Here is a 288,358-nt window from a genome sequence, read left to right as displayed (position 1 = left end):
CTGGACTCACAACTCCTGCTCAAAGAGCAGGTGACAGTCGTGGCCAGGAGGGCCTTTACACGACTTTGTGTCGTGCGGCAGTTACGCCCCTTCCTGGATCAGGGGGACCTCCGCACGGTCACTCATGCCCTGGTCACCTCTGGGTTGGACTACTGTAATGCGCTCTACATGGGGCTACCCTTGAAGAGTATCCGGAAGCTACAGCTGGTGCAGAATGCGGTGGCGCGGACAGTTCTTAATGTCCCTAGGAGGGCACATATAACATTGCTGTTGCGCGAACTGCATTGGTTACCGGTTTGTTTCCAGGTCCAATTCAAGGTGTTGGTCATCATCTTTAAAGCCCTTCATGGCATGGGACCAGGTTATCTGAGGAACCGCCTCGCCCTGGTCACTTCAGCCTGTCCCACTCGGTCCAGCAGAAGGGGCAGGTTGCAGACCCCACCGGTCAGGGAATTTCGATTGGTGGGGTCTAGGCAGAGAGCCTTTTCTGCTGCAGCGCCCGCCCTATGGAACATCCTGCCTCCTGAGGTCCGGTGTGCCCCCTCCCTCATGGCCTTCAGGAAAGGTATTAAATCCTGGCTTTGCCCGAAGGCCTGGGGGCCAGAGGGGGGCCCGCACCTGTGGAGATGGCTGGTGGGATGATGGGTTGCCCCCCCCCCAGCATCTTACAGGTTTTTATAGGGCCAGAATTAGAGGAGGTTTTTTAGGGCATTTTTAATACTGTATGTTTTTAAATTATTTATAGTTTTTAGCCATCTTGGAGAGAATTGTGTTTTTTCTTTTTCATTGTGAGCCGCCCAGAGTCACCTGTGGGGGATATAGGTGGCATACAAGCCAAATAAATAAATAAATAAATAAATAAATAAATAAATAAATAAATAAATAAAGCAAGCATCTTTACTTCTCCTTTTCTATTGTATTGGTGTGCCAGTTACAATCCTACCTGGTAAGTGAGGACCTCACAACGAGTCACAATCTTATCATGATTTGCCTAGACTACTGTAATGCTGTCTACATGGGATGTTTGAATATCACATAGTTGTTTTGGTTTTTAAAAAAGAAGAAGAAACTTTTAGGTATTAGTTGTGAATTATCGATGTTTTCCCAACAATTTGCATCCTTATTATTTTTTAGGAGGATTTCATATGGTTAATTTGACTGCTCCAGCCTTTTAACCTAATAGCCAGAAGACTAATCATTAGATATAATGTCTTTTTCAAGTTGAACTTTACAGATACATCCATGCAATTTTCTTAGATACAGTATAAAAGTGGTTGGCCATTGCTTTCTTCCAAGATGTTTTTTACTTCCTAGCTTACACACCTGGATTCTTGGAGATTTCCCACTCAAGTACTAATCAGGCCTGATCCAGTTAGCTTCCAAGGCCAAATGTCAGCTGCTGCTTCTGCCTGCTGAGAATAGCCATGATATGAGCTATCTAGAAATGAAATGTTATTTTCTCTTTTTCAGATACTGAATGCCCAGAAAAGTTGTTTAATCTCGGGTTTTAGTGTAATGCCTTCTCCTCAAAACCACATCCACAGATGTTAGAAATCTAAAACAACATTTCTTAAAAACTAGAGAGAAACATTTCAAACCTAAAGGACATTTTTTTGAATGTGACTTGTGGCCAAACTGATCATCATGAAGTGGGACATCCGTTATGACTTTTTTTAAAACTTAAAAATAGCAGCAGGAGATTGATGCCTTAATTGGACTGGGTAATGATTAGTGTCCCTGCCCAGACACTTCCTTTTTGGAAGCAGCTCATTGCCAGTGGACGATTTTCTCTCAATGCAAAGAAGCAGAATGTTCATTAGGACCTCAGTAGGGGTTAAGTTCCATTTCCCTGCCTGTTGTGATCCCAGAAATAAAAAAATTCCCATGCAGGTTAAATAAAAACATGGAAAGTTTGGCCCTCTATTTTTTTATTATATTATCTGAATATGTTTTAAATACAATGTGAACATCTGGAATTATTTTGCTTAGTAAACAGACTACAGTCTTCCATAAGAACTCATTCTTATCATCATGACTTCTTCCAAAAAAATATCAGTTTCTCAAACTATCAGCCAGAGAGTGGGAATGGGGTTCTGTCCTTGAAAGAAAGTAAGCCACAATCACATTTCTTATCTAATTTTACATAATATATAGGGTAGAGTGCAAGTACAGATAAAGAAGAGGAGAAGGAGGAGGAGGAAGAAGAAGAAGAGGAAGAAGAGGAAGAAGAAGAAGGAGATTACCAAACTCATATTATAATAAGGATAATAAATTCATCTTAGGCAAATAGGAAGAGTCAATATCCCCAGTGACTATGGCCTGGAATCCACTTGACCAAATGGAAGTGGTAAAGGTGAGTATCTGAGGCTGTTGCTTCCACAGGACATTGATTAAAACCATCCAGTCTGAGTCAGCAGAGAAGAAATGTTAAGGAGTTACAGGCATTAACAGAGGTTTACAGCAAAGATATTTTCATGTCATCAGCTATCATAACCCATAGATATATCTAGTGTCATAAAAAGGCAGCTCAACATTTCCCTTTATCTTCCTCTCTAAAATATCAGAGATTGAGTGTGTGCATGTGCATGTGTATGTGTAAGTGGGTGTAAAACTACCAGGACTATTTTGTGTGCTACTTTGAGTGAGTTCCATGGAAATATAGCAGAATATCTATATTAGATGATCCGATACATTAAACAAACATCTATATTAAATTATCTTTTCTTCAGTAATAATAATTTTCTACTTATTCTCTTAATTGTTCAATGATATGAGTCTGTTATTGTTAATCTTGTGAGTACAGTATGTTAGTTTTGCAGTTTCTAGTTATTTGTGCTGAGCAAGCAAAACAAACAGAGTGGCGAGAGGCGAGGAAGACTTCAGAGAAGAGGACTTTCCTCACCGAACCTCTGAAACATATTCAGCAGCAGATGCTGTCATGATCAAGATGTTACAGGAACAATGGACATTACTATGGCTTACATAGTATCACAGTTGCTGCTGTATATGGGACAAGGTAGACAGCTCCCTTCACCTTAGCTCAGCATTAGTAGGTAAAACTTTGGCCTTTCCACACAGATAACGTACTTGCGGTTCTGTGCCACAGGTTTCAAATCTTGCATGTATCCGAAAGGTCAAGCCAACCACTTGTGCAGGGCAGGATGGGACTCCTAAATAGATTTTATTTCGCTCCAGCTGGGCCAATGACTGTGTGGGGATTTGGATCTGAAACTCTGTCCTTGTGCAGCTGACATTCATAGGGACAACTACAGAAGGAGAAACAAAACAACGAAGGGATCTTCTCTGAATTTACAGACTCATAACAAATAGCCAGCAGCAATCTCCAGAGTTAATGAGCATGGCACAACACTATCTAAAAAGCTGATGATGTCCTCTGTTGTAATCTAAAGTCCTACACAGGCACCAAACCACTATTTGACCCAACTTTAGAGAAAATAAAACCAACTTGGTCTATCATGCATACAGCCTACCATACAGCTCTTGCTACAACTCGCCATATAGTCTCCCATAGATTCCAGTACTTGGGAATCTACCTGAAATACATCAAGCCAGAGAGTTTTCTACTGACATTAGATTCTCTGGTTGTGACTGGGTTGTGAAATTGATTAGGAAATGGGTTAGGATAAGGGTTGGGATCTCATGATCTCTACTTTCCCCAAGGAATTGGGGGGCAGCAAAAGATTGCAGTTGTTGTTTTTAAAAACCTGACCAAATGTACATACATCTGTGTATGTCTTCCCAGTCAGAATATGGAACTTAGAAAGAAGCATAGCAGCCCTGCTGTGCTACTGATCCTCAGAAATTATGATCATCCCCCTTAGCAGCGACAGCATTAAAAAATCTATGTATGATAGGAATTTTCCCCTGGTGTCTTCCCTTTCAGTTTAACTGACATGTGCGAAGCTAGCAAGGCTGCAGACCCACTCCTAGAAATATCATTGTATAAGGAAAGACATTCATACACATCCCTTCTTGGACAAAGCATAAGTAAATGAGCACAAAAACACTTTGCTCCATCTGTGAGAATTTCTCCAAAATTCTTTTAATCTCTGAAGGGATATCTAAAGCAAATTCTCTCCACCAAATGGAATGAGAGCTGGTACAAAGAAATACATAATGTTTAGTATTTGCCCAGCATTACTCCAAGCATGTGACCTTCCTAGTCATTTCTGTTGCTCATATAGTTTTAATACCCTTCTGCTCATGGTCCAAACCCAACACATACAGTACTGGGCTGTCTTGTTCATCCTGTGCTCCAGTTATCTTTATCCATCTTGCTATACTGGAAAAGCTAGTCTTCATTACTCCAAGATTTAAAGTAAGAAGGTTGTCTGCTTCTGTTCTGATATACTAGCAGCCAACTTAGAATACTCCACTGATGTGCCTAGTCCTAGAGGAAAGACAGCCCTTTCAAAAAAACTAGATTTAAAATGAAGTTGTATGAAAGAACTGGAATATTTCATCAGAGTTTAATTACCCTAATTGTCTGGCAATAAGTATTTATGACATATTTTTTTCAAACAGTGGGACACATTATGAAAAATAGGTACTGGCTGGAACTAAAGTAGGGCAAGACAAAATAAAAGATGAATGTTCTTTGTATAACAAACACAATACAGGTAGTTCTTGTTTAGCGACTGCCTTGTTTAGCAACCATTCACAATTACGATAGTGATGAAAAAATAATTTTATGACTAATCCTCTCATTTCTGACCTTCGCAGGTCTGTAAAGCAAAGGAAAGCTGAAATAAGATCATAAGCACAGTCACAGTTTCACTTAGTGACTGCTTCATTTAACAACCAGGTTACTGGTCCCAATTGTGGTCACTAAGCAAGGAGTACCTGTAGTAAAATTAGACATCATTATTGTTATTAGTACTTTGCAATAGATATAATATCAGGACTGAGTCTGAATTAATATAGAAAAATAAGAAAGCAAAAAACCCCCCACCAATCTGTGTAAGGATGGCGAGAGAACTACTATCTAGATCAGACAAGGAACATTTCTGAACAGAGATTAACAGTTGATCTGATGGAGTTTTATACCACTGGCAGCAATAACGTAAGCAGACCATCCACTTAAAGGCCTGAAGATGAGGGACCAAGAAGCCAGTCAGACTTAGAAATATGTCTAGAATTTGTCTAGAATGTATTTTGATAGAAGTTTTGCCAGTTGTGGGCTCTGCTGTTGCTGCAGTGTTGAGAACTGGCAACCACAAGAAGGTCAATGAAGTCCAAAGAGTCTCAAAAGACAAATCAGGCTGAACTTCACATAATGATCTGAATTAACCAACTAAATGTTTGGCTACAGAGTACTTGCTCACCAATGTTTCTAGAGATTAACACCACTGCCAGAGAGATTATATGTATGGAGCAGCTACATTTATATTGAAGCAGTGTTTGGAAAAGTTTATTTCCCTTTGTGATTGGAGTTCATCTTTCAACACACAGTGAGAAATCTTGATATAACTTCAGTCTGTGATCACACCCTAGCACCAGTTTAAATTTGGCAGTATCAAAAGGAAGGTGCATTTCTAATCTGCTATTCATTTTTTGTGATAGTAGGTCCAGGGCAAAGGAACAGTTAATGCTGAGCTGATGCCTTCTGCAAACACATAGCAGAAGGGGCTTGGACTAGTCCCTTTGTGAGTACAGAGGCAAGAAATGACCACATACTCCAGGACTTCATACTCCAGCTAGAGTCAGTTTGGTCACATTGGGAGTAACAGTTAGTAGTTCCCCATTTCTGGGAGGCAAGAACAAATAGCCTCCCTCTTGAAATCAGATTAGTCTCCTTTCCAGATTTCATTCAGAAAAATGTTTAAAAAGGAGCTCTTTCATACAGTGTGTACAGTTTGAGATGATGCCACTGAAGTGTGTATGTAGAATAAATATGATCAAACATAATTCTTGTACAGAAATAAGGTGCAAATCCTGTCTTATACACTGGATATTTTAAACACCCTCAAAATACTAAGATTGCTGTATGTGTGGATGTAAAATTAGGACAGAAAAATAATAGACACTGAAAGTAGATGGTCCTGCCCATCTCAACCCAATTCTAAATATGCTAGAAAAATAAGGCAATCCAAGTAATGAAGTTGACTACATTTATGTTGAGTATCTCTGGAACTGCTCTCAGGGCCATAAAGCCACTGTTGGCTGGGCATTCTGCTGATGTGGGAAAAAAATCCACCCAATAATAATGCAATAAAATACTACAGTAAAAATAAAAGTGTATATGCTCAGCAAAATTGAAAATGCTCACAAAGATGCGGTTCCTGAAACAGTCAAGAAGGAGCTGAGTCAACACATTCTTGGCGACATAGAGTTGGGTGAAGGTGGGGAATTTTCCCACCAAAAAATTCAGATCTGGAATATTCCAAATGATACTTTTAAAAGGTTCTGATCCAAACTGGAGCTTTCTGATACCTTTAAGAGGTTGTTTATACATGTCAATGAAAAAAAAGTAAAAGTTGGCTGACACTTATAAACATGCAATGTATGAATTAGTTACTGTAGATTTCATTATCCCAAGTTCTGCGAGAGTTAGTTTCCATATAGCAGCATTTTGGAACCCTAGTGAGCTAATTATCTGCAAACTATTCTGCTTTTCTCTTGTTCCTCAAATTTTTATTTCATTCCACATAGTTTACCTGACAGTAGTCTTACCTCCAAAATATGCTACCAAGAAACCTCGGTTGGCTGTATTCCTGTCAGTGTGAAGGACCAACAGTAGCTTGTTTCTACTGGATATAATCGGAGATAGCATTTCTCTCCCACACCACTTTCCTAGCAGAGATGCTGTCTCAGTACCTCCATCAAACACAGCCAGATGGTCATAATCACAGCTGTCGGTCAAGCTGTTCCGCCCCTCAAGATCCAAGTCCAGGAAGAAGACTTTGATTCGATATCCTAGAGGCAGCTGGATGGTCCAGCGACACTTGATATTATTGGGGTAAGAGTGAGGATATTGGGGACTGGAGAAATTTCCTTTGACAGCCGTATATACCTCCTGACATGCACCTGGTTACAAGGGAAAAAGGAGTGGAATACAATGACAAGCAACTAAAACATTCATTTTATTTTGTAGGGCTACCTACAATTTTTTCCTTCAAACTCCGTCTTCTTCCTTCACTTCAGTGGGATTTTTTATGGTTTTCACTCTATTCAGACTTGGTTTGAAGCTATGATACAAGTGATACAAATGATACACCATTAAATCAGTGGCCTAACCTGAAAAATAGTTGGAACTGAAAAACTGGGCCAATATGAGCAGCTGATGGTGGGAAGCAGCTGTCTAAGTCTGTGATTGTCAGAAGCCAATGTCAGGGGAACTTTATGCTGTAGACCAGGACAAGTGGAGGTTGCTGACGCAGATTAAAGCTATATGATCTCTATCACAGCCTGCAACAATTTCCATAATGACAACTCCCACTGTTTTTAGTTTGGTCTAACACTGTCAGCTCTTCAAGGTAGACCAGACTAGGAAACCAAAGCATGCATGCTAATACTAGTTTTATTATAAGGTTACAGTAACAGAATCTTGCAAGTGTGAATGCACTTCCCCTCCCCGCCCTCTCCCTTTATCTTCATGAGAACTAGGGAGGATCTTGTCTAAGACACTTACTCAGGTTACAGTTCTGGCCCAGACTCAGATTTCTTTTATCTGACCATTGTCTTTGTTGTGGCTCTTCCTCCTGCTCCTCAAGGTTATTCCTTCTTCCCATTGCAAACACATATGTTGACTGATCTATGTAATGCTTTCATATAAGAACTGCCACTCTGGGCAGGGTATCCATGGAGGGGAGCGGTGGTCATAAAAGTCATGAAGGGAGTTGTAACCATGCAATCAAAGCCCATCCCTTTTCTAACAGGGGTCACAGCCACCAGCTGTGCTACTTCATTTTATGTAAAGCATTTTCAACATTTTTTTCCTTAAAAGGGTTTCAAAATGGCTGACAATAATTAATTAAAATGTAAAACACAGTTTAAATGAACAAACCTCATAGCAACAGAGATTAAAATAAGAAAGAAAAACAACAACACGTACTGTAAAACTGCTTCAAATTCATTTAAAATATTTCACCAAAAGCCTCTCCCCAGAGAAGATTTTTTGCACTGTGGCAAAAGGCCATTAAAGTGATGGTAAGGTAGGCTTCCCTGGGGAGGAATTTTAAAATCTGCAGGACAGAAAATAACACAATCTCTCCACTGCCCCTTTGGCCTAAACCAGTTGGTAGTTCAGTTGCTGTGATGTTCAAAAAGGCCTCTCTTTAACATCTTTATACATAAGACAGGCTCATAACAGAGAAGATAGTCTGGAAGGCCATCAACAACAGCCTTTTCAATTAAGTCAAAGCAAATGCCCTGATAGTGTTATTTCCCACATGGCTGCATCTTCTGTGCACAGGAAAAGCTGTGCCTAAGCCCCACAATACAGTTCTCTTCTAGTCAAAGGGAAACTAGTTACAGCTTATCTTTCTGGTCAACCAAATTTCCTTAAGCAAGGAGCTGATATTTTTTTAAAAACAAAGGGGGAAAAACATAGTTTTTGGTTGCCCAAGGTTATATTCCTCCATTTCTGTGCTTCCTCACTCCCTCTCCCTCAAATGCTTGTATTGGCTGCTTCTCATAATTCTCATGTTCCTAGGATTTTTACTCATATTTTTTGTGGTCAACATCTCTTCTGAATATATATCTATGTGCCAAGCTATGTGCTAAGCTGATCTAAGGCTTAGGTTCTCCAGAATATAGTAAATAATGTGGGAGTACACTCAGAAAAAAATATTCAACATACAGAAATGACGATAACTTCATCAGATCTAAATGTACAGTAGAGTTAGTCATGTTGCCTTAGCTAACATTGGGGAGCCTACTATTAAGAACACATGGAAGACTTAAGATCCATTAAGAAGGCTGCAAAACTTTGAATAAAGGAGTATTAATCCATTTGTTGTCTTTAGAATGATGAGGCTCTCTCTGTCTCTTTCAATGTAAGCAGAATCTCATATTCTGAACAAAGAATAGTGGATATCTGTCGTCGCATTTATTTTCCAAGAGGATGCCAACAAATCCTTTCATACGTTGGTATCATAATACTCATAAATATCAATCTTTGTACCATACCTGAAAAGAAATATGCCTTGAAGCCTTTGTTAGCAATGTTAAAGTCTGATTTGAAAACAACCAGCAGTTCATATGCAGAAGATACCACCTCTGGAGGTTTCATGTTTCCACAGTGGTGACTGAGAAGTCCATCTCCCATTGTGGGCCCATCAAAGATGGCCACATAATCAAAATTACACTGCTCACTCTGTTCCATCTGGAAGTCAACAAAAATCAGTTTGATGACAGAACTGGAAGTTCCCTGGATGACCCAATGGCACTCAGCATTGTTGGGATAATTCTCTGGGTAATCAGGGCTTGTGATTGATCCAGACAATCCCGTGAGCACACCCCCACAAACATCTGGAAGCAAGAAAGTACAATGTATATTAAAATAAACACACAAAGATAGGAATAAGAAAAGTTCATATTTGAATTCCAGGTGCATTCCTCTGCACCACAGAAAATAATCGTAACAAGGCAAGGAAATACTGGAGTAGTACAGAAAACAAGGAGTGTTATGCATGGGAGGTAATAAACAGGAGTGGTTTGCATGTGTATGTGCATATAAAAATATAAATATATGAGGCTGAATGTGATAAATAGAATTAGTGAGGGGTAGGAACCAGAACCCAATTAATTGTCCAGATTATGGACAGCCTGGAAGATTTAATATATTCAAGAAAGGATGTGCTAGTTGATAAAGTTTGAGAAGCACTGGATGATGAGGTGCTTAGTCACCATCATTTTACAATGAAAAATACTATTAACTAAAAATTTGTTATGGCATTCATGCAACACAAATAAAGACATACTATTAACCCAAAATGCAGCCTGGCTAAAATAAATTCCTATCTTCAGATTGTTTACTCTGGAGTAGTCTTAGTGAAGTCAGTAAGCTTTCTTTCTGCATCATTAATGGTTTGGAGATTACAGCCTGCGTTTCAACTGTTGGATCATTTCTGCTTTCAATTACAGTGAGGCAATAAGGAAGAAGCAATAAAACTATAGCAGGAGGGAGAATAACCCCTGAAATGCTTTCCTGCTGATTCTGGCCCCTGAGAGGAAAAGTATCCTATGTGACTCCTGGATCTTTGGATCAGGAAATACCTTTGAGATGAATGAATGAATGAATGAATGAATGAATGAATGAATGAATGAATGAATGAATGAATGAATATATATATATAAATCCCCTCTCACCTCTATGGATGGTATGTGTCTTCCTCAATCTTGGGCCCTCTACCAGAGGCTTGGGAGTTTGAGGGTTCTGTGCAGTAAAGCTCTGATGTTCCTGGGATCTGTTGGAGCCACTCTCTGAGCTTAGAAATCACAGCCCCAAGTGCTCCTAGCACCACTGGGTCCACTTTGGCCTTTACTTTCTACATCCTCTCTAGTTCCTCCTTCAGGCCCTGGTACTTCTCCAGCTTCTCATATTCCTTCTTCCTGATGTTGCTGTCACTTGGCATGGCTACATCTATCACCACTGTTGTCTTCTGGTCCTTGTCTACTACCATGTCTGGTTGATTGGTCAGTACCTGCCTGTCCATCTGGATTTGGAAGTGCCACAGGATCTTAGCCCTGTTATTCTCCACCATCTTCTGTGGAACCTCCCATCTGAACTTGGGAGGTCTAGCCCATACGCTGTGCAGATGTTCCTGTACACAATGCCAGCTACTTGGTTGTGCCGTTCAGTATATGCTGTTCCTGCCTGCATCTTACACCCTGCCACTATGTGTTGGACTATCTTGGAGGCCTCTCTGCACAGTCTGCACCTTGGGTCCTGTCTAGTGTGGTAGAGCCCTGCTTCTAAAGATATGGTGCTTAGTGTCTGTTCTTGTGCTGCTATGATCAATGCCTCAGTGCTGTCTTTTAGTCCAGCCCTTTCCAGCCACTGATAGGATTTCCCAATGTCAGCCACCTCAGCTATCTGTCGATGGTACATCCCATGCAGGGGCTTGTCTTGGCATGGTACTTCCTCCATTTGAACTTCCTCCCATGTCTGCTGCTGCCTCAGGCATTCTCTCAGCAGCTCCTCTTTGGGTGCCATCTTACTGATATACTCCTGGATGTTCTGGGTTTCATTCAGGATAGTGGTTTTAACACCCACCAGACCCTGCCCACCCTCTTTCTGGCTGGTGTACAGTCTCTGAGTGTGGGATGTGGGTGGGCATACTTGTTGATGGCATGGATGTTGTTCTTCCCATTCAGCTAGCTCTTCAGGACATGTCTTATCCTTTGGTGGTACTTGGATGTTGCTGCCTTCCTTGCCTCCTCATCATGGTTCCCATGTGACTGTGAGATAACAAGGTACTTGTAGCTGCTCTGTATGTCTGCTATGTGGCCTGCTGGTAGTTCCATTCCATCATTCTTAACTACCTCAACATTCTTTACTACCATCTGGCCACACTTATCCAGTTCGAATGACATCGCAATGTCCTCACTGTAGATCCATGTCAGGTGGATCAGCAAGTTGATGTCTCATTCATCCTTAGCATACAGCTTGATGTCATCCATGCAGAGGAGGTGGCTGATGGTGGCTGACTCCTGAACTTGTATCGTATCCAGCCCTTGTGATTATCTGGCTAAGGGGTTCAAGCCTATGCAGAACAGCAGTGGGAACAGCGCATCACCTTGGTATATACTGCACTTGATGGTCACTAGTGTGAGGTCTCTGGAGTTGACTTCCAGTGTTGTCTTCCACAGTCCCATTCAGTTCTTGAGGAAGGTCATTAGTGTCCTGTTGACTTTGTATAGCGCCAGGTATTCACAGATCCATGTGTATGGCATTGAGCCGTAGGCTTTCCTGTAGTCAATCCAGGCTGTGCTCAGATTGGTCTGTCCAGACCTTGAGTCTTGGATGACTGCTCTATCTATGAGCAACTGGTGTTTTGAGCCTCTGGTGTTTTTCCCAATGCCCTTCTGAGCTGTGCTCATGTACTGGCCCATACTATAGCTTGGCAGCTATGATGCCTGATAGGACTTTCCATGTTGTGGGGAGGCAGGTTATTGGTTGATAGTTCAATGGTGCTGTTCCCTTGTGGGGGTCTTTCATGATCAGCACTGTCCCTCTTTGTTAGTCAGTCTGGGTGGGAGCCTGCTGCTAGCAGCTGGTTCATCTGTGCTGCTAGGCATTCATGCACTGCTGTTAGTTTCTTTAGCCAGTAGGTGTGGATCATGTCCAGGCCAGGTGCTGTCCAATTCTTCATGTTCTTGACCTGCTGTTGGATGTTTGCTACTATGATGATGACTGGTTCCTGTTCTGGGAGATTGCTGTGGTCCACTTTCAGGTCCTTCAGCCACTTTGCACTGCTATGTATCTTTCTCCCATATGTTCCTCCAGTACTGTCCAATTTCTGCTGTTGGTGGCTCTGCTATTACTGTGTTGTTGCACTGCAGTTGGGAGTACACCTTGGATGGTTCTTTGGAGAATAGGGCATTTATCTTCTTGGCCTCTGCTTCTCTAGTGTATCTCCTTAGCCTGGCAGCCAGTGCTATGAGCCTTTGTTTAGCAGTCTCTAGGACTTCAGATAGAGTAGGGCCACTGTATTTTTTCAGTAGCTGAGTCTTATCCTTAATCTCCACACCAGCTGACTAACCTCTCTGAGTTGCCTTGATCTTAGCCTCCAACCTCATTTTCCAGGAGGGGTATATACTGCTGTACTTCTTGATTGTGTAGCCAAGCATCTCAAGGATTACAGCAGCTGTAGTGTATACCAATTCATTAGTTTGACTTACGGATTGTCGTGAGGACTCTATTGGCATCTTCTAGCATGCTATCTGGTGGTACTTCTCCACTGAGCCTTGGTAATCAGTTTTGAGGGTTGACTGTAGCTAGTTTATCTATGATCTTATGCCTCATATTAGCTGCTGTGCTCTGTAATGGAGGGAGTGGCAGTGAGATTTTAGCTTCAGATGTTGGCTGCACATGCAGTTGTTCTTCCATGTCTTCTTGAGTCCAGGATGTAATGTGTAGTTGGTCTATCTCATGTTGTGAGAGCAGCTTCCTCTTCACTATGTTGAAGCATTGGGTAACTAGCTGTTTCTCAGTTAGTGTGGATGTAGGTCTTCTGTCCATCCATAGTTCCCTCATATGTTTCATATATCCCCTCTCATTAGGTCTACTGTTGTAGTAGCATTCCATCAAGTCCAGGTTCTCTTGTCTCATCCATGTATGGTTTGTTCCAGTAGGCCACTTATTGTCAGATTGTCCTGGTTCCCCAACATCTGATGCGGACCTTGTTAATCCAGGCAATGTCCAAGCCAGCATAACTCTCTTAGTTCATGTCACTCTCATATTCGAGGTAAGCAGGTGAAACGTTAGGGGGTCTTTGCCCAAGGACCCTTACTGGTAAGGTTGGTACCAGCCAGGATTCAAACCCCATTCTCCCATGTCAAAGCCTGGTACTCTAAGCACTACACTATCCAGCTGCGTGTGTGTGTGTGTGTGTGTGTGTGTGTGTGCAGTCTGAGTGCACTACTTTTAAAGAAATCATTAAGAGTTTGCATTTTGCATTATAATATCTGATGATCCCATGATGCCATTTCTTGAACTTTATCAGAGTTTAATATAAAATGGTAACTGCTTTTAAGGGAAGTTTGAGCACGATTTTGAAAGCAGTTGAGACTCCAAAAATGACTGGCAAGTTCCAGAAACAGTTCCTGCTCGGCTGTAAAACCAGTGAAGTGATTTTGCCAGTTAGCCAGTTTCATTCTAGGGTGAGGATTTCAGAGTAGGCTTGCTGCCTGAGCAGTTCCAAAATAGCTAATACACATCATGAAACTTTAATGAGGTGTCATATTACATGTATTTATTAAATTATATCCTGCCTTTTATTCAGGAACTCATATCATCCTCTTTGTCCCCCAACTGCTCTATAGGGTAGGTTGAGCTGAGAGAGACTGGCCCAAAGTCACCCAGGAAGCTTCTGGGGCTGAGGATAGATTTGAACCTGTTCCTCTTCAGGTCAGTCCAACATTTTAATTTCTGCATTACCATGGCACAGAATAAACAATGTTTAAATGGATATTCTGAAATACATGGCATTTATTTAATATTTTTACATACAGCCTTTTTAAGCAAGTTGTTTCTAGAATTCAAAGACTATGTGCAAACCACTTGAGTTATCTCTAAGTTCTATAAAGATGAATGGAATAAAGTAGTATCTCTTGTTGATTTCAAGGAGAATATAAATATCTTCGTCTGAAAAAGATGGCAGGTTATTTTCTAGATGTTTTTGGTGGTTATGGTACATCTCCCCAAAGGCCAAAGGAAAAGAACAAACTGCATTCTTATTAGACTAAAATGAACTGTATTTGAGGCTAAATAAGGAACACTTTTTTGAAATACAGAAGAGTAGCAAACTGTACCTGGAATTGTGGCAAGTTGCACCAATTCTACAAGAAGAACTGAAAGCACCAAACCAAAAGAATTATAGTGCAGTGAGCTGAACATACTGTTAGTTTATCAAAAGCAGAAATTTCCTAAGCACAAGTATTAAACGTAGCTAGGCAAGAGATTTCATATTGCCTGTCAATCATAAAAGCAAGTGTGCACACTCTTGTTTATTTACTTCTACAAGGGTTAGGCACATCTCCAGGAGATGTACATTTAAAACACAGATTAAAAAAGGATATCTTGGAATGGCAGTTCTCCAGGGCCACAGCTTTGTCACTCTGACATAGAATTGCCATTTTATTGTCACAACCTTGTGTTTCTACTTCTGCATGCTTTTTAGTCCATATCTCTGTGAACATCCAACAACTTCTTGCCTTGCTTCCCTTCCCCACTATACTATGTGATTAGGCCTGTTTTCTCCCTGTACGGCAAGGCATTATTGGGTGTATCCTTTCTAATCATTTTGCCTGCTCTTTCCATTGACATGTCTTTGCTTTTCCATTTGTTTGTTCTTGGGATTAGCATGCTTTACAGAGTATACCCATCACTCTAGTCATAGCTTGCTTTAATAACCATGAAATAAATCACAGTGGTCAGGTTTATACAATACTTGAAGCATAACCTATGATTTGCAAACCACGATGGCCAGGTTCACACCTCACACAAAGTTAGAATCAAACTAACCACATTATGTCTTAGAAAGATGTGTGTGCCAGAAGCTGGGTTTATGTATCACTCTAAGCATTAATGTGGTTGACTTGGTTTGGACTTATAAAGATCCGTGAACAGTTAGCAAATCAGTTTGCTTATACATTTTCTATCCTGCTTTACCATTACAAAAAATTCCACAGTGGGGCCTTAATGTATTGCCTGAAGTTGCTTCATCTCTATCTTTGTAGAAACTTACTGCTCCTCAAAGACCCTATGTCTGCACGGTGATACTGGTTCCATTGGCATATGATGTAGTAACTCTTTCAAGAAAACCAAGTTGAAAACAATTCTGACCTTTCTGGTAAACTGCAGAGAATCCTTGGCTGGCCACATGGTTATCTGAGTGAAATATTACAGTCATGATATTCCAGGATGATGTAAATGGTGGAGGAAAACTTGTGCCACAAAATTTACCAAGGACATTTCCTTGGTCTTCAGAAACCCCATTAAAGATCTTGATGTAATCAAATGCACAGTTATCATGATATTCCAGGTCAAAATGATGAAAAGTGAGCAGAACAGAGGATCCTTCTGTTACCACTATGAGCCATGTACAATCTGTATTATAAGGATAGAGTCCTGGGAAATTTGGGCTTGAAATATTGCCATATGGTGCTGATAGAAGTCCACCACATTTAATGCCTACAGAAAATATCAACATTTGAAGAATAACAGATTAGAAACTAGAATAGCCCATATTCTAGATTTTGTCCCCTCTTGTTCTATAAGTTTGTTAAAAGGCCTGGCTAACTGGTATTCCCAAATAGTTTCCCATTCCCAAACTAACCAGGGTTAGGGTTAAAGGCCTGACTTTGATTATTAATTTTCAAGATAAAACTTGAGCTGGTGGATTTGTGATTATTTAATTCTCTTTAGATCACGCAGACCAGGGATAGACCAATTTTTTAGGACTGAGACTACACTTTTTTGCCTTTTCATAAAGGCATGATGTCCTCAAAGTGGGCTAAAATGGGCTCATTTTGAAGCTTTTTAAGGAATTCTGTGGGGGTCTGCAAGATTCAAGGTAGTCATTTTATTAATTACAATTCAGAATATATGACCTGACCTTACTGGGAGAATCTGGAGCTGTAAAATGGGTACTTAAAGGCCCCATGCAGACTGTGCATAATGAGGTTATATTTCTTACAAATACCCTTCTATTGCTTATCTAAAACTCATATGACCATTTTTACTTGTTGAAGTCAATTGATACATATTTAATCAACCTTGGGAATAGTTTTGATATGTGCCCAGATAAATGACTAAAGATACTAAACATACCATAGTGTAATGATCTTGTCAAGCATATTATATGTTTTGTAAGAACAATAATCCTTCAAGAATTTGGGGGACTTGGCTGACTAAAAAGAAAATCTAAATAAAATTGGGTAAAATTGGGTAACATCTACAGCAATAGACAGATACTTTAGTCTGTGTAGGTTTATTGTTGATATATATATATATATATGATATGGGTACAAGTTCAAGAGTGGAATCACCATCAGCCACCTCCTCTACATGGGTGACATCAAGCTGTATGCTAAGAGTGAACGAGACATCGACTCACTGATCCACCTGACACGGATCTACAGCAAGGACATTGGGATGCCATTCGGACTGGAGAAGTGTGGCAGGATGATAATAAAGAGAGGGAAGGTAGTTAAGACCGATGGAGTGGAACTACCAGTGGGCCACATAGCAGACATAGAGACCAGCTATAAATACCTTGGTGTCCCACAGTCACATGGGAACCATGAGGAGGAGGCAAGGAAGACAGCAACATCCAAGTACCACCAAAGGATAAGACAGGTCCTGAAGAGCCAGCTCGATAGGAAGAACATGATCCATGCCATCAACATGTATACCCTGCCAGTCATCAGATACCCTGCCAGTGTAGTGAGCTGGCCAAAGGAAGACATGGAGGCTCCTCACAATGTACGGTGGTTTCCACCCCAAGTCCAACACCCAGAGATTGTACACCAGCCACAAAGAGGGTGGGTGGGGTCTGATGAGTGTCAAAGCCACTGTCCTGGATGAAACCCGGAGCATCCAGGAGTACATCAGTAAGATGGCATCCAAAGAGGAGCTGCTGAGAGAATGCCTGAGGCAGCAGCAGACATGGGAGGAAGTTCAAATGGAGGAAGTACCATGCCAAGACAAGCCCCTGCATGGGATGTACCATTGACAGATAGCTGAGGTGGCTGACACTGGGAAATCCTATCAGTAGCTGGAAAGGGCTGGACTAAAAGACAGCACTGAGGCATTGATCATAGCAGCACAAGAACAGACACTAAGCACCATATCTTTAGAAGCAGGGCTCTACCACACTAGACAGGACCCAAGGTGCAGACTGTGCAGAGAGGCCTCCAAGATAGTCCAACACATAGTGGCAGGGTGTAAGATGCAGGCAGGAACAGCATATACTGAACGGCACAACCAAGTAGCTGGCATTGTGTACAGGAACATCTGCACAGCGTATGGGCTAGACCCCCCAAGTCCAGATGGGAGATTCCACAGAAGGTCATGGAGAATAACAGGGCTAAGATCCTGTGGCACTTCCAGATCCAGACTGACAGGCAAGTACTGGCCAATCAACCAGACATCGTGGTGGTAGACAAAGACCAGAAGACAGCAGTAGTGATAGATGTAGCAGTGCCAAGTGACAGCAACATCAGGAAGAAGGAATATGAGAAGCTGGAGAAGTACCAGGGCCTGAAGGAGGAACTAGAGAGGATGTAGAAAGTAAAGGCCAAAGTAGTCCCAGTGGTGCTAAGAGCACTTGGGGCTGTGATTTCTAAGCTCAGAGAGTGGCTCCAACAGATCCCAGGAACAACATCAGCGCTCTCTGTCCAGAACAGTGCAGTGCTAGGAACAGCAAAGATACTGTGCAGAACCCTCAAACTCCCAGGCCTCTGTAGAGGACCCAAGATTGAGGAAGACACAAAGCACCCATAGGGGTGAGAGGGGAATTTTTTTTTTAATATATATAATCTCTTAGAAAGATGTGTGTGCCAAAAGCTGGGTTTATGCATCACTCTAAGCATTAATGTGGTTGACTTGGTTTGGGCGTATATATATAATGTAAACAACAAGTAATTTAGTTATGGCAGTCAAAATGATAATTGCATTTCTAGGCTTAACCATTAGTCCAATAATAGACTATATCCTCAATATGTGTTTACATCCCTAACATTTCTTGAAATTGCCCACTAGACTGCAAGTTTTGTTTGCAGTGTGCACAAAAGAGCCATATACATGTTTAATTAGAAATGAGTCTGACTAAGTTCAGTAGGACTTTACCCAGGAAGATTTGCTATGATTGCAGCCATAAAAGTACTCATATGCAGGTCAAGTGTTTCCTTCTAGTGCCATTAAATAATTGTATCTTCTTTGATTCTAAACTTTTGGCAGCAATTACATGAAATCTAAAAAACAAATTAACTATTAGACTCCAATATACTCTTATGCTTTTTATTTTTTAACGGTATAGCTCAGTTCTCATTAAAAATTTATTCAACAAATATAGAAATTGTGGGGGGTTTTCCATGCTAAAGTGTAGAACAAGAGGGCTCTGTTTATCAAATCTCCCTCTGGATCTGGGCTTCATGTCACAGTAGACTGTCTTCAGACTGACCTGGACTAGAGTGAATCATTTCTAGAGCTCTAGATTGGGCTTATAGAAAAGATGGTCTCTCACACTCCTAGGGCATGTCCTACATATTCTGCAACAAGGACAGATAAAAAAATTATTTCAGCTTTTCTGCAACATCATTCACTTCTCTTCGAATTTTCATTATTCAGTAGACCAACTGCCTGATAGTTTCCTGTGTCAGAGTAATATTATTGGTCTTTAATGTTGTGTCTCAAATTCTTCTTCATTGCTTACGTTATGATCCACTTGCGTTTCATTTTGCCACTGGCATTTGTTTTCACTTGAATAGGAATTTAATTTTCTGGAAAAAGCCTTCTTGCCTATCATAACAATGTGGATACAACTCCTCTTGGATTTATTTGCACCTATCATGATCTGTAATTTACAACATTTTACTACTGTGGTTTTAACTCCTAAGCATTTTGCAAAGATTTGATTTCAGTCTACTTTTTCACTTCTTGATTTCAGTGTGCTTTTTGCCCAAATTATTATTTTTTTGTTTCCCTTCTGAAGTCAAATGCAACTGTCCTCACCACTATAATTATCCACTCCAGTATAACTGAATTTAATAGAACTGTGGTAAATCAGTTCAACAACATTTAAGTCTTACATTGTGTTCTAAAATTTCATAGTTACTTTCTCTATGATTGTGTCCATAACCAACAGACATTATTTCTTTTTCTTCATCAGAACATGCATTTAGCATGCCTATGTGAGAACAATTAAACTCACCTATTATTACAAGACTTCGAATATCTCAGTGGTTTCCTTATTATTCCTTATTCTTTCTATGTAAATTAAAAGATTCCAAATTAGAAAGAAATCTTATTTGATTCTCAGTTTCATAGGTGTGTTTCTCCAGGACATTATGTTCTCTGACTTTATGCAACTATTCATTCTCTATGGAAAACATAATTTTAAAATTGTATTTTTCTAGTTTCTCTCTTTCTTGCTTTGTGTTATATTTCCAATTCTGATTGCCATTCCGAAAAATGCCCTGTCCATTGTTGAAAATGGAGAAGGAGATTAGAAATGGATTCTTATGTCATAGCATGTTCATAGGAGGGGTGGGGGGACATTATTAAGATTCTGGTATCAGACCATTTAATTCTAAATTGGTAGATGAAATGTGATAAATCTGTAAGAAGATTAACCCACTTTATATATTAATTTAAAATGTCGTAAGAGATTATTTTACTACTTGTTATTAATGTAATTTTTTAAAAAGAAAATGGATGTTGGGAAGGGTGCCGTTCACCACATTACGTGATTTGTTTGGAAAGGGCAATATTTTCTCCTAATCAAAGGATGCAGCAATATGTGTCACTATGGCAGAGATTTTGTGATATTTTACAAATAATATTTTGTTCTGATTATATTACAGTAGTGCATTTATTAATAAACCAGTGACTATTGATAAATACAAAGTTTATGGTAGATTTTTCTTTTCTTTCTTAGTTTGTATTTTTAGTATGGGGTTGCCTTTTTTCTTATTTTTTAAAGTGTTTTTTAAGTTTAAAGATTGTTTTGCTGATTGTGTATGTTAAGAATGTTAAATAAAAACTAAAATATTAATTTTTTAAAAAGAATATGCATTGCATATAAATATAATTCTCTTTCCTGGTTATGTCTTGAAAAGATAATTGACAGTTATATTTTACAAATGTGAGTATTTCAAACAAAATCTTGGAAGCATATTTGTCAATAACATTGTGTTAAACTCCCAATAGAAGATAATGGGGGTTGGGGTGGGGGGAAAGACATCTATTTCTGCAGAACTGAGTATCTTTTTATCAGAGAAAGAGGTTGGTACTGCTACAGAGTTTAGGACAGAATTTTGACATCAGTTCATAATCTAAATAGGGATTTCCTCCCCAGTCTTTCTTGGCATATTGTAAATTTTTAACCCTTGTCCTGCAGTTTAATCATATAGACTTGCCTACAAATGATACATCCTAAGAAATCAATGTAAGATTAATAAAATACAGAAACCACTCATGTAATACACTATTCTAAACATCGTTCTAAGTATATGAACTCTCAGTGAAACTCTGACTCCAAATTTTCTCCTCTCCTGTCATACCTAGTCTCCACAGTAGGAGTAGGGGAAGAAAAGTAGCTTGAGGTTTTCAGTCTGTCACTGCCATGACATGGCATGAGTGTTTCCCATTTATCCCAATGGGGAGTGATTATTTGGATCCACTCCCTGTTGACAATTGATCACACTCAGATCTCTAGGCTGGTGTAATCACATCTGTAATCTCTAGTTTAGAAAAATGTACTAATATACACCAAATAGACTGCTGAAAACATTGCCAAAACAGTGTCAGTACACATAGTAATTCCCCCAATGACAGCCAACTTTCCAAAGGAAATATCCCAGATGGGCATGGAAAAGAAAGCTGAGACGTTCTATCTAAAAAATAAGGCTCTCACCAATTAGCTTAGAATGCTGCTTCTCACACCCCAAAGCCCTTAATTTACCTGTCTTGGCATTTATTTCATTCACTGTGCTCAAGAAAATTATCATGAAAAGGTGTTTGGGAAGCATCAGCTGCATCTTCAGAGGAGGCAAAGAGAAAACAGCCCAAGTATACTCACTGCAGCCTCTCTGGAAAGGAAAAATAGCTGGAAGGCTGTCGAATTAATAATGTAATGAATAATTTATTGTTTCTTTGAATTAGTAACAAGAACTGTGCTTTGGTTCCGTCACTTGGTTTTAGCAACCAGGATCAAATATCCCTAGGATTTACAGTGGACCAGGTATCTTGTCAATACCCTCTCTCTCTTTGGAGACAGTGTTATTGGTTGGAATAGGTTGCATAAGCGCCAAAAGTCTGTACTGACTATATGCCCTGAAGGACTCATAAAGATGAGATATCTAATCATACAAGATAGGGAACCAAACTGGGGATTTCAGATTTTACATGTAAACCTATGTGGGGAATTTGCTGGCTGAAAATAAGGAACCCTTTTCAATACAGAATTGCTGTTGATAGAAGAGGGAGAGGCAAATGTATACTGCGATGAACTAAATCATATTGGTGGTTCCCTAATTATTGGAAAATCAGGTAGACTGTTGGGTATAAATCCTGCTTTGCCACCTAGGTGTGGTTTTTAAGATGGTTTGACGTGAAGAAATTAAGAAGGTGACATTTTATATCCTTGTATTTTTAATTTGAACTTAGAAGCATTGGCTTGGCTTATTAGACAAATGGAAGACATTTTGAGTATATCAGTGGCTGGAGTTGAATACAAACTGCTATTATATGCTGATTATATATTGTGCTTTATTAATAATTTTGTATCTCCTACATCAAAATTTATTTGTACTGTGCAATAGTTAGTAATTTATCAGGTTATTCAATTCAAGTCTCGTACTCTGTACAGACTGTAATGTTTCCATGGAAATATATAAAAATTGGAATGTCACTTGTTGTTTGAATTTTTTAAAATATCTGGGAATAATTATTCCAAGGAAACTTTCTTTATATGTGGATATAAATATATCTAACTTCTTATTTCAGATAAAATCAGCATAAATAGATGTTTAAAATCTATATATAGAGATGTTTAACATTGGATTAAAAATCATGATTCGTTTTGGGGAAAGACAAATGTTCTGAAACTGAATATTACTTCAAGATTGATATATTTATTTAGAGGTATTCCTATGCTAATTCCTTTGAGCTATTTTAAACAGATTGATATTAAGTTTTTTTTAAAGAGAAGGACAATTTTTTAACCTAAATTACTGCTATCAGCACAATGATTTTAAGCTTTATCACTGAGGACATATTTTGATTTCAATTTCTTTATGGTAGAAGAATATGGAGATAGCCTTGAAGAAGGTATGCAACAACTCTTACAAAAACATCAGCTTTGTCTGGAAAGACAGGAGGGGGTGAGGAAGAAACTCAAGATTGCCCTGCCTTGACTCTCTTTGATATAAGAGGGAAGAAGAGGGAAACTCTGTCAGGTTTTCAAGATTCTGTTACTATATCTTACAAAAGAAAATAGAGTTCCAGTAGTTCTTCTGGTGGCTGTTTCCTGACTTGGCCTATCTTGAAGGGCTGGCACCTATGGAATACAAGTGATCAAGTAAAAACCCACTTTGGGCATCACTAAAATCTTGGAGGGAGCTTGGTTCCATTATTAGCCATAATTCTATAGAATGCCCTTCATTAAAGGCTGCAAGGCACAAGGCACATATGGAAGATATTGGAAGCATAACTTTGAACCTAACTCACATGACAAACTTACACCCTGGGATAATCTCACTCTAAAATTGCAGGTATTTTGTTTAAGTCATGGGCTACTAGGAATCTTAATAATTTGCAGTTGCTTAGTTAAGAAATAAACCATCTGAGTTATTGCAAGAAGAATTGGATCTGTTGATTTTATAATTTGGTCCAGATGCATTCACAACATCTAAAACTCCCAAATTATTGTTAGCATTAGAAGTTGCTTTGAATGACTCTAAGTCTACAGTATTTTTTTAAAATAAACAATTACAGAGTATTGATAAGGTGGATATTAGTCATTTGTATGAACTCTGGAATAAAGTTTTGGAATATTCCATATTAATAGATCAATATGGCTAAGGATTTTAATATTCCTCATGATCTTAAGATGAGACTAATTTACAAAATATTTCCTTTATTGGACACCCCAGAGAACATGTTAAAAGGGTTGGCTGTCAGTGTGTCTATTTTGAAGGACACTTAAACACATGAGATGATCTTGTCCCACTATTGCCCTGTTTTCATGAGTTTGTTAATATGATGTTAAAAAGACCAACATACATGTATCTTTCATTTTACTTTATATCAAACGATCCTGAGAAAATACTGTAGGCAAATCTTAATCTTTAGTGCTATTCCATGGAGTAACACAGTACAAAAATGTATGACATGCAATAATGTATCATTAGAGTCAATTTTTTAAAAAGTGATTTAAATTTATATTAATGCAAAATAAATGCTGCAATCCAGTCACACACAGGAACAATCATATACAAAATCAATGGAATTTTGGAATAAATATTCCTAAGAGCATGCTGTAAGATGAGCAATACTTGCATTCTTCTGTTGCTCTGATTTTATCTTGCAGAAGAAGAGAATGGACAAAAAAGTCTGGAGAATGACAAGTTTTTCTGTTTTCATTAAAGGTTCAGCTTTTGGGTAAGGATACAATCAGAATCCTTTGTAGTTAACTATCTGTAATAATGTGAATTTAATTACAGAACTGGTTTGAACGTAATGCTGGTATATTAGCTACAAAACCTCCACTATTTCAGTGACTAGTGACTCATCCTGTATGTTTGTGTAAAAGAAGAAATCTTGAAATATGCATCTTTTCTAACTATTGCAACACATGAATGCTTCACACATCAAAATCCCTTCTTCGAACTCAACTGTTAAAGATATGTAGGAATCTTGCCCCCTGCTCCACCTAGTCATTATTTCTGCGGGTCGAGGCCATTGATAAAGTCAATTTATGACTGAATCATATTCAGAGGAGGTAGAGGAAACCTGCTTGTGTCCTGCAATTTTAAAGTAGACTTGGAGTTTCTCTTGTGTTTTTATTTGCTTTTAAAATAACAATTGGAGTGAGGAATGACTATAAAGCGAAACATGGGATGAGGGAGGATCAAATGAAAAATTGTGACCCAAACTGCTATTTGATTCCATTTTAAAAAAAAGGAGAAAAAATAGCTGTTAAATGTTAAATAGATATAACAGTAGTAGTAATAATTATTATAATTATAATAATAATACTATATTAAACTTGTATGCCATCTGACTCCCGATCATTATGATGTATCTCATTTCTCTTTTTTAAAATTTAATTTTCCATCTGTTTTTTAATTTTTAATTGAATATCAAATCTTGTTTGACTCTTCATTCAACACTGTATACTTGCAGCAATCTTTGATGGAAAATGTCCAGTCACTTAAAAAAAAATATGTTCCACCATAGCCATGGAAACAGTTATATTTTTGATACAATAGGCAGTAAGTAGATGCAGCTGCTTCTTAAAGCCAGTTGCTACTGAACTACCCAATTTTTCATATGTTCTCCTGGAGGGGAATTATGACAGTGATCTAACCAACACATAGAAGATTGCTTCAGCTATTCAAATCCTGGAGAATAGTACATTTTCCCTGCCTATCCCACATACTGAGAGTAATACAAGATTTGGGTTTTTGGGTGGGTGGGGAGGCATATGATTGCAAAAAAGAGTAAGGGGCTTTGCTAAATGCACCATGTGGAACAGCTTTATTCAACCTGGCACCCTCTATTTGTGTTCTTGTGGGAGCTTCTAGAATTTTCAGACAACAAGGCCTTTTGCTGGGCCTGCTGGAAATTTGGGAAGTTGAAGCTCAAGTACATTTTATATGCCAGGCTGGTAAACGCTGGAGGAGGAGATGGAATTACAACAAGTCCAGCTCTTCCCTCCCCTGCTGGGCAAACTCCAGTCCTTGCCCAAATTCCATGCCTCCTTGAAGAACAAGAGCCTCGCCCACCACCATCTTTCCTCTTCTTCCATTCTCAAAGGAGACTCCCACTGCTGGTGAAATTCTCTCTTTTTCTTTAAATAGTTTTTATTAAAAGATTGTACATACAGAATAAGAAATACATTCAAAGGAAAAATATAGTAAAATAAATGTGAAAAAGAAAAAAGAAAGGAAAGGAAAAGAAGAAAAAGAACAGAACAGAAAATATGAATATATATATATATAAAAAAATAAAAATATGGCTTCCTATCTTTCTCTCGGCAGTTACACATACAATTCTAATCAAACCTCTCTCTTTAAGATTACATCATAATTCCCTTCTTTCTATAAACTATTCTTTCTAATCATCAAAACCGTAAGTCACAAAATCATTTTCTATTTTACGCAAAAAGCCCATAAGAGGCTTCCAGTCATTGATGAATATCAATAATGACCTTTCTCTAATCGAAGAAGTCAGTTTGGCCATCTCAGCAAGTTCGGTCAATTTCACCAACCATTTCTCCATGGTGGGTAATGCCAAATTTTTCCATTTTTGTGCATATAGTAATCTCGCCGCAGTAATCATATGTTGAAATAATTTTCCATGGCTCTTTTCTAACCGTTTATCCATCAGTCCTAAAAAGAAAAGTTCTGGCTTCAATTTAATATTAATTTTAAAATTCTCTGTATCAATGTGTGTATTTGAGTCCAACTTTTTAAGCTTTTTTACATGTCCACCAAGCATGATAAAATGTCCCTTCATGTTGTCCATATTTCCAACATACATTTGAAATACCTTTGGACATTCTAGATAATTTCTCTGGCGTCATGTACCAATGATACATCATTTTATAAAAATTCTCTTTAAGATCATAAAGTAATGTAAATTTTAACCCTTTTGACCACATATTTTCCCATTGATCCATCTGTACACTGTAATCAACATTCTTAGCCCACTTTATCATACGTTATTTAATCTGTTCTTCTTCCATTTCAAATTTCAACAAATGTTTATACATTTTAACAATTACATGTTCATCATCAGTACACAATTGCACTTCAAATTCTGTCTTACTTTGCTCCATACCATAAGTCTTTTTATCCATTTTAATTTTTTTTTATAACTGTAGGTGGGAAAATCATTGACAACTATATCCTTCTGCCATTAGTTGCTCTCCTTATTTAATTTTATATTCCCCTTGGTGATTCTGCAACAATTTCTGGCATGTTAACCATTTGTCTTTGCCTGTTGTTTCTCTTCTATAAAATGCTTCTTGTGCTGAGATCCATAGAGGTGTTTTCAGCCATAGCCTGGGTTTATATCTATTCCATATTCTCAATATGGCATATCTAATAAAATGGTTTTTAAAATCCACATTAACTTTAACTTTATCGTACCATAAATATCCATGCCATCCAAACTTCAGGTCATGTTTTTCTAACTCTAAAAGTCTTTTGTTTCTCAGCAACACCCATTCTTTTATCCAAACCAAACAACAAGCTGCAATATACAATTTCTAATCTGGTAAACCCAATTCTCCTCTTTCCTTTGCATCTTGTAACACTTTATATTTAACTTGTGGTTTTTTTCCCTTGCCGTACAAAGTTAGATATATCTTTTTGCCATTGCTTGAATGGTACATCAGTTGTCAGAACAGGTATTATCTGAAACAAAAACATCATTCCAGGCAAAACATTCATTTTTATCACAGAAATTCTCCCCAACAGTGACAGTTTTAATTTCTCCCATCTTAACATGTCCTTCTTAATTTCATTCCATGTCTTAACTTAATTATTTTGAAAGTACATACAATGCATATTTGTCATAATAATGCCCAAGTATTTTACTTTCTTCTCAATTTTAAAATGAGTTTTCTCCATCAGTTCTATTTGATCTTCTATTTTCATATTTTTTGTTAACATCTTTGTCTTCGGATTATTAATCTTAAAACCTGCTAGCATACCAAAGTCCTTTAATTTTCCCATTAATGTTTCTACTCCCTCTAATGGATCCTTCAAAACTACCACCAGGTCATCAGCAAGTGCCCTTAACTTATATGTTTCTTTTTTAATCTTTACTCCCATGATTCTCTCATCTTGTTTTATGTCTCTATTCAGTACCCCAAGAACTAAAATGAACAAGAGTGGAGACAGCAGGCATCCCTTTTTGAATCTCACAACGTTTTGTTAATTCTCCATTAACGATTATTTGTGAGGCATAAATCAATCTTACCCATTTAATAAAAGTATCTGCAAGATTCATATCTTCCAGAACTCTAAACAAGGAAATCCAGTTCAAATTATCAAAGGCCTTCTCTGCATCTAAGAAAATAAATGCAGCTTGTTTTTCATTGTGTTACTCCAAATACTCCAGAATATCTACCACAATTCTGATAGTATCTTGTAATTGTCTTTTAGGTAAAAACCCACATTGATCTTCATGAATAAAGTCCAGTAAAATTGTTTTTAACCTTTCAGCTAAAATCATTGTAAACAATTTATAGTCATTATTCAATGAAGATATTGATAGATAATTTCTTGTTAAAGTCAGGTCCTGAGTCTCTAGGTATTCATGCTATATTGGCCTCTTTCCAGTTGTCAGGAAACTTTCCATTCTGTAAAATAATATTCATCATTTGTTGTAAAGGTTGTAAAAGTTCATCCTCAAAACATTTATAGTAAGAGGCTGGCAGACCATCTGGATGAGGTGCCTTTCCTGTTTTAGTCTTTTTAATAGCTTCATAAACTTCCCTTATTGGTATAGGTATATTCAAAATTTGTCTCTGATTATCTGTAATCTTCAGTAAATTCTGTTCATGTAAATATTCACCCACTTTTTTCAAGGAAATTTCTTGACCTTTATATAAAAAAGAATAATACTGGTGAAACATATTTCACATATTTGCATTTATCTGTTATTACAGTATTTCCTTCTTGTAACTTTAGCATCACTTTCTTTTCTTTTTCTTTTCACAACTTATATGCCAACCATTTCCCTGGTTTATCTACAAATTCAAAATTTCCTTGTTTTGCATAATTCATCTTTATTTCCATCTCTCTCACTGTTAACATAGATAATTGCCTCTGTAGAAGCTTAATTTGGTGGGTAATAGTTGTCCTCCCTGGGGACTTTTTTTTAACTCTTCTTCCTTTTTTTATCTCATCCAAAATCATTTGTATTTTTTCTTCCCTTTTCTTTTTAAATTCACTCTTACGTTGTATAAAATATCCTCTTATAAAAGCTTTGCTTGCATCCCAAACCATTCTTACTTCTGTGTCTTTATTAAGATTATTCTCAAAAAATTCTTTTAACTCATTTTTGCAATCCTCCACTACTGTTTCCTTTTGCAACAACATCTCATTCAATCTCCACCTGAAAGAACCATTTTTAAAGTCACTGGTCTTTAAATTTCAATTTCTTTTTTTAAAAATACTTTCTTTCCATTTCATAGAAATAAATTTCGATTTGGTCGATAGGGACATCTATGAATTTATTGTGGTCTGAGAAAGTCTTTGGTAATGTTGCCACTTTATGAACATTCGTAGCCAATGCTGCTGAAATTCTCCATGTACAGATGAACTCTGAGAGACAACCCAACCCCAACACTTCCATAGAAAATGCTTTGAGAGAGACTGGGGGTGGGGGGTTTCAAATGTCACCTTTAAAGTAGCAGGAAAAAAGGAAGGTCCATCACTAAATCTGAGACCACAAGACGCACCACATTTATTAATTAAGCTATATTGATCAATACCCGAGAGGTTTCCTGTGGATTAATGACCATCGGGGAGGAGCTGATGGGCTCGAAGTACAGCTGAGGACCATTAACACCAATCAGTCATCAATTCCTAGGAAATGCCCTACACCAAGGTCACTAAGTGACAGGATTTATTTTATGGGTGGTGATTAACAATAGCAATATTTAGTTGTCTCCTCCCATTTCTTCCTGAACCAAATGATTCTTATTTTTATGTGACACAATAAATTCATAGATGTCCCTATTGACCAAATCAAAATTTGTTTCTATGAAATGGAAAGAAAGTATTTTTAAAAAAAGAAATTGAAATTTATATTCTCTCGCAGGTATATTCAGTGGAAAGCAAAGGTTTTCTTTTCTTCTTTTTTCCCCTTTTGGGCAAAAAAAATGTTAATAAAAGCAGAACCCCATTGTGATATAAAATTGCCAGTTTGCAAAATACTTCATAGGCATGCTAATTTATTCAGGGCATACCTGACAGATCAGCTTTCTAAGAGCTAATTTTATGACCCACTACACCAGCAAATAAATAGTTAAGATATGGTTCAGTGATCAGCATATAAACTTGTGTAGCATAGTGAATACAATCTTTGCAGAGTTTCCTGAGACCTAACATAATTGAACACAACTGAACACTACACACACACACACACACACACACACACAGAGTATATATTTCGACCACAATAGTGTGAAGTGAGAAGTCTTGCTTCAAACCTGGTGTTGTGTGCTTGTGTGTGTTATGTGTGTATGTGAGTGTATGAGAGAACAAGCGAGAGTGTGTGTGTGTTTTAATGTTATTATATGGAGTCATGAATCAACTCAATAATTTATGCTGGTGGAGTCATTTATAGGGAACTGTGGCACTGCTCATAGCTGATATATGGTATGGAAATAACAAGCACAAGATTAATAGAAATGGATTGTATATTATCACAAAAAGAGGATTAGAAATAGAAAGCAGGGCAAAAGCAGAATGAGATTAGTAAAATTGCTAAGGAAAGTACTGTTGCAAAGGCACAATGGTCACAACAATACCGTATTTACAAAAATAATCATGTGACTCTTCTCTCCCTGAACACAGCATAAATAACTGGCATGGTCAGCAACATATTCTTTTCTCTTATTATTGATGATTTGTTAGATTTATATCTGGGCTTTCATTCAAGTGCTCAAGACAGTGTGCTTAGCACTCATTCCTCCCATTCCCCCCCCTCCATCGACAACAATCCTGGGAGGCAAGTTAGCCTCAGAAGTTACCCACTGAGCTTCTGCGGCTGAGGGTGGACTAGAACATGGGTCTCCCTGGCATCAGTCCAGCATGTTAGCTGCAACCCTAGCTGGCTCTCCATTATGACCAATCAGTTTTTGGAGGGGATTTTTTTGCAGGAAACATAACTCCTTATTTCGAAAGTATTCACTATCCAGAGACTGATTATCCAGAGACTGATTTACCATGGTTTGGACATCCTGTTCCCCCCTCCCCCACCAACTCTTTGTGTGAACCCACAAGCTCTCCAAGTTTGCCCCACTGAAATTCAATGGCAAACTGCTGAGCAATTACCTTGTGAGTTTCCCAGTGATTTTCAGCAGGAAAATCTATTCCTCCAGTGACTTCATTACATTTTCAACCCTACCTCCTGTAGTCTCCACTAGCTGATTTTTTTTTGTTTTGATAGCTGCAAAGTTACTCACCTCTGGTTTAACAATGAAGATCCTAGAAGTGAGGGGAATTAGCTCAGGATGAAAAAGTACTGCCATGAAGGCTGTTGGAGGTTGAAGCATTCTCTGTGTGTGTGTTTCTGAGAGTGGGAATCTGACCTGAGCAATGATTAGGGAAGAAGATAACTGAAAGGAGATTTATTTACAAGAAATACATTATACAGATAGTCAAAACCTAGCACCTAGCTAACCACATCCTACCAGGAGAAGACTCCAAGAGCCTGTGCTCTCTGCAGGTATGCCTGGGAAGGAAGGCAGAAAGAAGTGACCTCAAAATAACAATCTCTTAGGTCAAAAGCAGGCAGAGTGATAGACTAAGAGGGGCCACAGGATAAATACTGAACTCTCTATCTACATCCCACTGCCCTCTTGTAGTCAGTAAGGGATGAATTTTATTTTATTTTTTTAGATTTTTTTAATCCTGCCTTTATCATTTTTATAAATGACTCAAGGCAGCTAACATACCTGATTACTCCTTCCTCCTCCTATTTTCCCCACAACAACAACCCTGTAAGGGGAGTTGTGCTGAGAGAGAATGACTGGCCCAAAGTCACCCAGCTGGCTTTCATGCCTAAGGCGGGACTAGAACTCGCGGTCTCCTGATTTCTAGCCTGGGGCCTTCAGCACTAGACCAGAATCAGTGCCATTGTATTCATGCTTCCAGAAAGGGTACATTGATATGAAATTCTATTTTGTACTTGAGAATGTCTATGTAAACTCAATTATCAAGGCAGCTCCTGGAGCCTCAGAGCCCAGAGTAGTCCAATCACCATGAATTGCATACTCTCAATCTCTTTTTTCTAAAAAAAACATTTTCTACTGCTGCACTGAGCACAATAATTTTAACTTCCCACAATGCCCTGCAGTGACTTTACGTTAGGGCACTGTGGATCCTTAAAATGGCAGCTTCATTAGAGTGCTGTTCGAGCATCAAGTAAACCTGACAGAGTGACCATCAAGGTGTTTTCAAGGCCCCCTCACATTTATAGGTGTTCTTCTAGCTTCTTGTGAGTTTTGCGAAAGCCAACCAAAAACTGAGTTAGAAGCAATCTTTAATAATATGGTCTTTCCTTCTCTCTTGCATAAACATGCATATGTACACACACACACACACAGTTTTTATTAGAAATTCTAAAGTCCTTTTCAGGTATTACATTAGAACTTCCTTTTGTGAGAAGAAAATGTATACACACACTCCAAAATATACATTGCTTGGGGCAGAAGTCAGCAGTTGCAATTTTGCCTCCCGGTTACCTATTCTTGTTCATTTACTCATAATAAAGGGCTATAGTATCTATGGAGCAAAATCCAGACAATAAAACACTGAAGAGTTGAAAAACTCAACTCTTTGCTGCCACCTAATAGTCAACTGAGTTCTTGCAGGCCAGATCTGGTAGCCTTGATGTAACATCTGAATGTAACATCTGAAAAAGGGTTAGGACCTGTAATCTGAAAATGTCCCACTTTCTTCCTGTGCTCTATTCTCACATGAAATACAAATCCCAGTATACAGGTGGAAGGAGACACCACAGTGAAACAGCCACTGGGGATCCTATTCAAGAATGCTGAAGTTCCAAAGGACAGCAGAACCAGTGCTGCTCCCATGAATTATAGGCCAGAGGACATATGGGAGTAAATGATTTATCTCTTTGGTCTTTGGAATATATTGATGAGCATTTCTACTAAGTGGTCCCTCTCCACATATATTGGAACTATAACTCCCAGAATTCAGTCAGCATGTTGGTGTCATCGTACCCAGAGGGCTCCAGATTGGAATGGACTTGCACAGAAAAACTTTTATTAGATCCTAGGTACTGGTACCAACACCTTAGCTTTACTTTGTTATGATTAACTTATATACATATCATGTTTGCAGATGGTATGATAAGCCCATAACCCTTATTTCTCAGTCCCTGGAAACATCTTCTGCATTTTGCTTCACTGAGATGTATGGAGAAAAGGGAGTACATGGAAGGATAGAGATCTGTAATTCTGCACGTTCAGGATTACCGTTTGAAAACTCATGGGCCCAAAGAACTTGTGGATGTGTGTGTATGCAAGTAATGAAGTGAATCAGCACTCCCAAAATGACCAATCAGAAGCTGGCATGAACAAAGGATCAATCAGGAACCAACACCACCAAAATGACCAATCAGGATCGGGCATAAAGAACCAATCAGAGACCAGCCCTCACCAATCTGCACCATCCAGAAACCAGCTTGGTTAAAGACCAATCAGAAGTTAAGTCACCTGGCTATAAAGATAGGAGCCCAGTCAATTCCTGCTCAGTTGCCTGTGGTCTGTATGGCAGACTACCTTCCCTCTGAAGATGCTATCCACAGTTGCTGGTGAAATGTCAGGAATCTGTTGTCTAGGCCATAGTCAGTAAACCCTGAAGCTCAACACTGCCCAACAGATGCTGGCCATGAAAGCCTACACCAGTAAAATGACAGTTAAGAACAATAAACCAGATTAGATCAAAAATGACAGAATCTTACGCATGACTCTTGAGGAACAAGTCCCATTGAGTCCAATAGGACTTGATAAAAGTGGGCATAAGACTGCACTCTCAGCTGAAATTAAGTCTCAGTGAAATCAGTAAGCTGGAGTTGCAAAAAACTCAAGTGGTTGCAAGAAAGCCTTTGGAATCAATGTCTTCCAGGGTAAGACTGAATGTTACAGTTGTTAATTAGAACCAGGATAGAAGCAAGTGTCTGTAGCTTATATCCCTGAATCCCCTCCAACACTGGAGTGCATTTCTGATCACATACATAGCTGGGGTAGTTAGGCTGGAAGACCCAGTGTGGTGTAGCAGTTAAGGCAGTGTTTTTCTACCTTGGCAACTTTAAAACATGTGGACTTCAATTCCCAGAATTCCAGTTCTGGGAGTTGAAATCCACACTTCTTAAAGTTGCCAAGGTTGAGACAGTGGGTTAAGGTGTTAGACTAAGGTCACAGAGATCCAGATCAACCCTCAGTTACAGAAATTAACTAGGGGACTCTGGGATAGTCATTTTCTCTCAGTTGTGGGGAAAAATGAGAGGAGGGATTGCCCTGAGCTCCTCAATGAAAGCTGGGATATACATCTAACAAATAAATAATAAATCAATGCATTGGGCAATTCCTGATAAGGAAATGGCCACTTACCAAACTTTTTAATTGATGGTTGTCTGCTGAGACATGAAGCTCACTGGGGGTCCTCACTTCAGCATTTACTTTTTGTTGTTTTTCAGCCCCACTTTCTTCACAGGGTTGTCACAATGATAAAAGAGAATAATGCTATTAAAGTCCCCTCACCTTCTCAGAGGTGGAACCCATATTAGATGGGTAATATTTAATATACGTATTCATTTATATCAAGGACTGAAAATTCTACAAACTGACTTATCTTCTGGAATTGTCCTAATGCAAGCTTATGACTCAAAGCCCAAAGCCGGTTTCACAGCTCCTTTTCCCAAATAATGACATTAATTCAGATGTCTGAGCCTATTCATTCATGCCTGGAAGTACCCCTTTCTCCAAGGGGAATATTGTCAGGAAAGATAGTCTTTTGTCAGCTCATATGGCCTTTTGGAACTTGCTTTTGCTAACCTGATTAGCCCCAGAATTAAATCTATTACTCAGTGGAGGAATCAATAAAGTTAGCTTTAACCCTAGCCCTCCCTCAGTTCAGCCAACAGTAGGCTAATGCAGTGGGGCATTAACATTTGTGGTTCAGTGTCATCCAGTTGTTGTTGTGCTATGTTAACTGCTCATGTAAAATGCATAAAGCTTTGCAGTGTGTAAAAGGGGCTTTCTGCAGGCGGTTTTGGTCAACAGACAGCCTATGTTGCTGCTTATCCAAAGGTGTTTGCCTAATGAAGACTAATGTGGAATAGTTCCTGTCTTGTCCACACAGTGTGTTACAGAAGAGACTACTTCATTTCGTTAAGCAAATAGGAAACTGTTACAAAGCCCCAAGGAACTATTAGGGGGGAAAAAAAACCCACCACCACTCCAGCAACAGATTAAGTGTTAACCACAGTGTTGGGAACAAATTCTAACTCAATAATGACATTCTATCTAAGCCTCTTTTATCTCTCCTCCTCCGCCTCCTCCGCCTCCTCCTCCTCCTCCTCCTCCTTCAGTAAATTTGGTCTGTGGTTGAAACCTAAATCACGTGCAAACAAATCTAGGCTTTGCTTGGCCAGTTTATTGTTAGACTTTTTGGGCAAGTCACAGCAATATTCATCTGGGGCAGTACAAAATAAATTAAGTGGGGAATACCCAGTATCAAATACTGTGAGCTGAATTGTTCACATGACTTCCCTACATTTATAAATGTATAAAATTTCCCAGAGTACTTTGGACTGCTACTAACTGCTCCCAAAGAAGATGCTTTGAGACAATTTTGAGAAATGACTGTAATCTGGGAGTGCAAGACATTTATGTGTAACATGAATCTAGCAGAAGGCAATGGCTGCTGAAAGATAGCTAATTTCAACAACATTTTTATAAATCTATTATTGTGATGTGCAATGTAGTTTTTACATATTTACTCCTGGCCTTCCTCCCTAGTGTCATAAAAGGCCACACCTGGTTTAGTTTTATTTTCATAAATAATCCAATGACATAGGATATACTGAAAATTAGAAAAAACTTCCTAACAGTAAGAGCAGTTGACAGCTAAACCAATTAGCCATAGAGATGGTGGGCTTTCCTTCACTGGATATGATCAAGCAGATGGTAGATTCCCATCTGTGTGAGATGCTTTAATTTGGATTCTGGCAGCAGGTTGGCCTCAAGAGCTTCTATGGTACCTTCCAATTCTGTTTCTAGAGCAGTGTTTCTCAACCTTGGCAACTTTAAGATGTGTGGACTTCAACTCCCGGAATTCTCCAGGCAACATGCTGCCTGGGGAATTCCAGGAGTTGAAGTCCACACATCTTAAAGTTGCCAGGGATGAGAAACACTGTTCTAGAGTAATAGTAGTTACAGTAGCCCTAGATCAACCAGTGAGATATACAGTTGAACAAGAACCTGAATATGGGTCTCCATAATCCTAGCTTAACACTCTAATTTCCACATGTTATATATTACCTTGTAAAGAGGACTTGAAGAGCCAGTTTGGTCTAGTGGTGAAGGCACCAGGCTGGAAACCAGAAGACCGGGAGTTCTAATCCTGATTTAGGCATGAAGCCAGCTGGACAACCTTGGGCCAGTCACTCTCTCTCAGCCCTGGGAAGAAGCAGGCAATGGCAAACCACTTCCAAAATCTGAGACTTGTGAATACTGACTTGAAGGCACCAAAAAAATAAAAAGAGGACTTAACATGCACCATGTTTTTCCCTTTTCCTATTACTCTCCTAAGGTTTCATGTAATTTATAGCATTCCTGAAGCTTTTGTTTATTCTTATGAGCTAGGGCAGAGGCTGGGCAACTTGAGGCCTCCATGTACCTTCTTTTGTAGCCACCAACCCTAATGGCTGAAATCTGGCAGCACCGTTTCTTGCCATTTTGATATAAGAATTATGTGAAAACTGTAATGCATACTCTAAAATAGCATTAATGTACTTTAAAAAAAAAAAAACCTCTATCACTACTCACAAGTGTGATGCTGTCCTAACTACTTTGCCTTAACACCCCATGCCCTGCAACTTCCCTCCCCACAAAAGTGCTTCCCCAGCCCCTCGAAGGCTGCCCTCTTCTGATCTGGAGCCAGAATTTTAAAATAACTTCACCTCTTTACCCTGCTGTAAATGAACGTGGGTATTTTAGTGCAGGATATCCCTGGTGGATCCCTGCAGAGATAAAGATTACCAATAGAGGCAAATATGTGTAGCTTAGGGTTAAACTGTGGAATCCTTGGGATTCTCTGAGCTCGGTTTTTTTCTTAAATAAATAAATAGAGGGCAGACCCCAACTCATTTTAGCACTGAAGATGTTACCTAGCTGGGTAATGAAATGTTTGCAAGAAAAGAACCAAGCTCAGAGAACCCCAAGGACTCCACAGATAAAGGTTAGTCAGAACAAAAAATAAAGTTTGGCTAGCTTGTGTCTTTCCTTCCCCCCCCCCCCCCAAAATAAATCCACAAGGGGGCAGATGGGGCTTTCCATTTTGCCAAATGGCAAAGCAAGGTCTCATCTCTTTTTAAAATTTAAAAATAAATCCCAGCATGTTTGCATAGCATTGGGTTTTCTGAAGAGTAGAGAATTTTTCCCCAGGGCTTCCAGGACTGGTCATGCCACCATGTAACTGTCCACACAGTGGGTAATAAGTAAATCCTAGATGTTGCTCAAACTCTGTCAATTTACTTACCAGTAAATACAGTGCCTTTCAGAAGGGCTTTGACTGTTTGAAGCTGAAGTTAATTCGAAGGATCCTCTTATGATGCTTTCTTCAATTAGGCTTAGGGCTTTATTGGTGCCTGTAATTTTATCTATTTTTTAATTATTAGATGTCCTGCAATCCTGATATTAAAATAAAGATTAAAAAATTGATTCAGCCTAAACTTAGCTCAGAATCCATCTGTATTTATTGCATTGTTCAATACATTTCCAGAAATACTAACATTTGAACTCCAATAATACAGGGTTAGAAGCAAACGCGGAACCACTTTTTGCGTATCAAAAGTCAAACGATTCTCCAGTTTGGTGCTGTAACCTGAGTCTCAACATGTACCCTGAAACATAGAAGAGGTTACTTTCTTTTCATTTTACTCGTGCAGCGTAGCCCGCCTGTGCCAGTACTATTGCCCTCTGGTCCCTTTGACTCGAGCGACACATGAACCAGAAAGGCACACTGAAAGAGTGTCCTTGGTATCTTGGCCAAGGAGTATAGGAAAACTGCATTGCCTGGGAAACAATTCATAAACTACTTGCAGAGAAGAGAAACAGCTAATGAATAGATAACCCAGGATGAAAACAGCAGAGACAATACAGCACCAGATTCTAGTGAAGCAGGTGCCAGGAATAGTCAGGGGACAGCCACTGTTCAAGAGACATGGCAAACAGCTGAAGCAGGATTCAGGCTCTGTAGGCATAAGAAGGACTGCAACAAATACTGTTTCCAGCATTTATCTGCCTTCTGCCAGAGAGCAGCAGAAGATTCCATCTAAATCCAGCCTGCACTTGGTTGTACTCATGGTAGAATGATCTGCTCATGGAAATTCTTGGCTCCTGAGGAAACTCCTGCTCCAAGAAAGCCAGCCTTGCATTTTAGCCCCATTTAGTCTGTTGCTCTGTCATTCAGTGGGTGTGCTCTTCTTGTGGACTGGTGGAGTACTTTCAGGGCCTGGTGTCCAAACTGAAGAGAGAGGGGCTGGATTGCACCCAGGACTCCATGCTCAATCTGAGTTTTCAGATGGGGGGCTTTCCACAAGCCCTGTGTTCTCCACCTCTGACTCTAAGGTCTCAGCAGGACCAGGACTACTGGCTTTTTCTAGCTTCACCTGTTTTCTAGGCAATATCACATCTCGCGTTTAAGTTGCAGATCTGAATAATAGGAAAAGAAACTCAAGCTGCAGATTTACTGCTGTAGGTCATCTCCATCATAAACAAGTAATTGCTGGTTCAAAAATATTACTTGGCATGATATGAGTTCTACTTACTCCTTCCCCCGGCCCTGAAATATCCCCCTTTGGAGCAGCATATTTTCTGCTCATCCAGTTTTTCTTCATTCCTTTCATTTTGCTTTGTGTCTCCAGCTTTTGCTGTTTGCTGCACACAATAGATACAATGGGTTTGATCAGCCAGGAGAGGGGGCATGCAGACTGCACAGCAACACCAGCTGTGACCTGATCCCAGGAGACATCGTATTTCAGCCTCGTGACACGTTTCACCCTCTCGTGACCTGGTGCCTGTGCTGCACAAACTGTGTCTTAAATGGGAGAGCTGCCATTTGTCAGTCAGTAGACAGAGGGGGAGGGAAGGGAAGGGAAGGGAAGGGAAGGGAAGGGAAGGGAAAACCAACAAGGATCCTGTTGTGAACTGTCTACTTTGGGATCTGCTTCTTGGTGGAAAAAATAATAATGAAAATGGCCAGGGGGGCGGGGGGAGGTTAAGATACTTTGATACTTTAACTAAATCAACTCCAATCCTTCCAGAAGCAGGATTTAAACAAAATATCCCTTCCAAATTTATCTCTGCAATCTTCTGAGAGGCATCTAAAAGCTCCAAAGTATTCAAGACTATTCTGATCTGCTGAAGTATATTTATGTGAGTGAGAGTCGCCTTGTGAACTGATATGGGTTAGCAACAAGCAAAACCTTGCATACCACAAAGAGGTTTAATGGGATGAAGATCCAGAAAATTGGTCTTTCTCAGGAGCCCATGGGGTTGTGATTGAAGTGGTTAGTTTCTCTAATCCAGGGCATTTTAACCCAAGAGTTTCAGGGGGACTGCAAACTTGGATGAGAACAATATTACAACTTTATTTTCCCTAAACAACTGAAATTTACTTTTTAATTCAATAATATATGTAGGCAACAAAGTAATTTATGACCTCTAGACTCCATGATGGAACATGGGGGTCTCATTTTTCAGTCAACTTGTTGCGGAGCCTGATGCTGATTTGAGCTGAGAGGGAATGATTGGCCCAAGGTTATCCAGTTGGCTTTATGCCAAAGCCAAAGAGAGGATTAGAACCTGAGTCTTCCCACTCCTACTCCACTATCTTAAATACTACACCACACCATGGTTCATTTGTGTGAACCCAAAATTGCATATGTTCCCCCTAAAACAAACCCTAATAGCTTAGGATTGGTTCTTGCCTACACCCCTGCTTTCTTAGGCAGCCGCATTTCACTCCCACCCCAGTTCCTCCCATCCGTCCTCTGCATCTCCTGTTTTGACTCCAGGCAGCTGGCCTTGACCACCCCAGCTCCAGCTCCTCCTTCTCAGCCACCTGCTGGACTCTTATCCTACATCTTGCCTAGTGAGGAATTGGGCTACACTAGCTCCTGAGCCACACCAGTGCAGGCATTAATGGGGGCCATAGCTGAGGCAGTCTTAAGGGGCACAGAAAGTTCAGAGGAAAGTAGTGTTGTGGCTGAAGGACTTTGTGAATTATCTCCTCTACCTGAGCCTCTATTTCTTCCTCAGGGTAAGAGGAGGAATTCAGCAACCCATTTGCATGACCTGGACTGAACTGGCTAGATAATATCCCTGGTTCAGATTTGAATTTTTGCTTGTGGGTTGGCTATTTAAGACATTAAAGTCCTGCAAGAAATTGTACCCATTCAATTTATATGCTCCACTCCAAAATACTTCCTTTGAATGCTTTGCACAGTCCTAATATGCAAGTTTCTGCAACTAATAAATTGTAGGTCTTGATTGGATCAGCCGCTTCTTCCAATGGTAGCAAATAGCAGCCTTGGGAAATTTCAATAGGCTCACTGTAATTCAGAGTAGAATTTCTGAACCTGGTTTAAGAAACAGCTGGGAGCAGCATGAAGCAAGCAACTAAGGCTGCATTGCAGAATTGCTTTATGTGGAGAGGGAAGGCTGAAATTATACACAGTTCCCATCTCACAAACTATGTGTGGTCAGATGAGTAGATGGAAAATGCGTGTAGGGGTTCTCACATTTTCATCGGATGGCACATAAGTTATCATGTGAGATCTTCAGTCTCTTCTTCCTCACACATTCATTTTCACAATTCCCAAAGTTGATCAATAAGGGCAATGCTGTAACATGTTAGGTTTTTAAGGAGATACTAGACTCTATGTAGCATTCACAGAAAATGCAACCAGAATGCATCTTTAGACTAAAATCTGTTAGATAACTATCTCTTTTGGATAAGTGCAAGGATCCTTTTGTTCTGTTCATGCTTTCTTTCCAAATAATAGGAACTAGTTGCAATTTTCAAATATTTGTTGTAAAAAAGGAAATAAAGATTTGTTATTTTTTCCTTAATTGTTCCTCAGATTGAAGGCTGAAATATTATGTTGCTGGATATCTAGTAGATCTTCGGCACTACTATCTGAAGATGGGGTAATGGGAATACATATAATTCAGATTTGGGTCAACTCTGTCTCTTGTGATTCCACAGCAGTTTAATCCTATAGAAATTTTCATCATCAGCTTTTAATCTGATTTTATAAATGTTTCCCATGCTCCTGAAGCTATTTAGATATATTGAATGCATATTATTTGAAGACGTTTTCACATAGTACCAATGCATTTAAATGCTGTAAGAACAAATGCCAGCAGTAGTGACCTATCTTTCTCAGCATGGTAAAGATTGGTGTTGATGATTAATATCCATAACTTCCAGTAGGCTACATGTTTCATGATAAATTCTTCCCAGCCAAAAATATAGTCTCAAATGCAATATATACATTACTGTGTATACAAAGACATGAGACTTTGCATTGTCTTGAATCAGATCACTGATCTACCTGTTAAGATTAGGCCAAATAGATACCACAGATTGAAGCTGGAAACTTATTACGTGCAAAGCAGATTTTGTAACACTGAACTATGACCCCTCTCTACTCAGAAACCAAGTTGTATAGATTATTTTATTGCTGCTGAGAAAAGTATAACTTCACTGAGGTTGAGGCATTTTCTATTCGCAAGGCAGGTTCCGTGACTGAAACAAAACTCAGTGCAATTTTCCATTAGGGTAAAATGTCAGGTTTCCTTGGTTTACAGATCAATATACTTGTCCCCCCTAAAACAGATCAAATGTAGGCCTTATGATATAAAATGAAACTTTCTGTCTCTTATTGTATTACAGATTTTGCTACCTGAGCTTGAAGGGGTGCTAATAGATTCAGTAAAAGTTAAGATATAACTAAACTTGATATTATTATCAGTTAGTATTTTATTGAACTCGGTGCTCCATAATATAAAAACAAAAACAAACCAGAACTGTCCAATAAACATAGTAACCACTATGATTTGGAGACTTACAACGAGAAAAAAAATGCATTTTAATTTTTCATTCTTTTTTCCTATACTACTTTGCTCCAACAGTGATTGCATTGCTAGCAAAATAATTGTTAGGGGGAGATTTCACAAACATTGTGCCTTTATATTAGAAGGAATAAAAATATAATTTCATCTGAAAGAACAGGTAGTTTAAAAAGTTCTGATATTAAAGTTGATGCACTTTCTTGCTTCTAAATATTGTGTATGTTTCAAGAATGAGTAGAAATGTGTTTTAGACCTTGTACAAGCACAGTATTTCTCTCCCATTCATTAAAGCAAGCCACCTTTTTCAGGTTTCCATATATATACACTATTGCTTTCAAGAATCCACTGATTCCAGTTAATGTGACTCTTAAAGCAGTGGCAACCCAATGCATTTAGAGTATACTAGGGCAAGATTCACAATGTGTCCCTCAAAATTTTAAAATCATTTTTCAGAGGATGCTGATAAAGCAGCACTCTGATGATATACAGCTACACAGCAGAATGTCCTGCTCAGATATCATCTGCAACATAGCAAGAGATATATTTCTATAGTGTAACTCTTGCATGCCATTCAGCTTGGCATGTACAGTAGAAAGATTTTTAGCCAACCCAGATTGATAGCTGGAAGATCACAAGGATGACTCTGATCCTTGTCCTGGATCAGTGTTTGTGTTCATTGCACTATATCAGGTCTCAGTATCGCCACAAAAGATAGGGAAATATGTCAAAAAAAAAAAAAAAACTTGCAACAAATTGAATTAGAGGAATATAATTAGCTGTGAAATTATGTTAATTTATGGGACTATTCATAAAACACTTTATGTATAGAAATTTTTTTTAAAAAGTTCAGCAGACCAACAGATATATAAAAAGGAACCTGTCCATTAACAATATTTGTAGCCAAGGTACCCACTTTATTTGAAGCCATTTAGAATATAAAATATGACTCTTTTTCAAAACCAATTGCTCTCAAGCACTTCTCCATATCTTCATTAAATGTCACTGAGCCACACACTAGTACAAAAGGTTGCCTTCTACACATGTTCACCATACTCTTAATAAGGTTTTCATTTATTCGACCAAGATGTGTAGTTTCTCGAAAGCTCCATGGCAGATTTTTAAGTGAATGTTCCTAAAAGGCAAAACAAAACATTTGCAAAATTATCTTACAAAAATATATGGTGAATTCTAACTTACTGAGGTTTCAAATGCATTTTCGGAAGCTCACATTAAGAAAAACACTCATATCACCCTAACAGTCATTAGATTTGTGGAGACTTTATTTTAAAACAGAGTCCTACTATTCTGTTTTAAATTGATTCACAAAACTGTGCCATTCAGTAGTCCAAATCCAGCTAAAATTAGTCACAACTAACTTTAGTTGGATTAATGCCAATGAGACGGTTCTATTCTTGGCCAACAATGCTTAGTTAATTTGATTTGAAGGTGAAGAAAATTATTCATACAAGAAAGACTGATGCTTTATCAGGTTAAACCCAAAAACATACTCTTCCTTCAGACTACCTGATCAAAGCAGAAACCTGAACATTTTGATGACTTCTCAAACAATTACTTGAGAATGTCACTAAGATATGCCCTGTAATGCTGTCAATACAGAGTAAGTGGTTTATGGTCTCGGGAGTCCTATTTGTGCCATAAGAGATGCATAATTTTATTTATTTCTAGGACAGATTTTATATATTTGTAGGACAGAGTGTGTAGAGAGGGAATTTGAGAGGGAAAAAAAGCATAGAAAAATAATCAGAACTGGAAAAAAATGGCACTGGACCTGAGAGCGTATCTGTCCTCCGATGGGATTTTGCACTGCCCTATGCTTTCCAAAACTAGCATGAAAAAGCCTGAACTGGGCACCAGAAAACTGACTCTAGAATTGAGCAGGCTTTTCTTGTTGCCCACTCGATCCTAATGTCTGCAAGGCAGGCAGTAAACTACTCTGAGTCCTCAGGCCTTGAATTCATATAGATGTGCTTAGAGATGTTGGAGATAGATAATTGAGGTGCTGAAATTATTTAATTATATATTATTTGGAATCTTGCAAATTAGTAGAATGATTAGGTCACCAATCTCTATTTCTTTAGCAAGAAAATCAGCAGTATCAAGAAAACCTCCAGTAGAGTGAATGGAATTTAAAATAAAGTCATGTAATGACTTGGGATGAAACAGAAGTGAGGGAATGCTGGAAGGAGTATTTTGGAGGCTTTTATGAGGAATGAGGAAGATAGGCTGAAAAACAGAATTGAAAGAAATGCTATAAATATTTGTGTTGCAGGAAAAAATAATTAAAGGGAAGCCATAAATACTAGGAAAACATTGAACCAATGCTAAGGCTGCAGGCGTAGATGGTGTAACTAGAAAACATTTAAAAAGAATGTAGTTTGTTTACAGAGTGGCTATATGGCTTATTTAATGTGCATGTGAATACTGCCTCTGTACCTGATAATTAGAAGAATGCAGTCCCTGTTTTCTTATAGCAAGTGAAAAGCAGTAAGAGGAAATGCAAAAACTACAGGGGAATTAGTTTGTTAAGCATGCCTGGAAGATATTTGGAAAAATTCTGAATGAAAGAATTTAAGAGGTGAGAATGACTAAAATCTGGGAGGTGGAATGTGGCTTCATGCTGAGCAGAGGGTATACAGACCAGATTTCGGCTCTATAGCAAGTCACTGAGAAATACATGAATATGAGAAATAAAGTTTATTGCATGTTTGCTAATTTAGAGAAAGTTTTAGCAAAAAGTGAGTAGCCTTGAATTAAGGAATGCTTGTGTGAATATGGAGTTGAAACAATGAGTATAGGGTGGAAATAAAGCACACCTAAGAATAAATGGAATGCTTGGTAAATGGTTCAATAGTGAACAACTAGCAAGATAAGGTTGTGTGATTGGTTGTTTGATGGATTTGTGGATAAATGTATAAGGAATGTGTGTAGTAATGTTGAAGATGTTTTGGGGTGGGAATGTACTTTTGTGTGCATATTATATGCTGTTGGCTGGGAACCTATAATTTGTAGCAGATGTCAGATAAACTAAATAATGCAAAAAGAGTATGGACCCACAAATTAATTTGACAGGGAAACTGGAATGAAGTATTATAAATACTATGTTACACGGTCAGAAATTAGAGCAAGTATATGAATTTGTGTATCTTGGTAGAATGTATACTAAAAATGGGGAAATGGATGGAGAAATGCGAAGACGTGCAAATGCTGATAGAAAAACTACAGTTTTTCTATCAGCATTTGTAGGTTGAATACAAAAGTGAACGACCAGTATGTACACAGAGATGGTTTGGTTATAGAGGGAGAACTAATGAGGATCAAATTGCAAAGCAAATATGTGAAGAAAGAGAGAATGGGTTGAGAGGAAAGGGAAGATTAAAGAACTCATGGTTGGATGGAGCTGGTAAGATGCTCAAAAAAAGAGATATGAGAAGTTTGAAAAGGCAAAAGGCAATATATAAAGTGGTGCATGAACATGGTGAAGCCAGGATGGTTTTCAAGGACAGAAAAGTACAGAGAGGTTTTGCGAATAAAGTTGGTACAAAATAAATTCAGTTATGTTTTCTTTTCGTATCTTTTTTTCTTATGTCAAGTGTTGAATTTCTTTGGCTTGCTATTTTTTACTTCCTTTCTGCATTCTGCATGATGTTGCTTACCTGAAATGGAAGAGAACACTGGATATGTATGTTTGTGTGCGTGCATAAAAAAGTTAATATATTCATCCATCTTCCATCCCATAGGAAGGGCACTTCAAAAAAAGGATCAGCTGGAGAGGAAGGTTTTGAGTCCTATCCAAAAGTAGAAAGGGGTCTGAGCCAACTCTTGCTGGAGTGCATACCAGTGCTTGTAAGCAACATGGGGTTAAGCCCTCTCTGGTGTGCCTGGTGAATGGATCTCACATGGTGAGGCTTTAAAAATAAATCTGCAGCTGTTTTATCAGTCTTTATCTTCATAGATTGGTGCTGGATTTCCAGAATTTCCATCAGGAAATCCTTCCTAACTCTACCTGGAGTCATCATGGATTGAACCGGGGCCCTCTTGCATGCAAAACATGTGCTCTGCTGCTAAGCTATAATCCAGAGTTACACTGACACCGCAGGATTGTCATGAATTAGCCATCTACAATTTGTAAAGCCCATAACCAAATGAATGGATTTGTTACATTGTCCCAGAAGTATAGAAGGACAATTTCCTAATAGAGTATTTACCTGGCTTAATACATAAAATGTCCTTATGTTCCAGAATCGAGACTGTTCTTGAAGAAGAGATTTCATGTAAATATTTTCAAAAGTTCTGAAGCAGCCTACTAGAGTTACAAAAGTTTCATCATCTTCATTTTCAGTTACGTACTGAATAATAGGAAGCATTGGTGCTATACCTGTGCCAGAAGCAAGCATGAGTAGTTCTCCATACTAAAAATGAAACAAAATATAGCAAATGTGTCTTAGTCATCAGAAACGGAAACCAATCAGTTTGTAAGCTGAATTTATGACACCACTCCATTATTTTCTGTTAGGGAAAGGAGTGGAGTAGAAAGGAGTGACATTCAAATGACATGAAAAGACAACTTTGTTCAATGCACAGTTTTCCACATTCTTATACTTAATCTCAGTGCTATGCCTGCTTTTCTAAGAAAGAGTCTATGTCATGTGAGCATCCACAGCTCTGCCTGTCTTTGTCCATATGATGAAAGCAGCATTGCACCATTGTACTCTGAACTCAGTCCCTTTGGCACATGCATGTGTAACGGCATGATGCACACACAAAAGGATCTTGTTCTTCAGTGACATAATGCTGCCGCTTCCATCAGACGGGTTGATTGGAAAACCCCACCCTCACCATCCTAACCCACAGACAACTCTATGTGGGAATAAAGACCTTCCTCTATAAGTAAGAAGAGGAAGAATGGCGCAGATTGGTTGCAACTGGTGCAAGGCCTTATTGTAAAGCTGCAACAGTGTAAAACTAGTGTTTGTTCCTTTTAATTACAAATTCATAAAGAATGGTGATCAGATTTATACTGACAAAAGGGGAAGTTGAATTTAGATCACCTTGGTCTAAATCAGTCCATGCTGGATGATTCCACCTAAGGCACATCTATGTGTCACCCACAAATAAACATACTTCTTGTTTCAGATGAACATTTGTACTGTAACCCCATAACATAAGGGTCAAAGGAATATTTATGGAATATTCCTTAGCAAGTGAATTTTAAATTCTACCCTTAAATTAACTGGTTAATCAAAGAAATCTTTAAGATTATTGTTTATTTGGATGACTGCTTTACAACTACATAATTTTGCATTCAGAATGATGTCTGAAGGAGAAGGATGACTAGCAAGGTCTTAAGAAGAGGATGCCGTTAGCCATTAACAGCATAGTCCTATACATGTTTAGCCCACTGCCTCACTAAACTCAATGAACATTGCTTTTGAGTAGAGAAGACTAGATCATCAAGTATCCTATTTCTTATATGTAAGAAACATTCTTTAATCTGGCTGTATAAGTGTCCCCAGAATGACTTCACTAGACAGTTTGTCCTTGACTGCATCTGTAGTGGGACTGGGCTTTTATTCCATTACCTAAACTTTGTACTTGGAAAATACAGTATTTGTGCTCTCCCCTATATTTTCAGTAGAGGTAACTCTGCCATAAAGACCATGCACTAAAAGATAATGTGAATATATACACTTCAGTTGTATGCTACATTTTCTCTCTTTAAAAGCTTTCTACCTTTTAAAACAAACTATATTAAATAAATAATGACAGAGCCTACTTACTGATCTATTTCTGCTACCCTCAGAATTGGTTGTTCCAGTCATGGTTATGTGTGTGTGTGTGGAGAATATACAGCTTTATTCAAATTACATTTCCAACATGGCCCTCTAAGCTAAGTGTATGGCTTCAGGTTAATGATATTTTAAAAATCTTCAGTCAGCTATCCTATGGCCATTCTGTTGTTTAATCCAGGACTTTAAGTTAGAGGAATAAATTAAAGTACACCTGCTGTTGGTGGATCCAGAATGATAATCACAATATCTGCCAATGTCCATTTACCTTGGGACTCTCTGTTGATTCCTCCACATTGCCTTACTCTGCCCTTCTCCAGTATGAAGCTCTCTAGATATATCAGTCTAATTCTCATAATCCCCAGCCAAAGATGGGGAAGATAGTCTTCTACTATGGTTTCTTACATAACTCTGAGGCATAATGTTACTTGCCTTTGACTTAGTGAAGGCATTATGGCACAGCATTGTAATGAACAATGTCAATATCAGCAATAATTCCCTAAATAATCACCAGGTGTTTAGCAGCAAGTAGATGAAAGAAGAAATAACAGTTGAAAAATCCAGAAAAAAAAAAAGGCAAAATCCCCAAATCCAAAAGTTATACAAGAACTGGTGGTGTTTCTAGTTTAGGGTAGATTCTCAGGTCAGACTCACACACTTCCAGTACAATTTTATGTATGTCTACTCAGAAGCAAATAACTATTTAAGAGAGATCTTTTTCCAGAAAAGAAGTACACTAAATCTGACTCACTGCAATTCTTGATAGTTTGCTGTATTTTCTGAGTTTAAAAAAACAAACCCAGCAATAATTCATGAAACAGATCTACTTATGGATTTTTTTCTTCATTTTCTAAAATCAAAATGAATCAAGGTCGGTGGCTGTTTGCTACCTGTTATAGGCATTACCTGATTGGCTGTGTAAGGAAAGCCTCCAAATGGTCCTCTCCAAAAAATGGCATCTCCTGTTTTCCATGATTTTATATATTGGGACATCAGTCCAGTTTTATAGCACTTATAAAAGAACCAAAAACCAAAGAAAGGAAGAAATTTTTTAAAAAAAAAATTAAGGGAGGGAATACAGACTTCAAACCAGTAATTCACATCTTTTCAATTAAAACGTCTAATGTGACTCTTAAAAAAAGCATTCGGGTACATATCAAGTACAGCAAAAAAATATTTAAATCAGAGTGATACTTAAATCTAGCATTTGTGTACAATACTTCATTACATTATATTTAAATTAAACATTGTCTTTTGCTTTGAATTATAATTGTACTGGGAGCAGAAAAACTACATAAGTATTTTTAAACTTGCTCAAACTACAAACAATCTGCAAGCAGGATTTTTTATTTAGTAGATATACTAATTAGCACCAGCTGCAAGTAACCATTCATACTCTGTGTATTTATAGAAACAAGAGAACATTCTGAGAAGTAAAATTCCAGTTGTGTATTTTGCCTTTTTGAATCTTCTATCAGTTATGAATTTGGAATAGAAATGGATCTGTGTCATACAAAAATTTGTTCACAATTGAAACCCTCAAATATTCATAATTAACATTGGTAAGAAACATTTTCATGCATGACAAAATAAGCAGGATAATCAAACCTAAGATTGCCAATTTATACTGGTATTGTGCCTATGTTTTGGACAAATAACAACTTCCAATAAGAATATAGCAAAATAAGAGTTTTATGTAGCACCTTGAAAATTAAAACACTTATTAGTGTAACTTGCATGTTACGGAATCCACTTCCTTAGATTTGCACCATTTTTACCCAGCAATTAAGCAAATGCATTTTTTCTTCTCATTTATCTACTGCCATTTCTACTGTTACATTTTGCACATTAAACTGCTTTTAATGTACAAAACTGTATCATCCTAAAAAAGGTTGGCAAGTCCAGCCATAGTGAAGGTAGGGCAAATGGGGATATTAAATTAAAGGGGTGGAGAGTCAAGACTTCAGTTGCTATGCATTTCATGTAATGGAATCTTGGTTTTGGGGAGAAAATGTATTAAGAATAGGTTTCTTCTTCATTCTAATGCAGAAACAACCAAACTGGTTTATAATAAATTCTTTTAAATAATAGAAGAAAAATTCCTGCAGAGAAAGACTCTGTACTAGGTTTTACTACCCCCCCCCTCCAAATCATACTATTAAAGAATCATTCAAAAATAAGGTTAAGCACAGAAAATCACCACTCACACACTCTTAACTGTAGTATTACAAGTGCAGTGCTGTAATCATGGAACACTGAGGTGTTTGAATAGCACTTGGATTGCATAGCACCAGTAGGAGTAACAGCAGTAGTAGTTATACTACTAGTAATAATACGCTACTTCCCAAAATTGTCTGGATTGAGAAAGACACTACAATCTACACCAAGTTATACAAATGATGGGTGTTCCATCTCTTTTGTTACTGCCAGACAATAACTATGATTCCCTTTGGGATGAATAGATTCTATATGAAAGGAAGGTATTATTACAATCATTATTACTATTATTGAAATACAAAAAATCTGTGTATTTTAAGCAAGCACAGTCAACCTATAAAGATGACTTATTAATGCAGATCAAATACGGTATAAGATTTCCCCCTCCAGTGTTCACAAAGACCCATCTACAGTTGTCTTATACAACTTGTAACATTTCAAAAGAACTATGTTGATGCCAGTAAAACTAGCACCCAATCTATGATAAAATGCTGAAGAGTTTACACTCCTGGAGATGAGCAAAGGGGAACATGGTGGCTCATTGTGATTTGCTTCAAGGATCTACTACAACAAAATCTGTTTTCCATTAAAGATTAAAAAGATTTTGATATTCAGAGGCTTTTAATTCTTTACATTTGAGCTTATTCTTAAATTGAGGATTAGCCAACTTTCCGTCTGATTATAAGCACATAAAGAGAGCAACTGCTATCTTATGGATGAACCATGGCCCTCACTCAGGATACAGGTCTGATTTAATACTGATCCTGAACTTATACATAGCTGTTGTCTATACCTAGTTGCCTGCTCTGTGATAGGTCCATACTGTAACAGTAAGTTATTATGTTTACCTTGGTTTCTGACAACCTTTTCCTATCTTGTGCCCTTCTCTTCTGCGGCCGAGAATTTGGGAATTATGGGAGTTATAAACCAACTCGCCTGGAGGACCCCAGTTTGCAGGAGGGTGATTTATACTGATAGAAATGGGTTGCTTTTGTGCTGAAATAGTTTAGTTGTTCCCTGTACTTCAAATAACAAATAGAAAACAAAACCAATGAGAAAAATGGGAAAGGAAAAGATGGAAGCAAGAAGGAAGGATTTCGGTGTTTCTGACTGAAGGAAGGGATTCCCATTTTGAAGTGGTATCTTATGCAGAAATCTTACTGCCCAGCGTTAGTTTTCCCATGGCTTGAACTTTCTCTGTTTGTCATTTTTTTAAGTTGCAGGAACATGTGTTCCATCTCGATATCAGAGAACATCCTGAAATGAGTCTGTTCTGTTATCCCATCCTACTGCTTCATCCTGCTGCCTATGTTGAGTAGGGTTGGAGACGGGGCAAAAGGAATACCAACAAAGCAAAACTTTGACTGCAGGCCTCCAGTTATAAAAGGACAAAGCTGAGCGCTCTGATGGCATAGAAGATGACACCGTTGCTATGTCAAGCTGTTAATTTATAGAACAAAGGCACCTATTTACCTTTATTAAAACTTCAAAGTATCCTTCAGCATGCACAGGCGTAATTGGAGTATAGGCTCTCTGAACCTCCAAACCATTTACTACTCCTCTGAAGAAGGAAAAAAGTGAAAAAGAGAGCAAAGATCAAGGGAGGGAATCTTGATTTGACTCTCCGACAATTCTTGTAAGTGCTGTACGGTTCTCACAGCAAAGGCTGCTGCCTGAAACGCACTGCAGCATCCTCCCTCATCTCCATGGGCTATCCTCTGCTGAGCCAAACAGCAGATTATTCCCTCCCATTTTGCAGTAAGATCGCAGAGATCCAAGTATTGAAATAACCTCAGGTTTCTCTCCCCAACACAGCCATATTACCTCCTTAACAATTCTTCCCGAGACACAGTATTTTATGTTGCATTGCTATCCTGCTACAAAGTAGAGAAAGAACTGCACTGGGGAAGGTGAGGATTATTAATAGTTTGCAGCAGAAAAGAGCTTTTGTCTTGACACCATTGTTAAAAGAATAAATAACCAATGTGTAGAAATAAACATTAACAAATGATACCTGCTATGCTTAACAGCCTGAATTCTGGCATTTTCTCAACAAAATGTATTTATATATTGTATTTATAGGCTGCCCGATTCCAGACAACTTTGGGCAGCAAACAATTATAAAAATCAAGCATAAAAACAATTGATCAAGAAAAACACTAGGGTTAACCTGGAGGGAGCAACCCGCAATCAATCTCTCACCCACCAAAGGAGCCCTGGCACAAGTCCTGGGGTAGAGCTAGGTCTTCAAGGCTCATATGAAGAAAAGCTGTCCAGGGGGCAAGCACTGTTACAAAGAAGGCATGCTTCTGGGATCACATCAGTTCACCTTGTCAAACAGATGGGACATGGGGCATCCCAGCTCTGTCTGAACAGACAGGATGGTCAGAAACCATGGGAGACAGGTGGTCCCTCAAGTAATGAGGACCTATGCCATGAAGGGCTTTATAGATAATAACTAGCACCTTGAATTACATCCAGAAGCTTGCTGGCAACCAGGGCAGCTCGCAAAGTGTTACATGGACATACTATGGCATGCCCATAACTGCCTGTACTGCAGCATTTTGGATAGCTGAATGATCTTCAGGGACAGTCCCATATAGAGTGCATTGCAATAATCCACACACAAGGTGAACAAGGTCCAGAAACAAGCATAACTGGTGCACCAGATGGATCTATGCAAAAGTCTTCCTGGCCACAGCTGTCATCTACTAATCAAGTAGGATCTGAGAGTCCACGATAACCCCTAAGTTACACATGTGCCCTGAATGGTGAAGTTCATCTTTCCCATCCAGAACTAAGGGTGAAGTTCCCCAGATCCAAGTGGCCCCAACACCCACAGCCACTTAGTCTTGCCAGATTGAGCCTGAATCTCTCCATTGAGACTGCTACAACCTCCAGACATTGGGACAAGACCTTGACAGCATCACTTGTTTGGCCTGGGATTAAGTATACAACTGAGCAGCATCTGCATAGTAGTAATACCTGACCCCAAACTGACAGATGATCCTACACAGCAGCCTCATGTAGATGTTAAACAGGAGAGGTGAGAGCACTGAGCTTTGTGATACCCCACAAAACAGGGGCTTTGACTTGATCTATCCCTCCTATCAACACTGACTGGAACCAGCCACAAAGAAAGGAGGAAAACCCCTCAAAATACTCCCATTCTCTACAGATGGTCCAGAAGGATACAATGATTGATGTACTGAAAGCTGCTGAGAAATCAAGGAGGGTCAGGACATTTGTATCACCCCCACCCCTCCATCCTGCTCCTCCAGAGGTCACCAACAAGCACAATTAATGCCGTCTCTATACACTGCTGGTTAAGAATCCTTTCCTGTTCAAGTGACAAAGATACCTCAAATTACGTTTGGTGGAACAATTTAAGGAAGAATCCTTGAATAGATGCAATTGGTTCCAGGTGATTGGCACTATGAGTTTTCCTTGGAATATTTTCTCTCCTGAAACTGTCTGTTCTAAACATACTTTTAAGCTTGGAGTCTAGCTAGATTTGAATGTGATTGCAGGTTAAGTGTTTGTGCCTTGATACGAATAGATCAAGCATAAAAACTGCATGTGGGCTCTGTACTTCTAAGGGGTTTTGAGAAAATTTCTCATAATTCCAGGCCATGGACTCCTGAATTGCACCAGACTCTATACCATCTGGGAGAAGATTTAAGTTCCCAAGCACTATCAGCCCTGGTGAATCCACCACTAACCTGGCGGCAGAATCAAGCAGCCCAGGCAGGGATGTTGCTGCACAACAGGGAGGCTGATAAAACAGCAACAAATGCAACTGCTCTCTAGAGCCCAAGTTCAGCCATGAGGTTTCAGTTACCTGTGGCTCAGGACCTATGAAATCTGACCAGGCTTCCCAGATGACAACTCCCCCTGCCTGGGATCTGCCTGATGCCAAACATGACACCTAGGTGGCATATCTCCAAAAGGGGAACACCCCTTCTCTCGGAACACCTTCCAACCTTCAGTAAAACATGCCAGGTCAGCTGCCTCTTCCATGATCAAGCTATGGATAAGGAGACCTTATACAGGCTGACATGGAATTTAACAGCAGCAGCCAGAGACCAGGGCCACCAGGGATTTAGTAAGTTAATATCCAGGGTGAATATTAATGGCCCGAACCCAGGATTGATCTCAACCACTGATATTGCCTTCCCTGTAAGTGGCCCACCCTTAGATTCCTGTCTTGTCTTTCTTTGTCTATCACCACCCTGAAGATACTTCATGCCCTTACCTCTCCCCACATCCAAGTCTGATCCTGACCCTCCTCCTCCCCTCCTTGGCCAAGGGACCCATCCAACCATTACCCACACCCCTGTCAGCCCTATAAGGTAGACTAGACTAAGAATCAATGCCATATAGGTCAGGACCAGGGCATTAACAAGTTTGACAGGGTGCTGGCACAGTCAGTTGAAACCACCATTTCTGAGATCTGGTGCCTCTATTCAGCAGGCCTCTCTATGCTAGCCTTCATTCTGGTCTCCACTGCAGCTCTTCCACCAGCATTCTCCATCAATACTGACACCTACTGGGGCTACTCCTTGACTTAATCAGGAATACACAGACAAAATACTTCAGTCAAACCTTTCTCATTAATGTTCTTGAACACTGGTATTGTCCCAAGGGTTGATATACTAAACTTACAGAGTTCAGGAATTTTGGAAACAGAAAATCTTGGACAATTTGCTTCTTGAGAGCATAGGAATGTTCAGTCAGTCTAGATTCATTATCTGATGTACCAGATAACAGTAGTCAAATTATGTAGTATGAGAAAAGCAAATGGTCAAGATGAGTCTGAAATTTTTGCAAGATACAGGTTTTGTTATTATGCCTGATATCTGCTCTCATTTTCTGGCTGTATCACCATGTTTTTTTCCAAAATGTTCATACGGAATGATAGTGTTGGAAATAGCCCTGAACAGCAGAATTTGTCTTGCAGACTATAACGTCTCTGATATAAATGGTGATTTAATCCACTGAATTGTGGAAGCCAAAGTTTCTGTCCTGGTGTTGGCGATATTCATTTGTAGAAATGGATTTAAATGCAGCCATTTTAAAAGCTAGAAAGTGACTTGACACAGAATTTGTCAACTTCCATTATCTGTCAAGTGCAAATCAATAACTGACAGCTGTGGAGTTTGACACAGTCCATACTATTATTCACAGTTAAGTTATATGACACATCTAGCTATCAGAACAATTGCATAATCTCAGTATTAGTACACCTGCTTGCTAACAGCAGGTTTATTTATATGATTATTTTCAATGGCTCACCAACCATTCAGATAATCAGTATGATATAATGGGCAATGTGCTGCAGGAATGCACAGCTATCTAACCATATGTTCATAGGGCAAGTCCTGCTAGTTACTTTAACCAGTAATTACTCTATAGAATTGTTGGGAAAGCGAAGGTTCCTATAACTCTTTGGAATTCCTTGGGGAAAAGGCAGAATACAATTATAACAAATATATAAATGATCAAAGGGATGGTTTTGTACTGCATTATATTTACCTACCTGATAGCAAAACAGGATCACATTGTCTTTGTGAGTTAATTCATTATAATTCTATACTTTTTTTTCCCCTGTAGAGTAGTTTTCATACATGCACCTAATTCTACCTCCAATAATAATACAATTGAAGGAACATGCAACTATAGGCAACTATATGCAACTATAGCATATGCTATAAAATTAACAAGGTTAATAAACTCAATGAATTCACACATTCTTTCAAAAGAATCCATTTGGGAGTACAGAAATTATGATATACTCAGTATGAAATCTTTACAGATCAAGAGCAAAATTGCAAACCAAATTGCGCACTGCGGACAGTTTAGCTATAGACTTTGTACAGTACCTCAGCACAATATGTTGTCCTAAACTCAACCCCAAGCTGCTGTTTTCAGGCAATTCAAATGCGTACTGGTAGGTGTCCTCTGTCAATTGAGTCACAGAGCTTATGATGAAAGCCGTAAATGTTTCTGGAGTTAGGTCTGAATTGCTACTCTGCAAGAGCAACAATAAATAATTACTGCTTTAAACAATACCCTCCAAACTGTGAGCCAATTCAAACGTGGTACTACAAATTAAAAAAAAAAGTTTTTAAGACCAAATACATCCATATCTAATACAATAGGTTCCTCCTTTTGAAATCCCATTTAAATTCCAACACCTGTTTATTCACATAATAGTGAATTTGGCAATGCCTTTATTGCTAATGAGGAAAAAAAACCCAAAGACATAACTCTGTGGGATTAGTAAAAGCATAAATACTCAAACGTATAGCAAGAAGCAATAGAAAATATGGTAGAACATAGAATATGTAGACATTTTTCTGTTTTGCTCTTTCTTACACCATTTCTCTCAAAAGCAACTCCTTATTTTACACTAGACTTTTGGCCTGCCTTGTTCTTCTCTTTGGCAGAACTCCAATGCTTTCAACAGCTCCATGACAGCAGGCAAAACTATCTGTAAAGATCCAGTAAAAGGCTTATTTTCTAGACATCACACAGTCTTTAAAAACAGATTTCCTACCCCCATCCTCAAAAACTGAAAGTTTTTTTTTAACATTCTTGATGTTATTTACCATGGGTTTAATCATTTACGGAGCATGAAAGCCACTGTATTCTTTCTGAACCTTTTTTTAGCCTTAGAACTAAACATTTTGAACAAGAAAGTAATAAATAAAAGTATTTGTAGGTTCTACATTAAGGGCCAAGAGAAATAGCTTTCAGGCTAGAATCTCAATCAGTCTCACTACAAATAATTAAAAAGCCCCTAATCTTGACATCTTCATTTGTTCACCCTCACATTCTCCTGATTTCTCCCTATATGTATATTCCTCTGGTTTTAGAAATTCACAGCGGAATCTATGCATTGTTTACTCACAAGTGCCAATAACTTCAAATAGACTTGTTTAAACCTGCAATGGTACAACACAATCCTGTGTGTGTTTAACTAAATACGTGTCCACTGATGTCTAGGTTACAGCAAATGGTTACAAAATAGGAATCTCATTTGCTATAATATCTTCTCTAGTATTCCTCCAATATTTATTTATTAATTAGATATAATACTAATAATATCATATTTATTTATATTTATAAATACATTATGATTGACTTATTTTTATTTTTAATTAAAAATTAATTACTTTTTAATTTTACTTATTAAATATTGATTGATTTATTAGATATAATACTAATAATACAATAATCAACACAAACACCTGTGCATTTTCTCCACTTCTGGGAAACTTGAGAAGCTTGACTGAATTTTAGAAAGCCAAGACAGTGTAACCCAAAACTAGGAAAAAGTGGGTGTCCTTCAATATGAAAAATGCTTGAATTAAATGGTTCCCCAAACCGAATCACTAGATTTCCTGTACAGGTAATCCTCAGGTTACGACCATTCGTTCAGCGATCATTTAAAGTTATGACGGCATTGAAGAAGGGGGACTTACAACCAGTCCTTGGGGTTCTGGCCATTGCAGCATCCCTGTGGTCATGTGATCACAATCTGGGCGCTGGGGTGCCTGGCTCGCAATTACAACCATTTGCAACCTTCCCTGCCAGCTTCCCACAAACAAAGTCAATGGGGAAGCCAGCAGGGAAGGTTGCAAGTCACTCCAGTAAGTTGCTCCCACTTTTTCTCCTGTCCACAGCATCACCACCCCACCCATGCGTGGCCTGCACTGGCCCTCACAAGCCTACCCCCGGCCTCCCTGATTCACATGAGGCCTGCACCGGCCCTCCCAGGGACTCCCCCACCCTGTGACACTGTGGCACCCCCCATAGCATCCCTGTGCTCCTTACCTGGGACTCCTGCTTCTTCCTTCTTAACGACCTGCATGTCTTGGGGTTATGACAGCAACTGGGATTGCCAGGATTGTCATAGCTAACTGATGCAGTCACGTGATATTGTGCTTTATGACTGCATCCTTAGCCATAGCAATCCCGGTCCCAACTGCCATCATAACCTAAGGACTACCTGTATGAGAACTTATTAAATATGCACATGACAAAAGGCTGCTTCCAAAAGTAATAGCAAAATAGCTCTTCAGATTTGCTGAAATGTATTAATTTTGATAGCACTCTTATAGGCTGAGCTGAAGTTAGAACTATCAGATGTGGGCTGCACAAATCCAGACAAATAGTAGATGGGAGCCAAGAGCTAATTTTGGGGGGCTATATGGTAGCTCTATTAAAACTAAGCAGCTCCTCTGTGCATGTTTCCTTTACATATGTTGTTTTCCACTTCTTACTATCTTGGAAAAAAATGTAAACAATGCAACAGAAGATGCAATTCAGAGCAAACATATTTCAAGTAACTCAAGGTTACATCCAAACCTGAAAAAAAAAAAAAAGGATTAGGCTGAAATGTTGCTATTCAAAGAAATGAATTTTTCTTTTCATTAATTTTGTATTGGAGAATTCACCAAAATATCCGGTTTTTTTCATCAGCTGTCTTACAGAGCTCTGTGGTTGTATAATAGTTAATAGTACATTGTCTACATAGCATCTCATCTAATATTCCTCTCCCTGAATTTTGATCCCCAATATTTTTTTTACTTTACCAGATCTTGTCCACCAAAACTTCTAAAGCAATTATAAAGGACAGAGTGGATATCCTTGCCTTGTATTTTTAGTTATTGGAAGACTTGTAGGGAGTGTCCCATTTTGCTGTAATATTTGCGGTAAATAAACGAAAATTTTAGGACTACGTAAGGCATTCAGAAGAGATGCTTTGCAAAGCATGTTAGCCTGAATACAGCACCCTCTTCAGAGCATTAAAGCAGCTGCATCCTTTGGAAGACTTCTGTGTCTGGTTTTGGGGGAATGCCAGAGAAGTGAAACAACTATGCCTGCAAGCTCAACACAGAAGCAACCAGGAGCCTTCATTCACACTAATAAAATTTGTGGAACACCTTTTTGAAATGTTTTGCACAGCCCTAGTAATTTTAATAATGATCTACTTGCTGTTTCTTCCTGGAGAGAAGGCTTATATCATTTTTTGCCTTGGCCTCTTCCCACTTCTCCAGGTCCTTCTGATATATGTCATAAATGCAGGGTTTGCAGCCACTGCCACAGCACTGAGATGACAGTGGCTCACCGGGCTTCAGAGACAGCCAGACTTCTTCACTGTGATTCATTACCTACAAAACACAATCCACCATTATTCCATTTTAAAACCGCTCGATGGAGGTGATCTATCCCTTCTGCACCAGATATGGAAGTACAGTACGTGTCACTAAAAGCAGGAGAACATTTTCTTGGCAAAGACAGTCAAATCTAAGCTGAAAGTATTTGTAAGCTTTTACTCCACATTTCATGAAGTTTAATTATTGTTTAACGTTGTATTTGATTCTACAATCTATTAACTGATCTAGAGCAACTTTTGATATTTAGCCTTCATAAATGTTCAATTATTTTTCAGTTTACACATTATTAAAATAATTCTAACATTGAATAATGCTGTTTCTTCCATAGCAAGTAAATCTAACTTTACTACTACCTATTATTACTAAAAGGGATTTTACTTATTATATTGTTGTGGAGCACAGAAAGTTTACATATACTTCCAGATTGTCAAAAGTTACTGTACAGCTTTGCCTAGAATAATGTTTTGGTTTCAAACAATACCTATTTTGACAACTGATGTACCACTTAAACAATGGCAGAAAGATATTTATAGGTTTATATGCCAAGGGAAAAGCCAAGGGTTAAATATAAAATCCTCCAAGATGCAAAGGAACAAGGAGGATTAGGATTGACTGATTTGAAACTGTATGTTGTCGACTGCTGCTTGGTTTGATGAAAGAGTGGGTGCTGCTGAGAAATAAGAGAATTTTATTTCTTATAGAAAGAAAAGAGAGAGCATGTCTTGAGGTTTGGATGGCATGGTTTTCTATGGTACGATTTCTAAGGTTAATGTAGATTTTAAAAATCACTATATTAGAAGTGCCATATTGAGAATATGGAATACAAACCCAGATTGTGCCCAAAAATGCCTTTATGGGTCTCAACACAAGAAGCATTTTATAGAAAAGAAACAGCAGGCAAAGAGAAATAGTTAACATACAGTATAGAGAGCTGTCCAGTGACTGAAAAATATAAAACTAATTTCTTCTGCTTCATTCTTTAAAAATCATACCCTTGGTAGTCAAATACTCTCTATTTCAAGGATATTTTCATAATTTGTTCTTAATTTCTTTGTTAACCATGAAACTCAGGATTTCGAATACAGAATTCAGAATATCTTACCAAGCTGTCATTCCAGAAATCACTGAGGAAAGTTTGAACAATGCTATATACTAGCAGTGTACAAAACGTAAGCTTGAAACACTTCCAGAATAGTTGGAATAGAACTGGAACATTTCCAATAGCTCCTGTTTCCCCCCTATTCCTTGATAAATTATGCATTTATTTCATATCTTTTATTTTAATGTCACCTTTTCATATAAATCTTAGACCAGAATTCAGATCCTCATGTCAAGGAAATTTCAACATCAGGAACTAAGGTGAGCCTTCTTGGTAATGCCCCCCTTCCCTTCACCCACCCTTGAGTTGGCAGGAAACTATACTGGTATGAAATTTGTTCTCCCTGTTGCCAGTACCTATTCTGCCTCTATTGATTCTGTTGTCACCGTAGTCACCAGATGTACCTCCAAAGTAGTGATTTGCAAAAGTATTCCATGCATCGCACAGCTGGTTTCAGGTGTTTCATTGTTTTGGTCATACACAGAATAAAATGGAGTTGCTTTGTTTGGGATATGGATCAAACATGGTTGTTCTTGGAACGAAGCAGTTTAGAGGCAGAGAAGAATCATAAAATGCCAAGGACATCAACTGCAGCAGCTGAGCAGAGGGAGGATAGGATGCTGAGAAAATGGGGGGGGGACAAGGTAGTCCAGATGTCAACTACCTCTACATCTGTTGGAAAGCCAACCTGGCCAAGAGTGCAAGGACTCCAACATTCCTCAGGGATCCTGCTGACTTGTTCATTTTCCAGCTGAAGAAGAAACAAAGGGATCAGCTCTCATTCCTCTCTATACTGCGTTGGTCAGACTCATCTAGAATACTATATCCTGCTCTGGACACTGCATGTTAGGAAGGACATTGAGAAACTGGACTGTGTTCAGATGAGACCAACCAAGGTGATAAGCAACCAGAAGAAAAAGAATTTTGAGGAATAGTAGAAAGTGATGGGAACATTTAAATAAATTAAATGGGAGACACAATAACTGCCTTCAAGTATCTGAAAGGGAGTAGGAGTCAGGGCAGAACTGATCTGAGTTGTTCCAGAACACAGGACAAGAAACAACGGATTTAAATTAAAAGGAAGTAGATTACAGATAAACATCAGGAAAAACCTCTTAATGGCAAGAGCTAGAGCAACTAAAACATTCAGGGATTTGTTTCGCCTGAATAGTGGGCGATCAAACAAGCCTGTTTGGTGCACACTCTTCCTCCAAAATAATAGGGGGCAAAACCAAACAGATTTTACACACCGTGGGACGGCTCTTGGACAGTACAGGAATAAGGGGGAAATGCTATTCTTGACACTAATACAGCTGAGAACGATTGAGGGCTACCTCACTCATGGGGGTGGGGAGCAGCTGAAAAAGGGAAAAGATACGGCAAATCATGTTTATGTCCTAGTTAGTTACAACTGGGGAAAGGCTTAACGCCGTGCCTTCACTTGCACAGCTCTCACGCCCCAAGCCAAGCGCAGAGACTTCGAGGCTGCGCACTCCCTCCCCGACGGCGGGGTTGAAGACGCTCCGCTCCGCCCCGCCTCCCTCCTGCTAGCGCTGCCCGGAGCGTGTCAATCACCCAATGTGCCCGCCTCCTCACCCGGCATGCTTTTCGCGGGCGGAGGAAAAAATGGTTGCCTCTCGCTGCTTGCGCTAGGTGATCGGTCCGGAGGATGCTGGCGGTACGGCGGCTGGCTAAGCGGGAGCCATGCTGGGCGCCCTGGGGGCAGCGCCGCGGCAGGGGGCTGTACGGGCCGAAGTCCCTCGCGCGTCCCCTGCCTCGCACTCCCTGGACTTTGAAGGGTCCGCCACCGGGTGCCCCCCTGCCCTGGTACTTACGGAAGCCGCCGCCGGTGCGGGAGCAACTTCCCGAGCTTGACACGGTGACGTACGTGGAGAAGATGTACCCGGTGCCCTGGCTGGCCAAGCCCACTTTCCCGAAGTGGGAGAGGGGCTGGCACGACCCGTATCACTACCGGAGCCCTCCGAAGGAGGAGATGCCGGACTACAAGACGCGACCTTGCTACGAGTTTCACCGCAGAAGTCGCCTGCAGGAAGGTACCAAGTGGCGCGGGCGGTGGGCGTGGCTTGGTCAAATACGTCTTCGCTTTTGGTACACTTTTGCAAAACCCTTTTGAACACGGGGAGGGAGGGCCAAGCAAAAGCACTGGCCGGATTGTGACCCTTCGATTTTCCTAATGGAGCCAGCAACTGGGCAGAGGTAAATTGAGTGAGTTTGATCTATCCAAATAAGGAACAGGACTAATCTTTATTTGTATGACAAGGTCTTATGCTCTGGGAAAAAGTTCAACAGTTACACAGTTGCCTATTTTGATATTATTTTTGTGCCTTCAAGTCAGTTGTGACTGTAGTTTTCTTGGGAAGGTTTTTTGGAAGTGGTTTGTCATTGCCTCCTTCCTAGGGCTGAGAGAGAGTGACTGGCCCAAGGTCACTCAGTGGGACTAAGAACTCAGGGTCTCCCAGTTTCTAGCCTGATGACTTAACCACTGCACCAAACTGACTTTCTGTGTATCTGTAGATACCTGTAAACAGATAGCATGTAAATGTTGCACATAAACTAGTCCCATGTTATTCCTAAGTTAGCCATACTGGTCTAAGTTGTGTAAGGTTAGGGTTAGATCATTTGCACAGGAACTCAAGTAAGCCAGTGCCCATTTATAATTCCTTATTGTACTTATACCCTACTCCTGCTCTTAGGAAGTACTTTGTCTTCATAATTGTTCTTTTTCTACTCCTGTAACCAGATGTAGAAGTATATAATATTCATCATTCTTGGAATGAATTGAGTATTGTATGTAATATGAAAAGCATGTATTAGTTTGTGTGTGTGTTAATTAATGCTTATATTTATTTTGAGGTGTGAAGCAAGCATTGTGGCTAACCAAGGCAAAGCTAATAAAAGGCTTACCTCCCCCAATTCTTAACATAATGAATGACGTAGCTCACCAATTGGAGGATCAGGATGAGAGAATCCAGAATGCAATTTCTCATGCTTGCTTTTGGGCTGGCACTGAGGAAGATATTTCATTTGAAAAATACAGGTATGTTTTTAGCCTAAGTTTTCTTCTTTGTAGTTTCAGGATTGTTGGTGCTCTTTATCACTGATTGTTTTAAAATCAAATAAGTATGTTTAACTGGATAATTTCTTGCAATACCTTCCAAAAATGATGTGGAAGAAATAAATTATGTATTCTCTGAGATACTGCTTGTTATACCGTCAGTGGTTTGTGCTTGTAGAGGTAAGCAGTTCATCCTCTTAAATGACTCAAAAATGTTGAGTTGGATGTATATATAATAAGTATTATGCTTCCATTTTTAATTTTATAAAAGTGGCTTTTCGCTATCAGGAGTTTGGGAAACACTTTCCTGAGATTTTACTTTGTGTTCCTTGCATAATAGCCATACGGCTGTCTCAGAATGCTAAGCTAGGCAACTGCTGGTAGTTATTATCAGTGTACAGGTGCTTTACAAAGAGGAAATAGGTAAATTTCTACTCCAAGATATATAGAGGTCAGCAACATGGTGCCCCAGTGAAAAAAATAGCTGAAGCCTCATGAGATTACAAAATCTCACATACTTTTGGGAGAGAAAAATTCACAGGATCCCAAAGGTACAGTAATGTTAAAATCTAATACAATTTGGACATCTTGTGAGATTTAGGTTATTCTTTAAAATCATGTTTAGTTTTTGGTTGCTTTGGCTAAAAGTGTTACTACCCCCTGATCTGTCACTTAAAGAAAAAAAATAGTGAAAAGGTAAACAAAACGAGGCAGAAGTGAATGCAAAAAACCTGTATTATTGCAGTGATATGATTTCATTACTTTAAATATATGACTGGACATTTTTCTGAAAGGAAAAGAAGGATTCTAGAAAGTTTTTGAAGGATAGGTATTTTCTTAACTTTGTTTAAATCTGAACAAGTGAAACAATAGTTTGAATGTATTCTCCAGTTCCACAAAAGCACAGGATTAATTGTAAAATTCATCATAGCATCTCAGCTGGAAATAATTGAAATAGTTTCTAATTACTTTGAGAAGTATTCAGATGTACACTGTTTCTAAATAGGTATGAGGGCTGTTGAACTATTCTCTGAATTTGTCTAGTTCTCATCTGAAGTGATCTTGTGGCATTAGATTCTATAGATCAATGGATGCTGTGTGGGAAGAATTTTGCAGTAAATTTAATATGGTCATTCAATATTCTGTTTTGAGAGAAGGTGTAAACATTTTATTTCTATCTCCCCAATCATCATTCTCTCTGTCTATAACTAGAGAGAGCATAATAAATTATGGAAATATGTATAATTCATACTTATAATAAAGTTACAATATAACAAAGTCTATACAAAAATTAATAGTTGAAGTAAGTAAAAACAATTGGGTTAATAACAAATACCTGGTATATTATCTTACGTACAGTTGTAACTATTGCTTTATTTTGTGTTTGCTATTTGCAAATATTACAATAAATATCAGTTAAGAAAATCCTGATACAGTGAAACTTCTGGCTTGTGCTTCTGGATCTAACTATCCTCTTGTTCTGAAGTCCTGTGCTTCTGGAAGACTTGCTCCATTTGTGCAGGTCAATGACTGTCAAATATCCCTTACTGAGTAAAAGAATGATGGCCCAAGACTACAGAGTAACAGCTACATGGGAACGAGGTTAGTTAAAACTGTAAGCTTTCTTTATGACAAGCATTAATTAATAATTAATTAATAAACTGCAGAAAACTAAGGATAAATATCTCAGATTCTGCAGGAGAGTCAGTGACGTCATAAAGTTGTCTTCTGTGTCATAAAGGTTTGTCCTGCATAGAGAAAAGGACTTGTTTCTTCATACCTTAAGTGGCTCCTAGGGTTTGATTTGAGGGAAGGGACTTCTTCACTGATCTACTTTGAGTAGATAGTGAATCTGAGATATTTATTGTTGGATAGAGGGGATGTATGTGTCTGTGGGGGAGACAGTCCAGCTCCTGGGATGGATTAAGTTCCCCACCAGTGATTGAAAGTCTACAGAAAAGAAATGTACAAAGACAGAATACATGCTTAGAGCACATCTAAAGTGCTTTTGTTTTTAAAGAGCAATGCTGCTGAATTCAGATTTCAGATGTGGCTTTTCTGATGGTAGCTGGTCCAGTGTGGGTTGGTAGATAGATGTTTTCTGATTTCCAGTCTAGGGCTGAGACAGTGTGAGTGGCCTAAAGTTGTCCAACCAATTTCTCTGCCTTAAGGGAGGACTAGAACCTGGGTCTTCCTTCTCCCAATCCAGCACTTTATCCAGTACATTGCACTGCCACACATGAAACATGCATATCTGGTATTAACTTTGGAATATGTTGCAAGACATTAAATATTTCTCAGTAATACTTGTTCTCAGGAACTTTGGACACATATATGCACATATTAACAATCTCTGTCACCAAAAGTAAAATTAGGGCTTGTATGTTGTTCTGTACTGGTGATGTGGAGTCCTTGGGGTTTTTTCCCTCTGGTAGTTCCTTGATTAGGGTATTGTTATATATAATACAAAATAGAAAAGAAAACCCCCACCCCCACCAACACTGGCAGGGCATGCCACTGCATATAAACAGAGAGCAAACCCCATCCCATTCTAGCACTGCAGATGTTACCTAGCCAGGTAACAAAATGTTTGCAAGAACCAAGCTCAGAGAACCCCAAGGACTCCACAGTTCAACCCTGAGCTACACATATTCTCTTCTGTTGATACTGGTGATGATCTTAGAGGTGAGAAAGGATAAAATAGATTGGCACTTGATAATGTCAAGTTGTCTTACTATTCTGGTTCTCCATGATAAATTACAGAATTGAGAAAGGAGCAATAGCTGTCCTGAAGTGTTCTTGAAATGTTTTTTATCCCTGGTTTTTATAATATCTGGCTTATAACAAACTAATGTAAGTTATTTTCTTTTACAGAGTCTGCTCTCATTCAAATTCATATTACTCATGGAAAGCTTTTGAATGCAGTAAATTGTCTACAACCTATAGCATCCAATGATGAGATATTAGCCACTGAAAATTATGCTTTAGAAACTTTCTATCCTATTTCACCTATAATTGATCTTAGGGAAAAGAATGTGTACAAAATAAAAAATGACACTGGTAAGCTGAAACTTAATCTCTGTTTCATAATTTCTTAATTTGTAGGTGTGATTCTACTAAATGAAATATGAGAGTATAAGGGCATAAATACAAAGAGTTGAGCGAATGCAACTGAAGCATCAAATTTCCTAAATGATGATCTGAAAAATGTAGATTATATGCAGATGGTCTTCTTTTTCAGTGAGTTGTGATCTAGTATTAAATTGTTGCCTAACTTATATTTTAGGCTTCAACAAAGGTTACCCATATCCTTATCCTCACACTGCATACACTGTTGAAACTGGAAAAAGGGAGAAATCAGAACATTTTCAAGCCAGAGTTTTGATGTTTGCTTTTGGGAATGCTCTAGCCAAGGCTAAGGAACTCTATGGAGTAAGTATTATAATTTGGGTTGAAAAACTATGGCTTATAATAACTGATCAGGAGATGCTGGTCACTTTTGCTCTTGACAGTTCCATTAACTACACTTCACAAATATTGTTCCATTAACTGTTAACTTGAACTAAATACATGTGTGTAGCTTCTGTGCTTCTTGATTGGAGGCTTCCTAGAAAAGAGTAGGATGGAAAGCAATACTTGCTAATCTAGTGCATGTCTTGCATCGTCTCTGTTGGACTTGCATTTTACTGACTGGCTATGTGAAGGCACATAATCAGTCAATGTGAAGGCACTGTGAGAGTGGTGGAGCTGACAGTACTGAATAAAATGACGTAACAAATGCATATTGCTGATCATTTGGATGTTATGACCATAGCGTATAGTTTTGGATTTTAGCAGGCAAATGGAATTTTAAATTTTGTGAATGCATGAGGTAACTGGATACACTTTTGAGTTTCCTATCTTATAGTAAATAATTTTCATTTATTTGTAATTCCTGAACAGTAATGACTACTATCAGAAGAGAAATTCGTGAGATTGAAATGGCTTTGCATGTACCAGCTAGTCTTGGAGATGGCAAAAGCCAGCACTGATTTTCCTCAGTTTGTTAAGCTGTGGAAACTTGATCTGGTCTTTGGCAAAGCCAGCTGTGGGTGTCCTGCTACATATAAGGTCAAATCAAATGTCATCAATCAAAATACAGTCAGGAATTTGTGTTTGCTGAACCTGTGTGTTACTTATATTCAATTGCTGACATGCTATCCTGACTTGATTTGTTTTTTTTCCTTAGCAGTTTGATAACCATATACCTGATTGATGCCTGGTCATATCTTCCTAACATCTGTGATAGCCCAGTTTGTCTACTCTTAAGCTTATTATACAGCTTTTTTTTTTTCCCTTCCTTGCCCAGGATGAACCCAAGGTCTTGGAGAAGCCCATTGTTGTTCAGAGTATTGGTACAAATGGCCAGTCTTTCCAATTTGTAGTGTTTCAGTTGAATACAACAGATTTGGACCCTAGCAATGGTGTTAAAAACCTGGCCTGGCTGGATGCAGATCAGCTTTTGTTTGAGGATGCCAGGAAGCACCCAGAAATCAAGAGGAAAGAAGTTTTGGTATGTTGATAAAGGTGAAATATCTTGTTGACCAAATTAGCACCAAAAGAACTTAAGTTCTAGCTTTATAACTTGGTCAGAAAATGTTTATTATCTGTTAGATCTGTTTGGCTTTTTCTCCAGAAGCTCAAAGTGACTTATGTCAGAGGAGTTCAGTCCTTATCCCCAGAACCACAATACTATGAGATAGGTGGGCTAAGAGGAAGTAAGTGACTGGTCTAAAGTCACAGAGTAAGTTTTCATGGCTGAGAGTGGAATAGAAAATGAGTCCCTAGTCCTAATCCAATACCTATACCACAATGGTTCATATACAACTATTTTTAAGACTAATGTAGTTACGGTTATTCAAGGCTGGATTACTGTATCATACCCTATGTGAAGCTGTCCTTATAGCTGGTCTGAAAACCACAACTAATCCAGAATGTAGCCGCTAGGCAACTTACTCTTAACATAGTATATTTGTAGTAAAGAACTGTTGATCTTGGGATGCAAAGCTTGGAACCAGGTTCTCTTGACATATAATGTCCAATTATATCAGTCACCTGTGCTCTTTAGGAGAGCCCTGTGTTCTGTGCTACGGCTTACCAACTGCTGTACGGTATGCTGGCATCAGTGGAGGACAGCCTTCTCTGTGGTGGCCTTTGTCTTGTGAAATGGCGGTTTCCTATTATACACCAAGCATCTTTTAAAATCCTCTCATTTCCCAGCCATATGTATGCCAGCTTTTTAAGTTTTGTTTCTAATTGAATTTTTAAAGCGCTTCAGGAATATTTGCAGTGAATATAAATATGGTTTTAATATATTTAAAATTTTAAAAATCCTTCGTCAGACTGAAATAGGATATAGAAATCAAATAAATGAAAAAATAAAAATATCTTGAAAATCCTTTGATAGAAGCCACCCCCAATATTAGAGTGCTATTCAAATATTCAAATCTATATAATTCATTATAGTGTACTACAGTTATAATGCATTATGACATGCTTTCAAAAATGTATGGAATCTCTTTAATACCGGGTAAGAATTCCTAGTGTGTTTTGCCATATGCTGGAAATTGTAACTGGTTAGAAGTTGGCTCTGCCAGAACATTAGCAGAGTTTCCAGAAGAGGGGAACAGAAGAAAATATGTTTCTTGAAGGGAAAGAAAGAATATTCCATTAAATGCAGGAACACATTGCAGTGTTTAGATGCTGTCCTAATCGGTATGCCAGACACTGAAAAAACAGATGTTCTCTCTACAGATTCCTGCTGGAATACATGGCTACAAGTCAGACACCTTCAAGAAATTCCTGGCATTCTACTTGCATGGTGTTGTGTGAACAGGTCTCAAGGATTCAACCTGCATTTTCCTATTTCTTCCTGAAATATTACACTTGAAGTACAATTAACACAAGATTGAAAGATATGTGTAATATGTGTAATTTTTAATAAAGGATTTTTTAAAACACGTGTTAAAGCTTCATACTTTAAAGAATTAGAGTATAGCTAGGATGTGACATAATATTCCAAGGGCACAGTGCCCCAGTTATGGGAGAAGAGCTAATTAGAGAGTCAAAACTTCCAACCGCTTTGAAGGTATTTTAATTCACAATAATGGATATTCAGCTGGAAGGTATACCAAATTAGGAAAAAAATCACCTAAATTAATAAATAAAATTAATTAATTTAAAGCAGATCTCAGTGTGATGAATGGGTTCAGGAAGCTATGAAAGGTGAGAGTTGCATTCCTGCCTAAATATAAGGAAACATGCTTTTAAATTTTGTTTCTGCTAAACCATGTTCAACCCAAAACAGGCAGGTTATCCAGAATGTGATTGTTTGTTCTGGATTTGAAACAAAACACTCCTGCTTTGAGCCATAAAAGGAGAAAAAGTTTAACTGGTGGTTCCTATTGTGTAGTAGGAAGTCCTGTAATGGTCCTTTTTGGGGAATGAATCTGAATTCATATTGATCTGCTGCAAAGAGGTTTTAGGCTTACCAAAAACTGATAAGGGTAAATTGCAACACGAAGTTATTTTCCACCCAAGCTCAAATGTGTAACTTCTCTAAAATGGAATATTAACTATTTTGTAATGTGTGTGTACGTATAGAGGATGCGTTTTTGGGTATTGCAAAGCATGATGTTCTCTCTTACATAAATTAGCAGAATTATTCAGCATAAGATTATAAAGGATAAAGAACAAATGCTATTGAAAGAATAAGCATAGCTGCTGCAAAGAGAAATCCTTTCCAACAGCATCTTATTAAGCTTAACAGGACAGGTCCTTGTTAGCAATTATTTCAAATTATAGGGAAGATTAATAACTCACGATGGAGAGGATTTCCTAAGAATCTTTCATTGGATGCAATTTCATAGATAATCCAGAATTATAAGAATATTAATGTGGTTAGGTTTACATAAAACAGCAAATAATGAAAAATATGAAAATCAAAGTTATCCAAAAAGGATTTCAAAGGTTCTTTTCAGACTTGGTTACTCTGTTTGAAATTATGCATAAACTACTGAGACCCCCCACCCAAGTTTTGGATCAGAACACAGGTCACTGGCATTAAAAACTAGGTGCTTGTGTATTTATTTAAATTTAGTGTGGCCATGGCTGGAATACCATGATACTCCTCATCTTAAGAGGATACTGTGTAACGAAAAATGCAAAAGGGCAGCAAAAAGTTATGGTGTGGAGAAAGCCCTGAAAATATAAGTGGGAATATTGTTTAGGAAAAGATTTAGGCCAATTTTTCATGCAAAAACTTGAGAAAAAATGTGATGAGCGCCAAGTTAGATGATTATAAAATGGAATTCAACCACCTGCATTAATCACTTGCTGCCAGTTTTATTGCAATATTTATACCAGGTTTAGATGCCTCTGCAAACCAGTGGCTAGGGAGCAACAGTGGGAGACACATTGCCTTGTTATCTGATAGGTCATTGCATGGGAAGACAAGACCAGATGAACCTTCTGGACTGATTGCAGAAGAACTTCAGATGCCTGGACCTTTCTACATTGTGTTGCATCTTTTAGAGCAATCCTGCACTGACTTCAACTCTTTCTGAGATCTTTTATTAAATGTATATACCACTTCAGTTTGATTGGAATCTTTTAAAAACATATTAACATGCCTTCTCATGATAAAGCAAGAGGAAGCCAAAACAGTGGCAAAACTAGTAATCTGCTGAAAAGCTAGTCACTGAAATGTCAGGCGCTTCCAGCTATATTATATAAATTATGCTTACCCAAGGGGGAAAAAATCCATTTAGGATTTGTAGAATTCTATTGTTTGTATGTAATTGAGAAGAAGAGTGATCTACCTTTGTTCAGTTCATATTTAGGTAGCAAATCTATATTAGAGGTGGCTTTCCAACATGGGGGAGGTTTGACTGGAGATGTGGATAGAAATTGGCTGTACCAGGCCAAATATATCAGTTTAATCTTGTATCACAGGTCTTTGAAGCTGGCATGCTTTAACCACCTCAGACAGACCAGCTGGTTGGATTCTGACAAATGTCAATATGATGTGACAGGCCAGCGAAGTATTTGTGTAACTTCAAGCAGAGATGATGGTGGCACTTACCAAACTGTCCTATCGCAGTTGGAAAGCCAGTAGACCAAACAAACAAATAAGCCCGACTGTTATACAGGGAGACCTGGCTGAGCTGTTTGTCTCTTCTGGATATAAAAAGAAAGTGCACTGACGAAACCACCAGGAAACCATCAGTATTCTCAACATGCCTTTCCAGCCTCTTGCTTCCCCCTATTATGAGTGCCGACAAATAGTCTCTCTTCCTCCAGTTTCTCGGCTGCAGTGACAATGCTAAGGCTGGCCCCCAGGGACCTGCCAGTGTGTTTGTGATGGCTTTTGAAGCTGCTCCCACTCATTGATCTCTCTGTCTGAACTGTTTCAACAGGTAGGCATGGCTCAGATAATACAACGCATGATGAAACCTGTATGCTTTTGAAGGGAGAATGGTTCCTTAGCACGCACCCTTGATGTGAGGCTAGTATGAAATCAAACGCTACAGGCTCTGCTAATAGCTCTACCAGAGGGCTGCATGTGCCCACCGACAGCTCAGTCTTATCCTCCAGTTGCACGCACTGAAAGTGGCAAAAAAGCAAAATCAAGCAGACAATACATCCACATACCTGAGCAGTGGTTCTTCACTATGATGTGCTTCAGCCAGGCTCTTTCTGTGTTTATTTTTAGGCCTAATGCTACATTAAAAGACAGCAAACCTCTGAAGGGAATTTGGCATATGTTATTCCCCCCCCCCAAAAAAAAATTGTGGAAAGGTAATTCCAGCAACCACTTTCAAGTACAACTTGTCCAGGGTTTTTTTGATCCATCATGTTTTCTTCACGTGGTAGTGGCATTTCTTGCTGCAATTATTATGGCAGACCGCAACCTTGGTTTTTTAGCATGCTGCAGAACAATTTGTAAACACAACCCACCAATTCTTATACTACATGCTTCCATTACTATGGAATCCCAAATTCATCTTCACTGTAAAAACTCTGTTTTTCCCAGCTATCTAATCTTAAAACAGCTTCCACAAATCTGAAAATTACTCAGTTGGAAGAGAAGTTGAGAGCTCCAGGATATTCCTTCCATGTCTTTTCAATGGAAAAATGAATTGCTGTTCACAGGGGAGGGAGGGAGGAAGGAAGGAAAGAAGGAAGGAGTACAAGATGAGAAGGCTGAAGCAATATTAGCTGTAGGGATTTTGCTAACCATGGAAATTCCAAGAGCTGCATTCTAGCTGTCGAAAAGAATATATATACTAGAATACATGGATGAGTGTGAGAAAGAAACAGACTGCAGAACCCAGGCTCTAGGCAAGTGGCTCCCTTAAGATCTTTTAAACGGGAGGTCCAAGATTAAATGATTAGGAGAAAGGAATCTGAGAGCTACCTTGGGGCTTCAGACAAAACATCTGCAACTCCATTTAGCCTCCACATGTACTGCTAATTGCTGCTTACATTAGATGACCAGATGCTTAAGCAAACCACTTCACTGCCTAAAAAGAACTGCATTTCAAAGTAAATCACCGCAAAGCATATGATAGTTAAACATAACAATAACTCAAACAAACTTGCAAAAGAAGAAACAAAATGCTTCAAAGTACATCAATGCAGAATCAAAACAGAAAAATTCAAATGTTTAATAGCTTTCTAACCATATACTATGAAGAGGAAGTGCTGTGCCAGTTCTACTAACTACAAATACAATTTTTTAAAAAGATATGATAAAATCATAGAGTTGGAAAAGCCCATTTAAACCAACACATTCAATTCCCAGCTTAGGGCTGGAATCCCAGTTAAAGCATCAATTTTCTACATGCAGCAAATGGGAGCTTAACATCTGAGTCATTTGGTTCTACTGTCAAACTGGTCTTAGACAAGTCTTTTTTTTTTAAAACAGATCACTAGGTTTTAAATAGATACATAGATAATCTTGATCGCATACCCAAGAAAGTAACAATTATAACCGCGAATCATACTCTCAACATTTCAGGAGAATTCCGAGCCCTATTACTCTCTAACTCAATTGTTTCTCAACCGTGGCAACTTGAAGATGTGTGGACTTCAACTCCCAGAATTCCCCAGCCAGCATGTGCTGGCTGGAGAATTCTGGGAGTTGAAGTCCACACATTTTCAAGTTGCCAAGGTTGAGAAACACTGCTCTAACTTCAAAAAACTCAGCATTTTTTAACTAGAAAAAACAGGACGACAGCAAACTAGTTCATCATTAATAGCTGTAGCTGATCACAGGGCTGTGCGTTTTGCGTGCACCAAAGACGCAGAAACCATCAAGTTACCTTTCCAGAAAACCATCAGATATCGCAAGAAATAGTAGCAGGTCAACGCTGAAATAATTCCATTTCTATCTCTGAAGAATGACAGGCAGTTTGGTGTAGAGGTTAAGGCACTAGACTAGAAGGGAGACTGTGAGGTCAAGTCCTGTCTTAGGCACAAGCCAGCTGGGTGATTTTGGGCCAGTCACTCTCTCTCAGCTCTAGAAGGTGGCAAGGGCAGCCCACTTCCGAAATCTTGCCAAGAAAACTGCAGGAACTTGTCCAGGCAGTCAGCAGGACTTGAAGGCACAAAAACAAAACAAAACCCTCTGAAGGGCATATACACAATGGTGCATAATAAAAACAAAAAAAACACCGTTAAAAACAGCAGCATAAAACAGGAACAAAGTCTTGCAGAGAAATGGATTCTGAAATAAAGTTCTACCATATAAAAAACATTTGCCTTGCAAAAGAAGAACGTGCTGAAATCAGATACCAAATGGCATACATTGCAAGCAGAGGACAAAACTGATCTCGCTGGTCAAGATGTTCAGCAACGTAGGTATGCTAGACTGGGAGGTTCGTCGGGTACCAGAAGAAGACTTTTTTCTTTTCTAAGTCCTTTAATGTAAGATGCTGATCCGTGATGGAAATTGGGCACGTATGTGTATTTTCTCCCGTTTATTTTTATTTTTTCAGCTGATTATTCTATGGGTCTTAGAATTCTGTTTCTAAAGTCACATTTAAAGTGATGACACATGCATTTACAAAATAGGAATTATTCCAGACCTGAAATACAAGGAGAAAAATCTGCCCCAAAAAAGTACATATCTTGATTGCAATATCATTATAATAACTGTAACCACCCCATGTTCTCAGTACGACTGCCTTCTTACTCAGGCAGTCCTTGAGGTTGATTTTCAAAACTAGCGTCCCTGATTTTCAAAACTAGCTTTGGAACACATTACAAAAATACAGCATACAGTCAAGTTTCATATACAGCACTTGGAACTTCTGTTCATGAGCAAATGACAGGAATACAGTGATCATTGATGTTATCTGCAGATAAATCAGGTATAGATAATATATACTATTCATTCTCTGTATGTGTATATATAGCAATGCAAAATGCAATCGATATGATCGTAAATTATGCATCTTATTTTCTCCCATCTTGATAGATTACATATAAGTTTGCAATTCTAGCTACACAAATATCGGAAGTGGAACTAGGCATAGTATTTAGACTTTGCAGAATTTTAAGGTTTTTGTAGGTTTCCTTGGAAGATACATGGAGCTTTTTAAGATTACAAAAATTGTCTTGCAGTTGTACAATTGAAATAGTGCAATGAAATCTTGCAAATGGGAGCATAGAAGATTCTCCCAGATTCTTTCTCCATGCCTAATAGAAGCAGAAAATAATGCACTCCCCCCAAATATTCCAATGTTTTGCACAACAGGTAACAATGTCTAGTTCAAATTTTGACTGAGCGCAATGGATACTTCTGATTCATTTTAATATCCCAAACTATATGATCTATAGGAAAAAAGAGTTAAAATACAGACTATGAGTAGGACTTGTCTCCGAATTTGCATAGGTGTTTCTGTTGCATGCAAAAGAGACAAGATCTTTGTACATGTGAAAATACTTTGGGATACTTCAATTCATTCTAGGTTTCTTACACTCAAAGACCAGAAAGAAGGAAATGCACTGAAATTATCAACCTGCCCAGAACAACTATTCTGAGCTGGCTATTCATCAGCTGCTTATAATGTGTTCTAGTGTTATTAGACATGACCAGTTGTACACTTCCAACACTGCTAGTGCCTAACTGGACTCTAATGTGGAAGCAGTAGGACCAAAATAATGTCAAATAATATTTAAAAGTTACATTGAATATTGTGTGACAATCCCTGGATAAGAATGTACTTGTTTACCAGTGAACAATTCAAGCTATTAATGGGAGTCCTACAGACCATGCCAAGCTCAGTCTCTAGGTGGCAAGCTGCAATGAGATGTATCCATTTGTTATATTGTTACACTATCACACTCCACATGGACATGGAAGTGACTCTGATTCATCATTTTTAGTAGCCTTTTTGCACTTTAAGCAAGTTAGCTAAAGATTGCTATGAGGAAGTAACTACTATGGGAGCACACGCAACTAAGCTGGATTTACTCTGAAGCTATCTTTGGAAGATACCAATAGAACAGATGTTGTTGGAATAACCTATTCTTTAACTCCCCTACAAAAGACCAAAAAACAATAGTTTTGTATTGCTTTTGTATAATGGTATTTATACAAACATCTGATTTACTATGTATTTTAAACTGAAATAGTAAGGTTTCTGAGCAGTAACCATTGCAATATTCATTTTGATGTTCTGTGAATTCCTGCCAGGACTCACAGGTCTATTTTACAGAATCATCAAGTTTTTCTTTGTTTTTTAAACAGGATATTCTGGGCAAGCTGTGCTAAGTTCTATATGGTGGTGAATTCAATTTCTGCTCTTGTTTTTAAAAGAAAATGGTTGTTCTTGCCGGATGTGTCGTACTTTAGTGTTGAGAAGGCATTTTACTTGATTCTGAGGCTGTTTGAAAGGAATGTGAAAACGGGTCCTAAATCTAGCCCACTCACAATGTTTGTGATAGGAATGAAGTGCATCTTCAAAACGTAGTGGCTTCAAAGAGATCCATAATCAGAAGGAGGTGGCTTTCCTTGCCAGCGTTTCTGGAATCTCTGTAGCCAGGAGAGAATAATGAACAGCAAGGACGTGGAATCAACTGTTTATATTTATTACAGCATGGGGGAAAAGAGAAAAGATCTTGACTCATCTTTTAAAAACCATCCCAAATCAACGAAGACAATAATTTAGCCATCACTTTAATACAATGAAACTTGCCAGTTATCTCTTTAAAAAAATTGTTGCATTAGGAATGGGACAAATCTTCATTTGAAGGTTTATTTTTTTTTTCTTTAAATATAATCCTGACTGTAACTGTGAGAATGTTCATTTGCCCACCCCGATCCCCATCATCTTTCTACAGAAAAAACATAATTAAAATGCCTAAGAAAAGGGCAAGCATTTCTTTTTTAAAAAACCATTGTCTTCTTAAAAATTACATGGTTTCAAGTAGTTGTTTTTCAAGAGTTAGAATAAAAACAAGCCAATGTTTTCCAAAACAAAACAAAACAGAACAGAAACAGAAAAAGAAACCAAAAAAAAAAAAAAAACCCCAAACAAAAGCAAAAGTAAAAAAAAAAAAATGTCATTAAGGGGTGCGGAAAAACGACATCCCTTTAATAAAACATTATCAACAAATATCGTACACAAACTACAATGTATAATAATTACTTTTCTTTTCCCTCGCTTAATTTTAGAACCAGACTACAAGGTAAGAAAAAACACTGAAACAAGATACAATGTTCTCAAGAATCCGCACAAAGGTAGGTAAATCCAGGGGAAGATAATATTTTACATAATATGAAATACATAGATCAGAAGTGAAGGTTTTTTTTTTCTTTTATATAAAACAAAGACCAGCTACAAGGGAGTGTAATGTACAGAGATCTCAAGACTTGCGAGTTTCACTATACATGATATGCTTTTCTGTAGTCACCTCTACCACGAGAAGGTAAGATTTAATTTTTTTTTTTAATTCTGTTTTTAATTACAGAGTGAGGAGGAGGGAGGGAGAGAGAGCCTACAGAATAGCAAGTATACAGTTTAACAACAATAATTACTTAAAAATATCTCCATCCAGTTCCAGAGCATATACAGTGAAACCCTAGTAAGATCACATCATTTCATTAGAAAACCCAAACCCAAAACAAAAATGAAAACAAAGCAGATGTTAAGAAGTTTGCACTCACAGTTTTTGAGTCCTAGGTCAAGTTTTTAATGCCTTTTCTTTTTATTTCTGGTAGACCGACACCATCCCAACTTAAAAAAAATCCCAAGTAACCTAACCCTCAATACCGCCCCCCCCCAGGAATTCTGACATTTTCCAAGTTCTGCAAAAGGGCAATTCATAACAGTATTTCTGGGAGAAAGACAAGCAAGGGGGCTAAAACAGTGCATGCCACAGTCACAGATATACCCAAGATCACAATTAAACTTTTGGAGGATGTGATCCTACAAGGGAGCCAGCTGCATTACAACTGAGGCAGGGGAAATCTTTTCCACTCAGATCTTCTTGCTGAAGGAAGTGTTGTGCTGCAAGACACCAAGGGGAGGGGAAGTAGGGGGAAAGGTCTTCTGAACAAAACCCACCAATTTATAAAAAACTGTCCAGTTTTATTATTATTTTTTAATGGCTACAGAGACAACATGAGATTTCATATCTAGACTAGCTTCCTTGCGTAGCACAGCACAAACATACAAGAGGTTTAAAAGAATAATCAAGCAAAGGAGGCTGGAATTGGGTGCTAGAGGCTTCCGTTTGTTTCCAAAAAATGAACAACAAAATAAGTGTCATATACATATAATAAATCCTTCTGCAGAAGAAGGATCTTGTCATGTCTTGAAATATTTTAAAGATTTGTCCTTCATTGTTTTATGGAATAAAAAGTTCAGCCTTTTTATTGCATGAAACTAAAAATTAGGGCTGGATCCCCGGCTCTGAATGTCTCCCTGCCAAACACACCTAGCTTCTCTTCTTGCATAATTTCTTGAGATCCTCCAAAGGGCAGCCGACTTTTTCTTTATCCTGGAGAAGAGGATGTGGGGTGAGGGAAGAGGGAAATCACACACTCATTGTCATGCTGGGAGAATACTGGGTGAGGAGGGGAAGGGGGAGAGAGAGAAAGAAAGAAAACCGGAGTAAGGAGGAGGCAAAAATGAGACCAAAATGCTAACTAATATGCTAGGTGAGAAAATGGGGAAAGAGACATGGGCTTACCAAAACAATAAAACTTCCTAACTGGCTTCAAGAAATCACAGAGAAAATACAATAAAGGCTAATTGTTTGGAACATAAACATTCCCAAACTTGATCTCCTATTGGCCAACAATGACGGTGGTAGGTGGATACCCATGTGGTAGAAAACAAGTGTCGTTGTTTTTACTATTTCTGTTCTCACATGTACACAGTGATAAAGACTCTCAAGTAAAAATACAAATAATACTTTTAAACTTTATCTTATATATTTTTGCATGAAACAAACTATGCTAATCTTGAAGCTATTTCTTTTTCTTAATTAAAGTTTGCTATGGTTGTTGACCAGCATCCCTTTCTTGCATTTATGTTCTATTTCATATTAGCACCATTGGCAGAACCAACTTCACTTAAATTAAGTACAGATAGTCCTTGACTTACAACCATTCATTTAAAGACCATTCAAAGTTATGATGGTGCTGAAAAAGTGACTTACGACCAGTCCTTGCACTTATGACCACTGCAGCGTCCCCATGGTCATGTGATCAAAATTTGGGTGCTTGGCAACCAGCATGTATTTACAACAGTTGTAGTGCCCTGGGGTCATATGATTGCCATCTGTGACCTTCCAATGGGGCTTCCACAAGCAAAGTCAATGGGAGAAGCCAGATTCGCTTAACAACCATAGCAAAAAAGGTTGTAAAATCAGGCACGACTCACTTAACAACTGCATCACTTAGCGACAGACGTTCCGGTCCCAACTGTGGCCTTAAGTCTATATACTAACTGTATCTTTACTGCTTCTACTATCAGGGATGATTTTCAACATGTCCATCCATTCAAGAAGATATAACAGTCGTTCTGTCCTACTTCTTCTAGCGTTCTCATCAAAAATTTGATTCTAAGTTCCTCATGATAGGACTTATCATTGATTTATGTTACTTTGTAAAAAAAAAAAAAAAAAGGATGCAGATGCTGCAATTTATGATTAATAATAATGGCAATGCTTTTCCTACATTGAAAGGGCCTCTATAGTCAACATAAAATCTATCCAGAAGTTGTCAGGCAACAGTCTCTCTCTGTCATGCATATACAGTACACACGCTGAGAGCCACACACATTTCTTTTCTGTTTGCCCTCTGGCTCTAATATTGCTTCAAAGGAATTGTCTACATTTCCTTATTTCTTTTAAATGACTTAGAGTTTCCATTGTCTCCTTTTGGAACCATTTATCCTCCTCTTGTATAGAAGGTATGCTACATCCCAGTATCATATTGAACACCTTACTCTGGGATCTTTTCCCAGTTCTATCAGCCCCCATGTTATACTTCCTTGATTTTTTTTCCCCATAGCATTTTCACCTGCTGCTCCAAGAGCACCCTCATGCTATCAACCATCATATTCCACACTTATAAACCATTCTTCCCCAGGAAGAGATTCCAAGAGCCTTGAAAAGCTCTGAGATTCAAGCTCAATGAGCGTAAAGAGCGAGTGTAAGAATGACTCACGTTGTCATTTTGGAAGGAATGGAGGAAGTTGCCTCCCAGTTCACCATCATCTCGTGGAGTGCCCGGAGGATTGCTAATGCCACTTATGTTGTTTGGAGAATTCTACAATTAAAAAGAAAAGGGAGGGGAGGAAACGCACAGGCCATACACATACACACTGAAAGTGAGAGAGTGTCTTTCAGCGATGTGTACACAAGCAACTATAAGAAAATACATTATTCTTGGATGAGCAAAATACAGCTAAATATGAAGCTTGGGCACAGAAGGAAAGTACTGCACTGCACTTTAGGACTTGAAGAGTTGAGAGCATAAGGGTTCTCATCTGCTAAGTCAAGAGGAGAAGCCTGCTAAACCTCCAGCAAACAAATAAATTTGGGCTTCCCCACTTTACCCCATTAAATACCAAAACAGTAAGAAGCCCCTACCTAATTATATTAGCAAAATACTGACTTACTTTTGGAAGTCCATCAATGTCTCCTGACCCTTGTGAAAGAAGATGGGGATGGGGGGATGGAGAGGAAGAGAAAGGCAGGCTGTTAGTAGAAAGGACTTCACTTCCCTCTTCTAAATCAACATTTCCCCTAACTAGTACTGAAGCATTTAGATCATGAACCTACATGCAGAAAATAAGAGGCTGCTGCAAGATGTAGGGCTGGCCTTCTGGGAAGCAGCTGGCAGTACATTAGTGAGTTGCAGGTCACAGCTGGGCTAATGCAAACCTCTTAACATTTGCCTCCAGAAAGGGACATGCTGGGGGAAGCCTCAGCTGCCATTCCTTTGCATGGATAACTCCCGGGAGCAGAGCCCAGCTCACCTTCCTGCACAGCACTAGAGTAATGGCCTAATCGAGTTGCTACGGCCTCAGCTCCCTCCTGTGAGCTTTGTGACACTGATCAAGATGGAGTACAGCACCTCTACCTCAGCAAGATGTATAAGGCAAGCATAGGAGGTTAATGGGTCTTTCTGCCGCTTTAATTAAAACACACACACCACAGATAGATAACAGAGAAGCAGCAGCATGAACCTATCAACAGGAGTCCCGCCAGCCTGGGACTAGCAGTTCCTGTTTTCTGGCTAATTTTCTACGCTGTGAGTGTTTAAGAATGGCAAGGACATTGGGTTTGCTGATTACGAACACAGAGCTAGTCACTTCTGGAAACAGGGAGGAATTCTCCCCAGAAAAACAAGGAACAGAAAAACCAAAGCCATCCATTTACCAGTGAGAAAGTCCTATAGGTTCTGATATCAGAGAGCATCAGCTGCAGAAATTTGTAGAATATCAGGGTAAAGGTGCTACCAACGTAATGAATGCTAGTCCCATGGCACATTTATGCCTGTTGGGCCTTTTAAACATTTCCTGCAATACCCCTATGTGATGCTATAGGATAGTAAGTGGTATCAAGGAAAAATAAAATGGCAGTGGTCTGATGCCCATGTTGCTGGGTTAGGCTGGGGATGGGTGGGGAGGGGGAAAACAAAAAAGCAAGGAAGCATGTTGGGGTGAGGAACTACGGAAGGAAGCGGCCTGCTAGAGCAGAAGGGCTACTAGAATAAAAGTCTGTCTCCTGGAGAGGCCTTCTTGAAGCCTGAAACTGGCTGAGGCTACACCTAATTCTCCATCTCTACATTCTGCACAATGCCCAACTACAAGGCCTTCTCTCCTAGGTTCCCACCACTCACTCTGACTTTGGAATGATTCAGCCTCCTTGTAACATACGTAACCCGATCCACTGATTACCTGATCAGAAATCCCCATAGAAGCAACTTCTATTAAAAGATAGAATCCTGCATGACTTTGCCCTGAATATTTTTTGTTCAGCTTACCTAATGAGCCATTCATGTGATGGGGCTCCATCCCACCCATGCCTCCCATTGGGCCATCTGATCCAGGCCCCATTGGGAACTGAGGGGGAAAAAAGAATGCATCAGTTACGATAGATCATTTGCATGGTGAAATATCACCTAATTGATTACCTTAAATACTAATGGCTATAATGTTCAGAATGCTAATATGCTCTGCAAACCACGTTTTCTGAAGTTTGTTACTAGGAAAAAGTTCCAAATCTGATAGCTTCAAAGAAAGAACAATTAGTTGTACCAAATTCCATCAGTTTGAAATGTGGTAAAACACCCTGATTTTTAATATATTGGATCTTATTCTATCTCTACCAGACAGCTACCTAAACTTTGAAAGAAACTCTAACTCAAAGGCTCTCTCAAAGCTGAAATGATCACTGCCTTGAAGAGAGAGTAGAGCAACTGCATATACTTTCTAAAAATCTAGGAGGAAATCTTCAGAACAACCCCTGGTAATTAGTTTTAACTAAATGTGCAAGACGGACTAGGGTTCAAGCTGTGTTCCCTTTAAAAACAGCCCACTCTCAGCAATACATGTGATGGTCTTGACCAGAACCACATGAATGCTACTATTTTAATAAGCATAAAAAATTAACAAAGTCCTGAAGAGTTAATTACTTTTTAATGGTTTGTTTTATTTCTATTTTGTAACAAATGGCTGGAATCAATTAAACTGCTTTACCCTCAACTGATGAAGTTAATTATGATTTGTTATGGTATCTGATATGTAAATTATTAGAAAGCAGACTTACATTCGACCGACTGCCTCCAGGCGGTACAGGATTAATCATTGTGTAGATGTTGTCACTTGAATTTGTCGAATCTGTAGAACAGTGAAACCCACTAAGTCAGGGTGATTAATTCATTTCTTAATTAAAACAAACTCATGCCACTTGAACTCATTCTTTCGAGTTTTATCACCTAAAATTCTCTCTAAGTACCACCATTTTCTGGCTAATTTGTATTTAATGAAGATTCACAAAGTTTTTAATCACAGAAATTCAACTGTGAAAAGAAGTCTGCTACTAACCAAAGATCTTGAAGCTTTCTTGCTACGAGAGATGAAGATAATTTTCTGCCATGTGTCACTTAGCGCCTCAAAATTAGCCAGCGCAATTACCTCACTACACCATCATCTTTTTTCTTCTTTTTGAAAGAGGAGTAATATTTATCATTTTATGTATTATTTTCCCCAATAAAGCAAGAACCTAGATTTTTAGTGTTTGTAACAGGAAGAAAGACATAGTCAAGCTGTAGAATACAAACACAAAGATTTATAAGCAGGCCACATTAACAGAATAAAAAAAGGAGGGAAGATTTGTGCCTGAATTAACATATGGATTGTTTTATTACGATCTAGTAAGAAATGTAGGTCAGAGTTCTCATAAAAATGCAGGAGCAGGAAAGCAGTGGTAATATTTCAGAGTAGCTCCACCTCTGCAGCTGTTGTGCACCCGTTACATGCAACAGGGCTACCTCCTCCGAGTGTCCCCTTCTACCCTTTCTTCTTCCAACTGACGCTCACGATGTGTACTAAATCAAACTTCAGTCCTCTCAGAATATTCACCACAAACACATTCCCTTCTCCTCCCTTTACTGTAAGGGAACCAAAGGCCAGGAAGGAATTTCACACAGCCTTCTGGGGAGACACGTGAAGAGGAAGAGCACTCAACTTGGGGAACACCATTGTGCAAAGTGGCATTCAGAAACTGCCGTACACCCTCTGTAGTGTGAAACTGACAGCAGGATGATGCATTCCTGGCTACAAAACACTTCTCTGTAGACATTAGCTCTAGTACTGGGAAAGCCCATAAAAGGGGAATATTACAGCCTCAACCATATTGGATTTAGGGAGCTTAATACGGTTTATTTTACATTTTTCCTCTAATTCCTTTGGGATCTGCAGAGAAAGATTTAAGTTAGTTTCTACAAATCACCCAGACATGTTTTACCTTGGATAAAATGTTTCCCCAGGATGAAAAAAAAAGTTGACATAAGCCTATTCTAATATGTCAAAATTTATTAAAAATTATTCATCAAGGGAAGCAGCACTATCTTTCACCCTGCTTGCCAGGAACTTGACGCTGACTGCAAACTGTCTTCAGACAAATGCAGAAAGGCTGTGGCACAGGTGAACCCTCCCCTACCTCCATTTGTCTAATTCCTATTGGACAGCTCCCCCATGCTTTAAGCCTGACAGAACCCAAGCCATCCGTGCCGGGCTGGAGCGAGAGAAGGAAGGAAAGAAGGAAAGAAGGAAGAACTGACGGCAACATTCTCTTCCTTTGATTATGGATTGCGTGCAGCTGTTCCAAAGCAAACAGGGCATCAGCAGCATGCAAATTGTTATGTTGTCACTTCCCATCAAGGCCAACAATGAAAGAAACAATCCATCTATTCCACACTGCCTTTCCCCTGTTCTCCCCCGCCCCTTACCTGCAGGGCTAGGCATGATGGGTGTTCCAGGAGGACCTCCGCCACCAGGGGGCCCCTGTTGACAAGATTAAATACGCATCAGGAACCACTGTGATAACATAGCCTGCAATAGGTCAGCCAGATCCTGCTGCTGTCAGCAACAATGTCTCACCTTGGTATTCAGCCAAGCATTAATCTCTTGCTAAAACCTTTGATGCACCCTTGTAGCCAAAGTGCAATTTCTTTAAGCCTCAGGAAAAATGAAGGTTTTACCGAGAGATAGGAAGGGTGCTTCTATGCAAGATGCACATACTTAAGTCTATCTGTCAGGAAAGGAACAGTAGAAGGGGGCAATCCTTTCTGTAACCTTCTCATCTGCAGAAGTTGCAATGATAAGCGAGTAGTTTAGAACACCGTACACTTGCTGTGCAAATGTGTTAATTTGATGGTCTGATTCCAGCCCAATTAAGAACACAGCTGCTAATAATTCTGACTGCAACCACTCTAAGATAAACTAAAACTGGAGCATCATAAGCACTGCATCATTCATAATGCTGGAGGTTAACAAAGTTATTTCTTTCCATACTTTAGGGGCATGCTGACTGGAAAAGCAACTTTCTCTTCACCTTATGCTAATCAGCATCTTCTCTTTCAACATGCTTTATGCACCATGCTTCCTGGAGGAAGAAATGTTTTCCCCAACTCTATCTGTGGCTCACACATTATACAGATGTGTGCATCACCCCTCAGGAGGGCAAACAATGCAACAGCATGAATACTTATAACCTAACCATAATCTAGGCTGCATATTTGTGAATACAAGTATCCCTATAGCTAGTCATCAAACGTACTGCCACTTCATGACATGGGGCTAGGTTATTTGCGAGACTTCCTATTCCCAGTTATCTTGGCCTGTCCCGCCAGATCTGACAGAATGGACATGCCCTGGGTCCCTCAGTGAAACAGTGTCACCTGGCAGATGTAGGAAGCGTGTCTCCTCTGTCATGGCGCCTGTCTTATGGAACAGATCCCCCCAGAGTTCGGACCCTGCTGGCCTTCCGGAAGACCACAAAGACCTGGCTTTTCCCCCAGGGGCTGGTGCTGTGATGTTAATGGATCTCTGGTGTTTGTGTGTGTGACATGTTGGTGATAAAAAATTTTAATAGGGGCTTGACTTGGTTTTTCAATTGATCTGGATTATGTATTATTATCTTTGTTCACTGCCTGCTGATTAGATGGGTGGCCACGTACATTTGTTTAATCAATTAATTAGAAAATATGAACTTACCACATATGTACCAGGTGATGAAGAAGAATATGGAATCTGCGAACAAAACAAAGTGCACGCATTACTTTTTCCAGAGGGACCTTTTGACAAGGGAGGGGTTCAGATCTATTCAGATCATATATTTTAAATATGCTTAAAGGATAGGACAGCTGCACATCAGGAAATGGAGGATATCCCATGTCTCCAGCTCAGGATGACGCCCCACTGGGAAGAGAGAGCAAGGGATGCAGCATATATTTAAAGGGGGATGCAGGAAGAAGAATTAGGTAGCACTATGGGAAATTAAATTCCAAGGTCCAAGTGATAGAGGATAAAGGCATTCCACAGAAGAACACTTACTGAGTTAGCGCTGTTGGGGTTGGGCCATGGTCTACCAGCTCCTGGACCCCTGGAGTTCAAGAAAAGAAACAAGCCTTTAGCACACACATGTTTACTCAAGCCTAAGCAGAGAGTAAAACGACATTCATTTCCACATCAAATGAAAGGCACATCAATGAAAAGCCAGGAGCATCAGAAATGCCTTACATGTTAATCCCAGGCATGCCAGGCCCTAGAGAGTTGGGTGGAGGTCTCATTCCGCCGCCATAGTTCTGCAATGATAACCAAGGATCAGTCTACCATAACGAGAAGGGAAACCGGAGAAGAAAAGAGAAAGGAAAAAAAACAAACAAAAACGAGAGGGTTAGTTTGTGAAAATGAACTTTAATTAAAAAAAAAAGATGATGACAATGAACATACAGGTAAACTTAGCAACTTCAAAAAGTAAAACAGGGCTGCGGCAACTCTCATTTTGCTGTTTGTCTGGAAAAGATTTTTTAAAAATCTGAAAAGCTACCAAGTTTCCATCTTTTAGTAGAAAATATACTAGGAACGCCCACTGGGCAAAAGCTTCTGGCAATGCCCAAGGTGTATCAACAAGGGAGTAACCTCACCTGGAAAATATGTAAGATCTAAGAAAGTAATTCAAACCAAAAACAAACAAACCAAATGTAGTTTGTTCCTTACACATGAATCCAAACATGTAGGAGATGTAAAATAATTAGATTACGTGCTTGGGGTGGGGTGACGGGTTGTGGAGAGACTGATGTGAAGGAGCAGAACATGAGAGGGGGGGGGTGAGAGACAGACAAAGAGAGAGATTAATTCTGCTTTAGGAAATACAGGGTAATGAGCAAGCAATGGGGTTTGCCCAAGAGGAGATGTTGACAGCACTAAAGTGTGTAGCAGATTTGTAAAGAAAGAGCATTCCTTTCTCCCAGAAGGCTGTCTTCAACAACAGTAACAAAGAACAATGCTGAGCAAGGAGTGTCAACTGCATACAGTACCTTTTTTTAAAGATTTTTTAAATCCCGCCTATATTATTTTTATAAATAACTCAAGGCAGTGAACATACCTAATACTCCTTCCTCCTCCTATTTTCCCCCAGAACAACAACCCTGTGAGGTGATTTGGGCTGAGAGAGAGTGACTGGCCCAGGGTTATCCAGCTGTCTTTCATGCCTAAGGCGGGACTAGAGCTCAGAGTCTCCTGCTCTCTAGCCTGGTGCCTTCACCACTAGACCAAGGTGGCTCTCTCTCACCTTTTATTTTATTTATTAAAATATGACAATCATGAAAGACATAAAGGAACTTTCAGGCCAGAGAAATGACATTATGCATCTATTAATATCACTATTAAAAATCTTAAAATTAGGGCATTTAAAACTTAAATGTTAGAGCGGCCCTATTTAAATTCACTTCTGCATATCCAAATGTCTACTCATTCCAATCTTCCAGATATCTGTCTTCAAAGAAAATCAATGCAAGTTAGGTGTAACAGCACTCTATCCAGTTTGCTTTGAAAATGGGTCTAAAAAAGAAAAGGGAGCAAATCTATCGTGTTTGTGGGTAACATGCAAGACTACTGTTTAAGAAGCAGCAATGAAAAGGCAGTCATGGTTGAAGTACAGAAAATGAGGTATGAGTCAACTCCTCACTCCTGCTCCTTGGCTGACTATTATATCTCACCCATTGCAAAGTTCTCTATGCAGAAATTGCAAATGCTACAGAATAAGCCAGCTAACCTGCTGATGCAAAGGCAGGGATTGCACGATACATGTACTGAAAGATCTGCACAGGTTGCCAATTACCAATTGGGGCATTTTCCCCATCAAGTTGTCCTAACCAAATGAAGCCACAACCACAGCTATACTTACAATTAGGAGGTAAAACACAATCTATATTCCTGAGAGGCAAACAGACTGCTTGGCTGAAATATTAAATGGAAAAAAAAAATCCCCATCTAACAATCCATTATCGCCTCCACTTGATAGTAAGGTGGGGGGGGGGGACAACTTTTTCCTCAACATTTTATCTTTTGCTGGCTGGAACAGAGACTTACACTACTCACAAAGTGGAGCAACTGCAACCAGGAAGAAAAGGATTTGCTCCCAGCTCCTCATTCATAGCACATACATGGAAAAGCACATTACAGGTAGAAAGCTTTTCTCTAACATTCACACAAGGCTTCATAAAGATATGGTGCAATCACACTTGCTACTGACGATGGCTAAATGACATGCCTACAGCTCCAAAAATACGAAATAACGCTACAGCTAATATGCAGTTTCATCTTGATGAGCAGCACCTGGTTCGCTCGAGATATGCAGTGAATCCAGAACCTTTCATGAGGTAGTCTTTGTTTGGCTGGTGCAATTATAAGAAATGCAAACTTTTATGATTGTCTATGAGGGATTATTAAGAGCTTTGAGGTCACTAAGAGTTCCAGACCATTAAATCAGACAAAAGAGCACCCAGAATCTAGGTTTGCTTGGAAATGTCACCTTCTGGGGAAATAGAAGAATCAAAGGAATCCCCTTTTTCTCTTTCCTGGAGGTATGTGACTTCAGTAGCTTCTCATTCTTTACTGGGCACCAGTATTGTTCACATACTTTTTCTTCACGATATACTTCCCAAAATAGATTCACATGCTCTGTTTTCATAACCAGAATTGATGCAGAAGATTTACATATGCACTCATAGGGCACCTATCCTAATTATTTTACCCAAATCACTGCAAAAATAAGACTTAGAAGATTTCAGAGCAAATGTGCTCATAAACCCATCTAAACCCATTTATCTGCCTCCTTCTCCAAATCAAGATACACTTCTGTCTTTGCCTATCTAGTTATCACTAGTCTTCCCCTGACAATAATTGGCCTGTGTGAGTGCCCTCTTTCTTATACTTGCATATTCTGTTTATTTGGGTAGAAGTAGTAGGGCCATGAGTGCAGGTCTGATTGAATCAAGAAAAGCAAAATGTTCAGGGAGTTTGTGATGCTCAGTACTTTTGCTGCTGCAGCAAATACAAGGAATATCACAGGATATTAGTTGATGCATACAATTTGTAGCAAGAAACCAACATGTATTTTTACACATTTTCCTTCTAAGATGCTATCCAACACTTTACAAGATTACAATATCAAATTTGCTGGAAAGGATTAACAAAAATAATTTTCCAAAGGCTATTAGCCAACTTTCCTTAGCAAATGGATACTCTTTTATACGCTCATTTTCAGGGAGGCATTCTGTGCTTGGCTGCTTATAGGTGGTTCCTGCTTAGAGGAACACAAGCATATTGTTTCTTTTCTATTTCCAGGCTGCTCTCACTGTAATTCGCTGTGATAACTAAACTGTTCAAATTGTGCTTAGCACTATTTTAGCAAAACCAGTTTCAAAGATTCAAGTGAGGCAGCAAACCGCGAAGTGAACTAGGGAACTATCATGAGAGGCAAGGAAAGGGTGTACAAAGGGGCAGCATATTGTTGTCCCTCCATATCTGAATTTAGATATGACTGAATTCACATACAGTGGTAAGCTTTGATGATTCAACAAGATAAACGTTGGTGAGTTTAGAAAACATGTTATATATAAGAAAGATGGGAATAATAATAAAAGTCACAATGAATAAGATCTTTAACATACTAAGCAAAAAAACAGGCAAGCAAAAAAACATTTTAGCTGAGTGCAATAGTGAACTATTCAAAGCAGAGCTCAGAAGAAAGGGTACTTCCAATTGAAGGTGACTTATTACAATGCTTCATTAGAGTGATGTCATCTTCCACTTTTAACTCCCCATTGCTTCTTTCATATTTTTTCCTCACACACAAAACCCAAAATAGTGTAACAGTAGCAACGTGTATTTTGATTGGTAGCACTGAGTCCTCTATCTCGAAGCATCCTTAAATGTTCCTCGGCAATGGTGTTGATGGGCAACTATGTACTGCAGTGCACATGTAACCATGTTTGGAAGCTGGACATCTCTTGCCCCCAGCCTATGCAGTGAGGATGATTTTAGCATGCCTCTGCCCCTGGCTGGAGTGCAGGAGAAGATAAATATGGCTGTAAAATTCTTGTAATCCCCTAACTGAATGCTACAGAAAGACTTCACCTTGACAGTTTTCCCAAATGCGTAGATACACACTGCAGTAAGGAATGACAGTCTGTAACTACCTAAACCAAAGAAAAACCTGTCTGAAAACGTAACATGGCAAGGAAAAGACAGATGCTTCAGTTTGGCAGATTGCAGGAAGAAACTAAAAGAACAAAAAGATGGCAAGAGAGAGCAAGCCTATGAAAGAAGAGTTTTGCATCATTCTCATAAGACAACAATAAATAACAGACTTCTCAATCACTTGGTACAGCCAAGGGCCAAGCAAAAGTGGACTCTGGGAGAAGATGACTTTCACCTCTCTTCACCAAATGATTTTAACCTCTGAAAGTTTGTCTTACGGATTTGAAAACTGTTGGCCTAGTTAATTATCCCTAACAGAATCCTGGGGGCCCAAATAAATATACCATAGTATAATTTTTTATCTCCAGATAAGAGCTCTGTAGGCAGCTTAGAAACCTATCTAGTTTCTTGAGGTTTAAACATAATCAGGACTCTAGAAACCAGAACTTAAGAGTGATTTGGTTACGACAAGTATTGTTTCAATCCACCTACTCTTCCTTTGTCTTGCTGCATTTCTTGTCTAGAATGTAGCAAAGGTGAAGTATGTGATTTTTTTTTTAAAAAGGCAGCTAGGGAAAAGCTTGCTGAGTGGGGTCTATGTGTCTGCCCCTGCTATAAAGAACGAGGTAAATCAAAACAGACGAGACTGCAGCAAATTTAATTATTAACATTGATTCACTGAAATACACACAGCATTCTATCTGCAGCCTCTTCTCTTCCCACTTTGCACCAAGATTATCATTCCTGAGTGGGAAAATTCCATTGAAATAGAAGTTTGCCTAGACTAAAAAGCAAAAACAGAAGGTAGGGAATAGGTGGGTATATGAAGTACGTGATAGGAGAATGTTCATTTTTGAAGTCCTAACTAGACGTTGGAAGGTGGGATTTTTCCAGACATATGTAAACACACTAATGTAAAATGCATTACCGCTAATGGTAGAGAGAAAAGGGCTTGGAAGGAATGGAAGTGCCCCTGGAGGCTGCTTTTATGATGTTTTGCTTACTAACTTCACAAAGTAGCATGCGTAACGCTTGGCACTGGACAGGATAGGAAGTGGTCTGCCCAGGTTTTACCTGTGGACCTGGGCCCATAGGTCCCATGCCTCGAGGAGGATTCATCCTTTGCATTGGCCCACCCATGTTGGGATGCCCTAGTGAGAGAAGAGACGGGAAGAAGTTACACAATATTACAGAGAAGTAAACAAGGGAGTAGACGCAAAAGCCCTGTGAGGAAACTTCTGAAGGCAGCCTCAACATCTGTTACCTTGTTGTCGTGTAGGGTCCATGGAGTTGGGCAGCAATGGCTGTGTACCAGGAACACCTCCTGGAGGCTACAAAAAAGGGAAAGAAAGCTGATAAAATCTAATACATAATAAAATTATGGATACCCAATACAATTAACATTCTGTCTTTTCTATATTAACTAGAGCTACAGATAGACAATACTTTATTTCTAGTCATGATATTCCTATGCTAAAAAATGTAGAACTTGTGTTAAACCAGTAATACATGGTATTGAAGTTAAACCATTGGATGCTTTTCAAATGCCAAAGGCAAGGGTCTGTGAACTTTTGGAATCACTGAGACTGGTATTGTTGAACATGGGTGAATATAAATCTGAACCCTTGGGAGATGAAATTTTAAAAGGTGGGACGAGGAAGTTCAGCTCCCGCTTAAATATGAGCCTTAGCATTTCTATAATTTGCCAGGCAACCTAGGGGTCCTGAGAATTCAGCAACATCTGGAGGTCCACAAGTTCTCAAATCCTTCTTTACAGAGAGTATCTGTATCAGTATTTTTATAGATACTGAGATTAGCAAATTGGGCCTCAGTAAATTTATTTAACTAGTTCCAGATTAGTTTCTCTTTTAGATTAAAGCGACTTCACAGTAATTTCATTCAAGCTTGACTTCTTACAAGATCCATTAATACTCTCAGTAAATAACATAAATATCTATTTCACACAAATATGTGCAACATGCAGTTGGAGAAAAAGATCCTTCCTTGGGAACTCAAATATCAGTTTCTATGTAAAGATACTACTGATGAGTCCATGGCAAAAACTGTTAGTTAAGAAAATCTGACCAAGTTGTCTCCCTTCTAAAAGAAAGTGATTCTGTGTAACCACTTGATAAGTGTACATTGCTTCCAGAATGTGCTCTAGGTAAGTAGTGGACTATATAGACTTACTTGGGTATCAAGTTAGCATGGACAGTTGTAGAAAAATTACCCAAAGCAGGCTTAGCAAGCCTTCTTTTCAGAAGTGAGCTCAGAAGTGCTTTTAACAATAAAGTCTCTTTTTACAGCCCTTGGCCAAATGATTTAGCTTGAAATTTAGAATGTATGGACAAACTGTACAATCCAGGAAGCCTCACTTCCAAGTTTCAACTTGTTCATTATTTTAGGTTTTCCAGAAAATCAATTGGTAGAACACTAATGTGTGATTACCCTTATGCTAAGGGGAATCCAGAAGCCTTCCAGTTATATTTTTAACTCCAAATTTCCCCCAATCAAATGACAATATTTTGATATTGATAAATAAAACTTTCAACACTTTTCTGGCGCAGTTTGGATATAACTTTAATGCAGAAGGGAACATGACTGATAAATTCTGCAGATACCTTTTGGATAGCATCTGTAACTTCAAACAGGAATAGGCAGACCCACCCCCTGTGTCCCATGATTTTATATATTTATTGTATTTTTTAATGCAGAGTGTTTCCCCGCTATATGACGCAAGCAGAGAATTATTTTTAAGTAGCAAAGTTCATTCTCAACCCTGACCAGCAGGAAGGCCATATTGAAAGCATTTCCCTTCCCTCTCTCTTTTAATATGCTAGCTCTTTGTAAATTGTATATTTACTCTTCCTAGCACAATTTTCCTTGGAGTGATCAGTTGTTGCACCCTGCCTTCTTTTCTTCAACTCTATCTTGCCTCTTTTCACCAGCAACAAACATTGTTCCCTTATCCATGACACAGTGACAGGATGCTTGGGATAAAAGAAATAAGAAACTAAAAATAAAATGAAAGGAAGGGGATTAACTCTGATCACTGCATATCAGCAATTATAGATGGATGTCTTGAAATACAGCTCCTCTGTCCATTGCTTGTGGCTGATGGGAATCATAGTCCAAAAATAAGTTAAGGGCATTTGATTGCCTGAATTAAGGTCACATATTACATATTTGGTTCTTGCCAGTGGGAAAGAAAATTCTACTGAAGATCTTTAGCACACTGAACTGTACCTTTACCTTTGAATAAATACAGTCTTTTATGCTTCCTTACTTATTTCTCAGAGGCAGCTGTGTTGAAGGGTTTGGCAGGATTGATGCTTATTTAAATGTAACCAATTTACTAACTGATTCATTTATATTTGAACAGATTAATCAACAATTAAAAATTTGACAGACCCATATTAATCTATTTTTGCAGCTATTTCTCAAAGAAGACTAAGTTACTAATTTCACTATTACAGACTCACTGAAGAAAGCAGTAGTAGTTTACCCCATGTTACGTTCACGGCAGACAGTACAAAATACAAATGCTTTATTCTGAAGTCAACTACTGCTGGCAAGTGTATTTCATGTGAGTGCCCCCTCCCTTGCATTTGTCTGAGTAGCAAGTGTGCTCAAATTATAAATCTTAGGAAAACAACAACAGCATGCTCAGTATAACTAAGAATATTTAAATCTGAAAACATGCAAAGGACGTGTTTAGAAGATGGCTTGTTCTTATAGCCATAACATTTTTGAAAGGTGCAAATGACCAGAATATATGGTGTATAAATCTTTCAATAGCTTCTGAATACTAGTTACTGGAGAAGAATAACAGGAAGCTATTCCTAAATGAATTTATAGCCCCTGTGCAAAACAAAATGCTGTATTTGTGCTCCAGTCTCTTAGAACAATTTCAAAACAGATTTTACTACTATTTGTTGTGTTATTTTGTTAAAGAAAGACACCAATAAAAGCGGAAGTATAAATATTTTCTGTGACCAAGGCAGTTTTCCATATATCTTTTATACTCTTGTTTGCATGAACCCAATAAAGAATTTGGCTATATACTGTCCTTTTTTTATATATATAGTCTAAGGCCCATGATTTTTGCATCTATGGATTTGTATTTCTGCCAGCAAAAATTCTCCTGTAATGAAACATGCTTAATGTTAGAAAAGGTAAACATTTTATCAAAACTTGTTTCTCCTCCCATTTACATATGTCTAAACCTGAATAGTACTGTAGAAAATATATGGACTTAGAGGCTAATACAGTACCTGGTTTCCCATTCTAATGGGGGGCCGTGGGCCTCCTGCGTATCTTGGTGACATAAAAGGCTGTAAGCATATAAAAATAGTTGAATGGCAACGAATGTTAAAAGTGCAAGTCAACATTATACCCTCTTGTTTGCACATGCACCTCAAAAATAAGCCTATTGTGTTTCTCACATATACTACACACACACATACTAAACATTTCATTAACTGAATATTTTTGAGGCAGAGCCCAAACCAAACCAACAATAAACACTCTGCATTCCATGCAACTTATAATTTAATTTGACAAATACATACAGAAGCGAATATCTAAACAAAAAACTGTTGGTAAATAAGTATTTTGTTTCAAAGTCTTTGGTGTGTGTGTGTGTGTGTTATATAGCGTAAACTTTGGCAGTTCTGGATTCAGCTGTTAAAATTAACACAAAATGTCTGTACTGGATATTTTTTTACATAGTTTGCTAAATGAAAATGAGTTTAGGAAGGGCTGGGTTTAAAATATTTCAATGACAAGTTGTGAAAACAAGTTCTTAAACCATATTCAGAAAAAAAAATAAGAATTATATTTGCATGTGAATTAGCATCCGTGAAATGGAAACTTGTTTTCTAAACTAATGTCAATAAAACAAGTTCTACCCAGAAGAACAGATGTCTTAATGGAGATTGAATGAAACAAACATTTGGGGCCCACTGCTTGAGTGGATGTAAACCTGCAAAGCGACTAGAACGATGCTGGAGACTCATATAATGAAGTTAGTGGGAAGGAGTGACCCCTACATGCTAAAAGGTTCCACCCACATATCACCAGAGAGCCCTTCAAGGTTTTACCTGACTGTGGGGTCCCATCATGCTGTTGGGATTGTGAGGTGGAGGCTGTGCGTGTGGCGAGGGCTGAGAGCCAGGCGGTCCCTGTGAGATTGGATAGAAGGTGGTTACAGGTCAGGTATATCAATGTGCAAGAAAAGAATTGGCTTAACAAGTTGATAAATCTTGCCAAACAAATAGTTTGTTTCTATGTATTACTAAGTGAAGAAGAATGGCTAACCACATCAGAAAAGCTTTTAGACTAGAAAGAAAGGAGGGGAAGGGAAGGGAAGAGGATTGGGCAATAGCGAACAATTTATTTTTGGTCCCCATAACTGCACATCATTCCTGAAAATGCCACTGTAATTCCTCTAATAACACTGACATCAGGCAGCAAATAATAACCTAATGTTTATTATTTAGCCACATCTTATTTTCAAGGATTGCCTTAGAATTCTGAGTAACTGATAGAATGGGATCCTTTGGTAATAGCAATATCTGGATTAGAAACCATTCATGAATATTCTGCTGTGCTGTCACTTGGCACGATGCTGGAGCTCCACTGTTCACGGACAGCTTAAAATAAGTACAATGTGTAGCAACACATAATTGGTGAGCAAACATTTTTATTGCCATACCTTACTAAATACAAACTGTGAACTCAATTAACATAATACCTCCAAAATACCTTAAGCATTCCCTTGTCTAGACTCACTGGAAACTGCACACATGCCATCGCAGAAACACAGCATGTCCGCCAACTCTGCCCTGGTATCTACCCACAATAAAACATGCTTTTCCCAAAGTATGTTAATCAGACGTTTTGTGTAAGCCCAAGATGTAGCAAATTTGCTTTCATGGTATGAATCACGATGCAGGTTTGGACAACACAGCTTTTCTATCTGAAGAAAATACCTACTGATAAAAGCTTCACTTTTCCACAATATTGGATCACCAGTAAGTGCATCTGATTAAATATCCGAGGAATGCGTAAACAACTTGTTCACTCATAATCCTGTCATAGTAAATTAGCATTTTATTTTCACTTGCCATGCAGCTCGCAAGAGGAAAAAACGAAGAAAGAGAGGGTGTTTAAATGTATTTCCTCTGCTTCAGAGAACTCCCAATCTAGGAATCCACTGCAACCGGAGCACATGAGCAGGGGCATTTTAAAATAATGTCTCTACATTCAAAATGGAGATGTACAAGCCCATTGTGCTCCAGAGGTTCTTTCCAACTACCTCAAGTCAGACATGGCTCAGCAGAAAGGAAACATGGAATGCTGAGTTTCAAATGAAACAAAATCCAGATAGGGCAAGTAAGGAAAAGCTGATCCACACTGCCCTTTTTCTCATCTTGGCAACTCCCAGTGTGGCATATAGTAGCCCCTCACCCAACTTCTTAGAACCTTTCCCCCCTCCCCTCAATGGCCAACGCTCTTGGCTTTTTTGCCATTCCCTCCCATCCCTGCTGAACCCAACCCTCTTCTGCTTGGAACAAAACAACCCATTTTCTTTACTTGCACAGAGCAAAACACCTGAAACATTCATTTTTCAGTTCAGGCACAGATCAACTCCCCAAAAGCTGTTCCATACAAAGATCAGTTTATGCACAGAACCTCTTAAACATGGAGTGGTTTGCCTGTATCTATGCAAAACTACAGCACAGCCCTTTCAAGATTTCTGCCTATGTTCCTTCACAACTATTCGGTGATCCAAACAAACTTTTTTTGGCTAGTGATTGGGAAGCCACTATATTTCCTTGAAAAGGAAAAAAAAGGTTTTACGGTTTTAGCTCAGTAATGCTACAAGTCCAGAATGGTTAAACACTTTATCCACTTCCAAGAATTTGAACTTCTTTTTTAGAGTGCAGTCTGAAATGCGAATACCCAAATTCATGCTATAAGTTATATATGTTGCTTGTCTAATATTTTGTTCTCTCAAATAAAAACAAAATTGCAATTGATCTGGAAAGCAAATACGATTTGTAAGTACATGAGGAGAAGCAGCTACACACACTTCAGGAAGAGCAGAGGAACAGATGTTCTATACCTGCCATGTTAGTAATTTCAACAAGTGTTCGCCTTCTAGCTGCTGCCAGCAATGGCACGGTTTGTTACCATGAGCAATTTTCTTAATTAACAGACATTAATTAGCCATTTAGCAATTTTGCAAGCATTTGTTTAGCAGCTTTCCTAAACATGAATACCACTGTGATAATGGTACTGATTAGAGGATCCCCTAATTAACAGTACAGGGAAGGAAAATTGAAATCACATAAATTTAAAAGGGGAGGGGAAGTTAATGAAGGCAGGACATATTTGCACCTGCAAATCTTTTGTACTAGGGAAACTTGAGTGCAATGTAAATAAAGGAAAAAAGAATTGTTAAGAGTTAACACAGAAAGATACAAACAGAAGTCTAAACAGAAGCATACACTTTGCTGATCCTCCAGGTTATATTTAACCTGGAAAAACTGATTTCCCATTGCATTAATAAGATCCATTGTGTATAGGATGCTAATGTTTGCTCATTAACTCTTCATTTAACTGAAAGCTCAGGGCTGCTTCTCACATCTTATCTTTACTGTGGTATCCTTGCTTTAGTATTGATAGTCAAACAACGACATGGTGTTGAGATGTACAAAAGACATACACTCCTCAACTGTTGCATTTCCCTTTTAAATAATTACGTGCAATGAACAGGCAAGAATTAGGATCCCGCCTTCTAATATGGAAAAGCAGTAAGATCTCAAACATGTGTGACTTTCATACCTGACACAAAACACATACATCTTGTATGCTCTATTGTTACTTACAATGTTTGAGAACAAATGTTCAGAGAACATAGAGAATATGATCTTAATTACTGTGTGCTCTACCAAGATTAGTATCTATCTATAAAGAAATCTTTAAAGTGTCTCTGACAGTGGCTAAGAGAAACTAAAAGTTAAGACTTGAAATAGAAAAGAATATTTAGCTGATGCCCTTAAAAATTCTTTCCTGATTATTTTCTTATTTTAGCTACATAAACTGAATGCCAAACAAAAAATTAATAAATGATTCTATTTATGGGCTAGTGATAAATCTTCCCCAACAACCGGCCCAAAGGAATGACAGCATGCAATGCCTAGCTATCAAAACCGATTGGAATTGATATGTGTTTGTTCCTATGTCCTGTTTTCAGTAATGGTGGCTTCTTCTTCCTAAATAGTTCATTAATTGGTATCAATTGCAGAAAAGTGCAGAATCGATATGATATGTGTGTCTAGCTTGCATTTTGGAGTAGGATGGGCAACAAAAAGCTCTTGTATTTTGTACAAGTAGCATATAAAAACTCACCACCAAAACCATTTTGGTACAAATGATTGTTTAATTTCAGAAGGAAACTTCTGTTTTAATTTTTGCCACAGAAATGTGCTTGCCATGTGCTGGGTCACCATTTATGCATATCTGGATTTGCTCTGAGTTCTTACCCAAGAAGCAAAATAGAGAAAGACTACCTAAAGTTTCATGGTACAACAGGATTCCTTGTTCTTCCATTTTAATGTACTTTATAACACAGTTTGAAACCACAAAAATATATCTTTTTTTCAACTGAGTGCAGGGTGATCCCTCCCTCTCTCGTCTAATAGAATATAACTTATTCTATTGTATCTCAAGGAGAATAGCCTGGAAGAAGTGCTATCCACTACATTCCACAACTTGAAATATGAACTTGAATTACTCATTCTTTAACCAAACTATTTTTTTATTTTTAAAAGTGTGCAAGTAAATAATATCTGCTATCTAGGATTTATCAGTGATTTAGTACACTGCTTTGCTTATATCAACTCAAGAAAAAAGTTCTGCTGTTTTTCTGTGACATACTATTTTAAAGCAGAAATAATAAGTTGTTAATTGAAAGGAGTAATAAAAATGACAAAATCATTTTCTTCTCCAAATGTATTACCAGCTAGCTACTAAGGGAAACACAGAGATAAACAACTTCTAGAAAGCTCAAAGTGACCATCCAACTACTTCAAATTCATTTATGACAACTACCAGCTAAACTGATGTAGCCACTGAACGTTCATACAACTGAAAACTTAAAAGTCCAAACATCATAAAGTTGTAAATGTTTACCTTTGTACCCCACTACATAACTGTATTCCCCAAACTGTAACATCCAAGCTTCATATACTCATAGATCTGCATAGAGTTCTACATGTTCTTTTCATTCAATTATCCCATTTTATCCAAGCAATTTTATGATTCTCTTACCTTTAAAAGGTAGCTTAAAAGATAAACCATAACCTAAAACAATATTGTCCACACTAGAAAATCTGCTTCTTTGTAGTATCTGAAGTTGAATCATAGTAAGTTAAGAAAGAGTTCAGTTAAGACAGCAGTTAAGATGATGCTGCAGTGCTCACCAGTCTCCATTTCCAAGCATAGTCAATACGAAATGAAATGGATACTAATTCCATACAGCAGCATCACCAGATATATTATTTGTACACTAATGTCAGTAACAGAGCCAGTTTGGTCTAGCGGTAAAGGCACCAGGCTAGAAACCGAGAGACCATGAGTTCTAGTCCCTCTTTAGGCACAAAGCCAGCTGGGTGAGTTTGGGCCAGTCACTCTCTCTCAGCCTTAGGAAGCATGCAATGACAAACATTGCCAAGAAAACTGTAGGGTCTTGTCCAGCAGTCGCCAGAAGTCAACACTGACTCAAAGACATACACGAAACGAAACAAAACTAAATGTCAGTACACATGAAAGATTTCTCAACCATGGTTAAGGAAGGGTTAGGACTTCAGGATCACACATTCCTGCTACGAGCTAATCCCCAATTTAACAATTATTAGTTTCAGATCAGCACAGTATTAATCATTAATATAACTAATCTATATTCCTCTTAATCTGAACCTGAATCTACATCAAGTTCAATGTATGCCTCTTAATTCTGGTCTAGAAAGTCAATCAACTGGCCTTAGCCACACTTAATACAGATATCAACACTGATACTCTAACAGAGTTTAAGGTAAGCAAAATGCATCTGTTCCATGTAGGTAAGTGGTTTGGCAAGGGATACTGTGATTTCATGGTCTTCTCCTTATCACTTAACCACAGTTTAAGACAGACAATACAGTTCTCATTATCTGAAGTGTGCGCAACAAATAGCTCTGCTCTAGTGGAAAATCACTTGGTTAAAAGATGGCAGGATATGAGATGTGGGGCTAGTACAAGTAGCGCTTTTGAAACACATCAATCAATCACTCACAAATGCAACAAATTTATAAGAATTTTTAAAATTCAAAATATTTAAACTCCAAACAGATTGTGAATAGTGGAAGGAGAATCTCAGACCACTGAGAGTAGGCAATGGAATGACAGATGAAATCAGTAATGGCAAGTACTACCTGCTAAGTGATTCACTTGGAGGGATAATCACACTCACTAGAGACATGGAAATGGAGCTTAATGTACACACAGCTTTTTCACACAGCTGCTCATTATTCTCCATTCACCACAAGGACAATGGAAAGTGACTACTCCCATCCATCCATCCATCCATCCATCCATCCATCCATCCATCCATCCATCCATCCAATTCATGAATGGCATAGAGACTTACAAGAGCTACAAAGAAGTTCTATTTCTTATGTTTTATACCAACAAATCATAAAACAGCATCCAAATATTGTGCTTCAGTGATGAAACCACCGTTATGTAGGATTAATGTAATTAAGGGGAAAAAAGGCTGACAACTCTCTAAATTGATGTGAGAGTTTGGTTCCCTCAGGGTTCCATGATGGACACTAGCAGAGATGTCTTTTTAAAGGGGAATATCTTTATTAAGTCAATTAAGAAGTCACAAAATACACTAGCTTTCAAGATCTTCAAGTTACTTCATTATGTAAAATGTTATAAAAACAGGTTGGGGAAGAGAAATAAAGGCTGACTTGATGTTGGAAATTAGGAGGGCTGAATGGTCAGAGTGGAGAAAGACTGGGAAGAACACTTTAAGTGGGCGGTAGGTGGGGGTTAGAGTTCTGTGTGAACACTTAAAGCCAGTTACAGAGGAGCAGCATGTCCTGGATGCTGGAGATTTGCTCTGTTACTTATGTGCCCTCCTTGGCCTCCTCGGTTGGCTTATGCCTTTGTGGGTTTGTTGTGGTTGGGACCTCCCTCCTTAAAGCCTGTCTTGCTTGCAGGACATTTGCAACTGCTTTTGTTCTTATGGGACATTTTTGGCAGAGTGGCCTGACTGCTGGGGTGGTAAGGGAAGATATGGGAAGATTTTCAGCAGCTCCTCTGGTAATTTGTTTGCTAGTTGCTTTGGGGAACTTACTGAGAAGTGATGCTGGTCAGGGGAAAACAAAACAGATAGCATGTAGGAAGGGGTACATGAGAAATGGATTGCTGGAAGGCAGGGCGATAGTTATAACCTTTGCATGAGTTGTGGCTTGGGGTACTGTGTGTTTTCCTCCCTTCCCCTTCCAGCTTGGTTTCTCTCTTTTTCTTTAATATCTACTGCTGCTTGCCTGACCAATGGGAAATGGCCTGGTGATGTCATGGAATGTTGTTATATTCTTCTGCTGCAAGGGCTCATGGGATACTAGGCATTTCATGAAGGAAGTGGGCATATTCCCCAATTTGCTAGTTTGGACCCAGTTAGTACACGTGTTGCCAGAACCACTCATAATGAAATCTGTCTAGGTTAGTGGCTGATTGGGCAAAGCATGCCACGTGAGCACAGCCAGACACTCATATTAGGCTCTAACTGGTGCTGTGATGTTTCAAATGGATGATGCACTAAAATGAAAAGGAAACATGCCATAATTCCCTCCAAACCTATACTTTTAAATACAAAATCCATATCTGAACTTGCCTCTGTGGATTACTAAATACAGTACACAGATTTTCTAGAAATAGAAACTAGCGCTACTGGGTGCAGGATCTGCTTAGCACTGTTCCCATCCTCTTCATCCTGCTGGCAATTAGCCCCAGATTCAAATTATAAGTATCTTCCACCAGTGTGGGATCCAACTGTTTTATGGTTAAATTTGATATTGTTCAAAAAGTGGTAATCTGTCAAAGCAGTTTATTTTATCACTTGAAATGGATTATATTTTGATTTAGCAATGGCATTTAAAACAGGACTTTACTTGTTGACTTTTCTTATTTGCTAATAAGGAAAGGTGGCTACTGCATTATATCTCTGTTTATAGATTGTTAGAGAAGCATCTGATCAATCATAGTCAAGAACAAGGTGAGACAGACCATCTGCAGGAGTGCAAATTCCTTCTAAACCCCTCAAATTTATTAGCATTGGCACAACTAACACACACTGTTCTTAACTGGAGGATATTTTCCGCAAAAAAAATCTAAATCAGTGTGAAAAGTAGGTTTTGTCTTAACTGGAAACATCTTTTGAATAACAACAATAGATTCAGCACCTGCAGTGTACATGGACCTTGAAAAGTTTCACAACAAATAAGTCTCCGATACCAATTAATGAACCAGGTATCATTTGAAAGAAGCTATCTTGGGACATTTAGAACAGAAAACAGAGAATGGTCTCAACTGAGAAAAGGAACTCTCCATTTAAAGGGTTGGCAACATGGCACCTATGGGTGATCACATCAGCAGAACTCCAATATTACTTTTACGTTTTTTTTTTAATGGATGAAAATTCAAACCTTTCAGGATTTTGATGTTTTAGCATAATGTCTCTTGCACAAATTTGCAAGCTTTCAGCCATTTCATTTAAAAAAAATACTGTTTGTGACACCAACTGGAATCAGAAAGACTAGTTCTATCCAGAAAGGAGTCTTACCCATAAAAAATACTTCGGATAAGATCATGCCATATTCATGGGAGGGAGGGAGGGAGGAAGGAATCCCCCCATCCCAGGGAGGAAGACTCAACTTAAAGAAACAAGAACTCCAGGTATTGTTAAAGCATTGGTTCTCTTGGTGCAAACTTCCAAGCTTTCAAACAAGCGATTATATCAAGCTTTGCCATTTGGTCTAAAAGTTATAGAAGAAGTTAAAGCAAAAGAAAGGAAAACTTGGGGAACAATACAAGTTGCAGAATCTATTATTAAGAGGTGAGGGTCTTGCTTTTGCTTCTTCAGACATTTCCTTGCTCTTAAACATTAACTTAAATTGTCGGCTCAGACAGCGATTGCCGATCAGAATAGCTTAGCAGCCATAACCTAATCAGAGGCACATTCCATTTGGGCAAATAATTTTTTACTTCTTGCCTTCAAGGTATGGAAAAGGGACATCTAACTTTCAGAATATGCTTCTTCCCCAAACAGAAAATTACAGAAAGATTAAAGCACATCAAGTGTATCATCTCAAGCATGAAGACCTTTGTTTAGGCTCACAAAATGTTCTCCTTTACCTCACGGAGCGACGTTAGAGTGATTCCACTCAAATTACCACTTTTAATTAAAAAACATCCAAAAATCAATTTCTGCTTTTAAACAAAACTGATTAGCAACTGGGTTATTGCAATTCACAGCAGCAGAGATTTTCTTAATTCCTTAAATGAAAGTGACTGGTGTTGGAAAAGCTTTCGTATATGCATCTGGACACCCATGGCCCTTTATATGGTAACGTCTGCTTTAAACACATACTTTTCCCTACAGGAGATTTTAAAATATATAATTGTTTGAGAAGGATATCCCAGTGGTTAATTTAATCCACTTCCAAGATGCAGTTTGTGTGTGAACTAAAAGACAGGGTTATCCTAGAACAACACACCGGAAAAAATGCAATAAACTGTAAAACGCCCCCCCCCCAAATTCAAGACTTTACAAAGCATTTTGTTGCTAGATGACACACAATAGTAAATACCATCCTTGTGGTCACATTAGCTTGCAAGTGTAATAGTTGTGGCAGCTAGCCCTGGACAATATAACTGTAGAAGTACAATAAAGACACATATCTCAGCAACAGTGCTGCATGCTCTTTCTTTCAACTTGTTATGCAGCAGTAGGAGGAGCTGGTGGCTTGGGGTTGGGCAAGAAACAGCAACAATAAGGATCTGAAAATATTTGCTACTTCCTGTCTGCTACCCTGGGGCCACTAAAACTGCTGTGCCTGGATATAAAGAACTGCAATCTTCCATCTCCTTCTTCTCTGGTGCCCCACAACCAACCTGCCCCCTCCTCCAGCTTTTTATAACCAAGCTTAAGATTCATTTTCTACCTTCCCTTAAAAAATAAAGAAAAACAAACAATCAAAAACAATGCCCCAGACAACTGGATATAGTTATCTCTGTAAATATTTGCAGATGTTGGAGGATCAGGGAGAGCTGCAATTCAACAGAGGATGAATGCTAGAGCCCTTTCCCTCCCTCCCGCACTGTGTTATAAATCAAACACTGAATTAAACTGCCTGCTAATGCTATTCTAAAGGTACAGAATACAAAAGAACCCACAAGGTGGTTTACACAAGGAAGCCAAACCAAAATCTTTTTGTAGGGTGTGTATGCAGCCTAAATCTCAGAATCTTTCCATTCAATTATGTTATTGTACAATGTTTGTTCTGCACATGTCCTCCAACTGCACCAGTACTGTAAAAATCACTAACCTTTGAGCCATAATATTTTTTATTTGGAAAAAAAATTAAAAATTAAGACAATAAATTAATACAACATTGATAAAAGGACAATACTTTTCTCAGGACCAACTCAAATGACACAAAAGAGTTTGTTAAGGACCAGCACAAATATCATTGCTTTTTAATTCTTCAAGGTGATCTGAAAAAACTGAAAAAAATGTTGATGTGACAGGTAAATAAAAACCTATTTCACAAAGTTTTTCCAACCACAATATATTCGGTTATGTTAGTGTTATTTATCCTGATCTTAAATGCACATCTGCCCGACTACCAAATGAGAAGAATGATAGCAGAACAAATAAGAGTGAAATATCATACAGTGGCAAAATGTCACACTTTGACCAAAATCCAAAAAGCTGCTTATTCCAAATTGAATACTGGAATAATAAAAGAATTCCACTTGCCTTCCCTATCACCCCAGAGACAGAAAAAGAGATTGTACAAGCAAATAATTCTGGACTCTCTTCAGAAGTGATAATTTATAGGATGCTATCTCAATCTGCTGTGTTAATAAGGACTGAAAACTTAGCAAACCTAAAAACTATATCATGACCTACAATGCACGAGGCAGAATCCATGTTATACCATTTAAAAAAAAAAATCCTGTACACAAAACTCAGATACAGTATTGCATTTGCACATTAGACTGGTATCTTCATGAAGTTGAGACTGAACTAAACATAATAATGTCCAGTAATCCTAACATAAGGACAGGAAGGCCTGCCGCGATATGGTTCATGGGGTCACGAAGAGTTGGATACGACTTAACAACAACAAATCCTAACATTATTTTTACGCATTTTTGTTCCTTTGTAAAGTGACAATTCACAATTAAAAAAAAAAAATAGAGCACTACATCAGGATAATGTGGCTAAGGTTCCTCCACCCAGTACTATGCTTCTCTTGTGCATTAGTGGAATTATAAATCTAGTAAATTCCAAATGATCATTTGTCAAGAGGAGTGGCCTCAACCGCTCAATATTGTTTCAGAATGGTTAACATGCCTTTTTCCTTACTTTGAATTAAATACTGAAATGTACAGCAAGTTAACACAACATTTTCAACCTTGAAAATACTATTGGGACACTTACAACTATTCTGTTATGAAGTTTTAAAAATATTTTAGTGTTAATAAAAAGGCTTTGATCCATCTCACAAAACTCCAAAAGAGATAAAAGTAGCTGCTTGAAAACTACATACCTTGGGGAGGCAATCACCCTGTCACCCATATTTTCCCAAGGAGGCACTGGCATCTGCCAATGTCTACTTGAGTATCATCTTCATGATGATGGTACCAATGCACAGGGTTGCCTTGATCAGAGGAACTTATTTTCTCAGATCTGCTTTCAGCAGTTTGGTAAAGGTAAATTTGGTTATAATATAAATATTTGTGAAGCACCCAAGAAGAGATGCTGTATGAGACACATAAACCAATTAGCCCTGCCCAAAGATGAAACTAGATTTGATATAGATACAATCTCCCAATTTTTATTTTTATTTATTTATTTATATATATATAAATACAATATATATATTGTGTGTGTGTGTGTGTGTGTGTGTGTGTGTGTTTTAATAGAAGCTATGGGACTCTCCAAATTAGATCAAGATTCTGGCACTAGAAGTTAACTGGACCTTCTTATAAGGTTGTCTAATTAAATCAGTAACCTGAATGTTTCTGTGAGCCAACCCTCAGAATTGTAGCATTATAATAACCCAAACGGTCAACCTAAGAGGGCATAAGTTTAGGAATAGTTGGTGACTAAAAACTACAAGTGTCAGGACTTAAATCAGAAAAGAACAAGAAAGGCATTCTAGCCAGGGGAAGGGAACACACTCACATTAAGAAACAGAATGAAGAGGAAGTGAAGAATCCTGTAAAAAATAATTCTTTCCCTGATTTCTTACTAGAAGAGTTAGCCCCATTCAGTCGCTCCACTGAAAACTGGTGATTGAGAATGTTCTATTCAGAAGTCCTGCTCGCCAATCATCTCATTGCTGCCCCACTCCTCAGAGATTTAACTCCATTTCTTTTTTTCCCCCTTGGTTTTCCATACTCTGCTTATCAATCAGTCGATATTACTTGAATTTCATCTACTAATTTTCACCCATATTTATTTTTGCTCTTCTGCTAATCTTGATATTTCCTGCGTCTTGTCCATGAATAATGTTATTTTGGATACAGAAAAATCCTAATTCAGGGCCTGCTCATTATTCTGAATATATGAGGGTTTACAGGGGAGATGGGATATGGTAGCAAATAGAGTCCTGCCTCCAATGCTCCAAGTGCAGTCCTTCATGTGCTTACTGCAAACGTTTGAAAGAAAAACATAATGTGCTTCCACATGAACCTGCCCAGGAGAGACAAATGTCCACTGTAACAGGGACTTCATCTATAAGATAGCAACACTATTATTCTATTGTTCCTAATGAAACCATGTACAATCCCCCCTTTTTAGCACTGTGTGTTCAAGTTTAGGCTGATGTCCAAGCTGAAGCTAAAGAGTGTCTTATCAGGGTGGGAAATAACCACTATCACCCCAAATTGATATGGTTCCGACATAACAGCAATTCCCTCAGCCCACGGAAAAGGGAAATTACATAAATCATTTGCGCGTGTGCGCTCACACACCCTTGCTTCAAGTTTTTATGCATTCGTCAGGTCATATTAAAAAAACAAATCCTAGTGGTTCCGATCAAGGAGGAAATCTGAAAAGGCATCAAGCTATCTTTCCTCAAATGATCTGAAACCCAGAAGACTGGGAGGCATGGCGAGGCAGGGTTCACTGCAAATGGGGAAATGGACCACCCACAAGCTCCATGGAATTTTACTTAAAAAAAAAAAAAGTATTACCGGGGATTTAAATATATCACAGCTGAGCCACAATTAAATTGGCTCTACTACTGAACACAGATGATGTCATGGTTTCACAGAGGTCTGGAGCCCCTTTTCAACTGATGCAGAGAGCAAGTGCCCTAATATCAAAGAAAATTCAAATATAAAGGGCCAAACTAGCCACGACTGATCAAACAATTTGCAATTGTATGAAGGCCTTTTTAAAAGGGACTCAATCTAAATTGAGAGCCTGGGAAGGGATGAACTAGAGCCTTCTAACTTTTTCTCCTGTCACATGCTATGCTCTCTAACCAGACCAAGAATGACTGGTATTGACACTGAAAGAGGAAATAAAGTAATTTTTTTTCAAAATTCAGATCTTTCTTCATACTTTCAAATAGCAGGCAGCAGTACCTTGATCCAGATTGGGGACATAATATGGAGCAACCTTCCTACTCTGAATACTTGGGGGATTCTCCCTTCTCAACCTAGGTGTGTAATATGCATTTTAAAAGCCATTAATACAACTGCAATTTAGAACCCAAACAGGCCAAGAAAGAATAAACAAGTTAGGGAAAGGCTTCTGGAATCCCTTAACAGCCGCTCTGTTCCTGGTCATGTGATCAGGAGGGAGGGGGCATTTGACAGTATTCTGAACTGCTGCCCATAGGGGTGCATTGGGGGATTTTTTTTTCCTTGAGTTTTTTCTCTCCTCAGCAACCACGTGGTTCTCGGTCACTTTTGAACCTCATCTTTCTTTTTCTGGTTTCTCCCTCCATACCAAAACTGATTCAGTTCTGTTCAGTTTTCACAGAGTCATCCTGCTAATGGACAGAGTGGAAGCTCCTTTATCCAATTCTGTTGGATTTTTGTTTGATTAGAAAGAACGAAAATGGGAGGTTGTGCATACATACGCTTTTTAAAAACATAGAATAATCTAAAGCAGTGTTTTTCAAACTTGGCAACTTTAAGATGTGTGGACTTCAACTCCCAGAATTCCCCAGTCAGCAAAGTTGCTAAGTTTGAAAAACACTGATCTAAAGCAACCATAACCTAGTAGGTTGTTCCTGAGATAGGAACTCTTCTCATTCCACTTTATTATTCTCTCCACTGCTTCTTTTCATTCAGTTTTAAGTGTCACAATAGTTGTATGAGTTCTATGTGTTTTAAGTGAACTTTCAATTTCTTTTGAAGCCCCATTCCAAGATCTATGCTAAGGCATGAGGTAGGGTAAGAAGAAAATCCTTATAAGAAACAAAAGGAAATCATAAGATAACCTACCATTTTAAATACAATCTGGCAGTTCTACTATACTAACTATACTTTTCCTTTCAATTTACTATGGGAACAGTTATGTCTTCCCATCATCTTTTTAGTGAAAACAGTAAAGATGGTCTGATTAATATCAATTTATCAATATATAAAATGCCTTTGCTCCCAAACTATAAGACTTAGCTATGTGGTTTCAATCCAAGTGTATGAAACTCAACTGAACTGTGCAAATAAAATTCTGGAAATCTATTCCATTAGTTAATCTGTGTAATCCTGAAGACCCCATGCTATCCTTAAGTCAGCAACAACAATGGTTTGCACTCTGGACATGTAAACCAACTGCCCTGTTGTTACTATTTTCCATTACGCATTGCTTACTTCCAAATGCCACCGCTGTGTATTTTCCTATTTAATAACCGAATTCCAATTTTATAGTATCTATGAATGTAGCATAGCTAAATTTCTAAGAAGGGAAATGAGAGTTTTCTCTTTTCCTTAAGGAACAATGCTCATAGGAAAGTTCTATTCTGGGGATGATCTAACGGTAAGTCTAATCTAGCTAGTTCTAATATCTTCTGCACATCCCACTAATCAATAGTGGTTAGTGGCAATGACCTCTGAAACCAGTTTCTAACTGCATTTTTTTTTAAAACACCAAGGGTATTTGGTTATTAAATTAATATTTTTTAAGTGACCCCTGTCTTCTTTTCAGGAATAGCTGAATTAAGAAACATTAGCTGGGGAAATATGATTAAAAAACACCTGCATCTTGTTTTAATCAAGGATCTACATTTTAGTTATTGTCATTCACCTACAATAAAAACGTTTTATCTTCCTTCACACAGCTCAACTTAATAATATTAAAAAATGTTCACCGTTTAGAAAAAAGGAACAACACAAATGTCCTGCACATATCTGTGACTACATATACAGATCCTTAATTTAATTTTAAAGGCAATGGCAAGCTTTTCATAACATTCTTAAACAGAACTGAAGATGACTAAGGTAAATACACTGACCCAAGGAAACATGGCAACAGAAAAAGGACTGTTTTCAGCTGCTATGGTTAGCAATTAGAGAAAAAAGCCTTAAAAACATAATTTGCTGGATTAAAATTTCTAAAGTTGGAGAACGGTCCCTATTTCTATTTTTAAATATGACATACTGTGAAGATGGTAAAAAAGAAAAAATATATTACCATTCATATCTTTATGAGAGAAATTCTAGAAGCCTTCATAAAAGAACACAGCCTTGTATTTAAGAGATTTCTGTATTCTAGTGGAAAACACAGGCAAGATTAAAGAGGCATTTTCTGTAGCAGATAACATCATCTCCCCCCTACTTAAGAACTCCACAGTTAATCATGACAACATTAGCAATAGGTGAGATGAATATTAAAAAGCATCAGGCCCTTCCCTTGTATTTGAAAGGATTAATGCTCTACTTTTAACTCTCAAACTGCATACACAATTCTCAGGAATCCAAACATGTTTCATAGTCCTAATGACCGAAAACCTTTCTATATATAAAAGTATATGGTGTGAACGTAGTGGACACAATGCCTTGTGCCTCCCTCTATCTTCAAGTCTGTAATATTAATGGGGAAAGAAAGGAGAGTTATCAGCAAATAGGAAGTATTCATGACCATGTATTAACCAGCCTTCCCCAACCTCTTGCCCTCCTGATATATTGCATGGCAGTTCTAGGACTTGTTGTCCAATATAGTTGCAGGACCTCCTTATTTATTAGTCCTAATGATTCTAGAAGAGATATGACTTTCTCTACTGGTAGATCTTCTTCTTTACAGGTATTCCTCCCAAATGATTGCAATAGACTGCAACTGTTAAGATTAATTTCTTGACCCACCCTAGAATAGAGTTAGTAAGTCTGTCACCAAACAGATATCTTGTGTAAAACTTCCATAAGCCCCAAATACCGTGGCCATTAGAGGGGACACCTTAGGGATTTAGAGTTTAGTTCAAAGACTAAGGATGGCACCAAAATATCCAATTAAGCAGGGCTATTTAAGGTGTCTTTTAATGACCTTCTCTTCCAAGTCCTGGGGAAAAAGTTGAAAAGGGAAGATGCTATGAATTTACACACTGAAGGTCTATAGGAACAGAACAAATGCTTCTGAAATATTCTATAAATACATGAGGTAGCTTTCTAACCACATGGCCTTATTAATTGGAGCTAGTTTTAGGCTATACATATCCCAAAACATGACTTTGGATGAAAGAGAGAAAAACAAGGAAAGCAATGTTCACACATATACAATTCCAAATAAAATTAATAATCCCTTTATTTTAGCTGGTTACATGCTATTTATGCAGAACTATATACTTCACTGTGCAATGTTTACTGCAGAGAAGAGAACATAAGAGAGTGCATCTTTAGACTTTGGTTCCAAAGACTGAGAAATAAATCTCACAATTTAATGGGCATATGAATCTAGAGAAAGCTGGCTATTTGGAAAAACAGACAGTTGTTTTGTCTGAATATGCAATAATTCTATATCTGAAGTCAGTGGTCTAACCAGCTATTTAGAAAATTCTGCAGAAGCTTAAAAACTCTGCACTTACTATCAAATAAACTGGCTTACTTTTAAAAGAGCTCAATTCTGGGAGGTTATTCAGAAGCAAAAAGAAGAGGACATGTTTATTTAAGCTTCCTTGAGGGATTCCAAAACCCATATGCTCTAGGTGGCACTGTTGAGCTGTATCAGAATACAGTTCACTGTATCAACCTTTGTACCTGCACAAATGAAGGAAACCCAAGCATGTTGACCAAGGTTACAGGCTCATCATGGCTGATCTGCTGCTAAAGAACTCAGAAGAATTTCGGGTCAGATCTACAACAGTGATACCAAAACTATGAGTCAGAATTGCCTGTTGGTTGACTCTACAGATGGATTGTTCTATCTAGGAATGATGTATACCATAGAATGGATTAACTGGAAGATATTAATACAGAAATATCAGAATTGCCATGGTTGGCCTTACTAAAACATTTGGGAAACCACCTAATTAGTTGTTTCCTATTTTCAGTAGGCAAGCCAACCATGAACAAACTAAATCATTTTAATTTCTTTTTCGACTTCATGACTTTCTCCTCTTTGCTCAGAACACTGTCATTTTCATAATTTTAGAGAAAGAAGATAACACAAACCATTGGCAGATACTTTGCCTCTGACTGAATCCTTAAGAATTTAGGAGATAATGAGAAGTTTTGTGAGTCTCAGCGGCTTTGTTGCAAATGTCTCTCAGAGCTGGCAGGTGAACTCTAATAAGGCTAACTCTTAAAGATGACACAAATTACTTGTGAATGAATCTGTCAGCAAATTCTCTTCTTTCAAATTCTTATCTCCCAAAATGGAAGGGACCTGACCAGCCAACATTTTCTTAATACACATTCCCAACTATCTTAGGGACACCTCCTTCTTCAGTTTTACCACTATATGCAGCTAGGTCCTCAAACAACAAGGAGAACTTTTGTTTATTCGATCAGGTCACAGTGCCTCTAATCCAACTGACTCCTAGGATTTAGGACACAAACAAGATGTTGGTGTTACAGTATTTAGCATACAGGCCACATTGCACCAAATGCTAAGCCAGAATAGGCCAAAACTCCAGTTTGTGCAGTAGCTACAGACACTAGCTTTCTGTGTATCGCACGTTTGTTCCAATAATCTCCAGCCAATCACAGTAAAGGGGGAGACTTGGTTGGGAAGTATGATTTAAAGTAACCAGAACCTTATTATGGCAAGAAAGACTGGCATTATATGAAGCCAGAAACTGACACAAAGGTTTGAAGTTGGAATGTTAGAGGAATGACAAGACAGAATCTGGATTTCAAGGTAACCTTAAACTTTTCTGTCCTGGTAAGAAGCTGGTTATCTTAGCTACTCCCACTTGCAAGAGAAGCAAAACAGAATGATCATGCAGCATAATGCACGTCCTGCTTGTTGCTGATTTAAGCTACAATTCTTAGTAATTCTGCAATAGTGTTTTCTGCAAACATTCTCAATAACTTGACTCACTCCTAGAAAGTACAACTACATGATCAAAACTATATAGAACCAGAACTGTAGCATACCACAAATTAAATAATAATTGCAAAAAGATGAACACAGATCAAGTCTCAGGTATGTCTACAAGTGACTTAGAAATTGAATAAACAGGTAAGCAGTTATGCAAACAAATAAGTATATCAATCAAATGAATCCACCCTAGCTGAAGTGGAACTCCTTTCTGTCATCAGAGTAATTTTTCATAATGCTTATTGGTCTACTTAGGCCCGTGAAAATAATTGTGAGCACCAGAAACACACTACATTTCTAATTATTTTTCTTATTCGCATATCAGAATAAGATGCAAAAAGACTAAAATTGATTTAAAAAGAAAAAGCAGCAAAAAGCAAAACATTGAAAACATTAGTTGAAAGGCAACAAGAGAATTTGTCTTACACCACAATTTTTAAACACAAAAGAGAAGTTACATTGAATGGTTACATTACTTCCCTTGCCCCCACTTCCATCAAATGAAAAGGGGAGGGGAATTGGGGAATTATAATACTTCCTTGTTAATTGGAATTATTCAGACATCATTGTGCAAAATAGTTTATACAAAAGGACCTACTAAATATATTTCCTAAACTACCCCAAAAAACAAACAGAGTTTCTAAAACCAATCACTGAAAAAGGCTCATAGTGTTGCTTTAACAGAAGAACCTATTTACAGAGGATATAGGACAGTGTTTCTCAGCCTTGGCAACTTGAAGACACGTGGACTTCAACTCCCAGAATTCCCCAGCCAGCCATGGAATTCTGGGAGTTGAAGTCCACACGTCTTCAAATTGCCAAGGTTGAGAAACCCTGATATAGGATGTTTTTCTAATCCCTCAATACTCTGTAAGCACCTGTGCAAGTCTACATTGGGACTCAACATTTCATGGTTAGAAGTAATCTCTGTATGGACCAGGAAAATTAAAACTGTATGTTAAAAAGGATCTGTATGGCTGTGCCATGAACTCTGGATGAATTGCACTGTAGAATAACTGCCCCAAATATGAACATTCTACATATTTGCAAAAACATAGGCAACAGCCAGCAGGCAGCCAGAAAAATACATTTTTTTCTATCATATCCATGTTTCTTTTCTCCACTCCATCTTCCTTCCTCATTCATATACTGATTTTTCTCCTTCTTTAAGATACTGCTGAAAACTGTCAAGTGCTTGTTAAACAGCAAGGACTGATGTTTCATTTTCATTAAGGGTTGCCTCTACCAAAAAGGAAAGGGATACAAAAAATATTTTGGGGGAAAGACGCATGAAATGTTACAACTCCCAAACCCAAATTATTCTATGCATACCAGATTTTCCAACCACAGCCAACCAGTCATCACCTTTAAATGGCCTGCCCAGAACATGAGCGATTAAGCAAGGCTTTAGAAATATCATGGGCAATATATAAACTCCAAGAATGAATTCAAATTTCAAAATTAACTCCTGACTTGAGAAGCATGACATACAGTATAAGAACTTTTGCGAATTCCATCCAGTAGGGCATATACTTGTTCATTTCAGTGTGTATGTGTGTGTATGGCAGAAAACCCAATATAAGGCAGGTTCTCATGATGAAGCACAGCTATATACTTCCCATGTACCTGAAAATGTAATTTCTGCTATAGAACTGACCTATACTCATGCAAGAAATCAGTCTTCTGTAATTCAGCTCTTAGTTTTCTTTCCTTTCCATAATTTCAGTTCTGCTTTATCAATAAGATTATAAACCAATAAATAAAATGTAGTAAATAAATGCAGCTTGAATAAATATAAAAAAAAAAAATTACATGCAAAAGCGTTTAGGTACACTATTGTCTGTTCACTCCTAAGATCTCAATGCATTAGGGGGCAGTGTAGGAACACAAACTTGCTAGTGCTTTGTTATGGTGCATCTCACTAACTGCTGATGCATAGCTAACACAGCAACAGACATTGATTTATGTTCAACTTTCCATTTCATCAGAAAGATTTTTAAAATGCTACACACCAAGTTCAAAATTCAGTGGGAAAATGCACAGCCATCAAATGTTGGGCAACAAGCACAAGGACACAACCAGATGCATACTGACAGACCCAGGTCTTTTTCTTAAGTTAAGCCTACAGAGAAACTGGAGATGCAGGCAGTTGCAAGGAAAGGCCTAGTGTTTGTGGCTGGTGTTGAATATTTGACAGGGCCTGGCAGAGCTGTTGATTGCTGACAAAGCTCCTGAAGTTACCTCCACTGGAGAAGGCAAAGCCAGCCATCTGGTAGCAAGTCCTGCCCTTCTGGAGAAATGTGAAAGGCAGGCAGGGCAGGTGATGAAAAAAATAGTCGGCTGATTGCAGTGGCTGCCCTCACTCCTTTACCACCATTCCTCTGCTCTGTCTAGCAGGAAGGAGGAAGAAAGTTCAGCCTGCAAGAGTGCCTGGGTCTGTGTGGGGAGGGGGAGTTAAGGGTGCTGGCGCATTGCCTTGAGGCTTCAAACCACTGAAACAAGCATTAGTCCTGTATTGCTGATTTGGGAACACTGGGCAAATCAGCATTTTATGCATTCTGGGTTTGACTGACAGGTATGGACACCAATGTAGCAGTTCTTGATGCTTTTTTTTTTTTTAAAGGGTTTTCACATTCTTGTGATTTTTTTCCCTTGGAAACTGCTTAGACAGCAACAGGCCATTACAAGCTGTATTCTTATCATCAATCTACAGACCTGCTTGACCCTGGCAAAGACACCATGAGCTGATCTTTTCCTTGCCTTTGTCATAATTAAACAGTCTCAAACAGTATCCTTTCTTAGATCAGAAGGAACATATTAAAGTCTGAGGATTTCTCTTCTGCGTGGCGGTGAGCATGCTATACAGGGCATGTGATCAAGTGTGCCAAGATTACATCAAAATGGGATATAAAAAAGACAGCAATATCAACTTGTGCTTCATTCCATCTAGCTGTCATGATCGTAGTTAAAAAGTCATAGTGAGCATTTATAGAACTATGCACATTTGTGTCTCTGTTCTGTCTACAAGCTTCATTCCTTGAACTCCTTCACCTCTAAATGCCAGGAACCATGAAGCCCTATCCCTGAAAACCTTGTCTGCTTTTCTACCCAGTTGTTGGACAGAAATCCCCATGAAAATGAATGGCTGAAAAAACTCTCTTATCAGGATTTCCATAAGAGCTATGTTCCTAGGCACTGAGGAGCTCATCTTCCTGACTGACCTCATTTTTTGAAGGTAAATAGCACATGTTGTCAAGGAGAAGGACAAATCCTATAGAGCAGACTATGTAGCAATCACTAGAAGACCTACATTATACAAGCTGAAAGTACACTTTCAATGGCACATAACTTTACATGCTTTCCTTAAATTTTCCATTCTATCAAATGACATCTATTTATATAAGTATCACATACAGTATGGCTGAAATGTATCACAGGGTTAGGCAAATTACAGCATATAATTAAATGGTAGTGTACTGTTATAGGTCCAGGTTTTTTAGCCTGTGGACACTTGCTGATATACATATTCCAAAATGGAAGTGAAATGGGAATGTGGTCATTTTCACAAAATATTTGCACTTTGGTCCTTATACTCAATCACATCCTTCACAGAAAACCTAGGATATGTAGTTTGGAAAGTCTAAGAACTTACTTTCATAGAGGGGGAAGAAAGAATATTTCAACAACTGAAGTTCACGAAATGAAACTGAATAGGGAGAGTCAGAATAGAGAAAAGAAAGCGAGTCATTCCAACAGTGAAAACACTATGGAATTTACTTCTTTAAGATGAGGTGGACAGATGTGATATGTGCTATGAGGTGCTCTCTAGATCTTTAACAACAGCACTGTTGTTATACTTAACTGAAATTTAAAAAGATAGAAGTCCCTCCAATTCAGTTTCTGCTTAAATTTCAGCACACATGCTCTTAAATGAATTACTTAAAAGTGATAATGTGTGGATGCTGTTGGACTGCAATTCCTGTCATCCCTCACTATTGACTACACTGTCTATGATAAATGGGTGTTAAGAGTTCAACAGTATCAAGAACAGCACGTTAGCCATACAATTTCAAACACTGGCCTGCAAACACAGACCACTTCTGAAATACTCATTAGGAAAAGGGAATAAGCTTTCATTTATTTCCACCAATTTTTAAAGAATTAATTTGGTCTTTATTTAAGTATCCTAAAAATCAACAGATTTCATTTTATCACATGTAAAACTTTCCTAAAACTACTTATTTCCCTAAAATAACAAAGCAAAAAGACATATCTACAGCTCCATCCTGAGACTTCCACAGAATTGATCATTTTACAATTCTAATGTAGGCCTCATAACATTGATCAAGCTACTGAGACTTCGTCTTACATAAATCCAGAACTCAGAAAATGTAAAATTAAAGTCACAGCTTCCACCAATATTAATCATTTATGTGAAAGAGATCTGGCTGGGTAATTCTTCTAATATAAAAATGGTTACTAGAGCTTACCAGCCATGGGTCTTTCTATTACCTCTTATTAGAATGATGATTTCAACTGTTATGATTTTAAACTAGGGATTCTGTGTCTAATGCTTACAGAGATATACTACCCCTGTTCAGATGTTACATTCATGTGTTCATCCAACACATAAATACTAGTGAAAAATCCTTCCCATCTCTTAATTGTGTGTGGGTGATACAAGCAAAAAGACAATCCCCACACTTGCAGCATGAGCTTATACATGACTGCTTTTATGTCAGCCAGAGACATAAGGCTCCTGAAAACTACATCAAATTACAAGAAACAAAGTGTTAAACTAAGCTTCACTCCTTCTCAGATACCATGATTTCAAAACTCACTGCATTATTATTATTATTTCAAAACCCACTGCTTTATTCTTCTTCTTCAAGAACTGAAGTTCAAGCACATTGGGAGTTAGCAGTTCCAAAAGCAGAGCATCATATTAACTGCTGAAAATCCTCTGAGTGTGCCTATGCAAATAATAGGCAAATAGTTATAACATGCAAATTAACTGCAACTCTCCAACCCAGCCCAATTGATCCTTCTGAATGACACAGTTTGTTCAACCCACCTAAGAGAGGAGACTATTTGGAGAATAAAAAACAATGTTAAGAATTGCATTTGCTTTAAAACAGCTTTAGCCATCCTTGTTTTGTTGTTTTTATCTTGGGTCTCTGTCACCTCAAGTTTTGCTCATGGATCTAATAGCAAGAATTCCATGCGGCTAAAAGCAAACTTTACTATGAGAAAGGAGATGGAGAAGAATAAGCAATCCCAAAAAGCAGCTCTGTAATATTTTATTTCTCTCTTGTTGCCAAAACTTTGCAGTTATGGCCCAGTTTGGATGAGCTTCTGCCTGTGGCTAAAGTTTAAGTTGGTTTTGCCCGAAGAATTCAGTGACAGCAGTTAGAAAAAAAATCAAGTGGTTAACCAGAAAGGAAAAAGAAGAACTCATATCCTGAATGCTCGGTATTACACACAGTCCCATCATGATCAACATATATCTTATTCATTCCAAAGTAGCTTTGTAATGCACTGAACTAAAATAAAAACAAAAACTAATATTGGTTTCCAGACAAGTGGAATCTATCACTTAAACACGATTCCAGAACTAAGGCTTAATAAAACAAACAAAACCACCACAGAAAGATACCAATTAATTACATAAAGATCAGGAGAATTAACTCTTACCTGAAAGAAACCAGGAGGAATGGGTCCTCCTGGCATTCCATCATTTGGAGGAATGTTTCCAAGTACTGGACTTGGCGCTGCAGCTGCACTCTGCAAACAAACATACAATGATACATATATTTATTTTGATAACACTGGTTAGAGATCATTGTAAAAGATATCAGTACATATTTCATGTCTCCACCATAATGTATGACCAATAACCAACCCCATGATTATGAAGGCTACCCAAAGAAAATGAAACTGCATTATAAAATTGTGCCATTAAAATGAATGAAATGTCAATGGCTGTCATTCAGAATGAGGTGGAACTGAGAGGCTGGTTCAGTACTCACTCTTATGGATTTGTCACTCAAACTGCACAAGTTACTGCAAAAGCTTCCAGAACTAAGCATGTTTTGTATAATTCCGAATATACTCATGGACAAAGAGGATGGCAAATTCCTATCTTTCACTGTAGAGATATAGCAGTGAACATGCTTAAAAACATATTCTAGAGCATCTTCTATGTCTGCACTCTTATACTATAGCCATTCATCTATCCTGGTCCAGAAATAATGAAGTTTTAGCCATATTCCTTCTAATGAGACAATTTTTAAAAATGGTCATCTCATAATTTAAGAGATGGTTGCCAACATCACATTTCAAGAATATCACTTTCAGTTAAAGAAAAAACTAAGTTCTATCTTTCAACTGAGGACTATACCACCACAACCTAGAACATCATCTAAAAGTCAGAAGTGCTAAATATTTAACCTGTCATGTTTAAGGAGCAAAATGGTTATACTTAATATTTAAAGCCAAACCAATGAAATAAAAGAGGGGTGTGTATAAACCTTTCTACCTATTTTCTCTGTACACTCTTCCCTTCTTTCAAAAGAGCAGCTCTTAGCTACTACATTATAAGGAAAGTTGTGAGGTAGATACAAAGCCTTTAGTCAATGTCCTCATTTGATCTCTGGCAGTATGTTGTGTGGCTTATGTGGGATTTGCAGGAAAAGTTTACTGATTAACTGGCCCTGATATAATGTGTTCATCTGAACTGGAAAGAGAAAGGGTAAAGGTACTTTGTTAGCTAAACCAGACAGTCAATAAACTAATCAAGAACAAATGAACAAAAACACCTTTACTTCTCCCTAGTAATTCCTAATTTCAGCATACAGGACATAAGCTCCATTTGGGCATTATGCAAAAAGGGTAGTGAGCAGTTGTGTCCCTCCAAAGGTCACCCTGTGATGTCAGTTAATAGTCAGGCTATTACCCCCACAAGGCAGACAGTTGGATTATATATGTAAACTTCTTTTAACTGACCTCACAGCACATCTGGAGGAAGCAGCTACCCATGAGGCAAAGGTACTCATTTTCATAATACTGAATGAGAACACACATATGCATATGCAATATACAAACAAGTTTTATCCAAATCAACCCTATCATTTTTAATAATCCAGCTCAAGTTGGTTGATGTAGGTATTCCATTATCAACATATTCCTGCTCAACAAAATGATTACTGTTGATTCTTTCATTTTCTATTTTTCAGGAGGTCAGGGAATAGAGAGAGAGCCAGTTTGGTGTAATGGTGAAGGCACCAAGCTAGAAACAGGGAGACTGTGAGTTCTAGTCCTGCCTTAGGCACAAACCAGCTAGGTGACCCTGGGCCAGTCATACCCTCTGAGCCCTGGGAAGCAGGCAATAGCAAACCACTTCCAAAATCTTGTCAAGAAAACTGCAGGGACTAGTCCAGGCAGTCACTAGGGGTCAACAAGGACTTGAAGGCAAAACAACACACACACACAGGGAATAAAATGCTAAGCAAGACAATGTCTAGGGCATGAAACAAAAATTGTGGCTGAAGGGGAAGGTGAAGTCATTTTAACAATGGCTACATTAAAACAGCAGCAAAACTAAAGAAATAAACATCAAATGTCCATTCTCAAATTATCAGTCCACTTCAGTCTTTCACCTATGGAAACCAACAAGATATTTATGAAATTAAAATTTGACAAAATGGGTTTCATTTTAAATGCAGAATTCTCTATTATTTAATATAGAGTTTAATGTCTTTGCCAGTTTCCTTTCTGAGCAATGAAGTCACATAAATAGCTAGCTGGAGAAAAACAAAAAAGAAGATAAGCCATGGGTGATGAAATACTGTTTGTCAGACCTGAAAAGTAGGCTATGTTCTGCTAATTTTTCAGTCACTCTACTATAGTTTTTCTTTACTGTTCCCAACTTTAGTATTGTATATTTTTAATGAAAACATTATTCTAGTTACTCAATTTTTTATGAAAATGTTTTTGCCAATGGTAGATTCCTCTTTTTGATCTGGAGGTAAAAAGTCTATTAAGCCCAAGATAAATAGAAATATCTGTATAAAAAATTCTCACATGAAAAAATAGGAAAAATGTACATTACAGTTTTATATTTTCAAAAGGAATTGCTTTTAAACATTTTAGTAATAAATTTACAAAGGAAAACTTATCTATTTTGAATACAATCAAGAATGAGTTAGCAAAAACTTAATGAAATAAATGATTTAGTTATGACTAATGTTTGAAAGACTGCAAAACTGCAACCAGAATCATATCATGGATTGTGTCTCCACTGATCACAGGCAACAGTCTTATCAATGCATTTAATTTAATCAGCAGCCTACTGACTCATCATGTTCAAAAATCACTGTTGAAAAATATGAGTAGCAAAAGGATTTGTTTTATGTAATAATCTGAAAATGGGAAATTCCTCTTTGATTGTAATGATTTCTTGTTTTATAGCCTTGTATTTAAGAGCTGACCTAGTAGCCACTGGGAAATGGGGATTGCATGAAATGTTTACATGGAATCAGCAGGCCAATGAAATATGTGATAAAATGTTCCACAACTTCCTTGTTCTGCATTTAGGACTGAAGTCAGTAAGCTAATAGCAAACAAATGATCCAGAAGGCTAGCTCTGTTAATCTTTTTGCACCAAAAACAATGGAATATCTTGCACCAATCTAACAATTACTGTATATTCCCTAAACTTTGGTAGATTACAGTCCTCTTTATTAGACGCATAGAGTATATTTCTGAGAAAGACAATTCCTTGTTTCTATGCTAGCCCTCAGTAGACCATGAAACCTTTTCTGCAGGTTAGCGATTTTTTGTGGGGTTATTTATAAAACTGTAATGAACGTATGTTCCAACATAGCCACATGAAATTCATTCAAAGCCACATTTAAATTCAACTGGATCTTATCATATAACTATCCTATAACACAGGAGAATCTGTATAGGAAGATCTCACAATGAAAGACATATGGAAATACCAGTCTGTGCCTTGTAAGTCTCAATTATGACAGAGCCATCAGAAATATTATCAAATATATTTCATCTTCACCAGAAATGCTATTTTTTAATGCTGTGACTCAAGAAAAGTTCATTATGATGATGCAAGGTGCTTTCTTCTTTAAATTATAGCATGGCATTTCTTTTTTAAAAACTTAAATAAAGGCGAACTGTTATCAATTATTACTGATAACAACACACTGACACTAGCAACAGTATCTTAAGATGCATAAATTTAACAAGGTCTTCTAAAAAAATGAAACCACTTTTCAGTTTAAAATCTAACAAAACGTTGCCAGGTTGCAATGGACCAGAAATCCCAGTCTGCTCATGAAAGTCATGTTAGCTGTTTAACATTTTGAACAAAGATGTTTGATATAGAAAATAGCTTTTTGGGACAATCACTTCTTTACGGATCCCGAAGAAGCATTAATAAGTATCTTATATGCAATCTCTGTTTCCACATCATATGCACACACTCTCAGGTTCTGACAACTCCGTAGCTGAAATAGTTATATTCTGGAAAAATCATCTTTGACCTACCATTAATAGATACAGAAAAATATGGGACCATCTTCTGATGAAAAAAATGACATTAAAAATTCTAAACATTCAGCTAAGTTTGATTTTTTAAAAAAATATTTATTTTTGATAAATACAGCTACACTCAATAAATACCAACTGCTGTTGACATGTGCTTTTTTCAAAATCTAGGATCTTATGTTATATAAATTACGTGATTTTCCCCAATTACAGATTTATTAATCAATCCTTATTTTTTAATCGCAAATAGCAAAACAAAGCTAAGATCTACTTAAAATAGACATTTACTAAAAAGGCTGTGCCTAAGTTCTTTTCTAAGCCTGATATAACAGACCAGAAACAAGAAGCAAAGAAAGAGTTCTTCCTTTTCGCTCTGAGTAACCATTTCACAGCAGAAATGAGAGGACAAGAATTAATGCTTTATTACTTGCAGAATGGACCTCGGTAAGTGCTCTTGGGTTACAAATGGAACAATCCTGATCAACATATAAAATACTAACGCAATTCAACAAGCAGATCCGTCCCTTTTCAGTTCTTCAAAGGAGTCCCCCTAAAAACAGCCGCCTGCTTAAATGGGAGGATGTGGTGGTCAAAGAAAAAAAAATCATGCTCTTCCCCCACCTTCTTGAGTTTCCTTGTACTTTCCCCAGTCATTTGCAGCCACTTCAAAAGTCTCCAGCTGGGTTAACATTCTTTGGAAATGGCTGCAAAGGAAGAAAAAAAATGTGCCAGTGTCTCTACTGGTCCCAATAAATAATCTTCTCCCAAATCAACATAACTCAAGATGCCAGCAGATTCTGCATAAAAATTGAAGACTCAACTTAAGCAGACCTCTTAAATCATCTGTTATTTGCCTCTCCAAATCTGGTGCCCTCCAGATTACAACTCCTATCATCCCCATATAGCCACAAAACAGTCCTGGAAATATGATGAGCTGCAATCCAAACATCTGGAGATCACAAAATTAGGAAAGCCTGGGATATATTTTGATGGATTCTTTTTTTCCTGCCTTCTTATTAGGTACAACAGAAGCCTGAACATTTTTTTCCCCTAGCAGTTGGGGGGAGGGGAGGAGAGCATGCTTTTTCTTTGGATTTTTAAAGCATCATTATAAATTCAGGACTTGCCTACCTTGGAATACTAATGGATGGCAAAGAGTATATCACAAGCACAAAGGAGGGGATGCAGATCAAGCTTGGAGAGGATCCTATATACTGAAATAAAGGATGTGAGAAGTACGTGAAGCTCTATATTAAATTAATGACATCCCCTCCCCAGCTATCGGAGCCAATATGTTTTTAAAGAAAATGAAGGGCATTAAAACAAAGTTATAAACCAACTAGGAAAAATAAATTAATATGCCATTTCTAGTTCTCTTTATGCATCATAACATTGAAAACTAGGTAATTTTTCTCTTCATCACATGGTATCTTAAGAGCAAACAATTTTTTAAAATAGACACTGAATATATTACAACTTCTCTTTTAAGTAAACTAATTTTATTAATGAAAATATATACAGAATCTAGCTCTAAATTGCAGTACACCCAATTATATTTATTAAAAATAAAAGCTCTCTATCACATAATGTACTGCTATCCAAAGACAGGAGGCACTGCAATAAAGCTGCCAGCCAATATTTTATTTTTTCAGGAGATTTCCAGCATACTATAATCTCTTGCTGGTGAGCTTCCCAGAGTTAAACAGATCCCTAAAACAGCTTACAATAATGCAATTCAGATATTCTACTATTTTACAACCCATCTAACTTTCAAGAAAAAAAAAAACCCTACATGCTGCATTTAGCAATACTATTTATACATGCAAACTTTTATCTATATACACCTTCAAAGAATACAGTATTTTTAAAAAGCTGAATGTTCAAAGCTATGCTCTCTTTATCCACAATAGGATAAAACTCACCGTGGATATGCAGCCAAGCCATGGCATAAGAAATGCAAGATATCATGGTCCCTTTTGGGGTGTGTACAACCTCTCAGTTTGGACATATCACAGGCGCAACAAGACATCTGTTACATTTCCTGGCTGGCCTGGAATGCCCTTCACTGTTGCCAGTTGGAATGCTGTGGGTACTATGCAAAGCTCTTCTGGCCCAGGCATACTTCCCATCAAATCATGGAGTTATTTTTCCAAGATACGCACATGTCAATTTGACATACACATTGTGACACTTGGTTGGAAGTTAATAATTAAAGTATCCACCAGTGCCCTGAACAGAACGCAAGGGAAGAATTGTATCTACCAGACTTGATGAATTATTTAGAAGCCTGCCGTGTGGCATTGTCTCTCTCTGTAACAACCCTCCTTGTTTCATCCTCCCAATAGTAGCTGATCTGTGATAGAAAGAGCACAGCTCGTGAGCGCAGGGAACTTTCTGCAACTCAGGAGCAAAATATTCTTACCTTAACTAACACTACTGTGTGCAGTATCAGCCTGCCTAGCCGTGAGCTGTTTCTTTAGAATATTACATTTCTACTTGTTTGTTACTTCTTAGAACTTCTACCAGGTTGGGCTTCTCTCCAGAATGGACCAACACTGGGCCAATCCCATTTGCAGTGACATCACCATCATTAGTTATCCTTGTTCTTGAGAAATAGAGGAGTCTTCAATTTTTTTTTCTCCACCATCTACATTTATCATATTACTGAACAGGGCATATCTGTTTCTGAGGTTCATACAAGAGTCAGGATATTCAAGAATGCTAGTCAGTTTTAGAAGGACTAAAAAACTTCCTAGGATCTGGGCCAGAATCTAAAGAAATTGCTGATGAACCAATTCCCAGAGTTTTGTCCTGCCTGTCAAAGGTTGTAAAGGTGAATAAAGGATGGTGATACCTAGGCCAAGGTAGAGGAAAACCTAGGCATAGAATTCAGATTACAAGACGTAACTAGCTGAATTATTATTTTTATTTTTCTCTCACTTCCTAATAAAAAAATATTTTCCCTATGAATAAATCCGATAAAGAAATGAAGTACATACAGTATATGGGAGAGGGAAGAGAAGTCAAATCTATAAAGAAGAGATGTTAAATGGGACAAAGAGGGAGTTGTGTGATATTTAGGAAAGATGCCCAAAAGACAGCCACAATAATGGCTTGAGAAAAGCTTAAGTGCATACATTTTCTATTTGATAAAATTAGTAGTCCAATAAGATCCTCTCTCACATTTTCCCATTATAGTATGCAAGACAAAGACTGTGCAACAGTTAAGCAGCTAAATACAATTAGTAAGACTTCTGTGCCTCTGTGATCATTATCAGCTTACATACACATGTGGTTTCCACTTATCTAGTTACTTTCAAAATGCTTTGCCAACTTCCTCATACTGCTTACTTGTTGGATGTGCAGCATTCTCATTCTTACCCACAAACACATATCCATACGTCACTGTATGGAGAGGGAAAATTATTTTCATTTAAAACTTTGTTTTATACAGAACATCTCTTCTAACATGATTATTATCCATAGAACTAACTACACCAACAGTGATGAACCTCCTTGCTATAAAGTCACACTGTTTCATAGGTAGTCCACAATTACAATACAACTGTCTACAACAGGGAAAACTATGTGTATGACCAAGGACACAGCATGACTTTATAGAGCAGCTACTCTATACTATTCACATGGTGAGTTCTACACCTAAATGCTTTTGTTTCTAAAAGCTGAGTTCATTTTAAACATACACACACACAAATAAAACTAAAAATGAGGATGCCCAAGCATTGCCCTAATAGGAGTTCCCCAAAAATCACTGGGGGCTTTAAGGCAGGGGTGGGGAATCTGTGGCTCTTCAAATGTTGCGGAAATAGACTCTTAACAACCCCAGCTAGCATAGTAACAGGAAAGGCTGCTGGGGCCACTGGTTTCCTCCTTATTCTTGCCCTTGAGAAACTAAATCTCTATGTGAGCTCACACAACGTGGTAAGATAAATACCAGCCTTGATGCTATTGATGATGGAGGAAGGGATTCTGCAACTTTGATTATGGATTCCCTCTTTATGTTCCTGAAATACAATGCATCTAAAGTTTCATTTAGGGCACAACTGTAATCTACAAATTAAACGCTAAAGAAATAGAATCAGGAATGTGTTATAGAGTAACACTTCTATAATTTTTCAGTACTGTTAGGTACATTTTAATGGATCAGTGGATTATTAGCAACATCTTCAAAACTCATTTGTGTTGCTCATAGGTCAAACTTATACCAAAAACGGCCAAGCAAGCCCAATAAATAGTTTCATTATTATTAATGTGGTGCCCTAAAACCTCAGCAGTGATTGCAATCAGCACACCTGGTGGAGTTACTACACTTCTGGGAAATCCCATTAGCTTGGGATACAGCTTAGCATCTGCACATGTGGGAAGTCTGACAGATTTCTGCAGAATAGGAAGCAAGGTTCAGACTGTTATAACTTTGCTCTAATTGCAAAGTCCATCACTGGATAGTTCCCAATACTCACTGATTATATTTTAAAATCAAACTGGCACTGAAGATGATGAAAACCTGGATGGATGAGTTCGGCTTCCAAACGGAGACATGGAGTCAACACACCGGCTTGGTATACTCCAGCAGATGCCGTCTAAGCCTTTAAATCGCACACTAATTGTGCTAATTGAGCTAACAGTCGCTGTTTCATCTCCCAGCTCTGAGTCAACCAGCATCTTCTGGTACTGCTATAGAGATCCAAGCTGTTGGCTTTAGTGGTATTTTGTCAGCCATTAAATGATTCATCAGAGTCATTAATTGATTTATTACTGCTGCCTGCAAGCATTGCTTTGCAAATAAAGAATGATGTAGATCACAATGCAGAAGAAACTGAACAACACAACCCAGTTCAGAACCAGATGCCTAAACTACCTATATAAGTTCAACACCAAGGGTAAAAAGAAGATATGAAGAGCAGAAGAATAAGTTGGAGGGAACGGATGAGTCGATGTCTTTTTTTCTATATAAAAATGTTGACTTGCTAGAACTTGCTGTAGCATTCAACCTTAATGTTCTAAGGCACAGAAAAAGCATCCTGAGCAGTCCTCACAGTCAACATATCCCAACTAATGCTCATTTTCATTTCTTAGGCAATTCCAAAATTGGAAACAAAATATTTTTTTAAAATGCAGCAACAGCTGAAAACAGCTTGGCGTGGGAGGAAACTACAACCAACTTTCAAGACACTCATATTCCAAGAAATGATTTGATTTTAGTGATGCTTTCACAGCTAATTTGTCACCAAGACTGCAGACAGTTGTTACGTGCAACCAGATAATGAGACTCATCTAACGAAGAGAAGGGTGCTTCTTCCTTCCAGATTTGATGAAAGCAACTATTTATTTATTTATCTATTTATAACATTTATACGGCCATCCAATACAACAAAGTGGGCAGTGCCAAAAAAAAGTAAGACATACAAATCCATTTTTTTAAAAAAGCAACACAATACATTTAAAACTATAAAATGATGACCAGATTAAAATGTACTGCAACTCAACAACTGGGACTCAGTTCATCTGGACTCAAAGGCCCAGGTTTTGACTGCCTTTCTAAAGGTCTGCAGGATCACGACCAGCTGTGTATTGGAAGGTGGGTGATTCCACAAAGTAGGTGACATTGTCTCAGTGGGGGAAACCTGACAGAAATTAGATATTCTCTGGTGGAAAAACATGGGTTTGTCTACAGTCAGATCTTGTCCAGAAATCTCTAATGTTGCGGTCTCAATCTGCTGCCGTCTAAGAGTAGTGAATTACAACTCACATCTTCTCCATCCAGCATTAGTAGATGCACAACTCAGACATATATACATGTTCATATACATCTTCCTCTGTGTATTCACAGTGGTAACAGACTTTCATTAAGATCAGACATGTGCCATTTGGTCAAGTCATATACATTTTTGCAGATGTGAACAAGTTATCCCACCTCAAGGTCTATATTTGCTGGGGGTAGAGGGGAATCCACTAAGAACTGAGCAGCTCGGAGCACTTCAAAAATATAATCTCGCTAATTCTTGCATCAAGCCTGTAAGGTAGATCGGTATTCATAAGCTACTAGTTAATGGCAGAGCCATCATTCAAACCAGTATCTCTGAATTTACATCTGAGTCTTTTAAACTAGTAAGCCAGACAGCTGGAGTTAACTGTCAAATATTTAACTATAATTTAAAGCCCTCCACGTTTAAAAAAACAAAAACTGAATTTCAAAATCTTATCCAGAGCATGCATTTGTCTGCATAATCATGATATTCAATGGTTTTACTGCAATTTAGACAACACATTACGAGAAAGAGCAAGCTTTTTAACATTAGACTTATTTCAAGGTGTGCTGTCACCCTGGGATAGCTTTCTTGGAAGCCTTTCCCTGGGACTGAAAACACGTAAGTCAGGCCAAGTCCAATCCCCTTCTGAGAAATCTGAAACTCGACAGAAGCCACCTTATGCCTGTCCTACTCCCCATGATGCAGAAGAAGGAGGTGTCACTAGGCAGTAGTGGAGTAGACAGTGCTCTGATAAGGAGTACCATTTCTGAAGGCTGCTTTGCTTACTTCAAACTCCCTAAAAGCACCCCTACGAAATAATATAAAAAAGGAGTACCCCCGAAAAGTTTTTGTTTAGTTGTTTCCTGAGTTAGTATTTCAACTTCCTACAATTTTAACATGCAGGTTTATAATCAATAAATATAATTTACATATAGATGTGCGTGTACTGCATATATATATGTTGCATATGTGGGCCATGACCCCCAAAATGGTATAATCAAGACAGTATAAATGGAATCTAGTTAGGTTTTCTGAAGCATGTCATTTGCACAACGTTTATAGCACTGGCATTCTGGTTTGAATTAAATGAGCAAACTCAGTAACAATGCAACTGTTAAGGAGAGGTGGAGGAAGGGGTAGGAAGAAGGTACTGCACTGTTAAACATTTTAAAAATGTCCGGAAGGCTTGAGTTACAACACCACCATCCTCACCCAGTTCTGACAATGTTTTGGAAAAGTATCTGGAGTGTGTCATTCCAACAGAACGCAGTGATGTAATCTCCACAGGAATAGTTACTCTGCTCTTTTATCTCACACCTCACCACTAGCATGATTTACACACAGGCCGACCCAGGGCCCATTTCATGGAAGACAAACAGCAGCTCACTCTCTAGCTTCAGATTAGTATGAAAACAATTTGTCTTTGCTTACACAGAAGCCCTACTCACTGGAAACCAGCCAAGAAAAAGAAAAGGAAAAAAAGATCAGGCTTCTAAACCATTCTGACACCAGATTTCCCTGTATTATGCTTGTGCTTCAGTTATAGCTAATAGTGTTGTCCTTTAATCCAAGTAGGAAGAGGAAAGGATCTGACACACAGAATAACCAGCTGAATAAACCCTGGATCTGGGATGGAAAGAAGGATTTGGAGGGACCATATGAAAACTGAAAGGGTTGTTTCTAAAAACACTCCACTTTTGGGTTATTTGTTTCTATAGGACCTTTCAAAGGTGCTTTACTAGAGTAATTTTATGTAATCTTTATAAATGATTTCCAAGATATGTTAATCAGAAGAATGATTTGCTAAAAACCAGACAATGAATTTTAGAAGAGGCAGATGAATGACTATATTCTGCACCATTGACCCATATTTTATCAAACAGGTCTACTGTATAAAGATCATACAAATGTCACATTCAGGAAGGGACATGTACAAAAATCTCTACCGTAGGAAAATTTCCACCTGAGATATTTTTGGAAACTGTTCCCTTTTATTTTCCTCTACTTCTTAGTTTTAGCTGAGATGCCCCACAATTAATGTGTGAGGGAAAATCATGCAAACTGACTAGTTTGTTGGAACCAGGGCAAAACCTAGAAAGCTGCCTTACCTGGAGTCAAACCAGTTCTCCCAATGTTGTCAGCTACCATTTCAGGCCTTTACACTTTCAACTTTATCTAGAGATCCTCAGGATTTAACCAGAAATGTTCTGCATGTAAAGCATATTTTCTGCCAGTGAGCTAGGCGTGACTGTGCATAGAGGTTCCTTATGAGGGAGGAGGTTGGAATACAGATTCTGGCAAGACTAACTGGTCAGTTGTGGTGATTTGTTTTAGACTACTTCGTTAAACCCCGTTAAAAGTAGTTCTCACTTACCGACTGCAATTGGGACTGGTAACTCTGTTGCTAAGCAGCATGGTCATTAAGTGAAATGTCACGTGACTGTGCTGATTTATGATGTCTGTTCCGGCTGCGGTTGTTAAGCGCAACATCACGTGACTGCGACTTGCAACTTCCTGCTGGTTTCCCCATTGACTTTACTTGTCGGAAGCCAGCTGTGAAGGTTGCAAATGGTGATCATGTGACCATGGGGATGTTGCAACAGCCGCAACCTCAAGGACCGGTCATAAGATTCCTTTTTCAGCACTGCCGTAAATTTGAATGGTCAATGAATGAGTAGTCAGTAAGCGAGAACTACCTGTATCTGCTGGAAAATACAGCACACCTCCTCCTTAGGACATTAGGTACATGCTGACTAGAGAGAAAGGCCTCAGATATTAAATGGCCTTTCTGGACAACTTTGTCTATTGACAACTCTGATGTTTTCTCAGCAACAGGCAGTCATTTTACTTGTGCAGAAAAGCAAGCAGAAAACAAAAAAGCAAGCAGAAAACAATGCCCTAAGCAAGGAACTACCAAGAAGAAAACCACCCCCCCACCAACACTGGCAGGGCAAGCTACTGTATATAAACAAGAACCAAACCCACTAGCACCTAGTGATGCTGTTACCTAGTCCACGACGATGTTACCTAGTCGGGTAATGAAACGTCTGCAAGCAAACAACCAAGCTCAGAGAACACCAAGGACTCCACATTTAAAAAGTTGTTAAAGCTTTGCTGAATTTTAATTGTGTTTGCCTTACTTTCAATAATTCTGTTTTCATTTCATGATGTTATCATGTTTGGTTTTAACTGTATATTTTACTCTAACAGGTCTGTTGCAATGGCTTATAAATGGATTAGAACATAATAAATAACGAATCCCAACATTCCCAAGTATTCCAGTATTGCACAGAGAGATAAAAATAAACCTGTAAGCAGTGCTGCTAGGAATAGACCTCCAAGTACAAGTCTGGGGCCTCACACTTCAGAAGCCCCCCCCACCTCCACTGAGCATCACAGTCCTTTCTTTCTTAAGTTCAGCAGAGGTCCTACAACTTCCCTTCCTTTAAAATCCCCTGAAGTAATGAGAATGCCAGGCATGACTGCGACTTTGATTTACAGCACAAACTTTTTAAGAAAGTTAAAAAAGGGGAAAAAAGATTCCAGTGCCACTACATGCTAAAGGTACAGGAAAGAACAGGAAGCATATGCTGGATGGAGATGGAAAGAACTTTATGGTGGGGAACTGAAGCTGGAAGATTGGGAAGGTTGAGAACTCCTGCCCAGGTTCTCCTCAACCCCAGAAGTGCAAAGACTTTATAGTGTAAGCAAAGGACAAGATATTATGATGGCAGGCAGAATAAAGAATTTTATTATCAGAACCTAATTTTAAAACCCTAATTTGGTTTGGTCAAGGTCAGCCAAGCCCCATATTGGCTGGTACTGTAGTTCTGGGAGCTCTAGGCCCAAGACTTTACAAACTCCAAGAATGGAAAAAGCAGTGTTAAATGTGGCTGTGCAGTGTTCCATATTCAAAAGCAAAAAGGTACTTTAGAGAACGTGGAGGCATGAATGTCTGCAAGTTCTTACATCCAACACATCTCTTCCTTGGATGGGGCAGCAGCTGCGGAGAGCAGCCACGTGACTCCAGGATGACACAGCTGTTTTAAGAAACTGCAGTCATGTGCTCTATTTGTCCCCTTTGCACTTTAATACCCCTTTATCCTTCTGAATCAAAAACAATGCACAGTCCTAAAGTTAAACTCTGGAATTGGAAGAATAAGATGATTTCATGGATGCATTACAACTGCACAAAGAAAAGCTGCAACAAAAAGGACTAAATATTTAGCAGACGAAAAGGGATGATACGCTTTTCATTTTATGCTGAGAAATAAAATACAGGTAGTCCCTGGGTTAAGAATGCCCGGTTTAAAGACACTCCATAGTAAAGAATGGAGCTTACTGTAGCAAAATTTGAGTTAAATACACAATGGTTTGAGTTTGTTACAAAATACTACTTATATTTGTATAAGTACATTACTTATATTTGTATGTAAGCTTATTTCGGCTTACATACAAATTCGACTTAAGGACAGAGCTTGGGAACAGAACTCGTTCTTAAAATGGGGACTACTGTACTCAAAAAATTTAACTTCCTAAATAACAACAGATACCAGCTTCTTGCCTACACACTGTAGGCAGCTACTTTGGTTTGCCCAGAATCATCACTATGCTAATACAATGCATAATTTAAAAGATCAATCTATCTATGAAAAGCAGTTGCATGTAAATATTATGTTTCCACTTTACAATATTTTATGTGTGTTCAGAGACCAGTATGAGTAATACTGTCATAGAATGCAAACAGACTTTGGTAAACTGTAGGGGACAGGCTAAAGTACCACCGGTTCCTTTGTGAAGTATGCTCAATTTACAGCTTGAAAAAGTGTTTTATCTCCTAACCACCTGCTTTGCTCAACCTGAGATCAGATCCAATTCATGTAACTTCTCATGTATCACCTCCAGAAAGAAAGGCTGTTCAAGCCACACTCTCCTCTTGGCTACACATGTGAATCCTCCCTGGTGCCTTCAATAACCTTAGCCTGCTGCAATGACTGATGTCAATCTTGTGCAAGAAACGCAACTGTTATTTAAACGGAGGTCGCCCCTCAGTACTGTAAAAGCAGCATTATCCATCCCTTTAAAAAAAAAAAAAAATACTGAACATAACAAATAGGACCAAGCATTTATAGGGCAGAAATATAGTCTACACATTTGCTTTCTGAAGAACTGCACTGCAAAGAACTATGGCCAAGGTAACTGTGGTAAGTGACCATTTCTTGAGCCACAGGATAGCTACTTAACAACTACCCACCAAGGGAACCTAAATGTGAGGCTTAAGTCCAAAAATAATAGTTCATTAAATAGATCCAGACAGAAGTAAAAGAAAAAAAGACAACCTTAGCAAACAATTTTATCCTTTGGACAATATAACCTCACCTACAACATAAAAGGTAAAAGAATAGATTAGCTATTAAAACAGAAAAGACTGTAGAAGGAAGGATTCTCGTATAGCGACAGTGAATCTTTTGGGCTCAGCATGTCAAAAGTTTGGAAAATGCCTAACGACTCTGCTGGTGTGTCACCCCCGCCCCCAAACAAAAGAGAAACAATTATTTACATATTCATTTATTTAAAAAAAAATACAGTCCAATCATGTGTGGTGCTATGTATTATATAAATGAACATCAAATAATTACAACAATGAAATACGAGTAAAACAAATTCAGTTTCTTTGGTAACTCAAACAGGGAGAATAGTTGTCGTTGGGTGCTGGTGAATGCTGGTGTGTCACCCAAAATGTCGTGGTGTGTCACCTTTGACACACGTGTCATAGGTTTGCCATCACTGATCTAGTAATTAACACAAAATACATAAAGAAGATTTATACAATGCTAAAGCCTGTCAAGAATACTGAAATTTCATTTCAGATTCTACAGCATTAAAGGAAACCTTTGTCATGTTGTTCCACTTCTCAATCCAACTGTAGACTTGTAAAGTGAAGAACTGTTGTAATCATTCTTCCGCGTATCCAAATCTGGTTCATGCTGTTTAAATCCAGTACCATTACTATAATCATGAAACATAAAAGCCAGAAACTCCTGGCAAAGTTTGTGCCCACAGCTTCTGACAAGATTTATGGTACCAAGTCTTATTAATCAACCCACTTAAATTACTTTATGTTTCTGAGCAGCATTAACAATTGGCCTGTTTGGCAAAAGCTATTCCAGCTATATTTACAAGATTAAAGTTTCCTAGTGCCTCATTGATTAACTATCCTTTTATTTTAAAAAGATACTGAAAGATTCTGCTTGCTATTTTGATAATTGACTGTACTCTTCAATTTCATTACCTCTTATCCAGTCTGATACAAGCATTTATATTATTTTGATATTTAATAAGCTACTTAATGAGATAATTTGCTTATGTTCACTGTGTGTGTGTGTGTATGTGTGTCTTCAAGTTAGTCTTGACTTCTAGCAATTACTTGGATAAGCCTACAAAGTTTTCTTGGCAACATTTTTAGAAGTGATTTGCCTTCTTCCAGGGGCTGAGAGAGAATGCTTGGCCCAAGGTCACCCAGTTGGCTTTGTGCCTAAGGCAGAACTGGAGCTCATGGTCTCCCAGTTTCTAGCCTGTTGCCTTTATCCACTACACCAAACTAGCTCTCACTGTTCACTATAGGCATCTTTTAAATGCAGTATTTCTAGGTAGTCAGTATAAATCTAAGGCATAACCAAATCAATGGAATGCAATCTGGAGTTCTTTAGAATTGTGGAACAGAAATCCCACAATGTCTTAACAACTGGCAGGGCTGGCTAGGGCTGATGGTAGCTAATGTCCAAAGCATTTGAGTATGAACCTGTTGATTCACATGAACCTAAAAAAAGGACGTCCTGCAATTTGTTCATTCCTTGCAAAAATATTAAAATAATGGCAGGTAATGCCTGAACATATGAATTCTTCAAGATTCTTCATCCACTCTGACATGGTGATGTATACTTCATCAATATGCATGATTGAAAAACAAAAAACTGAAGTATAGAATAGTGATGGCAATCTGTTTATGTCAATGACAAAATTAGGAAGTGAAAGCAGGAAGAGAGAAATGATGAAGGTTCAACACAGGATAATTCTGGGATTGAAGTTATTTGGCATCTGGCCCTTTATAAGTATTTGAAATGGCTTTAAAACAAAAAACAAAGTTAGATGGCATGGCTACGTGACTGCAGTAGATACTTGACACATGCATAATTGAATGCTGGGGACATCTTTTTAGGGCTATCCAACTTGCTATCCTATTCATTTAAAAAAACGTTTTAATAGACCTGAAATTTATCTTGAGCAGTTCCTCGTTTTGCAATGTCTTACAGTTACTTGAATCACATGAACTGAATCAGGTAACAACAGAAATTATGCTAATTAGATCTGTTACATCCACTATGCTTCTGTCTACGTGCAGGTCCAAATGAAACTAGATCCTACACATCCCACTGGGGCCACTTCCTCACTCATCCTACCTTCTGCACTTAAAAAAAAATGTGACAGCAAACCAATAGTCCTTAATCAAGCACAGATTATTCAGAGACCGCAGGAAACACTGTCAGCCTGGTTCTATGCACATCCCCTCTGTTCTTAACCCCTGACCCACCACAGCTGGGTTGTTTGCTGGAAGTGGCAATATGTTTGAGCTAGGGAATGCAGGCAGTTATGCCTTAAGTATGTTGTGTATCAATTCATAAAACAGCTCATTTAAATAGCTTTAAAAAGTCAGCCCTCAATTGAGAAGGCTTTGAGCTCTAGGACATCTATTAACTGGGGCCGAAAAAAAGGGTGCGTGGATACTCCCCACCCATCTTTCCCTCAGTGTAGACTGACATTTCTTCATACTTGACAGGGTTAAAAATATTTCTACAGCTCAGTCAAACCCTCAATTTCAGTCCTGTTGAAAAACAGGCTATAAGGGAAAGAGGAATAAATCTACCCATTTAAGGGATCAGGACAGCCTCACAGGAGGGAAAGTCAACCCACAACTTCTACTGCCATTCAAATATAATACAGTAAATGATTTCTTTCCCTGTCACTAAGATTGATCTTTGTGTCAGGGAGAAAATAAACTGCTAAATGGCTTCTTTAAATCAGCTATCCTCACCCTTCTGCCCTCCCAATGTGTTGGACCCCAGTTCCCATTACTGTATCCCCAATCAGCATGGTCCTACTGGCTCAGAAATGCTGGGGTTGTACTCCAGTACATCTTGAAGTCTCAGAGGACAGAAAACTTCCTTAAATATACTATCCTTTCCAATTTAACCATTTTTCCAGAATGCATAAGGAAAAAATGCAATAAGCGCAACTTCAAATATATCCAAGGTGTGATATCTTGTACAGTTGTCCTTTCTGTTTCAGACAGACTTCAGCCTGGGAAGACGCAAATTATATGGGCAACAGCACTTCTTTTCACTGTTTGGAATACTTGTCCCAGCACAGCCCAAATTCAGATCACTTTCAGCACTACCTTTCATTGAGGCATTTAGATTGATCCAGAATATTATAATCCTGTTGCCTTGAAATGAAGAGACAAGCAAAGATGACACAGCAATGTTTTGAAAGCAGTGTTGGTTGAAAAGAAAATATTAGGTTTCTGGAATGGACCAGAGAAGAGGCAATGTACCTCTTTACTGTTTAACTTCCTAGTATTTTATACATGCTGACAAACTTCAAGAGTAAGTATCTTAGCAGCTTATGTAAGTTTTTTTTTTTTAAAAATGGAGCCAGTCTGTGCATGTCCATTTGCTCAAGGGCCTTTCATTCAATCTCTGATTTGAACAGTAAGGGGCAAAATTGTGCTTATTCTGGCATTCAGATCTCCTTATTTCTATCCACTTGGCAGGATAATCTCCAACTCCCATCCCTACTGCTTCTTTCCCATGTTACAAGTGGCATGAAGCAAAGCTGCTTAATGGGTCACAAGGTTGAAAATAGAAGTTAACTTCATAAAGCGCGGGTATATATTCCCACTTGAACTGCAGGCATAATTCTTGGCTTTCTTTTCAACTTTGCAGAGCAGTCAGACAAGCAAGATTTGGTAAGCTTTTGTCTCACCTCGCAACACCACCTGCTTCATGTCTGGGAAAGACTTTAAAATTCCAAAGAAAGGTCAGCACTGACCTTATGGTCAAATAATATTGTATAAGGGTGACAGGCTACATAAAGAAACATGTCAGGGCTAAACCTGACAGTTTTCCTCAGCATTTCGTTTTATTCTTTCCAACCCAATGGAACATTGGGAAAAATATAGAGAGAGGGGCTTGAGACTCTGTCTATCTATTAATAGGATGATTTTCCCCAAGCTGAACAGAATGGGACCAAATTTGATGAGGGGAGATAAGCCAGCAAAAGGAGGATAGATTTTAAAAATGGGACAAATCAGAGCAGAGTCTGTGGAGAAAAACATTACAAAAAAGAAAATCCCAGTGCAACTAAGTGGGCATGGCAATTGGGCAATAGATCAGCATCACTACTGACTCCTCTATTCTAAGCATCCTCCCTCCTGGTCACATGACCCACAGTGGAACTATTTTAAGGGGTGGGAAAGAATTCCAGAAGCCATGCTCTGCATGCTTTCCCTGTACTGTTTCAATAGATGCAACTTCAGGTGGGAGGCAGGAAAATTAAAAGAGTGCCCAAGCCTTGGCTGGTAAATTAAGACTATATCTGGCAGATCTCAAGAGACTGAGTCTAAAGGTGATGCTGGAATGGGTGAAGCCTCTGACGGGGAATATAACAGAAGTTGGTTGATGATTCAAATAACTGGTGCCTCAAAATGGAGTTTGATGGGTATTATTTTTGGAAGGACGGAAACATGGTAAAACATCCAAAACCAAACAGAAGAAAGCCTGTTCCTTTGATTCTGGTCCCACTCCCTAAGATTTTCTTCTATAGAAAAAAAGAACTATTCCTTATGGGCTAACACCATTAATCAGTACTTGATACTATGGTCCTATAGTATCAAGTACTGATTAATGGTGTTAGCGCATAAGGAATAGCCATGAAATCATCTTGAGAAGATACTCCAGATATTAAACTAAGATACAATAAATACAATAAATGGTTTAATAGTCCTCAAGCTTAGCAGACTTTGGATAAAATGGACACATTCATTCACACTTCACCTTCATTTAAAAGACTAATGACTAATATCCGTTAAATTGAGGGTCTGTCCATTAAATCGTGGTTTTACTGCAAAGAGACCATTTGTGTCAATTATGTAATTACATAAATGAGGTAAACTGATGCAAATGACATAATTTGGGTTTTAATGGACTATCAGATTTAACAGATACCCCTGAATGGTTCATCAAATCAACATTTTGCTATAATATTATGCATTGACAACATTGGGCAGCTACCAATGCCAAGTATCCTAGCAAGGCTCATTGACATTAACTCCCCCCCCCCCCATAATTGTAAGCTCATTAGAGTAGGTGGGTATGACAATTTTAACATTTTCAAGAATGCCCTGGAGTGATGTTATGCTGGGTGCTCTGGGGAAGCATGGGAAATTTAAAATGAGAATTTTCAGTTAGGTTTTGTTTCTACCGGATAAGCTCAGTTAAGGGGAGGAGCACCAATGGGTCCATTTCTCTTTAAGTGATTCTCTTTCCCCTATCTGGACAGCTGCCACTGGTGACATTTCAGCACAGCATATTCCACTGATCTGTTTGCCTGCCCAATTTTCCCAATGCCTTCACCATCCCAAGCTCACCATAGGTCATCTACATGTTCCATCAATGCCTTCTCCCTGTCTTTATTTCATCCAATGTATGGACCAAAATATCCAAAATGTATTTGTTTTTGTCCAGACATAGGCCACCTGAAACTAGCCATTCCACAAACATATTGTTTGTGCACAGAATGTTTTGCACATCTCTATATGTGATTCCTGAAAGTCAGTTTAGTGTAGTGGTTAAGGCACCAGGCTAGAAACTGGAAGACTGTAAGTCCTAGTTCTGCCTTATGCATAAAGCCAGCATGGTGACCTTGGGCCAGTCACCCTCTCTCAGCCCTAAGAACAAGGTAGTGGCAAACCACTTCTTAAAGCCTTGCCAAAGCAGGGACTAGACTAGGCAGTTGCCAGAAGTTAAGACTGATTTGAAACTATGAAAAAAAAAAGTGACTCCAATTTCTACAAAGTAATAGAATGCTTTACCACTGGACTGCTAGCACAAGGCCAAAATAACACCTAAAACTGCTCAACAGAATAGTGCACGTAAGTGAGAAGTCAAAAGAATCAGATAACTGCATTCTGATTCATCAAAATAAATTTGTCTCAGGAATGATTAATATAGAACTGGCTCTGCAAACATACTAAAGGGTGGCTTGCCCAAGAAACACACCCCGAGGCCATCTGGCAACAGTGCCCATCTCCAGTACAGTTGGCTGCATCAGATGAACATCTATCTATTCTGTTTTTTTGCCCAGAGTCTAGACTATAAACACATAAAGGAAAGATTACAGCACAGGTCAAGATCTGAACAGATTGCATAAACAGGTAAGAATGAATTTAAGTGGGCTCCAGTTAAGCCTTTTCATCTCATTAAAACTGCCTTCATCTTATACAGTGAGGTTTTAAATTTAATAATAGAACACTATTGCACCTCTCAGTAACCCGATTAATGTTAGAGTAAAGCAGTATCTTGACCATTTCATTCAGATCCAAGCAGGCAATGGGTTGGTTTGTTTTATTTCAAAATCCATGGACTTTGTTTGTTTGTTTATTTAATCAGTCAGTTTATATGGTCACCCATTTGGCAAGTTACCATGGGTGGCTAACAATATTAAAAGCAACAACAAAAATACATTAAAAAATCCAATAAACCAGTAAAAACACCCATTACACCTATAGCACTAGGCACAATAATTTGTAAGACATATATAGAAATATACTGACAACTCATACAATATCCTGGCCCAGTGTTCAAGGAAAGAGCCAGGTCTTCAGGCCTTTCTATAGGAGAACAGGGTCAGGTCCTTTTGGAACTTGGGGGGATGCTTTTCCACAGGGTGGGCTTCCTGCATCTGGCAAGTTGATACTGTTTAACAGAATGGACCTGGGGCATAACAATCCTTCCTAATCTTGTAGAATGGGTAGAGATAAGTGGAGACCTTCAAATATACTGGCCCTGTATCATGAAGGGCTTTATAGAAAACCAGTATTTATTTATTTATTCATCTATCTATTTATATAGGCACACACACACACCTCAAATTTATATGCCGCCCATCTCACTACATAGGTGACTCTAGGTGACTCGCAAATAAAAACCTTAAAACCAGTAAAAAACTTACAAAAACAAAGCTAAAAGACGAAGAGAACATCCTCAAGTCACCAGATACCCCCAGTGCTGCTAATCCCCACTGGATCCCCAGGCTAGTTGGCAGAGCCAGGTCTTAATGCTCTTCTGGAAGACCAGAGGAGTGGGGGCCAATCTCACCTCAGGGGGTAGGATATTCCACAAGGTGGGGGCAACAGCAGAAAAGTACCTTGAATTGCACCCAGAAGCCAACCACTAAATCAGTGCAGCTCATGCAATAGTGGTGTTACATGTACATATCAAGGTGTGTCCATAACTATCTGTGTAAATGCATTATGGACCAGCCAGTTTCTGAGGACTTCAAATGCAACCCCATGGAGAATGCATTATAGTAGTCAAGGCAAGAGGTCACAGCTGCCACCTACTCCTGGCCCCATCCAGAACTAAAAATGGAAAATCTGAGTGGTTCCCAAACCCACAACCATTTTCTTGAGCCCATTCCTCCTCATTCAGACCCCACAGTCTCCAGACACTGAGACAGAACCCTGATGACATCACTTTAGTAAACAACAGCTAAGATGTATACCTGGGTATCATCAGTGTACTATTATTATGTCAATGGATGACCTCCCCCAGCAGCTTTATATACTTGTTAAACAAGAGAGGGGAGAGTGTGGAACCCTGTAGCACTCCACAAAGAAAAGCCTTGGGAGTAGAACTACTGCCCTCCTTTCGACTGGAACTGGCCCTTAAGAAAGGAAGGAGAACCACGATAATACTGTGCCTCCCACTCCTGCCTGCCTGTGCTTGTTCTGAAGCGTACAGTGATTGATGGTATTGAAAGCCACTGAAAGATCAAGGAGAACCAGGATGGTGGCATCACTGCATCCTGGCTCTGACTTATCAACAAGTGTGATCACCCTCATTTATTACTATATCCAGGTTTGAAACTCAATCAGAAGGGGTCCAAATAATCTGCTTCTTCTACGGTACTCTGAAGCTGCACCCTGATCACCTTCTTCAAAACCTTCCCACAAAAGAGGAGGTTGGAGACCAGGTAAAAGTTGTCCAGAATTGTTAGGCCTAGCTATAATTTATTGAGGAGGGGCAAACAATCACCTCCTTCAAGGCAGATGGAACCATTCCCTCATTCAAGGATTAATTCATCACTGCCTGCACCCAACCACATACCATCTCCCGGATGTCTTGACCAACCTGGAAGGTCATGGATCTAATACACAGGTAACCACACTCACAGCTCTGAGGACCCTGTCCAATTCCTCAAGAGCCACAAGCTGGTTACCCTCCCAAATAGTCAAGCCAGACTGTGTCTCCATCGCCTCTACAGGACCTGTACAACTCAAGTCCAACTCAGAGTGAATCTGAACAATTTTATTATAGTGGGGTTAATACTTGAAGGTGCTTCTGCTTAGACTGTATTTGTGAAATTAGCAAAACGTTTTTGTTTTGCTCCATGTAACATTCACATCTTGACCACTTATGCTCTTGCATATAAATAAATCTAAAATTAAAAAAAAATCTTATCCAATATAGCACCTTTTTAAAGATAGCACAGCAAGAAAAGAGTGTAAAATCCCAGCTACATTCTACAGCTATTTTGCTGCTACTACCAAGAAGACATAAAATATGCAAATGCCATTGCCAGCTTCTTGCACATTGTGTTTATGCTTCTAAGGATATGAGGTCTACCAGCAATGGAAGAACTAGTAACTAGTAACAAAACATTTGCAAGAAAACAACCAAGCTCAGAGAACCCCAAGGACTTCACATTGGAAGAACTACTAGAAATGTTCATAAGACACTGATCTCGGTCATTAAGAAAAAAGCTCCTGCAACTACATGATGATGACCAGACTAGATACTAAATGGTTAAAACTGGGGATGCCGCTACCTCTCACTTTCATTAGTACCCACACAAGTGCACAGTAACTTGGTTTGCACATGGTGCTAAGCTTTAGTTGTCTGAATCGACCACAATAGAGTGGATTCATACAACATGGTAAGTAGCCAAGAAACAATGAATGCTTAGATTTAGTGCAAAATATGAACCCAATATATATCTCCATTGAACATGATGTTAATTGTGGTAAGTTCTAATCAGAAATTAAACTCTGGTTGGAAGCTAGCTTACAAAAAGATGGTCACAGTTAATATTGACTACAGTCGTGTGAAAAAAAAAGTACACCCTCTTTGCATTCTATGGTTTTACATATCAGGATATAATAAAAATCATCTGGTCCTTAGCAGTTCTCAAAAGTAGGTAAATACAACCTCAGATGAACAACAACACATAACATATTACACCATGTTGTCATTTATTTTACAAAAAGAAAGCCAAAATGGAGAAGCCGTGTGTGAAAAACTAAGTACACCTTATGATTCAATCGCTTGTAGAACCACCTTTAGCAGCAATAACTTGAAGTAATCATTTTCTGTATGACTTTATCAGTCTCTCACATCGGTGTGGAGGAATTTTGGCCCACTCTTCTTTACAACGTTGCTTCAGTTCATTGAGGTTTGCGGGCATTTGTTTATGCACAGCTCTCTTGAGGTCCCACCACAGCATTTCAATCGGGTTGAGGTCTAGACTTTGACTGGGCCATTGCAATACCTTCATTGTCTTCTTTTTCAGCTATTCTGTTGTAGATTTGCTGGTGTGCTTGGGATCATTGTCCTGTTGCATGACCCAATGTCGGCCAAGCTTTAATTGTCAAGCAGATGACCTCACATTTGACTTTAGAATACTTTGGTATACAGAGGAGTTCATGGTCGATTCAATGACTGCAAGGTGTCCAGGTCCTGTGGCTGCAAAACAAGCCCAAATCATCACCCCTCCACCACCATGTTTTACGGCTGATATGTTTGTGCTGATATGCTGCGTTCGGTTTTCGCCAAACGTGGTGCTGTGCATTATGGCCAAACATCTCCACTTTGGTCTTGTCTGTCCAAAGGACAGTGTTCCAGAAGTCTTGTGATTTCTTCAGATGCAACTTTGCAAACCTAAGCCATGCTGCTATGTTCTTTTTAGAGAGAAGAGGCTTTCTCCCAGCAACCCTTCCAAACAAACCATACTTGTTCAGTCTTTTTCTAATTGTACTGTCATGAACTTTAACATTTAACATGCTGAGGCCTGTAGAGTCTGAGATGTAACTCTTGGATTTTTTGTAATTGCTCTGAGTATTGCACGGTCTGACCTTGGGGTGAATTTGCTGGGATGTCCACTCCTGGGAAGATTGGCAACTGTCTTGAATGTTTTCCCCTTGTGAATAATCTTCCTCACTGTAGAATGATGGACTTTAAATTGTTTGGAAATGGCCTTATAACCCTTCCCAGATTGATGGGCAGCAACAATTGCTTCTCTAAGATCATTGCTGATGCCTTACTCTTTGGCATTGTGTTAACACACACCTCAATGCTCAAGACCAGCAGACTCCTAAAACTTCAGCTTTTATAGAGGTAGTCATACTTGCTGATGATCAATTGATCAAGGGCATTTGATTAGCAGCACCTGGCTGCTACTTAGCCTCTTCATACCTATGGAAGCAGTAAGGGTTTACTTAGTTTTTCACACATGGCTTCTCCATTCTGGCTTTCTTTTTGTAAAATAAATGATGACATGGTGTAATATGTCATGTGTTGTTGTTCATCTGAGATTGTATTTACCTACTTTTGAGAACTGGTAAGGACCAGATGATTTTTATTATGTCCTGATACGTAGAATCATAGAACTCAGAGGGTGTACTTTCTTTTTCACACAACTGTATATTAGCATGCTGCTCTCCTGCTAAGCAGCAGCTATCTGGAAGCTCAGCATTGTTCTCGTAATCTCTTAACCATCAATCAGAAAACACCGGTCTAGTTTAGCTGTCAAGTTTGTTCTCTAATGGTAGACTAGAGCTTGCCCCCTAAGTTCTGTAAATGCTCTGTGAACCAAGGAATTTCATGAGAAATAAACCAACTTATTTTAAAAATTCAGAGGGTAGGAAGAAGTAGTCAACTTATACAAGGACATGGGATCAAAAGGTTCTGTCTCTATTTTTTAATCCCTTTGGGAAGAAGACAGCTCCACACTTGGTCCCAGGGATGGAATGCAGGGTGGACAGTTTCTTCCTCTAAGTGAAAGAGACAGGCAGTAGAGTTAACCGTCCTTCCTTCCTTCCTTCCTTCCTTCCTTCCTTCCTTCCTTCCTTCCTTCCTTCCTCCCTCCCTCCCTCTTTCTTTCTTTCTTTCTTTCTTTCTTTCTTTCTTTCTTTCTTTCTTTTTCTTTCTTTCTTTCTTTCTTTCTTTCGTGGTAGATAGACAGAAAGACAGATAGATTGATTACGCTGAGAACTAAAAGGAAATTAATAGTTGGGCACAATGTTCACTAACTCCTTCTCTACTCCTTGGTTTGGAATAAGCATACCTCACCTGAATCAGACAATTATGATAATTATCTGAACCACAGCTCACCATCCTCCACATTAGAAGCTAATATTATAGAATCAGAGTGCATGAAATGAAAAGGTGGAAGAAACCGGAAAGTAAGGAACATGCAAATACAAAGCATATAGCCAAATTCTGTAGCCAAAATACATGTAGCCAAGTTCTGTACGCAAACTTTAAGAACGCTCAGGCATATGCAGTTGAAGAATCTTACTGTACACAAAGCAAGGCTCCCCCTCTGACCCCAATATTTCAGAACACAATTTGGGAAAGGATCTCCAGCCTCTTTTAAGACAGGTTGGGATATGCTATTATGAAATAACAAATCCCAGGGAATTCCCACATTATCAGCAATACTACTTTAATTTAGTACTATATCTACCCTGAAACTGTAATTATTACAATAAACTTCTTGCACCCTTTATATTTAACATCCAGAACCATGTATCACAATAAATTATGAATAGTGCACACATAATTTAGACATAACTTGGGATTTTTTTGCTATTAGTTATTGACTCATTAGGCTTAATCTTTTTTTTCTGAACAATTCTAAATGATGGACAGATACATGAAATGGAAATCCTGAATGTTCTAATTAAAGATAGATATACTAAACTATATTTGCTGAAAATACAGCCTTATAAAACATAGATGAAGAAAAATGGTTTTATTTAAAAAGGTTCTCAGGTACAAGGCTGGGTGAAGCTGGAGATCTTGGGAGGCCGTTACCAGGGTAGATATTACCATGTCAGTTGAACTAAGAGGATTCAGTATAAAGAAGAGTATTCAAGTATTCTTCTCTTCTCTTTTACTGGAAGAATATTCAAGTTTTAAGAAATTCAAATTCTACTTCTAACACAATACATATGAACTCCAGCTGAAAAAAACTGGGTATGAGAACTATATGTAGGGGATATGTAGAACTGTACATGGGGGATTTATTTATGAAAAGGTTTATTAAATGAAAAAAACCAAAAAGTAGGTTTGTTTGGAAGAAGCAGCTAGGCACTGTAAAGCTGAATTGGGTGGTGGTGGTGGTGGTGATGAATATGTCAACTTCCAGTGAAGTCTTTTAGACAAAAGGATTATTCTGAAATGTCCTTTAGCCAAGCCAGTGATTTTACACTAAAAACAGTATTTTTATTCTAAACAATTGTTTCCTCAGAAATAATGATTCAAAGCAAACTGCCTGAGTTCATAGCACATATTTGTCTTGTTAACCATAGTTTGTTGCCTATGCTATGACTGGCTGGGTTCATACATTGCCCTATGCCATAAACTATAGTATGGGTGACTGGGCTTGTACTATGTGTAAGCCAAAGCTAACAAACTACATTATTTATTGCAGTTTTAAACCTGCACTTCAGAACCAACTCTCTAATTTAGTGTGATACAGTGGGGCAAAAAAGTATTTAGTCAGCCACCAATTGTGCAAGTTCTCCCACTTAAAAAGATGAGAGAGGCCTGTAATTTTCATCATAGGTATACCTCAACTATGAGAGACAAAATGGGGGGAAAAATCCAGAAAATCACATTGACTGATTTTTAAAGAATTTATTTGCAAATCATGGTGGAAAATAAGTATTTGGTCAATATCAAAAGTTCATCTCAATACTTTGTTATATATCCTTTGTTGGCAATGACAGAGGTCAAACGTTTTCTGTAAGTCTTCACAAGGTTTTCACACCCTGTTGCTGGTATTTTGGCCCATTCCTCCATGCAGATCTCCTCTAGAGCAGTGATGTTTTGGGGCTGTCGCTGGGCAACATGGACTTTCAACTCCCTCCAAGGGTTTTCCATGGGGTTGAGATCTGGAGACTGGCTAGGCCACTCCAGGACCTTGAAATGCTTCTTACGAAGCCACTCCTTCGTTGCCCGGGCGGTGTGTTTGGGATCATTGTCATGCTGAAAGACCCAGCCACGTTTCATCTTCAATGCCCTTGCTGATGGAAGGAGGTGTTCACTCAAAATCTCACGCTACATGGCCCCATTCATTCTTTCCTTTACACGGATCAGTCATCCTGGTCCCTTTGCAGAAAAACAGCCCCAAAGCATGATGTTTCCACCCCCATGCTTCACAGTAGGTATGGTGTTGTTTGGATGCAACTCAGCATTTTCTCTCCTCCAAACACAACGAGTTGAGTTTAGACCAAAACATTCTACTTTGGTTTCATCTGACCATATGACATTCTCCCAATCCTCTTCTGGATCATCCAAATGCTCTCTAGCAAACTTCAGACGGGCCCAGACATGTACTGGCTTAAGCAGGGGGACACATCTGGCACTGCAGGATTTGAGTCCCTGGCAGCATAGTGTGTTACTGATGGTAGCCTTTGTTACTTTGGTCCCAGCTCTCTGCAGGTCATTCACTAGGTCCCCCCGTGTGGTTCTGGGATTTTTGCTCACCATTCTTGTGATCATTTTGACCCCACAGGGTGAGATCTTGCATGAAGTCCCAGATCAAGGGAGATTATCAGTGGTCTTGTATGTCTTCCATTTTCTAATTATTGCTCCCACAGTTGATTTCTTCACACCAAGCTGCTTGCCTATTGCAGATTCAGTCTTCCCAGCCTGGTGCAGGTCTACAATTTTGTTTCTGGTGTCCTTCGACAGCTCTTTGGTCTCAGCCATACTGGAGTTTGGAGTGTGACTGTTTGAGGTTGTGGACAGGTGTCTTTTATACTGATAACAAGGTCAAACAGGTGCCATTACTACAGGTAACGAGTGGAGGGCAGAGGAGCCTCTTAAAGAAGTAGTTACAGGTCTGTGAGAGCCAGACATCTTGCTTGTTTGTAGGTGACCAAATACTTATTTTCCACCATGATTTGCAAATAAATTCTTTAAAAATCAGACAATGTGATTTTCTGGATTTTTTTTCTCATTTTGTCTCTCATAGTTGAGGTATACCTATGATGAAAATTACAGGCCTCTCTCATCTTTTTAAGTGGGAGAACTTGCACAATTGGTGGCTGACTAAATACTTTTTTGCCCCACTGTATGTAACCCCAGCCAATGAGGAAAATAAGGGAGAAAATCAGTATTATACTGATTTAAATGTATAATGCATATTAGTAAAAGAACCTGCAAGACTATGGATTAGCTAACATATTAATACAAATAACACTATGGATTCTCTAACAGAATGCAGTGTAATCTAGAGTAATACGGATTCAAATGCAAGTTAACAAAATACTGTATTAAATTATCTGCTTCCTATGAGGGAAACACACTGCCCGTGCATGGGACTGTACAGTACAGATCATTTTAGCTACAAGACCAAAAAGCCCCGTGGGACAGTGTACCTTCTTGGGAGGTGAAAAGAACTGCTACTATTTTTACTAAATTAACAAAGTTACATGCAGGAAAACAAAATACTTATGGCCAGTAGTTTTTACCAAGTATGGTACCACAGAGATTGCAAGTGATCAATGTTCATCAGCCTGTCAGAAGGATACAGGTTTCCCACAATGTTGTACAATATAATGTATGCTTTGATATGGTGAAATCCAACACTGTGCACACAAACAAGACTCCGCCCCCCCATTTAATTGCAACTCTTCTACACTGACAAAAGCTGGTCTTCAACACTGAGGGATTCTCTAAATAGTGTTTTTCAATTGGTAGTAGATGCTCCATTGGTGATGCAACTTTTCTTTCCCCAACTGTGCTAGTTACTGGGAAGGATGCCTCATAGGGGTGGCTGGACAGCTGGGACATAGATATTGTTGGCTGCGGCCATGAGATGCAGGAGTTGTTGGATTAGGACCGTACAGAGATTTTCTTTTGACTGAGACAAGCACACTTCACTGCATTCTGTGACTCCAGGGTGAAAAGAGAATTGATTTTTTTTTTTTTTTAACTGAGATACTAGTTGGTGAAATGCAACCATGGGCTTTTTACTAATACGCCTGAACTATTATCACACTTTTTCCTGGTGATGGAATAATTTATCTTATCTATAGTTGATGGTAATTCTCAACAGTAGTAATATTACTTTTATATACTTAAAATTGACTGTAACTGATAAACGTAACAGAATGCACATAAAGACCATTTTTTTAGAAAAAGGGGGAGGGGCGATTCCATCCTGGTAACACCCAGATTCAATGAATAGTGAGAGTTTGAGAAACAAAACGTTGAAAACTAGAATTCTGGATCAGAGATTCATGACATAGAAATTGAGTGAATGTCAGGAAGGAACTGCCTCCCCCAGCTCCTTCAGAAGAAACTTCCTTTTGGATTTCATCCCAAAGATGAGTGCTATCCTTGTTGGATATGGATTATCATATGGATCATCATGTGGATTATCACCTCGTTTGTACAATTCACTTATCAAGGGGGAAAGTTCTTAAACATGCAATTCTAAATATACCATTTTCATATAACTGGATTGTGAAGTTTATTTTTAACTATCCAAAAAGTTTCAGGTCCAAATACTGGCTTTCTTAAGTGCTGAAAATAAAACAAACAAACCTTGTAAACAGATTAGCTTTTGTTTAACATTTGGAAGATATGTATTTGTTCTCTGAAGAAAAAAGGAAGAAGTTTATATGTCGTTGGGAAAGGGTGCCTCCGTCTTTTATTTTGTTTAAAGATACCGTAACATGTCTATTTGATTCTGAATTGTGACTGTGTTTACATCTATGGCTTACTGTTCCTAAACTTTACTATAATTATCACTATCTGTATTTCTTGCATTTAATTTCTCTCAGAACTCACTAACTTATTTTCCCTCTTCCTTTTCATCCATCTGTAAATGTAGTTGCCAAGAAGAATATACGACACGATCAACAAATTCTTGTGGGGGGGAGGAGGTACCTTTTGAGAGAGGGGTTAGCAATATTTCATTAATATTCAATCATCTTGAATTATTGTGCTCCTGCTATTTTTTTAAACCTTTGGTTGCTCCTTTTAGACAATCTTAAATCTATGATACGGTTTAAAACAAAAGTCAAAGGCCTGTTTCCTCAAATTAGGAAGAGCTGAGATTATATTATGTGTTAAAAATAACCAACATTGAACAAATACATTAAAAAGCAAGCAATTACATGGCTATTTTATGCTAATGGAGTGCTATTTCCCCTTTTCCTTTGTAAAGGATAATCTGGTAAGGCAGCTCCACCAGGGCAGCTTCAGTCTCAAAGCAGAAAGTTTTTAATCTTTTAAGACCCCCATTCTGTCCACCCCCACTTTTAGGAAACACCTCCAGTATCAGGAAACCACTTCAGTCATTCACAATTTGGAAATTATTCTTGGTCTCTCTGCTAGGCATGCATGTTCAGTGAGCCTGGCAGTGGTACTTGCTAACATTTACAAACATTCTTGTACAAACACACAGAGACTCTCTGCTGATCTTGCTTTAATATATCCCAAGGAAATAACTTGGCAGGATTGTAAAACTTCACAACAACCAATTTAAGGGAGGAGGGAATGGAAATATAGAAACAGGAAGGGGGGGGGAAGGAAAATATTTAAATGATTTTGTGTGCTTTAACTAGGGGAGGGAAGAAGACAAGAGAAAAAGTTAGATAGTGTAGCATTGTACTATTTGAAAAGCAGTAACATTTACTTGGTTAAGTCACGTTAGCCCCTCAAAATCTATGACACCAAAAATAAATTTGCTGCCATTTATGCTTTGTGAAATTTAAGTTTTGCTATATGCAACATATTCAAGTTTCATGTTCTAGAATAAGAAACAAAACAAATTATGCCTTAAACAGCCTTTGTCTTTTAAAAAATGATATCCTGGTAGTATGCTCCCTGTTCCTGAAATTATGGATTGCTCCTTGAGTACATTTAAGTGAGGGACTTACTTTCATCAAAAAACAAAACCAAACCTTGGAAGTGAAGTCTCATTTAGGATCAGGGTTCTGAATTAGATGCTGATCGCAATGGCTGTGTGCAGTATGTTTTGAACATATGCAAAAACCAAGATGATGCAGATTCCCTCTTAAAAGCTGAAGACCAAATACTCTACAGTCAAAAAAGCCAAATGTGATCACACAAGAAGCCATGCAAATGGAAAGCATGCAAAACATGGCTTCTGGAATTATTTCTAACCCCTTTGCAAGCAGCGGCCATAGTTTTTTTTGTCTGAATGAAGTAGTGTATTGCATCTTTGTGTGGTGTTTCTGCTTCCCCTCATCCATGTATATTTATGTTTATGTTTGCACAGTCCATATGATGAGTTACATACCCTTTTCTCTGGATCACATGACCAAGAAGAGGGAGGGTTCAGGATGGATCAAATGCCAACATTTTGAACTGCTGCCCAACTGCCTCTCCCATAAGGGCAAAAGGGATTTTTTTTCCTCCACAGCCCCTATTTTTTAATTCATTCTTTCTATTGCTACCTTCTCTCACCATATCAAATTTGGTCCAGTTCAGTTGATGATTGTGAAGGAATGCAGACCTGGCTTTTGGAACGGGAAAGGAATGGGCAAACTGTTAAGGGAGGAGTTTCAGAAAAGATTACTCAGTCCTGAAAAGGAGGAAAGTGTGAGAAAGAAACTCAAAATAACCCTGTCTTGATTTTGTTTGGCATAAGATGGAGAAGAGAGAAACTCTTACAAGCTTTCAAGATTCTGTTATCCTATCCCACAACAATAAAAATCATTCCTGGTATCCATTCTAGGCTTGTTTCATGTCTACCTCGAAGAGTTGACAATGGTCTTCTAGTGCTACTTCTCCTATACACTGTCACAAAGCCAGGGCACCCTTTGAGAGAGAAGCTAGGACCCAATCCAGAGACTCCAATATTCCTCTAACCCCGACTTCTATGCTTGGCTTTTCCTATCCTGTAACAGGAACCTATGTTTGTCATGAGCAATCATAATCCAGTTGGATTTTGGACCAATATATAAGCCCATCAAGGAAGATCATGTTGAACTGTATTTTGTTCTTGAAGGTTTCAGTCAATCCCCTTATCTTGGGATTTACATGAAAATTTGATAAGTGTTGAACTGAGGACAGAGTTCTGAGGGACCTCATTTGACAGTTCCATTCAGGATGCAGAACCATTTAGAGTCGACCTTTTATAATAGTTGTTTAATCGATTGCAAATTCATCAGACTTGAGTACTGTCTAAATTTATCTATCTTGTCCACAAAATTTATCTGTCTTATCCACAAACATAACGAGAGACCCTGGCAAATGTTTTACTGAGATTTAAGTTATACTGCATCTGTAACATTCCCTTCATCTACAAAATCACTCTGGCATAAAATGAAATGAAGTTAATCTGATAGTAGTAATGATAGCATTCTTTTCTACATGCTCACAGATGTGGCTTGACAATATGGTCTTGTATCTTGCCCAAGACAGACATTAAGCTAAGTGGTATGTAGTTTCCTGGATCCTCCCTCTCCCCCACTTTGAATATTAGGATTCTGTTTGTTCTTTTTCATTTTACCAATTCTCCGATGGTTTTCAAAGTTTGCAGCCAGTGGTTCCTAGATCACTTCTGCCAGCTCCTTCAATATCTTGATATGTCTCACCCTGGAGACCTGAATTCATTTAAAAAAGCAAACTAAATTCTTTATCAATCCTTTGTTCCATTATCAATCCTCAGCTGTGTTCCTACCCTTTCTGCAATCATATTAGGAAGGGTTCTTTACCTCTTCTGAGAGAAAAAGTTGCAGAGAAGGTACTAGGCAGGTTTAACTTTTCTTAATACCCATTATTAATTTCCCACCATTCCTGTGCCATGAACCAACAAGCTAACTGACTCTTCTTTCAGACATACCTTTCAACTCCTATTTTTATATTTGCATTCTTTGCTAACATCATCTCATTCTAGGCTTTAGTCTCCTGATTCCATCCCTAACCAGCTTAAATTACCACTTTGTACTCCTCCTAAATTATCAGACCTTGTTCTATTTCTTCTACATCGTTTTTTTGCTTTGCAGTAAACTTACCATTCATCTATACAGGCTTCCTAAAGCTTTTCCCATGCTCCCTTCTTTTAACAATTAACCATATTTACCAATTTACTAAATACTGGAAGAGTGGAGGGTCAAGCACATCTCCCTAGAGAGCAGATTCCACAGCCTCTGGTACTTTCTTCTTATAGTCCTACTCCCCTGCTCCTGGAGAACTCCCTAGGCCCTGTCCTCCCTGAAGGTCTCCTTCTGATATCTTTCATGGTGGGTTTCAGCTTCCCTGATGAATCTTAAAACAAGAAATGACCTCCAATTCTTTCAGTTTCTCTTCCAGCAAGGAGACAAGTACACATCTGTAAGAGGTATAATTTGCATACTCTTCTGATAAGACAAATGCAGCCCATATGGCAAGTCACCATTATTTCTCCCTTGGTGTCCATCCTTTTCTCAGGCTCCCAGGTCAACTTCTTCCTCTTCCAGCTAAACTCCCCTGTTCCTCATCTCTCCTGTTCATTCTCTTTGGTCACACATTCCTAGCAGCCTGCCTCTTTCTAAACAGTACTGCCTGAAATTCAGCTGCTAGCTGAGGATTCCAGTTCCGGTACGAGATGATCACCTGATCAAAGAATCAGTGGCAGCTGTAAGCCCCTCCCATTCAGACCATGAACTCAGACTCTGTGCCTGCGAACAACCAAATACAAACAGCCTCAGCCAAAAAACTGCACAGATCCATGCAATCATCCAAACAAATCCTCCCCCAAACTTGGCAGATCAGCCCCAAAACTCACCAGCTCCCTTGCAAAAAGCTCCCGTTCCTGTTTGCTTGCTCTACTATAGACCACACAGCTGCCTCTTTGTAAACATAAACTTTAACATTAAAGTGTTACAGTTTAGCTCCCTTTATAGGTTTTAGAATGTGGTAGATAAGTGTTTTTAAAGCACTGCAGCAGATGATATCTTTCTTTGCTTTACCCCATTTTCAATACACAAATAATGGTCTCGAGCTTAAAAAGGTAAAAAGAGAACAAGTATGCTCGTAACTGTCAACAAGGGGATGCCATAGTATGGTAGTAACCAAGCCAAATATAATACTCCAAATTAAATGGCAAATCAACTGACAGCATGTCAACCTCAATACTTTCCCCCTAAAGCACAAACAAATTGATTTACATTTTGATGCTGTTTTTGTGCATGTATGCACACATGCGTGCCCGCATACACACACACACAGTGTGTGTACCTCCTCCAGCCAAACATCTCAATTTTGAGGCTTCAATGTTCATTATATACTAAGAAATTTGTAAAATCCAGTTTCAAGAACTATCAGTATTGTGAAAGTCACATGACTCTTACATGGAACATAAATTTAGTAATACAGGGATATAAACATCAGGAAAAATGGGATAATAAGATTTTGGAAGAGATAAGATTATTTACAAGATTATGAAGTGATTAAATAAAGAAAGCAAGCACCACCAGGGCACCTTGTGCACGTTTGGAAATAAAGCATGTCAGGGCAGCAGCAACAGATGAAAAGATGAAAGAGGAGATTCATAGTTCAGGGTCCTGGCTGTAGCTTAAAGTTATAGGAAGAGGAGGAAGCAGCAGAATCCATGGCTACAAGGCTCCCAATACTTTCACCAAGACACGTGCAATTAACAGGCTTGAAAATGATGCAAACTCAGGTATTAATTAACTATAAATTTGCATCTAATAATCCCATCAACAGCAAACACTAGGCTCTCATCCAACAATCAATACTAGCCATTTAAAGACTCCATCTGCCAAAAAAGTTATATAAAATAAATATATAAAACTTTCATTAGATTCTACAATGGTTTTAGAACAATTAATCTACCATTAATGTATCAGGCAGTATTGTCTGGTTTTATTGCATTGACAATCAACACTATCCATATTTCTCATCACATCCTATGCTAGAGTTCTGTTCCAATACTATTCTGAGAGATGAATTATGCCTCATTTTACTGCTGTACTATCTCCTTCTGGAGCTGTATCTTCTCTTACTCTATACAAGCTTTAAAGAAAAAGCTTACAGCTCAATCTTCATAGTTTTTAAAACAAAAGAAAAGGCAACAAAGCTGTTGGGAACAGTAAATTGCCAGAGTTTCTGCAAAGTTACAAGTACTAAAGCAGATGGACATTTTCTTGTTGCAACACTTCTACGTACATGTGCTATTACCACCATGTTGCAATTACCAAGGGTCACTCAACCACATGGCTGAACAGCATACCTCCCATCTGGACATACACATGTACTCACTTTTCATCTTTCTTTATCTTTACACATAAAAGCCTCATGAGATGAATCTAGAAGATGGAACTCTCCAAAACCAATTTTTGTCTGATTTTTTTTTAAAGAGGCAGGTTGGGAAAAGTACAAGTGTTCTGGAGAAAGGAAATAGCAAAACAACTAGCAAAGAATTATTAACTTGATGTTGAAGAAAAATGGGAAATCCACTGGGCTCTCGGTAACATTCACTGGAAAAGGAAATTGGCTTACCTTAGGGAGCCACATATACAGTAACCTTATAGTATGAAAGCAGAACAAAGCAGCCAAACCCTCAGTGCTGATGGTATTATGAAAATATCTAATAAGAAGAAAAGGTTGAATAATCTTGTAAGAGATCCCAGATTTCTGAAGTGTTCTGATCTGTTTTTGCAATCACATATACAAGACTGCAAAATAAATGTGAACCAGATCAAATGAATGAAAATCATGGCCACTATATGCAATATGGTCAGAAGGTTGCCCATATTAAGTCAGTAAGAGAAGGTTCACTTGGTGGGTAGGTGTGTGTGTGTACACTCACACACGCACATGGTGTACCAAAAGTTGGACCCCATAGATAATTTATTATATAAATTCCATTAAATATTCACATTTCTTCTAAATACTTCGTTACCCATTTAAGGCATGACCTTTGAACATTCGTAAGTACAGCAATGTTTTCTCTGAAAAAAATAAATTAACAAAACATATTGTGATTGGCCTAGGGGGCTTGACTTTTGGTACACCCTCTCTCTATATTCACATTATTTTATGTGTATATGCTTATACATACTGTGCATACAGTGAACAGAGAAAAATGCAGACAAAGGGATCAGTCTTCAAATAAAGAGATGGCATTTCTATGTAATATTTAAATGAATAAAAATGTAAGCATAGCATACGTTCAGAAAAAGCTAATTTTATGCCTACAAAGGGACATTTAAACCAATCATTAAAACCCAGAGAGGGTAAAATTTGCAACACTGAACAGGTTTTTCTCTCTCTCAAATTTCTCCCCCAGACTTCCTTTTACGTATCTACACAAGCACACATGAAATTGAAAAGGAAATGATTTCCAGAAAGGCAGGCTGGAGAATTAAGAATACATCAGAGGCAGATGATACCAGAGAATGTATGAAATTACACAGGAGACTATAGGTTCATCTCTGCAGGTATAACTATCCCAAATATAGTAATTGGCATTGCTGTAAATTATCATTTTGGATATCTTGTAAAAGTTTAAGTTTAAGCAGAACTGTCAGAATGCACCTCTCACATTTCTTGATGACTTGGTCCTACTGCTTAATTTGTTTCTCTCTGTGTATGCATCAGGAAGTTTATATATCATGTATTGTCACTTGAGGATAATACCTCATATTGCACACAATATGACATACAAGGAAACAGATCCTACAGGTAGTTCTCACTTAACAACCATTTGTTTAGTGACCGTTCGAAGTTACAACAGTGCTGAACAAAGGGACTTACAACCAGTCCTCACATTTACAACTGTCACAGCACTGAGGTCACATGATCGCAATCTGGATGCATGGCAACCAGTTTACACTTACAACGGTTGCAGCGTCCTGGGGTCACGTAACCACCATTTGCAACCTCCCCAGCTAGCTTCCGGCAAGCAAAATCAATGGGGAACCATGTGATTCACTTAACAACTGCACGATTTGCTTAATGGCCACAGTGATTTGCTTAATGACCACTGCAAAGAAAGTCATAAAAACGGGTGTGACTCACTTAACAACTGCCCCTTTTAACAACTAATTTTCCAGTCCCTACTGTGGTCATTAAATGAGGACTACCTGTACTCCATCTCAAAGTATGCCATACTAAACCTGTTCATGCTTTAAGCTGCAACAATGCTAATTATATTACCTTATCCTGAAGGCTAAAATGGGTTCCCATAAGCATAACCTATTACTACATCAAAACAGTTCAATGAAAAGCATATTTGCTCACCTGAATGCCTAAATTCTTCATCTAATCAAATATCTCAACTAGCTTTGATCAATGACATTGCATGTACTGCACGTCCTCAAGGTAGGACACAGAATGAGAAAGACTATGTGAAATGAGCCAAGGCTTTATAGAAGCTGCAGACTGAGGAACTGCAAGCGTTAAAAATAAATCCCATCATTCTGAAAAGAAAAATTCTTGGGGAAACATTATGAAAGGGGGGTAAGAAAAAAATGAATTATATTCAGAAACACACATTTCAGTGATATCTTTTACTGGATTTATATTTAGCCAGGAATTCCTCTGAAACGGGGAAAGAATGGACTTTACATTGGTTGGATACTGAAGTGTAGGAACCTACAATTATAACCAAAATAGAAAGAAAAAATACATTGGAGGTTTTATTTTTGGGAGCATTCCACCATGTGAATAAACACAGAACATTTTGCCAAGAGGTCAGTATTTTATATATTATGTCCTGGGGAAAAGAGTTGGGGGAGGGAAGGCATACACTAAAGACTTTTTCCTATTCTTATTGCACTTGAATACCAAACTATCGCATTTGCTTAAGCCTATTTTACTGCTAGCAGCTGTCTGTTATATGGTGACTGCTGGAGAGCTTGCCCAAGAGCAGGTGAGCACCATCTGCCTGGCCCTGACAAGATGCCCATTTCATTTAGACAAAAAGCTGACAGCTACATGGCCACCATCTTCGTGCAATAATATAAACCTCTTTTCTCAAATGCTGCTGTAACCTTTCACAGATATTCAAATAGGCATTGTATACCTAGAGAGAAGCTGTAACATGTCTCTCCCATCCATCCCCTTCACACCCCCCCCCCCAATCTCCATGTTTAAATAAATCCCCTCTCAGGCACACTGGTGAGCATGCTTTCAGAAAGACCCATAATTGGCTTGCCTACTGATCTGTGAAGAGTACATTTTCTACATAAGCTTTCTCCCTGCTACCTCTTCTTTAAGGGAGGGGGGAACCTCCCTGTCCTCGAACAAAAATGTGTGTCAGGTTAACATAAAATTAACATTTTGAGCAAGAGGTTTTTGTAATAAAGTCTGCAAAGCAGAGCTGATAAGTATTAAATAAACCAACAAGAAGGAAAGGCCTTAAATTGAGGTGGAAAGGGTCAACATGGCTGCTGTATTAAATGCTGCTCAATTGTTTTATATCATTATTCTAATCCATGCTTTCTTTAAAACTGTATTTTTTAAAAAGGCTGATTCTCCATACATTTTTTCTCCTGTGGGGCAACCCGGAGGGCAGGGGCAGAGGGTGGGAGAGAAAGATTTGGCAGGCTCTATTTATTTATTTATACATAAACTATTAGACGTACTGTAGTCTCTAGAAAACCAATGCATTATAATCCTCTTATCTGGAAATATCTCAGTCTAAAGGGCCAATCTGAATGTTATAGTAGCTTTCTACAACCTGAGGCATTCCACCTAGGATGTGTACTGCAAGTTTCAGAATTCCCTGTCATGCTGGTTGTGAGATCTGGGATTTGGAGTCCTAAAATAGTAGGAGGGCAGCAGCTCTACAGTTTCTATATGGAGACTACTAAAGCACTTCTTATGGAGATAAACATGGCTGCATGGATAGTCTTCCTATATGTACATTTTATACTCCTGCTGGCTACTTATGCTGACAGAGACTCTCAACAAAACATGTCCCAGTCTAGGTGGCAAGCAGCTTCCCAAGAGTGCTTGTAACCTTTTAGCACTCCCAGTTCCCAGTGCAAATTTCTCCTGAAACCCAGGAAGAACAGCACAATTCGCTACAAATTTGGGGGGAGTAGTGACAAGAGTCTGTGGAAGTCATGTGTCACTTAATTACCAGGTGATGTGGATCTTGACAGTAAGTATGACATGGAGTACTTTCCAGGTTACTTACTTAAATCAGGATTTTCTTGGCCTCAGTTGACAGAGTGAGTAGAAAACTTTAGCAACAACTGAGTCTTTCCTGTTATCCATCAGGTCAACATGGCTGAAGAGAAAGTCTTAAGAATAATACTTCTGTGGTCCAAACAAAACATTCAGCCACCCATGCCTGTTTTCTATTTCTTCCCATGTCATGCTATGAACCTTTAAGGTTAACGCTAAGGTTAGGTCATGAAATGTGCCCATATGGTCATTTATGAGGCTTTGGGAGTATTGGGCGAGTAACAAAAGAACTCACAGTAGAAATAGAAGTTGTAAAGGTGTTCATTCCACAATGGCAGATGAGTTCACTTTAGTCATCTCTTGTACTTGCTCTTCCTTCCAGATTCTTCTTAGAATGTTCAACTGCTTTAAAAATGGGGCACAGAATCTTGTCACTATATATTTTAAAGAAAGACCCAATATTCTTCCAGTACAGAAAGAAGTCCTGAATGATTTCTTGGGTGAAAATGTTGCCTCTTTGTAAATACTGTCATTAATAAGAAATCAAAAATGAAAGAATTTATTAATTGAAATTGTTTCATTTTTAATTTTGATTTAACTTATTTAGTGTTTTTCTTGTTTTATTACTATTTATTACTATTAGGTTTTTACGCTGCTACTTTGGAAGTTCTTGCAGACTATGGTGCTTTACAAATGTGGTATTGTATGATATGGTACAATAAGTACAGTATACTATAAATTGTTAGAAAGGTTCTAGTGATTCTTAAATTATGCTTTCACCTAGGAAAAAGGGGGATCTTAGGGCAGGAAAAGCAACAAGAACAATGAAAAAAGCATGAATGGTAGGCAAAATATATCTCATCTTCTCACTGAATACATTTTGTGACTGGTTGTTATGCAACGAAAATATCGAACACAGAAAGATGGGAATAGGTAAAAATGGAGAAGAAATGTTAGGAAAGCTATTGTCATAATGATTCCCAAATATTGTGCTTGGAAATATAAACCAGTCATGATCTTCGATAAACTGACCTATCAAAATAGGAAGACCCTGGCAGCATTCATTTCTTCTTCCACTAGTGCTGAGATTCTGGTTTAAGGAATAATATGCACCAATATTTTCTGATACAATCTACTCTACAGATCAGAGGTACAAGGAAAATCCCCTAAGTGAGAAAAAGGTATTATCTCACTCTGAGCCCTGATTGTCTAAAAAAGGGATATGAATAGCTACTAGAAAACAGAATTAGCTGACTGTACAAAACATAGGCAATCTGATGCCCTCCAGATGTTCTGGATTATATTCCCCTTGCTTGCTGATCATTGGTAAGCCTGACTGGGGCTTATGGGAATTGTAATCCAAATACTGACAGGTGTGGCATTGTCTACCCCTGAGCTATACATGGGATCAGCCTCCTTCAGCCTGGGGTATTCAAGTTATGTTACATACAATCCCATCATCTGGAGCAGCAGTAATTGGCTATATTGTACATGGTGGAAATTGACAGCATATTACAGAAAGCTGTCCTTGTTGCATGGAGAATACAACCCTTAAATTTAAAATGACCCTCTCCAAAAGGCAAATCAGGCAAAAATAACACATCAGCATCAACTGCAATATTTGCAGGGCACCTAAGATGATCCTTCATTTTAAGGTAAATTATTTGAGGGAAAAATATAATATCTGGTAAATAGAATATCTGATGGTTGGATCAAACGGTAATCCAGAAAAATGTATTATACCCCAAGTATCAAGAATCATTGCATTAATAAAATCAACAAACGCACAGGGACATTTATTACAACTCAAAAGCTTATGTTATAATAATTTGTCTCTTTAAGGAGTCACAGTGTTCTTCATTGTAAGATATTAATATGATTATTCTACTGGAAATCAAACTATAAAAAATGGTATTTTAAAATAAGATATTATAAGGGGGCCGTGTTAAGCCCAGATATCAGTCCTATCTGTGTGTGTCATTTTTCCTATTCATTTATTAATTAAGAATCAGTCTGGAAATAATTTCTGGCAGGTACGTTCACTTGGAATACAATTTTGTACATTATTTTGAGCTTTAGCTTGCTACTTTTTCTCTTCATGCACAATTATTTCTTTTCCTGCCATGAATGGATCCACCACCAGATTTGTTTCCATGTAGCTCCTAAACCAAGATTTCTAAATCTCTGTAGCTCTTCAAGCAACTTTCCCCTCCTTCCACATTCCCTCCCCTCCCCCCATTAATCCGCAAGACCAGTCTTGACTAATCCCTTTGAGCCATATGGAGCTTGAACCATTGAGATCTCAACTATGCCCTCAGAATATTCAGCTCTGCCTAAGGCAATGCCTTTCAAAAACTGCAGCAACAACAGCAGCAGACCAGACCCGGGGGGGGGGGGGACGGGACCCACCACCATTCCAGAATGCAGCAGTTGAATCTGGAGTTCCAAGAGAAGAATGAAATTTTCTTAACAAATGAGGAGGAGAAAAGGTGGCCCTGCCAACCCAGGAATAGTCTTGAAGTGCACCACAGCCACAACAGCAAGAAGTAATGATGACATGGACAATTGCTACAAGTAAAGGCTTTGATCTGCTACAGAAAGACCGAGGTGAAATAAAATACATGTATTTGTTTCAGCATGGAAGATCAGATGTAAGTTTGTTCTGTTCCCAGTTCTCTTGCAATTTCACACATGTTTTCAATTCTGAATAACTACCACAAAGTTTCAGGAAGCAGTCACAAAGGATATGAAATGTCCATGTGATCTATTTCCAAGTATTAGACCAAGTATCAGATTACCTCACTCCATCATTTGTCCATCATGTACCTCTGTACTGTAAATTTGTGGCTTACGGTGAAAGCCTGGAGGGGGAAAAAAACCCCTCTCTCACGCACCTATCTTTTTTTGCTAATGAAACCAATGAGTATTGAAATATTCCAATGAAATATTCTTTACTATAGCATGAAAACACCTGCCTCAGTCTGAGTATATCTCAAGTTTTCTTAAACCATACAGGCCTTGATTTTGAACCACAAATTCTTAATCTTTCAGAGTTTGATCCCAATTAGAACAGTAGTGTTTTCGTGGATATATTTATTGTTAAAATGGATCTATTTTGGGTCGCAAGTAATGTGCATTGATGGCTGCATTTGCATAACATTCTGGAAAATGTTGGCTTACTGTGAACAAGCTATGTGGTGCACCATACAGTTTTTTACTCTTTTAAAATTGGGGCTAACTAAATGAACTAGAGCATCAACCAAAACCCAGATCTTGGCTTCTTTACTACATAACTGGTGGTCTGGGGTTCCCATTCATTCTGGTGCAATTTCTGGTTTGTTTTAGCCAGTAGAGCTAGTGGTAGGAGCCAAGCAGAGTATTCACAAACTGGTGACAATGTATATGATTAGAGAAGCTAATTCTTAACAACAGTGCATTAATCTGATATCCAATTATGTCACAATCCCTTAATTTATGTTCTTTCTGTCCAAATAGCACTCTTCCTTTTCTTTGTTACAATACTAGTGGTTCCTATTTTCAATTTCTGTTTTGTTTTTTAATTCAAATGGCAAAAATTATGACACTTGTCCTTAGGTAGCATGAAGTGCAGCTTTCTGCAGTTCTCTTTCTCTAATTCTGGACACATTTCAATTTGGCTTGTACAAAACTTTGACATAAATACATGCAGTACAATTGTGTATGCTAAATAATTATAAATAATTCCTTTTATGGTTTCAAGCAATAGCATTAGTTTAATTTGATCAGAATGTGCTGCCCCACTAGCAGTACTGTACAGCCTGTTTTCAGAGCTTCCCTGTCAATCAACAGGAAGCCATTTTTACTTGCCAACAGGCAACATACAATTGTATTTCAAACCTACCAACATCAAGTAGAAATCTTACCCTCCCTCCAGGACAACGCTTCTCAGATCATTGACTGGGACAGACATGAATGTCCAAACATGTGGAAAGACAGCTTCAGAGGCACCTTTCCATGGGCCAGCAGCACAATATTCTAGTTATGCGGCCTTTCTGCAAAGAGGCTCCCTTTTCACCTGTTTACATTCAGCGCCAGTACATACCACTTATATATTTATGTGAATATTAAAAGAAAAAAAACAAGGAAAGGAATCTTATGTTGTTCAGTGCTCACTACTGATAAAATAGTCATGTATCTTTTTTAAGAGGGGAAGGTAAGCGTGAAAAGTGGGAGGAATCTATAAATGAGATCCAAAAAGTCTGACGAGTTTACATATACATCCAGCTTCACAAAACTGGAGAAGCCCTATTATAGGAATGGCAATAAGTCTGTCATGGTGTCCTATCCAGGTATTTAAAAGGAGCACAGATGGGATTTATTCTGCCACTTAATTTAAAGGACCTAGAAATTACTGAGCCCTCCTCTACGTGGTGTCCACTGTGTTGGACAACTCCTGTAATCTTCAGCAATGGCCACACTGGTTTGGAATTACTGAAGCTGACCTCCACCAAGTTTAGGGAAGGCTGTTCTTTAAGCAGAGGAGAGGGCAGCATCTTAGGTCATTGTGTCTTACCCATCTCATGTTTTGCTACTTACTACAAAGTTCTCCAATATCCAAAACAAAGATAAAAGCAAACAATGCTACAGAGCAAGCAAAAATCTATTAAGTCTCCACACTTTTTGGTTAGGGGTTGGAAATCTGATGTCTTTTAGGTATTTTAGACCACAACTCCCATAATCTTTTATTATGGTCCAAAACATCTGGAAGGTACAATATTTCCTTTCTCTAGCCTAGTAAATCCAGTATCTTAAAAAGCATGCTACAAAAACAATTAGCCACAATTTCCAACCATTTTCTGGAAAAAAGAAAACATGAACTCAGCAGTGATTTCTGGGCAAAAATGTCAGCACCAGTTTCCAAGACCACCAGGCCTCTTGAAGTAGGTCAGCCAGAGCAAAGGGCCACAAGGGTAAAACTGATATAAGCTACCATGTAATTCAGTGCTATCTGCAATAAACTGGACGCTTTCTTCATGCCTAGTAAAAGCAAGAAACTAATTTAACATAGAGGATGGGTACATTTCAGACAAGTAGCAGGAGGATACAGGTGCTTTCACAATAAGACAGATGAAATAGAGCTGTACAATTCACAAACTGGATTAACTCTTCGGCAGACTTGAGGAGGATAGGGAGTATACACACTCGAAGGAAAATAGGATGAATTATGTCCAATTTATGGTTACAAAAGGGAGGAAAAGTCTGTACAGATTCATCTATGCGATGCACACACAATATGAGGCTTCCAAGGACAAATAATTAGATTTTTCGGCTTGTGCTAGCCAAGGACGTCTCGTTTTCCTTTTCAAAAAGCATCTTGCAGTTTTCAAGGCTCCAACTACTGTGTCCGCCAAGTTCTCACCCTAGTGAGCTATCTAGAGCTCTAGAGGGATGTGCAAATCTTCAAGAGTAGATTCTGATACCAAAATCACCTAGCACTGTAGAAGTATAATGAGCAAAAAAAATACCTACAGCAATAACATAATTAAAACAACATTAATTGGTATACTTCAACTTTTGTGCCAATTTAGTTTAGTAGCACTGATAGGCTGAATCTGCAGGATTAGGGCACACTTGGCAAGGTCACCAATCATATAAAACAAAGAGAGGTTTTATTTAATGGAGGCAAGGAAAAGGAGCTTTGATTGAAATTGGACTCAGAGCTATATATTACCACTCCTTTCCAGCAGAGTCCTGCCCAGATTCAGCATAAATTTTCAAAACCTCTCCCCATTTCCATGAGGAATAGAATTTTATTTTAGTTGTCATTTTCAGTACAAATATCATGTATTTTGAATTATAGTTCCCCCAACCTATGAAGCTCAAATGGGTATCAGTTGTTTTTGTTACTTGAAAAATCAACAGGCTACAGGGAACCCATCTATGTATTACTTTATACTTCTGGTTGACTCCTCTTACTGAGCACTTTCCAAGAGATTAATCAAGATTTTTTTTATTAATTGACTGAATTACATCCCCGATTACATATACCCAGATCCAGTAGAGAGGTCATGCTGCAGGTCCCATCAGTTAGAGAGCTTCATTTGGTGGGTCCTAGGAGGCGGGCCTTCTCTGTGGCCCCCACTTTATGGAATATTGTTCCCCCAAAATGAGGCTAGCCTCATCCCTTTTAACTTTCCACAAGACCTGGTTGTGTCAGCAGGCCTGGGGACTCCAGGGACTGGCAAAATATTGAGATGGCTCCCATGTAATTAATATCTGCTCTTTACCCAATCTCTTTTTTATTCTGTTTTAGTTCTGTACATTTTATAATTTTAAAGTTTTTAATATTAATATCAATTTTTATATATTTTTTAACTTTGTTGTATGCCATCTCGATTGTGAGATGGGCGGCTATATTAATATGACAAATAAATAAATAAATATTAAATACAGCCTCTGCCAAGATACCAAAAGCAAATTTTATTGGTCTCCTCTTCATGAGTTCCTTCTTGGGTTTCCCTTTTCTGCTTTCCTTAGGGGAAGGGGGGCAAAGATCTTAATCATCCCCAGGAAAAGTCCAACCAATGCATTTTCAATGCATTTTCCTTTTACTAATGGCCACAAAACAAACTATCAAATTCCAGAACTGTCTAGGAATACCATACTGAGAAAGTAGAACATACTCAAGCTTGTTTATGCAAGATACTTAAATTCTGTTAATCTAATATCTGTATCTGTGGAGATTTAGTCTAATGACCTATAAAAATAACACTCTCCTTTATCCAAATACCTATCTATTAGAAAGGCCCTTCAGAAAATATGAGATTATACTGCAGTGCTAGATAAGTAGTATGCAAATAATTGTATTAAGATATTTTTTCTTTACCTGCAGCTGTAATAATCAACAGTAAACATCCATTCCCTGTACTTAGGTGGATTTAAAATTTATATACCAACTGAACTGTTTCTTTGGTTGTGTTAAAAATACCATCAGGAAGCTGATTCTTGTCGATAGTTATGGTTCGAAAAGTATTTGCATGCAAAGGATATAAGTGAGACCATGCCATTTCATTCTTTCATACCAGGCCCACAACCAGTGTAGGTCACTTGATTAAGAGTATAAGATGCATCTGTCTTCTTACAAATCCAGACAGGGGCTAGATAAGTTAGGAAGATGCTGGTGCAGGTAGTGTTTTTTTAATAGGCATAAAAAGGGGGCAAAGCCAGGTATAGCAGCAGAATGCCAGGATCTCTGAAATCCAGAAATCCAGCATTCTGACACAAGATATTTAGTCCAATTCTGGAGTGGTAAACGAGCAGGTATATAAACATGACAAAATAATGGATGAATAACAGCAAAGTCAAACTTTTTTTTTTACTAGCAGTATGCTTTACCAAGGTCTGAAGTTGTATATTAAAGAGAAAGAGTGATAAAAGCAGAAAGTATAGCCCTTAAGAGAATTAAACTAAGAAGGAGTCGTCCATCAGATTCTCCAAATGAGTTGGACAACTAGAACTCTCATCATCAAAGCCAGCAGGAATAGATGAGTGTTCCTCTTCCTCCTCCTCCTCCTCCTCCTCCAACTGTATCTACTTCTTCAAGGGTATCAATCACTGTCACACTCCAATATTGTTTTTATGGTGGTAATGGTGATGGTATTGATAGCAGCCTGTACTGGAATGCCCCATTTGCATCCTATCATCAATAGTTTCTTCCTTTTTTTCTCATGAAAATGCAAAGCCAATAGAAAAGAGCACTTGAATCAGAGCAAGAGTATCCTCTTGGGATACCCTCAATGAAATTCACAAGAGTAATAGGAATAGTGTAGATTGTTCCATAAACCTAATTCTGGTCCCACCTAAGAAACATCTATTGCATTTTTTAAATGTTGATCTTTAAAAATGAAAACCCAAATAAACTGTTCCTTCTGTTATAATGGGGGTGGGAAGTTGGAGGTTATAAAATGTTTGGTGTGATTACTTAGCTGAAATCCCAGCATTACCCATCATGGGAAAAAAATTTTCCATACAGTAAAAGGAAGTGACATCAGAGACTTGGGACTTTTTATTAGTATAGCACCCTGCTAAGCGGTACAAAGAAGGCAATGTGAATTCTAAAGGCTCTCTTATTGCAGAGAAGAGCCCTTCAGTCTCCCCTCAGGCTGAAGCTTTTGTATCCCCTTTGCTGCAACAGCCTTGCCTGGATTCATTAATGACCATGTAAGTTCCGAAAAGGAATTACTGCTGAATTACCTCCAGGCAAACCCTAACTTCTGCTAAAAAAACAAAATAAAATAAAAATAAAAATAGAAATAGAAAAAATTAAATGTTTAAAAATCTCAGAAACTACATTGTTGGGATGAGAGGAACATAACAACTTTAACTGACCTTAATATTTGCATGCAACACTTCAAAATAATGCAGCTCAAACAAAGTCCCAAACCACTAAAATGGAGAAAGAGAGCAGAAAAGACCCTGCATAAGAAAACAAGAGGAGGATAGTTGATTACATGATTATTTTAACGGTATTAATCAATGATTCTGGGGTTACAACTAGGGCTCTTGATATTGTTTCCCAAGGTATATTCATCTGCACTGAACTCGACAGATTTGCTCAACTTTTTGTAGGTCACCTTGACTATTTTCAAATAGATAGTAGCTTCATTGTAGGTGAGAAGTTGGTCCTAGTATATGACACAGCAGAGTAAGAAAACAGAGAGTGGAATTACTCTCCTCCCTCCCCCAAAGGAGACTAGCTACTTTTGGAACAAAAGCTTATTTGGTTATTGCAGAAGAAATATGTATTAATATGCTCTCTGTTCCTGGCCACTGTGCAATGATGCAGCACAGCCTTTCCCAATCTGGCAATTGTCAGATATGTTAGAAATGCAACTTCCATAATCCCCAGCCAGGGGAATGTTGGGAGTTGCAGTCCCAACACATCTGGAGAGTGCCAGATTGGGAAAGACTGATGTAACACATTCAAGGGAGGACAAAGCATTAATTATATTTTCCAAACAACCTAATTATCTAAAACCGTATTTTATTATCTCAAGTGTGATCCTATGTTAATAATTCCTTCCAGCAAGCAACTCCCCTCATTTGTCAAAACATCTATTAATTCAATTAAACTAGATCAACCAGAGCCACTTTAGAGTAGCAGACAGCAAATACTTGGCAGCTATTTGGACAGTAGGAAGTGACACCAAAATCTTATTACCATCATCCCAACTGCTTATATTCTGCTCACTTTCACCTAAAGGGCTATAACACTGATTTCAGCCTTGCAATCTGCCACTTACTGATGCAAGTACTGACGGCAAGCACCCAAATGGCAAACAGCACCTGCTTTGACAGTAGGGTTACATGCACAGTCATAAAATCACCAGACTCTGTTCTACAAACAATGCCATAATGTGGTTACACACATTCTGTTTTGAGTGGATAAAAGGGCTACCACCATTTTAAGGCTAAAAAAAGCTATGTAGGCATGCAAACTTGCATTATGTGGCATGCATACCAGAGAAGACCCAGTAACTCTTAAAACACTGGAAAATAATTAGGTGACAAGCAGGAGAGAAACTGGAGCAAAGGAAGAGCTGGAAACTCTCTTTTCATGATATAGTTGATTTCTTTAGAAAGCAGTTTCTTGATAAATCAAAGTAAGTTCTGCAAAAACTAGACTGTGAGCTCAGATTATTAAAAGTTGCCACCAGGATACACAGTTTCTCCCTCTAACAACACAGCTATGAAATAAAATGAGGAATATATTTATATGGATTTAAGTACACAATTTTAGACAAGGCAAAGTATCTACAGTCTACAATGTTTGGAGATTCAGGTAGGATTTAGGTATCCCCAAGCCATCTAGGAGATGAAGCTGTGTCATTTGTATAAAGCTCAAGTGACTCAGTGAATTGGAAAATTAGTTTAATTCATTTAAAATCAAACACGTATAACTTCAAAAAATTGACTTGCAAGCAAAAGTAACAAAATCGTTGCTTTAATATATGCTCTCACTGACAGCCATTAAACCAATGGCAGTAAGATGGCACTCTCAGAAACATTCTGCATAATTTGGTCCCAAAGATTGAAACAAGCTCAGTACAATAATCGAAAGTATTTTAGGTACCCAAACTCAAGAGACACCTCTAGTAGCGATGCAGTCTGGAAGCCTTTTCCATTATAAAGTCACTAACACCTCCATTCCCCAGTTTAGCAGCACTCTAGTGGTTTGAAGGAAAATATACATTATGCTACAAAATCATTATGAATTCTATGGCTTTCACTTCTACAGATTGTCTACTTCCATTGTGAAATTGAGAACTTAAGAGGGTATGCATGTGTGCATACTGCAGACAGACAATACATAATTCACTTAATAGCTTTTAGTGACTTTCACACTAATATTAGCAATCTTGCAGCAATCCTGAAAAATAAAATAGTATTACAAATTTGCAATGGGACAGAGAGGTGAAATGAGATGAACTTTGAACAGTTTCTGTTCACATTTTTATGCACCCATATTTCTGATCCATTGTTCACACTCTTAATTTCTACACCATAACAATTCTGCTGTAAAGAAGATTTTAATTTAGCATGTATAAAATATATTCTTTTGGGATAAAAAAGCTGTACAAAATTGTCACACATTTTAAAAATCTAAACGAGACTAGATTTACAAACAACTTCATGTGAAACTGATATAGACTAAAAAGTTTCTTCTGTCCATCGTTTCCTCTAACACATGGTTAACACACATGGTTAATCAGAGCCACATCCACATGAAAAATAACATGTAATTCTGCACACGAGTACAGATTTTGCTGTATATGCATACACACCTAAATATGTCTCATACAAACTTTATACCAAACTCTACCTGGCATAAAATAGGTTTTGTTTCAGAATCTCAGAAATTCAGAAGAAATGCACAACCCAGCAGGACCTATCAACCCAATGTGAATCCTTGATGTATGTATGATCTTCTCTGTTATATATAAGGCAAACATTAACCAATAAATAAGACATCTGTGCCCAAGTCTCAGGTTTTCTTGTGACAAAGAGGTCCATGATCTACTACTGAACAGTCTTTCAACGGATACTCTGTCAGAATATGCAGTATTTATCCTGGCATAAATATTTGGGCTGGGCTGCGCGGTGCTTTGGATGAAATTCCAAAAAGATGTTTCAGAATATGTGCAGATCCAAAGTACTATCTGTTGGCAATTCTTTGAAGCACCCACTTCTTTTCCTGGGAATTGCATAGCAGTTAAGAGAGCAGTCATACAATCCTGGGAAAAGCTGCGGCTGTTTTAAAGACTTGCAGGCAAATACTATGTTCATGGTTTCATGAGCTTCAAAGCATCTTTTGGGAACTGAATCCTAAGTGCTTCACAGCCCTAAAATGTACCAGTAAACCTCTACAGTTTAATCACACCAAATACGTACTATCTATTTATCTATTTATTTATTTATCTATCCACCCACCCACCTGAAACAAAAGAGGGCAGTTTCAGTGAACAACGGAATCTATTTATTAGATTTATATCCCACCTTTATTTGTACAACTCAAGGTGGCATACATAATATGGAATGCTCCCTCCTCCTATTTTCTTCACAACAATAATCCTGTGAGGTGGTACGGGAGACTATATGGCCCAAAGTCAGCCCTCAGAGCCTAAGGGAGCAGGAGAACTAGAATTCACAGCCCCCCAGTTTCTAATCCGGCACCTTAATCATAAAGTCTATTTCATGTGTGATAGCATATAGCACAAATATAGCTTCCATTTATTCATTTGTACATACAAGGAAGACTGCACACACACACACACACACATACATACATATAGAGACACACAAATAGGAACACAGCTTGCCATCTGACACACATGGAACAGAAACAAGAAAGTCAGTTATAGAAATAATGTGTACAAAAACAGCTCTTCCTGGGCTTAACCAGGCTGATATCAACACCCTGTCTTAACTGTGTTTACTTCAATTTCTGAATAGTGTCAGTGCTAAATCCTCACTATATGAATTACTGATTCAAGGCTGAGAAAAATTCATCAACTGGAAGAAATTCCTACCACATGAAATAGAGAGGGCACTGCCAGAAAAATTAGACATATTCATGGAAGATAAACATATCAGTCACTGTAAAATCATGATAATTCTATATTAATTCCAGATTGGAAGCAGTATGTCTCTCAACACCAATTCCTGGGAAACACTGTCAAGAAGCTGCAAGTATACTCCTATCTTGTGGATTTCCCATAGGCTTCTGGTTGGCTACTACATCTGATCCAAAACAGCTGTGTGCGCGTGTAAGTGCAGAAGTTATCAGGAGAACCTGCCCATTATAAAACAGCTTTTAATCAAAGAACCAGAACTGAATTTGAATCTGAATCTGGAAAATGCATAGCTATTGTTAATCCTGCGTTTTGGAAGATGCACCTGATCTGTGTGGGGGTGGCAACTTTCCTTGACAACAGATTTACAGCTTGAGGGTCATCTTGGATCTAACATTGGGCAACACATGCTATGTAACTGAGATTGGGGAAGCTCTGATCAGAGTAGCTGATAAAGTAGTTGCTTCCATTTCTGGAGAAGAGAGAATCCTGGCATTAATGACTATGTGCTGATCATGTCAGGACTGGTTTAATGTAATGCATTTTGCGGTGCAGTCCTGAATGATGATCTGGAAAATGTAGCTGGTCCAGAATGCTGCAGGATGGGTAACAAGTGATGCTTCCAGGAAATGCTACATCATTCTTGTACTGAAATAGCAGGACAGGATATAAATTGTTTTTCAGGCTCAATTCAAGTTACTAACAATGATATAAAAAGTTTTGTATATCTTGGGCCCAGATTATCTGAAGGCTTGTCTAGGCCATAAAATTGGTCCTGCAATCTTAAATCTTTAGTGGAGTATCATTTGCTCCATTGTATGTTTATGGTTAACATAGGTATGTATTTCTGTCCTTTTTGTGGCTGGGTCTATGCCACAGAGCTGAGGCTAGACACAACTGTTACAATTGGGGGGTGGGGAATTAAAACCATTATTCAAACTAGGTCTTTCATATTCTTCTGCGCTGGATATTAATTACTATTGCATATTATTATTTGTAATCTGTCTAGACCCACAAACAGGGTTAGGCTTTTATTACTTTAAAATAAATAATACATACAAAGACACAGATACACTATATGAAATGCTTGACGAATAGGGCAGTAGCAGAAAAGTATTTAGAAAAAAAATAGGATATGGGAACAAAGCCTAAGTCTTTGCATTACAAAAAGCATCTTGATGTTGCACCAGTGCAATCATGCTTTTAGTCTACACATAGTGTACTTTGCCATATTTTTCTTTATGATCATGAGAACTAGGAACTTATTTAGAAACATTACTCCCAAAGACTTTCCCCAAAAGGCTATTATGCCAAAAGCTACGATAATAAGGTGCAACTCTAGTGCAGCAAGTTTCTATATCTAATGTTTATATGTAGGCAGCCCCAACAAAACTAATGGCTTTGAAACTGGACAATTTATCATGCCATGGTCTCATAATTTTGCATACTATAGGGATGGAAGGGTTCAGGTCCACAGCTGCTGGGCACGTCAGATTTATAGAGTGAAAGCACCTGAGCTCTCTCTCCTAGTCCTTTGGGGAAACTCCAGTTTTTTAGGACTGATTAATGATACAACGTTAATGTAGCAGCCATTTATCCTGCTTCATAGTTTGAAAAGTTCTACACTGAGCAGATGATGAAGTCCATGGATTTGCAGTGATTTAGCACCTTTAGCTCCTGAGAATTAATGTCTCCAATATGCCAGTAAATCTACTAAATGAGGCAGTTTCTTGATGGCCATTTCTATGATGGATGATCTGAAAGAATGCCAAATTTTATCACTTAGCCCCAAATCTGAAAAGGCAAGGATAGACAAAGCAGGGAGGGGCTTCAAATTTCAAAACATGCCCCAATTCGGTTTGCAGCCTTTGGGCCCTATATTCTCCTTCTAAATTGCATTTGGAATCTTAAAGCTCTCCTGAACAAGTTATCCCTCATGGCAAGAGATACTTGGAACAGCTTCATGGCCCCAAAGTTCCTTGGTACCCATACCAACTCTTAGTGCAAGTGATGCCAACTAGACATTAAATGGTAGTTGCTAAATGGCAACCAAGCATTTAATCCGGCAACCACCAGGGAAAGCCTAAGAAGTAACTTTTTAAAAAAAGTCTCATGAGGCCCAGGAAATCAGAGTGCCTCTCTCACAATGCCAGAATCTCTCTTGTACTGGGTTGCAAAAACAATATAATGGATTCTGCAAAAACTGTTTGACTTCTTGAGGGAGTCAGTTGTAGAGGTGTCATGTACTCCTTTGTGCACTGGCACAAACCTACAATCATGTGGATGGCGATCATCATAAAGTAGAGTTATGTGATATTGTGCATACATATGCAGGAACAGCTGACTAGACCTGACATGGAACAGAATAACTCATTTAGGTTTGTGCTTTTGTTCTAAAGGCATTGCACTTACACCATCTATAAATTGCATGTGTGTGCACACACAGGGTAAACAGATACAGGAAGGTAAAGGTTCTTTATGACTCAGCAGAGATATGTCCTGTGTTTATCTCATTAACAAAACAAAACAAAAAGAAATGCACATTTCAGAATTGGAACTGCTGTCCTTTTAAATGCATTTCAATATACAAAGATAGAGATACCCCTGAATCAAGCTTGATTCCTGCTGATTACATGGAGATACCCATACAGTTCTATTCGCAACGTTACAGAAGACAGAAGTGACTCGTCACTGCCTTCTTTCAGGATGTTTTTTGACATCTGAGGCTAGCTACAATCCTGGTATTCCCTGGTGGTCTCCCATCTAAGGAGGAACCAGGCCCAACACAGCTTATGTCCAGACAAGGTCAGCCATATAATAGGTTACAATTGATAAAAACAAATGCTGCCTCACCACCCCTAAAAATCAGAGGAAGCATGTTTGCATGCAACGTAACACAGTAAAGTGTCACAGTATTCCCAGGGATGGACATATTGAATGGCAGAAAACTTCACAAAGAATGGCTGCATGATGACACAGAAACCCCCATCACTAAGTTATTTCAGACAATAGTGCTACACAATGAGAACATTTCTGATCTAGCCAAATAAAAGTGTATGTTCAGAGAGATTCCTAATTAATGTAATTGCTCAGGTATCAAGTATATCAATGGCTTACACTCCGATTCATCCTTATCAAATAACACTTCTGTGTTGACAGGTAGGATTCCTAATAAAATCAAGCAGATAGGCCCATTTTAACAAACCGCAGAAGTTTCACTGCTGCAGAGATATATGTAATAATAGATCAGTTTGTGAAAGCTTACGAAAGTTAGTCTTATTGGTTCTGCAAAAAATGCTGACTCATATGATGACTATGCGCACTAATGATTCATATCTCCAAGAATAGCAATGAACATTCACCTCTCCAAACTAACTGGAAATGGCTTCTTAGACAGGATGATACCAAGTTGGAAAAGGTCCTTGTATGCAAGGGTCTTGCTTTATGATCAAGGTCTACCTTGCAAGTTCAAGATATAACTAGGTTTCACAGTCAGTCCCTTTTACCTCTGCTGCTTTACAGGCCTGAGCATATACCGAAAAATACACTACAAAGTTACTGACTAACAGAACTCTCACAGCAAAAACAAATTTCGCTTGTTCTATTACAGGAAAGGAAATGCAAAGACGAGAAAGGAAAGGCTGAAGCAACAGATGTATATGCATGTCTGGGGGGAAAAGGGTATCAATGGAATATATTGGGAGAAAATTGCTGTTCATTGAATAATATAGAAATGAATGCTTCCTGTACTGTTGTAGTAAATCAAATAGTAGCTGGTCAATAGATTGTTTAATATAAACAAGATTCTGTCTCACAGTATTTTTAAGCCACCTATGGGTATAGTATTTTCAGACTTCATTCACCATCCAAACAGTGGAAGAATAGAGTAAGCATCAGCTTTTGACCAACTACTTCTCTATGAAGGGCATTCGGCAGATCTTTATGTGGATGGGATAAGTGCATTCTTGTAATGCATGTCTGCAGGAAATGAATAGAACTTCTGAAGCTGAACCAACTAAATTTTTCTTCAGTTCAGAGAGAACAGGAATGGAGAAGGAGGAAGAAGATGAGGAAGAGGAAGGAAGCATATTTCTAATAAGCATTACTGAAAAAGAAAAGTCCAAGAGACTGATGGTTTCCAGAGCTGCAGACAAAAGGGACTAGCCATCCCCACACTGGATGTCTTCCCTCCTCACCCCAGGCCAAGTGGCAGAGCCAGGTCTTCAAATCCCTCCGGAAGGCCAGGAGTGAAGGGGCCAATCTCAACTCCAGGGGCAGTATATTCCAAAGGGCGGGGGCTACAGCCGAGAAGACCTGTCTTCTGGACCCCGCTAATCAGAGCTCTTTTACCGAGGGGGTCCGAAGCATGCCCTCCCTGTGTGATCGGGTGGGACAGGTTGAAGTCATGGGGAAGAGGTGGTCCCTTAGGTAACCTGGTCCCATGCCACGTAGGGCTTTAAAGGTGATAACCAACACCTTGAATTGAACCCATAAGCAAACTGGTACCCAATGCAGCTCACGGAGCAAAGGTGTTACATGGGCCCGTCTTGGGGCTCCAAAAATAGCCCATGCGGCTGCATTCTGGACCAGATGTAGCTTCCAGATACTCTTCAAGAGTACCCCATATAGAGCGCATTGCAGTAGTCTATATGGGAAATAACAAGGGCATGAGTGAGGCATCCCAATCCAGGAAAGGGCGTAACTGATGCACAAACTGAAGTTGTGCAAAGGCTCTCCTTGCCACAGCTGCCACCTGCTCTTTGAGCAGGAGCCGTGAGTCCAGGAGGACCTCCAGATTATGCACTGGGTTTGTTTGGGGCAGTGCTACCCCATCCAGCACCAAAGATGACAAAGTCCTGGATACAGAGGAGCCATTAATCCACAGCCACTCCATCCTACCAGTGTTCAGCTGAAGCCTGTTGCTCCCCATCCAGACCCTTACAGGCTCTAGACACCATGAAAGAGCAGTCGCGGCATCACTTACCTCACCTGGGATGGAGATGTATAATTGAGTATCATCAGCATATTAATACTTCATCCCATGACGGTGGATGATCTCACCCAGCGGTTTCATGTAGATGTTGAAAAGGAGCAGAGAGAGAACAGAACCCTGTGGCATCCCACCTATCGCTCCCTATCATCACCGATTGAAGGAGGTGAACCAGCACAGAACCGTGCCACCCACTCCGAGTCACCCCACTCCCTGAGCTGTCCCAGAAGGATACCATGGTTGACGGTATCGAAAACTGCTGAGAGATCAAGGAGAGCAAGGATGGTCACGCTTCCACCATCTCACTCCCACCAGAAATCATCCATAAGTGCGACCAATGCTGTTTTTGTTCCATATCCGGGCCTGAAACCTGACTGAAAAGGGTCCAGATAATCCGTTTCCTCCAGAACCCTTTGGAGCTGTGAAGCCACCACTTTCTCAACCACCTTCCCCAAAAAGGGGAAGTGGGAGACTGGATGAAAATTGTCCAGTACAGTAGGATCTAGGGAGGGTTTCTTGAGGAGGGGGTGCACCAACGCCTCCTTAAAGGCAGCCGGGAACAGTCACACCCGCAAGGATGTATTAATCATCACCTAGATCCAACCAAGTCACATCCTGAGCTGCTTTCACCAGCCAGGAGGGGCATGGGTCCAGATGGCAAGTGGTGGCCTTCACAGTCCGAAGGATCCTGTCCACTTCCTCAGGATCAACAGGATCAAACTGTTCCCAGATAACTAGGTAAGGACGATCCCCTGGTATCTCCCCAAACCCTGCCCCAAGCCCGGAGTCTAACTAAGAACAAATCCGAGCGATTTTGTCCTGCAGATGCTCTGAAAATTCCTCCACATGGCCCTGCAAATGAATCACCGAATCCCCCTTCAAGTACTCAAGTATCACAAGGCAGCTCCCACACTATTTAATAACTACACCGCGGTTACCTCTAGCCATGCTTCCACTTCTGCACAGAATATACAAGAAGCAACATAATGATCAACCTACTGCAAAGAAGACAAATAGTGAGTAGGCAGGTGCAGGCAACCAAGAAACTGTATCACCCCCAAAGATTACAGCAAATATTACCCTAGTTGTGGGTACGCTGAGTACATTTTGCAATCTCTTCAGTAGAAACTGTTGAATTTTATTTATACAAGAGAGGCAGATAATGCAAAGGCTATAAATGCAAAGACTTCACAAATTATATTGGACTTATGAAATTGTAATTAGAATCTTTACTCAGCCAATAACTTAACTTACATCTTTGTGTTCTCCTGAAAAGTGACCTTCACATGGCAACAAGACTATGATTCAGATGTTCAATCTGTGATTACCTGCTCAGACTTCCCAATGTATTATATAACAAGAGAAACACTACTTTACTATGGATGAGAATGATCAGTGTCATAGTCTGGATGAGAATTGAATCCTCCAGCCCATGCTGGTGGTATTTCACATCCCTTACTTACTATAGACCAATATTGGAGCCAGTAACATCGGTAGGATCCTATAACCCATCAAAGTATAATGAAGGAATTGCTGCATTTTAAAGTATAATTTAAAGTATCACTAGCAGAAAACCAATTATATAAATTATAGGATTCATGTAAAACATGTCATCCATAGCGGTATCATACATAGACTGTAGTTAAGTAATTTTAAACTCTGGCCTTGATGGTTTTATTGAGGTCTCTTCTTTATATTATGTTTTACTTCTCTTATTTCTAAATAATTATCCAATCTGCGACATTTGGGGGCTCTCTCACTTACTCTCTGAATGGCCCCTGGGCTACTTCCTCAAAGTCCTATCTCCTCTATCTTCTGGCCATACCAAGCATAGCTGTATACACATTCATCAAAACCCTCACTGTTATCAGCATTGATGCCCTGAGTTGTTGAACATCTACTGCTTATTTCAGAGGTTTCCAGCTAATCTTTGTTCCTTGCTATTATTGCCCATACGCAACAATGAGAAAGAGAGAACACTTGGTGCTTGTCTTACCCACTACATCAAAGCCATGATGTGGATTAGGCACATAAAAAGTAGGTAACTAAGATGGCAGTGTCTACCTTGATGAAGGAAGGAAGACAATGATAATAAAATCTGTATGCCACCTGACCCTCAACGACTCTGGGTGGCTCACAATGATCAAACAAAGAAATTACAATAAAGCATAAATAAAGTTAAAAAAAGATGTCAAGTGTGTGGAAGTGAGGGGTCTCACTCTCCCTCACCAAAGGCCTGGGTGAAGAGCCACATCTTCATGGCTCTTCTAAACAACAGCAGAGTGGGGACCTCTTTGGATCTCAGGGGGAACCTCATTCTAGAAGGCAGGCACTGCTACAGAGAAGGCACACTTCTAGGGTCCTGAAAGATGACATTGTTTAATTGAAGGAACCCGGAGTGCACCAACCCTGCAGGATTGAATTGACCAGGCATGTTATGGGAGACAGGCGGTCCCTCAAAGAATCAGGTCCCATGATATCTCTGAAAACTGACAGTGTAACACTGACCTTGCTACTTAATGCCTGAATACATCTAGATATCAATTCATTTCAAACTTAAGAGGGAAACCATATGCTGTGTTGAGCCCCCATTTCCCTACTCTTGTTTCCTCTCAAGGATAAAAATACCTTTAATCTGTAGTTCACCATGAATTCAAATTTATGGAGCAAGTTTGTTATAACACTTGTTTCAGGACAAACTACAATGTGATCCCAGTTTCTTCAAACTTCTAACTACAGTATAAACAGTGTAAACATTCCATAGTTGTCTTACATTCAGATGTCATGAGGAATTACTGATTCAAAACCCAAAGCAGATATTTCCAATACATTCCTCTAGAATGGAGAAAGAAGGTGGAACTTATGTTTCTTTTATTTTTTCATTCAATTATATTGTTTTTATAGCAAGATTACAAAAAATAAACAGAGTACAAAAATACAAGAGCCTGAGGCATGTCTCAATTTGTTCTCACATCAGAAAATCATGGTTCCTTGTTGTATGTGAACCAGCCAATGAATGCAACTATTCATTGCAGAGAGCAGTAACACAAAAATCCAGTCATAGCAGAGGAACCTAGCATGAACCTAAAATAATATTTTACTTGAAGCTTTATGCTTCCAGAAGAAAATATAGCTATCTTAGCATACTAGGAGATGTTCTATCCAGAAAAGGAACTTTAGCATTTGTTATCATCATCTAGTTCTATAGCTTTCAACCACCTTCCTCTTCTCCAAGGTCTCCCCAGTGTTTTGAATAAATGGAAAAAAGGCCTTAGTGCCAGATGACAAATGTAATCAGGGCACATGGCTGGACTAACGCGGAAGAAGACAGTTCCAAACAATTGCTTCCAGCCATGTCTTCCTGCATTCTCTCCATTCCATTAGTATGCCTCTATCTAATTTTGTGACAACATTTCCATGGAGAACCAGTCCCAGCTTGGGCTTCTAATCAGCCCTTGGAGCACTGCATGGCTACCACTGTTTTCCTACTTTCTTCTTTTTGAATCAGAACCAAGAAAAGGGACACATAGCTTAGAGGGGGCTTCTAGGTATGTTTTGGTTTCTAGCTTAGGTGTACATTGAATGATAGAACTATAAAGCTAAGCAGGGTACAACTAAGCCTGACTCATCAGACTACCATTTTAGTTGCAAAATAACTACCCTTCTGTTTCCAAAGAAATGACAACATACATCATCATCAATTGTCAGATTAGGAAGGGAGTATAACTTCTCCTGTTCCCAAAACAAAGTGGCAACCCCTTGTAATCAGGCTACACAATCTAACTGCTGAAATTATTCCGATTACTAAACCAATCCCCATGCTTCCTGCTTTTCAGAAATTTAAACTTGGTCCTGTCTTTTACAAAACAAAAAGATGGACAGAGAACAAATAGATTCTGGACAATTATCTCACTTGTATGTGTGTTCCAATAACAACATACTGCATTTTATTTTTTTTAATGGTTGGCTATTGTTGCTGTTGAAATCTGGAATTCTGAAACCCTAAGTCATAATCACTACACTAATGAAGTCACGGTTTTTTGGCAACTGATAATCCCTTAGAGATCTGTATTAATGTCTTTTCATAAAGCGACTGCTTTAACAACTGCTGAACTCAACGATGTTTGAGCAAAGCTTGTGTCAGGTAGGGTGGGTATTTGCATAGCTTGCCTTTATTTTTTTCAAGCTACCACATTCCTGATTTAAAGTGGCAAAAAAGGTGACATAATCATTTGAGGGATTTTCCTTTGGGGAAAAAAGAGTCAGAAAAGAATGGCCGGTGTCAATAGAGCCTTTCCATCTGCTCCCCCCTCCCCCAGATGTGGTCTTGAGTCTTAGGTGACACTAAGCCCCGAAAGTCAATGAGCATCTGTTCTTCTCCTCCACCCGCTGCAATCTGCCCCAAACTGCCGGTTCGACAGCCATCAATCAAGCAATAATATGCTGACCACAGGACCCAGTGGGACATCATTTTCTAAGTCAAATGCAGCAGTTAGCATAAATAAAACACTGCACTATGGTGTGTGTGTGTCTTTTTTTCTCCTAATGATTCTGCAGCTGCTGTTAAGAACTCTGCACGCAATGAAAGTGAGAAAAATAGGCAGGACAGAATGGCAATTCTGCACTTCTGAGTCATAACAATTATGACGTTGTGATAAGAACCATTTTCCATGAATTTTTAACTACCAGTAATCCTGCACTGAGTCTTTCCCCAAGGAAAGAAGTGACAGATCAGAGCAGGATTGACAGCTACTTTATCCTGCCAGACAAACGCAACTAAACAAACTTGGAAGCTAGCTGCACCCCAGTTTTGATATTCTACAGCTCTGCTTTGTGCTTACTAATCTTAGTTTAATGGCTCAGAAAGCAGCAAAAATCAAGAGCCCCCCCTCCCCCCAACCCCACACTCCCAAATTTTGAACACTGGAAAGCAGTATAGAAATATTGTTTACAAAGAAATTTTCTTTAAAATTATTACCCAGGCAATTTTTATGCCAAACATTTTTAAGTACAACAAAGCATAGGTTAAAAAAAAGTATGAGAAGGGCATTAACTGCTTTTTAAAGCAGTTAAATGTATTGAATACCAATATTTTGTTATGTGAAACCAGTCAATTCAATTTTATGATCTGATTATGTTAAGCAAGTCTTAAGCAAACAGTAATCGTAGGTATATAGTTAATTTTTAACACTACTAGGAGGGTCATTTATCCCATAATTGGTGCTACCATTATGGTCTGTTTTAACACTATCATCACACTGCTAATTCAAAGATGACACTTATATACAAAAATGAGTTGCATGCTCCTAGATATTTCAGATGTCAGAATGCACATCTGTTTGTGTAGCACACAGTGTACTGGCATTACATTTGAGGACTCATCGCTAGATGGCAACCACAACTGATTTGCATGCACGGCTTCCAGCCAGCCAAAAAATGTTGAAGACATACTTGATGCATCATGAACACAATCAAAAACAAGTCAAAACTGTTCAACCCTCATGGAAATTAAAAGGAATTTAACTGCTATAGTGAAGCACTTGTATCCTATTAGTATCAGTAAAAACCTTAGGCTAAGTTTTTCCCCCCTTATGTTTTCTTCAGATAATGTAAATCTATCAAACTGTGAAATATATACAAAGCCATGAACAATTAAGACCTGCATCCAAGGCTAGCTTCATTGTGGGCTATAATCAATAACCTTGGGCTCTCCTGATACTTTGAACTACAGTACAACCACTGCAAACTTTGACCATTACTAGGCTAGTTGGTGTTACACCAAACCTTTGGTTGATTTTGCTAGAGAAAGAGCTAGTATGGTGTTAACAAGTTAGACTGTTACAGGTTGAAGTCCACCCTCAGCCATGGAAATTCAACTGGCTGACTTTGGACCAGTCTTCCTCTCTCAACCCCATGTACCTCACAGGATGGTTGATGTAGGAAAAATGTACTCTGCCTTGATCTCTTCAATGAAACATGGGATTTAACTAACAAATACATACGTAACAGCCAGTAAATACAGAATTTGTTTGATAAAGAATGAACACTAGAAGCAAGTATTAAACATGTCAATACATATAGGAAACAAATCTGCATGAAAGCACATGTTCTTAATTTTTAGACAGAAATAAAAGTTTTCTCAAGGTTCTCCTACTTTGGTTCGGTACACAGTACCAGAGTAGTTGGGTAAACATCAATAGCAACTAATTCTGCAAAGACCATAATGGTAAAACAAGCTCAGAGCAAATACAGGTAGTCCCCAGTTTAAGAACAAGTTCTGTTCCCAAGGTCTGTCCTTAAGTCGAATTTGTATGTAAGCCAGAACAGTATTACTATATAAGTAGTATTCTGTAATGAACTCCAACCATTGTGTATTTAACTCGAATCATTGTGTATTTAACTCAAATTTTGCTACAATAGGCTTTGTTCTTGACTATGGGTCATCTATAATTTGGGTATTCTTAACCCAGGGACTACCTGTAATAGTAAAAAGGAAACTAAAATCATTAAAAATAGTCATAAGAATAAGGAGGCTGTTTACATATTCTTTTTCTTGTTTCATCTAATATCAAATGACAGAACATTGGTGCATGACAGAAATAAAATGAGATCAACATATTCAGGTTTCATTAAATCACATCCTCTGGATCTAACAAGTTGCTCATCTGCAAATGTGTCATGAACTAGATTTGTCTCCAATGCAATAATTCTTCTGAATTCCTAGGACCACAGATTCCTCATTAAAAAGAGAGAAAGAGACACTAAGTTTCTAGTCGTCAAGGTTGCTGAAGAGCAGTTAATATACATAGGTCCTGAACAGATTCTGTGGCAACATATACAGCAGCTTTGACAACAAAAATTAATTTTATTTCTATGTTTTTTCCCCCCATTACAAATACCACCCACAGTAAACTAGTTGAGAAAAGAGATTTCCTTTTCATCTGTGCCTCTGGACAGTTAAATTTAGCATCCAGTTGAATCTACAATGCTATTCTGTGAGAATACAGCTCCAGTCCACAGAAAATTGATGAATCATAATTTGCTTAACCCCCCTCCCCAAAAAATTCTCTTTGACAAAGGGCAAATTCATGGCCACTCTTTCACTGACAATCTGCAAACTATAATCCACAAAATAGGAAGACTGTAGTTTGTTATGGGTGACATTTTAAATACAGGAGAACTTTGAACCTTGTTTACCACAACTTCCACTGTCCAAATTCTATGCATGGACCACATCCACAGCAGTAAAATCTTTATAAACAATGCCCCAATGGATATTACGCAGAAAAACGTACATGAATTCTGTGTTGTAGTGGCACTGCAGATCCTGGATGTGTTTTTATATATATAGTATTCCTTCTAACAATATTTGTTGTTACTACCCTTATTTTCCTGTGGAGAGGTAATTTACTTATGTTGTTATCAATTCTTTGCTGATATACCCAAAGCCAAGTCTCCCATAACATATTTTCATTTCTGCATTTTCAGCCAAACAGAAAGAAAAAACTACATTCTTTAGGTTCACAAATGCCCTTTCACAATATGTGTATTGTATGTCCTGAAACATTAATTCAATTTACAAGAAAGTTCCCTCTGTTTTACAGCATTGGTAACAGGGTGAAGAAACTTCTCATCAGGATCTAGCCATTCTAAAGAAACATATAAAATTGTTAGGTTTGTACCACTGGAACATGGCAGGTATTAGTCTTGTTCGGTCCTTTACCTTTGGTTCTAATGCTCAAACATTAGGAGATCATTATAGGATCAATTAAAATCTCTTGGCTTAATTGGATTTCTAGAAGGCTTCTAACCTTATCTTCTGAATAAGCTACTTTGAGGAAAAGGTTATCAAGTTATCAAGTCACTGAACAAACTTCCTTTACCCCCTGAACACTACATAAGACTATAGAAAGTGGTCTCATTAGCAAATGGGAAGGTTCAACATTTACATTACAGTAACTGCATTCTCTTAGCTTCCCCCTTATTACAAGAGAAATGCAGTCTTTCTGCCTATCCTAATGTATGCAATTAATTGCTTAAAAAAGAAAAGTTGACCAGTCTAAAGGGAAGAGGAGACATTCCACCTGTTATTGAAAAGAAAAGTGCTCTTCTCAGACAAACAGCATAATCTATGCATGTGTTCAGTACTATATACTCCCAACTAACTGCAGACAGGATCACAACCTTAGTCACTCCATGAAAGAAGCTACATTAGGTTGATTCTAAAAAGGCAGTTTTCTGCTTCCAGAAAGACAGTGCTGCATTTTCAGCTCAAGAACTGTGCTGAAACCCCTTTAAAGATCTGAGATTTTTGTCTATGCCATAGAAAATGTGTACTACTTTTAATTCCAATAAAGTTAAAACAAATTTACATTCTTCATGTGTTCACTGTCTCAACGTATTATATAAAAACATGATCTAAGAAGAATGATCAATACTGGGGTATAAGATTTTAGACTTAATTCAGGGGGATTCAGAAAGCTAATTGATTCTGTCTGTTCTGAAGACATTGATTTTCAAGTGTCTTCACCCGTATTCAAATAAATGGCTATGGGATTGGTTATGGGATCGAAAGACTATCACCTCTAGATCACCCTCATCTCAAAATATCATCCTGCTTTATGACAACCGAAAAGACTTTGCAGCCTCAAAGCCATTCAATAAACCCAGATAAGGTATAAACTTAAATTGCATTCAGTCCCTCCTACATAGATTCCAAACTCAAATTCCACTTTGAAATTATAAAGACAATCTGGTAATTCATAAAAGAATAAACTGATGCCCCACGTAAAGAAGTCTGTGGACTACAAATCCTTCAAATGCTTAGAGCCTTCCAGAAACTGTGGACTACAGTTCCTGAGGCCGAAGTACATCCAAGAATCTGGCAGGCACTAGGTTGGGAATGACTTTGCCAATATGAAAGTACTACAAGGTATTTGAAATGGACAATGAAAAGCTCCTCCATACGCAACAACTTCTACATTCAGTTTATAACAGGAAGCTTCGTATCAAGTGCTACTTCTTTTGCTTTTACCTAGATGCCACTCACAGCCATTTCAAAGCCCAGTTGTTAATAAAGGAAGCAAGTATCTCAGCTAATCCAATCCCATTTCCCATTTAGCTGCTTCTAGTCTAAAATAACTTTTCATCTTGGAAATACTGCACAGAAAATACTCTGCCGTGAGCAACCAAGGCATCCCCTTTCATAATAAATCAACAAGGTGCATTGTTTAATTGCAGCCTATCTAAATCCAGAGTTAGGCTCCAATAAGATGGTTTGGAGAGTTTTTTAGGTTGCAAGCTTGTTAAAAATCCACTACAGAACCTGCTCCACAGTAACCTGCTTGCAGCCTTATTAATGCCTATTAAGCAAGTCTCTGGATTTTACTAGTATTCTCTTACATTGATTAACATACTTTTGAAAGCCCAGGGATGCTACTGAGTACCTTCAAGGGTCAAAGCGGATCATACAGAAATACTACCATGAACTTTGCTATGAAAACTGAGCACATCTCATGAATAAAGTAGCCATTAGCTGTTCTGGACAGATCCTGACAAAATTGCTATTGTTGCAGCAAAGCCACAAGGAGTCAGCTTCCATAGGCCAGAAAACCCATTCTCTTCCTGTGAAGAAACATCTTATTAATCCTTATGTCCAGCAGAAATATGTGATGTACCACCCCAGTCTTTCATGTTCTTGGAAATTCAAAGTCTCTATTTAAACACCAGTGTCTTATGCAGGTGGATAGAACTCAAAGGCTTGTTGATTTCCTGGTTAACTGAATGCTCAGGGATATAACAAGATACTCTAAAACAGAGGTCCCCACCCTTTTTCTACTGGTGGAAGACACAAGTTTTGAAAACAGTGTTCTGGGTGATCTTGTAATATGGAATCAATGGGACAGGCTCCCCACTCATAAAGTAGCTGACAAGAAGTTATCAAGCACCATTTTACCTTCCATCTTCTCTAGACCCCCCCTCACAGGACACTCCACTTCTTACCTTTTGTTTGTTTTGAACCAATATGCACACTTTCAAACATATCACTGAGCTGTAGCTACACATCATTTTTATTACTTCAAAAGGGGCTTAAAGGGGCACATTCAGGAATTAAGATAAACCTGGAGGCTAGTACTTCACTTTGCAGCATGCCATTTTAATATTTTTCAAAATATTAAAAATTGTGCAACCTGGCAGGTGCCAAGAAAGTGCTTACAGTATACTGGACCCCCCTTATATCAATTTAGGGATTCTAATTCTAAAAGTAGCTTACAAACAATGGGATTTCAGAGATTCAGGGCTATGCTTTTTTTTAGACGGACGGACGGATGGATGGATGGATGGACACTTAGCCTGCATGAATCCCATCCAGATTAAGCACTAAATTCAATTTCAGGAGAAAAACATCTCGAAGGAAGCCCAAAATTAAGGCCCATTAGAAGAAATAGGAAATGGGTGGAAAAAAACCATTAAAACAGATCCCACAATATTTGCAGGACGGTGGGTAAATTTATAAGTACGCTATGGGGGCTGTCATTAAATTTCTTGCTTGTAGGAGATTACCCATTTATAAAATGTTTGCTGTAATGAATACTGACCCATCCCATTACAGAACAGTTATCTTCCAAAGGACATCAACAGAAAAGAAACTTGGCCAAGAAACTAAGTACAAGGCAGAGATGAAGTCTGAGACGCAAAACCCGTCTCAGAGACGCAAAAAATGTTTGCTGTAATGAATACTGACCCATCCCATTACAGAACAGTTATCTTTCAAAGGACATCAACAGAAAAGAAACTTGGCCAAGAAACTAAGTACAAGGCAGAGATGAAGTCTGAGACGCAAAACCCAAAGCATTACTTTTATAGCCATGTTTCTCTAACAGCAAAATATTTTTTTCCCCCAAAAGTTAAACTGCTGTGGCTCAGAGAAGTACAACCAAATATCCAACTTCACCAAAATACAATGTCATGCTCAGAATGGGATACACAGGCTATAACATTCATGTATCACATTAATCCATAATATAGTTTACCTTTGGTTTAGCACACTGTGAAGCCAACTGGTATGTCTTAATTAACCAACTATGACTTTAAAAATCCTGATTTAGCATATGAGAACACAAGCAAAGAAAAAACACTTACTCAGAATTCATGCTCACTTGGAAACACACCCATATTTTTATTCTTCTCTTTTAAAAAGCTAAAGCAATATTCTTTTTTTCAGTATATGCATTATGTGTGAATACCTGTTCCTTTGTGCAACCTGGCAGGTGCCAAGAAAGTGCTTACAGTACAAAAAAGCATGGTTCCCAGGGTGGAAGCTGGAGGACATGGCACCTGAGAGCAAACAGCTTGAAGGGGAAGCACTATGGGCAACTAGGAGTTGGATTTTATATTGTGCCTCTACTTTTAACAAAAGGTTGGATGGTTGTTTTCAAATGCTCATGGCACTCCTGTAAGTTGTTTCTGGAAAACCAGTGTCCCGTGGAAGATACTTTAAAAAAAAACTGAGCTAAGCAAACACATTCCACAAACCCTTTGTGCTGGCCCCAACACTTCCTACAATGCATCCAGGATGTTCTCCATAATTCTAACTCCAGAATGGAGTTAACCATCCGAGAAAGGGAAAGAAAATATCAAAATGAAGCATTAGGCAGCAGAAACCTGACATTTTTAGCTTCCAAGAGTCTTTCTGTGGCTGTAAAGAGCTAGAAGGCTTTCTTTGTAATAAATGGTTTTAGCAGTGGATGGTTTAGAGCATGGAATCCCTCCCACTTCATTTTTCTTAATTGAAATCTTTTAATTGGTAGAGAGGGCAGAAACTGGTTGGATATGAAATAAAATGTCAGCAAGTAATACATAGGTACCTCAGTATAAGATGATAATTTTCAGAAGAGACTTCAGTCATAAAAGTAAACACTTGATTTAACAGACCTCAGTTTAGTGGATTTCAGACTTAAGCAACAAAAATATGCTAAATCTGAGTTTTGTCCAAATTTCAGGCAATAATGAACTCCACCCCAAACAGCAGACATTGTTTGGCAACACAATATGAAAAATGCTTGCTGCTTCCCTTCAAACTAGGCATTCGCTATCTTCTGTAAAGTAGCTTTTCTGATGTCCAAGCATATATTTTGGCTCAAATAATTTCATTCACCATTCAAAAGACACCTCCTTCCCCTATGGCTATTAAATTGTGGGTTTACTCAATAATAATCAAGACCTCCATCCAATACAACCCAAAAGTACATTCATTTTACTTACTTGCTTCCTTTTGTACAACCACTGCATTAAATACCTATAGCCCTATACGCTCTAGATTTCAATTCTGCATAGCTACCAAATCACTCCATAGTTGAGCCTCATGGGAGAGAGATTTTCTAGGTAGATTTTCAGTGTTAATAATTCCAGACTTCCAAACTTAATAAAATACTTTTTTTGGGCACAAGGATGAGAACATGGTTTTCCTCCTGTGCCCATTTTTAACAGAGGAATAATAATGTAGCATAATAATAATAACAGGTGACAATGTACTTTGAGATGTCAAGAAACTTCACCTGGAAGTATTGTCAGAGGCCCTAACATCTTCCATTGGATGTTCTGGACTCCTTCTGTGGCTTCTACCAAAATCTACTCGTTCATGTAAAGCAGATATTTCAGCTTGCAGATTTCTGATATTTCCTAAAGAAAAAGGCATTCTGAAACCATTATAAAGCTTTCTCATTACAGAAGATGATTGACATTAATGTCTCCAGAAAAAAAGATCAAATTAATTTGGACAGAATGTGTCTTAAAGACAATCTAAATGTATTTTAAGTGAACAAATACATTTATTTAAATTTGATGTGTGGCCACAATAGTGTGTTCGAAAAATGATTCAGATTGGATAGTCAAAAACCTATTTTATAGTGCAAAGGGAAAAAGTGCTGTAGGGTGCATATGTGTAAAGTTTTATATTCAATGAATTCTCCTTTCAACTCTCCTGACAGATACTTTCACATCATGATCCTCCCTTGCTTTGGTTACAAGCTACCATTCATCTTTTCCAATTAGCAGGAACAAAACAAAGCAAAAAACAGCTTACAATTATGTTTCTGGTCCTGACAGCCAGAACACAAACACCGAAATTAGCAAGTACCAAGAGAGCTAGATTGCTGCGGCTTAACAATGCTCTACCTTTCCCCTTTCAGGGACAGAGGTTGCTGGGAAAACAAGCTTGGTGGTCTCAGATAGAGTCCCAGGAGGGCATTTGTCCTGAATTACTGCAACTCCTGCAAATAGCCAGAGACAAAGCATGTCACTGACTGGCACTCGGAGGCTGATATGCAACACCTAACATCTCACTGACAGCTCAGCGTTATTAGACCTATCTGAACTGTGATGGCCAGTTAAGAGACACCTAGTAAATAAGGATTACTTAGAACAGAACTATAAAAAAGGAGCCTTGAATGTTTAATTTTTTTCTCTCTTCCTCACACACCAAAAGTGATTTACTTAATTTCCTTTTTTTCCCAGCTAACTTCCATTGAAAAGAACAGTTGTATACATAAAGAGAGGGATTACTGTAACCATTGCCTGCCTCTATAAATGGTCTGTGCTCTGAACTGTAAATCAATATAAAAAAAAAAAAAAAGCATTTCAATGAAATGTTTTTTCTTTACAGTGTTTGTCATGGTTTTGATCTGGAAAGTCTATCAACAAGTCTCCCATCATCTCTATCATAATCACTGTTCTCTACATAGGTGCATCAAACTCCATCGCCGTTAACTCTCTCTGCTTCAAGCTAACATAATGTGTGAATATTTTATAGGAGAAAAAAAAATACAGAAGGTAATTTGATTAACACAAAACTGGATTTCTTATACGACAAACAGAATTAACCATCAAAGTAGCTTTCCAATCACTAAACATGCTTTGTGTTTTTTTTCTCTGAACTCTTATCATCATTAACAATTAAGGTTCATCCTCATGTCCTATGAAGTGTGGCACAAAGACGCCTTGCTAACCTTTATTAAAGGACATGTCCTTATGATGCTGCCTCTGTTTCATCCCCAGCCCACTGGACAGGCAGTTCATATTTGTTTTTAGCTTCCATTAGAAGCAATGTTTTGCCGCTTCTTCCAAATCAATCTTGCTATGAGCACAATTTGGCATATTTCACTGACGCAGTCAGGAGGCTGGGATCTATCCAGCTTCTATTGGCCAGTGTGGGCACACCTATGCCTAGGCACTTTTCTTCACCAACAATCTGCTTATGACAGTCTTAGAAATTCACTAGCTAGAGAAGCAGGTAGGGCAACCAACTTCTCCCTGCCACTAGTGTCTGTGGGCCAGCCCAAAAATGAGTGGCAAGCGCTGTAGAGAGGAACATGTTGAAGCTACATGGTCTACCTAGAATCTATCAAGGTTTTTTTCTGGCTATTTTTATATATCTCCCCCACTTCTTACCCATTTTTTGGCAGGAGAAGCAGGGAGAGCTATTTTTAAGCATGGATCTGTGCTTCAAAACAGCTCTCCCCAAGCCCCCAAAACAGATGTCAGGTGACAAAGGTAACATAGTGAAATTTCAGTTCACCTCCAGCCCTGCCCTCTGCATGTCAACTCTTTTCCTGGCCACAAGGATTAAGGAGGGGTATTTTTAAACATGGATCTAGAAAATTTTTTGGACTGAAGGAAAGCAGATTTGTGAAAAAGAGTCCTTAGTACTGATATAACACATTTCAAGTACTCATGTCAATTATCTTAACAATCTTTTGAACAGCTCAGCAAGGTACAGTATACCATACTGGAGATAGTTTCATCTTCTCAGCAATGCACTAAGAAAATAGCAATTCATAATGCTATCTACTAAGTATATACTGTACTTTAGATAAGAATTAAACTTCTGATACACAGTTTGTGTTTTATCCATAACCTCACAGCAGAATGTTCCTAGTTATACAGACAATAACTTATTAAGTCAAGGAATGAACACTATGGCCTTGAACTCTTTCCTCTCTTCAGCTGCATGCTTTTTGGCTCATCTGTTACTGTGTGCTGAAACCACCAAGCTGCATCTGAAACAGGAGTTGAACTGAGCTTACTAGATTGGAAATTAAATCACGGTTTCTCAATTCAGATGCAAAAAGCCCAGTAGTTTCAACAAGCCACAAAAGAATTGTCAAAGTTGATGCACAAGGATGAGGGGGTGAGTTCTAACATAACTGCACATTCTCAATTTAATAAACAGTCATTTACAAAGCTGAGTTTCATCTAACTTAGCCCACTGTGGATATAGTGTTCTATAAGAGGCGGCTTTTCTGGAAGCATGACTTAGGCTTTTAGATATGGCCAGCTGCCAGCACGGCTGGCCATACAATTTATATGATTACAAAATGGTTGAGACTATAAGGCACGACACAGGTATTTCTGTTCAAGGTCTGAGTGCATCTTCGAAAGTTTTATATGTCACTCACCTCAGCATAATGAAACTGTTCATTAAAAAGGTTGCACGACCTTTGGGAAACAGTCACTCAGATGAGTGTGGCATATTATACACGGATACTTCGCTGTTGTCCAGCAGCCTTGTCGTAGGCCATTCAAAACACAGAAGTTCCTACGTCAGTGCATGAGAGCATGATAATGAATTGAGTCAGTCTTTACCAAGAGACACAGACAGCCAGGTGAAGTCAGCAATCAATCTGTTCATTTGCAGAACAGAGCAGATGTTTTCAGGGCCCCAGAAAAAAAGAAAAAAAAAAGCTACACTTTTTCTTTTCCATCGTTTCAACTAAAAAGGCTCAACCACTGCAGAATGTTAATAGTGTTTTCCCTTATGAAGTTGGTGGCTTTTCTATTAACATATACATTGAAATTTTATCCAGCAAATTAACATTTTCCAGAGCTAAATTGATAGAATTAAACCAGATGCCAAAGATAATATGCTTAGAACATCACTGATATGCAACAATACATGTCTTTAAATCTGCATTCAGAGGTTACCCAACTACTGAAGGAATTTCTATTTATTATTACTAATTTCTGTTCTGTTTAATATTGGATCATAAACTTCAGATACTTTTTATTTGCTACAGGATTCTACAGTCGGGGATTCTGAAAATTAGAGTGTTGTACATTTAAAGTGTGTTTTCTAACAACCCCAACAATAAAAATCACATTTTAAATCTAAGATTAAGACAACTATTAACCAGGGGCCCCAATGACATATAAATTCATCCACGCCAATTTTTCCTCACTCCATGTAATAACATTTATATATGCCATATCAAAGTATGACTCCATGAATTGTATCCAATAGTATTGCTTCTACTGGTAGTAGAAACTGTTTTCTTCCTTGCACAAGTAACAAATCCATTCCTTTGATTGTTTGCAAACAATTAGGCAACAACTAGAGCAAGCAACAACTAGTTGTAGTAGCTTCATTAAGCTAGATTTTACTTGCTTGAGTTGTTTTGCTAGTACTTGTACAACTGGAAGTGAAACACTGCCACCTCTTGCACTCTTTCGGATAGTCTAATGTTGGATACAGCCTCCAAGGGGATAGCTTGTAGAAGGCATTGCCAGCAAAGTGAATTTTCTAAATATAGGCACTATTATGGATCACCTATGCATACTTCCTGTAACATCCATTTATTTTTCTCGTTAAATAAGAGTTTATACTGACTACTGATTACATATTTTAATCAAGAAATTAATTTTGCAGCAACAAGTTCCATGTAATGGAAATTTGCTATATTTCTGTTCTGGGGTCTGATAATTTTGTTTTTAATAGATGTGTGTATGTGTGCACACATGATGAAACAAGGTTTAGTCATCAAATTTTAATCCTTTCAAGGCTTTATGTAACAGATAACACTAGGAAGGAAAAGGGTCTGTAGGAAGCAGGAAGAATATGAATTTGATAGCAACTGACTCAACAAGCAGGGAGACTTCTATGCTATACATTTGCCTGACTCACCAGAACACAGCACATCAAAAATGGAAGGGAGAATAAAATCAACATTGTCAAGGAGGCTTTATGATATTCTTTCATAACTTAGACTTGAATAACAGCACCTCTGCAATAAAGACTCATCCATCTATTTGGATAAATATCAAAACTCTTGTTCCATGGAACTCCATTGCTGCTCTTTGAAAATCATCTTTCTTAAGCACAACCTGCCCTCAAAACATTGTTTAAAAACTTGCTCTTGACTCCTAGTTAAATGGAAGAAGGGTGGGAAAGAAATATGTTCTAATTAAAATCCAATATTCAAGCTACCTGTGACATATGTCACAAAGAGCAAAACCAATAAACATGAATCAGAAGGTCAAAGATACAGCCCAAAGCAAGTAAATTTGCCACATGCACAATTTGGAAAAATAATTAGGTTATGAATCATTTGGTGGTGGGGTTGTTAATTCTCTGCTTCATGTTTTTAAATGGAGATTGTTATATATAGCAGTGAAACAAAACTGCTTTATCTTTTCATATGCTAAAATATCCAAAAGTTTATTTTAAAAGAACACAGCAACCCCTGCAGGTGGTTATCATACATTCTAGCATATGTACAAACTCTATGTATCTGCACTGTTCCAACAAGCACCACAGATAGCCAATAAATTGAATGCCTAACTCAATATATGCCACTCGACCATTGGTTCAATGTATACTGCTGTGCAACTGATCATTGAAAATAAAGACAAGATACTATCTACTCTCACCTGTGGACATCACAGATGCCTGCTTGTGCTGAATGGCTTATAGAAGGGAGGGATGACAGCAAAAAGGAGCCTAAATCCTTACCTTTAGCCCAAGAATGGTCAGCATTTCTCAGCCTGGGGGCCGCACTTCCTTTTTCTTTGTTGCTGAGCACTCCTGGGGGTATGGCTCATGGTATCATTACATCATTTGGGTGGATGAGACCAATATTTTCTTAATATTCTTCCAACAGTACAAGACTTGGGGGGTTAATCCCTTAACTTTGCAGAAACTTTAAGCACCCATTTTTCCCCTTTATATTTGCCCAGCCCAACAGAATAAGAGCAATTTGGAGGGGGTTAGTGGATTTGTTAAGACATGCTATGGATATCTGAAGCTCTGCAATTCTTAAGGCAATCAATTTGTTCCTTCAAACCTTACAAAAACCCCCCAAGAACAAGTAAGTCTGAAACTTTTGTCCTCAGACACACTGGAGAGACCCCCTGGGGCATCAAATGAGGTGCTGAAGGGCATGCAGTCTGCCCACCATTGCTTCAGCCCAGGGCTGCCTAATGAAGATTATGTTAACCTCTGCATTTTAACAGCTGGGGGCTTGTTCAGAACCATCCAAGAAGACAGACAGGGAGCAGGATCCCATGCATTCAGAGACCAGATAAAGCTATTTGGATAAAGTACTGCAATGGATAATTAGCTAGATAACTCATGTATAACCAAGCATTCGCCCTGTTACTAAACTGAGTATGCTATGATTGGATGTGTTGAATATCAAAAAAGGGTTGGGGAGGAGCTGGAGTGGGTTCCTGCATATTATACTACATAATATAATACATAATACAAAGTATTTTGTATTTGTATTGTATTTGTATTAGAAGGGTTGCCAAGGCTTGCAGGATAAACTGAATTTTAAAAAGACACACCACACACACCAGTATGCTCATGCTACTCTAAACTTGGACAACAAAGAACAGGAACAGGCCTGGCTTTGTTTTTGTTCAGACTAGAGCTGAAAGGAAGGACTTCTGCAAGCCCAGTTTGACCTTCCCCTTCCAAAGAATCATTGAAACTCCAAGTTTAAGGTCTTACAGGCAGAGAAGAATTGGCCTTACCTTTAGAAGCAAAGGCTTTGATTCTAATTTCTTTCTCCTGTGATGTCTTCATAAGGTGAAAGGAAACATCTTTCCCCAAACACATACACATCAACATCCAGGGCATTTTATGGATTTGAACCCTGTATCATTGCTCTGAATCTGAATAAGCACACAAGAGTACTGTATTTTCCTCTTCCAAATAATCTTTGCAGGGACAACAAACCTCTGCTCTAGTTGAGCACCCTTACTCTTTTTCTGAGTTGGGTGCTCCTAATTTAGAGTACAGATGCAGTTGAGTGTCCTCAGTTTTATAAACCCAAGTCCTTGGAGACTCACTATCACAAACTTGTGTATGTGTGTACACTACTGGTGAATTCATGTAAAATAGGCTTTCACACTGTATCAGTTGCTAGATCAAAAACCAGAGATTAACACATTTACATTCTGGAACTGAACATCTATCTAGACCACACTGCTTTCAATGTAATTAAGATGCATATTGCTATGTATATTTTGGATGTATATCACAATACGAATTCCAATACAAACAATGCCATTTGGATGGACTGTATTTTCACTAGTGTCTGATATTACAAGTTTACCTGAACCCCAGTGGATACATGTGTCACAGCCATGAATCTCCTTAGCTGCCTAAGGTCAGAAAGGATGGGCGGAGAGGACAACTAAAGAAACATTTTCATTTATTTGCCCTGTTTGATCACTTCTTCTTTTGCATTTTTTCCCATAGATAGACACCTTTAAAATATAAACAAGTGCTCGATTTAATTTATAATTAAGAAAAAGAGAAACGTTGAGAGGGTCCAAAGGACAGGGTAAAATTCACAGTACAAACTGATGTCTATATATATACAGTGGGGCAAAAAAGTATTTAGTCAGCCACCAATTGTGCAAGTTCTCCCACTTAAAAAGATGAGAGAGGCCTGTAATTTTCATCATAGGTATACCTCAACTATGAGAAACAAAATGGGGGGGAAAATCCAGAAAATCACACTGACTGATTTTTAAAGAATTTATTTGCAAATCATGGTGGAAAATAAGTATTTGGTCAACATCAAAAGTTCATCTCAATACTTTGTTATATATCCTTTGTTGGCAATGACAGAGGTCAAACGTTTTCTGTAAGTCTTCACAAGGTTTTCACACCCTGTTGCTGGTATTTTGGCCCATTCCTCCATGCAGATCTCCTCTAGAGCAGTGATGTTTTGGGGCTGTCGCTGGGCAACACGGACTTTCAACTCCCTCCAAAGGTTTTCCATGGGGTTGAGATCTGGAGACTGGCTAGGCCACTCCAGGACCTTGAAATGCTTCTTACGAAGCCACTCCTTTGTTGCCCGGGCGGTGTTTCAGGCCACGTTTCATCTTCAATGCCCTTGCTGATGGAAGGAGGTGTTCACTCAAAATCTCACGATACATGGCCCCATTCATTCTTTCCTTTACACGGATCAGTCGTCCTGGTCCCTTTGCAGAAAAACAGCCCCAAAGCATGATGTTTCCACCCGCATGCTTCACAGTAGGTATGGTGTTGTTTGGATGCAACTCAGCATTCTCTCTCCTCCAAACACAACGAGTTGAGTTTAGACCAAAACATTCTACTTTGGTTTCATCTGACCATATGACATTCTCCCAATCCTCTTCTGGATCATCCAAATGCTCTCTAGCAAACTTCAGACGGGCCCGGACATGTACTGGCTTAAGCAGGGGGACATGTCTGGCACTGCAGTATTTGAGTCCCTGGCGGCATAGTGTGTTACTGATGGTAGCCTTTGTTACTTTGGTCCCAGCTCTCTGCAGGTCATTGACTAAGTCCCCCCGTGTGGTTCTTGGATTTTTGCTCACCGTTCTTGTGATCATTTTGACCCCACAGGGTGAGATCTTGCGTGGAGCCCCAGATCAAGGGAGATTATCAGTGGTCTTGTATGTCTTCCAATTTCTAATTATTGCTCCCACAGTTGATTTCTTCACACCAAGCTGCTTGCCTATTGCAGATTCAGTCTTCCCAGCCTGCTGCAGGTCTACAATTTTGTTTCTGGTGTCCTTCAACAGCTCTTTGGTCTCGGCCATAGTGGAGTTTGGAGTGTGACTGTTTGAGGTTGTGGACAGGTGTCTTTTATACTGATAACAAGGTCAAACAGGTGCCATTACTACAGATAACGAGTGGAGGACAGAGGAGCCTCTTAAAGAAGTAGTTACAGGTCTGTGAGAGCCAGACATCTTGCTTGTTTGTGGGTGACCAAATACTTATTTTCCACCATGATTTGCAAATAAATTCTTTAAAAATCAGACAATGTGATTTTCTGGATTTTTTTTCTCATTTTGTCTTTCATAGTTGAGGTATACCTATGATGAAAATTACAGGCCTCTCTCATCTTTTTAAGTGGGAGAACTTGCACAATTGGTGGCTGACTAAATACTTTTTTGCCCCACTGTACCTCCTCCATTAACTTAACCTGAATTTAGTAATGTATTTTAATGTATACTGCAGATTTCTCCAAACCTAGCAAACTTCAGATGGGAATACTGAGAGTTGTAGGTCAATCCATCCAGAGGATGGAAAGCCTGGAAAAGCAGCTATACAGGTGGCCCTTCCTTAACAACCACTCGTTCAGCGACTGTTTGAACTTACAATGGTGCTAAACAAGTGGCAGTTATGACTGGGTCTCATACTTACATTGGTCACAAGGTCGCCATTTGCAACCTTCTTTGCTGGCTTCTGACAAGCAAAGTCAATGAGAAAGCTGGCAGGAGGTCACAAACAGTGACCACATGATGTCCTTGCTTAATGACTCATGTTGATTCACTTAACAACGGCAACTGGAAGTGCCAGAATTTCCATCATTGGTTATGTGATGTTACCCGTTATGAGGGCATCACTTCGCGATGGAAATTCCAGTCCCAATTACTGTTGTTAAGTGAAGACTAACTGTACTGTAAACCTAACAACAATTTGGAAAAAAAGATTAGTAGTAATAATAGTACTATTATTTCAATAAAAGAGAAGGGAGGCTAAGAGAGAAAGTCTTGCCTAAGGCTAACAACAGGTTCATGAAAACAGATATGAAACAGATTTGTTCTACTCTGAAACATGAAGAAATCCTAAAAGTAATGGGGATGGGGTTCTTTTAACAGAGTATGGCAGTGGGCAAGAAAAAGTAACAATTTCCTTCTAGAAGAAAGGGTTTCCTTTTCAAAACCAGTCTGTCAAAACCCAGAAACAAGAAACCATCAATTTACAAAACACAGCAAATGAGCAGAGCATGAGTGTCTGGAAATAAAGGAAGACCAAAGTACCAGGGGACAATGAGTGACTTTAGAAGGTTTTTCTTCACCTAATACTGAAGAAAGCCTAGATGCAAAACAGAAATCAGGTCCCCAAATAACTTGTGCTTTAGTTACAATCAGAAAGAAGAAGGGAAGCAGAAGGCAACCTTTGTAGCATTCAAAAACTGCTTTCCCAAATATGCAGAAACCCCTGGACTGACAATTGTTTGTGGTTTGTAGAATCTTCCTGCCTATGCAAAAAACACCAGTATCTCCTCTGGATTGAGCATGACTCCTGTGACTCAATGGACACATCAAGGCAGCTTTTTTGACAATAATGTGGAAGTGGTCTGTCACTGCGTTTTCCCAGGAATTTTTTTTCTTCTCAGTTTAGCTTGAAGCTTCCTGGTAATATTCCATTCAAGTACTAACCAAGTCCAATCCTGTTGAGATTTTCACAATCAGCCAGTTGTCTAGGGACTGCCATTTAGAGGGCCTACCTAAGATGTGTCCCCAGAATCCTTGTGATCCATCGCTATGTGTTTTGTATCTTGGTCATTGATCAAATTGGTATTTTCAAGATATTCACCGGGGGACTTCCCAGAAGACTGCTGAGGTAAGCAACCTGTCATCCTGAATAGATTTTATGGTTAGAACAACCTTTTACCTAGATTTCCGTATGTTTTAGTTATGTTATCTGTTAGTACTTTTGCCAGAACAAGCGATAATATGCCTTTAAACTAGAAAGCCCTAGGGAAAAAAAATAGTTTTTGCAGCTCCTTGATATAATATCAAATCCTTTTCTTTCAGTGGCTTTGAATATGGACAGATAGTAGGAAGCACTCCTGTAAAACAGTGAGCTAAACAGGACACAGGGAAAATGTAATTATTTGGTGGCTAAATGCTTTGTGTTGTTTAGAATAGTGTCCAGTTCCAAGATGCTTGCAGCATTCAAGGTTATAGAGGACTCCCATTATCTAAGCTAGGGACTTCACAGCAATCTGGACTAGACATTTCAAACTAACTGAAAAACCAAATTTGTAATAGTCACTAAGGGGATGTAATAGCTTTATTTCTACTAGGAAACATTTCATGTAGTCTGAGATGGGCTTCCTTCAATTACCAAAGTGAACATAGAACTGCTTAACTCTATACTGCACTTAAATCCTGATTCAAACAATTTTGCACAATTTGCAATTTTCAAAAAGAAAAAAAATACTCAAGCAGCAAGAAAATAGTCCAACAAATATAATCACAAATACAGTGGTACCTCTAGTTATGAATGCCCCTCCTTACGAATTTTTCAAGATACGAGCAGCTCCGGCCCCAAAAATTTACCTCGACATGCGAACTCCGCCTCTACTTACGAACTGGATCCGCGGCCATTTTCCCTGCTGCCCCGCGGTCGCGGCTTCCTGTGGGCGAGATCACGGTAGCAAGGAGACGTTCGGTGAGGCTTGTGGTGTGTTTTGTGGCGTTTGGAAGGTTTTTGTGGCATTTGGAAGGTTTTTGAGGTTTAAAAATAAAATGCATATGTTTCAGAACTGTTTAGCTGTATTTACATTGAACCTTATGGGGGAAATTTACCTTGGGGTGCGACCAAATTCGGAGGGCGGATTAGCCGTATTTACATTGAACCTTATGGGGAAATTTGCCTCGTGGTGCGACCAAATTCGGAGGGCGGAACGGATTAACCATATTTACATTGAACCTTATGGGAAATTTTACCTCGACTTGAGACCAACTCGAGTTGCAACCAGAGTCATGGAACGGATTAAGTTCATAACTAGAGGTACCACTGTACACACTTATGTAAGTAAGAGAGATAGGATCTGACTAGGACAGTTTATAGGTAGAAGCTGATGCATTTTAATTTTCAGACAATCTTACAAAACTGGTTATAGAGGCATGAAGGTCTACAAAAACAGAAAAAATATAAAGTGAATAGTATATGAATGTGCAGGTGGGGAATGTGAAAGGAAAATGGTACTTTAGAACACGCACACACACACACACACACACACAGAGCCAAATGCAGCTTTTCCCAGGAACACATTTTAGTAGCAGTAGGCAGCCACATGATTCCAGGAAAAGATGCGCCTGCTTTAAGGAGCTGCCTTTTCCTCTGAATTCAAAGCCCTGCAGAGCCATACTATATAATTATCCACATTTTTTTTTAAACAGCTTTTCCTGCAACATTCTTTACCTGGCAGGGTTAAGAATATTTAAATGTGCATTTGAAAATCTTGACAATGAACTAAAGATTTGTAAAACCTAGTTATGCATTTTTTTTCCTCTACAAAGTAATTATCTTTTTTTTAAAGTCAAAATTATTACAAACATTTTCATCACAAAGTTTTTGACAATAGGCTGTAAGATGGTGCCCAGATTTATAGCAGCATTTCTGTATCTCAGTCCCATCACTGAATATTTTGGCACAAGTTTAAGGAAATTGATAGCTTTCAACTAAAATATTCTTCTAGATTTTGGATTCTGGTAAGGCATAAGTAGGGTGCTTAACCGACAATTTTCTTATCCTTGTCTAGAAATACAATAAAATAAAAATATGCAGATAACACCCATAACATATCCAGATTTGAGTTCCTGTACCCAAATGACTACCTGTTATTTTCCTCATTCATGTCTGCTGTTACTAATACTCTTCTTCTTGTGCTAATGTACCCTATCAAAAGCATTTGATTTTCATTAAAGTTTTATGCGAGCAGAGCCAGTTATATTTGCATTACATAATTCTGTAAATACTCAAAGTTTTAAAAAAAAAACACCATACAATATATGCAAACAAAAAGGCTGGACCAGAAACAGGGTATGTAAATTAACACCTTGTGAAGCTCAGTTTTCCCAAATTCCTAGTCTTTTATGGCTGCAGATGCACTTTAAATTTAGGGATGATTCTTGGCAAAGGATCAAGGGAGAAGAGAACTTTGAGCAAGGGGACGGAGTTTCAGCGCCCTGCAAATTTTCTCACCTTTCCTCATGACCTGTAAGGAGAAAGGATGACTGCAAATAAGCACATACTGTATGCAGATACTATACGCTTAATTTGCAAGACATTTATAGTCCTACTTCAACAAAGAAATGAAATGCTTTCTTCTTAAGCATGAGAGCAAAAATTTATGAACAATGGGGTCAAATGGTCATAAACTTGAAAAAAATCAGAGACAAGTCAATTAAAGCAGCAAATATTTGTGCAATTATCATTGTGATAATTCATAATAGCTGTAATTGGTGATAACAGTTCTCCTAGCATGGCTAAATTAATTAACACCTGTAGTGGGTCAAGAAGCTATCATCTCCATTCAAGCCCAGATATTGAATTAAATGGCTTGATTTCAAAAGCTGGAAGTCTAAGAAACTGCCAATCCAAAACAAAACCAATCCCAAATTTTATTGTCAAGTATATGGGAAAAAAAGGTTCCCAATACAACTTTAGAACTAACAGCTCCAGTCCATCTTGATACTAGGCACCAAGTATCTACCATCTAGGAATTTACAGGTCAAAAACTAAGCTGTTAAAAATTACTATCAACAGGGCAACAGCAAAGATACCTGGGAATTATTCAAAGGTCTCAAAATAAGAGCTAAGGTTGGAATCTGATTAAATAACTTTTAACTAGTTGCATGAATTGTAGTGGATACCCTGAATTGCATTTACAGGTAGTCCCTGACTTACGACCATTCATTTAACAACTGTTCAAAGTTACAACAGCACTGAAAAAAGTGACTTATGATCAGTCCTTGCACTTACGACCATTGCAGCATCCCCAGAGTCAGGTGATCAAAATTCGGGCACTTGGCAACTAGTATGTATTTGACGGTTGCAGCATCCTGGGGTCATGTGATCATCATTTGCGACCTCCCAGGGGGCTTCTGACAAGTGAAATTAATGGGGGAAGCCAGATTCACTTAACAACCACATGATTCACTTAACAACCGTGGCAAAAAAGCATAAAATTGGTCACAACTCACTTAACAGCTGCATTACTTAGCAACGGAAGTTCCAGTCCAACTTAGCAACTGTGATCATAAGTCGAGGACTACCTGTACGTATGCAAGTGTACGGATAAACAGAAAGATGAGAAAGTGTGCTTTGTTTTTAGATTATACACGCATCTGCTGCCATCTTCAGTTTTTACAACATGCATTCAGTATAGTATTTAAAAAACAAAACTAATACCTGATTAATTAAATCCTCTTTTTATGTCCATAAGTGAAAGGGCTTTGGTAAGCTGCCAGCTGTAGAATAGCAAGCCAGAAATGAAAAAAGACTGTTATCTGCATCTCTTCATTCTTTTTAACAATTTCCCTCCTACTCTATGAAATGAGAGGGAATATATTTACACCAGCTTTTAAGCTACTTTAAATATTCCTTTAGATTGGGGATGTGGCAAAAGGCTGTAAGCACTGGCGATCCTTCACATCCTGCATCTCCCATCCATTCTCCTAACCAACCCTAATATTCCCAGTGTTGTGATTTCCTTATCAGGAAGAATCAATGAGAACTGGTAGGAAAGTGGGAGATCTGATGCTGGATTCCCCTCTTTGAGGTTGGAGTCAGGGCTCCCTGTCTTCGATCTCAGAGAGAGAAAACTTACCAGTCTAATAGTTCTTGGGATGCTACCCAAGTGGGGTAAATAAACAAGCAATCCTTTGGAAAACATAAAGAAAAGGGCAAATGAGGGTCAGTGTTAAGTGCAGCTTTAGGAATGTAGTCGTTTTAAAAGTCATGTAATAATAAATGGAGGATATTCCTCCATTTTTATCCAAAATACAGTGCATAAACAGAAGAATGAATGCTGCCTTATCTAGCACTATTTTGGCCAACAGCCCTCCACAACACACATAGAAGGAGATAAAATATACTAAAATACTAATATTATATCTCCTTCTTATATCTAAAGGCATTCTTACATTTAAAGGAGACATGACTCACCTGATGTTATAAAGTGCAGGGTTAGTACAGTGATACTTTATCTGTCAAAATATACTTAAGAGACATTATTACACATGCAAAGAAAAACCAAAGAAAATGTTTGATCAGCTATCAAGATTGCACATAGTGTTTTCTTCAACCTTGTCCCAAATGTTTGTTGAAATGCATTACCTGAAGCTACCTAGAATAAAAATCAATTTAACAAAAACAAGTCTAGAATAGCCCAAACACAAAATGTAAACCAGATTTTAGCCAGAAAGCAGAATATGTTGATGTCTTACTGGAAACTTGATAAGGAAAGACAAGATGGACAATCACTAATAAGTAGGAAATGAGAACCTAGAGATCCAACCACAACTTAACATTTATCTGTGAATAAAACATTGTAAATATTCCAAGAGAGGAGAATATAGTGGGTTTTCCCCTTCCTGACAATAGCACTTCTGATAAAACAGAAAATATATTTTGAGGTTTCCTTTAAGTGTTTTTCTGTAGATGCGCTTTCTTGAAGAGAACCAGGCATTCATGTTTCTCATAGGGGTGGGTGGGCTTCAGCTAATTTTAGTCTGCTGTCTCAGCTATTTCACATAGACAGAAAGTGCACTGTGTGGTCCAAAATTCTATACACTGCAACTTGGTGGTTGGGGGAGACTAAGACCCTGGGCTGATCTTGTCTAATCTTGGAAACTAAGTAGGAGCAAACCCAGTTACTGCATGGAAGGAACACTACCAGGAAATCTCAGAGCTTTATGCTAGACTAGGTAGTTGAAAAACATCTCTGAATGCAGCCTCTTTCTGAATACTAAACTAACTGTTGGTTTAGATGAGATATCCTCAATATGCTGATGGCACCCAGCTTTTATTGCCACCCTGGGCTGAACAGGAGATATCTAGGATGTCCTGGCTTAGGAACTAGATAGGGAGAAAAAAGCTTAGACTTTATCACTCTACAACAGAGCTGCTGTTTGTAAATAAACCATGTGGCACCCAACAGTTACTCCAAACAGAATTGCACTTCTCCTGAAGGAGTTGGTCTCTGATTTGGGAATCCTCCATAAACAGCAGATGGAGGCTGTGGCTGGAGAGGGCTCTTCCCAGCTTCAGCTGGTACACCAGTTATGGCCCAACCTGGACGAGGATGACCCAGGAACAGTAAGTCACACCTTAATCACCACTCAGTTGGACTCCGTACAGGACTGTCTTTGGAGATCACTTGGAAGCTACAGCAGGCACAAAGTGCAGCAGTTAAGAGTGCTAGTGGAACAACCCTGCCAGTGCAGCGTAACACCTATTTTAAGTCACTGGTACTAGTTACCAGTAGGCTTTCAGGCAAAGCTGAATGTGCAGGTCATTACCTTTAAAGTCATATATGGCACAACCCTGGTTTTTATCAGGCAATGCCTTGCTAGAATAGTCTGCCCATCTAATTCAGTCATTGCAAGAAGGCCTGTCCCCCTTCCTGCATATCTGGGGGGCGGGGGGTGACCAAGATAGAAGGCCTTCTCAGTAACAGTCCATACTTTATGGCATACTCTCCTCCCCCCGGAATTAAACATAGCTTCCTTGCTCTCTGGAAGCAAGTTAAACAGTTCTACATATTCTATCATTCCTTTAGCCCAAGCTCATTAGGAGGACCGTGACAGGTTAACTAGGAATTTGCCATATTAGTTGGGGTTTGTTTGATTTGACTCTATTTTCTTTGTTATGCTGTTTGCTGCCCAGATTCCTTCAGGACTGGGGCAGATAGAAATGCTGGTATAAATGAGGTTGTTTTTTTTTATTGTCTGTGTCCATGTGCTCACAGAAAATTTTTTTTACCTTTATGTCCTAGACTGGTAAAATCAGGTTTTTCTTTCCTGATTTTTTTCCTGCAACACAAACACCTGCAGACAGCTATGAGAGTTAGCACAACACGCTTTGACATTCATGATTTGCACTGGATTTGAATCTGAGATAGAAAGGATAAATCTCAGTCCACCTTGCGGTGGACTATGATCCCACTAATACGTGTGAGGAAAATATGAGAGAGGGAGAGGGAGCGGGAGCGGGAGCAGGAGAGAGAGAGAGAGAGAGAGAGAGCGATCTGACAAAATCCCTAAGTATCATGTAATCAAGAAGCATATGACTCCTGGACATGATATTGTATTGGATCAGGTAATATTCAGAGCATTGGAACCACAAACTTTCAAAATGAACAGTTATCTTCTCCAGACTCAGCTGCTTAAAGTTCCATTGGCTTGAGCTAATTCAATATATTACCACTGATATTGCCTGGAGCAAATTAAATTAAAGACCTAAGTCAAGTCTATATGCAGATCACTCTTAATATTGCCAATTGGAAATTCTAGGGTTTGCAGTCCCAACTTCATCTGGAGGAAACCACATTGTGGGCAGCTGCTATGTACTCTAATATTAATGTACAGATATGCGAAGTCAGAAATAGTACTGGAAATGGATCTTTGTTTTAAAAAAATGTCACAATAGTGGCTATCTAGAAGTTAGGAGTAGCCTTCAAGGAACAGCCTACTTAGAAAATGAGTAGGAACGCTGGCTGCTTGACAGAAAGCCTTTGGGGACAATCCCATTCAGTTCGATTTACTCATCTGGTAAGGACTGAATCTGTCACCAGAACTCACAACCAACTGGAGAGCATGAAAATCATTTCCATCTTATTTCTGTTTCTCCACACAATAATGATCAAGAGAAGGACCCACTGCAAATTCATTTCACTCCCATTTATGAAAACTCTGAACAGTGGGAAGTTCACTATGAGAATAATGCATTTTGTTTAAAAAGTAGCCTCTTTAATGTGCCCAACCAGGTGAATGCAGGGACAGTGCTAATATTCTGAAAGTTTCAAAAATACTGAAACTTCAACAATGCTGTTCCTGTTGGTGCCCCACTTATGGGACCTACCTGGAGCAAAAGGAACTTGTGACCACTCATCATCACAACTTGCCTAAACTACTACAATGCACTCTACACAGAATGGCCTTTGATGACCATTCAGAAGCTTTAACTCACCAACTTGAGCATATTATACCCCTGCTTTGGGCCCTATGCTAGCTCCCTATTAGCTTATAAATGCTTGTTAAAGTGCTGCTTTTGATCCTAAAGCTCTGTAAGACTTGGAACCAGAATATTGCAGGAATGCCCAATTTTGACCCATCTGACTCAGATATCCCAGGAGACCCTGCCAGTAACCCCCACCCCCAATGTTCAAAAGGAAAAGGGAATGGAGGCTCACAACTGTACCTTTTCAGTAGGTGTACCTACACTACAGAACAATCTCTTCCCTCTCTCCCCTTAAAATTCAATCTGCCCCCATTCTACTGGCTTTCTGCAAGCTATTAAAACCAGAGTAATTTTGGAGAGCCTTTGGGGGAATGAACTGACACCATCAGACTGATTATTATGTTGCTTCTGATGGTTTTTTAGTCATTCATTTTTACCATGGGTGTTTTACTGTATTCCCCTTGATGTAAGTGAACCATTGCTCATTGAACAACCCAGAGTTTTCACTCGAGGCACAAATGACCATGCTCAAATTATCCTACTTCAGACACATTATGTGAAGACCAAGCTCTTTGGAAAAGGCTCTAATACCAGGAAAGATGGAAGGAAAGGGAAGAGGACACCAGCAGCATGGTGGATGGACTCAGTTACAGTGGCGATGAACGCACTGTTGGGAGATTTGAAAGAACAGGTTAGGGATAGATCATCATGGAGAAAATCTATGTGGTCGCTAAGGGTCGAACACAACTTGATGGCACACAATCAATCACTCAAAAAGTGAACCACCAAGTCTTTTTTGGCTGTACCCAAGTACATATCTAACAAGTAAATACATAATATTCCATTACCCTGAAAAGTTACAAATATGATGAAGGGAGGGAGAAATAAAGCCAATACGTCTGCTACCTGCTCTGGCTGAAGGCTTGGTAGCCGCTTGGAATGGGAGAGCGGCTGCGGCTCTGGATCGCGCCTGAGCGGCTTCTCTGCACCCATGGTTCCTGGCATTCTCCATGGTATACGGAAGAGCTAAGGGAGCTAAAGAGGGCTAAGAGATATCTAGAGTGCCACTGGTGAATATCAAAAAGCAAAGATGATTCAACATAAGCTAGAGCCATGAATAGAGCCTACCTCCTGGCAGTAAGGGCAGAGAAACATAATTATTTCTCTGCCCTTTTAGTGTCTGCAGATAGCCACCCAGCAGCCCTGTTTTGGGTGGCCCAGATCCTCCTTGGAGGGAGTAATTCTGGAAGCTATCTTCAGGGTTGCTGTGAGGAATATGCTGAGCATCTGGCAGATAAAGTCGCTCGGATTCACTCTGTGTTGAACTCCAGCCCTGATGCAGAGCCAGTGGAGGTTACGGGGCTGAGTCTTGCATGGTTATCTGGGAGTTCGAGCCCTTTGAACCTCATGGTTCAGGGTTCCTGCAACTGTTAGTTTGGCCACTTCTGTGCTAGATCCGTGCCGCTCCTGGCTGGCCAAGGCTGCCTGGGAGAGGATGCATGATTGGGTCCAGGCGGTGGTTAATTCCTCTTTGAGGAAGGGGGTAATCCTTCCGGCTCTTAAGGAGACAGTGGAGCATTTCCTCCTCAAGGTGCCATCACTTGACCCAATCTGGACAGTTTTCGCCCAGTCTCTAACCTTCCCTTTTTAGGGAAGACTGTAGAGAAAGTAGTTGCATAGCAGTTTCAAAGGGCTCTGAATGAGACAGATTATCTGGACCCCTTTCAGTCAGGATTCAGGCCAGCATATGGGACTGAGTCGGCACTGATCATGCTCTTGGATGACCTCTGGTGGGAGCAGGCTGCTGATCCTCCTCCTTCCTCCAGGGTCAGTTCCAGCTGATAGGAGGGGAAAAATCCAGCCCATGGCCCCTACTTTGTGGGGTGCCGCAGGCCTCAGTTCTCTCTACCCTCTTATTTAACCTCTACATGAGGCTGCTGGGTGAGATGATCCAATGGTCTGGGGTGAGGTGTCATCAGTATGTTGACGACATCCAACTTTATACCTCCACCCTGGGCTGCCATGATGCTGTGGATATTCTGTCCCAGTGCTTGGAGACTGTAGGGGCCTGGATGGGGGTGGGGGGGGGCAATGGGCTTCAGTTCAACTCAAGCAAGACTGAGTGGCTTTGGGTGCTTAGGCCTTCTGTACCAACATTTTTCCACCTCTGGTCCTGGATGGGGTGGCACTGCCTCAGATGGACCTGGTGTGTAATACAGGGATCCTATTGGACTCACGGCTTGTGCTGGAAGAGCAGGTGGCAGCTACAGCTAAGAGGGCCTTCGGACACCTTTGGGTTGTGCACCAGTTGTGCCCATTCCTGGACTGAGAGGCTCTGCTCACTGTCACTCATGCCCTCATGACTTCCCGTTTGGACCACTGCAACACACTCTACATGGGGCTGCCCTTGAAGAGCATTTGGAAGCTTCAGCTGGTACAGAATGCAGCTGCACAGGTTGTGAATGGTATCAGCTATTCAGCACATGAAACACCATTGCTTTGGGGGCTGCATTGGTTACCAGTGTGTTTCTGGGTTCAATTCAAAGTGCTGGTTGTCACCTTTAAAGCCTTTCATCGCTTGGGACCAGGCTACTTGAGGGACCATCTTCTACCAGTTGTTTCTACTTGTCCAATCCAATCTGGCAGGATGAGTATGCGCTGAGTCCCATCAGCCAAGGAATGTTGACTGGCGGGGACCAGGATACATACCATTTCTGCCATAGCGCCTGCCCTCTGGAACAACCTCCCTGAGATTAGGATGGCCCTGACCCCGCTGGTCTTTCGGAAGGCCTTGAAGACTTGGTTATGTGCCCGGGCCTGGGGTCCTGAGTATGTGAAGAGACTCATTTCCTGGTTATATTGACACTGATGGATTATAATATCTCTTGGCTGCTATCTGTATTTAATTTCTTTTTTGCATTGTGTTTTAACTGTTTTAATTGTTTTCATGATTGTTCGCCGCCCAGAGTCACTGGTTTGAGATGGGCAGCTATACAAACTGAATGAATGAATGAATGAATGAATGAATGAATGAATGAATGAATGAATGAATGAATGAATGAATTAAATCAGCAAACAAACCAACAACCCACCTATTCAAATAGGGAAATTATTTCCTCAGCTTGTGAAATGTATTTCAATTTATTTGTTAAATTTATATATCGTGAATCCAAATGGATGTCCCTGCACTAGGATAATTTGTGGCAAGTGACTGCAAAGGTATAGCATTCCAGCAATACCTATGTTCAAAATTTCCTTTCTAGCTACAATAGGAATAACTTGAGCATTTGAATTACAGTTTCCTATGTTCTGGAAAATATACACAAATGTCCCTTTTTCACCCCTCTTTCTTATGCGTTTCCCCTCAATTAATCATATGTCTCATATGCTTGATTTCAGACAATACAATTGCAGAAACAGTTGATGGCTTTGAAATCAAAGATACAGATGTCCACATCTATAAAGGACTAATCCTAATGAAGCACAGGAAAAAACACAGACTCAGAAAGAAGCTGTAATATAGATGGAATAATTTAGCTTTTTCTAAGATGGTATCCTCTGAATGTTTCGGATTACAACTCCTGTAATTCTCAGACTGCTAGGCCAAGTTCTGGGAACGTAGTCCAATATGTCCAGAGAGTCTCAGTTGGGGCAAATCCACCCCAATGCCAAGATTTTTGCACCAGAACTGTTACTGTTTTATTTTAAGGCAACTAAAAGTGGCAATTAAAACAGAATAAAATAGTGTCACTTTGTAATCGTGCCAATCTATCTTTGCCAGAAATAGAGAAATTTACACCTTGTACCAAGATAGGGGAGACTGGGGGGTGGAACACAGTTTGCAAAAACGGATTGGCAGGATTGAGCCACAAGCCTAGCTGGACCTCATCCACACTAGTCTGTGAAATCCAAAAGAGGGATGTCTTAAAATATATTTTTCCTCTTTGGAATATTTTGTTTTGGAATGCCAGTAATTCTAGTGGCAAGAACAGCCGCTTTATGTTCAGAAATGAGCCAGCTGGAGAGCTGCAGCCCTCATAAAAAAATGAAATGCCAAACCAACCCCTGCATCTTCCACAGTCTCTCAGGTCACCTACCAGATTAGAAGGCCTGTTGCTAAGGCAACCATATCTTGCAAGTGCTAGCTGAACTTCCCCATAATTTTAACCCTTTAACTAGCTGAGGAAGGTAATGCTAATAATCATGTGGCCTGGAGAGAAAGTTGGATATATTGTCTGCTTAAGGAAAAGAGAGAGAGAGGGAGGGAGGGAGGGAGGGGGGAGAGAGGGGGGGGAGAGAGAGAGAACACCCAATTCCACATTTGATGCTTTGGCTGTTTTCCTAGAATTTCAAAAAAAAAAAAAATACTGACTGATAAAAGAAAAATATGCCCCCCACAAAAAAACTTTTATAAGCTCCTGCCAAACCGTGTGTGTGTGTTTGAGTGTATCTGTGTGTGTGCCCATGTGTGTTGGGGGGAAGCATGCTGTGAATATGAAATAGGAAGGAACAAAGCAAAAGAGAATTTTACTACTCCTTGTGGTCAGAATTTAGTGGCTGTGTATTACAGAACATGGCTAAATCCTTCTGTAGTAAACAGAAGGCAGAGGAAAGCTACAGTGAAAGAGACAGATGGCCAGTGGTATACTAACACCTTCCAGTTGTCTGAGAGCAACCTGCTGCCAATTGACATGTCCCCGTCTCTTTCCGTCAGAACAGGGCATGCCAGGCAGTTCCCCTGCTTCGGCACACACTCAAACTCGCAGTGGACTTGCCCCTTTGCAAAGGTCTTGGTGAAAGAACACTCCAGCAACATGACTAAGTGTTAAAAAACAGCAGCATAAGGCCAGCTCTTACCAGAAATGCATGCTTTAATGAAAGCCACCATATCTGCCTGGGTTCGCAACACATTTTTGGATGTTATAATAAATTGCTTGCTAAGAATAATCATAAAAGAGCAAGACTAACAATCCAAGAATGCATTTAAAAAAAAATAATAATACCAGTGATATAACCAATTTGGGTCTTGCATACCTCAAACCTCTACAACCACCTTCCCCGATCCTGTATCAAAGGTCATATTGGCAGGAGACTTAATGAGAATTGAAGTCCAATTTTTCGGGGCAGAATCAGAATTGGAAAGGAAAATCTACAGTATCCTACTTTTTTAACTGTAATATGGGGTGGGTGGGTTGGGGCTGCTGTCTTGAAATACAAGGAAACAGAAGGAAGCTAACCAGAGCTAGAGCTTAAGATGTTTGTTCTTGGACTGTGGATGTTCCTCCACAGACAATTCTCACAAGTGGGTAGTACCGAGGAGACAAGGCAAATATCTGAATGTATTTGACAAAACAAATTTTAAGAATATGAGAGAAGGAAATCATGAAACTAATTTGGTCCTTAAGTGTACAAGAGGATGGTAAGAATGAAAAAGTAAAGCATTTTCCACCCAACTGAAAAGACCAGTCATGTTTGAAGGAAGAAAACTTCTATGTGGACAAAGTTTGACCAGAATCTCCTCCATATACATTCTAGAAGCTGGCAGAAGTGGAAGGAAGCAGAAAATAAAATGAATACCAAGGGAGAAAGATGCACAGAGCCTATCCTCATTCCTTTTTTAATAAAATTTTTAAGGATAGTTGGAGCCCCATATTTTTCATTATTAGTTTTTAGTGCAAAGTGAGTTGTCAGTAAATATAATAGGATGCATGGAGCATTTTGGCTGATATCTACCTGATGGTTTTAGATGGATTCACTGTACAGGTAGCCCCTGAGTTTAGAACGCCTGGTTTAAGGACAACCCATAATTAAGAATGGAGCCTACTGTAGCAAAATTTGAGTTAAATACACAATGATTCAAGTTAAATAAACAATGGTTCAAGTTAATTACACAATACTACTTATACAACTTCATACAATAATATTGTTCCAGCTTACATACAAATTCGACTTAAGGACAGACCTTGGGAATGGAACTCGTTCTTAAACTGGGGACTACCTGTACAGCAATACCCAGGTATTCCAAATGGAATATCATCTGGGCTCTGGCTGACAATCTTTGTCTACATCAAATCCGTAGGAAATTGTTCTTTCAGTGGAAGAGTTGTTTAGAATTTTGAATGTCAGTCATTAGCAATAAAGAAAAATGGGTCCCTGCCTTTTTGATCATTTTGCTTCTTGGCAGGCCTGTTTTCTTTGAAGCCTGAACAGAATTTCTTCCTACTCATTCATATGCATAAAAGATGCTGGTCTCTTCTGCATCTAACCAAGTTTGGATGAACCTTATTCCTATATGAGTGTCTAAACTGAGGATTTTGGCTGAGCCAAACTACATTTAGCAAGACAAAGGAATGGCAGTTGTTAATTTGTAATCTGAGGATCAGATGGGATTTATGAATTGTTGCAGGATCACCTTGTAGAATTCTTGGTTTCACCACTTGCCCTATAAGTACCAGGTTTCTATGGTGACAATAAAAACAGGCATTAGATTTCCAGAATTTGGAATAATTAAATGCCTTCTCTTCTAAATTCATAGGAAAAACAAATGTTATCTAAGCTCATCTTCTGATCAGCAAAACTACAATACTAGGTGGCACGGCACTGAGAATTAGAAATACAATTCCACACTGAAGTTTCAAAAAGAAAGATGTAAAAGAACAAGACGGATTCCAGCTTTAATAGTAATATATGGGGATAATATGAACAAATATGGGGATTTGTTACTGCTGCCTCTGTTTTCTACAGTTTTATCACTGAACTGCACACTTAACTTGAACTTGATCATTTATGCCATGTAAGGGATCAGATATGGAATGTTTGAGAAATTGCTCAACATGCTTTAACAGAACAAGTCCTCTACTGTAGAACTTTATACAAATTAACAAAATATCTTCTAAAATTACTTACACTGGTGTGGGGAAGCTGGAGAGGTAACAGTTTCCTATCTCCATTCTCAACTGTTAACACTAGTGTGTAAACAACACATGGTTACTAAACAACAGTATTTTAATGTTAATTCTGGAATAAAAGCTATGTATTTAGAAAGGGCTTGGTCAAGGTTGACTTTCCACCAGCATCTTACAAATGACAAGACACTCACTACAATACTTAACCATGTACTGGAGATACCTGACAGACAAGAAAATTATTTGAAACAGACAATTCTATTTCCAAACAAGTATTTCTCCAATGAGAAATGCAATTATCTAAAAAGTATTTTTAAAAATTGAGGAACCAAATATTTAAACCAACTTCTATCAAGTTTGTCTGAATAGACATTAAATAAGGCAAATAAAATACACAAAAACATGTATCTAGGTTCCCATGGGCAAACAAATAGATAATGGAGATATCGCTCTTGCTGGCACAGTCAACAGCTGTTGTCTTTCCACAACACACAAGATGGAAAAAGTCACCGTGCCATACTTGGTGATCATTACATATCTGAAAGTACCACCATATCATGCTTAAATATTTTCATTAAAATATTTTTGAAAGTCCATACTCATCTTATAAAGAACAGGGGTTCAAGTCAAATAGTCATTTGTCCAAATCTATTCTGAGTATTGGGGCTGAGACAAGACTTGAACCAAGGACTTATAGTTCTAAGTCCAATCCTCCACCCAATGGACTACACTCCCTTCCCACTGACTGAACTAACCTAAAAGCCCAGGTTAGAACATTTACTATGAGTTAAATAATTCTGAAATCACTGAACCAGATCCAATCACCTTTCTTATGAAGTATCTTAGTAAACAGCTTTTTATACTGCCATGTATAAGTCAACTATAAGACCAAAGAATCAGAGAAGATGAGTGAAGCAAATTAAATTCTTTTAGCAGAAGAGCCAGGGATATTGTGCTTTCATTAAATGGTGCCCACTACATTAAAAAGGCTGAAAGGCTGCTGAATTATGTTTTTTTTCCTCTAGGAATGTTGCCACTTTTGCAAATTCTTCCACCCCCATCAAAAGAGGAAACACCTATAAGTACATTTCAAATTTTAAAACCAGATTACTTTGCATACTTGTTGCACTCCAGAAACTTTTGTAACAAACAATCCTGCCCACAGGATTTGCACTAGCATATCACAGAATTTAAGAATACTGTACATCTTTCTGTCTAAAGAATTAAGGAGCAAAGTGATAGCAATGCACAAACACAACAGGAGTGCTACTGGCATAAGCAGAGAGGCTCAAGATACAGTTAACTAGTGACATTTATTAGGTTTTAGTGTTCAATGACAGAAGCAGAAAAATATGAGTTTTTTTTTTTTTAATCTGCTGAGTTCCAGCATGCCTGTTATTATATAGAGTTAAAGCTGGCCCACAAGATTCAAAATCAAACTATAATGATGTATGAAAAGGACTGTATGTCTAAAGGTACACTGAATTTATTCTGCATGTTGAAGCAGCTACTTCTTTCTTTAAATCCCTTTCACCATGTTCCATTAGCTTACTGTTGACAACTTCCCTTCAAAGACAAGCTTAAACATTTGCAGATGATACCATCTCATACACCATACTATTATTTGTTCAGCTACAGTATTATGGGTTTCTAGCTGATTACAACCAGGAAATAAAAAGGATGCACAAACAAGCTGTCTCCCCTAAATTAGGATTTAGCAAGGCAACCCAAAAAGGATCCTAGACGTTATACAGTATAGAGAAGCAGATATTTAAAGATTCTGGTGAAAATCCGATTAAAATAAGTGCTCCTTAGGATACCAGTTAAGCAAAGTAAAAAACAGTTTTGTGTAAATTTAAATTTAAAGGGAAAAAAAAAAGGAGGACAACTTACATTCGATCCTCTTCTTCAGTTACAGACACCTACTCTGACGTGGACATGCACATAAGAAAACCTGACCATCAAAGGCAAGAGTTATATATTCACAAAGCTGGAGCAAGCATGTGTCTTTAAAAAGCACAGCTCTTTCCTTTGTCCCCTCCCCCCCAATCTCTTGGTCTTTATTTTATTATTTACTACTGTGTAGAGCTGTAATTTATGAATAATCACGCACCTAGAAGACAGACACGCTCATTTTTTAATCTTGCCAATAGTTTAGATTAGTTATGTATATCATCAACATGAAACATCTATACCTGGCAAAATTCACAACTAGAAATAAAAAAAAGAGTGACCTTCGCTACATTGACAAGACATTTTGATTCTTGTATTACAACCATGAGGGCCCGCAAAATTCATTATGTGCAGTAGCTTCACCTTGTAACCCGATTAAAGGGACAAGGACCACAGGACTGCCTTCTCCAACCAGTGTCAGCCTGACCTATCAGGACTTCTAGGGAAAAACTACTCTGAGTTTCTAAGATGCACGCAGGGTCTGAAGCTAGAAGGAGTTGCTTTTCAGTAGCAGTGCTACTGCTTTGGAACAGCCCCCAGTGAAAACTGAGCTAGTGCCCTCACTGTGGTTTTAGAGGAAAAAGTGAAAAACGGAATTATTTTGGAGGATTTTTGCTTAAATTGATATTTGATGCTATCTTATTCTTGTTCTTTTATTCTTGATTTGTTACTCTTAATTGTTCTCCTTTATTTGTTTTTGATGGTCTTTCACTGGGGTTTTTATACTACGACTGTTGTGACTGGTTTTAATCTGACTGTGGATGTTTTAACTTGTATTTTGCATACATTAGGTAAACTGTTGAGAGTCATTTGGATATGGCAGGGTAGAGGTTTGTTAAATAAATTAATAAATAAAAGCGCAAAAGGCATTAATTCTGTCTATCTTTGATTCAATAGCTTCTTGCAACTTAAGCCAATAAAGAACGTTCTTTTAGAAAAGTCATTGTCCCTGGACTAAACCAACATTATGTTTCAAAACCAACATGTTCTTGGTTCTAAAAGCTTCAGTTTAGTCCTGGATGAAATAAAAGCAACAACAAGAAATGAACATGTGATAAAGGAGAATAAAGCAAGGCTACTATCCATGGTCCACAGCGGTGGTTTGCCCATTCTAACTAGATGTAGTTTTTTAAAGTTTTAATTACAGGATGCAGCAGAAGACTGTAATGAAATCCATGGACAAAGCAAAAGATGAATTCATATTTGAACAAGACTGTTCCTGTGACTGCATGCTTTTTTTTTTTTTTTTAAATAATGTAGGATATCATATCACTATTTCAGTCAGGACTGAAGTTGACACAAAGTTTACCATTCCAGGTCAGTGTCAGCTATATAGTTCTGCATAATGCATATCAAGTCACCTCTAGAATGGAAGGGAATAAGTGATAGCACACTGAGTGATCTTAGAATACAGCTGTTATAAGGAAGGAAATAACACAGACACTCAAGAAATCCCACTAATAATGTGATGGTCGTTAAATGTCTCATTCAATCTGAATCCATTTCACATGGGAAAATAAGACTGGATTTAGGGAGAAGCTATTTATTTATTTACTTGCTTGCTTATATGGCTGCCTATTTTATATAAGATAATCCTAGCTCCCCATAATTAAATAAAAAAAAATAATAACCTCATGACAACACCACATATCACAATACAGTATTTTTAATATTGAAATGTATAAACAAGGCCCCCATTAGCACTGCTAAATTTATTTTTAATTTATACATTGTGCTTCCTATAAGGGCAAAATGTACAATTCACACATATTATACAAAACTATAATGCTATTAACAATTAAGATTCTTGCTCATTTGACTTTTAACTCAACTGATAACAATTAAAATGTACATATCACACCTTCAGCATTCAGAGAAGTATGTTCAAAATGCAAGGAGCAGCTACTGAGAATTATTTTCTGCATGCCCTATTGTTTGAATTTGGTATACACTTTTCATGTTTAGGAGGGTATGTGTGGCTGAGGACACAGGATAAGAGGGTAGCCAATATTGATAAGCTGCATTAAGCTTCTTCCTTTTTGTATCCAAGTGCTAGACATCAGTTAACACCAAGGGGGAAAATACATCCACACTTCCTTATTGCTACTTTTCACTTCTGAAATGGTTTGGGAGAACAGGCATCACAGTTCAACAGGGTGGCTTATCATTAGATCTTGCCTTTAGGTCTTTCAACTATCAGTAGCAGGTGATAGTTCCAACATATTCCTTACTTCGCAAATGTATTGTGAGATCACAATTAAAATGTTATTTGGAGAAATAAGTAAAAGTATAATACTTAAGTTTAAGATGCATGTGAAGAAACTGCTTAGAAGCATATGGCTTTGGCTATGAAAAAAATCAACAAAATCAAAGGGGAAAGGGGATCTGCACTGAAAAGTTGAAAAAAAAATCAGTGCTCAAAATCAAAATCACCCCACTGTGACAATTATGTGGAAATTTGTCTTAGATGACAAGGTCTAAACTTAAATGGTTAGGATTTCCTCAACTACCTTAGGAAAAGAGCAGTTTGTCAGTGGAACCATTTATTTAGGCATGTGATAGGACCCTTTCACTGGATATTTTCAAGCAGAGCTCGAATAGACCTTTGTCATGGATGCTTACATTTGAATTCCTCCACTGAGCAGGGGATTGGACTTGATGGCCGAAGAAGGGTCTTCCAACTCCGTAACTCTATGATTTTCTAAAAGGTCTGCACACTTGACAAGAGCCCCAATCCAGCATTACTGATGCAGAAGCCTTTATTCATTGTCTTATGTGAAAAGACTGTCTGCAATATGACATATTTCCAGGGCCACATGAACTGCATCCTAGGGTACTGAAGAAAGTTTGTGGCAATCTAGCTGAACCTATATGCTTTGTTTCTGAGAAAGACTGGAGAATGGGGAATGGGAATGAGTGCCATGATGGAGAAAAAGAAATATTGTCCCCATCTTCGAGGGAGGGAAGGAGGGAGGGAGGGAAAAATAGATTTACAGAATTACAAGTCAGTCAACAACACTTGGAAAGATTCTAGAACAGACGATAAAAGAATCCAACTGTAAGCCCCTTGAAAATAATATAACTATTGCCAGAAGTCACATGGATTTATGAAGAACAAGTCCTGCCAAACTAACCTGGTCTCAACTTTTGAATAGTCACCTTTTGGGTAATATTTGGGAATACTGTGGACATAAAACGTAATTTCAGCAAAGTATTTGACAAAATATCCTATATATTGATTACTAGTCTAATTTTGATATGACAATTAACTTGATACATAGCTGGCTTGAAAATTGTATTTGGACAGTGTTCATCAATGGCTTCTCAGCAAACTGAAGAAAGGTATAGATTGAGGTACAATAAAGTTCACTCTTGGCTTATGGACAGGATAATGAAGTGGAGAGAATGCTATTAAATCTGCAGATGATACAAAACTGGGTGTGGTTTAGTACTTTAGAAGACAAATACAAAATTCAAAACAATTTTGAAATAAATGGGAGAAGTAACATGATATTTAACAGAGACAAATGAAAAGTTCTTTAGAAATAGAAACCAATACACAAATACAGAATGAGCGTATCTGGCTTGGCAATAATGTTCCTGAAAAAAAGCTATCACCGTTGATCCCAAAACAAATATGAGTCCACAACAGGATATGGCTACTACAAAGTCAAAAGCAATTTTAGGCAGCACCAACAGAAGGATAGTTTGCAAGCCATGGGAAGTAAGCATTCCACTGTATTCTGTTCTGGCCAGATCATAACCTAGAATACTGTACCCTAGCACCAGACTTTGGGAAAGGTTCAGATCAATCTCAACAGATTCAGAGAAAAGCCACAAGAATGATAAGAGAGTAGAAACTTAAATCCTATGAAAGAAGACTGAAGAAATTAGGAATGTCTAGATTTGGAGGCGACTGAGGGGAAATATGAAATCACTTTTCAAATACCTGAAAGAACATCACAAGAAAGAGACCAAGATTTGTTTTCTACATCTCAGAATGTAGGACACAGAATTAATAAACTTATATTACAGAACCAGTTGAACGTTAGGAAAAACTTCCTAGCAATAACAGCAGCTTGATAGTGGAATCAAGTAACCAGACTGGTGATTGGCTCACCTTCACTGGATGTGTTCAAGAATTTAGCCAGCCATCTGCCAGAGTAGGTCAGGTTCAATAGTCCATATTATCACTTCCAACATTATGACTCTGTATTTTAACACCGCCCCCCCAAGCATTTCTATTCCAGCAAAAGTAAGTATAAGGCCCTATCCATGTTAGGAGCCCCAGATCCTTGACAATGCATTTATATCAGTATGCCTGACACAGCATACAACTCCATTTTCTTAGTATTTTATTATGATCATGGTAAATAATGGACTTTCTCCAATCACGTTATGATGATGATGATGATGATGATGATGATGATGCCTACAAATCAGTCTTGACTCCTGGCGACTACCTGGACAAGTCCCTGCAGTTTTCTTGGCAATGTTTTCGGAAGTGATTTGCCATTGCCTCCTTCGTAGGGCTGAGAGAGAGTGATTGGCCCAAGGTCACCCAGGTGGCTTTGTGCCTAAAATGGGACTAAATCTCACAGTCTCCCGGTTTCTAGCCTAATGCCTTAGCCACTACACCAAACTGGCTCTCGCTGATTTATTAAGTGTGGGGTAATAATAAAAAATATTACACTGACAGCTTTAGAAACAAATCTTGATGCCTGGTAACACAGACAAGCTGTAAAATAGAAAAAAGCATTTTAACATTATCAAATCCTGGAAATCATCACATTTCTTTATGTTAAGATTAAAGCAACATTATTTTTAAAAAGTTTATCAACTAAGTTTAATTAAAAATCTTAATGTTTCTCAAACACATTCACACAGCAGAAGGTAGGATAACATATTTCTGTTTCCAAGACGGTTAATAAGCGTACCATGCTCTTGCACCAAAAAAAGGAACTTAAAACTGTGTTTACATCACGTTGTGTATTCTTCGCAAGAATGATGAATGAGCACTTTTGTACTGAAGAGCCAAGCAATACGGTTTTCACCTCCCTGATCATTTTCTATAAGGCACGTACAGTGAAAATCAGCAAATTGAGGAGCAATAGCTTGTTATTTTCATCAGACAATACTAAGTGCCTGCTTTACCTTGACCCTTTTCTACACTGCAGCCAAAATACTATCTTCCTGATAGACTTCTAACTTTTTTTTTTAAGTGCCCGTTACCTCTAACCAATCTCCCCTTAGGTCCAAAAGGCTTTCAAGAATAAGCAGGGGATTGATTAGCCAAAAGAAAAGGGAGGAGATCTGAAAAGGGGAAACACAGAATCCATTACTTTAGAGAGAATGTAAGCTAAGAAACACACAAATACTAAAAATGGACTGCACAGAAAGAACGCCGAGATGAAGCAACATTAAAAGTTAAAATTAATTAGCTGGCATATTGACAGAGAATCCATTGTGCAGTACAGTGAAGCAATCGAAAGTTCAGAGCCTTAGAAAATAATGCTGAAAAGCTCCTTGATGGTTGCAGGTAATAACAGACATGTTGTTCGTACATGCCATGACATTAGCTAGTTCTAGTAAAAAGTTGTGTAATGCAGCACATAAACTTGAGCCCTAGAATGCTCTAAAAAATAACTTTCATGGAAAAAGAAATGAGAAAAATAAACAGATATACTGATAGAACAGTTGCCAAAATGTAGCATTCCAGGATGAGTTAAACTACCATATTTATCGGCATATAACATGCACTTTTCTCCCTAAAAACTGGGGCTGAAATCCTAGCCACGTGTTATACACCAATATGCATGTTATATCCCAATGTATAAGCCCCTGTATAAGCCCTGCGGCTTCTCACCTCAAGTGGCAGGGTTGGGAGAGTGGAACCTTCATTTCAGCCAGGGCTGTAACTGGGGCTGCAACCACGCGCTTCCCACCTCCTCCGATTGATGGCACTTAAACCATGCCTCCTCTGTTTGCAGTCTTTAGCAATATCACCCGCACGGTCCAGCATTCAGTGTGTCAGAGCAAAGCGCCGGACCACGCGGGTGATGTCACTAAAGTACCGTGAGCTTCCCTCCTCTCTGCAGCGTTCCGGTGCGTAAAGACTGCAAACAGAGGAGGCATACCCTAATAATAAATTACTGTACCCCCCAATCCACTTTATTTTGCTTCCAAGTCATTTATTTTAAATTTAAGTTTTTTTACTCAAACTTCCTTCTTAAAATTAAGGTGCATGTTATACGCCTATGCATGTTATACGCTGATAAATGCGGTATTCATCTGAACACAGTTAAAACAAAAATTAAAAAACTACTCCCAAGCATACAAAATCATTTCACTAAGATTATAACACTTTGGTTGATTCCTACATTTAGGACACCTGTTTTAAACTGTGTGACATTGTCTCTAGGAAATCTGGTCTTGATTACAAAGAAAAATGGAAATATTAAGTCAGTATATGGACTGATTACTTTCAAAAGGAAATCACAGATCCAATGCTTATGCAAACTATTTTGAGAAGGTAGATTAAAATGCAACTTAGGCAATATTGTTTATACAGACAAGCAAATACTTGGCTCCATGATTTCTCCACAAACTTGACAGACTGGAAATAAAACAATTTATTAACCTCCCCTTCATTGCAGAGATCAAGCAATCAGCTATAGACTGGTGTGTGTGTGTGTGTGTGCGCGCATGTGTGGAGAGAGAGAGAGAGAGTCATGTTTATAAAATATTTATTTGGAGCAGAGCCCTGTGCACGTGATTGTCGTATGCAAGAAAGTCCTTAATTGGCCTTACTCCAAAGCAACATGAAACTGTAGTTCTTGCAATAACACCAAACAGGACACCATTACTACAATTTCAGTCTTCTTGGCATTCTTATAAAAAGAAAACTATGATCTGCTGCAACTGAGTGTATGTGTACCTGTATCTATGTGGTTGAAACTTATTTCAAATATGAAAATGGCTAGTATCCTTTGCAACATCTGAAATTGTTCAAAATATTTTGAGCCCCAAATTCCATCTTAGCATTAGACTGAATGGGCTCTATTTAGTCTGCCCCAAACTAGAACCTTTAAACTGTTCCAGAGTACAATTCCCTTCAACTTGAACCACCATCACCATTGCTGAATGGGACTAATACAATCTGCAGATCAACTATTTCCATTCCAATAGGAAATGCATAAATTTATTTGTATCTTCCAAGAAAATCAGATTATTTGACAAAGTTAGATTATTTGACAAAGCAAGCATGAAGTTATGACTATTACTTCATTATATTCTTTTCTCTGATAACTGATGGAGACATAGTAGAAGAGTCTTCCCTCATTTTATCCTTACAACAATAGCATTATGATGTAGGCTCAGACATAGTGATCAATCCAAAATCACCTAGTGAACTTCATAATCATGTGGAGACTTGAATCTAATTAAAGAATCTTGAATTCTTTAATGCTGGTCCATCATCTTCAGTCATCCCAACAATGGGATGAAACTTCAAGGATGTAGATACGGATTAGACATTAGGTAGAACTTCTCAACAGTAAGAGCTGTCAATCAGTGGAATAAGTTACTGCATGGAATGGTTTCTTCCCCTTCACTAGAGGATTTCCAACAGATTCTGGACAGTCATCTATTGGGGACTGTGTGATGAATCCTGCAGTGTACAGGAGGCTGAACTTGATGATCTTTTAGGCCCAACCCTCTCCTCTGCAGTGCAATATTCAAGAACATCCATCTCACGTATCATATTCCTATATGCCTAAATTTATAAATATAGTATGGAAGGCCATGGCAATTCACGTATTTGACCAGAATCATGCTGGCATGAAACAAAGCTTTCACATATTTTGTTCAAAAGTAACTTTCAAGCAGAAACTACCCCAACAGGTAGAAGACACATAAGTAGTTTCTTGCCTGGGGTAATAAAAAGGGAAACTTGTCAGAAAAACGAAGGGGACAGACCCATGGACAAACTCTTCTTCTTGCAGCCTTTTCTAACAAGATTTCTGAAGGTTCCTACATTGTGGAAAACAACACTAGAATCAGGTGGAAAGAAACCGGCCACCAAAACAAAGACCATTTCAAGGCTGCTTTATCATGTGTTTTTAAGCAGAAAGGCTTCTCTGAATTCATGATGACACAGTCACAGTTCAGGGTCTGGGATGAAACGCTTTGCTTCTTGTGCTTCACAAACCATAGATTAGGGTGCTAGCAATTTAAAAGCTTCATTTTAGCTTGCTAGCTTGATTTATATTGGTTTGCCAAATACATCTCTTGTTTAACTTAGGGGAGAAAAGCATGAAGCTAAGGACAAAGAAGAGAAAGCAAAAAAGAAACTAAATATCAAGACAAAGTGTTATTTTCAACCATAAACAATCCTATAACTTTCTAAGAAGAATCTCCTTGTTCCTTATATCACAGAAGTAGAAAATGTACATAATGATGTCAGAAGCCATATACTGTCACCAATAACATCTACTACACGGTCACCATTTTGGCATGTAATCAGCAAATACAGCAAAACTACTGCATCAGATTCCTCCCAGTCATGTGAAAGTACCCTAAGATTTTCGCTCCATTACACCTTGGACAAATGAATAAAGATGTGCGCTGCTACCTTGTTTAGCCACACTGAATCCCTGGGAAGTGCCATTATCATGCCGACAGTAAGTGATCAGTGAACTCAGAGGCCACTGAGCTCTGCAAAAGTTAGCTAGGTAATTTCCTATTGAAAATTTTTCCCACTACCATTTCCTACAAGGGATCTTTGCTGCTTGGTTTGGTTAAGACAAATTTTAATCATGGTGGCATTTCCTAGTTCACAATACCAAATTCCCTACAGATTTATACCAACTGCCCAGATTCGCAATTCTGGAGCTGATCCCACATTGTCCAGAGGTTGCAGCATGGGTTGTAGGAAACTTACTTTGGTTCCTAACAGATGTAACACAGACATTCTTCGGAATTGCAGAGCATCCTTAAAATACACTGTGATAATATAAAGAGTAGCAACGGAAGCAAGAAGTTCCTTCTTTAGCTAGAAAAATATTTGTTCTCTTCAAAAGAAAGGATCAAACCGTAAAAGGTTTTTCTCATACCAGGGTATTAGAAAAATAAGGGTGGGATATCACAGAAGCCAATTATTTAAGAACAAATTCCCAGCCTGAGGTATATAAATACCTATCATGTTCAATGGTGCCCCCTGCCTGTGAAGTTTTGATTTAGCTCTTCTCTCTCCAGCTTAGACACCTATTGTTGTAACGTTTACAAAATTATAGGTTGTGATAACTTCTGCAGGGGTCCACAAAAAGTAATGGTAGTGCAATCAGGGACAAACCTTCTGAGCTTCCAGATCCTGCCTGGAAAGCAAGTCAGGAAGGAGTGAGGCTGAATTTCAGCCATGCCACTGACTGCAGCATCCTCTCAAACCAAAAAAATCAATGCAAGTCATTGATTTCTATTGTAATGGGCAAGCATCTAATCTGGGGATGGGCACATGCACCTTGCCCATCCCAAGCATGGAAGATCCATGTTTACCATAATATAACAAACCTTGACATACTACAACAGCTTCTCCAAGAGTCTCCAAGATTGTGCCATTTAAATTTGGTAGCAAAATAGCCATTTTCTGTGGTTTGAGGTTTTGTTTTTTGTGTTTGGTCTTTTCTGGAGTAGGGACAAAAATAAACAAAAATGAATACAAGAACATGCATCACAAGCCTCAGCTATATTGAAGGAAGGAAGGAAGGAAGGAAGGAAGGAAGGAAGGAAGGAAGGAAGGAAGGAAGGAAGGAAGGAAGGAAGGAAGGAAGGAGCGAGCTTTAGTCCATGTTGATGACTATCACATCAAAGACACACTTTCTATAACCCTTAGGGAACAAAAATTGCCTGTGCTTAACCAAAGTTATTTATTTATTGGATTTATATCCCACAGACAGTTTACATGAGGAACTCCCTTTATTTCATTCCTAGCTGATCTTGCTTTTAACAACCATATTAACCACTTCTTTCATACATGGTTGATATACACATGCTAGAAATCAGGTTCTCCCAGCTACAATATTCTCAGTAGTGTTCATCAATTCAGAATATATTGGAAGCAAAATGTCAACTATCATATAATTTCTCAACATGCTTGCAAAATAAACACTATGGATGTATTGGCCCTGCAGAGTGCCTCACTGCCACTCTCTTCTCCCTTTGAAGATCTACTAGTAGGAATTTGTACTCCTCCTGTTGCACACAATTCTTCCCAGCTTTCCTTGAAAACATTTATCATCGTACACCATCATACTTGCTCTGACACCTACCATGTATTTCAACAACTCCATAATAATTCGCTTTTAAGCCAAATTCAAATGAGGATTTGTAGTTGGCTTGTAACTCCCTCTAAAATCTAAATCTGATTATCAATAACCAAATTTTGTTCCAGGGCAGACATGTCATTACATTAAAATGAATGATCATTAGGAAAATAAGAAATTGGGAACTGATATAATATATAATGTCCTTTATGTGTGAATCTCTGATTAAGAAACTGCTAATTTTATACTAGAACAAGCTACTTAAAACTTAAGAATTTGTGCAATGTAATACAGTAGAAGCAGACAGGGATATCACTTTGTTGTTGTGCACTGGGTAGCTTTCCTTACAGAAGTTGTCTAATTAAGCAACAGTTCACAGACTACTATCACCGGCTTGCCATGTCCTGCAAATAAGCTACATATAATATGACCAACTAAGGCAGAAGAAAAGAACTTTGAGCCAGGGTTAGAATCTTCTGAAGACCTAGGCTGAAGTTATAACGATATAAGTAATTTCTTGTGCTTAGGTTTTTAGATCTCTAAATTGAAGAGTTGGATTTTTTTCCCAGGAACAGTGCTATTATAAGGTCCTACATGTACAACTTTGCAGTAACTCTGCTGTAATTACAAATAAGGATTTGTTTGGGAAGAGTTGATTATTATAAAGCAGATTATGAGATATTTTTCCAGCTTGGCCTATTGTGAACCAACTATACACCTATCATATAGCAAAAGCTATGATGAACCCACCAGCAAATTGAAAATATTACGTTCCAACAACTTGCTGCTACCCAGAGATGTTGGACTACAACTCCCAGGATTCTCAGTCAGCATATTCAATATCCACAGAGGTTAGGAATTCTGCAAGATGTCTGCCGAGTAATGTGGAGGACAGCAAACTGGAAAAGACTGAGAAAATACCCAGCATTGTTTTAGTGTTAAATTAACAGTCATAGCAATAAAAAGAAAAGTAAAGGAATATCTTCCTCAGAGTCGATGACTTGCACTCTTGCACACAGACATTTTCACCTGCTAGTAACACTAGAGGAGGGCTAGTGGCAGATGGAAACTCAAGAGCGTGTGCAGGCTAGAATATGAAATAGCCTTAAATACATAATTGCATGAAAGAGGCCTGGAATGGTAGTCTTTACTTTTTCAAAGAGGCCTTGAATAATAGTTTTTTAGTTTTTCAAGGCTCAGGTAATCTCTGACCCAACCTGTACTGTGGGAGCCAGTTTTAAATGTTCCTTAGTCTGGTCCTCCATTTAGCTCCCTTCTTCATGCCCCTTGCCCTGAATCAGCATCCCTTCTCTTCTCTTCATTCTCTAGAGGTCTAGGAAAAACCATTGCAGTTCAGGCCATGATCACTCTTGAATTACAAGTTGGGCCAGTTTCTTAAAGCAATGTCAGCAATTTGCATTGGGGAGCATCATGGGACATCCCTCAGCTGCCACAAACATAACATAGGGGACTAAACATTAAAATTACTGACAAAATCTCTCTTACAGTAAGTGTTGCAAGCTGTGAGATGGGCGACCATATAAATATGATGAAATAAATAAATAAAAATATTATTCATTTTCTCATGCCATGCTATATTTTGCTTTGCTATAATGGGACCAACTTGATTTGGGCTGCTTATTTGTGTAAGATAGGCATTCTGTGTCTAATTAATCCTAGTTTTCTATCCTCCCTCCTCTCTTAATATTACCTCCAGGAACAAACATTAAGCCCTAGGAACAGCAAAAAGGTTCCATTCAAAGGTAGCCATGTTTGGATTCCATAGATCAACCAAGAGGCATTTCGTGTTTGCATGCAGTCCTGTACAAACAAAACAGAATCTGTAGCAATAGTTGGTGCTAAGGAATTTACCAAGAAATAAGGGATTTTCCATGTGTAATTTGGCTCTTTAATTTGCAAGGAATCTTTCAAATGACAAAATATGCCTTTTTCCAATGATTTCCTATACAAGTCAGAAGCCCAGTCTGGACTAGCAATGACCACATGCAAATGATTAAAAACATAAGGGCTGCTATAGTGTAGCCCAAGGTCCACAAAAATATTTATGTGGTAAGGAACTTTGATTTCATGAGAGTTACTAAAATATTGGCTGACACAATGACTTACAGCTCTTGTTTAAGCTAACACAAAATCAGCCCCAAAACAGCAGCATGTCACAGATCATTTTGGAATGCCATTTTACATAGATATTTCTATGTAAAAGAAGGATTAATTCCACAGCTATAAACGCTGCTGGAGAATCTGTGCATTTCCAAGAAATGGAGAGGGTTCTACCATTAAGTCTGAACCAAAGTGAAGAGAACTGTAATACCCTACATAGCAAACTGGAATCAGAACAAAGGCAGAGTTGTTGCTGCTATATCTGAAAAACAGAAGTATTGTCACCTTGTTTTGTTATAAGTTCCCCAAATCACATTTACTTTAGTGACAACTGTTTACAGGACAAGGAAAACCTGCAACGTTAGGGGGTAGAAAAAGAGACAAGGTTGATTTGGGGCCATTCTCCTGCTGCTCTTATAGTGTAGTACCTCAACATAAATATATTAACTATTTACATTACAATTTTTTATACAATCTGTAAAAAAAAAAAAAAAAAGCACCATTATTTCAAATATACTGCAGTAGGACCATAGGGCACAGGACCCAGCTTTTCTAAAAGCATTCTATAATGTACCATCTATACATACCCTAAAGCAAATTAGCATTTTTGAACAAATGCTAGGAGAAAAATGGCTTTATAGGCAAATAGATGAAAAATCTCAATACCAAAGTTTTGTTGGTTGCAATTTTCCCCTGAATCACTGTGCAACTAAGCTAGAGTTCAGAAGCATCCTTTAAAATAAATACAGAAACTGTGCATTAAGGTGTGAAGAAAACTAAGTGTTCATCCGTAATGTGTGGCATTAACAGTTTGCCTTTATTTAAGTTTTTAAAGGGATCTGGCTGATGCTTTATCCTAGCAATGAAGGATGTGTGTGCAAACATAGCAGATAAAACTGAGGTAGCTTACAATTACGCTCCGCTTGGGCGTGTGAGGTCAGTACTCTTTCAAAATGAGAAACGTCTATGCTCATCTTTGTCAAATTAGCACGAAAATGCAAACCATTTTACAAAAATAAAAGATGAACAGCACCACAGTGGAGAAAGAAAGAGAGGGTCCCTCGCAACCAAGTCAAGCTCATTTTCAACATACAAGATCAAACATTTCAGCCTGTACAGAAAGTTCGCCTATGACACAGCCAGAGGTCTGCCTTTGGACTTTATCTTAACTTTCCAGGCTGCCTAGTCATTGCCTTTACAGCGGGCATCAGGGGCTGGTAAAACCTATTCCCTGGCAATCAGACCCAGCCTCCCCCTTATGCACCTCCTGCCTCTTTTGAGGGGAGGAGGAGGAAGGCAGGGAGGCAGAAATAAGAATGCAACCCTCATGAGAAGCGCCCAGCAGCCATGCACGTCAGCAAGCGGGCAAGGCCGGAGCTGCCACACAACAGCCACCACCCAGCAGGAGAAGTGACCGAGTATGTTGGGGTGGGGGGAGGAGGAGGAGGGAGGAGAGAGAGAGAGAAAAAAAAAATACTCTTCACCTTCTGTATTTTCTTTGTACTCCCACTGCCTCCCTCCCCCCTGCTTAATCCCCAGGGCAACAATCAGTTATGCAAATTAGCCCTCCCCCACCTCCTTCCACATTCTAGCCTGGTTGCCCTGCATCTGCTCTAGGTCGATCCCCCCAAGCGGAGGCTACCTCCCCATTGTTCAGCTTCAGGGAACACAAACAGTCCCTCCTCCTCCTCCTCCTCCTCCTCTCCCCTCCTATGCACTTTCTTCCTGCCAATGGAGCATTTCCCTTCCACCCTCACTAACCTCCCTTCATACATTTTAAAACCAAGGCTTTCTTAAAAGCACAGCATCCCTAGATCCTTACCATAAATCATGGTAAAAAATTACAACTCTCTACATTCTGACACGGTAAAAGGGTGCCCTCAAATCATGTTCAGAATGTATCTCTTCTCTCTCTCTTTGTAGAGCGCACTGTATGAAAAGATGGGGCAGCTACTTGTACAGAGCTCTGGCCTAGGATTAAAAGATGCATCCCTTCTCACACATCCTGAAAAGGGTTTTCTGTTCAGGACTGAATTTCAGAATCCATTAAAAAAAGTTAAATCATGTTCCAAGCTGTCAGTGTTCATGTACACACCTTCCTTTGCACAAGCCACTTCAGCATTACCTTCAAGAGAGTTGCCAAACCAGCTTGTTAATTATCTCCTTCAGTCCCAGGGAACACATCCAAAAACACATGAATTTCTGCAAGCTATGAAGTTCATAACATATCCAAACCTGCTTTCCAAATAACACACATATGTCTGTATGTAGAAGCATGTGCGTATCTATTTATATTATTGGTAAACTAGCAATCCTGATCTGGTTTGTGAGCATCTAATAATAAGCAATACATACCACACACAAATCACAGGATTAAATTGGGAATATTATTATAGCAAATAATGAGGGAGGGTAAGACAGAAGAGAAAATTCAGATTTAAATACTCATTCTTTAAAATGAGCAAGGAATATTATAAAACACCACAAGATTTATAACTCACAAATGCATACATGCCTAGCCTCCAAAAATATAATTATGGCAAAAGTTACATTGTTTTCTTTAAGTAACAGAACTCAATTGTTTAAAAACTTAACTCCTCAAGTAATCATTAAAGTGTTTTTTTTTTTTAAAAAAAGAAATCTACCTCAAGACCAGGATTCTAGAAATCATTTTTTTCCAAATCACATTAACTATCTGAAAGTTGACCATGCAAATGGAAGCACCGTATTACTTCAAGTAAATGCTAAGCAGCTTGACTAACCCCATGGTTCACTGGGGCACTCCACCTTTGAGCAAACAGATACAGATGTAGGTTCTGTAACCTGTGCCTGGACTGAATCATCAATATGCCAAAAAGAAAGTCTACCGATATAAAAACACTGAAGACTTATAGTGTCAATAACCTCAATTTGTACCCTCAGAACTTCTATCACCAGTGCTATAACCAGCTAGGGCTGCTCTCCAGAAGAGAGAGATGAAACCTCTAAAGACAAAACAGAAACACAAGTTAACTTTTACAAACCATCAGTCTTTTCATGACAGTTTCCATAAATTAGGAACAGTACAAGTGATAGCCAAGTCCAGAAGATCAGAACAAAACTTTTCTCAATCCATCAGTTACTTTCCCCACTCTATTGTAAAAATCAAAACTTACCCCAAACCTTCATTTTTTTCTCAAATGGGAACAAAACCTGGACATTAAATTAAAAGATTTTTGTGGAATCCAAATAGCAAGCAAGATGCAGATAGAAAGATTTATTTTATATTTGCACAAGCCCATAACAAACAAGCATAGGGCACCATTTTTCACTGTGAAATTTTGCACTGTTTGGGAAGCATCAGACAAAATGCAAGACCTGCTCTTTGTAGGACTGCAATCTACTGTAATGGGTTTAAAGCTAAATAATTGGGTGGACAACAGCAGTATTTATGCACAATGCAGAGAGCTTATAGTTACTGTTGAAATCCTCTTATGTGTAATATAAGGCTTGGTATTAAGAAGAGTGCTCCCTCACAGACAAGCCTCACTTGCAGGGGGCTAAAACCTCAGGTGCAAAGTTCAGAAATCTCCAAGTATTGCCAAAATAGATCCCCGATAGCTTCTAAGCCAGCCCTGCACAACTTCTGACCCACCAAATCAAGAGCAAACCATTTTTATTTTTATATCATTCTTCCTCCTAGAGCAGTTTTTTTCAAATTCGGCAACTTTAAGATGTTGGAAAATTCTGGGAGTTGCAGTCCACACATCTTAAAATTGCCAAGTTTAAAAAACACTGTCCTAGAGCAATTACAAGAGTGGAAGAAGTTAATAAAACCAATAATGCCTAAAAACCATAAAGGCAAAAATTAACAGAGAAGTTCATTAAAAAAAAAATCAGAAAAAAAAGCAACCATGTGCCTGGGTGAAGTGGTATATATTCAATTATTTTCTGAAAGGTTATGATGGTTTTCAAGTAATTCTTGCAAGCACTGGAATGCATCAAACCTGGGACATAAGTCTGGTGCTGCCACATTTAATCAAATTAGAATAAATATTGCAGCTTATAAAACACCACCATATTTTATTTTCCCCAAGCAAACCAGCTCTCGCTGGCTTGGGTTAACAATGTTACCAAACTTCTTTGTGCACCAGGTAACAAAAACTAAGGTGGTCTATAATCATAATTACATTGTGAAGCTGAAAGGCCTTCCCCAAGCCTAGCCATATCATTTTCCATTCTTTGTCATGCTCCCTCAGATCTAAGGAAAGGAAAAGAATAATTACGCCAGCAGTAATAATAAGCATGTACATGACACATAATCATTGTAAGTTTTTTCCCCCTCAGATAGGATTATCTATTCCTTGCAACAGAGAATATGCCCCCAACCAAGTATTTTAGGCTCAGATTAAGCAACCAGACATCTCAAACTCAGTACAAATATATATCCACTTTTGTCTATTTCTTATTGCTCTAGCTTTATTAGATAGTACTAGATTCAAAGACATCACTGGGACATCCTGTATTGAATCTATCCCACACAGAGTTCTTCTGATTACGTTTTTGCTTTTACTCTCATGTAGGGAGAAATGTATCCTTCAGCAGAATGACTGACTCCTGGCTCACAATTCTCGTACCTATGAAGAACACCAACAAGGTTAGCTGGCTTGAGGAGGTTGTGGGCAGACAATGGCTTCCTCTTCTGTTAGCAGCTCTACTGGTGGGCCTTGGCAGAGTTTCTTGGCAGTGGTCAGCAATGCTCTAAGGCAGTGTTTCTCAACCTTGGCATGCTGGCTGGGGAATTCTGGGTGTTGAAGTCCACATATCTTAAAAATTGCCAAGGTTGAGAAACTCTGCTCTAAAGAATTCTTAACAGCTGCCATTTTAATTTTCCATAATTCCCTGGAGTACTAGTATGTCAGGGCATTCTAGGAAATTAGAATGCAGGTACACCTAACCATCTTGTGATGCTTGGATTCCTGAATAAAATGGGGGTTGGGGATGGAGGAGGGTGGGGTTAAATGTGGGAGCAATGACAAGGGAATAGAGTCCCAATAACTGCCTAAAGAGGCTGAACGCAGACACTATCACTGATTGTGTTTAATTTCTTAAACAGTGAAAATTCAATCCTTTGATTCAGCCATTCTTGGTTATTAGACGTTCTTCCTGTAAATCCTTCTCTTAAAGCCCAGCTACATGAATCCTGGCTATGATGATGAGAAACAGGCACTTTGCACATGTTCAGCACATACACAAACTCCTTTGTAAATTAGTCTGGTGATCCTTTTGAAGATCTAACAACAATCAAGATATATGTGACTCTGGAATTCTACTTCCAGAGTGACTGTCATCAGAAGTACCTCCAGACCGAGCCATTCGACATGTAAAAATGAAGAACTCCACATAGCAGTCACTGACTCACTGATAACATCCTGTAGACAATCGTCCAGAAAAAAAAAATGCCATTGCCATTTGTAATTAGAACCATGTAACTCAAGGCTTCACGGAATATGCATCAATCCAGGATTTTCACACAACTCAGATGTCCCTGTTTCTCAATTAATTTCAACTAAAATTGAGGACTGACAGGAGAGGCAGCTGAATGGGCTACCAACTGTTGTTTTTGTATATTTTATATTGTTTATTTTAAACTGTGAGCTGCCCAGAGTCACTGTGGAGTCTAAAACGAAGGAAATAAATAAATAAACAAAAATGTCATAAGCAGCCCAAGAGACAAGAGGCTTAGTTTCTGTAGTTTGTGATCCTTACTGTGATGGAATGGACTTATGAAGGCCATGCTCAGGGAGATAAGCGTGTTCTTAGCCCCCAACAGGAGCGTGGAAAGTTCAAGAAGGTGAGGCTGGCACCTCCCTAAGGAATTCACGGTGTTGTGGCTGGCTGGCTTGGGAACTTGGGTTCAGTCTGGTGAGATTCTGTCTTGAGGTGGAACTAATAAACACAACAGAACTGTATTTGCATTGTCTCGTGGAGTTCTTTGGGCTGAACCTGACACAAACTTTTAATCAAATCAGTAATTCTTAGCACATATCTTGGGAGAAATCTGAACCATAAAGCATTAAGTGTAAGTGGTAGGTCATGTTTAGAAAATGTAACCAATATAAAGGATACAGGTTGGCTGGTAGAAATGTTATGTGCAGCTCAGATCTAATGATGGAAGGAGAAAAGCAGAAAATCTCACTTTAACAACTGTAACAAAGTGAAACCTTGAATATTTGAAGACGGAAGCTCCAGGTCAAAATAAAATCATGCCTGTATGTCACTGTCATTTACACTGCACTGAAAACAAATGTGATTCCTTCTTATCAGAAATAGTGTTCTAAACCACTAACAAGACAGCATGATTTTGGCTTCACTAAAGAAATTCCATCACATTTGCCCAGACTCTTGGAAAGATTACATGTACACTTTGTGTTGAATACTGCGAGCTTCCCTTTTTAACAGTCAAAACCTTTATTCTGCCCCAAGTCTAAAGCCACCTTAATGAAATGGCTAAATGCAAACTCTTGCCCAACTCCATAGCATACACTCCATAAACTTCAAGGAGCAGATGGCAAAACCCAAACCTGTGTGCTGGCAGATTATTCATGTATATTTGGATAAGAAATAGATCACGCAGCTCATTGGCAAGAGTCAAAAGAATACTAGGTATGGGTTGATTGCAAGCATGAGGAGAAACATCCTAGCCTTCATAACAACAACATGTCAAAATGTAGCAAATGTTATTTGCCTTCTGCTGGGTAGTACGAAGGACCCAAAGCAACTCCACGCTTTATTAGTGAAATTTAGATTCTGCTGCCTTTTTTTCAGGAGCCCAAAGTAGCTGACATAGGAATCTTCCTTCATGTTATCCACACCACAACCCTGTAAGATGGGGAGATGGAAAAGAACAACTGGTTCAAAGTCACCCAATGAGTTTCCATGGCCAAGGCTGAACCTGAACCTGGGCCCCTCTGGCCTTAGTCCAACATCTTAACTACTACACCAATACCAAACTAGCCCCTAAGCTCCCTGAAGCTCAAAGCTGGACCCATTTATCCTTGGGCCCACCACTCTGAACACTGCACTCCAAAGGGATTCCCATCTCAACAGCAGGAAGGAGTGGGGCATGAGAGAATGGAGTGTTAGAAAGCTTGGGCATCTCTCATTGAGTCCTATGCTCCAAGAATAACTGCTCTTCTCCTTCCCACTCAAGTATTCAGAGCCCTAGAGGAAAGCAAATCATCTTTGCAGGGTTGATCTTCCTTCCCTAATCAACAGCAAGTTGTTCTTGCAAATGCTCCCAACAAAGCTGAGCAAGCTCTCGCTGTAAAATGTCACAGTATTATCAGGACAGTGGCTACTTCTCCTCCTTGCTCCTCCCATCCTGCTGCCTCAAGAGCTTAACCAGGGAGCAAGTCAGCCATAAAGGATTTCCCTCCCCCCACAGTAGCAATAAACCAACAGCTCTTCAGTTTAAAAAGACAGCATCTTTCCAATCTGCCCATGTGTTGTTTGTGTGCAGATCTTGCTGAAAATAAAGGGGGGGGGGGACACAGGAAACCTCTTCTCTTGCACCCACATCCTCCCTTTTGGAGCTTACGGTCTGCCATCCTGGGAACTCCCAAAAACTAGCCAAGATGGTTTGTAAGACAAAATCTCTCCTCCAGTCATGTTGTGGTTGTTATGATTAGCTACTGGCATAATCAGAGCTGCAACCCAACTTGAAAGGCCTGTCCATCTCCCTGAAATATACTGGTGGCTGATTGCAACATACACTCATGTGTTTGTTGTCTGTTTACTCAGAACCTGAGGAACAGGTTTTGCAGCTCGTCATGGCAGATGTTATCTGAATCTCACTCCAGTCATAGCTGCTAGGAAGGACTTGCTGACTCATGGAAAAGGCGTGTGGTTGATTTCAAATTCACCTAGGTCTTCTCAGAAGCTGCACCCTCAGAGGGGAGGGAAGAAGAGATGACTTCCAAATCCCTGAGGATGAAGCCAACCTTCCAGTTTTTAAAAAAAATATCAGGATTTAACCTGCTTTCCTTTCAAACAGTCAACAAATGCAACAAGATAACCCATACACCGTGCCTGTGTGTGTGTTTACATGAGAAGACCTGGGAGCCATTTGCTGTAAATGGCAACAGCACAACTACTGGGCTTGCCATCTGTCTCTTAAAAACAAACATAATGAGTTTGCTTCTAAATGCTGCAGCCCATTCCCACTGCCCTTCCATATGTGATGACTGAAACTACAAAACGGACAGACAACAAGCTGTACAGAGGGACACTGATCCATCACCAGTACTTTACTTCCAGGGAAATGCAGAATTTTTTTAAAAGGGATATTTTAGCTTTCCATGTTGTTACAGAGGCACAACTGCACAATTTACCCAATTAATTTGCTTAGATTAAGAATACATTTAAACACCTTTGATCAATCGAGACAGCGTTCTCGGTTAATTGGACAGAAGATTATTTTTAAAATGTTTTTGTACAAATATTTACAAACATCACCAGTGACAGGTTGTAATGTTTGTAGGTAGCTGAATTAAAGCCTTTGTATTAAACACAACAGAAAAAGCATATCTTGGTTCTCATGCAGTAAAGAATGGCTTCTGCTGTGATGCTGTTTTGTTTGATTTTGGCTTAGCGTGTTGTGCAAATCCAGTCAACTCAATAAACTATAGCTTAGCGCAATGGATAAACTAGGCCATAGCCTCTTTTAAGGTAGCAGTTGCCAGGTACATGAGCCCTGACTGTGATTCCCAGAACTCCAGATCTGCAACTCAGAGACTGGGTTATAGACACTGGTGGCAATGGAAGGTTGTACAACAATTCACCTTAAAAAACACTTCCACTTGTGCCAGTGGAAATATGCCCTATCCTCCATTCCCAGCTTTTGGAAAATGGAAGCTTTCTTTCCCTAAGTATAGTTGCATACAGAGAAGAGGGGAAGAGAAAGAAAAATGAGTGCTAGGGAAAAAAGAATGAAAAGTCTGTTGCTGTCCTTAAAGACAAATTAATCCAAGTCTTCCTTCCTGATTGTACTGGTACTAAGTGGTTTTTCTCTGCTTAGTTTTCATTTATTTTTCAAAGTTTTCTCTGTCTCTTCCATGTTACCATTTTTTTTTATCCAACCTTTCTTTTCTTCCATTCCCACCTCCAACATATCCTTCCCTCCCATGCCTCTGCTTCAACTCTCATTTCTAAATAATTGTCTTACCTGTTTCCCTCCCCCCGCCAGCTTTGCTGGGACTACTGCCCCAGAAATCTTAACTCTTTTCAAATAGAGCTACGCACTGCTTTATTTAAAGATTAATTCAATTCATACAAACAACAGCAACTGATGAAAATAGTAATTCAAATGGAATTTATTAATTCTTGGAACAGGATCTGGGCAAGATTTGGAGGTGCCTCTCTGATCCATCTTTGACTAGCTTTGCAACTGCTCTTATGTCAAGTTTTTGGAACATTTTGATGCAAACATTGTCATTTTTAGAAAGAGAAGAATTAATGAAGAAGCCAACCAGCTTTTGTGTGTGATTTCCCCCCCCCCCACCCCAAGATCTCTCCATAGTTGCTAAAAATTAATTGTAATTGAAGAACAGCTACTGACTAAAAACTTATCTGGAATTGCAGCACAAATCCACAGAAAAATTATTTTATTTGGATAGAAAATTATTAGACTGAATTAGCCATCTGTGACATTTAAATACACTTTATTAATTGTTTCCATAGATCCATCCAATTTCGAATATGCACGGTGTATAACATTTTTGACTGTAAGCCTGCCCCCAGTATCTTTTTTATGCCTAGCAATCCATTGTGATATATTACATATACATCTACAATATTAATTCTTCCCCCCAAAATACATATTTTATGTAAATGCATGCAGATTTACATAAAGAGCCGCATGATTATTCAAATTTCTTTCAGATGAAAAGTCCAAGGAAACTTCTGTAACCATGTCTCATAACCAAGTAATATGGACCAACAGTTTGATCCTTGCAAGACAACTTTTCATGTTTCTTTGAGATATCTACCCTTTGACAAATTCAAGAAGACTGTGGCATATCACTTATCTGTCTCCTCTATATTTCTGCAGTCAAGTCTGAAGCAAGTCCTAAGAATCTGAGTTGCTGTTGCAGCAGACACCAGGAAGGCGTATGCATATGAGAGGCTCCAATCCGATATCCAGTCATTTACCTGGCAGTAAGCCCCGATGAACTCATGCATATGACCACATTTTTTTTGGCAATGGCTATTTTAAATGATTAAAAATGTTTTGAAAAATACATAATGGCTTATACTCACCTTATACTTTCACCTCCTTTAAGCAGGATTTCCTAGGGGGTTGACCACACAGAAAACCTGTTTGAGCCTGAGTTATTGTGGAACAGATACTCCCTGAGAAACAATACCTCTTTAAAACCAGTTATAATTCTCTTGACAACTACCATCTGCATGCTGCCCACATTTTGTCTAGGCAGAAGGTGTCCCTTCCATCCTTGTCACTTTTACCCCCAAATTTGCTATTTTATGAACTGAAAAGAACAGTGGGATTTTCAAAATAAAGCCATTGCTTTGAAAAAGAGAAACTCTTTCACATGGACATACAGATCAGAATTACTCAAAGATACAAAATATAGCAACCCCCAAAACAGCTTTTTCAAGCAATCTCCTAATTGCTCTCTCTGGCTTCCGAGGACCAAACTAAATGGTGGGAATAGTTGTGTTTGTTGTGGCTGTTCTGTTTAAGGATATGAAAGAAGACTGGGGGTTGGAAGTGAGAGGAAATAAATCTGTTACATTTAATGAACCAAGGCAAGGTAAGTAGAAAGGTCCAGATCTCCTTAGCCCCTAGCCCAGCTGGCTGAACTTGAATGACCTCAAAATGCTATGCAGAGTTGGACCTGGTCAGTACTTGGATGGGACACCTGCACAGAATCCCAGGATTGTAGAATAAATTAGAACTAAGGCAGTGGTAAACCACTTACGTATTATTTCCAAGGAAACTCCATGTCCATGAGGTCACCCAGAATCAAACATGACTCAAGTCTATTTGACGCGAATTATCTTTACTTGTAAAAGTTACACCCAATTTTGTTTTAGTTGATCACTTTCTTTCTCACAACTTACATAAACAAATGAAGTTATTACCATCATATCCAGTCTGACACAGAAATATTAAAGCACATATATACTACTTCATTCTCAAATACACCACAATAGCAGTAGGCAATGTGGCATCCTCCAGATACTCTGGTTCTGCTACTTTCACAACCCCATGCTGGCTCAGGCAGATGAAATTTGGAACCCAAAACACCAGGGGCGGGAGGGGGCATCAGACTGCCAAAGGTGCATACTGGCACTCTACTAACTCTCCCTCATTCCTTCACCAATAGTACTTCACCCTAAGAAGATAAGCAACTACTTGCCGCACTGCTTTTAACACAGAAGAAATGTCAAATAAGTTACCCCAAGGTACTTTTAATATCTGCATTTCACTTTGTAGAAATGCTAAGGTTCTGTCTGACAGAAAATGACTTTGATATGGAGTCTTCATAAAGGAGATTCAAGTACAGACCAACAGAGTTGGCTTATTCATCCATAACAATGTATTACGATTTACCTTTTGTGCTCCTAATGATCTTAGATACTGTGTTCTAAAGTCTTTAAAGCAAAGCTTTGTTCAATTGCACAGTTCCCTCATCTAGTGTTCTTAGTAGTTCCTTATTAGCAAGCATCCCAGAATGCAAAACCATGTTTTGCATATTTTCTGCCTACCTGAAGACTGCAGAACCTGGCCAACCTCGTCTGGGCCCTTAAGTAAAGCAAAGCCCTGGTAAATATTTGAATGACACCAACTATCAGGGAATAAGACTGTACCAGGAAGCCAAGAAACATCTCACAAGAAAACGACATCAAATCATTTCCATGCCATTGCCAAGAAAATAACATGGGCACATCCACACAGGCACCAAAAGTCTGATTAGAAAACCTTACCTTCCTCCAAAACCTTCTGCTGAAGCTCTTATAACACTAAGCAACAATTTTAGGGCAGCAATTGCCTGAATCTTGCTTCTGCACAAATAATTACATTGCTCTGTCTTTTTAAAGCTGCCGTTATTGAAATATAAGCAAATACGTCTGCAACCCCCTTTGAGATTAAGTTTTCAAGGACCAAGTAAATGGAGTGCATCAGAAAATCAAAAGGGTTGTATTGAAATGAGACACAGAAAATGTGTTACAAGAAAGTAGGATAAAATCCAAGCTTCCAGGGTAAGGAAGGAAATGATCAGGAGAACAGGAAAGCCATACTCATATTCACCCACGACAACGCACCAGTTCAAGCAAAAGCTTAACTGTCAGCTTTCCAAAGGGGAAAGAACAATTTCTCCTACTTCTCCCCACTCCTGCATGAAGAAAGCACTCCCCTTTCCATGCTGCAGGGCTTGGGATAGGAGCACAAGAGTAGTACAGAGAAGTCTTCTCTAGCTTTTGTGTGTGAATTGCTTGAGTTTTTGTTCCTCTGAAAGGACTGCAGAAAGGAAATGAAGGTTTACAAGATTTGTATTTACTAGAGCTACAAATCTGTCAGCAGCTTAAAGACACACACACACATTCACAGACTTCTTTTTCTTCTTGCAGGGGTGGAGCTGGGGTCAACACAGGAGGACAAAATGCACTCAGAGGCCAACCCACAACTAGCACAGCCAAAGTAACAGGTCCCACTGCCCTGAAGCAAAATGGTTTGTATGTGTGTGTGAGAGGGAAAATACTGGGGAGAGGAGAGACTTACACATGTTGTACAAAGGTGTGTACTTGCCTTGCTGAAATATAATGCTTTAAAGTCAGTCAGCCAAACAATGCTCTCAGAGATGCCTCTTTTTCAAATCCTACTGAAAAGAAGTGGTAGAGTAAAGGGGGAGAGAAGAGGAAGACTGGAAGGGAGATGACTCACTTCTATGTCACCAGCATCGCCACATCCGTTAGCTAAGGCTGTTCAGTCATTTTTAAACAGGGTGAACAAGAGATGAAGAACCATACAATTTGCCTCTAACAAGCAAGCCATATCAATAGCAGCAAGAGCACATATGCACTTCTGAGTTAGTATTCTAGCAATCAGAAGCATAGCTTACACCACCCACAAGAGAGTCTACCATATTCATATGTAAGCTCTGCCTCCCACATGTATTTCCTCTCTCCCCAAACAAGCACATCCAGCAACTGACTTATCAAATCGTACATTTCAGCATACAAACAGTTATTCTTGGCCTTCCTCAAAAAGAAGGAAAGGGGAGAAAAATCAAATGAGGCTTATCTTCCATTGCACTTGAAGCAAATTGTCAACATAAATTTAATTAATTAATTTGGCAGAGTTTAATTAAACCTCTTCTTCCTGACACCCCCACCCCCCAACTCCAAGGCACTTACCACAACCTATGGGTCTTCCCAACTGAAACAGTTCCTAAATTTAGAGACAAAACTTTGGAGCTTCTGTGGAGTGAACTACATTTTGCTCTGTTTTTTCAAATCGGCACCGCATGTTGTGAGGTGGGGGTAGTGGGGGGTAACGTCTGTTTCCATTTGAAACTGTCAAAATTAGCATGCAGTAATTAAAAATCACACCCTTTCTCTTAATAACCTAACCAGCATGATACAATCAGGTTGTGCCAACTCTTTAATCTAATTGACTAATTACAGATTTTAATTTAGTCAGTTACTGAACAACTGTTGACAATTTGTTTTCATTAGGGACAGACCAGGATAAATATTTAGGCTCCCCAATCACAGAGACTATAGCGTAAGCGCTTTGCCATGACCTCTGGTTTACTGCTTTGAGGGTTTTGTCAATATCAAGTAAAAAAAGGAGCAACTGCTTTCCAACAGCCATCTATTCTTGTAGCTCCTATGCAGTTCAAATAACCCTTACCTGAAGAACATGAGTTCATTTGGATGACAAATAGGAACCTGCTTCAAAGAGACAATCAAAGGTTTTAACGCAGCCCAATCTTATCCCAAGAACACAGATGAATGAGAGTGTTTTAATAATGCATTTTTTACTTTTCCATAGTAAAGTCACTGCTACTGGTTTATCAGCCAGGGATTAAAATGAATGAAAAGTGATTCAACCAAAGTTCATTTTTAAGGACAGGATTTAACATGTCTGAGTGTCTACCTTGGAATAACTGGATAGCAAGATTCTTCCCTCTCATAAAAGAGAAAATTCTGTAGCTTCTTTCTCAAACAACATGGCTTGTGAAGGGACATAGCTTCATTTTAAAACACACATGCACACACAACTGCATTGTTGTTTTAGACTTTGAACATTTAACAAGGCAATACTACAAGTCTCAGGCATATTTCTCCTGCATTCTTTTTAAAAACTGTTGAGTTAAAAGACATTCTCCTTATACCATCCTCTTCCTAGTGAAAAGGAGGAACCCCGTGAGGGACAGCAACCTTTTAAGGACTAAGCCGACCACAACCTTTTCGCAGCAGCTCCCATGTTTTGCATCTGTAAACTACCAGCCCTCCTCTTGTGCTGGCATACTAGCTTTCAAATTAATTTCCTGCAGAACCACAACCACCCAGCTAAAACACTAGGCAGGATAGGGATTAAGATTCTCCTGCAACTTTCTCCTGCTCTCCACATCCCTATGAGTGGAATATACCTGAAGAACGGTGGAAATATATCAATGGCTGGGAACCTATATCACATTTAAACCCAAATCAAACTAAAGTATTGTTTAGCACAGTGAGAGCTCAGCTCATGACTGCAAGCACACTTTGCACAACATATGTACAAAGAGGGAGAGGGAAATGTACAGACACTGGAAACACTGGAGCTAAACAAAGCTTGCATGGTAATATAATCCAACAATCCACATTGTTGTGGGTTTCATTGCTTTCATGAACGATGCCAGATACATCTGCCCTGAACACTTAATAAACTTTCAAACCCCCCACATTTGTCTACCCTCCTCCAGTAATATCCTTTACTGCCCACTCGCTCTTGACATTAGGAAACACATTTTGAAAATTTAATACAAGACTATCATAATTATTTATATGCCACTCTTCCCCAGGACTATTCCCAAAGAGTTCAAAGCATATTAAAGAATATCCATCTATACATCAATGAAAAAAATAAGAAGAATAACTACAATGTCAGTAAACAGACCCATAATAAAGAACTATCCGTTTACACAATACCAAATGAAACAATACAAATAAACTGACTTGATACAAGAGCTCTGACTTGAATAAAACTTTACACAGATATTAAAATATGCTATATTCAAGGTCAACTATATCTGAAAGGCAACATAGGCTTCTCCAGGTTATCTGACGAACACAGATTCACATCCTCACTCACTTGCCAGCCCTCTCTGGACCTTTTTTTTCCTCCCCTTTCCCCATCTCTAACTTGGGGAGGTAAGCATATCAAGTCATTAAAGCCACCAACTTTGATTGTGTACTCAGCTGCTTACTACCTGTTTGACTGATATTAGCACATTAAGCCAAAAACTTGATCTTTCTTCAAGTACTGATTAACTAAGGTTGTAACCCTAATAAGCTCTGTGAACAGAGACTTACTTTTGAGTAAACAGACATAAGAATGCACCAATTCTCTCCACAAATTATGTTGCATCTGCTGGACAAAGGACTTGTGTTTAATTTTGCATTTCTCCCTGCAGTGATGTGAATAGAGGTAGCTTGGGCAAGTAGATTCTGGTTTATTCTCAATCTTTCCCAGACTGGAAAATATGGAAAATATCATCCAAGCAAGTCTAGTATTTACTAACTAGCACTCTTATGCTTCAAACAAAAGTGCTTTATACGTGTCTAATAAGACTGCTATCTTTCTTCCAGCATTTTCTACCTTTCTCCCACCACCAGCACTTCCATGGGTATGGGGCAGTGTGTATGCTAACGCATTTTGTGTGTCTACCAGCCACCTAATAAGCAGAAGCAGGTAAATCTATTCCCCTACAAATATGCCCAATTGTGGCTTTAAAAGGGTTGATGCAAAACAAAAGAAAAACTAAAATCAGTAACAAAGTTCTTAAATACTTCCTTTCACTTTTTTCAAACCATGATCTGTTAATTTAAATCATATGTTTTTCATTAGGAATAATAAAGAACAGCTCTCCATTCACTTGCTTATTTATTTCATGCTCACTCCTAAGTTTTCTTTACAATAATTTCTTCACTTATTTGTCAACAATGTCAAGTGGGTGTGAGAGTTACCCCACAGATTACTTTTTTTGATATGGAGCTTGTTCTCCACAGACAACACGCAATGGGGGAGTGGTACTCAGAAGACCAGGTGGAACAATTCTTCAGCAACTGCCAAGGATGTTAAGGCAAACACTAACAAGATGCTTTGAAAGTCATGGCTCCAATATCATAGATTCAATCCACAACATTTTATTGTCAAGTTTCCTTAGTAACATGTTTCAAGAATCACTCTGCTAACCTTCAGGGGAGTCCTAAGGAATTCATTATATCGAACAAAACTGGATACTAGTCTAAATGAAAAACATACTAAGAATGCACACTAGAAAAGTTAAAAAAGAGTTGCAGTCTCTTTTCTCTAAACTTTCTTATCCCTTATATTTAAGCCAAAGGAGAAACCAAGACCAGAAAGTGAAATTTGAAACTGTAAAGGGAAGCCCCAAACTCCTTGCTATGAACTGTCTTGTGTATCTTAAGGGAGTCATAAGAAAGATCAACTCATTAGTCATGGTACCTTGAAGATCAAGAAGTTGGGAAAAGAAAGGATCCTCTGATTTAAGGCTAAGTAAGGCCAGTTTGAGCATGATGACAATCCACACATTATTCAGATTTTAAGTGGGGTGGAAGGGGTTGTTTACCCCCTTAAAAAATCTTAAGGTATGAAGGGCAGGATAGGGAGAAACTCAGAGAAAGTTTCTATAGTTGTTCCTTCAAGGGTTCTTATTAAGCCATAAATAAGGCACAGCCATATTAATCCAACAGAAATAGGGGCATGACCATTTAGCACCGAAATTATATTTTCCAAGCAGAAAGACTATTTTAGTTGAAAACTTCAGAATTGTTTATAAGAACTAAGTTACAGTTTGCACCTTCTACTCCCACACAGCATCTGTACCAGGATTAAAACTGAACATCCATTTAAATACCTTTCCACATTTTTCATGAGCACCATTTTTTTTTACTTGTAAATCAGCTAGTACATGCCTCAACCAGATGAACAAGTATATAATTCTGAGTTGAAAAAGGACATACAAACTATTTAGCAGCGCAAAAAATGGGAATGGAAAATCATCCAAGATCATGCTTTAGCAAAGCAATATCTGCTGCTGATAGGGGAGTGCAAAACCTATTGTTCCTGCCGTGGGAGGTTTTGCACATACCTAGTTGCTGATATCTGCTCTTAGTAAATGGAATTAATACAGCACTTGTTAATTGTCAAGACTACCATACTATTTTCAACTGAAACTGATCTCCAGAGTCATGACAGCTATGAGAATCTGAAATGCATGTGTGTTTCATGTCATGGGGGGAAGAACCATTCTAAAGAATGTGATTCTTGTCACGTTCTTCTAGCAATTAAAGTTAAGTCGTGTAGAAAAAAAATATTTATGTCACACCTACTGCTTTTGCATAACTGAGGCAAGGAATTATTTATATTATAATTAAGTTTTCTGACATAAAACACAGGGAGGAAGGATTTTTAAAAAGGCAATGATATCTAATTTCTTTTAAATGCTATTTTTGCAGAACCCAGTAGGCAGACTCCAGTCCCCACAATCTCTCCCAACCTTTATAACAGGCGGCTGCTTTAACTCATTCTACAGTTGCATCTAAAAGGCCCTAATTTTCATTTTTTAAAAAATAAACATCTAAACTATAGATTTTGGAAATTTACAATAGGTATCTAAAAGACACAAATTACCAAAAAGACAGCTACTTCTGGAGATCTCTACCTGCTGTCAAGTGAAAATATCATATGTTGACATCAGTTTTGACTTTTTGTATTCTCTCAAAAGTTCCACTCAGAGGAGCCTGCACAAACAGAATAATGCTACAAAAAGTACGTAGCGACAGTCAACTAGATTTAAGTTCATTTTCTGTAGCTGGAGGCCAAAATCGACTAAATTGGTTCTAGTGATCAAGTTTTCTGCAATTCCCCATTCTGTGTATTAGCTATTTGACAGAAATTCACTGCGGTATTTAAACTGGCAGTCATCACAGCTAACTCAAATTGTATTGGCTTTCAGAGTGTTGAAACGGTGAACTGCAATCATCAATCGGCCAATTCCAAGATAACGTGGTGGTTGAAATTCCCTGTCATGCTGTACAATCCCTTTGTAGCTCACTAGTTCAGAAGATGCACAATAAAACCTGCAACAAGAATGTCTGGCAATTCTACCACAATGAAATACGAGTGTGCCTATGGAGGGGCTTTGCCTAGAAGCAAGATAAAGGCAACCATGCCAACAATAGTAACCCTCTAGAGAGAGTATAACATTTTCTTTTGGAAACACACAGAAACACTGAAATTGAAAGCACATTTTGGATCCCGTGTCTCCCACGCACCCACCCACCACCCTTTGACAATTTTGCAAATCACAAATCACTGAAATACCACATTAAAAACACTAGAGAGTTTTTCTCATCTCTACTCTACTGAAAGATACTGAGATAAATGGAACTAAATATTAAAATGGGGTGTATCATAGACAACTTCAAATTAGCTTACATTTCAATAACTAACCAATGTGTGATTTTTAAACATCTGAAGTAACCAAAATGTAAATTAAGAGTATTTTTGTATAGTCAACCATGAAATCAGGAATCTTTCTGGGTCTGATTCTAAGACAGTGGAAGCACCCTGACTGAACAGGGGGGCGTGAATTTCTTTGCACTACTGTACTTTATCTTGGCAACATCCAGATTTCCACCTGTAGGAAAACTTGTTCCCTGATTCTCCTGCCTGTAGCAAGCAGATACAACAAAGTGCAAAGAAATAAAAAAGTATTTATTGCTTTCCATTCACAGGGAAAGAGTGAAGTTTTTTTTTTCCAAAGCATAGTGACTGCCCATCCCTTTGGCACACGGTTTAGGCAGTGCTTTTTCTCCCACTGCATCTTGCACTTCAACCACAAGAACAGTTTTCTAAGTACAGGTCAACTATCTGAGAAAACTCTTATGAATAAGAAACACACGGGCAAAAACCAACCTCAATAGTGAATGTTTTTGTTGGAGGGTTTAAAGAAAAAAAATTAAAAATGTTCTTTGGGGAAATTGCTTGTTGCTCCTGCTGCTTCTATTATCATATATTTAAACTGGGAAATGAAATGGAAGTTTCACAGCATGCAAGTCCTGTTATAGAAACCTCTAATGAAGCATGATTTCCCATTCTTTGAAGGATGTATTCCCCAGGCCTACTGATCTAGAGAGATTTGCTTCTTAAGCATTCAAGTGGCCACATCTCAACTATAAACAATGGGAAAGAAGCATGCAAAGAAGTGATGCCAGATTTTCAATGCATTTCAATATACCCAGAATACGGAAAGTGTTAGGTATTTTTTCAGTTTTAAGCACATTCTTTTTGCCCTCAGTTCTCTTATACCAGGTGATTTCCTTGATAAAGTGTCTCTACCAGAGCAGAGAGTAGAGAACACTGGAAACACCTGAAACATAAACCTTTATATCGGGAACCATGTGTCTCTACAAAAGTAATGGGATAGCAATCAACCATTCATGACTTTTACCCATCATTCTGGCAATCCATAATAGCCATTTAGTTTGACCACATCCACGGCAAACCCCTCCCACCCGTTAAAATGATTTTTAGACCATAAACAGCAACAGTTGTTAACACATTTCACATCAAGCATCCTTTCAAACTTCCACCTTCTGCCATTCCAAACCATGCAACCAACTATTCTCTCATATAGTTAGAAACCTTTCTGAGTGGGTCACTATTCATTCATTCATTCGTTGACAGTTCAAAAGGACCATGCACAGCGCTTACTCTACCCACCTCCCTATGGTGGTAGGGGCCAAGAGCACATGGAGAAAAAAAAAAAAGATCCTAGCTGTACATTTGGCCAATAAGCAACTACCTTGTAATCCAAGGTTCTGATTAGCCAGGCATAGGCAAGAACCATACGCATTTGAAACCTGATCCAACTTCCCTGGGAGAAGAATAGCCTGGGATTATAAATCTCTTCTTGCTCCTCCTATTCACCAGAAATTGCCTTTTCATCTTTGTGTCCTCCAAAACCAAAGGAACACTATCTCTGTAAGAGCAGAACAATCCTGAAAATAATTCACAGTGGATGGAAACAAAACTGCCTCAAATGTATTAGCCTATCTGTATTTTATGTGGACACAGCAGCTATAAAACACATGGCAAGGTTCTTAACATGCTCCTATATTATAACTTGCTTGAAAAGGTATGTGTAAATACATATACACACATATAAACGTATACGCCACCAACCTCCTGATGGTATATAATGGCAAGCACGCTACATATTGCCTGTTGGAAAGTATTAATTCTAGAGAGACGTAAAAGCATCTTTACTATTTGAAATATCAGTAACTAAAGCCAAGACAGTTATGAAAATACATATTAACCATATGTATTTGTGACCAAGAGGGCTTTAAAAACAAATAGTATAGTGAAAGGATGAGAATGGGAAACAGAAAATCTCCTTATAATAAAATTAAAAAGGTAAAGTACTTAGAAGTATTACAAAACTGTTATTATACTGAGAATTTTAAAAACCTCAATGAGGATTGTATCTATTTGCTGTAAGCTTTAAGCAACATGTATTAAAGAAGTTTATGTGAATCGTCTAATACACTCTTGCCTATTATTAGAATTATTACCAAGCTAAAAAAGATTAATTTCTCTAAATACAGTAAATCCTCAGACACTAAGGCTGCTAATGTAGCATTACTGTATCTTGCATGCCAGCACTACAACTCTACACCTTATGCCAGCCTTTCCCAACGTTACATCTATCAGACATGCTGAGATAGTAATCATCAAAATTCCTAGCCAACACAGCCAGGAACTGTGAACTCTGGGAACCAGAGAATGTAAGGGTAGGAAAAACTGCCTTCTGCTTTGCATCCTATTGGATTTCCTACCACAGCCACAATTAAATATCATATTAAGCAATTCCTTCTTCCCCACTCCCTGTTTTTTGTAACATCTTGATTGCTGAACAGCTCTAGAGAACTCAAAAGCTTGCATAAATTTGAGTGGTCATTTGACCGGCCATAATAAAGACAGCAACCATCTATGAATTTCTGTTTTTCTTTTTCCCAATTAACTAAGAAGTCTACAATTTTTTAAAAAAATATTAAGTCATGTTGCATAAGGAATAGCTTTTAACTCTAAAGTACCTACAATCAGCAGATGACCTTGAAAAAAACCAGCAACCAAACATGGCTGATTTGCTATTAAGATCCTGGTCCTTACATGTAGCATGAAAAGCTGAAGGAAGAAATACTTTTTCAAGCATAATAAAAAATAAACTCTGATGCTTGCAGGCTCTTTACACAAACAGAAGTTAGGAAATAAAAATGAGGTGGCCATCGCTCAAGGGAAGAGGCTTGCCCCAATTCACTAATAATTCTAAAAGCAACAGTAACCTTTTTCCCAATCATATAAATAGTCAGTATTTATTCTAGGAGAGAAAAACAAATATTATTCCCCAAGATCTCTTCAGATTGGAGTCTCCTTCCTACTGCTGGCACTGGAATTGTTTTTTTACCCAACAGGATCACCAAATATTCCAAGGCTGAACATGTAAGGAGAAATCATGGCAATAAGAAGATGGCTTGAGGAGATCTAAGGGGTTTCCTTGCCCTCTGTAATAACAGCCACTCTGCTCCAGCATTGTTTCTCCCAGAAATGCAGAATTGTAGGGAAGGATTCTCTTGTCTTCTGTTACTGGTCAGAAAACTACTAGTCTCTTCTATTCAAAGAATATCACTAATAGACAATCAAAGCTAGATACATATTATATACTGATTTACAAATTTACCACTTTGTTCTGGCATTCTCAAACTGATTTTCCTCTTCCCACTACTTCTCATCCTTGGTGTGTATTGTCTTTTTTTGTGTATCAGCCTGGGGCCTGTGCCTTCTCTTCTGACTGAGGTGAGACACTTCAGGATACTGTGTTCCTCTAAACAACAAGATAAATGTATCTAAACACATGTTTGACCACTTTCTCCCTTCTCAGGAAATTGCTTTCAGGAAATTCTGTGGGGGAGAGACAAAGGTTGCAAACTAAAGCACATTTTTCAAAGACTCCATATCTGAGGGCTAAGTTGAGTGTCGCTGTCCCTTCATTTTAAAATAGGACCTAGCCTGTCAATTAGTACATGTCATTGCAGTGCACACACTTCTTTAAACAGAAGGTACTGTTTCTTCATTAAAAAAAAAATCAGAAAAACAATTTCTATTCTCTGTTGAATACAACAGTCCCTTTAGGAATTTTGTCAGACAAAAAATAGAAAATCAGATCCAAGGCTAAACATCTATAATTTTTCTAAGAGATAGAGTCATATTCTCAAGATAGGTGCATCAAGAAGGGTTAAATTAAAGCTATCAATTGATAGGGAAACGGGGAATTCTTTTTTTCCAAAGGGTATCTTTCAACTCTGAAGACATACCAGAACTCATTGCATCCATGGGGGTTTCTGTGAGTAACTTTGAATAACCTGTAAGGATTCTCCAACTTCAACCAGGGAAGTTGCACAAATTATGCCATTCTTTCCAAGAAGCCCTTCCTTGGGGAGTTGGAGAGTGAAAGAACCAGATGATTAAGGCAATTCTATGGATGTCACTAGAAATTAGGAAACCGTTTCTACCGGAGTCTTGACTTAAAACTCAGGCACAAAAATGACTGAAACTAGTGAGTCCTCCTTCCAAGATGAACCACTTTTTAAATGAGGCTGTTGTCAACTATGTTGCCAAACTCAGTTCCTCCCGCCACTCCCCAATTTCTTGCGCTGCATAATATTCAACGTATTTAACTTGCTGATGAATCTACTTTAACAAATTAACTTTTTCTTTCCCTTTGATACTTATTCCTTTACCACTTCTACATGTTCCTGGGGACGGTGTCCTCTGCCATCACAGGTAAGCCAGAGACCAACACATCAGATAAGACAACAAGTCAAAAGTTTATCTGGGACAGTTCACTTGGGACAATGCCCCACCCAACAGGATAGTCAACATAGGATATTTCAAGCGTCCTCCTTCTTGGGCTATGTTGCTGTAGACAAGTTCACTTTCTGGATCTCCAGTCACCCCACTTATACCAATTATTTAATTCCAGGTAAGAACCCATTTATGGCTTCATATAAGGACAGGGGAGAAAACTAAGACATGCCTCTTAGGTCAACCTCTGAATGCATCACCTAGGCCTCTTGAAAATAATTTTCCTTTTGCAGCTAGTTTGTAGTCATCCCCACGCCTATTAAAAATTAAAGAAATAATGAAGTCTGCATTGCAGTCTTAAGGGAAAGGAAAAAATCTTCATATTGCTATCTGGAACAGAAGCTATTGGCTCTCCTGAGGCTGCAATTCTATGCATACTTAGCGAGGGGTGGCCCCACTTAACACAATAGGATTCACTTATGGATAAAAAATGCACAGGATTGCACTGCACAGCAGCATTCTGATAAATTCTTAAATACTCACAGGCCTTGAAGAGTTTTTAAAGATTTCCTTCTAAAGAAAGAACAGACCACATTCAAATGCAGGCCTCTATTTATGTCAGAGGTTTGCACATTAGATTTCCTCATGATAAATAGCATCTCTTTCCTTTTCCTTATCCTCCATGCTCCTAGGAAGACACATGACTCTGTAAACAGATCAATACGCTCCACCTTAAAGTATTCAAGAGAAGCCACTGAACTGGATTCACATAGCTGTGACTTTATAAAACAGTATTTAAACATCATCAGAATGGCAGTGGTAACACCCTTTTCTCTCCCGACCTAGCTGCATTTGCTTTGGAACAACTGTAGCAATCAAAGTTTATTAACCAAGGGATAACTTTTTTACTCACGTAATCATGAAAGGCTTTTGCTTCACTTGAGTGTTCACAAGTATCTCGCCTTTCAGGAGCTGCACAGTAAAGGTCCCAAAATACACTATAAAATGAAAGGAAGAGAGGAACCAGTCATTAATACTTATACAATATACATCCCCAGACATACAGTGGTTTTATCCAAATGAGCCTAATGGTTCAGAAACAGTGGTACTCCTCAATCTTGTTCGACCTTTACTCAAGGAGCAGCAAACATACCACTTTTGTTCCACTTGAGACTTTCACCTTCAACTATACCCAACTAAAGAGAGACAAGATACCCATTTAAATACGCAAGGTTTCAATGTACAGTAGAGTCTCCACTTTAAGAGCCTATTAACTCTGTTTCAACATTTCCCTCCCCGCAATATTAGAAGGTTAAGTTTCCTGTACCAGAGTTGGACCATACTGCTATTTTGCCACTGCAGTCAAACAGAAGTTTATGTGTGGATCTATTGCATGTTCCATGGTGCTTTTAATCACCCTCTTGCTGGAAATAGAGTATGTCCAATTTGAATTGTCATATTACTTTATTAAACCTGAACATGTCCCACTCCACATCAGCAGCTATCTTCTAAACCGGACTGCAATCCATTACAGATGTTTCAGTTTGACATTCAAGACCATACTATCAATACAACATTGATTTCCTCTTCTGTCTTGAAATTGGCACATATAAGCATTGTCATTATACCCCCCCCATAATAAAATTCAGAATGCATCCTCTATATAAACAATGCTAATTTACAGAAACTTTATAGTATCTAACATGAGCGTAACTAATACTAAGTAACTCAGGTTTAAATACTCAGTTATCCATTAAGCTCACATGGATACTTACTATTTCTCAGCCTAACCTATCTCAAAATGACCAAAGGGGGCAGGGGGAGGAAAGGAAAACCAGGTATGCCATCTGGAGGTTCCTGAAAGAAGGGTGGGATATAGACATAATTCATAACTTTGGCCTCCCAGCAAATAAGTCAGAAAATGCCCCAAGTGCTCCTGTGTTATTGTCTTTCAAATACCAAAAATTCCAGGTGCTAATACTTTATTTTCTACTTAGCTGTCCCCAGTAGTGAGTGCATGGAACAATGCTATGCAAGAAGGCCAAATACGTAACAAACTGGGAAACAGTTCCCAAAAATGTTTCTTAAGCTACACACTAGGAGGAGAACCTCATGAAACTTTCCTATTCTGTGGCTGCAAAAGAGCAGGCCACATTTTATCTTTGTGTGCCACACAAATCAGAAAACTGGACAAATTCCTTAAACCATGGTTCGGTTAACTATGCAAGAAAGTAGTCTTTGGATTGAGATTAATGTGGCCCTATGATACCATATGACTATCACTCAAGCATCCTCAGAAAATTGGGCTATCTGAGCAACATGTGTCCCTCAACTGTTTACTATGTCTTAGATGTGATCTTCAGGTGCCAACCACGTAACCATATATATGTGCTGGTAGCAGCATTAACACATAATAACTGCAGTAGATGAAAGAATTCTTCCTAGAATCAATAGGATTTACATTCAAGAAAGAAGATCTAGACCAGGGCGTTAGAAATGTTTCTATCGCTCAGCATCGTGCTACAAGTTGTATAATTGCTTCAGTCACACTGAACTTGTCCACTACGCTACCTCTACCATGCATGTGCACTCACAAAGGAGAATCTTATTGTCAAAAATTTTGGAACAAGTTTAAGATAAACTGGCAACACGTCTCAAACTTTTATAAATGGAGCTAGTAACCTAGTCACCAGATTCTTTTTTTTTTTCTCAACTAAACATTCTGAAAAGGCATGATCTACAAAATACCAGTCCCCAATGAAAAGGCAAGTGGAAGAGCAATATATTTTACATTCATAAAGGCTCCACATATCATCTTCTTGTTCAAACAAAACCACTAAATAACCTTCTAACAATAACAAAGCTTCATCTCTTAAAAAAAATTTTTTTTTGTATAACATGATTTCTAGTCTGAGGATACAAGGTCGGAGAAATTCCAAAAGAACCACAATACTGTTCCCAAGATTCTCTTCAATACTTTTTCAAGTAACTTCTACCTAGGCTGAAGAGACAACCTTATACTATAGTAATGTGTGTTTATTAACATAAAAATGTAAGATCAAACCAAATGGTTTGCTTGGGATAGTCTTCCCTCCACAACACTTCCAATTAGTCAAATAAAGAACTTTTTACTAGGAAGAAGAAAAAGAAGCAACACTCACCACCACCATGAATGTAAAAACCCAGGAGGCTCTCCTAGTGTGATGTTTTTTTCCCATCGGATCTGTGAACAGCAAAGGATACAAAGAGGTTTAGGTCACAGACCTGAAGAAAAAGATGCTGTTTTCTTCCACTCTTGCTGCTACCCCCCCCTTCCCAAAAGAGCCTCTGAGGCCAACTAGCAATAAATGGCAAAAGGTGATAAAAAATTCAAAATGGAGGCCACTGTGCCTGCTTTCTGAAAACAAAGGCTATCTAAGGGGGGGAGGGAAAGGGGTCAAAAGTAAACAAAGTCACTCACCTCTGATAAAAACGTCTGTGCTGATTTCTGTGCTCCTACGTGCAGCAAGTATTCATAGACATACAAAGCTAACCTGTAAAAAGACAGCATTAAAAAAAAAGTGGCTGGGGAGAAAGAAGGGAAAGTCGCGGGGGGGGGGGGATAAGCAAGAGGACTTCATGGAATTGTTCCACGTTCACACCAAGCACCCTTTTCTTAAGAGGGAATGAATCCGGCTTACCACCGCGGCAGTGGAGGAACAGCACTTCCTGACCTGCCTCTAGCGCACCCCGTCCCACCTCAAAGAGAAGTTGAGAGCCGCTCACTGCAGGGCACAAAATGCAACTTCTCTCGGCGCATCCCCCAAAGGCAGCCCAGCATCCTCAGGAAAGCTTCCTGCACCCCGTTAAAGTCGGTGGCGGAATGGAGGGCGGCCTTTCTTCACCGGCTTCTGGAAGAACTTGGGGATGCGAGACTGATCCCAGAGGAGTTTCTCCCCCCACCCCGCGCGCCGCTGCCCACCCCGCGCCTAAATCCTCCGCTTTTGCCAAACTTGGAAACTCTAGAAGCAAGGTAGGAAGCGAGGCGGGCCAAGGAGAAGACAACCAAACGCGCCTTGTCTGGACAAAGCCTTTCACCCTTCCACTTGCACAGACGGACAACCACGCCAGACAAAAGGACGATGCAAGCTTGCATGCGTTCCTCCATCATGTTTTTACACCCGCCGCCCTTTGCTTCGAGACCCGTTCCCCGAATCGCGAAAGCCGTAGATCCCCCACTGAGGAGACTCTTCACCTCCCCCCCCATATCTCAGCCTCCATGCTCTTCCCTTCCAGATGCCCCAACTCCCCACAAGACAATAAAGGAGCGAGAAGAACGCCCGCCTGAAGAAGCCGAGTCTAGTTCCCCGAGGTCCCCTCCGCTGCCTCGACGCTTACTTTTCCCGAGCCTGCCCATCCGAGGGCACCGCCGAGCCTTTGCCTTTCGCGAACATGGTCCGCAGTAAGAAAGAGGCGAAACTAAAGCTGCTGCCGCTGCCTGAAATTCTCCGATGCTTTCCCGTCTCCCAAACCTCGCGCCTTTCCTCCGCTGGAGCTGGCTCGGCTTCCGCTGTCGGTGCACCGCTCGTCCTGGTTGCAGCTGTCAAAGCCCCGGCCGCGACCCCATCGCCCTGCCCCTGTCCTCGGCTCCTGCTTCTTTCCCAGCTGCTCCTACCGCTGCCGCCACCGCGGCTGCCCCCGGCTCAACCGAACGTGGCTACACTAGGGATAGAACGCGGCGGGCGTCAACGTTCCACAATGGATACATTCCCCGGCCAATCGGCAGTCTGCGGGGGGAAGGGCTGCTCCGCCCTCGAACAGAAAGTTTAAGGTGGCACCAAGGGAGATGTTGCCAGCCGGCGCTAGGCGAGGAGAGGCATCCTTGGGCTGCTTCCTAAAGGACCCTCCCGGCGGGGAGGGGGCCCTCGCCGCTGCTGCCGCTCCTCCTCCTCCTGCTGCTGCTGCTGCTGCCTAGGGGCTGAGCTGGGACCTCGCTGCCTTTCTTACCCGGCTCCCTCCTCAACCCAGGTACCCTTCCCTAATCCCAGCCTGATCGCCAGACGCTCTCTTTTTGCATCCCTCCCGATTCACCTTTCCCCTGTCCGCTTCCAGCCTCTCAAGCCGTCTTCTGAATCCGCATGCCGTTCTCTCCGGCCACGCACAGTTCCCACCCCCCGTTTGCCCTAACCGCAGCTGCCTCTCGCTCTTCCCCCTCTGTGCTCACCTTCCCTTTCGCCCGGGCTCCCCTCCCTCCCGCTCGCCCGCTTTCTCTCCCCCATTGCCTTCCACATGGCTGTGCTCAGCGCGGCCCGAGCAGCGCTGCCATGCTCGAGCCTCTTGCACCACCGCCGTGTGCTCCTCAGCGGAACCACCAGGCGCTGCCGAGAGCGTGGAAGTGGGCGCACCCCCCCATCTTACTCGGAAATCCCACTCCGTTCAATGGGGCTCATCTCCCAGGAAACGTGGGCATTGAGAGGCGCAGCCGGAATGTTTCTAGACAACGCTGGATGTTTTGGAAAGGGGCCTCGTGGTAGCCCTATCGCCATTTATATTTTTGCAGCCTGCTCGGAAGAGAATCCTGTGGAACTCAACGGGACTTAATTCTAAATAAAAATTAACGGGAACGTGCTGTTTAAGCATTTAAATGCTCCATTTCTCCCCGCCCCCAGCTCGTTTGGTCTTCCCAGGCTATTTTTGCTTCTTCCACGAAGGGGGGTGGGGGGCCGCAATCTCGCCCTCCTGCTCTTTCTGAAATCACTAGACGAAAATGTTACCGTGTTAACCATAAACTTACTCAAAATGCCTCAAAACGGAATGCCCCACCTACCCCATTTTTGTGGCTTGCTTTACTGTTTTTGACGGGGAAGAAGATCGATCAAGCATGGTCCCTTGGCATTTTTTCAAATAATAATACATTTTGGAGGTCTTTAAATATGCGACTTACAAATTATACAACCTCAGAGATGAATTTGTCAAGGGCTATGCCTACACCCAGGAAAGGCGCCTTGGTTCCTTGTCACAATAACTCACCATTTCCCCTCCCTCTTTATGAAGTACAGGCGCCGATTTGCGGTTCATTTTTTTTCCTGAAGCCTAAAGTTAGACCCTTTTAAGAACTGGGAGAATTTTCTCTCTAGCCTCTCTTTCTGCCCCCTCTCCCCCGTCGGTATCTTTCTCTTTAAATGTGATATAACCCGTTTGCTACTGTCCCTTTAAAAAAGACAAGCTGAAAAAGCTGTGTAAGAGCTGATTGGTTGCCTGTTTTGATACATCCTTAGGGGGGACTAGAAACTGTTCGCCTAGGTTGATTTTTTTTTAACTGTGCTGTTCCAATAAACAAGTAACGCCCCTCCCCCTTACATGCCTATCACCAAACAATTAAAGGCTAGGTCAGTGTCCTGGGGAAAAAAACAGTGGAAGAAGGAAAACTCAGCCCCAGAGTTAATATAAACTACAAGCGCACACACGCCCATTAAAGTTCAGCGATATTGTTCACAGGGGCGTTTTTTTTTTTAAAGAAGAATCTCCTAAATGTAACAAAAATGCTTTCAGGGATCTGTAAATATATCTTCAGAAAGCGGTTTTATCTAGGGTTGGATTTTTTTTAGAGTAAAGCCCCTTCTTTTCTCCCAGCCCCTTCGTCGCGCCCCCCCCCCCGCCCATCAGTCTCCTAAGAAAATGATACAGCCCGAAGCTTTGTAGTCGCCTTGATTTAATCTATGCCACGCATGGTTGCTGAGGCTTCTAGCGAAACGTAAAGGAAAGCCCAAAAGAGCTGCAGAGCAGTCAAGTCTGTTGTAGAAAGTAGCAAGTTTGAAATAAGGTTTTTTCTTCCCGGTAGGTGGCATGGAATACATAGAAGGGGAAAGGCATTCTCTTTAGACCTCTTAAAATTGTTTCCAGCCATTTAAAAAAAGGAGGGCGGTGTGAGCCAACAATAATTAAATTAGTTTAGCCTGTTGTTACTTTAAAAGTCGGAAAGAGTAGTCATCATATTGTTCATATTGCTCAAGCCAAATCCCTTTACTTTCCTTTTGAGGGGGGAAATTATGATTAACCTATAGATCTGTTTACATTATTGAATTAGTAAAATGCGGATGGATAAAACACAGATGCAAACTAAGGTTTATTTGCTCTGTGTGTCTTATCACTACGTTGTGGAATGACTGTGACTGGTTTGTCCACATAAAAAGCACAATTAAAATCGCCTCTTGAAAAACCATTTGAAATATAGTAGGAGTGTTGTCATATTCTGAAATCATATCATAACTGAAGAGAGTTGAGTGGTAAAAAAGGAATAATGATGCATTTCCCATAGCAAAAAACTTTGTGGTACCCAGAATGCAACACATTTTATTGTAACATAAACTTTTGGCTGCTGTAATTTACCTTGTCATAGTAAAAGAGAGGGAAATGGTTGGCTGCGTGTACAATATTTCTTATGTTGACCATTACTCCTTTTGTAGCAACTCCCACTTACATACTAATTCAGAAGGATAGTTTGGTCTAGTCAACACACAGAATAGTTGTGGGCACAAGGATACTAGTCTGGTTAAGTGATGGTTTACTTAACATGCATTGTGGGTTAAGCCATAATTATGGCCAGTATCTGAACTACAGACCATGGTTTACAGTCTTCATACAAGATGTTAAATCAAACCAGATTAGGCTTAGGATTCTGTGCTAAGTCAGTGGGAAAACATGGCATGGCATATCCTGCAAAAAAATACAGCATCTTGTCCAGAAACCGTTTCATTTGGCCTTTTATTCTCTGCAGCGTAACTGATCAAGATAATTGATCCTGTTATTCACATTCTGCTTTTTTCTTATATGCTGTTTTTCATTGCTAGCCTCTTTAAAACTCCATAAATAACTACAAACACTACAATGGTTATGTGAGGACAGTTATTATTATACAGGTACATTTCTAAAGAGATGATCTCATCCCCTCTCTCAGTACAATATCACCGACTGTATTAGAAGAGCATCAAAAGAGCCCTGCGGGATCAGGCCGAAAGCTGACCAAGTCCAGCATGCTACGTTGACAGAATGGTCACCCAGACCCCCTCTGGGAAGGACAGGAGCTTTCTCCCCCGCATATTCCCAGCAGTGAATTATGAGGACAGCTGAACCATGGTCACTGGTGGCTCTGGATGGCCTTCTTCTCTAGCGATGTGCCTAATCTGCTTGTAAAGCCAACCAAGTCGGTGATTTGTGAAGTCCATAGTTCATCTACGTGCTGTGTGAAATATGTCCTACATTTCCCAACATTCAGCTTTATTGGGGTTTAGTCTTGGAAGAAAGGAAGAACATACAGTACTTTTTGTATCCACTTTTTTATAATGTTATGTCCCTCTATTATTTTCCGTCATATTCAAACCTTATAACCTTTGCCTCTAGAGAGCTTGCAATGGCCCCTTGAGAACTATATTTGCCTTTTCTCACTTTTTGAAGGAGAGTTAAGAGAATTGTGCACAGTGTTACAAATGTGATTTCACCACAAATCTGTATCAAGAAATCACAACATTGGCAGATGGAATCTACCAATTGATACCTGCCATAATTTCCTCATTACAGTACTTTGGAAAGGCCCAGCACTGTCCCATCTTAGGAATGGGTTGTCAATTTTGTTACAGTCATCATTTTACATTTCTGTACTTTACAAACTTGAGAATGGAAGCCATCTTGGACTGTTTGCTTTTAGCTTGTCAGTTCTGGAACTTAATCCCTTGTCACCATTAGTTGCCTCAGCTCTCAAATTCCTTTAAAATACAGTTGACGCAGAGAGATCTGCTGCACATCTTCTGCAATAAAGATAAATAAAAATTACATGCTTTTTAGTTCTCCTATAACTTTCTTTTTTCTCCATTCTACCTGACTCCCATCACAGCTATTGTAATTACTATATAGCATCAATTATATGTGCTTAAAACCAACTATGCCAACTCCTGAATCTTGGTTCAGAGGCTTCTACCATGTGTCTCTTCCAAAATGTCTGTTGTGTGCATTTTCCAGATGATCCTTCAGCTGTCCACCGTGGCCCTGTCATCACTTGGATCATCAAAAGCATGGTGATCTTTACCCATTAGGGGCTCCTGTTTCTGAATTTGACACACTCCAGCTCATGTTGGCTATCTTTCAGCCTTGGTTCAGAAAAGGCAAATGTTTTGGCCTTGTGGGTACACCTGCCATTTTGTCAACATTTTGAGGATACTCTAGGCCTGCCAGGTGAAGTCTAGTCTGTAAAAGACCTCTGCCTTGGTGAGATGTTGCTTATCCCACGACACCTATTAGACTGAGGGCAAGTGGATGAGACAATCTTGATGTTCCCTTCCACTGAGCAGGTGACTTTCTTTGGGGAAGATATTCTGGGAGTTGAATTTCCAACTTTTGTTTTCCAAAGAAAACCTGTGCTTTTACTTTTGAAGATTCTTCATGGGGTCTCCAAGAAGCTCGGAGGTGTTTCTGTAAATAAAGATGATGCTAGCGGTCAGGGTTTTCTTTTGCTGCATGCCAGATTCCTATTCCACTGTGTGTTCTTTAGTTAAAAGAGGTTAAAGAAGAAAGTAAATGTTTTGAGGGGTAGGGGATCTTTCACACACCAGTGGAGATGTCCACTGGCACTGACATTCCTTTGTTTTTCTCTGGTTTAATCTTAAAATTATTTTGCCCTTTGTTTGATACATTGTTCCAGCAGTCTTCCTGTATTCTGGTTCAAGTGGAGCCCTTTGTTTTTGTAAGGATCACTCTTTTGCCTACAAGAATCTCTCATCCATGCATTGAACAAGCTCACCCTTGCCTATTTACCTTCCCTTGTGCAAGGAAGACCTGACACCTCTCAGATCAGAGAATGTGCTCTTAGCAGTGTTGGCCTTTAATTTCTGCCTAGAATCCAAATCTGGTTTCCAGGACCTTACAGCTAGACTTCTTCTCACCATAATTGTTGACTCAGCTCAAGCATTGCCTGCCAGGCAGGGAGTCTACATATCCATCACACAGTCCCCAGCTATAAACTTAATGGAATAATCCCTACAATTATTCTTTCCCTTCCCCTCTCCTTGAAGACATACAAAAGAAGGGCAGCGCTCCCACAACAGAGTAATTGGATGAGAAATCACCAGGAGATTCTGTGGGCTAGATTGGGAAGTTGAAAACTTATCCTAGAAGCAGGCTGTGGCAAGCCATTTCTATAGTGCTGCCAAGTCAGCTAAATGGACCTGCCACCTGAAATTTTGTGGTCAGGCTTAAATGCCAAGCCCCATATATGCAGGGTCTGTTGTAGGGTAGACCAGAAAATCAAGGGAAAAACGGTCAGAAAAAGGCAGTGAGGAACCACTTCTATATTGTTGCCCAGAAACAATATGGATGTGACTGCAAAACCCACAAAGAGTCAAACTCTACTTGAAGACTAGACAGCTGCTGTCTGAAGCTATGGGCATGGTGCTAGTAACTCTTCTGCTCCTGAAAATTTCAGAGGCAGGACTGCTTTCTACCACAGTGATTTACATGATGGCACAATTTAAAGTTAAAAAACTGGCCTCTGAGAGCCATAGGGACAAGACAGATGAGGTCACTGGATTGGGTTGTGCCCACTGGGGGGTTTTGTGTTTCTTTGGTGGGGGCAATAGTACCTAGGAAGAGATAAAAATTGGGCAGAGGGCCATGTTCAGCTCATGGATTGCCCACTTCTGGCATATGGTAACTGTACTGGAGGGGGGTAATTTTGGCAGGCTACTCTCTCCAGAAGGAATGACAATGTATATGTAATGGTATGTGGGAATGGCCTTAGGAGACAGGAAGAAGAGCTGCAGACTAGGCAACAGATAAGAGGCCGCTGAGCCCGCAGAAGGAATGGGGATGTGGCAAACATCTCAGAAGGGACCCTCCCTGGTTTCTTGGAATGTAAAGACGAGGGGGGAGAGATATACTTTCAGATTTGCAAGATTCTGTTAATGTAACCTTACAATAAATATAGAGCTAGTACTTCTGGGTGTGCTTCTTGTCTGGACTGCCTCACAAAGCTGACAATATAGTTCAGGGTTTCTCAACCTTGACAACTTTAAGATGTGTGGACTTCAACTCCCAGAATTCCCCAGCCAGCATGGCTGGCTAGGGAATTCTGGGAGTTGAAGTCCACACGTCTTAAAGTTGCCAAGGTTGAGAAACCCTGGTATAGTTAATGAGACAGTGCAATACTGGCATACAGAGCTCGCCTTTCTTAAAGCAAAACAGAACAAACCAATGCAATTTGGAGAGAAAGAATTGCCGGAACGATTGCTATCTGTGTCTTCCTTTGCAGCAGCACCTCAGGGTTCAATTGGGCACAAGAGATATGATATTTTTTAACATCACACTGAAAAGGAGGAGCTGAAACCCATTTTTCTTTTCCCCACATCAGAAAACAAAAACCTAATTGGGGGCAATCTTTGGGTCTCATCCGGTTCTCAGCTGCCCACCCCACCCATCCTGGAACTGAGTCTCTGTGACACAAGCAAGCAATAAACAAAGAACAGCAACTCCGTCGTGCTTTATTCTGAATTATAATTCCTGAGAAGGACATCCCCGCATCAGAAGCTTAGGCGCTGAAATACAAAGGAAAGGTACTTTTCCAAGTGAAAAGGACAAATCGGCATTAAGGACAACTTCAGAATCTCTTTGCCACTTCGTCAGTCAGCTTTCCTTGCAGGTATTTGGCCCAGTGCTTGTTCCCTTTGTGGTGTGGTGCTGCAGCGGAGTGAGAAAAAGAAGCCCTTTTTGGTGACATCAGCCTGTATCAGGAGGATTAAAGGGACGGGCCAAATTCAGCTTTCTGAGCTCACTGCAAGGAGAACCAAGTGGATACACATGATCAGCTGGGAAGAAGCCAGCCTCTGCGTTGGACAGAAATAGCTTCCCAAAGTGGAAAGAAGACTGGCCAAAGACAGGAATGGGTCTTTCCGACTGTGATCTTTGCAGGTCTGAGTCCAGTTTCTGCAAGTTCTCCTGATTAAATAGGATAGATGTGTTTCAATTCTCAAGGAGATCTGAAATTCAATCTTGTCCTGCCCGGTTCAGTTTAAAATCTCCTTCAAGCTATACCAGTGTTTCTCAACCTTGGCAGCTTGAAGATGTGTGGACTTCAACTCCCAGAATTCCCCAGCCAGCATGGCTGGCTGGGGAATTCTGGGAGTTGAAGTCCACACATCTTCAAGCTGCCAAGGTTGAGAAACACTGAGCTCTTTGAAGAGGCTCCTCCTCCACAATCCAGTGTAAGGGCTGGGAAAACATAACAGGTAGAACAAGCTTCCAAAGTCGGTGCTTGCAACAGGAGAATCCAGCGTCCCACCCACTCCTGGAGATCTTTCCCAGCTTCAGGCCTCCCTTTTATTCCTCGAGAAGAGGGATGGAAATACCTTAATATCCTGGAAGGAGGGGCTGAAAAGGTAAATTGGTTAAAATGCAGGCCCATACCTCCAGCTGCAGTCCTATTCATGCTTCCAGGGGAGTCATCCTTGTGGAACGCAATGGAATACTTTTGAATCGCCTTGCACCCTTTTACCTGCAATGTTTTACCTGCTAAACGGCCAGCTCCTTAAACAGTGTGGCATCTCGTGGGATTTCTTAGGAAGCACAGAATCAAATACAGCAGCTGTCAGTGCTGGAGGTTCATCCAGGGTACAAAAGCCTGGTTTGTTTAGCCATCGGATAAGCCGTGTTTGGTTGGGTTCACAAACCACCTTAAGTCACAGCCATGGTTTCCAAACTACGGAGGCCGGATTCAGAGCCAAAATGAGACAAGGCACATTATAGCTTAGTATGGCATGCGGAGCTATACATATATAAAGAAGTACTGCAGTGTTCTGGGATTACAATTGCCCATTATATTACAGTGATTGCTTTTCACGGAGTGGAAAAATCTTTGTGGAGTAAAGATTGTCGTGAATGGGCAGACTGCTACTGCCACCCTTAGCGCTGCAGACTCTGGAAGAAAGACACTTACCTGAACATATCCACAGGAAGATTAGCCAAACCCCTTTCTTTCTGCCAGAGAGAAAAACATAGTGTCCTTTTAAAACAAAGGGGGAAAGTTGCTGGATGACAGGCTGGAAAGAGTGGGCTTTAATATCCCCCCCTCCATCAGCAATTCCAATGCTGCTTGGAATTTCCAGAAAAACAAATCGCAAGGCCAGCAAAAGCGGAATCAAAAAAGAACTTCAGGTTGAAAGAACTGTTACCAAGGTAGGCAGAGTTAAATGCCTAGTTAGCATTGTGCTAAAGTTATTCTTTATGTTCTGTGCGCTAGTTAAGATCTTTTATTGTCTCTGATGTTTATTGTATCAATGCAAGCTCAGTCATCGTACATTATTGCACCTTTGAAGCCGCTTTGGATCTCGGAGCAGCAGACCCATCTCACCTGGTGATCTGCCCCAAGCATATCTTTTCTTTTATAGCCTTTTATGGGAGATTCCTTTAAGGTGCTGATGGTGATTTTAGCAGCACTTATTTTCCTCCACCACTAACAATTTCTATGTGTGACTACCTAACATTTAAAAGGAATTGTTTACATTCTGAAGTTTCCTTTTCTTAATAAACCCTGCTTTTAATTATTCCTTGGGATATTAATTTAACTCCTATGGGGGGGGGGGTTCTCATTCACATACAGTACATCAAAGCTATAAAGGCCAAAGAGGTGGTGCTAAAGAATTTGTTTCATTTTTATTATCTATTTTTCCCCTTCTCTCGGCCAGTAAAGACCGGGGCTGTGAGGGTCCTACCTCTCTCACCCACCAGGGTTAAGTGGGAAGGTGCCAAGAAAAGGCATTCCTCACAGGTAGTGGCAACAGGAACTACCAAGCAGGTAAACCCCGAGGACTTCTGTGAGGGAAAATTGAAACCTCCCACTTTCACCCTGAAGTCTCTGGCACAACATGATGGTAGAAATGAGAACATCTGGATATTATGAATGGCCTATTTTTTTTCTTTCAGTAGGCTATTGCTGTTTGGGCCTAAGACACATGGTCAAGCATTTTTTCCTCTCTTCCTTTTTTTTTGCTTTTTGCTCACGTTTTTCTAGCAAACAGATAAAGTGACTTGCACACACACGTTATTTTATGTTTAGTTTTACTTTAATTCCAGGTTTGAAGTGATAGGTTAATATTGGGGCAGAATGCTCCTATATGTGAGAGAGGAGTGGGAAGTTATTTTGGTCTGTTGAGCCAGCACAAAACATTTTGAAGGACAATATCTCAGATCTTGAGATTGTTATACCAGAGGCCAAGGCGACCAGCATGAGCACCTCAATGGGACCCGTTGACCCATTTGAGTTAGACTGGGAATCCAAGCCCAACAAGATTTCAAAAGAATGGAGCTGGAATTCCAAGAGGATGAGAAGAAGAAACAATGGGAGAAAGAGATGACAACGCAAGTGGAAAGATGAATCAGAATAGAAATGGAACCGATAGAAAGATGAAAGAGATAGTAGCTGGAGTAAAAAGATAAAAAGCGTGCTTATCAGCCAGAGAGGCTGAAGTGTAACATGTCTTTTACTGCAAGCACTCCATTGCTCCTGGGGAAAAGCACAAGTTCTGAGAACAGAGGGAGGGTGAAGACATTTCTACAAGAAGAAAGAGTGGGAGTAGTGGTCCTCAGCAAGATTCATTTGTAATCTCCTTGTCTACCAGAACAGCGATTTAGTGCTTGTCAACTGTTGAGTGTGGCCTTTCACCTGGTGTCCCATGTATCTGTTGAGTTTTCCACCCCAAATTCATAAGCCTTTGGCAATCCTATCTGAGGATTATGGGAGATGATTTCCAACCCCTGGAGGCAGTAGGGTGGGGAGGCAACAGCATTAGAATACTTCAGACTAAGTTAAGAAACATATTTTTCAGCTTTCTGATACAGAAAGCAAGCATTTATTGGCAAAACCTGGAATAGAAGTTACTTCACATTATTATGTCTATTTGACATACTTATGGGTAATTTTAGATAAATGGAATCCTATGCTAATTCTTTATTTTTTAACTAACTCATTGAAACTTCAAAATCTCATCTCAGTTCAAGTATAGGCCAAACATTTGTTAATTCACAGACACAATTCCTTCCTAATAGCCTGGTTGGTGCTGTTAAGAAAAGACTTTGAAACAAAGTCCAGGGTTTGGTACGAGAAGGAGTGGCCAAGGCAGTGAGCTCTGAACAGCAGAGCTGAATGACCTGTTTTGAAGTGAAGTCACATTTATAAAGGCCCTTCCTTAAGACATTAAATCCAGATGCTCAAATTATGGAACTGTGCAAGTCCATATATCTCATTAGAGACTACTGTACAACTCATTCAACACTTTTTTAATGGATAGGCAGCTGGGGAGCTGATGGGCCATCTATTCCCAGAAGGATACAATTAATCATTCAGGTTGCCCTCAGAAGCTGTCCTCCTACCTAAGTTGGGGGAGGGAGGTGATCTCCTCTGCTGTACCCAGCAGATTTCCAGAGTGTCTTGCTGGGCATTATCCTTGCCATCCCTTAACAGCAGGCAACTCTTTAAAACTGTGTTCACAAGAAAGTCTCCCTTGAACCAAGCTTTCCTAGTTATACATGAACATTACCATGTTGTTTTCTTGGCAACAACATGGAAGTTTTTGTTTTACTTCTTGCCGAAGCCTACAGCCCCTGGGATTTCTTGGAAGTCCTCCATCCAAATACCAACCAGGCCTGTCCCTTTTCTGAGATCAGCCCTGGATGATTTACTGGAATCCTTTATATATTAAATTGAACACCTTTACGTGAGATGCTGATCAATTGCTCAGTGTTGCTTTATGTTCAGCTTATACTAACCTGGCTCCTACAGATGTGCTGAGCCTATAGGTCCCAGAAAGTTTAGCCAGCATAGCTGGCTGGTTTGGAATTCTGGGAATTGGAATCCTAACAGATCTCAGAGTATGCTATTTGAGAAAAAGCTGTTTTACTGTAACCTCTTATGGTTTTGTAATCTATCATTCATGCTGAGCCACAATGAAGTATTTTTAAACTGATAAATGGTAAAATATAGGGAAGTGCTGTAATGTTTGTTTATTTATTCAGCACATTTATGAGGCCTCCTGACTCTCCATAGTGATTTTGGGCATTGTACTACACTAAAACAGTACAAAAGGAATATTCATGCTATTTGATGGATAAAGTTGCTCAGATTCACTCAGAGTTGAACTCTGACTGGACGGGTTCTAATGAGTTGCCCAGGGCACAGTCTTGTGAGGTTATCTGGACTGAGTTCAATTCTGTGACTCCCAAGGAAATGGACAAGGTCCTCCAATCTGTCAGTTTGGCCACCTGTTAGATCTTGGCTCTTCCTGGGTTGTTAAGATAGCTTGGGAGGTGACCAAGGGGTGGGTCCCTGTGGTGGCATTGTCCTCTTTGAGGGAGAAGGGGTGGTCCCTCTGGACTTGAAGGAAGTGGTGTATGCCCCCTTCTCAGGAGGTCATCACTTGGCTCCTCCATTCTGGACAATTATCATCCAGTCTCCAATCTTCCTTGTGTGGGGAAGGTTGAAAAGTTGGTCAGGTATCAGCTACGCAGGATCTTGGAAGAAATGAATTATTTGAACCCATTACAGTCAGGTTTCAAACCAGGGTATAATACAGAGACAGCACTGGTCACACTTGCTGATGACCTTTGCCAGAGCTGGGATGGGGTGGTGCATCCATCCTTGTGCTCCTTGATCTCTCAACAGCTTTTGATACCATCAACCATGGTATCCTTCTGGACCATCAGGAGGAGTGGGGGGGGGGACTGTGCAGTAGTTCACCTCCTTCCTCAGTGGTCGTTTCCAGTGTCAACCCTTCAGAGTAGACCAGACTAGGATGCCAGAGTTATGAATACTAATACTACTTTATTATAAAGTTACAGTAACAGAATCTTGTAAATCTGAATGCACTTCCCCACCCTCCATTTATCTTCATGAGAACTAGGGAGGGTCAGGTCTGAGACACTTACTCAAATTACATTTCTGCCCTGGGTTCAGATTTTTTTTATCTGACCATTGCCTTGGTTGTGGCTCTTCCTCCTGTTCCACAAGGTTATTCCTACTGTGCATTACAATGGGAGGGGAGAGATTGCACTCACAGCCCTCACTTGTAGGGTGCCTCAGAGCTTGATGCTCTTCCCCCTCCTGTTTATCTTCAACATGAAGCACCAGGTGCGGTATCATCAATACCTAGCTTTACATCTTAACTCACTTCCCCATTTGAGACTGGTGCACAACTTGGGGGTCCTCTTGGACTCACAGCTACTGCTCAAAGAGCAGGTGGCAGCTGTGGCCACATGGGCATTTGCACAGGTTCATCTCTTGCACCAGTTGTGCCCTATCCTCGACCAGGAGGCCCTTCAGACAGTGTCAGCCTTCCCAGGTAAACCAGAAGGAAACAAGACTAGATGAACTAATTTTACTTTATTGTAAGGCTACATTAACAAAATCTTGCAAGTCTGAAAGCACAAATCTCTGGCCCTCCTTATTTACCAACTGAGTAGTTAGGGCGGGTCCTTCCTACGTTTCTTTCTTTGACCGTTACCCTGTTGTGGACTCCTTCCTCTTTTATGTTTCGTTTCCTAAGCAGCATCTATTCTCCCTGTCTTCCAAGGCCACCCTCACATTCCATCATAGACAGTCACTCACACCCAAACCTCACAGTTGTTGCAATACACTCTATGTGGGGCTGCCCTTGAAGACCATTTGAAAGCTATAGCTGGTTCAAAATGCAGTGGCACGAGCAGTGATGGGCTCTTCTTGCTACGCAAGCTGCATTGGTGGCTAGTCGGCTTCCAGGTGCAATTGACTGTTACCTATAAAGGCTTTCATGGCATAACATTTATCTATTTATAAATTTTTCTGAGGGTTCCCTCTCTCACATTGTTTCTGCTCAGTACATTCAGGCAGAGTGAGTGCGTTCCAGGTCCCTTTTATTAAACATTGTTATCTTGCTGGACAAAGAAGCGTGCCTTCTCTGTCATGGCCCCCACCTCCGGAACAGCATCTCCCAGAGATACAGACAGCGGCCTCTCTCCTGGGGTTCCCAAAAGCCCTTAAAACCTGGCTTTGGTCCCTGGCTTGAGATGAATGTTTGTGGGGAGGACCTGTCATGCTATGTTTTAATGACTGTTTTTAGTCCAGGCTGTTTTGTATTGTTTTGTCCATATTTTTTAATTGCTACAATTTAGTATTAGATTGCTTAAGCTGCCTAGAGTGTACTGGAGTGGGTGGCCATAATAAATTTAATGAAGTAAGTAATTAAATAAATGAAAAGAATATAGTAAAGAAGAACAAATGTTGATGTCTGGACAGAACCTACCACTTAATATAGATATTCCCATATAGGAATATGGCCTGGTGGAAAAGGCGTGTTTTTATGGACCATTTGAACAAGGATAGGGTAGGGGTCATACGAATCTTGGGCGGGAGATGTTCCTTTGTTTATATAAGGGAATAAATTAAGCCGGGAGCAGGTTAAAAGTCTCAGATTTATTGTAAAGGCCACTTGAGGGTCCCATTTCTGCTCTCAGCTCGTTAGGTTTTCATCCAGTTCTCCAGAGGGCAAACTTTGTAAAACCCTGTATTGTATTGTACTTTCTCCCTTCCTTGTCGTTGCCATTCTGTCATTCATTTCTATGGAAACGGCAGAGACTGAACCTAGCAAGAACTCTTGAACGCAGCCATTGCCTTGTTGGTTACAGTTTCCATGAGAACAGATGTTTGGTCATCATAAGTGGGAGGGGGGGGGAAGTTTCCAATTGAGCATTTGGTTGAGAGAAAAAAAGATCTGTTACTTAGTTTGCACCCTCAAAAATTCTCAAAAGTCAGTTTCCAGTGTCTTTTCTTTGTCCTAATAGTGTCCTCTTATCTTGGGAGTGAAGTCACCTCACTTCTGACACTTGCAAGGTAGGAACACGAGGGTAATAATAAAGTTGCTAGAAAGTCCTGGGTGTACTTTGATATTTTGATTAACATCGAGGTGAGAATCCAGACCAAGAGATAGGTCAACAATCAGTAAAATTCTTGTCCCAATAAACAACATGTGGGTGAGAAAATGCTCCCCCTCTGTGCAATTTCCAAAATCCTGTAGCGCTCAGGTAAGGGAATAAGGTCTTGCCAAAATGATTTCAAGAAAATGTGCATTTTCTTGGATTAGACCTAAACAAATGCACCTGGAACATAACGCAAAAACGATTTCTTCGAAGCACAACCGATGAATGCCCGTCATGGGATTGCCGTGTACAAAATCATTGGGGAGATCGGCTTTTAAAATTCCATTTATTGTTCAGGTGGCATGTTGTGTAGAGTAAATGTAAGTCAGGGAGTTTGAAATACTATTATGCCTTTTAAAAATATCAAGTGAAGTCGATGACAATAACACTGACATCTGAAATCACAGATTGAATTTTAAAGAAGGCACAGAGGGCATTGTGGATAGTAAAATAAATAAATAAAGTGAAGATGGGACTGCTATAAGTCAATGGAATGTTTTGGGTATTTTATATATTATTACTGTATATCAAGGAAACCAATAAAAAAATTCTTTATGGAAAACAGTGACAACAGTGTAATGCAATATTAACATTTAAAAGAAAGAAAAAGAAAAATATGGTCTGATAATAATGTATCATTAATAAAGTCATTCACCCCCGCAACATTTACAAATTGCTCAAAAACTTTTTTCCTTGCCCCTTGGTAAAAATAATATTTCAAATGCTAACAAATACCACATCAGCAAATCAGATGTAGATTTATTCTCCTAATGTTGTCTAATATTATTTTCACCATCATCCATGAACAAAAAGTCCAGTATTGCTAAAAGATTCCAAATAATAGGGATATAGCCCAGAAAAAAAATACATGTCATTTTAACAGTCCTGCGGATTTTAGCCCTAAATGTGCAATTGTAGGACAAGCCTAAATCACGTGAGTCACTATTCCTGATTTGCAGCTCCAACAGGAGGGAAATTGAAACCAACCCTTATTAATCATTCAGTATCCATGAAACACAGTTTCTGTCCCATTAATTTCATTTAAAAAATATTTTTTTCACATTTTAAAAGCAATGTATCCATTTAAAAGAACCTGACATTCATTATTCCAAATATTACATAAATATCAATGTCATTCAATTCTGTCACCTTTTTATAACAATAGATGATTGAGATAAAAGATATCAGTGGTACCAGGACCAAAAAGTCCTGAAGAGTCACTCTTAAATTGAAGAGCCACTTTTAAACAGGCAGTTACAGAATCTTAAGAGTATTTAGCTCTTTTATTGATGAATATTGTTTTAATTTGTAATGTAAGAACAAAGAGTTTCAGAGTTAGGGTTAGGGGCATTTCAATTTTTTTTCTTATTCTTTTTGTTCTCTTCTTTACAAAAGATCGTTTTGCCCTGCTAGTGGTTCTTTAAAGACTACATTTGAAATATATTTCTTTTTTTTAGTCAAGAGATTGTGTGGCAATTTTGTATTTTTCAGTTTATAAACAATCTGATCCTGGCTATTTCTTCACATAATGGACCGTGTATGAACCTGGAATCTTGCAGATACAATCCAACATTTAGTGTTTGTTTTTCATGTATGCATTGTCATTGAAAATTCTATTCTTCTGAGAAATTATTCTCTGTGCATTTTGAATCGAATGAAGTGTCTAAAGCAAATAAATCCAATTTTAAAAGTAGAAGTTGTTATTTCAGATGCTTATCCTGTCCTTATTGTGAATTATTGGTTTTTACTAAATTGAGAAATTCTGGGGGGTACTTCATTCGTTTGTCATTTTTTTCTGTATTGCTTCTGTCTATACCAGTGTTTCTCTGCCTTGACAACTTTAAGATGGGTAGGCTTCAACTCCCAGAATTCTGGAAGTTGAAGTCCACCCATCTTAAAGTTGTCAAAGTTGAGAAACATTGTTTTATACTATAATAGTTTTGTTTGATTCTTCCCTTTTTGTAAGGATGGTGTGCCTGATTGTGTTCATTATAAAGCTGGTTTCCCTGTTGATTTGGGGATTTATGTTGTGGGGAAAGGGAGAACTCTCTGTTCAGAACCTTTTCTTGAATATTTTGTAGCTATTAACAGTATGCTGTCTCTGCTCATTTGATTTGCTGTTTTGTTTTAAAGGAAAAGTCTGTGCTTCCTCCCCACACTAACATTTTCCATGCTCTAATTCCTTTCCTCCAATACTCCCAAATATTACCCCATCTTTTGTGAGTCCTTGCAGCGATTTTGAGGTGATCCATACAAATCTTGTCAGTACAATAATAAAAATATAGAGATACGAGCTTTTGTAACTTCCCTCTTTCCAATATGACTTTGAAGCAACTTACAGAAAGCAAAATTTACACAAGGTTTTCATTTTCCTGTTGCTTTAAGTTATTTGGCAAAACCCTGAATGTGTCTCCTTATGGGTTATGGTGTTTGCATCAAATGACTGACTCAGTAGGAGTTATTTCATTTGACATTATAATTACATGTTGGTCCAAGAAAGTACCATTTTCTCATGCTGCCCTTGACAGGGTATATTCTGAGAACATACCTAGCACAGTTTACATCTTCCTTATCCCAATAATTCTTATCTGCAAATCTGCAGCAGTCTTTTGTTAGCCATGCCGGCTGGGAATTCAGCAGTTTGTAATCGCAACACATCTAAAGACACTGTATTGAGGAAGACTGATCTATAGAAATATATCAAAGGATATGTTCCTTATTTGAAGAGACCTTGTTTAACCTATAAGTAATTGCCAACCAGCAATTTGATTGGCACATCAGGAATCCTAGTTGATTCATACCCAAGATCCACCTCCATCTGCCCCAACAGCTCAATCCTACACATAGCCAAAAAAGTGAAGATGGCAGTCCCAACCATGTGTTCAAAGATCTGCAAGTAAAAGGGGGTGGGCTTCAATTTAGCAATTGCCTGAGCTATCTTGACTTTTTTGATCCCTCTCCTGCTGAGACATATTCATTCAGAATAAGTATCACTCAGTATCACAGAATAAGTATAAAAGTTCCTTCCATGTAAAGTGCATTTGGACTGCAGCCTAAAGTTGAACTTGTATATTTACAAAGATCAGCTGATTTGGGGGCCCAAATCAGGAGCTCAAGAAATGGTGAGAACTGGTTCAGGTCATGCTGGAGGTTTCAGTGCTTAGAACTAAATCAAAGTTTAGAAGAACAGAGCTTTCCTTCTCCCACAGTTCAGTGTGAGAAAATACACATTACTGCAAATTTTTTGTTTGTTTTTCAGTAGCATAGGAAAACTTAGAATATTATGAAGAGATGAATCATCATGCCAGCTATCACAGAAATAAGTTCAGGAATTTTTGAACTATTCATTAAGATACTGGTCAACAATTGGGTTCAAGTCCACCATGGACATCCAATGAGGGAGGGGGAGAGGTGTGCATGACATTAAAATGGCAGATACAACTGGGCAGTCAAAGCCCATCCCTTTTTAATGTGCATCACACACACACATTAAAGAGACAGGGTTTCAATTGCCTAATTGTGCCTATACTTTGATGTCATTGATACCCTTGGACATCCCTGAGCCCACCTTTAGCCATGGAAAAGTATTGGGTGAGCTGAACCTACCTCACAGAGTTACTGTTGAGGTGACAAAAATAGAGATACCTGTGTAAGCTGCCTTGAGTTCAGGGAGGAAAGATGAGATATATCTTCTGCCTGTCCAATAAGAATTGGAAGGGAAGACTCACTCTGCATCCCTAATCCTAGAGACTTTCATCTGCAGGGGCAAACAAGGGAGCCTGCTCTTTTGCTCCTCCCTTCTCTGGAATAGCATTCCCTGTGAAGTCAGGTTGGTCCCAGCATGTTGGTTTTAAAAATGCCCTTGATTTTGTTTCTTTTTCTCTTAATTTTGTTTCTTTTCAGACAAAATGCTATGAAATTTGCAGTCACAATAACCTTATAGTAGGGACATCCTTACCAGATTTCCTAAGAAATTATTTTGCCTCTTCCTGAATGCAATATAATTGATTTAAAGGATTGAAATAGAAATAAGAGAAACTCATTCATTTGTTAGTTCCATAAAATAAATAAATTGATATACTAATACAAATAATCAGCTGATGAAAATAAGGTAGTCAGCTTGTTCAGCTCACATAACATTGCCAGACAAATGCTCTGGAGGAGAGAATGGATGAGAATGGAATGGAGCAAACGGTAAAGCTAAAAATCTTACCACCTCATGATTTCTACACACATATACAGTACATATCAAAACACTGTGATGGGCTGATTGCAAGAGTTATTTTAATTTGAGGGCAGATCTGTCAGTCATCAAACTTCATGCTCCCCCTTCATTCCTTCCAAACCATGTTATTTTATATAAACAGAAAAAAATGTATTCACTGTAGGTTCTGAACACTCTGGAGGTCCAAACAACAGATCAGAAACAGAACTTCATGGAAGTCCAGAATTAGAAACAAGCAGGTTCATACTGTGTATTCAGGCTTGGGTAGATTAAAATCTGTCCCAGAATCTCATTATCTTGTACTGGATGAGTATGATCCATATCCCTAGTTAAAATGCATTTAGTTCCATTTCAGTGTTGGGAAGAATTCACCAATAAATTATCTAAATCGGATGGATTGGATTTAAATGGATAAATTTTGCTATTCTTAAAGGCAATGCTTTTATTAAGTTACCTGAAGTTTTACCAAAGAATTTCAAATTTTCATCAAATATTCATCTGGCAAATTGGTTGGAAGTCAGAAATAAAGAGAAGATGTAGTTTTTTGTGTTTTTTTAATGTTTCTCAGAATTCTCAGAAATCTAAATCTTTATCTGGAATAACAACAATACTTTAAAGATAAATAGCTGGACTATCACGCCAAAGTAATAAATAATATGGAAAGGCTTCAAAGATCTATAGAGAGAACAAAGTGGAGTAAGGGAAAATGCCTCGGGTATGATATAAACAAGGATTTAAAAAAAAGGAGGCAGTTCCAAATTAGGTTGGGTTAGAATTTACAGAGTGAAATAATTTAACACTTTACTATTAAAAGACATAACATTTATGAGACCTGTCCCTCAATCCTTAAGAGACATGCAGAATCTATTTGGGAAAGGGAGTCTTTTAGATACCAGGCTCTGAACCATATAAGTCATTTAAAGGTAGTGCCCAACACCTTGAAATGCATTTGGAAAAATGCATGTAATCAGTGCAGCTCTCACAGCAATAATATCATGGTATCATGACTAACCACTGAGCATATGGTTCACTGCATTTGGATCAGATGAGTGATTTACAATACAGTACTGTAACTGAGAGATGACAATGGAATTATTGTCCATTTTCAAACAAACTGGAATATTTGTTTTCCATGAGGCATTTGCCATATAATTTTACAAATAGTTGAGTGGTGTCCTCAGCAAACTGGGATGACCACGTGCCAGAACGACAATGGGTGCTGAATCATACAAATGCAGCAATCATATCCTTGGGTCAGGATGTCTGATGCAAGTACACAAGTCACGGCATTGGCATGATCATCTCATCATGCATGAGTTATCATTTGCCTCTCCTGCGGACCCCCGTGGCCAAGGGCAACCAGTGGGGGCCAATAACTTCAAAATAGTGGGTGTAACTGGGTGACTAAAGCCCCTGCCATTTTTAGATGTATGTGATGCACACAGTGCACATTAAAAAGGGAAGGAGCCTGGTCATGCCCACCATTTTGACATTGTTCCCCCACTCCCAGAGGCCCCTGACCACTGCCAATATTGCTCAGACTAGATCAGCCACCTCAGAATGCCTACAGGGTGGGGGAGGGGTAAGGGAAAAGCTTTCATGGATATAATGATCAGTATCTTGGCTTTTTTATGAGCAGGACCCATGTACAGTCAACGTCTCTGGATGGAAAGCAGCCCATGGACAATTGTAAGCAAACAGCTTTCCCCCACCAGACATCAATATGGCCTATGTGGATATCTTTTTGACTGATTTCATTAAACAGAAGTAAAACAAAAAACACAACGATTAAAAAAGGAAAAGAAGAGAAAAGGAAGTTGGGAGTGTGCCTCTTGAAAGAGGGAACATCATTTGAATTACATTGGTCGGTGGTGTTGACTTAGCTGGGTCCATCTGGTTTTTGAATGCCCAAATGTTAACAAGGTATACTTTGGATCTATATTCATTAGACACTTTTCTGCAATGATTCAAAAGGGTGCCACCTTAATGTGTTGACTTTTAGAAAGAAACATCAATAGAGTATTAGCTACATCCTAAATACCTGAGTCATTCTGGGCACCATTTGCTAATTACTTTTTTCCTAAGGGCCTTTTCCTTTTCCTCAAACAACACCAGGTAAAGAAAGTCAGCCAGGTGCAATCTGAAACGTTTTCTATAAAACTTGTAGAATAATTTCTTTTGACTAGTGTTTAGGACTTCTACTTACCCAAACCAAATTCTAATTAACTGGGTTGAATTATTTCTGGACATGGCACCAACAGTTCCAACTTTTAACTTCCCACATTTGTCTCATTCACTTTAGAGGAAAACCAGTCAGAGTTGATCAACATATTAACTCTGCTCCTCAGCAGACAAAAGACTTCAGGGACCCCAAGTTACCTCATGCTGCATAATGAATGTCTGAAATGAGATGGGAGCCATGATGTGTCAGAATGATCATGGGCATAGACTATATGTTGATGTGTAGAATGAATTTTACTTCAAGGCTAAGCAGCTTCCCCAATATTATTTGGGAGTCTGTAGAAGAAATAGTGGCTGGGCCATCCATTGGCTAAACTATAATGTGATTTGCCTGGTTTAGGGTTTGCATGATGTGACAGCAAGCATTACAGTAAGTCCAAGGAACTGAAGTCCCAAGGTCAGTTCCCTAATTTCATTCTCTTTCAGCAGATATAATCACTGAACTGACAGTCTGATTGATAATGATAATGATAAATCGTATTTATTCTACACTCATATTCCACTCTTCCCGACAACATGAATCAGATGGAAGCTAGCATGCACTGGTTGGCTCAAATGTGTTCCATTGGGTTTATTGCTAATAACAGATTATGGGTTGCATTCCAATTTAATATGGAGCCATTCACATCAACATGATTTAAATTAGTCATGATTTAGTCACAAAATATGACAAAGATGGGGTTCACCTAACATTAATATTTATTGAATATGCCATAATGGCTGAGTTTCCATGATGTGCAAGCCAAAAACCAACTAAACCTTCTTTGTCTGGGTGCAATGACTGAACCAAGTCTGAGGACTCCCTCATGCTATTACCAGCCTCACTTCAGTAATTTTTCAGCATTGGGCATATGTCCTCACCTCTGTGCCCCATGTTGCCAGCCGGAATTCTTAAAATCCAGCCAATGGGAGGGCACAAAAAATTAGCATCCAACTACTGTCCTATCTCCAGTCTTATACCTCCTTCTCTCTGTTTGCATTTTGCAGGGGGGTGGGGCAGTTAGGCAAAGTTTTTAGTTTTTAGTTAGGGTAATAAAGTTAGAACAAGAGTTGTTGCCCTGCTACATAGTTACATAACTATGCTACATAACTAGTTGCCCTGCAATATAACAGCAGAACCCTCCCCTCAGAATGGCCAGGGAAGATGGAATGGAAATATGTCAGGATGATGCCTCGGCTGCTGGAGGAAAGAAGGGAATCCTGCAAGGAGAACAAGGTGGGAGTTTCCCACCATTAGGAAGCCACTCATCCAGCAACTCCAGAGGAACCACTCCAAAAGTGTCTTCACAGTGTTATGAAGGACTGTTAGTTTTCAAGCTGCACATAAGGCCCATGAAAGCATAGCAACACACTGGAGGGTGGGTTGAGACTCAGATCAACAGGTCATAATCCATTACTCAATGATCAATTGGATAGTCATGGAACCTCCATTAAGGGTCAAGAGGCATCTGAGGCACTAGTGAAGACTGCAAGACATATCAACAATTGCTAATTTGAGACAGAGGTCTTGTCTTCTGAACAACAATGAACAACAATAACAACAAAAAAAAGATAGGAAAAAAGAAAAGAAAAGGAATTTCCTAACAGCCACAGAAGCTTGAATTAAGGTTTTAGACAGAGTTTCTGCCAGTCACTGCAGAACAACAGCCAACAGCTCTGGAATGTTAGAGAGGCCAAGGTGCCAAACAAAATGAGTAAGAAAGGGTGCAGAAGCAAGGGGGTCTTTTCTCATCAATAATAGATGAAATCTCCAGTCTGATGGAACATTGCTACAGCTGTACAGGAAGAATGAAATATGGGAGAAAGCAGGCAGAAGGTTCACCAAAACAACAAGATAGACAGCTCAATCTAGTTCCATAGCTCCATTCAACTCCTTGGCTATCCAGGGGCAAGAGAGAAGACTCTGATGCTCATTCTGAATTCACTTCATTCTCTCCATGTTGACAAGAAAGACCTTCAGTGAAACTACATGATTCATGCACATGTTAAAGATTGCAAAAGCATTCATTTCAGGGAACAAATACCTCTGTCTCATCCCATGTCTAAAAGGATCCAGATGCTACACAACATTTGCTAAAATGGGTTTCATTGTTTGTGGGTCCATAAGCTGTGGGGATCCAGTTGTGGTTTTATATACCAAGTGAACCAGGTCATTCCATCAAATTATAATGTAGTTTATTTGTATAAGGACATATGAATGTAGGAACTGTGTTTGGTGGATTTAGGATTCAGCATGTATGATTCTAGTTCTTTCCCCTTACCCCTATTTCCTTCTTTGCTTGAAAGAAATAATAAACACAGATCACTAAGAATATTGCACTGTGCAGGAAACAGAGACAAAGATAAATGTTAGAATATTCCCTTTATGTTACTGTTACTTCCCTCATCTGTTCTCACCTGTTTTTATCAGTTATTTCTATTGGCTGTTATGCCTTAAGAGAAGTGTAAGTTCCCACATAGCTAGACATAAGGTTTTCTTTGTTATTATATGGAAATGTTTCAGTCCACTAAGTAAGCTTTTGGTTTAAGGCTTCAGCATAAATTTCTGAAAAGATTAAATCATAAAAGAATTAAAACTTAGCCATTCCAAATGCAAATTGTTGTTCTCTACATACTCATTTCCAAAATTCAGTTCAGAATAATATATCCAGATGTGAAAAAGGACAAGCCTCCATCAGTTTTAATTTGTGTGCAAGGGGAATTTGTAGCAATCACAGTTTGCAAGACAAGCTACACCTGCTGAAATTCCTTTTTCTGGAGGACTGATTAGCAAAAATATAGCATTTATTTATTTTATTTTATTTTATTTTATTTTATTTTATTTTATTTTATTTTACATTTGGTTATCCTGTGCCCAACCTTTTAAAGTAAATTTCTATTCAGGGAACCTCCACAAACACAATTAAGAAATATTAATAATCTTTATTTAATAATCAAATTTAGAACACAAAAATGTTTATGTTAATAAAACATAATAAAAAGAAAAGAAAATCAAATATAGAGTTTCCACCTCTAATAGCTAGCTCTGTGGCTCAGGCCCTAAAGTAACTATTCTGCAGTCCTATACCTAGTTACTGAGCATCAGTTTTACCAACAGCATTTACATCTGAGTAGTCCTGCAAAAGAAAGAACTTTTCTAATGTCCGCATACCTCTTTTGTAATAACAAACTTCTCTGGGGATGCTCCTGACACACATGAGAGTGAACAATATGAGAGCCTCTGGAAGTTGAAGGAGGGGAAAATTTAAGTTAGCTTATTTTACAATAAAGCCTATGTCAAGCTGCAGTAGTCAACAGATCAAGATTTTTTTGCCTGCAGTGAAGATGACAGGATGACTTTTAGGAAAGGTTCTCTTTCTATGATGGCATTAAAGGCAACAGGTTGTAAAAAAGGTAACAATCTCCTCCTTAATGAGAATCACCTTGATTCCATTGCAGACAGATCTCTCCCATCTAATTATCAGTTAGTTTACAGGGAATATACTAAACTCCACTAGACCTAGAAGAGCTTGCTTCTAAGTACACAGAACAAGGCTCTGCTTGTACTAGTTTTCTGGATTTGTTTTGTTCATTTCCTTAAAGAAACTAAGGTTAAAGATATCTATAGATGACCTTGTTAGAAAATTTAACCGTAGATTTCAACAATATTCAAGTCACTAAGATGGTGGATGCATTGCTATAGAAACCAAAGCTACCAGCTTTTCTGTACAAGTGTTTCAAAAAGTAATGTAAGTAATATTTATTCATGTACTGAGGTATTTTAAGAAAGTGTTTGGGTCAAAATGAAATCTTTTCATGCTACTTACAGAGTTTGAAAAAGACAAACTGTGGTGGAAATGTTGTTCAGTGTTCAGCTTTCTGCACCACTGGCTATGGCTAATGGATTAAACAACATTTGAAGATTTATAAGCCTATCACTCCTACCCCTGCCTAGCTTCTCCTTGGTTTACTAAATCCGTAGTGTCTTTTAGCAGTACTTTGTAAATGCACGTTATTTCTTTTCATAGGAGATCTAGTAGCCGCTTTCTATATAGAATGTTTATTTAGAAAAGTCAAAATATTTAACTTTTTCCAGTTAATAAAGATTTGGGGAATTTAGAAATTTAGCTACAAAGGTTTTGGGGTGTGGGGGTGCAAAGGGGCCGTTAAAGTTATTCCTGGAAGTAATCCAGTTGGAACTAAAGGATTGTATTAAGGAATGTATTTAAACATCTGGGTATACCTTTGAAGGCTTAGCACTATAGATTTTAAGAGTCTTTCTACTAAAATGAGAAGGAAATACTGGAGAAAGAGAAAAAATGTATGTTGAGGTTCTAGCTTGCCTATTTTTAACTGGGCTATCTCTATATTTGATAAAATAGTACACAAGTATCGTTTCCAATACATTTGGGTATATTGTCTGTAAGGTACCAAATCATATGGCATGACTAATAATCAGAAGTATAGTTCTTCAGATGTTATTGGATTCAGTCAGCCTTGCCTCCGTTTGTACAGCATTCCATCTAGTGATTTTGTAAAAGTATCCATAACACCTTTCCTCTAGTTCCCAAGTATTCCTCTGATATCAGCTTTTCTTGATTTGTTTTGCTTAAACATTCTCTGTGACCATATTTAGAAAATGCTTTAGTGTGTACCAGTTAATGAAAAATAAAGTAAGGAAGGGATTCCAGTTTTGTACATTATTTTGAAGTGTAATATTTTTTTAATTCAAATGAGATAGTGTTTTGATGCAATCTTTCAAAGTGAGCACTCCTTTCCATTGTTAGCGTGCATCCACAAATAAACACACTTTTTTCATACATAGGTATCCCTATTTATTTATATCCTAGATTTCGCCACAACCACAACCCCGTAAAGTAATGAATTTCTGTGGCTGAGAGATGAGAACCTGGATCTCTCTGCATTAGTCCAACACCTTAGCCACTGTACCACATTGGCTCATGAAGTATATGTAGAAATTAGGTTTTACTGTATTCTCATAAGGTAGAAAGAATGAATGACCAAAAAAACCTTATATTCAAAATAATGTTCATACTAAAAAACCTCTTTTGATGGGGCAGATTGATAGCATAGTCTTCTGCATCCAATGAGTAATTCATTATGGTTTCTTTGTAAAAGACAGGAAAAAAAATGAAGTCTTATATTTGTTGGTCCTAATAATTTTAAGTAGATGGATAATTTGCTATAACCAGGAAATGAATATGTAGGCTCCAATGAGTACAGTGGCACCTTAGGTCACGAATGTTTCTGTTCATGACCAATTCGGGTCACGAACAGCACCGTTCACAAAATTTTGCTTCCGTTCGCGAACTCTGCATCAGGTGACGAACAGGATCCGCGGCCATTTTCCCTGCTGACACACGTGGTCGTGGCTTCCTGTAGGGAGGGGGATTCTCCCTCCAAACAATAACCGCCTCCCCACCTGCCTTCCTGTCCTCCACGCCTCAAGCAAGGGTAGTGTTCTCTCTCTTCATAGTGTACTGTACTGTACTTTGTGTCATATTTTTGTGGTTTAAAAAAAAATACATATGGTTCAGAATGGATTAACTGTATTTACATTGAACCTTATGGGAAAATTTGATTTGGGTCACGACCAATTTGGGTTGCGACCAGAGTCACGGAACGAATTAAGTTCGTGACCCGAGGTACCACTGTACTTGTGGACAGGGAAGAAAGGCTGTCTCAGCTAATGCAACTTTACCCAAAATGTTTTGCCTGGCCCTATGCCCTTTGCCTTCCTTTCATGCATTTTTTTCCCTTTCCATCGTCAGTATCATTTTTCAGATATTACTATTTTCTAATCATGACTATTATTTTCCCTGTGTAAGAAAGAACCTTTTGTATTTTTTATCCTATTACAACTTTCAATACCCAAATTAGTTCATACCATCCAGAATAATGTATATTAGAATTTGCCATTGAATACAGAGATTACAGACTTGTATCTCCCCATCTTTAGACCTGATTTTCTTGTTCTCCTTGTTGAAGAACTTGCTGATCTAGCATGAAGAAATCTCACTCTTAGTTTAAACAAAATCCATACTGAGGCATTATGTTAAGTGGGCCAATACAAGATTTACAAAATGCGTAAGCTTCTGCATCTCCAAGAACACTATATCAAGAAAGAAGGATGAAAAAGAAAATGGGAGAGAGATGTATCTGCATGGTCACATTTTTTCCTATCCTATTTTTCTGTGTCTTTAAAAGAAATTACCTTGACTGATACAATTATGAGGATTTTGGCAACTTGAGCTTATAGAACTATTTTATAAAGGCAGTGTGGCTTTGGGGGTGTTATTTTGTCATGGGGTGGGAACATGTTGTCCTCCAAATGACGCTGAACCATAACTTCCACTATCCATTACTGCCTTCCTGTCTGGAACTGTTGGGGGTGGAATTTCAGTGTCTCCCATCCTTGCTCTATAGGCAGAGGATGTGAATATTCTTTCAAATAATATAGGCAGGAATGATCAATGTCTGCTTTCAAATGTTGGTTTGATGTTTGTTTGTTGCAAATCTTAATAAGCCATGCTAATGGGTGAGCCACCAGAAAGCAACACATCAGAAAATGATACATGTAAATATAGAGCTGACAGAGCAAATAGTTTTAGAACGCACAGCTATCAGTTCTCTTATGGAAATGTTGAAAGCCTACTTAAGGCCCTGTATTGATGGGGTAAAGTCAGTATCAACAGGAAGAGTTCCATAACTGAGCAATCATCACTAAGAAGATTCTTTCTTTACTGGCAGTTTTGCCATTTCTTCTATTAATAGTGCCATGGAGATAAACTGGTTAAGCAAACTTTTTTGGCAGAAAAAGCCACACAGGCCTTTAAGGAATTCTGTGATAGAGAAAGGTTTTTGTTTCAAATTCAGGTAAATATGGAAAAACATAGCTACTTTTCCCTTTTTTTCAAAAAAGGTTAGAGAGAAAGAAACTGTTAAGGATAAGGGACTGACTTCTTAAATTTGCAATCCAATACTTTTTTTTTTTAAAAAAAGGATCTATAGTGAACAATAGAAATATTGAATTTCAAGTCAAGTCAAACTTTACTACGGGTCATTGACCAGACTTTGTATTACAAACTTTTTTTAAAATAAAGTACAAAGTAACATAATAAAAGGCATGATAAAAAGGCCTGTAGTCGCACATAGTCTACTTTGTTGTCGGCAATACACAAATTCTACAGGCTACAAATGTAACCTTTGCAACAGCAAGAGTTATCTCGGGATCTTTATCTGCCAAAAGAAGATAGAATTTTTCTATCCAACCTGGAAATGAGCTAAGAAGAGGTGTCACTAACTCACTGCAGGTGTCTGGGTACAAATTACAGTACAGCAGGATATGATCCCCTGATTTGGTGCTCCCATCTTTGCAGGGACAAAGACTTTCGGCGTAGGTGAATCTGCGGTATGTACCTTCCAACACTGCTGATAGTAAGATCTTCAATCTCAATAGTGTAAAGGCGCTCCAAAGTTTGTTATTTGTAAGTTGGGCCAGATATGGTTTATGCTGGATTTGTTTCTTCAAAAATGATGTGGATATTAAAAATTTGTTGTGATGGCTGTTGCGTGGCTCAGCTCTCCTACTCCTCAGTAAACATCTTGTGCACAGTGACCAAGATGACAGGGGACCTTGCATGCTTGTATTTTTTTAAACTGATTTTTATCCTGTGCTAGTTCTGCCTGCTTGTTGTGTCGACATGCAAACTATGAAGCGCTATGCCAGAAAAATTATCTACCTGCTAGAGTTCTGCATGGCCCATTGTAGTTAAAACTAAAGGTTCAGAATCAGTAACAAAGACAATTCAATGTGCTTAGTGACCCTCTTCCTCAAAGATTTCCCTTTGCATTGGTGGACTTCCATCAAGAGGATGGGGAAAGGCCTTTCAAAATGAGTAGCTAATTCCTTCTCCAGCTGGTTTCAGAGTATAATGCAATGCCAACAATAGTAGAAAGATACTTAAGGGCTGCAAAAATTGCATTATGACAATTGGACATTTAACCCATTGTTTTGCTCCAGATACTTTCTGGGTATGTGACTTGCAGCTTTTGAGAGCTTTTGTTCTCTTTCATTTTCTAAACTAAAGTTCTTAAGTATTTGGTTTATCCTTTAAAAAAAGAAACTACTTAAAACTTAGTGTATAGTTTAGTGAAACTGGCAAATCTTTGCTGCTTTCTCTTCTCCCCTGGAGGTGGAGGTAATGATATAGATGAGGAAAAAAAGGATTGCTTCAGAAGCCCTCCCACCAGCCAGCTTAAGAATCAAACCTGTTAAATACCACCATCCCAGGTAATGCAAACGTTACTCTGATTGTTAAGCCTACAGTTAGATGCTTTGCCTTGGTCTACATACTTCAGTATGTTTCTCATTACACAGATGAAATTGATATGTGCAGTTACGTAGCACTGCCTTCCTTAACTGCACTTTTTGAGGTTAAAAAATTAGGTGAAAATATACTCAGGGGTGATAGGAGTGCAGTGCAGAAGCTTATAACTGAAAGTAAAATCAAAACCAGTTTTCTTGGGAATACAAAGACATGGCTATTATAGTGCCAAACTACAACCTTTCTATCCTTGGACATCTCTTACATAGTCATTCGTTTAAAAAAAAAAAACTCAGATTAGTTCCTTTTTGGGGGGTAGAAAAGTCCTTCCTGAATTTCTTGCTCAAAATTCTGAACTTTTGCTCAATCTTTTTTTAACACTTAGAAGGACTCTGCCCAGCTAAGTAGCAATACCTAGCCAACTCTCTGTAATTTTGAAAAAGCTATGCATGATCAGATCTGGTCAACACTTGGATGGAAGACTACTAGTTAATCTCATGGCTGTAGGCTAGACTGGGAAGGTAAAAAATAACTCAGAAAATGGCAATGGGAATTCCATATTTTTGCCAAGAAAAGTAATAGCCGTGTCATGAAGTTACCAGGAGCTGAGCTTTCACAGAACCTAGAAGGCTAAAGGAAAGCTAAAATATCAGATAATACTGACAGAGGAAGGCTTAAAAATTGTATCAGCACTGAACATCAGCAAAGCTAGAAGAGGAGAAAAGAAATGTTGATGGCTTTTGTTTTTCTGTGCTTGAAGAATCTGTTGCTTTAAAATGGGAAGATAATGCAGGTGACTATGTTCCTTAAAAGCTGCAATATCAAATGATGACTTGCCAGAGCGCACAAAATGCCATCGATGGACAGACAGGGTAAAGCTCCACCTTGTACCTATTTTTTTTTCCCCCCCAAATGGAGCCTACAGGCACATTCAGTTGCAAATTGTCTACTATTAGGGATCTGAATGGCAAGCTATTGTGAAATTCATCAGTATGAATTTTAGCCCCAAATTGGCTCTTTCGGAGCCTAGTTGAATCATGGCTTAACTGGTTATAAGTTTAGTAATGGCATTATTACAATTATTATTATATCCTACCTCTATTTTATACAACTCAGGGCAATGAGTCCTGCTCCAGCCTATTTTCTCCACAACAACAACCTGTGAAATGGGTTGGGCTGACAGAGAGTGACTGGTCCAAAGTCACCCCAGCTTTCATTCCTAAGGGAGGACTAGAACTCCCACTTTCTAGTCCAGCACCTTAGCCACTACACCATACTGGCATTAATTTTACTATGGTATGATTTAAAGTTTTCGGGGGGGGGGTTCTCTTTAAATTTTGGGGGTTGCCATGAAATAGAGTACAAATTGAATAAACTCCACTGCCAGCCCCAGGCAATAGTGGCAGGATAGAGGTCAGCAGTGGATATAGCAAATTTCATGCTGGTATAGTTTTCTGCTGACTCAAGGGGGGCTGGGGACCACTTCAACTCAGCTGTGGAGGAAATGTCAGAGGTTATTCCCAGCCATTGGAATAATTCTTTCTCTCAGAACTTGGTGCTATTGTGGGAAGTCAAGGACTCAGAGTAGATAAGATCTTTTACTGCAGATACAAGGAACATTAGCGCTCAAGGCCGGCTTCCACAATGGCAAAGAACTTGCTTCTCTATATATGTATGCCTGAGCATTTTTCTCTTGTCCTTTTGAAACCTGCCCTGTGTTTGCAAAGCAGACCTGTTTGGCCCTAGATTGTTCATCGCCCTTCTTTGCTAACTTCAGCTGTCACCAAAAGGCCCCACTGTTTGACCATTCGGACAAGACTGAACTCTAAAATGAAGACATGTTGGGACCCAGAAGGTACAATTAGGGAACCAATGGTCATTTCTGTACCTTCCTTTGTTAAGGAGGATCCTTTAGATATTGCTTGAACATAATATTATTGCTTTTATATTCACCTACTAACACATTCTTACAGTTTCATTACTTATTCCCTTTCCTTTCCTTTCCCTTCCTTGCTCCCAGTCCATCCAAGGCTATATAGGGGCACCTTTCTAGAAAAACAGAGAAACTGGGAAGACACTGAAGTTAAAAATATATCTTTCTTCCTAATTCAGGTATGGAAGGCTATTGTGTATGTAGGAAGAGTTGCAAGAATCTGTGAGGAGTCAAAATATCTGCCCTGTCATTTTCAATACACTGCATCTAAGCCAGAAATAAATCTGCCCAGCTGCCAAATATGGAAACTATCTAAGAACATAGAAGTTCAGTGCAGATGTTGAAGCAGTTCACAGAGCCCATGTGGAATTGCCCTTGATCACGTGACAGGACACTGATGTGTATTTTAGTCCACATCTTAGGTTGGGCCAAAGCCTCCTTGGGAATCTGTTCAGCCTAATCAAATTGTTGAGTCCTGATGGAAACTGAGCTGCTGACTTTCGTGATCAATGTGTTCTGTGTCAGGCCAAAACTTGTGAAAATGTCAAGATTAACAATGATCTGATAACTTTAGGTAGGCATCATTAACATTACAACATAAAGAGCTCTTGTGCTTTCAAGTCCTGCGAATTTCAGATAATTGCTGTTCTCATTGTGAGAAGGAGAATTTCTGAATTTCACTGTGGGTTTGAAGCAGCATTTTTGGCCTATGCACTTGCTTCTGCATTTCCACTGCCTAATCTGTATGTTCTGGGAGTATTGGTCTGGTCATGGATATCCTATCCAATTCAGGCAAAGGTGAAAGAGAAAATTCTATTCTGAATTATTCAGTTTCAATCAAGCAAATATCTTACTTAACCAGATGCCAAGTAGGTTTACTGCAGAGTCAGCTTTTCTAAAACATGGCTTTTTTTTTTTTTAAATAAATGTATTTTAATGCAAGCGTGGTAGGTTACTTCCTGCCACAGATCATAATGTTCAGTGAAGTTTGGGGGCTTTATGTGATAAAGTCCCTATACCACTGAGCTAGAGAGCCTTTGCTTGTGAAGTGACCAGGGAAATAAGACAGTGATAATATATTGGTTGTATCATTAATTTGCTGAAGCTATTTCAACTTTGCCTGGACCAGATGAAAGAGCAGGAAATGTACCCTCTCCCAGCATACTTATGATTTTTTTTAGATTGAATATGATAAACTTTCACAACAAAACTTGATTAAGAATTGCAAAAAATTGTGACATTCAGTAGCAGCAAAATAAATTCAGTTGAGGAAAGCCATGCCATCAATCCAGAGGGAACCCATTCTGACCTGGGGTAATACACTCCTGTGTCAATTGCAAAAATATAAAGGTGAATGAGTTTTGTTTGCTGTCCTGGGGCAAAATGCCTAGTGTGTACAAATATCATTGGGTAAACATATCTTTGCACTGCAAGGTTGTGATCTTTCTTGCATTCATGTTTCCACACGTCTCTGTGCAGTATTCATACACTGACCTGGCCCAACAAAATCTCTTCATTATAAAAAGGAGGCTAGATCAAAATCTTGGAAATTTTAGCCTATTGCTCTTAATTATAAATGAAATTGTCTTATGATTCAGGAGTAGCATTCAAGGAAAATGTAGAGGTATGTGGAGTATAGATGTTGAGTGAACCAAGACCACACATGATCATTTCGCGGCAGCTGGTAGAATATAAGCAAGTCATTACACTTAGTTATAATTTAGACATGGCCAAGAAGGGACCAAGTGGGCTCAAGTCTTTCCTTCACTCCTGTATTTAGATGGCATTGAGGGGTAGTTAGCAGCAATGCTGTCCAAAGTGAAGAGGCTGCCTGTTAATAACTTATGTGTACTTAAAAATTAGCCCATGCAAATAGGGATTTTGTTGTGACTGCTTGCTTTATGAATGAGAGAGGTGTGTAAACAAAATTGGCCCTTTCTTTAAACCAGATCCTTGCTGAAAAGTGCAGATTTCAGGGGAAGAAGGAGTAGGTGGGTGTTCGTGATGCCTTTTTAAGGCTGGTAAGGATTTTCACCAGATCCTAAGAGGCATAACAACCAATGTGCTCCACAGAACATTATATTCCAAATGTTGTAGATTATTTCTCATTCTGGGATCTAAACCAAGAGCATACAGTTGATATAATGTTACGTGGGAATGACCTTGGGACAGAGTTAAGAGATGCAGCTGTCAGATAAAAGGCAGTTTAGCCCACAG

General features: G+C 39.0%; 4 protein-coding genes across 15 annotated transcripts in view; 1 reads left to right on the top strand and 3 right to left on the bottom strand.

The window, feature by feature from the left end:
• Nucleotides 1-21,450, bottom strand: part of CDCP2 (CUB domain containing protein 2) — a 22,623-nt gene extending 1,173 nt beyond the window's left edge. The window contains exons 1-5 of the mRNA XM_088154425.1: nucleotides 21,375-21,450; nucleotides 15,533-15,880; nucleotides 9,151-9,492; nucleotides 6,694-7,047; nucleotides 3,088-3,266 (exon numbers count right to left, since the gene is read on the bottom strand). Of these exons, the coding sequence (XP_088010551.1) occupies nucleotides 3,088-3,266; nucleotides 6,694-7,047; nucleotides 9,151-9,492; nucleotides 15,533-15,880; nucleotides 21,375-21,450 (1,299 nt within the window). The remainder of the gene's footprint in view (nucleotides 1-3,087; nucleotides 3,267-6,693; nucleotides 7,048-9,150; nucleotides 9,493-15,532; nucleotides 15,881-21,374) is intronic.
• A 15,917-nt stretch (nucleotides 21,451-37,367) lies between these two features.
• Nucleotides 37,368-62,036, bottom strand: CYB5RL (cytochrome b5 reductase like). Of its 5 annotated transcripts, XM_088153094.1 has the most exons (8): nucleotides 61,909-62,036; nucleotides 58,789-58,968; nucleotides 55,672-55,820; nucleotides 51,263-51,350; nucleotides 48,479-48,583; nucleotides 45,992-46,195; nucleotides 42,679-42,897; nucleotides 37,368-38,339 (listed from the first exon to the last, which is right to left on the bottom strand). In XM_088153094.1, the coding sequence occupies exons 2-7, from the start codon at nucleotides 58,963-58,965 to the stop codon at nucleotides 42,694-42,696; spliced, it is 927 nt and encodes a 308-aa protein (XP_088009220.1). In that variant the 5' UTR covers nucleotides 58,966-58,968; nucleotides 61,909-62,036; the 3' UTR covers nucleotides 37,368-38,339; nucleotides 42,679-42,693. The 5 variants fall into 5 exon arrangements, with proteins under 5 accessions (XP_088009220.1, XP_088009219.1, XP_025019665.1 ...); XM_088153093.1 differs by lacking the exon at nucleotides 37,368-38,339 and having other exon boundaries at nucleotides 42,657-42,897; XM_025163897.2 differs by lacking the exons at nucleotides 37,368-38,339; nucleotides 61,909-62,036 and adding an exon at nucleotides 61,670-61,796 and having other exon boundaries at nucleotides 42,657-42,897.
• MRPL37 (mitochondrial ribosomal protein L37) lies at nucleotides 61,743-69,150 on the top strand. Its single transcript, XM_088153092.1, has 7 exons — nucleotides 61,743-62,127; nucleotides 62,948-63,131; nucleotides 64,636-64,751; nucleotides 66,024-66,209; nucleotides 66,436-66,581; nucleotides 67,498-67,701; nucleotides 68,943-69,150. Exons 1-7 carry the CDS (start codon nucleotides 61,743-61,745, stop codon nucleotides 69,018-69,020), a joined length of 1,299 nt encoding a protein of 432 aa, XP_088009218.1. The 3' UTR covers nucleotides 69,021-69,150.
• Nucleotides 69,151-76,265: 7,115 nt separating this feature from the next.
• SSBP3 (single stranded DNA binding protein 3) lies at nucleotides 76,266-255,169 on the bottom strand. Of its 8 annotated transcripts, none has more exons than XM_007423903.4 (18): nucleotides 254,827-255,166; nucleotides 253,910-253,982; nucleotides 253,611-253,672; nucleotides 251,363-251,447; nucleotides 118,461-118,550; nucleotides 95,029-95,109; nucleotides 94,201-94,260; nucleotides 91,191-91,257; nucleotides 91,001-91,077; nucleotides 85,961-86,049; nucleotides 85,775-85,823; nucleotides 85,436-85,471; nucleotides 84,169-84,223; nucleotides 82,485-82,555; nucleotides 81,700-81,778; nucleotides 80,330-80,358; nucleotides 79,876-79,977; nucleotides 76,266-78,266 (listed from the first exon to the last, which is right to left on the bottom strand). In XM_007423903.4, exons 1-18 carry the CDS (start codon nucleotides 254,880-254,882, stop codon nucleotides 78,237-78,239), a joined length of 1,191 nt encoding a protein of 396 aa, XP_007423965.1. In that variant the 5' UTR covers nucleotides 254,883-255,166; the 3' UTR covers nucleotides 76,266-78,236. The 8 variants fall into 8 exon arrangements, with proteins under 8 accessions (XP_007423965.1, XP_007423966.1, XP_087984671.1 ...); XM_007423904.4 differs by having other exon boundaries at nucleotides 85,961-86,025; nucleotides 254,827-255,165; XM_088128545.1 differs by lacking the exons at nucleotides 94,201-94,260; nucleotides 95,029-95,109 and having other exon boundaries at nucleotides 254,827-255,169.
• Nucleotides 255,170-288,358: the final 33,189 nt, after the last annotated feature.

Source organism: Python bivittatus, unplaced genomic scaffold (assembly GCF_059951505.1).
Source record: "Python bivittatus isolate LINGU-HERP-01145 unplaced genomic scaffold, Pbiv_v1 ctg000700_np1212, whole genome shotgun sequence".
Lineage (NCBI taxonomy): Eukaryota > Metazoa > Chordata > Lepidosauria > Squamata > Pythonidae > Python > Python bivittatus.
The sequence above is the reverse complement of the archived record's forward strand: the minus strand, read 5'-3'. Positions and strand labels throughout refer to the sequence as shown.

What these genes read in the sequence shown, in the direction of transcription:
- SSBP3 (XM_007423903.4), bottom strand. Translation starts at nt 254,882, where the DNA reads ATGTTCGCGAAAGGCAAAGGCTCGGCGGTGCCCTCGGATGGGCAGGCT. An exon ending in CAAAAGCCTTTCATGATTAC is followed by an intron (nt 118,551 to 251,362) that starts GTGAGTAAAAAA and finishes GTTTGTTTGCAG; the next exon opens with AGTGCAGCTGCAGCGCCAAG. An exon ending in GGCATGCCTGGGATTAACAT is followed by an intron (nt 85,824 to 85,960) that starts GTAAGGCATTTC and finishes CTTGAACTCCAG; the next exon opens with GGGTCCAGGAGCTGGTAGAC.
- CYB5RL (XM_088153094.1), bottom strand. Translation starts at nt 58,965, where the DNA reads ATGAATCACAGTGAAGAAGTCTGGCTGTCTCTGAAGCCCGGTGAGCCA. An exon ending in GGACAACATATTGTGCTGAG is followed by an intron (nt 51,351 to 55,671) that starts GTACTGTACAAA and finishes TTCCTTCTTCAG; the next exon opens with AGGAGTAGTAAATGGTTTGG. An exon ending in TTCCTTACACAGCCAATCAG is followed by an intron (nt 46,196 to 48,478) that starts GTAATGCCTATA and finishes TTTCATTTTTAG; the next exon opens with TATGGAGAACTACTCATGCT.
- MRPL37 (XM_088153092.1), top strand. Translation starts at nt 61,743, where the DNA reads ATGCTGGCGGTACGGCGGCTGGCTAAGCGGGAGCCATGCTGGGCGCCC. An exon ending in AACAGCTACATGGGAACGAG is followed by an intron (nt 64,752 to 66,023) that starts GTTAGTTAAAAC and finishes TTTCTTTTACAG; the next exon opens with AGTCTGCTCTCATTCAAATT. An exon ending in AGGCTAAGGAACTCTATGGA is followed by an intron (nt 66,582 to 67,497) that starts GTAAGTATTATA and finishes TTCCTTGCCCAG; the next exon opens with GATGAACCCAAGGTCTTGGA.